Source organism: Nicotiana tabacum, chromosome 18, assembly GCF_000715075.1.
Source record: "Nicotiana tabacum cultivar K326 chromosome 18, ASM71507v2, whole genome shotgun sequence".
NCBI classification, from domain to species: Eukaryota; Viridiplantae; Streptophyta; class Magnoliopsida; order Solanales; family Solanaceae; genus Nicotiana; species Nicotiana tabacum.
This window is the reverse complement of record NC_134097.1, coordinates 58,592,959-58,881,316: the sequence shown is the minus strand read 5'-3', so window position 1 is coordinate 58,881,316 and position 288,358 is coordinate 58,592,959. Positions and strand designations below refer to the sequence as shown.

Sequence of the window (288,358 nt, the reverse complement as noted above, 5' to 3'; positions counted from 1 at the left end):
CCACATCATTAGAACCAGCGTAAAAAGAACTGTATAGAAAACAAAACAAAAGGAAAACCATCAGGAATGATGAAGAAAGGAAAATTGTATTTTATTGAATGAAAAAAGATGACAAGGTTTGCACACTCAAACAGACTGAAAAATGAAATCCGGATTACATCCCTGGAATAATCCGTACAAACTTAAAGGAAAATCAAAGCAAACTACCCAGACTCCTTCCGAGTAGGGAGAGGAGTAGCCTTCCAATTATTAAGCTTTATCGTTGGCCCGACAAATTGCACTTCTGCGTTGCTAGAACCTTCTCCAATTTCCACCATGTTCACACTGTCGAAAAACTTCTCAAATCTTTCCATTAATTCCTTGTCTGGATCAATCACAGAACTAGGAATTGTTGTCACTGGGCGACTCCTCGTACCGGTCTTGACAAATGATCTGGAAAGATGTGGGACCGGCTTTGGAAGGACACATGTCCTCTGTTTCAATTTCCTGGCTCTTTTTATGTCTACGGCTGTGGGCTTGAATCCCAGACCAAATGTTCCCAAGTTTTCAGGAAGAGACACGGGCTGTATGATGCCTTGCAGATCTGACCCCAAACCCTTTCCTGGTACAAAACCATTCTTCAACATTTCATACGCTACCATGACTGATGTGGCGGTTATCTTCGGATTTGGGATACACTTCCCCTCTGGAACTTTCTTGACTGACATTGTGTCAGAAACTTGGTAGACCTATGGTCCCTTGTCATCTTCCACCTCAATGAATGGCACAATGGTGTTGTTGTGAGCGCACAAATTATCTTCGCCGTGCACAACTATTTCATGTCTGTCCCGTTCGAACTTGACCATCTGATGGAGTGTTGATGGTACTGCTTTAGCGGCATGGATCCATGGTCGTCCTAATAGAAAATTACAGGAAACAGCTATATCCAGCACTTGGAATTCCATTGTGAATTCTACTGGACCTATAGTCAGCTCCAACATTATGTCCCCGACTGAGTCTTTGCCTCCGCCGTCAAATCATCACACACAGATACTGTTCTTATGGATCCTCTCATCTTCTACTTTCAGCTTGCTTAGAGTGGAGAGTGGACAGATGTTCGCACTTGAACCATTGTCAACCAATACCCGGGTAACCATGAAATCCTCGCATTTTACTGTCAGGTAAAGGGCTTTGTTGTGCTCAGTACCCTCTATGGGCAGTTCATCATCGGAAAAAGTGACTCTGTTTACTTCAAAAATCTTGTTGGCTATCTTTTCCAGATGGTTCACCGAGATCTTGTCGGGAACATGGGCCTCATTCAGGATTTTCATCAATGATCGGCGGTGCTCATCTGAATGGATTAGCAATGAGAGCAATGAGATTTGAACGGGCGTTTTCCTCAACTGCTCTACAACAGAATAGTCATGCACTTTCATTTTCCTCAAAAATTCCTCTGCCTCTTCTTTAGTTACAGCTTTTTTCACTGGCGTTGGATCATCCTTAGTTCTTCTTAACTCCTCGGGAGTAAAACACCTTCCTAAGCGAGTCAAACCTTGTGCTTCACAAACTTCTTCCTTGATTTCTTTTCCTTTGTAAATCACCGTCACTCGTTCATAATTCTAAGGAACAGCTTTGCAATTGATCACTGGAAGCTGAGTTACTGATTTTATAATAACAGGCTCTATGCGAACCCCCTTCACGACCACAACAGGTTCATTTGCAACCCCTGGTACTACCACTTTAGCTTTCTCGAGTTTCACTGCAACAATGCTTGACGACCCTTTCTTGGCTACCACAGCTGGCTTATTGTCTACCCCTTTCAACTGGACCATTGATTTCCCATTAGTTTCCTTTTCCTTTGAGCTGGTTTCACTGGAACGGACCATCATTACCGTCTGTGAGGGCTTCTTGGGATCCCCTCCTTTGTGTATCAACTCAATCATATGGGTCTTATGGTGAGATGGCAATGGATTCTGATTGATATTTGGTGCTTCTAGGGCTTGAACCTTGATCCGATGAGTATCAATAAGCTCCTGCACAGCTATTTTCAGTTTCCAACACTTCTCTGTATCATGCCCCGGGGCTCCTGAACAGTACTCACAACTCACCGAGTGGTCAAGATTTATAGGAGGAGGATTTGGCATTTTAGGCTCAATTGGATTCAGCATGCCCAACTGCCTTAACCCATGGTAAAGACTAGTATATGATTCCCCCAGTGGAGTGAAAGTCTTTTGCTTCTATAATCTCTCATTCTTGAAGGCTTGGTTTGGTCGGAAACCCATTCTGAAGGGATTTCTGTAGGCTCTTGGGGTGGATATGTGCTTTGTGGAGCTGGGTATGGATTTTGTAGAGCCGGCGCACGCCATTGTGTGTGTGCCAGAGTTTGGGTATAGGTTTGTGCATGAACGGAAAAATGGGGATCTGGCAGTGGGTAGTAATGTTGTGGAGGGCTATATGGAGTGTGGGTGTAATTTTGGTGGTAGGGTCATGGTTGGCTATAGTAGGGTGACGGGCCTCTAAATCCGAAACAGGCACCGGATTCAATGGCCGTGACATCTTCTTTATTCTTCTTCCCAAGTACACCCCAGTGCCGCTTTGAATGGCCTGAGTGGTTGCCTTGATCGCTGAATAACTCACGATTTTGTTGGACTTAAGCCCCTCCTCGACCATGCCTCCCATTTTTACAACCTCGTTAAAAGACTTGCCAATTGCGGACACCAAATGACCAAAGTAAGTTGGCTCCAAAGCCTGCAAAAAGTAATCAACCATCTCGCTCTCTTTTATCGGGGGATCTACCCTTGCTGCTTGCTCCCTCCACCGGAAACCATATTCTCTAATTGTTTCACTGTGCTTCTTCTCTAGCTTAGACAAAGATAGTCGGTCTGGAATGATCTCAAGATTATACTGAAAGTGACAAGCGAATGCTTGTGCCAAATCATCTCATGTGTACCATCTTCCGTGATCTTGGTGGGTGTACCACTCTAATGCTGCTCCGCTCAAACTCTGACTGAAGTAAGCCATTAGCAATTCATCCTTTCCTTCGGCTCCCCTCATCTTACTGCAAAAACCTCTCAAATGAGCCATCGGATCACCGTGTCCGTTGTACAAGTCGAATTTGGGAATTTTGAACCCTGCCGATAGTTGTACATTTGGGAATAAACACAAGTCTTTGTAAGCCACGCTTACCTGACCTCCTAGCCCTCTCATATCCCTGAAGGATTGTTCTATGCTTTTCATTTTTCTGAACATCTCCTCATGTTCGGGATTTTTGGCTGGTCTCTCAGCTTCTCTCGGGAGATCAGAACGTGGATAGTAGGGGTAGGTTTCGGGAGATTTGAAGGTGGGTTTCGGGGGATAATACTGGTTGTCCTGAGCTTGGAACATTGGTTCACTCAGGGATCTATGAAGTGCAGCTGGTGGAGATGCCAGAAAGACAGGGGTGACTGGCGGAGGAGGGCATGGAATCGATTTTGGTGTTGGAGCTTGCGGCATATGAGAAGTAGTGCCATGGTAATGTTGATAAATGGGAAAACCTGGATTGGTGGCAGGATGATCCTGAGACTGAGCTAATTGTGGGGTAAAAGTCGGGTTGGCTGGGTAAGACGGTGGTGATTGCCCTTGGGACCAGGCCTGGTACATTTCGGCCATCTGTTGCTTAAGCTTGAACATCTCCTCTTTCATTTTATTGACGTCCAACTCCTCTACCTCAACACTAGTGTCGACCTCTGGGATAGACATGATTTCTGGTATTGGTCCCTTTGATCTGGTTTGGTAATGATCATGTACCAGTATCCTCTAAATAAACAAACTGCTTGAACTTTCTGAAAAACAACAAACTTGTTAGTTCTTAGAGTTTAACACATATGTAATTACACGTTGGGATGCAATGCACCTAAGCAATTAACCATTTTCTATCATGCATTTGCTTCGGTTGAGTGCGTCATCCCGGCCTCTCATAATTGTGTCCCTTCTTTTAAGCTTCTTTTATTCTATCCTTCTTTATTTCCCATTTTTCTTTTTAGTGGTGGTCGAATCCTATAGAGATTGCCTACGTATCATGTCCCCGCATGAATCAGACCGTGCGTAGTTATATCAAAATAAGTGCGAAAAGCAAAGAGACAATTTTTTGGAAATTTTTGATTTTTCATTAATAAAAATTCTATTACAAACCAGACGCTTTCGGAAAGGAAAATAACAGACTCAAAACCAAACCAAGTACGAACTCAAGAACTTCTGACAGACTCTGATGCGAAAGGAAAAATAGACTCTAACAAACAACAGACTCTAAGGAAAAAGAAAATGCAGACTCGAACTACGAAGACATTAAAGTTTTAAATTTGGGTGCCCGCGGGGCATCATTCGGCCTTGTCGCGGGCTTAGGTGTAAGGCCCCTTTCTAGCTGTTCCAATTCATACATGATTTGCTTCACAAATATCGTCACTGCCGAGAAGAAAGTAGTACGGGTCATGTTTTCACACACCCGACATTTCCTGGTAATAGCATGAGCAATAGTCAAAATCTTGTCCCTGGTTCGGTCTTTCTCTAGGAGTATGTGTTCTATCTGATCCCCTCTAGCCTTCAAAACCCGAGAATCATGCAGATGTTGTTTCTGTAACTGTTGTATTTCATCTTCCATCAAGGCCATTAGATTATAGTAGTGTTTACTTTCGATTTCAAAAGCCTTGGCTTGTTTAGCCGCCTTGCTCTCTAGGGTGGTCACCTTCCTTTTTAGACTGGCAATGGTCTTTTCATAATCCTTCCTCGCCTGCTGTAAGTACTGTGTGCGTTCTTTTGTTCTTTTTGCCTATTGTGCCTGGAGTTGTGCTATGATACCCTCAGATTTCTTCAAATCATTCCGGCACTCACTGATTTCCTTTTTCAACCCTTTTATTAACCGCTCATCCGATCGACTCCTTTGTTGGTTGTCAGCATCTATAATCATTTGTCGGATTTGAGCTTTCAGTGCCTCATTTTCATGGGCCAATTTGTTCTTTTCTCCCTGATCGGCATCAACTTGCAGACTATTTTCAAATTCCATGTCTCTAATCTGTTGCTTCAGCTTGCCTATTGCTGCCCTGTAACTCTCTTCTTTTGCTAACCAACCCCATTGCTCTTGTGAATCATTAGTAAACTGTTGGACATGGGCTCTTTTGGCGGGCCTTTGGAGAATCTGGAACCTTTTCCCAAACCACGCATTATACTTCGGGTCCACCTCACCTTTAGCCAGATCTCGGACCATAGTCTTATGCTCGAGGAACCGGCATTCGTTCCAAAATTTGCGAATTTTATCTTCCGGGAATGTGGCTTTCGGACTTAACTCAATGACGTGCTTGCTCAAGTCTTCATCTTTGGGGATGACTTGAAACCTTCCCAGTTGGCGTAGTACCCGATGGGGAGCATACGGTTGGATACTCCGAACACCTATTAAAAGAATATTACACTCTCCTGCTGACATATATAGCACCTCGGTAACGGGCAACAAACCAAATGCCCATTCAATTTGATCGGCAGTCAATGACCTCAGTCATATGAGCCAAGCTTCGGTACCCTCAGGAAATGCAATACCCCTTACCCGTTTTTCAAATTCTTCGATACAGCTTAACCCAGTCAGCCCATAGTTCATGTATCCCGCCCGGTGGCACATATGTTCTTGCATCCACAACTGAAGTAATAAATTGCAACCTTGGAAAAAATGTCCTCCCTCCCTACAAACAGTCAATGCTCGGTAAATTTCTGACAAAATCAGGGGAACTATAGTGCTATCTGCCCTTTTAATTGCAACATCAACCATCCCCACGAGACCTGTCTCTATTTTCTTATCTTCTCGTGGACAAATCACGATTCCCAGCATGGGTTAGTCCCAGATTTGGTTCTTCGAAACCCCGAGGATTACCATAACGCTGATACAGGAACTGAAGAGTGCAACATCCTACGGACAAATCATCATTTTGAACACTCCGGCTGATGTTTAGCAAATTCAAAAATTTGTGCGGAGATACCGGTCTGGGTGATAGCAAATATTGACCCCTCGGATTTCCATTCAAACCCGTATAACCCGCGACTTCCTCCAACGTGGATGTAAGCTCAAAACCCCCAAAGCGAAACACATTGCGGGTCGGGTCCCAAAATGGTATTAAGGCCTCGATGACATCCGACTTTGGCTTGACATTTAGTAGACCGACAAGACCTCCCAGGATTCTAGCCACTATTTCTTTGTTGCCTTCTCCCAGATCATTCCACCACATGTGGAGCTGGAGGGGGACCTCATTAACTATGGTGAACGATTCGTTTGTATTCGTGCTCATCCTGCACATTTATTAAGGTGATTAAGAAAAAGTTAAATTTATTTAATTCAAAACAAAACTACTATTTTTTTTTCAAACTAAAATGAATGACCCGGTTTTTCAAACACGGCCTTTCAGTACTTCGGAGATAAAGATTTTAAGGCTGTGTGGATTAACTGATTAAAATCTTAAAAATGACCAAAGGTGGTTATTTATGCAAAATCGGCCTTCCGGCGTCCCTTTTGGGGACATTCGGCTATTTTTGACAAAAACGGCATCACCCGAAAATTAAAATTTGACATTTTTGGCTATTTTTGCAAAAGGGGAGGTTGGACCCGATGAGGGTTGCCTACGTATCTCACATCCGGTGAGAATCAAACCTGCGTAGTTCGGGCAGAGAAACTAGCTATTTTTGAAAACAAGATTCTTTTTCCTTTGTTCCTTTTATAACAAACAAACAAACTATTTTTCTTCTCCGTTTTTTAAAACAAAACAAACTAAAATAAAAGACTCTTTTTCATGCATTTTTGCTTTTTGAGTAAAACAAACAATTTTAAAAACATAAAATATTTTCTTTTTATTTTCTCAAAATTCCGGCAGAGTTTCGACAGTATTTGGGCATTGGTTTTATTCTAAAAATAGGTAATTAACTCTCTACACTGCTATTTCCTCTCTCTCCCTTTTTTTCAAATTTCTGATACTCCCGAGATTCAGAAGCCGGTCAGCATGCAAGTTCGAACAGATAAATGCACAGAAAATAAGTTGGATGCATTTGACTTCAGGTTGCTTGTCCTAGACGAACCCAACCCCTGTGTTGAGTCCCCTAAGTCAAATGCACGTGATGCAAATAAGCGTTCCTACTAGAGATCCGACATGAAGTTGAGTTATTCTAGGTTCAGAACCTGGGTGTTTGTTCTAGACCTGGCTTACCTGAGCGGACAGCTCGAGCCGAGGGGGGGCAGTGTACCGGGAATACAGAAGCTTCGCTGTCTTTGCAACTTGTCTGAACCTCGTTCTAAATTTGGGATATGACTTTAACAGAAAAGAAGTCACACGAAGTGCACACTTATTCATGATTTAGAAGACTTAGAGAGAAGAGGGATTTCGCAACAGTTTATATATACAGTTCAGATAATATCATAGCGGTAAAAAGCAACATTTAGCACATTAGGCCCAAACATGTAATAAAATCAGATAATAAACAAAGCCAGATATAACAATTATTATAAGCTCGAATTCTGAACCCTGAACCAGAGATTCTGGGTTCGTTCCCTAGCAGAGTCGCCAGAGCTGTCACGCCTCCTTTTTACCTACACCTCGGAAGGGTGTATAAGGGAGTTTTTTTAATTAAAGGACAATCGAAACGGGATTTATTTTAAGAAATTTAGAGTCGCCACTTGGGAGATTTATGGTGTCCCAAGTCACCAATTGAATCCCGAATCGAGGAAAAGATTGACTCTGTATTACAGTCCGTGAACTAGAAATCTGAGTAAGGAATTCTGTTAACCCGGAGAAGGTGTTAGGCATTCCCAAGTTCCGTGGTTCTAGCACGGTCGCTCAACTGTTATACTTGGCCTAAATTATCTGATTTTAACAATTATGAACCTATGTGCAAATTTTAGCCTTCAACCGCTTTTATTCAATTATTTTTAGAGAAAGTTGAATGTCGTTTAAAACGTATCTTTGGATCGCGTCACATGAAATGCACCCGCAATCCTGAACACATTTTTATTCAACGTTTTTGGGATTTGATTTGGGTCACATGAAATGCGCACCCGAGTTTAAGAAGGTAAATTATTAAAAGCGCGCCTAAAGTGACTAATGCGTTATTATCTTTGGGGAGGGCTGTGAAATTCGCTAAACAACCCATCTCGAATTCTAAGTATTTTATTATAGACATTTAAGAGGACCCCGCAATTTATGCATTTTGTTTAGCAGGGATCGCCTTATTTATTATTTAAAGGCCAACCTAAAGCAAACTACAATTTTCTACTTAGTCTGTCTCTAATAATAAAAGAAAAAGGCCTAATTAATTAGTATTGTTCAAGAACTAATATACTTACGTCCTTGACTTTTATTCAAAATTTTAGTAATTTCCTTGGGCTTCAAGCTTTAGCCCAGTAAGAATAAGACATAGTCAAAACTCATGTTGGGCTTCGGACAGACTTCATTCAGGCCCAACCTTGACATTCAGGCTTATTAACTTGCAAATAATGGAGCTATTTCACATTTATTCAAATCGACACTTGACATACTCATATGCTCATCTCAATAAAATTCAAAACAGCTAGACGTCTAAACCGACTGGATTGAATTTATATTCTAAAATTCAGATTTTTTCTTATTTATTTACCTACTAGTGAACTTCTGGATATTACTAAAGGCAAAACAAAACTGGGAAATGTGAATTGAATTTTAACAAAAATAGCCATGAATATAAACCTCAGATGAGCAGGCTAAGCAACTTAATTACGAGATTTTACTTACACTAACACGAACAGGTTAATAGCCTAACTTCACACTTTATTCACATCTAATCATCATACAGCTAAACTAAACTACTTAATGAAACGCAGATGTTGATATGAGTAACTAATCTGCTGATCTTAGCTACTGCAATACAAAGTTGTTTGAGACGTCTCTTCAGCTTGAAATTAAAATTAATGTGGATATCATACGCTGATCTCAAGATCAATTGCAACACCCAATTTTTTATTTTTAAAACAAAACCGTTAAACTAAAGCAAGTTCTAAGCTATACTAAGGCTACAACTGGATAACCACAAATTAACAGTCCAATTAGGTACAAATTACACAGTCCGAGTTTCATGTGAATATAAATCCAATTAGACTATACTACATAGTTACACATCATTAATATCTACTTAACTACAGATGTATAGTCGTCCAAACATGCATTATCTAGTAAACAAATGTCTGAGTACTTTCATTTCATGTTCATCTCAAAGCTACATCAATTTGAGTTCAAGTGTGCACCTGAAAATGAAAGAAGGAAGCAGAAAAATGAGGTATCAGCAGTAACCAACAGCAGCAGTAGTATTCAACACCAGAAAATGAACCAGCAGACTAATTTTGAAACCAAGGGATGTGATATGATTGTCAGACCCTATTTTCAATCTTAGTGAATCAGCAGACCCCAAACCCGACTCGACTTAAACCCTTTTTATTATTAGCTAACCAGAAATTGCTTCCATACTAAAGGAAAACTTCAGAAAATACCAAATGACTCAATGAAACAGTGTATTTTTCTGAAATTCTGCAATCGTTTTTGATTTTTTTTCTTTCTGTATCTATTTCTGTGTATCTCTCTTCCTATATCTCTCTAAAATTGATTCAAAAAAAAGAGACTCTCTCAAAGACTCAAAAAAAAGGACCCCTTAACTCTGTCCAAAATCCCTCTATTTATATGCAAATTATAGCCCCTTTTACAGCTCTTAGGAGCACTCAGACCCATTAATTAAGCATATTTTGCCCATGATATTCTCTAGAACCCCACCCCTATATGTTTTGCTCTATTTTTGATTCACTTGTTCCCCACTAACCCTTGTCTTTTCTTTATTTAATTCAATGGTTATGGCTAGTACATACTTTAATTACATTTCCATTAGGCCTCCCCATGCTATTATGTTTTGTTCCCCACTACTACCAAACAAATGCATTAGTTTAATGTTACATTAGTACTTACTGGACAGAACACTTAAACTAACCATTTTTAAACTTTTAAGTCCCAAATTATCCCCTGAAACCCCTGTGATTACTACCCATCATCTATAACCAATCCACCTAACAATTAACTAATTAACCACATGAAACTAACTCCTAATCAACACTATCACACCAAAACTGAATTTAAACCAATGATAGATTCATATCAGACCCTGAACATGACAACCTTAGGATTCAATTCATCAAACTCAGACCACAGTTTAAGCTCGAAACTCAAATTAAATGAATTGCATTAAAACAAAGATGTAGGAGCAGAAAGCATACTAACAATGAGCCCTAAAGCTAAGTGTTTAAGGATCAGTACATACAACACTCGACATCAAACCATTTGACGAAAACTACTGGTCTACAAACAAGAATGAATTAATCGACGAAACTATTTATAACATATGTTATTAATTGACAGAAGAAAACTGGACTAAGTAAATGGTCTGATGGAGAAGGGAGAAAATAACGGATAAAGACGAATTACAACGAACCTAATTTAGGCAAACGAATAATCGATTGAACGACTCAAACGAATATTGGAGTATTTAATCTAACCAGAATCAGAAAAAGAGGCGGAATATTTACAGGATTTAGAATTAACTTAAACTGAAAACCTAAAGAAGCGACTAATTACAACTTAACACAGACAAATAAACATATAAAAAAGGAAAAGAAGAAGCTAAGAAGAACTTACTGTTCTTTTCTCGGATCCCACCAACATGCCCTTTCGAACATGAGTTCCAGTTAGCATTACACGTCTATTTCGTCAGAAATAGGCTTATATTACTAACTAGAACCCATTCAACCCTGACAGCTTTGAAACAGTCTCAAACCGTTGAACCCTAGATCCGCCATTCGACAAGTTTTACACGGATTCAAGCCAATTTGGTTAGGGATTAGCGATGAGGAGGTCAAGGGGATTATTGGGTGTGATTTTGGGGTTAAGCGAACAGGCTAGGGTTTGGGACGGGGATCTTCGATCAAAGATTCAAGAGGTTATAGGATGATTCGAGGTTAATGGAGTGTGGAATTGGAATGAGGAGGTGGAAGGGAGGCTAGGGTGTAACTTTGAGACGATTTGGGCAACCGGAACCGCCGTGAGGCGATTTCCGGTGGGCGGAGGGCGGCGGTGCAAGGTGGTGAGAGACACGACTGTCTCTGAGTTGCTAGAGACAAGAGTGGGGTGGGGGTGGGGTTCGTTTGGATCATTTATATACTGGGCAAGAGGTTGAATCCTAGCCGTTGGATCAATTAAGATCAACGGCTCGGATCAACTCACTTAACGAAATGGTGTCGTTTAGACCCTTTTGAGACCAGATCAATTTCTGGTAAACGGGTCGGGTTTGGCTTTTGGATATGGGTACTGAGTTGTGTCCGTTGGATGAGGGCTAGATGGATGGCTGGGATCGATTGACGTTCAAACGACGTAGTTCCATCACCATACTACGTCGTTTTGCATGTCTGTGAGATTTTGACGACTTGGGCCGGGTATGGAGTTGTTTTGGGCTGGATTTGGTCATTTTGGCATGGGCCTGGTCCGAATTTCACTTCCCATCTTTCTTATTTGTTTCTTTTTCTTTTTTTTTCTTATTTCCTAACTAAAATTTTAGATTAAATTACAAACCCAAATTAAAAATACTAATTATCTTCTAATAACATTTATCACATATAATTAAATACCAATTAACAATAAAATCACACAATTCGACATCAAATGCTAAAAAATGCAAAGTACATTATTTTTGTGATTTTTTCATTTTCGTAAAACGAGTTACTTAATTAATCCTATCTGTAAAAATTAGATCCTAAATGCACATGAAACATGTAATTTTTGTATTTTTCATTAATTAAAACAAAATAAACACGCACAGACAAATACAAATAATTAACCAAAAATGCCACGAAAATTCTCAAAATTGCACACAAAGGAAAATTGTTTTATTTTGAATGTCGGGGCGTAGTTCTCATAGGGCAAAAATCACGTGCTCACACCACCAGTTGGGGTCGCGAGGGGCCGAGGTCGAGGTAGAGGCCGTGGTAGGGGCAGGGTGTAGCCCGCACTGCAGCTAGGGTAGCACCTGCAGCTCCACTAGTTGCCCCAGCACAGGATCAGGTCCCAGTTGTGGATGCACAAGCGGGACCAGCTCCGGCACCAGCTATGCCCTTCGTGATTCCAGGTCTTCAGGAGACTTTAGCTCAAATTCTGATCGTGTGCACTGGTCTTGCTTAAGCGGTCTCTATTGCTACTGCAGCAGCCACTCCTAGGCCGGAGGAGGTGATAACTAGGGATTTTGACGCATTTTATACTCCTTCTTGCTTACACTTTGATTATATATTCATACAAAATAGTCCCAAAAGGCTCATAAGTTGTGCTTGATTGCAGGTTTGATCAATAAAGTGACAAGATGTCAAAGATCAGCTCAAAAGGAGTGAAACTTGGACAAGTACCAAAGATAAGACAATCTCAGGAAAAACAAGCCTAGTGCTGCCGCACTACACTTTATGCGGACTGCACTAGGGAGATTCAGAGAGTTGGTACTTCAGGCATTAAGGCAGTGCGTCCGTAGAAGGTTTTGTGTTGTCCGCACTGAAGGAAATGTGGCCGCACTACCATTCTGTGCGGTCCGCAGAGCCAAGGTTCAGAGAGGGTGAAGTTGGAGCTTTCAAGCCTGTGCGGTCCGCAGTCCAGTTTGTGCGGACTGCACTAGAAGCCTCCGCGGTCCATTCTGTGCGGTCCACGGAGCCTGAGTTCATAGAGCCATGTTTTCAAGTTCAAGAGCCTAGTGCGGTCGCACACCATTTTGTACGATCCACACTAACCCCGCAGGGGCATTTTTGTCTAGTTTTTCTAGCTTAGTATAAATAGATCTTTTTTTCATTTTTAGGGTATCAGACATTTTAGAATAGCTGTTGCGCTCGTGGGAACGTATCTTGTAGCAATTTTGGGCATTTTTACTTACTTTTTATCATTGAATCTTTGTATTTAGCTTAGCAATTAATTAATATGTGTTCATCTTCATCTATTTCCCTGTTTTTCTCTTCAATTATGAGTAGATAGACCCATTAGCTAGGGTTGTGGCTCAACCTTAGTGTGGGTAATTGATGGGTGTTGCAATTTAGGGCTAGATTGACTATGGTGGTTTGCTATTTGGGTCAATTTCATGGTTTAATTACTGAATTAGTGGTTGAAAACACTAGTTTGTGCTAAGTTGACTTGGGCTCTTCTTGAGAAAGAGAGCCTAAGTCCCCGAAATTAATCCAAAAAGGAATTGGGATGGACTCAAGAGAATTGATAGTCCCAATTAAAGGGTTAAACCTCGAGAGAGTAACACCCGACTTGAACCCTAGTTGCTTGAGCAAATATGCATAGCCAATTGGTCTTGAGAAAGTCAATTGGGTAAAATCATTCTTTCTACCGAGAGGTGTGAGAGTGGGTAATATTGAGCAACGGTTATAACATATTCCCCAATCATGTCAATCGTGTCTTAGACACAATTACCCGTCAATTGGCCACCTAGGTGAAAGTCACTACCCTAGTGCCTTTTAGAATATTTGAACAACTTGTAGCATTTTACTCTTAGCTTAATCTAGTTGCAATTATAATTTGTAGTTTGATAATAGTAGAATTATAAAAGAAAACCCAAAAATGAATAGAAGTGCAATTTGGAACCAATACGTAATCCCAACCTAAATAGATACTTAACTCCCTTTCTAGCTCTCTGTGGAAATCGATCCCGACCAAAAATTGGGTAAAAGCTATTGCGACCCTCTCTACTACTTTTTAGTGGTGCGGAGTAGGCTGCGATTACTTTTTGGCGTCGTTGCCGAGGAGCTAACGGTTTTGGCTATCTATTTAGTTATTTTTGTGTATTGTTCTTCTTTCCTTCTTTGTTACTTACTTGTTTGTGTTACTACTCAGGTACCAATATGGCATTGAATAATGCTAATGACCCTCTTGGAAACGTGATTGCGGGGGAGGAGGTAGATGATGTTGAAAAAGATTAGGTGCCTCTTGTACCTCAAGGACAACGTAGAGGCCACAATGCCAATGCTAATCCAAATGACAATATTCCAGACCCTCTTGTGCCACTTCCAAGAGTGGCTCCCAGAGTACTTCCAAATCAGGGTTATGCAAGTGCTATTGTCCCACCCAGAATCCGGATGGGCAATTTTCAGATAACCAATGTGATGTTGACCTTACTTGAGCAGCGTGGGTACTTCACGGGCGCTGCGGATCAAAATGCCTACAAACATTTCAAAGGGTTCGTATATACATGATGGGGGAGCAAATAGACGAATGTGTCCGAGGATGCTCTTAGGTTGAGACTTTTCTCATTCTCACTTCGGGGGAAGGCACTAGATTGGCTCGAGAGACTCCCCAACCATTCCATCACAACTTGAGATGAGTTGGAGGATAAATTCTTTTCACTCGGGCATATGGAGGCACTACGAGATGAGATATTGGCTTTCAAGCAAGAGCCCACGGAACCTTTGCATGAGATTTGGGATTGGTATAGAACGATGGTGAAGGAATGCCCCAATAATGATATGACTGATGCTATGATCCAACAAACCTTTTACCGGGGCATCAATACAACAAATCAATGCATAACCAACTTGCTGGGGGCAACTTTATGAAGCTGTCCTATGATGAGGCATGTGATGTACTTGATGAGATAGCTGAGACTTCTTCTGCATGGTAAAGTAGAGCCAATGTACCTCAAGGCGACCCTACGGTTATTCATTTGCACAAGGAATTACATGACCATGGGCAAGCTATAGCAGAGTTGACAACTACTATGAATCAATTGGCTAAGGCACAGTTACAACAAGACCAAAATCCTCGCCAAGTGAATGCCATGGAGGGTATTAATATGTTTGTCAACAAGAGAAGGCAAAGAAGGCAACAAAACCAAGGGAATTCTGAGCAATTTGATGATGCATGTGATGGTTTTCAAAATGATGGTTATGATGACCAAAGTGAAGAGGTTCAATATGTAAACAACTATCAAGGCCAATGGGGCAACTCTTCCAACCAACAACAGCGGCGACCTCAAGGAAATTGGGGCAACCAACAACAAAACAGTGGTAATTGGGGGAACAACAACCAAAATAACAATTGGGGCAATCAGAACAACAATCAAGGCAACCAAGGGAATTAGAATGGTAATAACAATAATTGGGGTGGCAATAATAATCAAGGAGGATGGAACAATGGAAACCAAGGTCCAATCCACCACCATTTCCATCTCAAGGTCCTAGTTCTTCGGGTAATGATATGGGTAGAATTGAAATGATGTTCGAGCAGATGATGAAGAGGAATGCAGATTCTAATGCACAGTTAGCTTCTCACAACACCTCTATCCGAAACTTGGAGGTGCAATTAGGCCAAATCTCTCAGTCATTGAATACACGCCCAAAGGGTGCTCTACCAAGTGATACGGTAGTGAACCCAAAGGGTGGGAACAATCATGTGATGGCAGTTACAACAAGAAGTGGGAGAGGCGGTGATGTGAATGCCTCTAAGCAAAAGCAAGTCGTGGATGATGATGTTGAGTTGCAAGATGACGAAGTCCCTTTGGTAGGTGAAGATGTGGTTGATGAAAATGTGAACAATGAAGTGAGGATTGATATTCAAGAAGTCGAGGTGGAAACTCAAAATGATGTGAACCCATCTAGGGAACACATAATTGACATGCCGGAGCCAGTTGTACCAAAAGCCAAGGCTCATTTGCCAAGGCCACCTCCACCTTATCCTCAAAGGCTCGTGAAGCAGAAGAATGATAATCAGTTTAAAAAGTTCATTGATATAATGAAGAGCTTATATATTAATGTGCCTTTGGTGGAGGCACTTGAACAAATGTCGGGTTATGCAAAATTCATGAAAGACTTGGTTACAAAGAAGCATTCTATGGATTGTGAAACTATAAAGATGACTCACCAAGTTAGTGCTATAGTAAATTCAATGGCCCTGAAGCTTGAAGTTCCCGGTGCTTTCACCATTCCTTGCATCATTGGGAGTGAGGATTTTGCCAAGGCTCTATGTGACTTGGGAGCTAGTATCAATTTGATGCCCTACTCGATTTTCAAAACTTTGGGTATCGGGCAACCTAGGCCAACTTCAATGAGACTTCAAATGGAGGATCGATCGATGAAGCGACCTTAGGGCATTATTAATGACGTGCTTGTCCGAGTGGACAAATTCATATTGTCGGCCGACTTTGTGATTTTGGATTATGAGGTGGACTATGAGGTTCTTATTATCTTGGGAAGGCCTTTCCTTGCAACAGGGAAGGCATTGGTTAATGTTGAAGCGGGTGAGCTCACTTTCTGAGTGGGAGATGAAAAGGTCATCTTTCATGTGTGCAAATCTATGAAGCAGCCCAGCAGTACCGAGGTGTGCTCTTTTGTTGACCTTATCACAGCAGTAATAATTGATGACACCAGTGCAATGATCAATGTGGAGGACCCATTGGAAGCCGTATTGTTAAATCTTGATGTCAATGAGGATGCAAGCCGAGTGGAGTACGTGAATGCTTTACATGGAATGGTCTCTTATTCCTATGAGCCTAGAAAATTGTTTTTAGATCTTGAAAACCGGAAAACGCTACCAACAAAACCATCAATTGAGGAGCCACCGGTGTTGGAGTTGAAACCACTGCCTCCACACATCAGGTATGAGTTCTTGAGCTCAAATTCTACTTTACTAGTTATTCTTTCTTCTCGCCTTACAAACATGCAGGTTGAGGCCATTTTGGCGGTGCTTCAAAAGCGGAAAAGGGAAATTGGATGGACTTTGGCTTACATTCAGGGAATAAGCCCCGCATTCTGTATGCACAAAATTATTTTGGAGGATGATGCAAAGCTTTCCTTGGAGAATCAAAGAAGATTGAACGAGCCAATGCAAGAAGTGGTGAAGAAAGAAGTGATCAAGTGGTTGGAAGCCGGTGTTGTGTACCCCATTTCCGATAGCTTATGGACTTCTCCGGTGCAATGTGTACCGAAAAAAGGTGGTATGATTGTGGTAACAAATGACAACAATTAACTTATTCCCACTCGGATAGTTACCGGATGGAGGGTATGTATGGACTACCGGAAGTTAAACAAGGTGACCCAAAAGGATCATTTTCGATTGCCATTCCTTGACCAAATGCTTGATCGTCTTGCAGGGCGTGCTTTTTATTGCTTTTTGGATGGATAATCAGGGTATAATCAAATCTTGATTGCACTGGAAGATCAGGAAAAGACCACATTCACTTGTCCATATGGAACCTTCGCTTCTTCTCGAATGTCATTCGGGTTGTGTAATGCTCCGGCGACCTTCCAACGATGCATGATGGCTATTTTCACCAACATGGTGGAAGATATCTTGGAGGTCTTCATGAATGATTTCAGTGTGGTTGGTGATTCCTTTGAAGAGTGTTTGAGAAATTTGGATAGAGTATTAGCCTGATGTGAAGACACAAATCTCGTGCTTAATTGGGAAAAATGCCACTTCATTGTGGAGGAAGGCATAGTGTTGGGCCACAAGATTTCAAAGCGTGGAATTGAAGTTGACAAAGACAAGATAGAGGTGATTTCAAGGCTTCCTCCCCCCATTTTCGTCAAGGGGGTGAGAAGTTTTCTTGGGCACGCGAGGTTCTACCGGAGGTTTATAAAAGATTTTTCAAAGGTGGTAAACCCCTTGTGCAAGTGATAACTTAGGATTTTAACATGTTTTATACCCCTACTTTCCTATGCTTTGATCATATATTGTTACAAAATAGTCCTAAAAGGCTCACAAGTTGTGCTTGATCGCAGGTTTGATCGACAAAGCGACGAAATGTCAAAGATTGGCTCAAAAAGGAGTGAAACCTGCTCAAGTATCAAAGACCAAGAAATATTGAGAAAAGAAGTCCTAGTGCGGACTGCACAAAGTGGAATTCGGCCGCACTAGGTGGTTCAGAGAGTTGGTGAATCAGGACTAGAAGAAGCGCAGTCGCGGTACACATCTCGCGGTTTGCGATGAAGGCTCCACAGCCGCACTACTCTTTTGTGCGGTCCGCGGTCATGAGGTTCAGAGAGATTGAGTTTGCAAAGCCAGTGTCATGCGGTCCGTGGTTGTGGTTGCGCGGACCGCGCCAGCTCCCTCCGCGGTCACGGTCGTGGTTGCACGGGCCGAATCAGCTCCCTCCGCGGCCGCGGTCCGTTCTATGCGGTCCGCAGTGTCCAAGTTCAGAGAAGCAGAAGGAAACCCAGTATGGCCACGGTCCATTTAATGCGGCCCGCACTGACCCAGCAGGGGTATTTTTGTCCGTTTTTTCCAGCCTAGTATAAATAGAACATTTTACATTTTTTAGGTATTGAGACATATCAAACAACAGCTGCGCTCGTGAGAACGAATTTTGTAGCCATTTTTGGCACTTTTTCTTTACATTTACGATAGATTCTTGTATTTTAATTTTAGCAATTAATTAATATGCTTAGTTCTTTATCTAGCATGAGTAGCTAAACCCATTAGCTAGGGTTGTGGCTCAATCCTAGTGTTGGTAATTGATGGGTGTTGCCATCTAGTATTAGATTGACTATGGGTGTTTGCTATTTGGGTTGATTTTATGTTTTAATCTAGAATTGGCGGTTGCAAACACTGATTCAAGCTTTGTGGGTTTAACTCTTCTTGAGAAAGAGAGCCTATGACCCCAAAAATTGACCCAACAAGGAATTGGGAAGGACTCATGAGAAATGATAGTCCCAATTAACGGGTTAGACCTCGAAAGAGTAATTATCCTACTTGAACCCTAGTTGCTTGGTCTAATTTGCCTACCCATTTGTTTACGAGAGAGTCAATTGGGCAAAATCACTCTCTCTACCGAGAGGTGTGAGAGTGGGTAAAACTATGCAACGGTTATAGCATAAGCCCCAATTATGTCAATCGAACCTTAATAACATCTACCTGCCAATTAGCCACCTAGGTAGTATCACGACCCTAGTGCCCGTCTTCCCATTAGATACAACTTAGCAATATTCTCGTAGCATAATTTAGTGTTAATAAATAGTTTTACAAAAATAGTTATAATTTGAAAACCCAAAAATGTTTGAAGTGACATTAGGAGTACAAACACATCTCTAGGATAGACACACAATCCATCTCCACTACTAGCTCCATGAGGAAATCGATCCCGACCCTCATATCGGGTAAATGTTATTGCGACCTGCTCTTCCTACCTTAGTGTAGTGTCGAGTTGGCAGCGATCACTTTTTGGCGCCGTTTCCGGGGACTTTACGGTGTTGACTATTTGTTTATTTAGTTTTGTGTTTTGCTTCTCTTTCCTTTGTGTTTACTAATTTTGTTTGTGTCGATCAATTAGGTACAAATGGCTCTTAATGCAAATGACCCTCTCGGCAATGTGATAGAGGGGGAGGAGGTAAAGGATCTAGAACAAGATGAGGTCTTACCTCAAGTTCCACGGAGAGGCCGAAATGCCAATGTAAATGCAAATGAGAACAACAATATTCCAGACCCTCCTCCAGCACCGCCGAAAGTGGCTCCCATAGTTTTACCAAATCAAGGATACGCCAGTGCTATTGTTCCTCCCCGAATCCGGGTGGGGAACTTTCAAATCACAAATGTTATGTTGACCTTGCTCGAGCAAAGAGGGTATTTCACGGGCGCCTCCGATCAAAATGCCTACAAGCACTTGAAGGGGTTCGTGGATACATGCTGGGGTAGTAAGCAGACAAATGTGTCCGAGGATGCGTTGAGATTGAGGCTTTTCACGTTCTCTCTTCGGGGTAAAGAATTGAATTGGTTAGAAAGGCTCCCCAATCATTCTATCACAACATGGGATCAATTGGAGGATAAATTTATTGCCAAGTTCTTTTCTCCAAGTCATATGGCGGCTCTTCGGGATGAAATTCTAGCCTTCAAGCAGGAGCCAATGGAACCTTTGCACGAGATATAGGAAAGATATAGAACAATGGTGAAAGATTGCCCTAATAACGGCATGACCGAGGCTATGATTCAACAAACCTTTTATCTGGGAATCAACACCACGAATCAATGCATTGTGAACCAATTGGCCGGAGGGAACTTTATGAAACTTTCTTACCAAGAGGCATGTGATGTACTTGATGAAATGGCCGACACCTCTTTGGCATGGCAAAGCCGAGCAAATGTGCCCCAAGGTGACCCTATGGTCATCCATTTGCACAAGGAATTGCACGATCATGGCCAAGCTATTGCCGAGCTTACAACAACTATGAATCAATTGGCAAAAGCACAATTGCAACAAGTCCAAAACCCGCTCCAAGTCAATGCAATGGAACGTGTTTCTATGTTGAAAAGGAGGCAAAGAGGGCAACATCCTCAAGGTAATTGTGAACAATATGACAACAACAATGATGGTGGTAGTTATTCAAATAAGTGCTATGATGATCAAAGCGAAGAGGTCCAATATGTTAATAACTACCAAGGGAATAGAGGCAACTCTTCAAATCAACAACGGCATCCTCAAGGAAATTGGGGTAATCAACAACAAGGTGGAGGTAATTGGAATAACAACAATCAACAACAAGGTGGTGGCAATTGGAATAATAACAACCAAAACAACAATTGGGGTAATCAAAGCAACCAAGGGAATTGGAATGGTAATAACAATAATTAGAGCAACAAAAACAACCAAGGAGGGTGGAACAATAGCGGGAACCAAGGCAACCGGGGGCAAGGCTTTCAAAGGCCCCCCATGTACCAACAACCGAACAATCCACACCCCTTTCCTTATCAAGGTCCGAGTTCTTCCGGGAGTGATATGGGGAGAATTGAAAGCATGTTCGAGCAAATGATGAAAAAGAACCAAGATTCCGATGCCCAATTAGCTTCTCATAATACATCTATCCAGAACTTGGAGGTGCAATTAGGACAAATCTCTCAAGTGTTGAATACTCGTCCCAAGGGTGCGCTACCAAGTGATACGGTATTGAATCCGAAGTGTGGGAATAATAATCATGTGATGGCAGTTACAACAAGAAGTGGGAGAGGCGGTGATGTGAATGCCTCAAAGCAAAAGCAAGTTATGGATGAAGATATTGACTTGCAGGATAATGACGTACCTTTGATTGTTGATGATATGGTTAACCAAAATGTGAACAATGATGCGCGGATTGATATTGATGATGAAGCCGAGGTAGAGACTCAAGATGCCGTGAACCCATCTAGGGAGCACGTGATTGACATGCCCGAGCCGGTTGTACCAAAGGCCAAGGCACCTTTTCCTAGGCCACCTCCACTTTATCCTCAATGGTTAGCAAAGCAAAAGAGTGACAATCAATTCAAAAAGTTCATTGACATGATGAAGAGCCTCACAATCAATATGCCTTTGGTAGAGGTGCTTGAGCAAATGTCAGGGTACGCTAAGTTCATGAAAGATTTGGTAACAAAAAAGAGGTCGATGGAGTGTGAAACAATTAAAATGACTCATCAAGTGAGTGCCATAGTGCATTCAATGGCACCCAAGCTTGAGGACCCCAGAGCTTTTACTATCCCTTGTACTATCGGAAGTGCGGATTTTGCCAAGGCCCTTTGTGACCTGAGGCTAGCATAAATTTGATGTCGTACTCGGTCTTCAAGACTTTGGGAATTGGACAGCCTCGACCTACCTCAATGAGACTTCAAATGGCAGATCGTTCGATGAAACGACCTTTGGGCATAATCGATGATCTACTTGTCCGAGTGGATAAGCTTATATTGCCAGCCAACTTTGTCATATTGGATTGTGAGGTGGACTTTGAAGTGCCGATTATTCTTGGTAGACCCTTCCTAGATACGGGGAAGGCATTAGTTGATGTTGAAGCGGGTGAGTTGACTTTCCAAGTGGGGGATGAGAAGGTGGTATTCCATGCTTGCAAATCAATGAGACAACCTAATAGCACGAAAGTGTGTTCTTTTGTAGACATTGTCACAGCTGTGATAGTGGATGACACAAGTTCCATGATCCATGTTGAAGATCCCCTTGAGGCTGTGCTTCTTAATATGGATGTCAATGATGATGCTAGTAGAGTGGAGTGCGTGAATGCATTGCATGGTATGGGTTCATATTCATATGAGCCTAGGAGGCTATCATTGGATCTTGAAAACCGCAAAACTCCACCAACAAGGCCATCGATTGAGGAGCCACCGGTGTTGGAATTGAAGCCACTTCATCCATACCTCAGGTATGAATTCTTGGGTTCAAATTCTACTCTACATGTTATTCTTTCTTCTTGCCTTACTAACATGCAGGTTGAGGCCACCTTGGCGGTTCTCTAAAAGCGAAAAAGGGCAATCGGATGGACTCTAGCTGATATTCGGGGAATAAGCCCCGCATTTTGCATGCACAAAATCATCTTGGAGGAGGATGAAAAGCCTTCCTTGGAGCATCAAAGAAGACTAAATGAGGCGATGCAAGAGGTGGTAAAGAAAGAGGTTATCAAGTGGCTAGATGCAGGGGTGGTTTATCCTATTTCTGAAAGTTCGTGGACCTCTCCGGTACAATGTGTGCCGAAGAAGGTTGGTATAACCGTGGTGACCAATGACAACAATGAGCTCATTCCCACTAGAACGGTCACCGGGTGGAGAGTTTGTATGGATTATCGAAAGCTGAACAAGGTGACTAGAAAAGATCATTTCTCATTGCTATTCCTTGACCAAATGCTTGATCGTCTTGCGGGCCGGGCTTTCTATTATTTTCTAGATGGTTACTCGGGGTAAAATCAAATTCTAATTGCCCTGGAGGACCAAGAGAAGACCACCTTTACATGTCCTTATGGCACATTCGCCTTCTCTAGAATGCCATTTGGATTGTGTAATGCTCCGGCGACCTTCCAACGTTGCATGATGGCTATTTTCACTGACATGGTGGAGGATATCTTGGAGGTCTTGTTCTCAATTGGGAAAAGTGTCATTTTATGGTAGAAGAAGGTATAGTGTTGGGTCACCCCGATGTGAAGACACCAACCTTGTTCTTAATTGGGAAAAGTGTCATTTTATGGTAGAAGAAGGTATAGTGTTGGGTCACAAGATCTCGAAGCTAGGAATTGAGGTTGATAAGGCCAAGATTGAGGTTATTTCGAGGCTCCCTCCCCCTACTTATGTCAAAGAGGTGAGGAGTTTCCTTGGGCATGCGGGTTTCTACCGGAGGTTCATAAAGGATTTTTCTAAAGTGGTACATCCGTTGTGCAAGTTGCTAGAGAAAGATGCAAAGTTCTTGTTCGATGAGAGTTGTATGCACGCATTCGAGCTTCTTAAGCTCAAGTTGACTTCTACCCCCATCATTACCACACCAAATTGGAGCTTGCCTTTTGAGCTCATGTGTGATGCTAGTGACGTTGCGGTTGGGGCTGTGTTGGGCCAAAGAATCAACAAGATGTTTCATCCGGTGTACTATGCAAGCAAGACCATAAATGAGGCTCAAAGAAACTATATAGTCACCAAGAAATAATTGTTGGCTATTGTGTTTGCTATGAAAAAGTTTCGACCTTACCTTATGGGGGCCAAAGTTATAGTGCACACCGATCACGCCGCCGTTAGGTATTTGATGACCAAGAAAGTCTCCAAGGCGAGATTGATGAGATGGGTATTACTTGTTCAAGAGTTTGATCTAGAAATTATTGACCGGAAGGGTATTGAGAATCAAGTGGCGGATCACTTGTCCCGTTTGGAGGAGGAAGGGAGGCCTTGTGACAGCCTTGAGATCAATGATTCATTTCCCGACGAACAACTCCTTGCGGTGTCAATGAAAGACATACCATGGTTTGCCGATGTTGCCAATTACCTTGTGACCGGAATAATCTCGTATGAGCTCTCTTCTAACCAAAGGAAGAAGCTCAAGCGGGATAGTTTGGATTTCTATTGGGATGAGCCCTACTTGTTCAAGATTTACATGGATGGTGTGATTCGACGATGTGTCCCGAAGGAGGAACAATTGGGTATTTTGGAGGCTTGCCATTCCTCTCCCTATGGTGGCCATCATGGCGGGGAGAGAACGGCTTCTAAAGTGCTTAGTTGTGGATTTTACTGGCCTACCTTGTTTAAAGATGCGGGCGATTTGGTGAAGAGATGTGATGAGTGCCAAAGAGCCGGCAGAATTTCTAAAAGGGATGAGATACCCCTCAATACAATTCTCGAAGTGGATATTTTTTATGTTTGGGGCATCGATTTCATGGGTCCTTTTGTGAGCTCTTGTGGGAACACTTACATTCTCCTGGCGGTGGACTATGTCTCAAAATGGGTTGAAGTCGTGGCTTTTCCCAACAATGAAGCCCGGAGTGTTGTGGCATTTTTGTAAAAGAGTATCTTCACAAGGTTTCGCACTCCTCGTGCTATCATTAGTGATGGGGGTCTCAATTTTGCAACAAGGCTTTCGAGACGTTTCTTTCTAAGTACGGTGTCAATCATAAGGTTTTGACCCCCTATCATCCTCAAGCTAGTGGCCAAGTGGAAGTCTCCAACAGAGAAATTTAAGAGTATCTTGTCTAAAACTGTCAATGCTAATAGGACCGATTGGTCGGAAAAGTTGGATAATGCTCTTTGGGCTTATCGAACGGCTTACAAAACTCTAATTGGTATGTCACTGTATCGGTTGGTGTTTGGGAAAGCTTGTTATCTTCCGGTGGAATTAGAGCACAAGGCCATGTGGGCTTTGAGGAAGATGAACCTAGAATGGGATGTTGCAGCAAATCTGCGGGTTGAACAACTTAATGAGTTTGATGAGTTTAGATTCCATGCCTACTCCAACTCGTCCTTGTACAAGGATAAAATGAAGTACCTTCACGACAAATATGCTCGGGGCAAGGAGTTCAAGATTGGAGATATGGTTCTCTTGTTCAATTCCTGATTACGTCTGTTTTCGGGTAAGCTCAAGTCAAAGTGGAGTGGGCCGTTTGAAGTTGTGTTCATAACCCCATTTGGTGCTCTTGATCTAAGGAACAAGAATGGTGAAATATTCAGAGTCAATGGACATCGGGTCAAGCATTATCTTGGGAAATTTAATGATAGCCACGTGGTGGCACTTCTCCATCTAAAATGATGTGCTGGTAACATGTGCCGTGCCACGACGTTAAACCAGGCGCTGCTTGGGAGGCAACCCATGTCTTTTTCTTTTTGTTACTTTCTGTGTTTTCTTGGTAGTTTAGGTTTGATTTTTGAGCTAACAGATTGTGAGATGTTGCAGGGATTGAGTTGATGCAGTGCAAAATAGTTTGAAAAAAGAGTATCTCTGAAGATTGCCAGTGCGACTGCGGTTGCTTTTGTGTTATCCGCACTGGCGATGGTGAAAAGTGGTACTCTCTGAAGTTTGCCACCACGGCCGTATTCCATTTAGTGCGGACCGCGGTGGACCTCCGCGGTCGTGGTCTATTTTGTGCGGACCGCGTAGGTTGCCTGCTCAAGCTTCATTCTGAACAAACCCAGCCTGGTCCGCGGTCGGTTTGGTGCGGCCGAGCTGGTAGGTAATGCTGGGTCCCACTATTTTTCTATAAATAGAGCCCAAGGGTCACAGCTTACACTTTTCAAAATTTTAACACTCAGACCCCTAAAAGCTACTGTTCACTCTCTCTTTAAATAGTAATTCATGTTTAGCCTAATTAATTGCATCTCATCATCACAATCTCGTAACATTTCATCATCTTTCTTTGTTTTATATTATAATTTCATTTTGTTTTTCATGCCCAGTAGCTAGAGTCTATTCTTCTTCTCGTTTTTATTTCATTTGTTAGCCTCGGAAAGTGTAATGGTGGGATATTATGTGTTTAGAGACCTTTGTGAACTGGGTAAAATGAGTAGGGACAAGTTAGGTAGAAAACTTGAACAAAAATAACAAAAACTTAAACCCTAACTTAGTGCCTGTTCAAAGTACTCTCTGCGACCCGCGGTCGCCTTTGTGCGATCTCCGGTGCCCTGACGCGATCTGCATTACCATTTTGTGTGGACCGCGGTGCCCATGTGATCAAAATTGAACCTACGCCCAGTCCGGCCGCATTGCACTTTATGCGGTCTGCGCTGGCCCATCGCGGCCACAGTGCTACTTTGTGCGGGCCGCGGTGGTTGGATTCAGAGAGGTGGTGTTTCAGTCCTTGTCCCAATGCGGACCGCGATCGCCTTTGCGCGGTTCGCGGTGCCCCCAGTGCGGTTGCACTCCTGTTTGTGCGGGTCGCGGTGCCATGTTCTGCAACTATTTCTGCAGCATTTAACCTGTTGTATGCAATTCAATTTCAAGACTTGTTTCACTGCATGTGCTGATACTAACTATGTTAGATGTGTATGCTTGCAGATAATGGTCAAACAACAATGTAAAGGTGCCAAACAACCTGGCCGAGGTAATTCCTCCAGGGGTGGGAAGCAACGGATGGTAAAACTCACTCCTCATGCTGGATAAAACATAAAGGACATGAGAAAAGCAATCAAAGCGGCTGATAGAGCCCTTGACACCTCGGGGAGTGAGTACGAGCCCTCCTGGGAGATCTCTTCAGATTCAGTCCCTCTTTACATCCCATATCCGGAAAACACCATACATAGAGACACTCCTCCATCTTCCCCCGATGCTCGAGCTTCAATCAACATTTCTTCTGGGTCGTCTGAGGGCTCAGTGGCAGGTAGTGGGGATGAATACTCTACCTCCCCCACAGCATCAATATCTGGAGAGGGTGCTAGAGGTGATGAGGGAGATGGGGAGTTACCGGGGGGTGGTGTGCCGTAGTTTGGGGGTGTTGACCGAACTAGGAATCCCGCTGTTTGGGAGGATAGATTCGTCAGCCAGGTGGCATTCCACAAGTTTAGGGAATGGTGGTCAGTACGGAAATTGATTCTTGAGAGGAGTTTCATTGACAGAGACCTCCTACCCCTACACCCCAATGTACATAGACAGTTTCAGGCTCGGGTAGGTTGGGAGTTCTTTAAAGATAATTGTGTGAAGGCGAATGAGTATATGGTCAAGGAGTTCTATAGCAATGTGGCCCATATCTTGAAGGGCACTAAGGTGACCAAAGTGAGAAACAAAAATGTGGTATTTACCGGGAAGGCAATAAATGAATACTTGGGGTTCAATGATGAAGATGAGTCCCTTTACAATGAAAATTTAGTAATGGGCGAGGAGGTTCGTCCGTGGTTAGCTTCATACCTGGAAATCCCAGGTACGGTTCTAGAGTGGTTACAAACAGGGACCAAAATACTTCGGAGAACCTTTAACTTTGAGGCAAGAGGGTGGTTGACTTTTGTGTGCAGTCGGCTCGACCCCACTACCCATGATCAGACTATTCCACTAGCCCGGGCTGTTCTTGTTGCTTCTATTATGGCGGGATATCCTATCAACGTGGGCAATGTGATGTCCCACGTCATTTCTGCAGTGAGGGTTGAGCATGACCGAAACTATCCTTTTCTCAGCACCCTCACTATGTATTTCTGGGACCTGGAGGTGGAGAACAGAAATTTTGACGTAAAGGTCAAACCTGTGGCTCCGTTCTTATGGTATAGTTTGAAGGGGTCAGACAACCCCAAGGACAAAAATTACAAGCCGCATGCTTCTTCCCCAACCGGCCAGTCTGAAGAGCCGGTTGCGATAGAGCCCTACACTGAGCCTACTTCCACAGTTGCTGACATGCCTCCCGGACCTTCCACTACTGCTGGTCCCTCTACTTTAGCTGGCCCGGGGATTCCATCTTCCCTGGCCCATCCTATCACTGCCCACCAGCTGACCCAGACACTTCATAGCTTGAACAACTGGATGGCGACTGCTTCATCCAAGTTGTCCACCTTGACTTCTACCATTGCGGCTCAGTCGGCACCACAGCCAATGCAGGTGCCCCAGTCTATCGAGGATTCACTCAAGAAGATTCTTGCCAACCAGCAAAAGATCCTTGATTCTTAGGCTGCCTTGGCTAAGGCGGTGGATTCACATGGCAAGGCCCTGAAGGAGCTTGCTAGGGAGCACAAGAAGTTACGCAAAACACGGGCTTCCAAGGAGTCTGTGAAGGCGTTGAGGGAAGATGTTGACAAACTGAAAGCAGACCAGCTGCCTTTAGACTTGCTATTCAAGGATCCAGCCCCAGCAGCAGCACCAGTAGCAGAGACACATCAGCTTCCAAAGAAGAAGAAGAAGCTCCCCAGTGCAGATGACGCGATCATCCAGTTGGCGGATCCACCGGAGGCTTCCTCTAGTCAGCCACAGGATGTTCCTGATATTCAGCCCGTACAGGTCCAGGCCCCAGTCCTAGCAGCTGAGCAGTAGGAGATCGGGAACCAGTCTGAAGTTCCCGTACATACAGAGGACCAGGGGACCATTCATGTTCCCATGCAGACAGACAAGGCTTAGGGAGCTCCTATATCCTTTCCTCTTGATTTTTTTATGCTTATTTGTTTAGTTGGCATTGGGGACAATGCTAGCTTTTATTTGTGGAGGTGCGCCCTACTTTTTATCCGGATGATTGTATATATTAGTTGACTTAGTTTATGTTTCTGTTTGAATTTTTTATTTTGTCTATATATAACTTTACGTTTAGTTACTTTTATCGCACTTTTTATCTTCTCTTTGGTATGTATATAAAGTTACATTTTTGTATATATATTCATCTCCCGTTGTATATTCTAATCCCCTATTGTAAATATTCATTCTATTTTCTATTTTCGTACAAATTTTTCATTCTTAGCTTAGTAGATAGGCTCGCAGCCTTTTTGTTTCGGTTTTGGAGCTTTCAATAGACCCTTGGTTTTCTTAATACCACAGTTCTTTCCAAGGGTGGAGTATTGTGTGAACCAAGTGGCTCTTCCCAATGATGGATGGCGTGACAACCTTCTTAAGGGTTTGAGTCCGTTTTTGATTTTTCCCTCATTTGTAGTAGTTTATAGTTAAGGGTACCTCAAGCAAAGATTCACTTAGGCCTAACACATTTGCCTTTGATCCCATGGTCAAAGACAAGTGGTTGTATTTAGGATGGTGAAAGTAGTGACCTTGAGACTCTTGTTTTGACCAAACAAACATCATGTGGTCTTTCGGGAATATTGTGTGCTCAATCATGTCTAAGGTTGTTGTGGGCCCCCGACTCTATGTCTTTAGCAATCCTTGAGTGTGTGTGGTGAGAAATCGAATTTTGAGTCCAAGTCCCGAGCCAATGGTCTAAAACTTGCCCTGAATGTTTGTTGAGGCAAAATTTTGAGTGAAATTCGATTTGAGAAGTGATTATAGGCTCTCCTTGATCCAAACAATAGTCGAACAATTCCATAGCCTACCAATGATATAATCCTTAGCTAACCCTTTTGAGCCTTAAACCTTTTTCTTTTAAGAACCAATGCTACAAGCCTATACCCGTTCTAAATTATACCCTCTCTTGGCACCCAAATCGTCCCTTAAGTAATGGCAAAAGTCTAAGTTTGGGGGGAGAGACAAGAAAGGAAACAAAGGGGTAAAAGGAACAAAAGCAAAAGGAAAGAAAGGCGCTGAAAAAGAAAGAAAAGAAAAAGACTAAAAGAAAGCCCAATGTGCAAAAAAATAAAACAGGATTCAAGAAAAACAAAAGTGAAAAAGGTGTGGAAAAAAGTAGAAAAAGGAGAAATGCTTTGAATTGCATAAGAAAAAGTGACAATGTGTCTCTCTAACCCTTTGAAAAGAAGTGGAATACTCAAAGAGTCAAATAGAATTGTGTCAGAATGAATCAAAAGAAGTGCTTAAGGGAAGATGGAACCCATATAGACCAACAACCTTTCCTACCCTGAACCAAAAGCCTTCACATTGACTCCATAAAAGCCATATATGATCTTGAGTTGGATGACGCTCACATTAGTGGATACTTACATGAGGGTCAAGCATATGGTACTTAGAGCCGGACTTGTGACCTTTCCTTGAGAGAGACGAGTGACTTCCCATTAACCTTGGTTTGCGTGCTTATACTCTAAAAAGGAGAGGTTTGCTTAGGGAGAGTTGAGGATGTATGAGTTTGGGGTCCACAGCAACCAAAGTAATTGAGAGAGTTCTTTGATGTAATGAGTCAATTCTTGATGCTCTTGTGTCATATTTGATCCATAGTTTTTCAAAGTTTGAATTCTGTTAATGATCCATTCGTATTGAGGGCAATTGTTAGTCCCAATTGTTGCTTGTTGAGGTTACGTTAGAACAACTAGAATTACTTGAATTTTCTTTTAAGGGGTAGGTCTTATTTTGTTTGCTTGAGGACAAGCAAAGGTTTAAGTTTGGGGGAGTTGATAAGTTAGGATTTTAACATGTTTTATGCCCCTACTTGCCTATGCTTTGATCATATATTGTTACAAAATAGTCCTAAAAGGCTCACAAGTTGTGCTTGATCGCAGGTTTGATCGATAAAGTGACGAAATGTCAAAAATCGGCTCAAAAAGGAGTGAAACCTGCTCAAGTATCAAAGACCAAGAAATATTGAGAAAAGAAGGCCTAGTGCGGACCGTGCAAAGTGGAATGCGGCAGCACTAGGTGGTTCAGAGAGTTGGTGAATCAGGACTAGAAGAAGCGCGGCCGCGGTACACATCTCGCGGTCCGCGGTGAAGGCTCCGCGGCCGCACTACTCTTTTGTGTGGTCCGCAGTCATGAGGTTCAGAGAGATTGAGTTTGCAAAGCCAATGCCATGCGGTCCACGGTCGTGGTTGCGCGGACCGCGCCAGCTCCCTCTACGGTCGTGGTCGTGGTTGCGCGGACCGCACCAGCTTCCTCCGTGGCCGCGGTCTGTTCTATGCGGTCCGCGGTGTCCAAGTTCAGAGAAGTAGAAGGAATCCTAGTGCGGCCGCGGTCTATTTAATGTTGCCCGCACTGACCCCGCAGGGGTATTTATCTCCAGTTTTTCCAGCCTAGTATAAATAGAACATTTTACATTTTTTAGGTATTGAGACATATCAGACAACAGTTGCGCTCATGAGAACGAATTTTGTAGCCATTTTTGGCACTTTTGCTTTACGTTTACGATAGATTCTTGTTTTTTAATTTTAGCAATTAATTAATATGCTTAGTTCTTCATCTATTTCTTCAATTTCTTTATCTAGCATGAGTAGCTAAACGCATTAGATAGGGTTGTGGCTCAATCCTAGTGTTGGTAATTGATGGGTGTTGCCATCTAGTATTAGATTGACTATGGGTGTTTGCTATTTGGGTTAATTTTATGTTTTAATCTAGAATTGGCGGTTGCAAACACTGATTCAAGCTTTGTGGGTTTAACTCTTCTTGAGAAAGAGAGCCTATGACCCCAAAAATTGACCCAACAAGGATTTGGGAAGGACTCATGAGAAATGATAATCCCAATTAACGGGTTAGACCTCGAGAGAGTAATTATCCTACTTGAACCCTAGTTGCTTGGTCTAATTTGCCTACCCATTTGTTTACGAGAGAGTCAATTGGGCAAAATCACTCTCTCTACCGAGAGGTGTGAGAGTGGGTAAAACTATGCAACGGTTATAGCATAAGCCCCAATTATGTCAATCGAACCTTAATAACATCTACCTGCCAATTAGCCACCTAGGTAGTATCACGACCCTAGTGCCCGTCTTCCCATTAGATACAACTTAGCAATATTCTCGTAGCATAATTTAGTGTTAATCAATAGTTTTACAAAAATAGTTATAATTTGAAAACCCAAAAATGTTTGAAGTGACATTAGGAGTACAAACACATCTCTAGGATAGACAGACAATCTAACTCCACTACTAGCTCCCTGAGGAAATCGATCACGACCCTCATATCGGGTAAAAGCTATTGCGACCCGCTCTTCCTACCTTAGTGTAGTGTCGATTTGGTAGTGATCAGCAAGCTACTAGAAAAGGATGCAAAGTTTGTGTTCGATGAGGGATGTATGCAAGCATTTGAGCTTCTCAAGCTTAAGTTGACCACTACCCCAATCATTACCACACCAAATTGGAGCTTGCCTTTAGAGCTCATGTGTAACGCAAGTAACGTTGCGGTTGGGGCTGTCTTGGATCAAAAGGTTAACAAGATATTTCATCTGGTGTACTATGCAATCAAGACCATGAATGAGGCTCAAAGGAACTACACGGTTACCGAAAAAGAGTTGTTGGCCATAGTGTTTGCAATGGAAAAGTTTTGACTGTATCTTATGGGGTCCAAGGTCATAGTGCAAACCGATCATGACGCCCTTAGGTACTTGATGACAAAGAAAGACTCCAAGGCAAGATTGATGCGATGGGTGTTACTACTTCAAGAGTTTGATCTAGAAATTGTGGACCAGAAAGATAGTGAGAACCAAGTGGCGGACCACTTGTCCCATTTGGAGGAGGAGGGGAGGCCTTGTGATAGCCTTGAGATCAATGATTCATTTCTCGACGAACAACTCCTTGCGGTGTCAATGAATGATATGCCATGGTTTGCTGATGTTGCCAATTACCTTGTGACCGGAGTAATCCCGTGTGAGCTCTCTTCTAACCAAAGGAAGAAGCTCAAGCGGGATAGTTTGGATTTCTATTGGGATGAGCCATACTTGTTCAAGATTTGCACAGATAGTGTGATTCGTAGATGTGTCTCAGAGGAATAACAATTGAGTATCTTAGAGGCTTGCCATTCTTCACACTATGGTGGCCATCACGGTAGGGTGAGGACCGCCTCGAAAGTTCTTAGTTGTGGATTCTATTGGCCAACCTTGTTCAAAGATGCAGTTGATTTTGTGAAGAGGTGTGACGAATGCCAAAGAGCGATGGAAAAGACAAGATGAAGAACTACTCCAGTTCGTCCTTGTATAAGGACAAGATGAAGTACCTTCATGACAAATATGCTCGTGGAAAAGAGTTCAAATTAGGTGATTTGGTTCTCTTGTTCAACTCCCGGTTACGTCTGTTTCTGGGAAATCTCAAATTCAAATGGAATGGACCGTTTGAAGTTGTGTTTGTGACCCCTTTTGGTGCTCTTGATTTGAAAAATAAAAATGGTGAAGTCTTCAGAGTTAACGGGCACCGGGTCAAGCATTATCTTGGCAAAATTGATGATAGACACGTGGTGGCGCTCCTTCATTTCAAATGATGTGATGGTAACATGCGTCGTGCTGCGACGTTAAATCAAGTGCTTCTTGGGAGGCAACCCATGTGTTTTTCTTCTTGTTTTCTTTGATTTTCTTTGTAGTATAGGATTGATTTTTGGGCTAACTGGTTGTGATATGTTGCAGGGTTGTGTTGATACTACATGACATAGTGGAATAAATGCACAAGTCTCTGAAGTTTCTAGTGCGGTCACAGTACATTTAGTGCGGACCGCACTGGTGTAGGTAAAATGAAGCCTCTCTGAAGTTTGCCACTGTGGCCGCACTACATTTTATGCGGTCCGCGGTGGACCTCTGCGGCCGCAGTCCAATTTGTGTGGACCGCAAAGCGCTGCCTTCTCAAACTTGAACAAAGTAGGGCAGTGCGGACTGCGGTCCATTTTGTGTGGTCCGCAATGGTTGGTGAGAATGGGCCCTAGGTTTTTCTATAAATATACCCTAAGGGACCCCTTTTACTCTTTTCACAAAATTTCAACCTCAGAGCTTATAAATACTATTCATTCGTATCTCTGCATTTTTTTCTCCTTGTTAATTTTGTAATTTCATTTAATTTTTGTTTTTCTTAGCTTCTTTTCTTCTTCCTCCCGTATTTATTTCAATTGCCTAGGTTAGAGTAGTTAAATTTTGAATTCATGAGGACTTTATTAACTTAATGGACTGGAAAATGATTTAGGGACACTAATTAGGAGGAAAATGGGACTTTAAGGCAAAATTTCATGAACCCTAATTTAGTGTCATTTTTAGGCACTCAGTGCGGACCGCGATCATTTTTGTGCGGTCTGCGGTGCCCTTGTGCGGTATGCAGTACCATTTTGTGCGGACCGCACTGAAGAACTTCTAGGAAGCTGACCATTGGGCAGTGCGGCCGCACTACATTTTGTGTGGTCCGCACTGGCCCCTGTGTGGCCGCACTACTATTTTGTGCGGACCGCACTGTCACAATACAGAGGGTGGGTATTCTGAACCCCACCCCTGTGCGGACCGCAGTTAATTTTTTGCGGTCCGCACTGACCCCTGTGCGGCCGCACTCCATTTTGTGCGGTCCGCACTAGGCTGTTTTCTATAACTGTCTGAAATTCTTCATGCCTGATCTGCAACTCATTCTGTAACACTATTTTAACATCTGCAATGATATTAATGAGTTCATTTGATTGTGCTTGCAGGCTATGGTTAAACAACGAGGAAAAGGCTCAAAACAACCCGGCAGAGGTGAATCCTCCCGGGGTGGAAAACAGAAAATGGTCAAACTCTCTCTCCAAGCTAGGCAAAACATCAAAAACATAAGGAAGGCCATAAAAGCGGTTGACAAAGCCATTGACATGTTGGGGAGTGAGTACGAGCCTTCTCGGGAGATCTCTTCGGACTCAATCCCAGATACATCTCGTATCCGGAGAGGGCCAGACACAGAGACACTCCTCCCTCTTCTCCGCTGCCCAAGCATCAGTGAACATTTCTTCTGGGTTGTCCGAGGGCTCAGGTGAAGGTAGTGGGGAATACTCCACCTCCCCCACAGCTTCATTATCCGGGGAGGGTGTAGAAGGAGGTGAGGAGGATATTCAGGAAGATAAGGAAGTAGAAGATGGGGGTGTGCCTCAGGTGGGAGGCGTTGCTAGAATTAGGAAACCTGAAGCTTGGGAGGATAGATTTGTAAGTGAGGTAGCATACCATAAGTTTCGGGAGTCGTGAACGGTGAGAAAATTTATTCTGGAGAGGAGCTTTATAGATAGAGACCTACTACCCCACAACCCCAATGTGCAGAGACAGTTTAGGACTAGAGTGGGCTGGGAGAACTTCCTAGATTCTTGTATGGATGCCAATGAACACTTGGTCAAGGAGTTTTATTGCAATTTAGCCCACATCAGAAAGGGCTCCAAAGTGACCAAGGTTCGGAACCTCAAGGTGTTATTTGATGGGAAGTCGATTAATGAATATCTGGGCTTCAATGAGGAGGATGAGACTTTGTATATGGCGAAGATGGAGATGTGTGAGGAGGTCCGTCCATGGCTAGCACAGTACCTGGCAATCCCATGTACCGTCCCCGATTGGTTGACTGTTAGGGTCAAAATATTGAGAAGGACCTTGAACTTTGAAGCAAGGGGATGGGAGACTTTTGTTTGTAGCCGGTTGGACCCTACCTCTCATGACAACACCCTTCCTCTCCACCGGGCTATATTGGTTGCTTCGATTATGGTGTGATACCCCATAAATTGGGAATGTGATGTCCCGGATTATCACTATTGTGGGCGCGGAGCATGACCGGAACTATCCTTTCCCCAGTTTCCTCACAATGTACTTCCGGGACCTAAATGTGGACAAAAGGCTCTATGACATCAAGGTCAAGGCGATAGCCCCATTTTCCTGGTATAGCATGAAAGGGGATGACAACCCTAAGAGCAAGAACTACAAAGTACCAGCTACTGCTCCAACTGGCCAGTCTGAGGAGCCGGTTGAGGTAGTGGCTTCTACTGAGCATACCTCCACATCTCTAGATATCCCTTCCAGTCCATCCATATTCTCAGCCATTCCTCCTTGCCCATCCACATCAGCAGGCCCAAAGATCCCATCTACATGGGCCCATCCTATTACTGCCCACCGTCTGAGCCAGGAACTTTTGAGTATCTACAACTGGATGTAGACTACCTCATCCAAGTTGTCCATTTTAACTACCACTGTAGAGGCTCATTCGGTTTCCCCAGCTCTACAGGTGCCACAGTCGATAGAGGATACGCTCAAGGAGATACTTGACAACCAGAAGAAGATCCCCGATACTCAGGCTGTTCTCTCAAAGGCAGTCGATTCACATAGCAAGGCTCTCAAAGAGCTTTCTAAGGAGCATAAGAAGCTGCGAAAGACACGGCCTCCAAGGAGTTCGTGAAGGTGCTGCGGGAAGATGTTGATAGACTGAAGGCAGACCAGCTGCCTTTAGACTTGTTGCTTGATGACTCAGTGCCAGCAGCTCACCTAGAGCCGGAGCAGACACAGAGGCCTCCGAAGAGGAGGAGGAGGATTCCTAGAGCTGATGATGCTATCATTCAGTTGGCAGAACCACCGGAGACTTCCTCCAGTCAACCACAGGATGTACTAGTTCCAGAGCCTGTCGAGGTCCAGGCCTAGGTCCCAATAGTAGAGGAGCAGACCACCGGGAACCAGTCTGAGGTTCCCGAGCACACAGAGGACTCAGGGACCACCCATGGTCCTATGCAGACAGACAGGGCTTAGAGAGTCTTTTATATTCTTTTTCTCTATCTTTTTGGTGCTTATTTAGACTAGTTGGCATTGGGGACAATGCCAGCTTTCATTTGAGGGGGTAGGCCCTACTATTCATTTGATGGATGACTGTATATATATTGATACATTTTTATGCTTTCTTGATTTTTCATGTTTGGTCTGTATATAATTTGATATTTAGTTACATTTATTGCACAATTATTTTACTTTGGGTCTGTATATAAAGTTATATCACATTGTATATATTCATCTCTTCCGTTGTATATTCAAATCCCCTCTTGTATATATTCATTCTATTTTCTGGAAAAAAATTCGTTTTTAGCTTTTTATTTATGTTCGTAGCTTTTTGTTTTGTTTTGGACGTTTTCAATAAGCCTTTGATTTTCTTAATGTCACGGTTCTTTCCAAAGGTGGAGTGTTGTGTGAACCGGGTGGCTCTTCCAAATGATGAATGGCGTGACAACCTTCTTAAGGGTTTGAGTCCGTTTTCTTTTTTGTTTTTAGTAGTTTGTAGTTAAGGATACCTCAAGCAAAGCATCACTTGGGCCTAGCACATTTGCCTTTGATCTCATGATCAAAAACAAATTGTTGTGTTTAGGATGGTGAAAGTCGTGACTTTGAGACTCTTGTGTTGACCAATAATCATCAAGTGGTTTTTCGGAACCATTGTGTGTTCAAATCGTATCTAAAGTCGTTTTGGGCCCCCGACTCTATGTCTTTAGCAATCCCTTAGCTTGTGTGGTGAGTAATTGAATTGCGAGTCCAAGTCCCGAGCCGTTGGTCTAGAACTTGTCGTGAATGTTTGTTGAGGTAAAATCCTAAGTGAATTTTGACTTGAGACGTGATTATAGGCTTTCCTTGATCCAAATGATAGTTTGAACAATTCCATAGCCTACTAATGATATGATCCCTAGTTAACTCTTTTGAGCCTTACACCTTTTTCTTTCAAGAACCATGATACAAGCCTATACCCATTCTAAAAGATACCCTCTCTCGGCACCCGATCTTTCCTTTAGCACATGCCAAAAGTATAAGTTTGGGGGGTTGACGAGGATGGCAACAAAGTGGTAAAAAGTTACGAAAATGAAAACAAAAGGGGGGAAAGGCAATGAAAAAGAAATAAAAGCAAAAAGACAAAAAGAATGTTCAAAGTGAAAAAGAATAAAAAGGGATTCAAGAAAAAGCAAAGAATGAAAGGTGTGGAAAGTTGAGAAAGGAGAAAAAGGTTTGAAATGCATAAGATAGAGTGACAGTATGTCTCTCTAACCCCTTAGAAAGAAGTGAAATGACTCAAAGAGTCAAGAGAATGTGTGTCAAATGAATCAAAAGAAGTGCTTAAGGGAAGATGAAACCTACTTAGACCAAAACATGTCCTACCATGAACCAAAAGCCTTCACAATATCTCCACTAAAGCCCTATATGATCTTGAGTTGAATGAAGCTTACATTAGTGGATACTCACATAAGGGGCGAGCATATGGTACTTAGAGCCGAACTTGTGACTTTTTCTTGAGAGAGATGAGTGAATTTCCATTAGCCTCGTTTTGCATGCCAATATTCTAAAGGTGAGGTTTGCTTGGGAGAGTTGAGGATGTATGAGTTTGCGTTCCACAATGACCAAAGTAATTGAGAGAGTTCTTTGATGTGTTGAGTCAACTCTTGAAGCTCTTGTGTCGCACTTGATCCATGGTTTTTCAAAGGTTAATGTTGTTAATGACTCATTTATATTGAGGGTAATTGTTAGTCCCAATTGATGCTAGTGAGGTTGCTTTAGGACAGCTGAAAATTTCTTGGATTTTCCCTTAAGGGTGTGGGTCTTATTTTGTTTGCTTGAGGACAAGCAAAAGCTTAAGTTTGGGGGAGTTGATAACTAGGGATTTTGAAGCATTTTATACTCCTTCTTTCTTATGATTTGATTATAAATTCATACAAAATCGTCCCAAAAGGCTCATAAGTTGTGCTTGATTGCAGGTTTGATCAATAAAGTGACAAGATGTCAAAGATCAGCTCAAAAGGAGTGAAACTTGCACAAGTACAAAAGACAAGACAAACTCAGGAAAAACAGGCCTAGTACGGCCGTACTACACTTTGTGCGGACCGCACTAGGGAGATTCAGAGAGCTGGTACTTCAGGCATTAAGGCAGTGCGGCCACAGAAGGTTTTGTGCGGTCCGCACTGAAGGCAATGCGGCCGCACTACCACTCTGTGCGGTCCGTAGAGCCAAGGTTCAAAGAGGGTGAAGTTGGAGCTTTCAAGCCTGTGCGGTCCGCGGTCCAGTTTGTGCGGACCACACAAGAAGACTCCGCGGCCGCGGTCCATTCTGTGCGGTCCACGGAGCCTGAGTTCAGAGAGCCAAGTTTTCAAGTTCAAGAGCTTAGTACGGCCGCACACCATTTTGTGTGGTCCACACTAACCCCGCAGGGCATTTTTGTCCAGTTTTTCCAGCTTAGTATAAATAGATCCTTTTTTCCATTTTTAGGGTATCAGACATTTTAGAATAGCTGTTGCGCTCATAGGAACGTATCTTGTAGCCATTTTGGGCATTTTTACTTACTTTTTATCATTGAATCTTTGTATATAGCTTAGCAATTAATTAATATGTGTTCATCTTCATCTATTTCTCTGTTTTTCTTTTCAAGTATGAGTAACTAGACCCATTAGCTAGGGTTGTGGCCCAACCCTAGTGTGGGTAATTGATGGGTATTGCAATTTAGGGCTAGATTGACTATGGGTGTTTGTTATTTGGGTCAATTTCATGGTTTAATTACTGAATTAGTGGTTGCAAACACTAGTTTGTGCTAAGTTGACTTGGGATCTTCTTGAGAAAGAGAGCCTAAGTCTCCAAAATTGATCCAATAAGGAATTGGGATGGACTCAAGAGAATTGATAGTCCCAATTAAAGGGTTAAACCTTGAGAGAATAATAACCGACTTGAACCCTAGTTGTTTGAGCAAATATGCATACCCAATTGGTCTTGAGAAAGTCAATTGGGCAAAATCATTCTTTCTACCGAGAGGTGTGAGAGTGGGTAATATCGAGCAACGGTTATAACATATTCCCCAATCATGTCAATCATGTCTTTGACGCAATTACCCGTCAATTGGCCACCTAGGTGAAAGTCACTACCCTAGTGCCTTTTAGAATATTTGAACAACTTGTAGCATTTTACTCTGAGCTTAATCTAGTTGCAATTATAATTTGTAGTTTGATAATAGTAGAATTATAAAAGAAAACCCAAAAATGAATAGAAGTGCAATTTGGAACCAATACGCAATCCTAACCTAAATAGATACTCAACTCCCTTTCTAGCTCTCTGTGGAAATCGATCCCAACCCAAAATCGGGTAAAAGCTAATGCGATCCTCTCTCGCTACTTTTTAGTAGTGCGGAGTAGGCTGCGATCAGGAGGCACTTAGACTCCCGTTGCCTGCACACCTGAGCAGGTTGTTCAGGGACTTCAGACACGGGGCACCACCAGCCCAACCAGTTGCACCTGCTCAGGACTATGTGGTTCCAATTATGCCTGATGATGAGCAACATAGATTGGAAAGGTTTGGTAGACTTCAGCCTCTAACTTTTAGTGGTGTAGAGGCTGAGGATGCCCAGGTTTTCTTGGATAAGTGTTAGAGGATTCTCCGTACAGTAGGTATTCTGGAGACCACTAGGGTCACGTTCACTACCTTTCAATTCTCTAGAGTTGTCTTCACTTGGTGGGAGGCTTATGAGAGGCGTAGGCCAATTGGTGCAGTGCCACTTGACAGCAGTTCTCCATTCTCTTCCTGGAGAAATATGTGCCTCAATCACATAGAGAGGAGCTACGCTGGCAGTTTGAGCATTTGTCATCAGGATGATATGACAATGATGTAGTATGAGATGAGATTTTCTGAGTTCACTTGTCATGCTATCTGGTTGGTTCCCACAGACAGGGAGAGGATCAGGATGTTTGTTGATGGCCTCACATATTAGTTGCTGATTCTTATGACTATGGGAGGGTGTCTAGTGCTACATCTGAGGAGGTTGTTGACATTGACCAGGAGATAGAGTCTGTTCACCGCTAGGAGCAGGCTAAGAGTGTGGCCAAGAGGCTTCGGGGATTGGCCAATTTTGGTGGTGTTCCTTCTAAAGGTTAGTTCCACCACGGTAGGGGTTATCCTTTCAGGTATGCTTAGACGGCTTGCCTACTGCACCGTGGTGCATCATCTGGCCATGGTTCTCACAGTTCACATCAGGGCCACTTATCTCTCAATGATCTCCCAGCTCAGAGTTTGACTCATGGACCATCAACTCGGGGTTCATCCATGCCAGGTTCTTCTACTAGTTATCCCGGTGCTCGGGGATCCCTTCAGTACCTACCACCAGCATCGGGGAGTTCTACAAGTGTGGAGAGTTTGGTCATATCAGGAGGTAGTGCCCCCACCTAGTGGAAGGTCCAGCTCAATAACAGAGGGGTCAGCCTTTGACTTTAGCACCAGTTACTTCACCACCCGCTCAGCCAAGTTGGGGTAGAGGTCATTCAGCTAGGGGTTGCCCTAGAGGGAGAGGCCGATCAGGTGGAGGCTAGGCCCTTTCTATGCATTCCTGTCAAACCCGATACTATTGCTTCTGATGCTATGATAACAGGTATTATCTCAATTTGCCACAGGGATGCCTCTATATTATTTGATCCTGGTTTCACTTTTCATGTGTCGTCGTATTTTTCTCATTATTTGGATACGCCCCGCAAGTCTTCTGTATCTTCTATTCATGTATCTACGCCGATGGGCGATACCATTATTGTGGACCGTGTATATCGGTCGAATGTAGTGACTATTGGGGGACTAGAGACTATAGTGGATCTGTTGCTGCTTAGTATAGTTAACTTTGATGTGATATTTGGCATGGATTGGTTGTCTTCGTGTTATGCTATTTTGGACTGTCACGCTAAGAAGATAATGTTGGCTATGCCAGGGTTGCCACAGATTGAGTGGCGAGGTTTGTCAGATTATGTTCCTAATAGAGTGATTTCGTTCTTGAAAGCCCAGCAGATGGTTAGGAAGGGTTGTCTCTCTTATTTGGCCTTTATTAGGGATGTTAGTGCAGAGACTCCTACTATTGATTCAGTTCTGGTGGTGCGAGATTTTCCGAATATGTTTCCTGCATACCTGTCGGGTATGCCGGTGGACAGGGATATTGACTTCTGTATTGATTTGGTGTTGGGCACTTAGCCCATTTCTATTCTAACGTATCGTATGGCACCAGCGGAGTTAAAGGAATTGAAGGAGCATCTTTACGAACTCCTCGATAAGGGGTTTAGTCCGCCTAGTATGTCACCTTGGGGTACACCAGTTCTATTTGTGAAGAAAAAGGCTGACACCATGAGAATGTGCATTGACTACAAGCATTTGAACAAAGTCATCATCAAGAACAAGTATCCTTTGCCTCGTATTGATGATCTATTTGACCAATTTCAGGGAGCGAGGGTATTCTTCAAGATTGATTTGAGGTTAGGTTATCACCAGTTGAAGATCGGGGACCCGGACATTCTTAAGACAGCTTTCAAGACCCGGTATGGTCATTATGAGTTCCTTGTGATGTCTTTTTGGTTGACCAATGCCCCAGCAGCATTCATGCATTTGATGAACAACGTGTTTTGGCCTTATCTCGACTCGTTCATTATTGTGTTCATTGATGATATCATGGTGTACTCTTGTAGCCAGGAGGAGCACGCTTAGCATTTGAGAGTTGTATTGCAATGGTTGAGGGATGAGAAGCTTTATGCTAAGTTCTCCAAGTGTGAGTTTTGGCTTAGCTTAGTGGCGTTCTTGGGGCACGTGGTGTCCAGTGAGGGTATTCATATTGATCTGAAGAAGATAGAGGCGGTCAAGAGTTGGCCCAGACCATCCTCAACCACAAAGATTCGTAGCTTTCTTGGTTTGGCTGGCTACTACCATCGATTCGTTTAGGGTTTCTTGTCTATTACATAGCCCTTGAACAAATTGACCAAAAGGGTGCTCCTTTTAGGTGGTCGGTGAGTGTGAGGCAAGTTTTCAGAAGCTCAAGACTGTCTTGACCACAGCTCCAGTGTTAGTTATGCCATCATCTTCAGGCTCTTATACAGTATATTTTGATTCTTCTCAATTTGGTATTTGGTGTGTTTTGATGCAGGATGGTAGAGTTATTGCTTATGCTTCTCATCAGTTGAAGCCCCATGAGAAGAACTACCATGTTCATGATTTGGAGTTAGTTGTCATTGTTCACGTGCTGAATATTTGGAGGCAGTATCTCTGTGTGAGGTGTTTACTGATCATCATAGCCTCCAGCACTTGTTCAAACAGAAGGATCTCAATTTTAGGGAGCGGAGGTGGTTGGAGATGCTAAAGGACTATGATATTACTATTCTGCACCATCCGGGAAAGGCCAATGTAGTGGTCGATGCCTTGAGTAGAAAGGCAGTGAGTATGGGTAGTCTTGCATTCCTTCCTATTGGTGAGAGACTCCTTTCAGTCGATGTTCAGGCCTTGGCCAATCAGTTTGTGAGATTGGATATTTTGGAGCCCAGTTGGGTCTTAGCTTGTGTGGTTTCTCAGTTTTTCTTGTCTGATCGTATTAGAGAGCGCCAGTATGATGATCCTCATTTGTTTGTCCTCAAGGACAAGGTTCTGCATGATGATCCTAGAGATGTGACTATTGGTAAGGACGGGGTGTTGAGGATGCAGGGCCATATATGTGCACCTAATATATATGGGCTTCGGGAGTTGATTCTAGAGGAGGCCCACAGCTCGCAATGTTCCATCCATCTTGGTGCCGCGAAGATGTACCAGGATTTGAGACAGCACTATTGTTGGATGAGAATGAAGAAAGATATAGTTGGGTTTGTAGCTCGGTGTCACAAGTGTCAGCAGGTGAAATATGAGCATCAGAGACCGGGTTGGCTTGCTTCAGTATATAGAGATTCTAGAGTGGAAGTGGGAGCAGATCACCATAGAATTCGTAGTTGGACTACCACGGACTTCGAGAAAGTTCGATGCTATTTGGATGATTGTGGATCGGCTGACCAAGTTCGCGCACTTCATTCATGTGTGTACTACCTATTCTTTAGAGCGGTTAGCTGAGATTTACATCAGAGATATTGTTCGCCTTCATGGAGTGCTAGTTTTCATCATTTCAGACAGAGGCACGCAGTTTATATCGCAGGTTTAGAGGGCCGTGCAGCGAGAGTTGGGCACTCACGTTGAGTTGAGCACAACATTTCACCCTCAGACGGACGAACAGCTTGAGCGCACTATTCAAATATTGGAAGACATGCTACGTTCTTGTGTCATTGATTTTGGGGTTCATGGGACTAGTTTCTGCCACTCGCGGAGTTTGCTTACAATAACAGTTATCAGTCGAGTATTCAGATGGCTCCATATGAGGCTTTATATAGGAGGCGATGTAGATCTCTAGTGGTTAGTTTGAGTCGGGTGAGGCTAGGCTTTTGGGTACAGACTTGGTGCAGGATGCATTAGACAAGGTGAAAGTGATTCAGGAGTGGTTTCGCGCAGCACAGTCAAGACAAAAGAGTTGTGCTGATAAAAAATTCTGTGATGTATCTTACATGGTTGGGGAGAAGGTTTTGCTAAAGGTTTCACCCATTAAGGGTGTTATGAGGTTTGGAAAGAAGGGCAAGTTGAGTCCTCGATTTTTTGGGCCGTTTAAGGTGTTTCAGAGGATTGGGGAGGTGGCCTATGAGCTTGCTTTGCCACCTAGCTTGCCAGGCGTCCATCTAGTATTTCATGTTTCTATGCTTCTAAAGTATATCGGTGATCCGTCTCATATATTGGATTTCAGCATGGTTCATTTATATGGTGATTTGACTTATGATGTGGAGTCAGTAGCTATTTTGGAGCGGCAGGTCCGAAAGTTGAGATCAAAGGATATAGCTTCAGTGAAAGTGCAGTGGAGAGGTTAGCCTGTGGAGGAGGCTAGTTGGGAGACTAAGTGGGAGATGTGGAGCCGATATCCACACCTATTTGGGGCTCCAGGTATGTTTCTAGACCCGTTCGAGGATGAACGTTTTTTTAAAAGGGGGAGAATGTAACGATCCGGCCAGTCATTTCGAGAGTTATAGCCATGTTCCCTATTTTTCTACTTCATTTGTGTTCTTTAGTTGTATTATGTCTTACCGAGTCAGTTGGTTCGAGTCTGGAATGGTTTTGGAGTAAATTGAGACACTTAGTCTCTTAGGAGAAAGTTTAAGATGGAAAAGTTGACTGGATGTTGAATTATGTGTAAATGATCTTAGATTTGAATTTTGATGGTTCTGTTAGCTCCGTTAGGTGCATTTGGACTTGGGAGCGAATTCGTAATGTGATTTGGAGGCCCATGGTAGAATTAGGCTTGAATTGGCGAAAGTTGGAATTTTGGCAATTTTGGTTGGTAGTGAAAATTTTTATATCGGGGTCGGAATGGAATTCCGGAAGTTGGAATAGGTTTGTGGTGTTATTTTTGACTTGTGTGCAAAATTTGAGGTAATTCGAAAGTGGTTTAGCGGGTTTCGGCACCGGTTGTGGAATTCAGAAGTTTAGAAGTTCTTAGACTTGAATTCGACTGTAATTTGGTGTGTTGATGTTGTTTTACTACCATTCTGCAGTTGGTGGAAGTTATATGATCCTTCTCTAGAAATCCTACCAGAACAATTTAAAGAATTATATGCAGAATTGGTAGACATATCTCTAACACCGTCTTAATGAAAGATAGCAATTAGGAGAATTCTGTGAGCAATTCGCTAATTAATTTATCATCAAAACTGTTGAAAAAACAATTTCTAAATAGATCCCATCTTGGTTTATTAAACTCTTCAGAAATCATTTTTCTTGCCGGAGATCCTAGACTGAAATCTATTTGGTTTTGATTCATTTCAAACCTGTTGGAAAATCTTTCGGATTCAGTTTGCTTAAGGTCGGGAATAGCATTAGCAATATTATCTCTGTTAATCCTAATAGTTTCGATCTTGTTATTATCTCTATTTAAATCTTCATCAGTAGATGAATCTTCTCTATCACTATTTTCTGGACTAGAATTATCCGGGGAAGAATTTAATATAATCTTTTATAAAGAATCCTTAATATTATCATCTATGTCAAAATTCTTAATTTTATCCTTGACTCTTCAATCTTTGGCATAATGACCTATTCTACCACACTTGTAGCAAGCATTAGGCCTATTTGATTTTATAAAATCCTTAGCCTTATGTAATGAAATTAAGCTGAATCATCAAATTAAGAAACACAATCCTAATAAAAGACAACAATTAGGAGAATTCTGTAAGTAATTCGCCATAGACATCCCTAAGAATAAAATAAAGTATCATAGACATAAAATGCAAAAACGAATCTTATAAAAAAAGATTTGAGCGTAGGAAAGGGTCATATACCATGACAGAAATCAAAAGAATTTTGAAAGGAAAGGCCCAGGCCATTGATAGGCCAACAACAATTCAAGATTTGAATGATAAGATTAATAATCTCAAAAAAGAGATTTCTAGACTCAAGGCTTTAAATATAGCCTTGGATAAAAGAGTCTCTAAATTGGAAGATCCTAATGTCCTCCAAAAATTTAGTACTGATATTGCTGAGGCCAGTACTTCGATTGATACTGCAAAAGATAATTTTCTGAAAACAATTGGCTTTGCAGATGATGAATTCTTACAAAAACTTGAGTTAATTAGTACTCAAAAGTCTTTTTTATAAAGGTTACTCTTTTAATTGATTACAATTTCAAAAAAGAGTTTACTGCTTTAGTAGATAGTGGTGCAGATTTAAACTACATAAGAGAAGGAATAATATCAGTGGGCAAATAAATGGGTATTTCTTATTAATTACCAAAAACATATATTTGCCAAAACAAAGTTTGTATGCATGAAATTTTTGTTTTGGTAAAATATATTTCTAATGACATTATTTTAGGTATTCCATTTTTTCATCATATAATTCCATTCACCAGGTGGGATGCTAAAGGTTTTGCAAGAACTTTTAATAATAAAAAAATTAGCCTTGAGTTTATAACTCAATCATTCCAATAGTTTTTAAATGAAATTTTGGCAAAGGACTCAGAGATAAATCGGCAAAGGATTTGCGACTTAGAGCATCAGCAACAACATTGGCTTTACCTGGATGATAGTCAATTGTGCAGTCATAATCTTTGATAAGCTCAAGCTATCTACGGTGTCTCAAATTCAACTCTTTCTGTGTACTCAAGTACTTCAAACTCGTATGATCCGTGAATATATGACACTTTTATCCATAATACGTCTCCAAATTTTCAAAGCAAACACTATGGCAGCAAGCTCAATGTCATGAATGGGATAATTCAATTCATGTGATTTCAATTTTCGAGAGGCATACGCAACCACTTGCCCTTCTTGCATCAGAACACAACCCAAACCATGATAAGAAGCATCACTATATATCACACACTCTTTCTCTTCAGTTGGGAGAGTAAGTATACGAGCTTTAGTCAATAAAGATTTGAGCTTTTCAAAGCCCTCTTGGCATTTATCCTCCCACGCGAACATGATGTCCTTCCTAAAAAATTTAGTCAAAGGAGAGGATATAATGGAGAAGCCTTTGATAAACCTTCTATAGTATCCCGCTAAGCCCAAGAAACTTCTTATTATAGTGGGACTTTTAGGTGGCTTCCATTCAAAAATATCTTGAATCTTACCAGGATCAACTTTCACACCTTCATCTGACACAATATGCCCTAGAAAAGCCAGTTCACTAGTCCAAAATTCACATTTGAAAAGCTTGGAATAACTTTTTCTCCTCCAAAATTCGTAAAACAATCCTGAGATGTTTATCATGATCTTCACTATTCTTGAAATATATTAAATATCATCAATAAATAGCAGCACAAATTGATAGAGATAAGGCTTGAATACATGATTCATTAGATCCATGAACACTGCAAGAGCATTTGTTAACCCAAATAGCATCATCAAAAATTCATAATGACCATACTGAGTCCTAAAAGTAGTTTTAGGAACATCTTGCTCACTTACTCGCACTTGGTAATACCCATACCTCAAGTCAATATTTGAGAACAACCTAGCACCCTTTAGCTGGTCAAATGAATCATTTATCCTAGGGAATAGATATCTATTCTTAATTGTTAACTTATTCAATTTTCGGTAATTAATACAAAGCCGAAGAGAGCCATCTTCCTTTTCACAAATAAAACAGGAGCTCCCCAAGAGGAAACACTTGGTCGAATAAAACCCTTCTCAAGAAGTTCTTGCAATTGAATTTTTAACTCTTTCAGTTCTATTAGAGCCATTTGGTAAGGAGTTATAAAAATAGGAGTAGTATAGGAATAACCTCTATAGAAAATTCAACTTCCCTTTCCGGAGGCAACCCAGGAAGATTTTCAGGGAAAACATCAGGAAATTCACATACAACTAGTATATCTTTAAGGCTTGGACTTTCTAAGTGTGTATCAACTACATAAGCAAGATAAGCTTCACAACCCTGACTAATCATCTTTCTTGCCACAACCGCAGAGATATATTAGATGTCAATGATTTTTCACCTTGAATAAAAATGTATGAAAATGTAAGAGCTTTAAAGGTCATACGTTTTGACCTACAATCAACTACTGCATGGTATCTATGAAGCCAATCCATACTAATGAAGACATCATAGTCTTGGAAAGGCATTTCAATCAGATCAGCAGGGAATACTAGATCTTGAATCTCGAAGGGACAACCTCGATAGATCTGATTACAAACAACCTGATGGCCAAAAGGACTTCTAACAAGCACACCACAATCAAGTCTCACAGATTTCACATTTTCAGGAAAAACAAGTGATGAGCAAACATAGAAATGTGTAGAACCAGGATCAAATAGTGTAACAACAAACAAACCAAATAAGGTAAATTTACCAACAACCACGTCTGCCCCATCTTGGTCATCCCTCTATCTCATAGCATAAGCTCGTGTTATAGCTCTTGGCCCACTAGCTTGATTAGCTCCACCTACACTTGCGGTTTGGGTGTTTCTAGATCTTGCAACTCTATTCCCTTGAGAATGAGTGGTAGTAGCCTTTTAAACTGAGCCTTCAGCACCCGGAGAAGAGATAGGGTTAGGATTAGGACAATCTTTCACTTTGTGATCGAAGCTCCGACAATGGAAACAAGCACTGGAAGCTCTCGTGCAAGTACCATAGTGATTCTTCCTACATTGTGCACACGTGGGTATATGAGTCTTGCCTTGGCCATAATCTAGAGTGCTACCAGTAGAAATATTGGATCTATTTTGATTACGTTAAGCTGACCTGGGAACACTACCAACCTTCGCGTTGTCAAACTTCCCCCTTTTGGATGGACCACTATAATCTAAATTAGCTTTTTTGAACCTGTTTTTATTTTTACTAGCTTGTTCCTTGTCAATTATTTCCCAAGTAAGAGCAGCTATAACTAGTTTGAAAAAAAGTTCGTGTTGTAGGACCACCACAGACTTGCGTGTAGAATCATTCAAACCATCTGCGAATCGCCTGCACTTATCCCTTTCATCATTGATAATACCTTCAGCATAACGAGAAAGCCTAAGAAACTTTTGTTAACATTCAGCAATTGACAAACTCATTTGCTTTAAGTCCAGAAACTCCTTTTTCTTTGCATCACGATAAGCAGGTGGGACATACTTCATGCTGAATTCTTTGACAAAATCATCCCAAGTAAGCACCAGAGGTTTTTCTTTGGTATTTGGTACGCTTATCCACAAGTCATAAGCATCCCTTTATAATAGTGACATGGCATACTTAAATGTGGAAACTTCTAAACACTCTAATTGCTTAAATACTCTCTCTATGGCTCAAGCCATTGTTCAGCATCAGTAGGATCAACAGTGACTTTCAAACTCAACTCCACCTATTTTTTTCATTTTCTCAAAGTTCATTTCATTATGGTCGGACATTGTTCTAGCCAAGTAACGAAAGAAATCAACCATTTGCTAAAAAGGAGGATCAACAATAGGAGCATTATGACTCATATGAGAATGTGGCCCAACTCTTGCACCCTGATTATTTCCCACATCAGATCCACTAGTAAGAGGACAATTAAGATTAGAAAAATATTTTCCAACCCCTCCCTGTAAGCGAGATTGGGCATAAGAGTTATCTGAACCCTCATGAGCAGCTTTCATAGGTCTATTAGAAGAAGAGGCCATAACTTAACTCCTATATAAGGGAGATCACATTGCATTAGGGGCATGTACATGATGCATATGCACAATACACGCAACAAAGCATGTTAAAAAGAAATGAGTACACTAACAAGCCACAACAATACTCCTAGAATCACAAACCTAAAGTTCTGATATCAAAACTTGTAGCAACCCTTTTAGGGAGGGCGCTACTTACAAAATAATGCTAATTTATTACTTATAATGTTCGGAAGATATTAATCTAAAAAGACATTCATAATAATTTAGTAGCGGAAATTGGCCATGCAATAAAGGTTTTAAGTGCAATACGTTTTTTGTAAAATTTATAAAATTCTTAAATGAAATACAATACCAAAGTATGAAGATATTGTAATACAACCCTTCTTTAATAATCAACACATTAAAGCAACTTCCTAAGGAAATTATACTTTCATTTGACATCATTGTATGTTTGTATTGTATATGAATTTCAAACTAGCGAGCATAAAAGGAAAATTAGCTTCTCCTATGTATATATTTACACGACAAAGTGTAAATTTAGCATATTACAAGATATGGGTTATTAACACACCCTAAAACAGCAAAATAAGTAACCAAAATTACATACATAAGTGTGACATATAGATAATGTACAAGTCCCAAAACTATATAAAACCTAGGTGCATATGCAAACGTGATCTTCATGAAAGCTCCCGAAAAGTCTACTCCAAAAAGGCCTTGTTCAAATCTCTTCTCGCATATTACCTATGATAGAAAACAACTATCGCTAAGCATAAATCTTAATGGCGTATAAACTTTGGGCTTGGAGCCATTAGATTCTCCAACTTCCCTTTTTAGTCATAGGTAGGTCAATTGAAAGATAAATTTAAAACAAGCAAACAAATATATCAAAAGTATCGAATATCAAACCTTGAAGTATTACCAAATATCAATAACAATGTTCAAGATTCTAGTGTCAAGAAAGCATATACTATCAATCCAAGAGAGTTTTCCATATATCCATTTTGACCCAATATGTACGTCATGCCATCACACTAAGCATAATCAGATATGAAGATGGATCGAAGCCCCAAATCAAGTAGGGTCAAAATCCAATAGTCAAGAGAATCAAGAACCACATTAAAAATGGCTTTCTAGTTCGTACTTAACACTGACAAGTTCTATAATTTAAGATGAACCACAAACCCAAAATCAAGATTGCAAAAGATCCGAATCAAGAGGCATGCCGAGATGAGTGACAAAGTCATTGCCACAAGAAGGACAGAGTCCGAACAAGAATGCAAAATGATCAAGCAAGTCGTACGAGTGGGTGATTTAGCGAATATCTTACAATACTTGATATAACACGAATACAATGATATAAATTGAAGACAAGAGGGAAAAAATCTCAAGTTATTTCAAAATATTTCGGCAAGTAAAAAGTGTGCAAAGTTTATACACAAACCTTAGTGTTTTACCACAAAATAGTTCAACTACAACTTGAGGATGTTCGAATCGTCTATGCCATAGACCAACCAAATTTGTCCACTTCCTCAAATACTTCCCTTAGATTTTACAAAGGTATATATACCTTAAATACATAATCAAATATCTATATAAGTTCAGTGACTTCAACATGTCGAACTAAACATGATATTGGTGAAAATCACCATAAATATTTGAAACAAAATTCTGGACAGCACCACTGTCTTGTGTTTTAGCTAAGTTTTGAAGATGTAACTGAAAGAAATGCTTTATGGTCTTTATGAAAGTTGTAGATATGTATTTTAGGGTTCCGGAGAGTCTTGAATCACCCGAGTATCAGTTTTGTATAAAGAGTTGTACAAAAAATACTAATAATAGTACAGGTAGGGTTTGTAAATATAAAATTTGGGCAGCACCTTCCCTGTATTTTATTATTCCTTTTCGGGCGAATAAAAGCAAAAAAGTAGATTTTGGCGCCTGAATAATAATTATAGAGATATGAAATATCTTTCTAGTAAATCTTAAATCACTTAAAACGAATCTCTATACAAGAAGATATAAAGAAAATACTAATAGTTGTCTGGTGTAAACACGGGTTTAGTAACTTACCACAAAAGAGAGGAGCAACTTGAGCTTCACCAAGAACTAGTTTGGCTGGTTGGTTTAGTGGAAGTTTCTGATGGTTTTCATGTAGTATTTCATGTGATAAGAAGGAGAGAGGGAATGAGTTTTCTTCGACATAAAGGAATGAATTATGAGAGGAGGTTATGGAAAAGCAAGTCACAAAAGTAATATATATGAACTTTGGAGAAGTATGAAAAAAGTGGTTGTCCAAACTACTATATATATATACACACACACACACCCCATGGAACTTCTTTGTACATATAAACCCAATATAGAGCAAGAAACGTTCCTATATCATCAAATTCACTTTTAGGAAGTGCGAATTGAAATCCATCCTTATTATAAAGATGCTCAATTGAGAATGCAAATATTAGTGAAAACTTTGGGGTGTTACAGCACTGTTTCGAGGAACTTGAGATGAACTTTCTTAGAGTTGCCACCCTACTAGTAAACCTATGTACTTCTTTCACACTCGTTAGATGGTCTGGGATATCCTCGATGGCTTTAATTTTATTGGGGTTTACTTCGATTCCTCTTTGCAAGACCAGAAACCCCAAGAATTTACCGGAGCCAACCGCAAAGGCACACTTCTCTGGATTAAGCTTCTTGTTGTACTTTCTCATGATGTCAAACATCTCTTGGAGATGTTCTAGGGTGATCTCCTATATTAAGAGACTGTAACGACCCGATCGGTCGTTCCGAGAGTTTTAACTCTGTTTCCCCCATTTCTGCTTCATTTTGTGTGGTTCAACTCTTTTATGTTGTGTTGAGTTGGTTGGCTCGGGTTCAGAATGACTGTAGAGAGAAATGAAACACTTACTCTCTTAAGTTGATTATAAAGTTGGGGAAAAAAGTCAACCGAAATTTGACTTGTGAGTAAATGATCTCGGAATTTGGTTTTTATGGTTCGGATAGCTTCGTCAGGTGATGTGGGACTTAGGATCATATTCGGAATGTGATTTGGATGTCCGGCTTGAATTGACAAAATTGGAGTTTTGGCGCTTTCCGGTTGGTAGTGGAAATATTGATATCGGGGTCGGAATGGAATTCCGGAAATTGGAGTAGGTCTGTATTGTCATTTGTGATGTATGTGCAAAATTTCAGGTTATTTGGAGTTGATAGGTTTTGGCATCGTCTGTGGAATTTAAAAGTTTCTAAGTTCTTAGGCTTAAACCTGAGGTTAATTTGGTGTTTTCGTGTTGTTTTGAGTGATTTGAAGGCTCGACTAAGTTCAAATGATGTAATGGGATGTGTTGGCATGTTTGGTTGAGGCCCTGGGGTCTCGAGTAAGTTTCAGGTGGTTACCAGATCAAATTCTTGTTTTGGGAAGTTGCAGAATAGTTAGTTCTTCGCGTTCGCGAAGATAGTCCCGCATTCGCGAAGAAGAGCTGGTCCTGGAGGAGAAAAAGTTCTTCATTTTCGCGAGCCTAGGACCGCGTTCGCGTAGGTTTGGATTCCAGTGAATCGCGAATGCGTGAGAGGAGTCACATTCGCTTATGGTAATTGGAGCAGTTGGGACCTCAGGAGTTTTGTGATTCGCATTCGCGTAGGTAAGATCGCATTCGCGTTGAAGCTTCGCGTTCGCATGGAGGATGTCTCATTCGTGAAGGAGTAATAATTGGTCAATGGAATTTTGTGCTCCGCTAATGCGAGGGAGCTACCGCGTTCGCATAGGAGGAATTTATCCCTGGGCAGAATGTTTAAATAGTTGTCTTTGTTGAGTGGTTTTGAAGCTTTTTGAGAGGGATTGAAGAGGGAATCGAAGGGAAATACTTGGAGGTAAGATTTTGGAACGCAATACTCGATTCTATGATGACTAACTAATTGGACATGAAATTAGTGGGATTTAAAGCCTAAAATTGGGGAATTAGGCCTGAAATTGGAGAGTGTAAATTAGGGATTTGAGGGACCATTTGAGGTCCGATTTTGATGTTCTTAGTATGTACGGACTCGTGGGAGGATAAGAATTCTATTGATGTGATTTTTATCAAATTCTGAGACATGGTCCCGGGGGTCGAGTTTGACCAATTTCGGGATTTTTGATGTAATTTGATTATTTTCGCTTGGGCTTCGTTTCTTTAGCATATATTGATATTATGATTCTAATTTTGGATAGATTCTATGCAAGTTGAGGCCGAGTCGAGGGGCAAAGGCTTCACGGGCTAGAGTTTGGACCGGATTGAGGTAAGTAATGATTGTAAATGTTGTCCTAAGGGTATGAAACCCTGAATTTCACATCGTTGTGCTGCTTTGAGGTGACGCACACGTTAGATGACAAGGGTGGGGTCGTGCATCATTGGGGATTGTGACTTGGTTTGTCCCATATGACTGTTAAGTCGCGTATTTGATTAAAAATGTTTGACATCATCGTGTTTTTGGAAATTATTACTATGTTTTGGGTTGCATGCCATATTTTAGGCCTCATGCCAAATGTTTTGGACCCTTAGGGGGCTTTTACTACTATTTCGTGCTATGTTTTACTTAATATATGTACTCAGTCATACTGTATTTTACTAATTTCATAACTTGGCCGTATTTACTCCGTTTTGATAATCAAAATGATATTTTAGGCTGACCATTCTGTTTTACTGTTGCCCGAGTGGCTTTAGAGGGTTCTGACTAAATGAGGCCGAGGGCCTACATTGTGAGGATATTATGGGATCGGACTGCGTGCCGCAACATATTGTACTGATTTATGATATTGTGAGGCCGAGGGCCTGATTGATTTATGCCACGAGGTGGCTTGTTGTTATGTGAGGCCAACGGCCTGATTGATTATGCCATGAGATGGCTTGTTATAGCGCTTGGGTTGTAGGAGCCCCTCCGGAGTCTGAACACCCCCAGTGAGCGCGGGTACCCAATGTGAATGATGTGATGTAGCCCGAGGGGCTATTGTTGATTCATGTTGTTTCCCGAGGGGCTGTTCTTGATCCATGTTTTACCTGAGGGGCGGTTCTTGATTCATATTATGCTCGAGGGGCTGATTACGAGTGATTGTGAGGTAGCCCGATAGGCTGGTTCTGTTGATTTTATGCCCGGGGGGCGGTTTATAGTACATGTTTTGCCCGAGGGGCTTTTTACATTTCTATCCCTTTTCTCACTGTTTTTATCACTCGTTTGAAACTATTGAAAGATGTTTTAAAAAGGAAAGGTTTTACTGAAACTAAGTTATTTTAAGAGAAAAATGGTTTATGTATTGTTTTGAGCAATGTATTGTATTTGTTGTAGTGTTATGACGTGAAATTATGTGTTTTCTTACTGCTCAGCTTTCATTTACTTTTATTACTTACTAAGTTGGCATACTTATATTACTCCTTGCCCCTTGTGTGCAGATCCAGGAGTTGCGGGTCGCGATAGTGAGCATTGATTGTCCATTCAGCAGGATTTCAGAGTCAATAATGCAGCTACATGGCGTTCGCAGCCCTATTCTTCTCCCTCATATCTTCCCTAGCTTTATTTAGTACGGTCTTCCAATCTTGTTTAGACTTTATTGTATTGAGATAGCGTCGTAGTTGCTCGTGACTTGTGACACCCCGATGTCGGGCTTATGTATCTATTCCACACTGGTTATCAAGACTTATATTATGAGATTTTTTGTTAATTAATGGCTTAAAAAATGACTTTTATTAGATAATGGTTGATTCAGGAATTGTGTCGGCTGGCCTAGTTTCACGATAGATGCCATCATGACCGGGTTGGTTTTAGGGTCGTGAGAAGTTGGTATCAGAGCCTAGGTTACATAGGTCTCACGAGTCATGAGCAGTTTTAGTAGAGTCTCGCGGATCGGTATAGAGACATCTGTACTTATCCTCGAAAGGCTGTAGAACCTTTAGGAAATCCCACATTCTTGAATTCTTATCATGCATCATTGATTCATCTTGAAATGTAACTCTTGAAATTCCTTCCACGCATTTGTATGTGTGCATGAGCACTCAGTATCAGATGTGCATCGACGGCTTGTGATTCCCTGATCGAGAGGCGAGATGTGATCTCTATGTGTTGATGCTGGGCCAGTCTGGAGGACTTGGGGCCGGGCTTTGCCTATAGCTTGAGCACTAAGGTGTTGATTGTGTGAGCGCGTGCTTTTGGATTTATATGTCGGTAGTGTCCCTATTAGTGGAAGTGATGGCTAGATGGCTATGTGATGAGTGTGATGTGACTGCGAGATGTGTTCATATGATTTGGATGTGACGAGGAGGGTCTACTTGAGGGTAGAAAGAACTATTTGGCGCTTGATTTCCATCTTGATATGATGTATAGCCCCGAGTTATGGGGGGTGTTGAAGGATCTTTTCATGTTGTTTAGTTAGGAATGAAGTAGATTTCATGTCGTGATATAAGTTCAGACTCAGGAAGATTAAGTGATTGCATGATGTTTATGATAGTGGAAGGGTATAAAGAGATGTTAGTTTGAGACGAAGCAGGTGGGTTATCTCATGCGAGGTGTCTTGAGGGCGTGTGATCTCTATGTTGTTTTGTAGCGAGTCCTCCTTTACTAGTGAATTATATGTGTTATAGATTGAGTTTGGATCGCATATAAAGAGTTGTCTTGACTGTTACGAGGGTGAATGCGAGATTTGCAGATGATTTGAAGTATTAGATGGTTTGCGTTATACGAGCTTATAAAGGATTTAGTTCAATGTCACTATGGTATTATGGCAGTAATAGAGTATGGGCATTGTGAGTTTTTGTGTGTTATGACCTATGGGTTTGAGCTAAGTGGGAAGTCTTTTATTGATAAGTTGATTGTGTGGATAAGTGTCGTATCAATTTCAGTTTGAGGTATACTGGCGAATCAGTTGTGACTTACAGGGGTTGAGATCGAGGATGACTCGAGTAAATGAAATTTTGGATAGGGGTTTTGTTATGCTTTATAGGTGTATAATAATCATGGAATGACTTGAGTTGTTATTGGTGAAGGATGTAATGTACATGGAGCAGGAATTTATTTGGTTGCATTAAGGTGGGGTTACTTCCTGGGGTGTTGGAGTGCTAATAGACCACAAGTCATTCGGTCTGTTTGATTAGTCTAATTGAGGTTTGAGCAGAGTGGATGACTCCCGAGAATAGTTCTAATGGATTCAAGATGTATATGTAACAATTAGGGGATCTTCAGGATGTGTATTTGGCTAGAAACTGAGGTTTACATTAGAGGGTGTCAAGACTTATGGCATTTCTAGATCATTATGGATATATATCAGTATCAGAAAGGTGAAGGTAATGGCTTTAGATTCGCAGGAAGTCTCTTCAGGGTAAGTATTTTGAATGTGGTGCTTTTGGGGATATTTGAGAGAGTAGTCAACGACTTATGAAACTTAGGACGGTGTGGTTTTATGCTTGGGTCTCGTGTGGTGAGTCTAGGTCGAGGATGGTGGTGTGATAGCGAGAAGAAGTATCAAGTTGAAGGTAAATCAGAAGAAACTTGGATAGATGGGATAGCTTGGTAGTAGGTTGGATCGGCTAAAGGATATGATTAGTTCTTTGGGTGCTTTTGAGGTAATGAGTTTCTACAGGTGTTTCACGGCAATGCTCTTGGGTTTTAGTGACCTGCGTAGCTTGGTTGAGTTAGAAGGATTCAGTCTTGACGGTTTGCTTTTGTGCAGATGGAATTCGGAGAGTTCTTGATCGTTCTACCACGATTAGAGATGTATATTTTCTACGGGCGTGAGGAGTATGTGATGTATAGTGATTTTATTCTAGATGGGATCAAATGGAAAGTTCTTGGCTAGTTGAGTACGTAGCTGCTTGTGGCTCGGAATAGATTATGAAGTTCTCATATTTATCATAGGATGGCATGGTACATGCGGTATGTTGTGTAGGGTTGAAATTTGCATATGTAAGGTCACAGTTCAGTTCTGAAAGGAAAGGTCATAAATTCTTAGACAACATGGGTAGTTTCAGAAGATTAGGGAAATGATAATACTAATTGGTATGGCTTGATGAGGGTATACATTTTAGAAAGAGCGATGTGTTTGAGTTATGGATACTTTATTAGTATTGCGACACTCTCTTATTGGATCGACTGCTGATATTTAAGTTTGCTTGGTAGCACAGAAGAATTATAGGAGTACCCCACGTGGGATGATTGGGTATTAGAGGTATGTTTATATTCGGACAATGGAGTTGGGATCGGATATGGTGATTTGTGTGCTATATGGATTTGGAGACTGGGAGTTCTCATAAACAGGTTATGTTGTGGTTGTGGGTCGCGTGTATCGGCCTTGTGTGGTGACTATCGGGGTTTGGAGACTCGAGTGGATACTTTGTTTCTTAGTATTTTAGATTATGGTGTGATGTTGGGTGTGAACTGGTTATCTCTATGTCGTGTTATTCTGGACTATTGCGCTAAGACGACAACGTTGGCTATGTCGGGGATGCCATGGATTGAGTGGCGAGGTTCGACGGATTATGTTCCCAGTAGGGTGATTTCATTTTTGAAGACCCAACAGATGGTTGGGAAGGATTGTCTTCTTTAGCCTTCGTGAGCGATTTTCCAGATGTTCCTGCTGTTGGGCATGCCGCCGAATAGGGTTGTTGATTTCTGTATTAATTTGGTGTCGGGCACCGTATTGTATAGCACCAGCGGAGTCAAAGAAGTTGGAGGGGCAGCTTCAGGAACTTCTTGACAAGGGGTTCATTGGTAGGCCAATATGGATGTGTGTTCTGCATCGAGTCGGCTTTGTTGACTCCGAGTTGTTATTGTTGAAGGATGTGTTGGTTCAATTGTTATTAAGCGTATAAGTTTCTGGGGTGATCTATGAGTTACCTTTCCGTATTGCGAGGCGTTATGATTTGTTAGTTATAGGCACATATGGTGCGGTTCTATTGGGGTCTCATAGTGGAATTCAAGCGGGAAGAGTATTGGATATTGCTCGATGGATGGTGTATCGGTTGTGTCCTTTTAGGTTTATGTGGTGTTATGTCATTTGCTTCGCCGTGGTTATGATGATTTGTTTTTGGTACTCGACATCAAATTGCGCGTGGTTGTTGATTTTGAGCATAGTGGCTTGAGGTGTTTCATGTGGACCAGTGTTTGGATAGGGTCGCGCATTGCAACAAAGTTATGTGGAAGTATGATCCTTCGAGTTGGTTTTGTGTGTTCTGGTTCTACTATGTGTGATGGGTTCTCAACATTGTGTTGTGGTGGTACTAGTGAGCTTGCGGTACAACTCTCTCATTTGAGTCACTTTTCCATGATTTGAGTATATTTGGACTGTTGCTTATTGGTGCACGGGTCGCACGGGTTGTGGATTTAGATTGTATCGATGTGTCATATCACTAGAGCAGTCGTGTTGGATGAGATGAGGAAATTGAGATCTAGAATGAATACTATCAGATTCGATTTCAGCATGTTGGAAGGATAATATCGGAATTCGGCTTAGAAATTTACTATGGTTCTTGCCAAAGGAGAGGGAGCTTCACGAATGGTTGATTTGAGGAATGATTATGATTCTGCGTGTTTCTTTCATCATTGCTAGTATATGAAAGTGTTGGAATGAGACTTTAATTGATAAGAGGTTTATTATCGGTATTCGGTTGTTGTGTGCAGCTGTCGTGATTGGAAGTTATCGCTACGAGTGTCTGAGTTATGAGGTATATCATGTAATTGCATCTAGGATTGTAGATATGGTTTGTTGCAGCTTGTTCGGACTTATTCAGAGTATAGATGTGAGGTTCTAATCTTATAGATAATTTCGGGAGTGGAAATTGGGTTCTAAGGTTAATGGGCTAGGTTGGATTATGAAAATTCAGTTATGTTGTGTTATCGGAATTATATAGGATATGGTGACGTGGGATTACCCCCGAGTATGTGCATGGTAAGGTTATACATCGATTTGTTGGCTTTTGAAACAACTCTGGGCACGTTCGAGGACGAACGTATATTTAAGTGGGGGAGAATGTAACGACCCGATCGGTCGTTCCAAGAGTTTTAGCCCCGTTTCCCCATTTTTGCTTCAATTTGTGTGGTTCAGCTCTTCTATGTTGTGTTGAGTTGGTTGTCTCGGGTTCAAAATGATTGTAGAGAGAAATGAGACACTTAGTCTCTTAAGTTGATTATAAAGTTAGAAAAAAAAGTCAACCAAAAATTGACTTGTGAGTAAATGATCTCGGAACTTGGTTTTTATGGTTGGGATAGCTTCGTTAGGTGATGTGGGACTTAGGAGCGTGTTCGGAATGTAATTTGGAGGTCCATGGTAGATTTATGCTTGAATTGGCAAAATTGGAGTTTTGGTGCTTTTCGGTTAGTAGTGGAAATCTTGATATCGGGGTTGGAATAGAATTTCGGAAATTGGAGTAGGTCCATAGTGTCATTTGTGACGTGTGTGCAAAATTTCAGGTTATTCGGAGTTGATTTTATAGGTTTCGGCATCGTTTGTGGAATTTGAAAGTTTCTAAGTTCTTAGGCTTGAATCTGAGATTGATTTGGTGTTTTGATTTTGTTTTGAGTGATTCGAAGGCTTGACTAAGTTCGAAAGATGTTATGGGAAGTGTTGGCATGTTTGGTTGAGGTTTTGGGGGCCTCAGGTGAGTTTCGGGTGGTTAACGGATCAAATTCTTGTTTTGGGAAGTTGCAGATTTTCTGGTTTTTGTTGCAGAAGAATTTGTTCTTAGCGTTTGCGAAGATAGTCCCACGTTCACGAAGAAGAGCTGGGCCTGGAGAAGAAAATGTTCTTCATGTTCGCGAGCCTGGGGCTGCATTCGCGTAGGTTTGGATTCCAGTTAATCGCGAACGCGTGAGAGGAGTTGCATTCGCGTAGGTTAATTGGAGCAGTTGGGACCCCCAGGAGTTTTGTGCTTCGCGTTCGTGAAGGCTTGGACACTTGAAGCTTCGCGTTCGCGTGGAGGATGTTGCGTTCGTGAAGGAGGAATAATTGGTTAGTAGAATTTTGTGCTCTGCGAACGCGTGGGAGTTATCGCGTTCGCGAAGAAGGAATTTATCCCTGGGCAGAATGTTTAAATAGTTGCCTTCACGATTTTTAGTCTATTTCCCACCATTGTTGAGCGGGTTTGAAGCTTTTTGAGAGAGATTGAAGAGGGAATCGAAGGGAAACACTTGGAGGTAAGATTTTTGAACTCAATACTCGATTCTATGATGATTTCTAACTAATTGGACATGAAATTAGTGGGATTTAAAGCATAAAATTGGGGAATTAAGGCTTGAAATTGGAGAGTGTAAATTAGGGATTTGAGGGACCATTTGAGGTCCGATTTTGGTGTTCTTGGTATGTACGGACTCGTAGGAGGATAAGAATTCTATTGATGTAATTTTTATCAGATTCCGAGACGTGGTCCCGGTGGTCGAGTTTGACCAATTTCGGGATTTTTGATGTAATTTGATTATTTTCGCATGGGCTTCGTTCCCTTAGCATATATTGATGTTATGATTCTGATTTTGGATAGATTCAACGCGAGTTGAGGCCGAGTCGAGGGGAAAAGGCTTCACGGGCTAGAGTTTGGACCGGACTGAGGTAAGTAATGATTGTAAATGTTGCCCTGAGGGTATGAAACCCCGAATTTCACATCGTTGTACTGTTTTGAGGTGACACACATGTTAGATGATGAGCGTAGGGTCATGCATCGTTGGGAATTGTGACTTGATCTGTCCCGTACGACTGTTAAGTCGCTTATTTGATTAAAACATGTTTAACATCATTGTGTTTTTGGAAATTATTACTATGTTTTGGGTCGAATGCCATATTTTAGGCCTCATGCCAAATGTTTTGGACCCTTAGGGGCTTTTTACTACTATTCCTCGCTATTTTAACTTAATATATGTACTCAGTCATGCTATATTTTAATGATTTCATAACTCAGCCGTATTTACTCCGTTTTGATACTTTAAATGATATTTTGGGCTGAGCATTCTGTTTTACTGTTGCCCGAGTGGCTTGAGAGGTTCTGACTGAATAAGGCCGAGGGCCTGTGTTGTGAGGATATTATGGGATCGCACTGCGCACCGCAGCATGTTGTACTCATTCATGATATTGTGAGGCCGAGGGCCTGATTGATTTATGCCACGAGGTGGCTTGTTGTTATGTGAGGCCGAATGCCTGATTGATTATGCCAAGAGATGGCTTGTTATAGCGTTTGGGCTGTAGGAGCCCCTCCAGAGCCTGAACACCCCCAGTGAGCGCGGGTACCCAATGTAAATGATGTGATGTAGCCTAAGGGGCTATTGTTGATTTATGTTGTTGCCCGAGGGGCTGTTCTTGATCCATGTTTTGCCCGAGAGGCGGTTCTTGATTCATGTTATGGCCGAAGGGCTAATTACGAATGATTATGAGGTAGCCCGAGGGACTGGTTCTGTTGATTTTATGCCCGATGGGTGGTTTATAGTACATGTTTTGCCCGAGGGGCTGTTTACGTTTCTATCCTTTTTCTCACTATTTTCATTACTCGTTTGAAACTATTGAAAGATGTTTTAAAAAGGAAAGGTTTTACTGAAACTGAGTTGTTTTACGAGAAAGATGGTTTATGTACTGTTTTGAGCAATGTACTGTATTTGTTGTAGTGCTATGACGTGAAATTATGTGTTTTCTTACTGCTCAGCTTTCATTTACTTTTATTACTTACTGAGTTGGCGTACTCACATTACTCCCTGCCCCTTGTGTGCAGATCCAGGAGTTGCAGGTCACGATAGTGAGCATTGATTGTCCATTCAGTAGGATTTCAGAGTCGACAAGGCAGTTGCATGGCATTCGTAGCCCTGTTCTTCTCCCTTATATCTTCCCTAGCTTTATTTAGTATGGTCTTCTAGTCTTTTTTAGACTTTATTGTATTGAGATAGAGTCGTAGTTACTCGTGACTTGTGACACCCCGATATCCGGCTTGTATATCTATTCCGCACTGGTTATCTAGACTTATATTATGAGATTTCTTGTTAATTAATGGCTTAAAAATGACTTTTATTGAATAATGGTTGATTCAGGAATTGTGTCGGCTGGCCTAGTTTCACGATAGGTGCCATCATGACCTGGTCGGTTTTAGGGTCGTGACAGAGACTTAGCTAACATGTCATCAATATAAACTTCCATTGTCTTACTTATATGCTTTTAAAACATCTTATTAAAGAGCCTCTGATAAGTGTCTCCGGTATTTTTAAGCCCAAAAGGTATCATATTATAGCAATATGTGCTAAAGTTTGTGATGAAAGAAGTCTTCTCTTGATCTTTCGGGTTCATCCTAATTTGATTATACCAGGATAAGCATCAAGAAAACCCATTAACCCATGCCCGACCATAGCAATCATTTGATCGATGTTTGGCAATGTGAAAGAGTCTTTGGAGCACACCTTATTTAAATCCTTATAGTTTACACACATCCTAAATTTGTTATTCTTTTTAGGCACTACTACTATGTTAGCTAGGCACTCCTGGTACTTTACCTTTTGAATTGAACCGATATTGAGTAATAGGGTTACCGCTTCCTTAATAAACTTGTTTCTGACATCTGCTATCGGTCGTTTCTTCTACCTTACCGGAAGGAAGTTTGGATCCAGACTCAGTTTGTGGACCACCACCTCCAATGGAATACCTATCATATCTAAATGCGACCATGCGAAGCAGTTAGCACTAGAGATTTAAGAAAGTCTATGAGTTTTAACCAGAGTTCAGGACTCAAACCCGTTCCTAAATGGAACTTCCTTTCTAAAAATTCTTCGAACAAAGCCACTTGTTCATGTTCTTCTGCATTTGACTTGGTTGTATCCATCTCATCCAGTACTGGAAAAAAACCTCGGTACCTGATATAATTCCGATGACTCCTCATTTTATCATCTTCAATTGGGATGGGAGACTGTACCGATACCTGTAATTGATATTTGCTGGTTTCTTTGCCCTTGCTACGTTCATCTCCCTTGCTGTCGAATGGTCTCCTCTTATCTATTTGATCCCATCTAGTGTCAGAAACTTCAACAGTTGATGAGAGATCAAGGGCTCAGCCTTCATCTCGTGTATCCCCATCCTTCCGAGGATCACATTATAGCCAATATCACCATCTACCACTTCGAATAGGGTGGTCCTTGTTACTCCTTCAGCATGTATGGGTAGCAAAAAATTTCCTTAGGTAGTCACACTTATTAAGTTGAAGCCAGTCAAAAGTTTTGTTGTTGGAATGATGTTCCCGGTTAACTTCATTTGCTCCAAATCTCTCCATTGTATGATGTTGGCCGAACTCCCTGGATCAACCAAAATTTGCTTAATTTTGAAATCTAAAACATTAAGTGAAATTACCAACCCGTCATTGTGTGGTAGAAGAAATACATCGGCATATTCATCTGTGAAGGTGATGTCATCTATTGAGACTTTCCGGATCCTCTTACCATAAGTCACTTATATCTTCGTCTTCTTTGCTACTGAAAATGTCACCCCCATTGACTTCGTCCTCTTTGAAGGTCATATTAATTGTCATCCGAGGTGACCCTACTGTCGTCTTCGATGGCTCCACATTATCCCGGTTTCTACCATAGTTGTTCTTGGCGCGGTCGCTTAGAAACTCTCTGAGGTGACCATTCTTCAACATCATCGCCACCTCTTCTTGGAGATGTTGGCAGTCCCTAGTCCTATGGCCGTGAGTCCCATGGAATTCACACTATAGATTGGGATCCCGTTGGCTAGGATCCGACCAGATTGGTTTTGGAAACCTAGCTTCTTTAATATTCCTCATTGCCGACACCGGTTCTACCAGGCTAATATTGAAGTTGTAATCGGATATCCTGGGGGACGATGGATCTCGGGACCTTGACACCTCTTTCTCCTGTAATGATCTGCTATTCCAACCACAGTCTATCCTTCTATAAAAATGAACCCGTCCGATGACTGGAATCTCTTATTACCATGCCCATAGGCTCTCTCGTAAGGTTGAAAACAACTTCTAGAGGGTCTACGATCCATATCAAAATCGTTTTTGAGTTTATCCTAATTTTGATAGAAATTCCGTCCTTTGAAGGACGTTGAAGAACCCAGTTGATCATCTTCTATCCTTATCTTCGACTCGTAGCGATTGTGAACATCTGCCCTTGTGGTTGCCTAAAACTCGGGCAAGCTCTCCTTCAATTTCCGGGAGGCATCAGAACTCAGGGGATGGAGACCCTTCATAAATGCCTCAACTGCCTACTCATCCGAAACCGTTGATAACAACATCCTTTCTTTCTTGCACCGAATTACGAACTCCCGCAACCGCTCGGATTCTCCTTGAGAAATTATGAACATGTCATCCTTTCTTGCCTGGGCATTTTTGCCCCAGTATGAGCCTTGATAAATAAATCTACGAGCATTTCAAAAGAATCAATAAAGTGCTCGAGTAAGAGAGAATACCATGTTGAGACACCCTTAGTAAGGATTTCACCAAACTTTTTCAACAAGACCGATTCGATCTCATGTTGTGCTAAGTCATTCTCCTTTACTGTCGTTGTATAGGTGGTGATGTGCTCCTGTGGATCCGAAGTCCCATCACATTTTGGTATATTTGGCATCTTAAACCTCTTTGGTATCAACTCCGGTGCCGAACTTAGTTTGAACGACAATTGCATATACTTTTTTGAATCTATACCCTTTAACACCGGCGACACACCTGGGATCTCATCCATTCGAGCATGAAAATCCTTTAAATTTTGATCTCATCCATTCAAGTTGTTGTTGCTAGTTCCACTGCCGGTTCCTCTGGCTTCGTCAAAACCGACCTTATCCATTGGAGTGTTGTTTTCTGTTCTTTAAGCCCTTTGGTTTGTAGGAGCGCTGGGAAGAACCGGAACCCTTCCAATAGCATTATTGGAAGCACTTGATAACACCTGCTTCAAATTTATCATCGCACGATCTTGCTTTGAGAGATGATTCATAATCGCTTTTTGTTGTTCTCTCAAGATTCTAACTGTTTCAACGACATGCTCATCCTCCACATCATCAGGAGTTGGGCCCCTCACATGATCAAGGATACTAACCTTCGCATATTGGGGTTGCCTCATCTCCTTCGTTGCAGGTTTTGCTAGTTGAATCATCACGCTGGAACTCATCTTCACGTTCATTGTGTGTTTCAATATTATAGACATTGTTGACATCATTAGCTGCCAAATTTGATTTTTCTTTCACTAGATAAATAATCAAAACTTGTTAGTAACATGAATGGATCAAAGCAATTACACAATTTTCTATGCCCCACGGTGGACGCCAAACTATTTATCCGTAAAACAGTAACATGGTTTATGGACAAGCGAATCTATTTAATCCAATAATAAATAAATGAATGAGAATAAAAGTAAGGTTGCCAAATGAAAATAGAGAAGATAACAAGCATGACTAAGAACTTAGCCTTTAAGATGACAAGAGTGAAAGCAAAGTTTAATAACAAAAATTGAGCGTAGTACAAAAATATATTATAGCTTTTTGTGTGAAGAGTCTTTCGTGCCTACAATGGATGCTAATCCTTCTATTTATAGCTTGATTTAGGGAGACACGATCCTCAAATCAAGCTCCTCTTAAATAAGAATGAAATCTTCATTGATGGTTGCATAAAGGTTGACTATAAATGCAGATATTCTCTGTAATGGCTGCCCATTGAATGCTATACGATGACAATGCTTTGAATCTTTGTTATCGGCTGTTTTGTCTTCAGGATTCGTTCAGCACTGATTGCATGCTTGCATTCGGTGCCAACTGTTTGCTGACTCACATCCCGCCTGTCTTTAGTTTCACGTGTCACTCCATCATTCGCCCAGCTGTCATTAATCAATTTTACCTCATACACTTATATTATTATTGTTGAGTGTTGCCTTGCCTAACAAGTATGTTAAGCATTATCACGACCACTGGTGGGGTTTGGGTTTTAACAATTAGCCAAAAAGGTGGTTTTAAGCCCAGAATTAAGGTTGGCGGCATTTAGGGATCAAAAGATGTACAGAGAGTAAATTTAAACCATTACCAAACGATATGGTTAAGTTTGACTCTTTTTCGAAAAAAGAAAATTCTCCCGCGTTTTCACTTGTTTAAAATTTAAATTGTCAAATTGCGCGCTCTCTCTCTGCTCCAATACTATCTGATCTGAACCCTAATGAAACACGAAGAAAACCAATAATCCAATTGGATCATACCAAAAGGGAAATGGCAGAAGAGGCGCGACTGAACCTCCGAATGCAAAAGGAGCTTAAGCTCCTTCTCACTGACCCACCTCCCAGCGCCTCCTTTCCTTCTCTCACTTCTTCTTCCTCTCTTTCCTCCATTCATGCCCGTAAGTAATTTTAATTTGCCCTCTCTACTGTTTTATGATTTATCTGCAGAAATCTTAATTTCTTTTTTTTCAATACTTCCAGAAATTGAAGGCCCTGAAGGAACTGTGTATGCTAAAGGACTCTTTAACCTCAAAATTCAGATACCCAAAAGGTTTTTCCTCAATCTCTTTTCTTCGGGTTCATCTTGTTTATTTTGTTGTTGAATTTTTCAGCTTTATTTGGTTTTTACACAGGTACCCGTTTCAGCCACCGATTGTGACTTTCGTAACGCCAATTTATCATCCAAATATTGACAATGGTGGCCGTATTTGCTTGGATATTCTCAATCTTCCTCCAAAGGTTAGCCAATTCATGATGATTGGGTTTTTACTGCTCATTAGTCAATACTAGTTCTTTGGTATATGTATAGCAATAACTAGCTTTTATTTCTGTAGGATCCAGTAAAAATATTACGATAATTTTAACTAAGCAATAAGGAATTATTTGGTCTGAATTCCTCATGAGCATCTAAATTTGGTAATGAAAAACTTTAATTCACTTGTATGATCGAAGGATGGATTAAAAATTGTTCTTAGAGCCGTGGGGATTTGCCTTTGTCTTTGTTTATACTGTACTTTGCCTTCTTCAAATCCATGATCCAGTGTGAAGTGAAGGGAATTTGAAAGTTGCCTTATTTTGGCGGAAGTATACATATCATTTGTTGTTGGTTTCAAAGTGTTGGCAGAAACATAATAGTTAGACCTGCATAAGTTATGAGCTTGTAGAAGTCATCAATGTCCATAACATCTGATCTGTTAATTGCTTTTAAGTCCAAATCGATATTAATCCCTGGTTAAGATTGTCTGACATGGAATGGAATAGTATGGACGTTGACTGCAACTAGCATTTGATATCTTTTATGTGCACCTTTCACGTCCACGAGCAATCTGACTGCTTAGTGGATTTCACTCATCTCTATAGCTTATACAATTTGTTTCTTGAAATCATTTTTCTTAGTGTTTGAGTAAATTTTAAGCTCCTGCTATGTATCTCCAAAATCGTACTTGGTGCGATAGAAGTGTACTAGTTAAATTATTTTCCTGAATAACATATAAAGACTGGGCTTGCACAATATTTTTGAAGAAATAATGTGTGCAAGCACTCTTGCTCTTTTTAATTTTTATGACTTCCCAATGAATCTACCTTATGTGCTGTATTCAAATCAATTCCTTGTTATCAAATGATAATGTACATAATTTCTGCTTTTGCTGCTTGTCGGTTGTGCATTGAAGGCTCAAATTTTTTCTAGAAAGGCTTTCAAGCAATCATCGCATATATAACTGATCAAGTACTGGTATACATTCTGCTTGAGTTATCTTGTTGCACTTCATGCATATGGAGCTAATGTTTTAAGAGTCTTAACATGCCAAAATTCTACTTATGGATTACAGAATAATAACTCAACTTAAACGCCAAAATTTCCATTTTTACTACTGTTTTCTAAAATCTGTGATATTCTACTATTTGGGTACATGTAATTTTATATATCTACCATTCTATAATAACTCTCATAAATTTTTCAAATCTTGATGTCTTGACTAAGGCGGTTTACGACCATTCTAGGATTAAGTGGGGACTAAGGCAAATGCTCAGGAGTTAGGGGAGAAGCTGTTGGCCACGGGGGCCTGGAGGGGTAGTGGGGACGCGAGTAGTATGTGGATCACGACAGCAAACTGTATTAAGGAAGCTGCTAGAGAGGTGTTACGGGTAATGAAGGGTTATTTGAGAGGCCAACAAAGGAGATTGGTGGTGGAATGAGGAGGTCCAAGGAAAAGTGGAAGCGAAGAAAGCGGCATATCGGAAGCTAGTGGGGAGCACGAATGAGGAGGAGAAGAGGACGTGTAGGGAGTGTTATAAGAAGGCAAGGAAAGACGCAAAATTGGCAGTCACGTCGGCTAAGACTGCAGCTTTTAAGCGAATCTTGGCGGCAAAGGAGGAGACAAGAAGTTGTATAGGTTAGCCAAGACTAGGGAGAGGAAGGCTCGGGACCTGGACCAAGTACGGTGCATCAAAGACGAAGATGGTAAGGTTCTGATGAAAGAAGCGTGTATCAGGCGTAGATGGCGGGCAGTGTTATTAAAAGCGCCCGCTTCTCGCTTTAAGCACTGAAGCGAGAGGCGCTGTTCTATCGCTTTTCTGCTACAAAAGCGACTCACATAAAAAAAGCGCACGCTTTAACCGCTTAAGCGAGAAGCGCAGTGATGTAAAGGCATCTGCTAGGGTTTTTTTTGAAAAATTTTTGGCAAATAAACCGTCAGTTGCCAAATAAACATACGCTCTTTTGCTGCTCCAGCTGCAGCGACGACTGCTGCTCCAATGACTGCTTCTTCTCCAGTTCTCTGTAAGTTTCTTCTTCTCTCTTCTTCTCTTCTTCTTCTCTTGTTCTTCTTCTTCTGTTCGACTCCTTTTTTCTCTTTTTCTTTCCATTTTTTTCACTTTCTATTGCTCTGTTCTAGACATCTAATTTATGCTCTGTTCTTTTGCCCTATTTTTCTCTTTTTCTTTCTATTTTTTTCACTTTTTATTGCTATGTTTTTGTGCCCTAAAACTATGCTCTGTTTTCTGGTTTATTGCTCTGTTTTTGTGCCCTAAAACTATGTTTTGTTTTTCTAGTTTTATTGCTCCGTTTTCTATTTTTTTGTTTTCTGCTCTCTTTTTCTGCTAGTGCTCACTGTTCTTAGCCATTTATCTATGCCTATTTTTTTTATTTATGTGTTAAATTGCGCTTCACATGAAAAAGCGCGCGCTTCGCTTCACGCTTCTCGCTTTGGTGAAGCGAGGCCTTGTCGCTTTTTTGTGCTTAACGCTTTCCAAAACACTGATGGCAGGAGTGCTTCCATGGATTCTTGAACAAGGGAGGGGACAAGAACATCATGCTAGGTGAGATGGAAAACTCAGGGAGTCAAAGGGATTTTGGGTTTTTTAGGCGTATTAGGAGCGAAGAGGTTGAGGGGGCAATGTGGGAGATGAACAGGGGTAAAGCGGCTGGGCCTAACGAGATTCCATTGGAATTTTGGAATGAATTGGGTCGAGCAGGCTTGGAGTGGCTTACTGGGTTGTTTAATGTCATTTTCAGAACGAAGAAGATGCCCGAAGATTGGCGGTGGAGTTTGATGCTCCCGTTGTATAAAAACAAATGTGATATTTTGGACTGCAACAACTATAGGGTATCAAGCTGTTGAGTTATACTATGAAAATTTGGGAGAGAGTGGGGAGAGGAGGGTGCGATGAGATGTAGTATTACTATTTTCGAGAACCGATTTGGATTTATGCTGCGGTGGTCTATTACAAAAGCCATTCACCTTGTGATGAGATTGGTGGAGCGGTATAGGGAGAGGAAGAAAGACTTGCATATAGTATTCATAGACCTAGAGAAGGCCTATGATAAAGTCCGAGAGAGGTCCTATAGAGATGTATGGTGGCTAGCGGTGTTCCAGTGGCATACGTTAGAGTGATTAAGGACATGTACAAGGGAGTGAAGACTCAGGTTCAGGTGAGGAATGCGGGAGGAGACTCGAATCATTTCCCAGTGGAGATGGGGTTGCATCCGGGATCTGCTCTTAGCCCATTTTTGTTTGCCTTAGCGTTAGAGGTGCTGACACGACACATACAAGGGGAAGTGCCATGGTGTATGCTATTTGCTGATGACATAGTTCTGATTGATGAGATGTGAGACAGAGTTAACATTAGGTTGGATGTTTGGAAACAAATACTGGAGTCTAAAGGTTTCAAGTTGAGTAGGTCAAAAACTAAGAACTTGGAGTGGAAGTTCAGTGATGGGATGCATGAAGAAGGAGTGGAAGTGAAGATTGGTACTCAAGTCGTCCCCATAAGAGATAGTTTCAAGTATCTGGGGTCTATTATTCAAGGCAACGGGGAGATTGACGAAGATCTTACTCATTGAATTGGAGCGGGGTGGATTAGATGGAGGCTCACCTCAGGAGTTTTGTGTGATAAGAATGTACCACCTGGACTCAAGGCAAGTTCTGCAGAGTGGTGGTTAGACCGACTATGTTGTATGGGGCTGAGTGCTGGCCCATCAAGAAGTCCCATGTCCAGAAAATAAAAGTAGCCAAAATGAAGATGTTAAGATGGATGTGTGGACATACGTACAAGGTAGGAGTGGCATCTATGGAGGACAAATTGCGGGAATCGAGGCTGAGATGATTCGGATATGTGAAAAGCAGAGACATAGATGCTCTGGTCAGGAGGTATGAGAGGTTGTCTATGGCAGGTATGAGGAAGGGAAGGAGTAGGCCTAATAAGTATTGGGGAGAGGTAGTTAGGCAAAACATGTCATTGCTCCAGCTTACCGAGCATATGACCCACGATAGAAAGGTGTGGAGGAGGATTAAGGTTGTAGGTTGACATATAGTAGTGTGTTCCTCCTAGGCTTACCAGTAGAATTAGGACTATTTTGTATTATTTTATTCACGGTTCTTTACTATTATTTGCTGTGTCATCCGCGCTGTTACCATAATACGTTATTGTTACTATTGCTTGCTACTTGTTGCTTTATCTCCACTGTTTCTTGAGCCGAGGGTCTATCGGAAACAACCTCTCTATCTTTATAAAGTGTAGGGGTAAGGTCTGCGTATACACTACTCTCCCCAGACCCCATTTATGGGAATACACTGGGTTTGGTTTGTTGTTGCTGTTGTTGTTATTGTTGATGTCTTTATATACATTGCTCATAGTTGTCGCCATTTCAAAAAAGCAGGGAGCATGGCAGCCATCTTTGAATATTTCAACTGTCTTAACAAGTATCGGTTTGTTACTGAGCGAACCAAATCCTGATGATGGGTTAATGCATGATGCGGTGAGTCAATATTCTTGCAGTGTGGGAATTGGTTCTAGAATCTACCCTGTTTGATTGTTTAAATGCCTATTTATGTGCAGAGCATGGAGTACAAATATAATAGACAAGCTTTTGACCAGAAGGCAAGATCAATGACTCAAAAGTATGCTAGGGCTGGAGCAAGTGATCTTGGTGGTCGTGACCAAGAAATCCAAACTCTTACAAACGCAAGAGGACATGTAAGCAGATGTTTAGATGAACGTGGTTATGTTTATGACTTTTTTGACCAAAATTTCACACATGATCCCTACAGGTTGAAGCCAAAGAATCATATTTACCAAAATTTGAGGTCCCTGATCATTTTGTAAACCATAAGAGTTTATGTGGACTCAGCAGAAAGTTATCACTAGACTCTGCTGGACGAGCACAAAGGCATAATGCTGAGACTGTGAGTGAAGTGCCTCTTGATCATATCTTAAATAAGCAGATGGAAGTTAGTAAACAAGCTATGGAAGAACCGCCTATTGAGAGTAACTCGAATCAGGATAAAGTACAAAAGAGCACCACGAAACTATCTTCAGAAATTGTTAGTCCATCTAAATTTAGGAATGATGAGAAGAAGGATTATATGGCAAAACATCAATGTTCTACCAGCTTGGAACCCCAAAGTATTTTTCTGAATTATGCAGATATACAGACCTTGCCACAGGCTATAAGAAATTCTGGCAAAACTGCTAATCCAAATAATAATGACTTGAGAAATGTCAGCATGAACGAGAGTACAAATAAGCTGTTGGTAAAATCAACTGATTTCAGCCAAAAAAATGAGGATCTTGGGAAATTGCAGTTCAAGCCTCAGTTCTCAGCCCAACTTCAGTCCACTGCATCATGTCATACTCTTTCATTGTCAAAGACCCCTGGTAATTACAATAAGCAACCTGATAAAAATGCTGCTGATCAAAACAGAAATGGTTTCTCCACAAGGCACAAGAAGCTGGGTTTAACTGGTAGGAGACATCCTTCCGGCACATCCAGTTCATCTGAACGTCAGCAGAAGGGTGACAAAGAGAACTTAGCTCCATCTCAGGACCTACCCCTTTCAGGCTCTGACGCATGTATTGATTCAGCCTCCAGTTTATCTTTTACTTCACAAATTGGTGATTCTTGGAAGTCATCTAATCCATGTGGGACATCCAAGAAGCTGCCACTAGAAACTGTAGAGCACTTTGGAGAGGGTAAGGACAATAGCTTTCAGATGACATCTCAATCTGGAAAACATTCCACAGCTCAAGTTAATCATCCCCTTTCGTGTGAGCAGCCCAACCAAGTCGAAGATGAATACTATAACAGGAACATCAAGCAACAGGAAAAAGAATCACCAAAATGTGAAGCAGTGATTGTGTTGGACAGTGAGGAAAGTGAAGATGAAAGGTCTCTTCATAAAAGGTCCAAGTTGTCGCTAGTTCGAAAACATGTGTCAGGTAAGCGAAAGGCTGAACTGTGGATTTGACTCCTCCTTTTGTGAAGTATTAATGCTGTGGACGAAGTAAAATTTGAATACTATGATATGTCCTGTTGGTCCTTTAGGCCTTCTGCTGTCAAATTTTTGTCCTTTTCTAATATCTTGGCCTAGTACTTTTAGGCATATTTCAAATTTCTGCCAAAGGAATGTGACTAAATTACTTGGCATGGTTAAAAATTTGTGGCATACATGCTTCATTACAATTTTTTAATCCAATAACTCGAAATGTTAGAATTTTCATTTAAGGACCTTTACTTTTTTTTAATGTGTAGGAAAAATAATAGTATGCGACTCTTTTCATAGTAGGAAACTTCTAACATGTTTGACATCATTTTATATTTACATATATTATACAATTTTCAATAATTCAGATTCTAAATTTTGATGGGATGTTTCTCTATCAATTAACTTTTGAATTGCTGCTTTAGTATTCTTTTTCATTATCACCAGTATATACGTAAGTCAAATTAATCCAGTAAAATAGTGTCTAGTGAAATAAAACACCAAAACATTTTACAAATGCCAAATAGGGGCGTATTAGTGACGTTTTATTCTGGTCCACACATTAGACTTATGATGGCAAGACGTAGTTAGAGCTGTTATTAGTTCTAGGAGTAAAATAACTAAAGAAGGGAAGGAGGAAGAGCTTTTCTTAACATCAAGAATTGTTACATAAATGGTTTGCTGCTTTTGAAAGAGCTCGGAGAAGAAGGGATGGTCCAACTCAACTCAAGAAACTAGGATAGAGAGCATAATAGCCTGTTTGGCCGAGATAGCCTGTTTGGCCAAGCTGCAAAAATCAGCTTATTTTGAGAAGTGCTTTTTTTCAAAAGTACTTTTGATGAGAAGCAGTTTGTGTTTGGCTAATTAATTTGAAAAATACTTCTGGACAGCAATTAGTGTTTGACAAAGCTTTATAAAACTGCTTCTAAGTGTATTTTTCTCAAAAGTGCTTCTCAAAAAAGTACTTTTGGAGAGAAGCTACTTTTTTCTGCTTTTCTAAAACTGCTTCTGCTTCTCCTCAAAAACACTTTTTTTTCCTTCTAGAAGCTTGACCAAACACCTCAATTTTTGGCCAAAAGTGCTTTTGGCAAAAAAAAAAAAAAAGTACTTTTGGCCAAAAATAAGTTTGGCCAAACACGCTATAAGACGAGGAGCAGTAGATAAACACATGTTTGTGTAAATGACAGCATTAGTTTGTATTGATTTCTGAGTTCCCTAATCCCTGGTACTTTCCACTCACAAGATGATAAATAACAAAGCAAACCTGAATTACTCGATTAACATTGAGACTGCATTACAGCATAAATATCAGTGGATGCACATGTAATTAACAGTTGATATTATTATTTGTGATGACGTCAAGAGGCTATTTCTTGATTTGAAAGACAAAACATAGAAGATACACTTACAAATAAACAACACAGGACGCACTTGCCACATAACATTAAGCAATGTTCTCAAGATAATTGAGCTTGCTAAAGGTCTATACCTTAGAGTTTTTATGATTAAGACCGTATATGTTGAGCTCATTATTCACGTCTACAGTGAATTTAGAGGTATTCGTCCAAAATGCAGCCAATCCCATCACTAGTAGAATATAGATGATGCGTAGCCGATCCCTTGTAACTTGTTTGACCATCTGTAAAATAACCCCTCGTCTTTACAAAAATATCAGAACTCTTCCTACATGCTACTGGCGTTTCCTTCAAGCACACTTGTCACAGACCCAAAATCTCCCCCAAGGTCGTGACGGTACCTAATCCAAACTTGCTAGCTAAACCACACATGCAGAAAACCAAGGCAAGACATAACAAAACATAATCAGCTGTCATAACATAAATAGAACGTAATAAGTCTAATATCATCAACCAAAAATCTCAAAGTTTCTTAAGTTCAAAATTCCAACTTTCGAGTAAAAGTTCCAAATCAACCCCGGGTCACCCGAAACCCGAATCGAACATATGTACAAGTCCAAAATCATCATACGAACCTATTGGAACCTTCAAATCATCAATTAGAGCCTGTTAACCCAAAATGTTAACCTTGATAAAATCTTCTAAACTTAAGCTTCTAGTTAGGAACTAAGCATCCCAAATTACTCCTGAATCTCTCGTAACCCGAACCACCCATACCCTCAAGTCATAATACCAAATCAACCTACGAAAAGCATCAAATAAGGGAATGAGATTCTAGAACTCAAAATAATCTGTCGGGTTATTACATCTCCACCTATTACATAAATGTTCGTCCTCGAACGGGTTTAAAAATATATCTTAATTGCTAAAAAGGTGTGGATATCTGCTCCTCATGTTTGACTAGGTCTCCCAAGAAGCCTTCTCACTCGGTTGCCCTTTCTAAAGCACCTTCATCGAAGCGATCTCCTTTGACCTCAACTTTCGAACCTAGCTGTCCAAAATAGCTATCAACTCTTCTTCATAAGCTAAATTCTCATCTAGATGTGTTGTGTTGAACTCCAAAACATGTGACTTATCTTCATTCTACCTTTGAAGCATAGAACATGAAATACCGAATGTACCCCCGATAGGCTAGGAGGAAAAGCAATCCTATACGTCACTTCACCAACTCTCTCTAATACCTCAATGGGACAATACCTTAGATTCAACTTGCCCTTCATCCCAAACCTCATCATTCATGGGTGAAACTTTTAAGAGTACCTTCTCACCCTCCATAAAAGCTACATCACAATCCTTCTTGCCCGCATAACTCTTCTGCCTACTCTGTGCTATCCAAAGTCGTTCTTAAATCAACTTCACATTCTCCACCGCATCGCGTACCAAATATGTACCCAACAATCTAGCCTCGCCATGCTCAAACCAACCAATAGGAGCGTGACAGTCTCTACCATACAATCCTCAAAAGAGGCCATCTAAATGCTGGACGAGTAATTGTTATTGTAATCAAACTCCACCAATGACAAGAACTGATCCCAATGGCCTCCAAAGCCCATCACACAGGCTCTTAACATGTTCTTAAGAATCTGAATAGTCTGCTCAGACTAACCATTAGTTTGAGAGTGAAAAGTTGTGCTAGGCTCCACTATGTACCTAACTCCTACCGTACTGCTCTCTAAAAGTAACATATGAACAAAATGCCACGATATGAAATGATAGAAATAGGCACACCATGTAAACTACCTCCTGGATGTAAATCTGAGCTATCCAAAATGATCCAAATAGCATCAAACTTCCTCAAGGTACGTGTTAAGCCTACCAAAAATTTTATGGTGATATACTCCCAGTTCGACTCCGGTATAACCATCTTCTGAGTCAAACCACTTGGTTTTTGATGTTAAATTAATTTTGATTAATTAAAGTAAATAAAACATTATAATTATAAATTAAAGATTAATTCATAAAATTAATTGTAAAACTTATTTATTAAAATATAAAGGTTATTTTACTAGTTCAAAATAGTAAAATTAATATAATTTATAAATATTTAATGCCAAATTGCTATTAATTTTAACATGGTTGATTATTATTACCTATTATATTTTAAGAAAATATGTATTGTTGATTTAAAAAAACTTCACCACATCTATTGCCAGTTAATAAGCATAAGTAATTTAATTTGAAAAGGGATGGTCAAAATTGATCGTCAACATATGTTAAAAGAATCTAGTCCTCAATTTTGGTTTTGACCATGTGGGCCCCAATTGACTTTTATAGACCTTTTTAGAAATGATTAAAGATTAAAGTTTTATTGTTTGGAATTGATTTTTATGACCTTATTAAGTACTATTTAGCTAGATTTAAGCCAGTTGGAGGTGAATTCTAAGGAAAAGGAAGCATTACAGTGTTGAGCCTTTTTCGAAAAGAGGTAAGTATCTTTGTTAACCTTGACTTGAGGGAATTAGGTTAAAGATAATTTACTTGCTATTTGGTAATGTGTTGGAGGTGACGTATATGTTAGGTGACGAGTGCAGATGCATGCTATATATGGTTATGGCATGCTTGGGTAGAAATTAGACTATTCGTGCCTTGTCTTGCTTTATGTATTTTTCTCGTACGCTTTAATTGATCATGAGATTACATGATTATTCACCTTCTTGTTAAACATCATGATAAGGCCTTAAAATTTGTTTGATGTGTTGATATTCAAAACATACTTATCACCCATGTACTATATCATACTTATTCATCTCTCATGCTCATAAATATATGTTCCACCATGCTTGTTGTTGATATTCATATGCTTGGTGAGGACGAGTAATAATTTGCATGATGGGTGTTTTTGTGTGGCGAGGATGAGAGATATTGTACAATGGGTATTTTCGTGCGGTGAGGATGAGCAATATATGCACGATATAGCACGATGGATATTTCTGTGTGATTTGTCATGTTACTCATTTTATGTGGTTTGGAGACTTGGATCATACTACTCATGCATATCATTCCTTCTATGTGTGTAACAACCCGACCGATCGTTTCATGAGTTCCAGCTTCGTTTCCCCCATTTATGCTTCTTTATGTGTCTTTCAACTGTATTTCATCATAACGTGTTGGTTGTTCTGTGTTCGGAATGGTCATGGAGTGAAATGAGATACTTAGTCTCTTATTTGGAAGCTTAATTTGAAACACGTCCACCGGATGTTGACTTATGTGTAGAAGTTCTCGAATGTGAATTCTGATGGTTTGGATAGCTTTGGTAGGTGATTTTGGACTTAGGAGCGTGTTTAGAATGTAACTTGGAAGTCCGTGGTAGATTTAGGCTTGAATTGGAAAAATTGGAAATTTGGCATTTTCCTGTCGGCAGTGAAAATCTTGAAATCGGGGTCGGAATGGGATTCCGGAAATTGGAGTAGGTCTATTGTGTTATTTGTGACGTGTGTGCAAAATTTCAGATTATTCGGATGAGGTTTGATAGGTTTTTTGCATCGTTTGCGGAATTTAGAAGTTTGGAGATCCTTAGGCTTAAATCCGAGGGTGATTTGGTGTTTTGATGTTGTTTTGAGTGTTCCGAAAGTTGGAATAAGTTTGAATAGTGTTAGGTGACTTGTTCGTATTTTTGGTTGGGGTCCTGGAGGCCTCGGGATGATTTCGGATAGCTTTTGGAAAGTTTGAACTTGAAAATGCAGCTAGTGTTGCTGCTTCTGTCATATCCGCACCTGTGGATTGGGGACCGCAGGTGCGAGCTCCACATGAGCGGAAGAGAGGCGCAGGTGCGTGGAGGACCGCATGTGCGACTTGCTAAACCGCATCTGCGATGCCGCAAGAGCGGTAAGGCGACTGCTAATGCGAGGGCTGCGATGTTAAGTGAAATCTACAGAAGCGGATATTTTCCGCAGAAGCGGAAGCGCAGGTGCTCTTATGGGATCACATGTGCGAAATCCTGGGGCAAAAAGTATATAAGTTCCCCTTCGCAAAATTTGGCCCATTCCGCCATTTTTTAAGTCGGGATTGAAGTTTTGGAGGGTTTTGAAGAGGGAATCAAGGGGATACTTGTTGAGGTAAGATTTTTGAACTTAATAGACGTATCTATGGTGAATTTCAGATGAATAAGCATGAAATTTGTAGGATTTAGGAGTGAAAATTGGGGGAAATAGGACTTGAAATTGGAGAGTTTAAATTGGGGATTTGAGGGGCCATTTGAGGTCCGATTTTAATAATTTTGGTATGTATAGACTCGGGAGTGAAAGGAGTTTCTAGTTTTGTGATTTTTATCATATTTCGAGACGTGGGCTCGGGGGTCGAGTTTGACCAATTTTGAGATTTTTGAGTTAATTTGATAATTTGCGCATGTGCTTTGTTCCTTTAGCATGTATTGATGATAATATACTAATTTTGGTTAGATTCGAAGCATTTGGAGGCCGAATCGAGAGGCAAGGGCATCACAGAGTATATTTTTGCCCTGTTTGAGGTAAGTAACGATTGTAAATCTAGACTGTGGGTATGAAACCTCGGAATTTCGTACTATTTTGATAAATGAAGTGATGCACATACTAGGTGACGGGCGTGTTGACATGCACCCGCAAGGATTTTGACTTGGTCCGACCCGTGGCAACTATAGAGTTGCATATTTTGATAAACTGTATATAATATGTATGTGTTTTATAAATGAATCTGTTAACTTGGTTTGAATGCCATGTTTGGGGTCTTGTGCTGTACTATTTGGACCCTTAGGGGTATTTTACTACTATCCTCACACTGTTTTGATTCGAAAGCATATCCTCAGTCATGATTTTTACATGTTTATTGTTTGATTCAGTTTCATTACTCTACTTTCAAATATATAAAAGTTGTTTGGGCTGAGTTCCCTGATTTTTCACTGAAATGCCCGAGTGGCTGTGAGGTTGATGACTGAGAGAGGCCGAGGTCCTGATGGTGAGGATTATATATTTATGGATCGGGCTGCACGCCACAACAATATATATATATATATATATATATATATATATATATATATGGATCGGGCTGCACGCCGCAGCGATTGGATCGGCTGCACGTCGCATCGATATATTGCTTGGGCTGTAGGAGCCCCTCCAGAGTCTGCACAACCCCAGTGAGCGCAGTTGACTATATATTTATAGATCGGGCTGCACGCCGCAACGATTATTATGAGATATCTATTGAGCGAGAGGGTTGAGCAGGAGTGCTGATTGATGAGCGTTGAGTCACGAGTGACTGAGAGGCTTGCTCGAGGGGCTATATATATGAGTGATACTTTGCCCGAGGGGCTATATATATGAGTGATACTTTGCCCGAGGGGCTTGTGTTATGAAATTACTGTTTTCACTCTTTTTTTTATACTGAGCCTCTATTGAAAAATGTTGAACAAATATTTTAAATAACTTTCATTTAAAACTGGAGTTTTAAGAGATGTTCGGAAATTGAATTACTGATTTGACTTTGTTATTTCCATTGAGATTCTATGTTAGAAGATGTATATGATTTTAAATGCTCGTCACTGCACTCATCCTTTATTTATAATTGTTACTTACTGAGTTGGCGTACTCACGTTACTCCCTGCACCTTGTGTGCAAATCCAGGTGCTAGGGCATCTGGGTGAGAGCTGTTTCTACCTTCAGAGCACTTCCGGAGTTAGCAAGGTAGCTGTACAGCGTCCACAACCTTGTCTTTCTCTTTCCTACCTATTAGTATATGTTATTATCAGACTCATCCTGTATTGAGCAAACAATATCAGATTGTATTTTAGTGGTTCATGACTAGTGACACCGAGATCGTGCAGTGGTTGATGTTTTACATATCTGTTTCTGCTTGTTTTGAAATGTTTAAACGAAATATTTGTGGTAATATCTGATTAGTAAATGAATTAAGAAAAAGTCTTGTTTATGTTATAAATGTCGATTCGGCTTGCCTAGTACTATGATAGGCGCCATCATTACCGTGGTGGTTTAGGGTCGTGACAAGTTGGTATCAAATCCAGGTTACATAGGTCTCACCAGTCATGAGCCGGTTTAGTAGATTCTTGCATATCGGTACGGAGACGCTTGTACTTATCTTCGAGAAGCGGCAAAACCTTTAGGAAAAACTTCACATTCTTGAATTCTTGTCGTGCGAATCTGTTGATTCTTGTAACTAAACTTCTATTATTCTATTCTCGCATAGATGGTGATGACTCATGCTACCGGTCAGGACAGACGGCCACCCATACCACCAGTTAGGGCCACTAGAGGCCGAGGCCAAGGTCAAGGCCGTGGTAGGGACAGGGTGTAGCCCGCACAACAGCTAGGGCAGTACCTGTAGATCCACCAGCCTCCCTAGTTCACGATCAGGTCCCAGTTGCGGATGCTCATGAAGGACTAGCTCAGGCACCGGTTATGCCGATTGTTATTCCAGGCCTTCAGGAGGCCCTAGCCCAGATTCTATCCGTGTGCACTGGCCTGGCTTAGGCGGTCTCAGTTACTACAATCACAGCTACTTCTTAGGCCGGGGGAGGCACCTAGACTCCCAACGCTCGCACACCTGAGTAGGTTGTGCAGGGACTTTAGACACCAGGGGCACCTCTAGCCCAACCAGTTGCATCTACTCAGGATTATGTGGTACCAGTTATGCCTAACGACAAGCAGCATCGATTGGAGAAGTTTGGTAGACTTCAGCCTTCGACTTTCAATGGTGCAGAGAGCGAGGATGCCCAGGGTTTCTTGGACAAGTATAAGAGGATGCTTCAGATCGTAGGTATTTTGGAGACCAGTGGGGTCTCGTTCACTACTTTCCAATTCTGAGGAGCTGCCTTTACTCGGTGGGAAGCTTATGAGAGGCGTAGGCCTGTTGATGCAGCGCCCCTTACCTGGCAATAGTTCTCTGCTCTCTTTTTGGAGAAGTATATGCCACAGTATCGCAGGGAGGAGCTACACAGGCAGTTCGAGCAGTTGTGTCAGGATGATATGACTGTGATGCAGTATGAGATGAGATTTTTAGAGCTAGCTTGCCATGCTGTTTGGTTGGTTCCTATGGACAGAGAGAGGATCAGGAGGTTCGTGGATAGCCTCACATATCAGCTTCGGATTCTCATGACCAGAGAGAGGGTTTCAGGTGCTATTTTTGAGCAGGTTGTTGATATTTCCCGAGAGATTGAGTCAGTTCGTCACCAAGTGCGAGATGAGAGGGAGGCCAAGAGGTCTCGGCGATCTGGTAGTTTTGGTGGTACTCCTTCGAGAGGCCAGTTTCATCACGACAGAGGCCGTCCATTCAGACATGCTCAATCAGCTCGCCCAAGTCATCGTGGGACATCATCGGGCCATGGTTCTCACAGTTCTCATCAGGGCCATTCATCACTTAGTGCCCTTCCAGCCTAGAGTTCGTCTCGTGCTCCATCAGTTCAGGGCTTTTCCATACCAGGTTCTTCTACTGGTCATCCCGGTGCTAGGGATTCCCTTCAGCCCCCGTCCCCTGCACCAGGGAGTTATTATGAGTATGGAGAGTTTGGGCATATGAGGAAACAATGTCCTCATCTTCTTGGGGGTCCATCTCAGTAGAGGAGTCAACCCTAAACTTCAGCTTCAGTTACTTTACCACCCGCTCAGTCAGCTAGGGGTGGGGGTCAGTCAGTTAGGGGTCGTCCCAGAAGGGGAGGTCGATTAGGTGGTGGTCAGTCCCGCTTCTATGCACTCCCATCCAGACCAGATGTTATTGCTTTAGATGTCTTGATTACAGGTATTGTCTTAATTTGCCAAAGAGATGCCTCTGTGTCATTTGATCCTGGTTCCACATTTTCATATGTGTCATCATATTTTTGTCGTTATTTGGATACGCCCCGTGAGTCTCTTGTTTCATCTGTTTGTGTATATACTCCGGTGAACAATACCATTGTTGTGGACCACGTATATTGGTCGTGTGTGGTGACTATTGGGGTTTGGAGACCCGAGTGGACCTTTTGTTGCTTTGTATGGTGGATTTTGATGTGATATTGGGCATGGATTGGTTATCTCCGTATCGTGCTATTTTGGACTGTCATGCTAAGACAATGACGTTGGCTATGCCGGGTGTGCCACGGATTGAGTAGTGAGGTTTGGTGGATTATGTTCCCAGTAGAGTGATTTCGTTTTTGAAGGCCCAGCAGATGGTTGGGAAGGGTTGTCTTTCTTATTTGGCCTTCATGATGGATGTTAGTGCAGAGACTCCTACCATTGATTCAGTCCCGGTAGGGAGGGACTTTCTAGATGTGTTTCCTGCAGACCTGCCGGGCATGCCACCGGACAGGAATATTGACTTCGGTATTGATTTGGTGTTGGGCATTCAGCCTATTTCTATTCCACCGTAGGGCTGCTTATCGGCGGATTGGGCAGTTATTTACTCTTAACAGTTTGGCTTATCGGTTATTGGCTTTTAGATGTATTAATCTGCTAACCACCTGATAAGATATCAGGCGGATTGGTATCAATTTAGCTCTTATCGAACAGTTATCGGGCAGTTTATCGGCCGAATTCAATCTATATTGCACATGATGCAATTTACTAAATTTAGAAAGGATCCAAAATTTGTTTCGCCGTGCTTCAAATGTATGCTGATGTATGATTAATCACCAACTCTCTCTAGGACTAGTAACTGAGGACATATTCAATAAATCGAACGTCGTTAATTTATTTCTGTAAGGAGATCAAGAAAAGTTAGATGTGCAAAATGAGAGCAAGGTTTTAGTTGTTTGCTTCTACTTAATCCTTTAGTTATTTGTATATGGATTTTAGATTATGATTCAACGAGTGCAAGCATGGATAAACATCGGTTGTTGATATTATTTTTTTTCTATTTCATTTGTAAATGGGTTAAAGATTTTAATTCAGTAGGTAAGTACCATTGTATATATATATACTTTTCCTTTTATTTTATCACCCCTCTAGTATATTTACTTTTAAGGAGTGTTTAACTTGCAATCAGTATATGCCTCGCTTAAAGATGAAAGTTATAAGCATGGGAGAGTTAAAGGGGACGGAAGGGGCTCACCCAAATCCCCTTCCCCAGAAAATTAATATGTACATACTACGCCAACTTTTATATATTAGATGTTGAACTTTTTTGATGAAAAATCCTGACCGCTTGCTTGATGCAACTATAGTTATCTTGTACAAGTAAAGGATGGAAAAGAGAAGTATACAATGTGTTCTTATTTCTTGAAGACAAACATCAAGAGGTTGCTCTCAGCATAAATATACGCCAAAAGAATATAGTGGCCCACATATATATGCTATCAACTTTAGGACAATATAACTAGGTCATCCATAAAACCCTAAAAGATATGTTTCTCCAAGAGAAATTAGGGTTATAAATGAAATCTTAAGTAGGATGGTGTCCCAGTTTCGAGAGATTATTCGCCTGCATGGTGTCCCAGTGTCCATAATTTCGGATAGAGGTACTCAGTTTACGTCGCAGTTTTGGAGGGCCGTGCAGCGAGAGTTGGGTACTCAGGTTGAGATGAGCACAGCTTGTTACCCTCAAATGGATGGGCAGTCCGAGCGCACTATTTAGATATTGGAGGACATGTTGCGCGCTTATGTCATTGATTTTGAGGGTTCATGGGATCAGTTTCTACCACTCGCGGAGTTTGCATATAACAATAGTTATCAGCGAGTATTCGGATGGCTCCATATGAGGTTTTATATAGGAGACGGTGTAGATCTCCAGTACGATGGTTTGAGCCGGGTGAGGCTAGGCTTTTGGGTACAGACTTGGTACAAGATGCTTTGGATAGGGTGAAAGAGATTCAGGAGTAGCTTCGTATGGCGCAGTCAAGACAAAAGAGCTATATTGATAGGAAGGTTCATGATGTGTCTTACATGGTTGGGGAGAAGGTTCTACTGAAGGTTTTACCCATGAAGGGTGTTACGAGATTTGGGAATAAGGGTAAATTGAGTCCTCGGTTCATTGGGCCTTTTGAGGTACTTCGGAGGATTGGAGAGGTGGCTTATGAGCTGGCCTTGCCACCTAGTCTGTTGAGTGTGCATCCAGTATTTTATGTTTCTATACTCCAGAATTATATTGGCGATCCGTCTCATGTTTTGGATTTCAGTACGGTTTAGTTATACGGTGATTTGACTTATGATGTGGCCAATGGCTATTTTGGAGCGGCAGGTCCGAAAGTTGAGATCAAAGGATATAACTTCAGTGAAAGTGCAGTGGAGAGGTCGGCCCGTGGAGGAGGCTACCTGGGAGACCGAGCGGGAGATGCAGAGCAGATATTCACACCTATTTGAGGCTTCAGGTATATTTCTTGACTCGTTTGAGGACGAATGTTTGTTTAAGAGGGAATAATGTAATGACCTGGCCGGTCGTTTCATGAGTTCCAACTCCATTTCCCCCATTTTTGCTTCTTTATGTGTCGTTAAGCTATATTTTATCATCTCGTGTTGGTTGTTCTGTGTTCGGAATGGTCATGGAGTGAAATGAGACACTTAGTCTCTTATTTGGAAGCTTAATTTGGAAAACGTCAATCGGATGTTGACTTATGTGTAGAAGTTCTCGGATGTGAATTCTAATGGTCTGTATAGCTTCGTTAGGTAATTTTGGACTTTGGAGCGTGTTCGGAATGTAAGTTGGAGGTCCGTGGTAGATTTAGGCTTGAATTGGCAAAATTGGAAATTTGGCATTTTCCGGTCGGCTGTGGAAATCTTGAAACCGGGGTCGGAATGGGATTCCAGAAATTGGAGTAGGTTAGTTGTGTCATTTTTGATGTGTGTGAAATTTTTTAGATTATTCGGATGAGGTTTGATAGGTTTTTTGCATCGTTTGCGGAATTCGGAAGTTTGGAGATCCTTAGGCTTGAATCCGAGGGTGATTGGTATTTTAGTATTATTTTGAGTATTCCGAAGGTTGGAACAAGTTTGAATGGTGTTATGTGACTTGTTCGTATTTTTGGTTGGAGTCCCGGGGGCCTCAGGATGATTTCGGATTGTTTTTGGAAAGTTTGAACTTGAGAAAATGCAGCTGGTGTTGCTGCTTCTATCATATCCGCACATGCGGATTGGGGACCGTAGGAGCGAAAAAGAGGCACAGGTGTGTGGAGGACCCCAGGTGCGGCTTGGTAAACCGCATCTGCGATGCTGCAGGAGCAGTAAGGCGACCGCATATGCGAGGGCTACGATGTTAAGTGAAATCCACAGAAGCGGAAGCGCAATTGCACTAATGGGATCGCAGGTGCGGAATCCCTGGGGCAGAAAGTATATAAGTTCCCCTTCGCGAAATTTGGCCCATTCCACCATTTTTGAAGTCGGGATTGAAGCTTTTGGAGGGTTTTGAAGAGGGAATCAAGGGGATATTTGTTTAGGTAAGATTTTTGAACTTAATACTCGTATCTATGGTGAATTTCAGATGAATAAGCATGAAATTTGTGGTATTTAGGAGTGAAAATTGGGGGAAATAGGGCTTGAAATTAGAGAGTTTAAATCGGGGATTTGAGAGGCCATTTGAGGTCCGATTTTGATGATTTTAGTATGTATAGACTCGGGAGTGAAAGAAGTTTCTAGTTTTGTAATTTTTATCGGATTTCGAGACGTGGGTCCGGGGGTCGGGTTTGACCAATTTCGGGATTTTTGAGTTTATTTGATAATTTTCGCATGGACTTTGTTCCTTTAGCATGTATTGATAATAATATACTAATTTTGGTTAGATTCGGAGCATTTGGAGGCCGAATCGAGAGGCAAGGGCATCGCGGAGTAGATTTTCGCCCGGTTTGATGTAAGTAACGATTGTAAATCTAGACCGAGGGTATGAAACTCCGGAATTTTGTATTATTTTGATAAATGAGGTAGCACACATGCTAGGTTACGGGTGTGTGGGTGTGCACCTGCATGGATTGTGACTTGGTCTGTCCCGTGGCAACTGTAGAGTTGCATATTTTGATAAACTCTATATAATATCTATGTGTTTTAGAAATGAATCGGTTAACTTGGGTTGAATGCCATGATTGGGGCCTTGTACCGTACTGTTTGGACCGTCAGGGGTATTTTACTACTATCCTCACACTGTTTTGATTCAAAAGTATATCCTCAGTCATGATTTTTACCTGTATATTTTTCGATTCAGTTTCACTACTCTACTTTCAAATATATGAAAACTGTTTGGGGTGAGTTCCTTGATTTTTCGCTGGAATGCCCGAGTGGCTGTGAGGTTGATGACTGAGAGAGGCTAAGGACCTGATGGTGAGGATTATATATTATGGATCGGGCTGCACGCCGTAGCGATATATAATGTATGTATATGTATATGGATCGGGCTGCACGGCGAGACGATATATTGGATCGGGCTGCACGCCGCGGCGATATAGCGCTTAGGCTGTAGGAGCCTTTCGGAGTCTGCACTACCCCAATAAGCACAGTCGACTATATATTTATGGATCGGGCTACATGCCGCAACGGTTATTATGAGATATCTATTGAGCAGGAGTGCTGAGCATGAGTGCTGATTGATGAGCATTGAGTCACGAGTGACTGAGAGGCTTGCCCGTTGGGCTATATATATATGAGTGATACTTTGACCGAGGGGTTTGTGTTATGAAATTACTGTTTTCCCTCTTCTTTTATACTGAGCCTCTATTGAAAAATGTTGAGCAAATGTTTTAAATAACTTTCATTTAAAATTGGAGTTTTACGAGATGTTCAGAAATTGTATTACTGATTTGATTTTGTTATTTCCATTGAGATTCTATGTTAGAAGATGTATATGATTTTAAATGCTCGTCACTGCACTCAGCCTTTATTTATAATTGTTACTTACTAAGTTGGCGTACTCTCGTTACTCCAGGTGCCAGGGCATCCGAGTGAGAGCTGTTTCTACCTTCAGAGCACTTCCGGAGTTAGTAAGGTAGTTGCACAACGTCCGCAACCTTGTCTTTCTCCTTCCTACCTATTAGTATATGTTATTATCAGACTCATCTTGTATTGAGCAGACAATATCAGATTGTATTTTAGTGGCTCATGACTAGTGACACTAGGATGGGGCAGTGGTTGATGTTTTACATATCTGTTTCTGCTTGTTTTGAAATGTTTAAACGAAAGATTTGTGGTAATATCTGCTTAGCAGATGAATTAAGAAAAAGACTTGTTTATGTTATAAATATCAATTCGGCTTGCCTAGTACTACAATAGGCACCATCATGATCGGGGTGGCTTAGGGTCGTGGCAGCGTGGATTCGGTTCTTGGACTTACCGCATGAATTGTGGTAATTGGGAAACATGCTTATTTGCTCTCTTAACTGTTCATTTATGTATATTCATTGTTGTTCTCTTGTATTTCTTCATGTTTATTATTTGCACAGCTTTATAAGTGAGTCTCTTGTCCTAGCCTCGTGACTATCTCGTCGAGATTAGGCTTGATACTTACTGAGTACACTGGATCGGTTGTACGCATACTACACTTTTTCACTTCTTGTGTATATTCAGAGATTGGTACTAGTGGAGTCCCGAAAGGTTCTTAACTATTGACATTGCAGACTTGAGGTAGTATTGTATACCCGTTCGCAAGCCCTTAAAGTCACCTTCCCACTTCCTTCATTACTGTTTATTAGACTCAAACAATATTGTGTTATTTCAGACTTTGTATTTGGCACCCTGTAGAGATCATGTACTTAGTAATATCAACATTGGGAAGTTGTTTAGATAGTTGCGATGGTTTTAGACTTATTATGTTAATTTTGGAGCTTTTACTCTCTAATTATGATGTAATGTTGTTAGATTTTTAATTTTACTTTTATTAATATTATTAAGTATTTGCTTGCCTAGCAAGTGGGGTTAGGTGCCATCAGGACCCGTTGGTCGAGATTTTTGGGTCAGGACAAAAATCACATACGATATATCATTTTGTTATCAACTCTTTCGAACTCAAAATTCAAAAAGTTACTTCAAAATTTCCACCAACTTGATTCCAAATTAGGTATAACCTCCTATTAATATTTTGGCACGCTCCGGTTAGAAGCGGATAAAATAGTATATACGTTTCAAACTTCAAAGTCCTTCAATGGTGATCTGATTTTTCTTACAACAAATCTTCGAAAATCAGCATTAACATCACAAAATATACATCAAAGAACAACACCCAACGAAATCCAATAGCAAAATACTTTAATTACAAATGAAAATTCAGATCTAGAATTTTAAACTCATACACCTATATATCACCTTCTAACGCTTCTTCCGAGTAAATATTACTGATTTTATACTATTCAAGAATGAAGCTTTTGTTCCTAATTTGGTACCACTTTAATCATTCCATCTATAAGTACAATATGTTTGTTGTTGGGTTGCACTCTTTTTGTTTGCAAAAAAAGTTTAGCTCATTCCAGAACCAGCAATTTTGGAAAAAGTAATGGGAATTAAAAGAAAATTACTTTGTTTTTGGTTGATTAACCAAAGATAGCTTGGAACTATGAACATGGGTTTGGCTGTTTGGCTTTAGGAGTCCTCCATGACTTAAGGGGCGGGGGTTTAGGTAAAGGGATAATAATTTATGGGGGAGTTATTTTGTGTAACTATTTTTAAAATGAATAAAGAAGGGTAATAAATATGGATCGATTGCATAGGCAAAAATTCGTTCAAGGTCCCAAGTTGACGTAGTCGTCACCACAAAAATATATTCATAAAAAAATTCAAAAGATCCATAATTAGGGGGAAAGCATGAAAACCATATTCGGGTACTTCGCTAGTTCGTTGCTAACTTCCTCAATGTCTTTTCAAGTATATAAAATAGTATTCCGATCCCATATGGCAAAATTTTGGAAGTGAAGACAGAAAATGGACGCATTCGAAGAGCTGAAAAGAGCAGTGGAGAGAGTAGAAATAGTGGACGCTCATGCCCACAACATTGTGGCGCTGGATTCCACTGTCCCTTTCCTCAGCTGTTTCTCTGGCGACATTTTGCCCGACTCACCTCACACCCTCGACTTCAAGGTACTCTACTTTATCCTATTCATTTCCTAACTACCTTCTACTCTTTTATTCCTTTAGGAGTCCTAAAGCTGCTCAAAGAGGAATATGAATAGATTCTAGTTTCATATGTTAATTTGATTTATATACTCCTCCATTATTTAAAATGTCTACTCAATTTAGAGACAATTCAATTAGGAAGTCTTGTTAGTCTTCGGAAGAAGCTAATAGATAATTAATATCCGAGGTTAATTAACATAAACTCGTTCATATTTGTAAAATCGTAAAATACATTGGATCGTTACTTGAGTGTAATTCACCGTGTTCCATGCTCGTAGCCATTGATCAATTTAGTTGCTTTCTAAGTTAGTTTTTTTTTTACATTTTTTGCATTTAGATATAACATTTTTTCAAAAACACCTCTTAGTGTTTGGCTTAGCATAATAAGCAACAATTCTCTTACTTGCCTAATCACCTACATATTGTTCTTTGTGGGATTCGACCCTGACTCATAGTTGAGTGTGTATATATATATATATATATATATATATATATATATATATATATATATATATATATATTACGATTGAGAAGTTATTTTTATGGGAGAAAGAATTACATTAAAGTAACAAGATGAATGCTTCATGAATTTGAATTAGTGAAAATTAAGAATTTTTTGTATAAAAGTAGCATAGTTTCTAAACTTTGGGGACGTCCAAAATATAAAGAGTGTCGTTATAAATTGGGATGGATATATGTGAAAGTGCTTATTTGGGCACGCACGTATATTTAAGGAATTAAATAAAACTTCCATCCTTGCATCCTTTTAGGAGTGTGGTGCTCTGAATTGTTACTTCCCAATGTCAGGTTTTGTCATTTGCTATTCACTTATCTATGTAAGCTTTGCTATATCTTGTCATCGTGGATCTAGTTCTTAGACATTATTTTTGTTGGCTTCCTACATCGGTTGGGCATGAGATTATTGGACTCTTTATTGTATTACGTAATCCTCATCTCATGAGCTAGCTTTTAGGGTTGACGTATGTTCAAGGCCACACGCCGAGGCCCGATAACTAGAGCATGAACAACATAATATATGTGCCCAACATTGGGTAAACGAAGAAGAATTGGAATGGGCTTGGATCTGATACCGTGATAAAAAATTAATTCTTGGGTCTAACTCAACCCTAAAACTATCTCATGGGGTGAGGATTGCCCAAGATCATATAAAGAGTCCATTCTCAAACCAACAATTATCTTTTTTCATGCTTCTGACAGTATTTTCTGTTTCTTTCAGAGAAGCCTGGATGAAATCTGTGAACTATATGGCTCAAGCTTATCCTTGGATTCTGTTCAAGAATCTCGGGAACGCCTTGGGTTGGCGTCAAGTGCTGCTATTTGCTTCAAAGCTGCAAGAATTGCTGCCTTACTTCTTGACGATGGAATTAAGTTGGACAAAACGCTTGACATCAAATGGCACGAAAGTCTTGTACCAACAGTTGGTAGAATACTACAAGTTGAGCATGTAGCTGAAAAGATTCTTGACCGGGTATTTAAAGTACCGCAAATCAGCCCATGATATATATATAATGTGTCCATTCTTGACACTGACTAAGCTACCTATTACATATTGTAAACATACACTTAAATTGATTATCATCCCCCTCAAGTGATGCTCCATCTGAAAAAACACGGAGCTTCTCACATAAAAGCAATAATCTTAGAGAAGGCTGAGACTTTGTTGATATATTTGCTAGTTTTCTTGGCAAGGGCTATAGTGAACTTGAAAAGCTAGCTCCTAAAGCTAACATTTTCATATTTTAATAATGTGCTCAGTTTGAGCATGCTAAAACGATTTTGAGCAAGTAACATGATGCGAGCCTGACTCATTCTCCGCTGGTTGAAAAAGATTCATCCTCGACTCTAACAACTTTCATAAATGGCGCAAGATTGCTATAATAAAGAATGAGGACCCAATGCTCACCAGGTTTCAAGTTATATTTTGCTAGCTTATGATAGAGCTTCTTCACGTTGTAAGAAAACTTAGCATATGGTTGAACTAAATCCCGCTTTCGCTAAGTTTCAACTTTGTACCGAGCCTTCTTTGTATAATCTTTCTATGTTGACTCCTAAACTTCAACTTAAAATATGAAGTTATTGGCGTTAGAACTTTATAGAACTTAACCAATTCCATGTCTAGCTTTGAATTAAGTAAGGAGTTCAACACTCTTCTTGGGAATGTAATTGTAACGCTTGTACATTGACAATCACTCTGGTGATAGCCATATATATTTATAACATGAAGACGTCTTATTTTTCTAATATATCTCAAACTCTCCATTATCTACTCCTTTTTAGGTAATTCGTCCTCTTATTCATGCACAATTTTATGGACTTTAGAATTAACACAATATGCTGCCTTGTTTTGAATGATAGAGTCAACAATCAAGTCAATATTGTGTTGACCATCCCTGAAAGGCAAAAAGTCACTGACACATATGGTTGGATACTCCAATGGATTACCATAAACTTTGGTGGTAAACCCTCAACTTGCGGATCCAATGCAAGTTCTTTGTCTCTCTAATAATGTCTTCGTCAGTTTTGTCTTTTTCACTCCCTTGATTATTTAAATGCTAACATATTAGGCACAGTGTCTCGATATTCTAATGTCTTGGTCAACTTCAACCTCTTCAGCCTACTTAATATATCTTGCTTTATGCAGTTAAATTGGTAGATATTAAAATAGTAATGTAATGGTAGAACTGATATATTATGTAATGGTAGAGGAGGTGGTGTTGGAGGTTGTAGGCATTGTGATGAATTTGGTGGCTAATTTTGATGCACCACGTGATCAACTAATTCTGTTAGATTTCCTGTTGACTCCTTCAGGCTATCTAGCTCCACTTTAAATTTTTTATTACCTCGTTCAAGGATTATACTTCTTAATTTTTGAATTTTAAATATGAGATCGATTGAAGAGGATTCCAAATTTACTACTTGCTTCTCCAGCAACATGATGAACATCACGAAATCAATACTCGAAACCTGGAACATGTGTTCTTGTCACGACCCAAATCCCACCATAGGGATCGTGATGACACCTAATCTGTAAGACTATGTAAGCTAATCACTTAACACATTAAATTAACAAAACATTATATACTAAGACACAATTTAATATAAAAGCGGAAATAGAGTTAGCACATGCCAAAATGGAAATACCCAAAACATCTTCCAAGAACTAGGTAGTACAGAGTCATGAGCTCTAACCGAATACATATGAAATATATAAAATACAACACTATTCGAATATAAAATTAACAGTATCAACATAAAGGATGAGACTCCTATCACGCCCCAAACCTGGGCGTGGACGTAATACGGCACCCGGTCCTTAACTACATGTGACCGAGCGAATCAACTAGCTGGCTGATTCAACATGTGATGTCATAACATAATAAATGTGGAAGATAAACAAACACATGTGGATATACTGAAAGTATGAATGATATAAATCAAGTGTGGAAACACTAATATAAGTCTGAAACATATATGTAGTCAAGATTGCTTAACATGAAAAGACTGCGACTCTGTCTAACAGTTACTCTAGTCTATTAAGTCTCTAATAAAGTTCTGAAAATACTGACTCTCTGTAAATACTGGAAGACTGTAAAGTAATAATAATGTCCTGAAATAATTGGGGATCACCAAATAGCTGGTACGAGAATTCTAGCACTCTGAATCATCAACCTGTAAATCATTACTTGCATCATGAGATGCAGGCCCGGTCAAAAGGTACGTCAGTACATTTGAATTGTACTGGTATGTAAAGCAACTAAAAAAAAGAACTGTAAATACTGAAACTAAAACTAAACTGATAACCGATAATTGAGAAATGATAACTGATAATTGGTAACTGAACAGATAACAGATAATTTAACTGAATAAAGGAAGTAAGGATATGAATACTCTCTTTTTAGAATGATGAACCACCTGTTTATTTGAATAAATAAATTGCAGCCTCAGTCCAAATATATATGTGCACAAGTTGCGGCGTCAGGCCCAAAGATGCATAAAGCATAAATTGCTGCCTAAGGTCCAAATATGCATAAAGCATAAACTGTAGCCTTTGGCCCAATGATGCATAAAGCATAAACTGCGGTCTATGGCCCAATGATGCAAAAACATAAACTGTGGCCTCTGGCCAATGATGCATAAAGCATAAACTGCGGCCTCGGGCCGAAATACAGGTTTTCAACAATCAGAAATTCAAAATCAGGAACTGAGAATCATATTGCAATACATGATGCTGAAATGATGAATCATACAAAGTTACATGATACAGGAATTCTGAATAGGACTAGACTATGACATGTATTCATAAACTAATTATAAGAACTGAAGTTCAACTGTTATGACATGCTAAGTAATATAGACTAAGACCCATGTTCATCAATAATGATGACGCACTGAGCTCACAACGTTCAGAATGAAAGTCATTAATGAATTACAAATCTAGATAATAGAAGTTCTGCAACTATCTAAGGAACTAAGCTTAATTATATTTCTAAGGTAATTAGTAACGTTCTAGAAGAAACATAGTGTAGGGAGAATCATTAACATTCTGAAACATAGAGAGTTAGCCTTACACACATTGGATTTTCCCCTTTTAAGCGTATTACAATGTCTGTCACCTCTTTCAATGGTAATCTATGGAACATATATCAAGAGGAATCATTATTAGCACTAATGCTCATGTTTTAGTCACTCAGGCATTTTATCAAACACTTGGTGAGCATAAAGCTTCATAATCCTTATTAATGGTGTTTCTCCACCCAACAACTCATTCCCTTGGATCCTAGATAATTCTAAAATCTTAATTGTTATAATCAATATCATTCTTCATTACCCATAAGGTAAACCACAAACAACAACCCAAACTTATAATTGTTCAAGGTAAACCACAATCAACAACCCCAACCTATAATCGTTCATTCTTTTCTATCAAACCCATCAACTCATATCTCATGAACTTAGAGTCTATAATCATAAATCTAATGCTATAATCAATTAGAGGATGAAGATATTACCTCTTTGACATTCAATCCTCTTGAATTTGAGTTCTAGGGCTTATTTTCTTAACAATGATGTCTCAATCGAATATCTAATGATTTGAAGGGTTTACCTATGTTAATAAGGTGTTGAAGAATTGAAATTAATTTAAAATCATCATTATAACTTACCTTGGATGATGGAGGGACCTTGGAGGAAGTTGGGTTTTTGATTGTGGTTTACCTTGAACAATTATAAGTTTGGGTTGTTGTTTGTGGTTTACCTTATGGGTAATGAAGAATGATATGCTCCCCCACACATTTGAAGGCCCAACCACGTACTTGAACACACATCAAAGGCAGTGGCACTACCACAAGTGGGCTGCCGCGCACGGGACAACTGGGCGTGCACTTGAGCATGCAAACTGCACATTGTCTAGTAAAACACGCACAACTATTTTCACAGAGATCCGATCAGCTCCACAATATATCATTAGAAATATATTTTAAAAAAAATACAACTTTCATGTCTTCAATTTTCTCAAAATACTCAACAGAAATTTACTAAATCAGGATGGAAGATAGACCTTCCATAAACTTAGTCGACTTTATCGAATCTTATGCACCTCACTCTCTGTCTTGATTCTAAAACAACTATTTCCACTCATACTCATATCGATATGACTTCACATGTCTATAATATCACATTAATACTCATTTAACACGTCCATACCTAATCCAAATTTATGGAGTGTTACATTATCTCCCCCTTGGGATCATTCGTCCTCAAATGATTATCCTGGCTGTAACTACGGCTAACTCCGGACCTTAAACGGGTCTAATGAAAATATATGAACACTGAACTATCATGAACACATGCATGCTAAAATGAATGAATACATGATTACTGAACTGCTGAGATACCAAACTGAATGACTACCGCATTGACTGAATATTGAGCTGACTAAATACTAAAAGACATGGAGATTATAATATAAAGTCTAAATGAAAAGGCTAGTTACCTTCAACATTTCTTTGATACACCCGCCAACTATCATAACATAACACAAACCTCACAAGGCATCATAATGTGCACAACATGAAACATATAGGTGAATACTAGTCTGCCATGGATACGTAAATACTAAACTAATATGGATATATGAATACTAAACTGGCACGAATATTTGAGTACTAAAATGACATCAAAATCTAAGTACTAAGCTGGCATGAATATCTGAGTATTGTATCGACATGAGTATCTGAGTACGAACTGACATGAATATCTGAATATTGAAAACTTTAATTTATAACCCGACATATGAAATACTGGGTGTACAACTGCCAAAACTGGTGGCAACTCTAACTCACAAGCTACTTGCCCGATCCTTTGTAGGATCCTATACGGCCCAATGTATCTGGGACTGAGCTTTCCTTTCTTCTCAAATCTTATAACACATTTCAAAGGCAAAACTTTCAAATTCTCTTGAATCAACTTGACTTTGTCTGTAGCCTGATAGACCAAATTTGGTCCCAACAACTCTGCTTCACCTACTTCGAACAAACCAATTGGTGATCTACATCTTCTCCCATACAGAGCTTTGTAACTGTCTTGATACTATAATGGTAGTTGTTATTATAAGCAAACTCAATGAGAGGTATGTGTTCATCCTAATTACCTTTAAAATCAAAGACATATCCTCAAGTGTCTGTATAGTGCGGTCTATTTGGCCATCTGTCTGAGGATGAAAAATTATGCTGAGGTTTACTCTTGTGCCTAATCCTTTCTGAAAGGTCTTCTAAAAGTTTGTTGTAAACTGAGCACCACGATCTGAAATGATTGAAAATGGAGTCTCGTGCAATCGGACGATCTCTTGAATGTACAACTTGGCATAATCTTATATTGAATCTATGGTCTTTACTGGAAAGAAGTGCAGTGACTTGGTAAATCGATATACAATAACCAAATCAAATCATGCATTCTAAATGAGCGAGATAATCCTGTTACAAAGTCCATATTTACCATATCCAGTCAAGAATATATGTATTATGTGGTAAAATAATGGGCTTTCTGCTACTCGACTTTAACTTGCTGACAATTCGGACACTTGGCCACAAAGTTTGCGACGTTCTTCTTCATGTCGTTCTACCAATAAATCTCCTTGAGCTTGATACATCTTTGGGGAACCTAGATGGATAGAATACCTGGAATTATGGGCTTCTAATATGATCCTCCTCTCTAAGTCGATCTATGTCTGGAACACACAATCCATCTTGGTACCTCAAACTACCATCATCTCCCCCTTGTTCAAAGGCCATAGTCTTATGCTTGTGAATCCGCTCTTTCAGCTACAACAAGTAGGGATAATCAAATTGTTTCTCCTTCACTTCGGCTACTAAGGAGGAATAAATCCTGTTCCGGACAACAACTCCATTATCTTCGGAGTATGAAAGTCGAACTCCTAGCTTGGCTAAGTGGTGAACTTCTTTCACCCTAGTTCTATTGTCTACCTCAATCATGAGCTATACTTCCCATACTTGATTATCTTTTTACGGTACTTCTTGAAAACACTTATAGTATTGTTGTAAGCTAAGTCTTTGACCAGTACTCCGAAGATTAGAGTCTCATGTAATGGCACTACCCTCATGATACATATCTGGCATAATTTAATAGTTTATACATCCCATGCTGACTATGCATGTTTTAAATCTCCAACTGAACTAACACATAATTTTCACATCTCCCCTTAGACCAAAGCTTAAGGTTTTGTACTTCTGGATCCTTTACTTTTTTGGGATCCGAATAACTTTCCTTATCTTCTGCAATTCTTTGCGCTTTACGCTAATGCCGACTCATCTTTCGACTTACTTCTGAGCAATCTTTCATACAAGGAAAAGCTAAATTACTCACATAAATAGAAAGATAATGTATTTACAACTATCATACACAATCTTAATGATTTAACTCTACCCATATTGTCAATCTTGGGGAAACCCCTTTTCGATAACTCTTAAAGGCTATTCTTCTATAGATTGCTCTCTTACTGTCTAGCTGATTTCGTTTTCTTCCACTGTCACTGTACTTCGGTTTAACTTAAACTCTTTAGGCTCTAACACATTTTTGGTATTTCAAATTGTTACCCACTAACTAGTATTAGCTTTGCTAAGTAAATTAAATTGTACCTCTACTAGCTCTGCTGAAATTGCTAATTCACTGTATCTATGCAAAACTTACTTACTATTACTAACCATCTGCTAGCATCATGTGTTTCTTGTTCTGCTTTGAATAACTAAACTGAATCATAAGGTTATTCATAAATTCCCTCACCATCCGACCCTATTCTACGGTCGCATACTATCTTTCTTTTTGAACTATGTACATGGATCACACTTAGGGAACATTTCATCTGTCTTAAACAAAATTGGAATATCTAACCCCAAACCTTCTATACACTTCAAAATCATATCAGACTATAAACCTCCAGGGTAAAAACTTAGTCACATAATTTGAATAATAGCTGCTTCTTATAGTAACTTACTAACGGGTTACTTTCTAGTTCTAATTTGAATAAATCTGAACAACTTAAAATCATTCCCTGAAATTCAATATCGGCTGCTCTCGATTCTCATTTCATACATCATATCTTCTTCGTTATATGCATGAGTCATACGAAAACACATCTTTGGTAATAACAAACGTTTTGACTCCTAGGTATTTTGATCTTTTGTCTTTTTTCTGTCCAAAATAATAGTGATCAATTTTACACCCGTTACAATTAAATTCTTAACCTATTACACCGTGGGGTTTGACATATAAACTATCATCATCCCATCTGTGGCTCCATTTTCAATAATTAAAATGAAATTGGTTTGTGAGATAAAACACATACAGATACACTACCATACACAACTTTGTCCTTCAATGTATACCATCATCTGATAAATCACTTTCTAAACCATCCGACGAGTCTTGGGTCTTAATCTGGACCTAAAACATGCGAATACTTTGCTATAATCATTGTTACTTATTTTATTTTTTGCACCAATATACATCATTTTATACTCATAAGTCACCAGAATTTGGATACACTGAAAATTGGAGATCTGGTAACTAAATAACTTAATATTGGCGTACTGAATAACTATAAACCTGCTAACTAAAAGATTGTATAATTGGTAACTGAGGTAAATGTATAACCAGAAAACATGATAACTGCTTTTGTACTTTTAGATAAGGGTTATGCTCTAATCTGTACTACTATCCATTACATCCTTTCAAGTCTCATTTGTTATCAACCTGTACTCCATAATTATACCCCAATGGGCAATCATCCTCTCTAGAACTTTAGGTTTTTCCTGCTAGTCCCTTGGGCATTTGATACGTCTGGAATTCGATGGGAAGAGAAGGTTACCTATTGCTCTAAGCTTCATGGCACGATTTAAAGTAAAAAGAAACTAGACAATCCTGAATGTCTTGGTAGTTAACCGTTTATATGCGTGGCCAACACAAATATATAAAGGAAACTCCACTGGACATGACTTCATAAACTCCCTAGGACACTTGAACATGGCTCTGATAACAAGCTTTGTCACACACCAAACCTGGGCCTTGACGTAACACGTCACCCGATGCTTGACTATATGTGATCGAGCGAACCAACTTGCTGGCTAATTCAACATGTGATATCATAATATACTGAATGCGAAATATAAACTAACACATGTGGATATAGTGAAAGTCTAAATGATATAAATCAAGTGCAAAAATACTAATATAAGTCTGGAACATATCTGTAGCCAACATTGCTTAACATGAAAAGTTTGCGACTTTGTCTAACAGTTACTTTAGTCTATGAAGCCTCTAATGAAGTTCTGAAAATACTGAAAGATTGTAAAATAATAATAATTACCCGAAAGATTGAGGATCACCAAATAGATGTTAAGAGAATTCTAGCGCTGTGCAGCGTCAACATGTAAATCATTACCTGCATCTCACGATGCAAGGCCCGGGCGAAAGGGACGTCTGTACATTTGATTACACACTAAGCTCACAACGTTCAGATTGAAAGTCATGAATGAATTACGAAGCTAGAGAATAGAAGTTCTGCAACTATCTAAGGAACTAGGCTTAATTATATTTATGAGACAATTAGTAACGTTGTAGAAGAAACGTAGTGTAGAAGAATCATTAACATTCCCAAATTGTCACGACCCCGGTTTGCCCTCCGTGAACCATCGTGACGGCACCTAGTCTCTATGACTAGGTAAGCCTAACAATGCGGAAAATAAACCAATTTGTGGAAGAAACAATTAATAACCGAAATAGTGAAATAAGACAGCGTTCAAAAATGCCGCTCGGCAACTCTCAAAAACTAATACATTTCCTAAAAACCGGAATCTCATGAACACAAACCTTTGAATGTATACAAGTATCTAACTCTAGAATATCTTACAATGAAAGAAAATACAGAAGGACTAATACTTAAAAGGGAAAGTAGAAAGGGACTCTTCGGTCTGCGGACGCGGCAGATATATCTCGGAGTCTCTACGAATGCCTCATCTCAAGCGTGATAAGTCTGGGTGGAGGTAGTTGGATTTGCACATGAAAAACATGCACAGAAAGGGCATGAGTATACCACATTGGTACTCAGTAAGTGCCAAGCCTAACCTCGGTCGGGTAGTGACGAGAAAGGTCAGGGCCCTACTGAGATTAAATAAAATATACGTTGTGACAGTATAAGATAAAGCGGTATAGTTGAAAGATAACGATAAGAATCAATATAGGATAATAAAGATAACTACAACTAATATAGAGGCAAAACAATCACAAGGAATACTACTCTTCGCAAAGATAATAACCGAAGATCTCTCAGTATCCTAAGGATCTCTTAGTGCCCTCAATATGTGCCAGGGATCTCTTGATATCCCGAGGATCTCTTGGTATCCTCAATATATGCTAGGGATCTCTTGGTATCCCGAAAATCTCTTGGTATCCTCAATATGCATGCTAGGGATCTCTCGGTATCCCGCACCTCAGCTCAAATAATAAATACGTACAGGGGATCTCCCCGGATGCCGTCCTGTAGTCCCAAAGTAAAAACACCCAGCAACAGCACAAAGAATACTCAATTAAGCTCAATTTCGCACCAAATAAAATAGGTAATTCTAACCTAACATGCTTCACATAATACAATTAAGGTAGTTTAAGCAATAAAATAATTAAGTCAATTAAACATGCTTCTCTAAGCTAATAGCAGACTAAAATTTCAAGTAGAGTAAGCAGAAAAGAAAAACACAATTAAAGCTACTTTAGTGAAAACAAGTTTTTCAACAATTAGCACAAGTACGCACTCGTCACCTCACGTACAAGGCATTTCAATTACCATAATACCAAATCCTAAGGGGAATGTCCCCCACACAAGGTTAGGCAAGCCACTTACCTCGAACCAACTCAAATCAATCTGAAAAAACCCTCTTGCCACGAGTACTCAACTCTAAATGACCCAAATCTATTCAATTAAATTTCATAATGTAAATAACACTTCAAGTAACTGATTCTACAAAGAAGTTCTAAGGTAATACGCGAAATTAGGTAACATGACCAAAACGCCCCTCGGGCCCATGTCTCGTAATCGGGTAAAATTTACATTTTCAGAATTCTCACACTCCCACGAGTTTAGTCATACCAAAAGTACCAAAATCCAAGGTCAGATTCTCAATCAAAAGTAGATTCTAGGTCTAAGAACTTTCTTCCAATATTTCCCCCTAATTTTCATCTCCAATCCGAAATTAAAAGAAAACTAACAATAGATTGATGGAATATAACTAGAAAGGGTTAAAGGATTGTTACCCAATGATTTCCTCTTCAACTTCCTCCCAAAATCGCCCTCTCCTGAGCTCCAATTTAATTTTTCCAAGTTTTGAAACTAAACCCTCGAAATCCCTATTTTCTGACCAGTGAAACCGCATCTGCGGTCCTGGGACCGCACATGCGGTCATGCTTCTGCGGAGCCTAGGTCGCATCTGCGACTTTTCATTAATAGAGGACTTTCTGCACCTGCGACTACCTTACCGCAAATGCGGAGCCGCTTCTGCGGTGCCCCGACCGCATCTGCGGTCAATTCTCTTTTTACCTTAAACTGCTTTTACGATTGCTCGACCGTTTCTGCGACCTCGCACCTGCGGTCCCCAAGCCGCATGTGCAGTTATGACAACAGACTTAAAACTTCAGCTGCAACTTTCAACTCCAAACATTTCCGTCAAACATCCAAAATCATCCCGAGGCCCCCGAGACCTCAATCAAGCGATGAATCCTTAGAACACCTAAAACAACATCGAAACGATGAATCAACCACTGATTCATGCCTAAAAACACCAAGACTCTAAATTTATGCTTTTGATCAAAAAGTCTATTAAACCTCGTCCGAATGACCTAAAATATTGCACACATGTCACATTCAACACTACGGAGCTACTCCAACTTCCAGAATTCCATTCCGACCCTCGGATCAAAATCTCACTAACGAACCGGAAACATCAAAATTCGACTTTCGGCATTTCAAGACTAAATTAGCTACGGACCTCCAATACACAATCCGAACACGCCCCTAATCCCAAAATCACCCAATTGAGCTAACGAAACCATTGGAATTCCATTCCGAGGCCGTCTTCACACTATTCCGACTATGACCAAATTTTCCAAAAACTTAAGCTCTCATTTAGGGACTAAGTGTCCCAAAACTCTCCGAAACTCAAAACCTAACATCCCGGCAAATCAAAATAGCATAAATAAATACAAGGAAAGCAGTTAATAAGGGATCAGGGCGTTAATTCATAAGACGACCATCCAGGTCATCATATCCTCCTACACTTAAACATTCATTCGTCCTCGAATGAGTATAGAGACATACCTGGAGTAGTGAAAAGATGAGGGTAATGTTTGCGCATATCCTGCTCGGTCTCCCAGGTCGCTTCCTCGACCGGCTGACCCCGCCATTGAACCTCTACTGACACAATGTTCTTTGATCTCAGCTTTCTAACCTACCTGTCCAATATTGCCACTGGTTCCTAAACATAGGATAGATCCTTGTCTAACTGAACTGAACTAAAATCCAATACGTGCAACGGATCATCGTGATACCTCCGGAGCATCGAAATGTGAAATACTGGATAAACTCCTGCCAAGCTGGGAAGTAGGGCAAGCTTAGAAGCAACCTCCCCAACACACCTCAATATCTCAAAAGGGCCAATAAACCTCAGACTCAACTTTGCTTTCTTCTCGAATCTCATAACGCCTTTCATAGGCGATACCCAAAGCAGAACCCGCTCTCCAACCATATAGGAAACATCACGAACCTTCCGATCCTCGTAACTTTTCTGTCTAGACTAGGCTGTACAGAGTCTATCTTGAATCACCTTAACCTTCTCCAAAGCATCCTGAACTAAGTCTGTGCCCAATAATCTGACCTCACCCTGCTCAAACCAACCTACCGGGGATCTATACCGCCTACCATATAAAGCCTCATACGGTGCCATCTGAATGCGGGACTGATAGCTGTTGTTGTAGGCAAACTCCACCAATGGCAAGAATTGATCCCAAGACCATCCAAACTCAATCACACACGCACGAAACATATCCTTATGAATCTAAATAGTGTGCTCGGACTGCCCATCCATCTGAAGGTGAAATGATGTACTCAACTCCACCCGAGTACCCAACTCATGTTGAATGGCCCTCTAGAACCGTGATGTGAACTGAGTACCTCTATCTGAAATGATGGAAACTGGAATACCATGCAGGCGAACAATCTCCCGGATATAAATCTCACTAGACGCTCCAAAGAATAGGTAGTACACATAAGAATGAAGTGCGCGGACTTGGTCAGACGAACAACAATCACCCAAATAGCATCGAACTTTCTCAAAGTCCATGGGATCCAACTGCAAAGTGTATGGTGATCTGCTCCCACTTCCACTGCGGAATCTCTATCTGCTAAAGCAACCCACCCAGTCTCTGGTGCTCATACTTCACATGCTGACAGTTGAGGCATCGAGCTACAAATCCAACTATATCTTTCTTTATCCGCCTCCACCAATAGTGCTGCCTCAAATCGTGATACATCTTCGTGGCACCCGGATGAATGGAATACCGCGAACTATGGGCTCCTCCAGAATTAACTCCCAAAGCCCATCAACATTGGGTACACAAATCTAGCCCTGCATCCTCAATATCCCGTCATCACCAATGGTCACATCTCTGGCATCACCATGCTGAACCTTGTCCTTGAGGACAAGAAAATGAGGGTCATCATACTGTCGCTCCCTGATACGATCAAATAAGGAAGACCGAGAAATCACGCAAGCTAGAACCTGACTAGGCTCCGAAAGATCCAATCTCACAAACTGGCTGGCTAAGGCCTAAACATCCATCGCCATAGGCCTCTCCGATGTTGGTAAATAAGCCAAACTTCCCAAACTCTCTGCTCAGCGACCCAAGGCATCGGCCACCATATTGGCCTTGCCCGGATGATACAAAATAGTGATATCATAGTCCTTCAGCAACTCCAACCATCTTCTATGGTGCAAATTTAGATCCTTTTGCTTGAACATGTGCTGCAAGCTCCGATGATCAGTACAAATCTCATAGGGGACACCATACAAGTAATGACGCCAGATCTTCAGGGCGTGGACAATGGCAGCTAACTCAAGGTCGTGGACAGGATAATTCTTCTCGTGAACCTTCAACTGTCTGGACGCGTAGGCAATCAGCCTACCGTCCTGTATCAAAACCGCTCCAAGGCCAATCCTCGAGGCATCACAATAGATAGTGTGAAACCCTTAACTTGTACGTAGTATCAAAATTGGAGCTGTAGTCAAAGCTGTCTTGAGCTTCTGAAAGCTCGCCTCACACCCTTTCGTCCACTGAAACGGAGCACCCTTCTAGGTCAGTTTGGTCATATGGGCTACAATCGATGAAAACCCCTTAACAAAACAACGGTAATAACCTACCAAGCCAAGAAATCTGCGGATGTCTGTAGCTGAGGATGGTCTAGGCCTACTCTACACTACTTCTACTTTCTTCGGATCCACCTTTATCCCATCACTAGAAACCACGTGACCCAAGAATGCCACAGAATCCAACCAAAACTCACATTTCGAGAACTTAGCATATAATTTCTTCTCTCTCAAAGTCAGAAGCACAGTCCTCAGGTTTTGCTCATGATCTTCCCAACTCCGAGAATATGCCAGAATATCATCAATAAAGACAATAACGAACGAGTTAAGATACGGCAGGAACACACTGTGCATCAAATGCATAAAGGCTACTGGGGCATTGGTCAGCCCAAATGACATAACAAGGAACTCGTAATCTTGAAAGCAGTCTTCAAGATATCTGGCTCCCGAATCTTCAATTGATGGTAACCTGAGCGCAAGTCAATCTTAGAAAACACCGATGCGCCCTGAAGCTAGTCAAACAGATCATCAATACGAGGCAAAGGATAACAGTTCTTCACTATAACTTTGTTCAACTAGAGATAATAAATACATACGCATAGAACTATCCTTTTTCTTCACATACAAGACAGGAGCACCCCAAGGTGATACAATGGGCCGAATAAAACCCTTATCAAGCAATTCCTGTAACTGATCCTTCAACTCCTTCAACTTAAGAGGAGCCATACGATACGGAGGAATAGAAATGGGCTGAGTGCCTAGCAACAGATCAATGCCAAAATTAATATCTATATCAGGCGACATGCCCGAAAGATTAGCTGGAAACACATCGGGAAAATCCCGTACTACTGGGACTGAATCAACTAAAGGGGTATCAATACTGACATCTCTCACATAAGCTAAATACGTATCACACCCCTTCTCAACAATTCACTGAGCCTTAAGGAAAGAAATAACTCTACTGGGAGTGTGATCTAAAGTACCCCTCCACTCAACATGCGATACACCTAGCATAGCCAGCGTCACAACTTTGGCATGACAATCAAGAATAGCATAATGTGGTGACAACCAGTCCATGCCTAAGATAATATCAAAATCTACTATGCTGAGCAACAATAAATCGTTTCTGGTCTCAAAACCACTAAGAGCAACCAAACACGATCGATAAATGCGGTCTACAACAAGAAAATCTCCCACAGGAGTAGAAGTATAAACAGGGGAACTCAAAAAATCCCGAGGTACACCCAAATACGGAGCAAAATAAGAAGACACATAAGAGTAAGTGGATCCTGGATTGAATAAAACCGATGCATCTCCGTGACAAACTAGTATAATACCTATGATGACAGAATCGGAGGCAACAGCCTCGGTACGGGCAGGAAGGGCATAGTATTGGGCCTGGCCTCCCCCTCTAGGGTGACCTCTACCTCCCCGACCTCCACCTCTAGCTGGCTGAGCAGGTGGGGTAGCAACTAGAGCTGTAACCATATACTGAGAACTCTACGGGGTGCGCTGTGGCTGAGAAGTCTGTGGAGGCACACTTCTCCCAAGTCTAGGTTAATCCCTCACCACATGGCATGTGTCCCCACACTCAAAACAAGCTCTGGGAGGACGTGGCGGCTGTGACTGGCTCGGGCCAGGTTTGCTGGACTGACCTCTGAAAGCACCCCGCGCAGGAGGCGCGCTAGATACCAGAGGTGCATAATAAGGCTCATGGGGCCTAGGAGAAGCTAGAATACCACTGGCTGCTGGAAGAGCTAAATGAATAAAGCGACTCATATAACCCCTACCATGACGACCTGCAGCTGGGGCACATGCATCAGAATAATGGCCTGACTCACGAGACCTCTTGGCCTCCCTATCCTCTCTCTCCCTAGCATGCACACCCTCAATCCTCGTAGCAATGCTCACCACTCACTGATAAGAAATATCTTCCTCCAACTCACAAGCCATGCTAGACCTGATGCTGGGAATAAGCCCCTTAATAAACCGGCGAACCCTCTCGCTAACAGTAGAAACCAAGGCTGGTGCATGTCTAGCCAAACTAGTGTAACGGACAACATACTCTGAGACAATCATAGAACCCTAGAAAATGCTTAAACTCTGCACGCCATGCGTCCCTGAGGCTATGAGGAACATACTCTTTCAGGAACATATCTGAAAACTGAGTCCAAGTCAGTGAGCATCCTCATTCGGAGTGTCTAACTCATAGGCAGCTCCTCGAAGCTGGAAGGTAGTTAAGTGAAGGAAATCTCGCTCGACCCTGATATACCCATGGTACGGAGAATAAGGTAACACTCATCTATAAATCCCAGAGCATCATCCGATGCTAGACCACTGAATATAGGAGGTTTGTACTTCTTGAACCTCTCAAGCCTCAGCTGCTCATACTCGAAAACCGCTGCCCTGTCTTCGGGCTGATCTCAAACTGTAGGCAGTACAGGAATAATCTCGGGAACCTGCTCAACATGCACTCACTACTCAGGAGTGCGGGCGGCGGGAGTTTATGCTCCTCCCCCGACCTGAAATGTAGCTGTAGAAAGGGGAAGCAACCCTGCCTGAGCCAAAGTGGTGTACTTGCTCATGAACTGTGCCAGAGTCTCCTGAAGTGCTGGAGTAGTAGTAGTAGTAGGCGTATTAGATGCCTGGACTCCGGCTGGAACTGCTAGTGGTACCTCAGTGGCAGCTCGTGCAGGTGCTCTGGCTGTACCACATGCGAGTCCTCGGCCTCTACCCCGTCCCCAGTCTTTGAAGACTGTAGTAGGAGGCGCGGGTGCCTGATCATCTCGGGTAGTGCGTGTCCTCACCATCTGTGAGAGAATAGAAGACAGAAGTTTGGAATTGTGACATCAAATCTCGCACGACAAGAAAATCAAATGAAGTGGAGTTTTCCTAATAGTTACATAGCCTCTCGTAGATAAGTACAGACGTCTCCCTACCGATCCACGAGACTCTAATAAATCGGCTAGTGATTCATGACTCCTATGAACCTAGAGCTCTGATACCAACTTGTCATGACCCCGGTTTGCGGAATAAAAAATTAAAAACCAAAATAGTGAAATAAGACAGCGTTCAAAAATTCCGCTCGGCATACCCAATATCAACTCTTAACAACTAATACATTTCCCAAAACTCGGAATCTCATGAACACAATCCTTTGAACGTATACAAGTATCTACTCTAGAATATTAAGAAAATACAGAAGGAATAATACTTAAAAGGGAGAGTAGAAAGGGACTCTTCGGTCTGCGGACGCGGCAGATATACCTCAGAGTTTCTACGAACGCCTAGTCTCAAGCGTGATAAGTCTGGGTGGAGGTATCTAGATCTGCACATGAAAAACATGCACAGAAAGGGCATGAGTACACCACATCGGTACTTAGTAAGTGCCAAGCCTAAACTCGGTCGAGTAGTGATGAGGAAGGTCAGGGCCCTACTGAGATTAAATAAAATATACGGTGTGGCAGTATAAGATAAAACGGTACAGTTGAAAGATAACGATATGAATCAATACATGATAATAAAGATAACTACAACTACAACAGAGGCAACAACAATCACAAGGAATACTACTTTTCGCAAAGATAATAACCGGGGATCTCTCAGTATCCTGAGGATCTCTTAGTACCCTCAATATGTGTTAGGGAACTCTTGGTATCCCGAAGATCTCTCGGTATCCTCAATATATGCTAGGGATCTCTTGGTATCCCGAGAATCTCTTGGTATCCTCAATATGCATGCTAGGGATCTCTCAGTATCTCGCACCTTAGCTTAAATTATAAATACGTACAGGGGATCTCCCGGGATGCCGTTTCGTAGTCCCAAGGTAAAAACACCCAGCAACAACACAAGGAATACTCAATTAAGCTCAATTTCGCACCAAATAAAATAGGTAATTCTAACCTAACATGCTTCACATAATACAATTAAGGTAGTTTAAGCAATAAAATAATTAAGTCAATTAAACATGCTTCTCTAAGCTAATAGCAGACTAAAATTTCAAGTAGAGTAAGCAGAAAAGAAAAACACAATTAAAGCTACTTTAGTGAAAATTGGATTTTCAACAATTAGCTCAAGTAAGCGCTCATCACCTCACGTACAAGGTGTTTCAATTATCAAATATATCATATGCTAAGGGGAAGGTCCCCCACACAAGGTTAGACAAGCCACTTACCTCGAACCAGCTCAAATCAATCTGAAACCACGCTCTTGCCACGAGTACTCGACTCCAAATGGCCCAAATCTATTCAATTCAATTTCATAATATAAATAACACTTCAAGTAACTGATTCTACAAAGAAATTCTAAGCTAATACATGAAATTAGGTTAAATGACCAAAACACCCCTCGGACCCATGTCTCGGAATTAGGTAAAATTTATATTTTCAGAATCCTCACACTCCCACAAGTTCAGTCATACCAAAAGTACCAAAATCCAAGGTTAGATTCCCAATCAAAAGTCGAATTTTAGGTCTAAGAACTTTGTTCCAATTTTTTCCCCAATTTTCATCTCAAATCCGAAATTAAATGATAAAACTAATAATAGATTGATGGAATATAACTAGAAAGGGTTAAAGGGTTGTTACCCAATGATTTCCTCTTCAACTTCCTCCCAAAATTGCCCTCTCCCGAGCTCCAATTTGATTTTTCCAAGTTTTGAAACTAAACCCTTTAAATCCTAATTTTCTTACTAGTGATACCGCATCTGCAGTCCTGGGACCGCACCTGTAGTCCCGCTTCTGCTGAGCCAAGGTCGCATTTGTGACTTTTCATTAATGGAGGACTTTCCGCACCTGCGACTACCTTACCGTAAATGCGGATCCGCTTCTATGGTGCCCTGACCGCATCTGCGATCAACTCCCTTTTTGCCTTAAACCGCTTCTGCGGTTGCTCGACCGCTTCTATGGCCTCGCACCTGCGGTCCCCAAGCCGCAGGTGCGGTTATGGCAGCAGACTTAAAACTTCAGCTGCAACTTTCAACTCCAAACATTTCCATCAAACATATGAAATCATCCCGAGGCCCCCGGGACCTCAACCAAATGCACGAACAAGTCATATACCACTATCCAAACCTATACCAATCCTTAGAACACCTAAAACAACATCGAAATGACGAATCAACTACAGATTCAAGCCTAGGAACTCCAAAACTCTAAATTTACGCTTTCGATAAAAAATTCTATCAAACCTCATCCGAATGACCTAAAATTTTGCACACACGCCACATTCAACACTATAGAGCTACTTCAACTTCCGGAATTCCATTCCGACCCTTGGATCAAAATCTCACTAACGAACCGGAAACTTCAAAATTTGACTTTCGGCATTTCAAGCCTAAATTAGCTACGGACCTCCAATACACAATCCGAACACGCCCCCAAGCCCGAAATCATCCAACGAAGCTAACAGAACCATCAGAATTCTATTTCAAGGCCGTCTTGACACTGTTCCGACTACGGTCAAATTTTCCAAAAATTAAGCTCTCGTATAGGGACTAAGTGCCTCAAAACTCTCCAAAACACATAACCGAACATCCCGGCAAATAAAAATAGTAGAAATAAACACGGGAAAAATAGTTAATAGGGGATCGAGACGTTAATTCTTAAGATGACCAGCCGGGTCATCACACAAATATAGAGAGTCAGCCTCACATACTTTGGCTTTTCCCCTTTTAAGCATATCACAATATTCGTCCCCTCTTTCAACGGTAATCTATTGCAAAATATATTAAGAGGAACCAATATTAGCACTAATGCTCATGTTTTAGTTAATTAGGATTTTATCAAATACTTGGTGAGCATAAAGCTTCATATTCCTTATTAATAGTGTTTCTACACCCAACCACCTATTCTCTTGCTCCTAGATAATTCTAAAATCTCGAATTGTTATAATCAATATCATTCTTCATCACTCATAAGGTAAACAACACTCTTAATCAATAATCAACAATTAACAACCTAAACCTATAATCAATCATTATTTTCTATCAAACCTATCAACTCATATCTCATGAACTTGGAGTCTATAATCATTAATCCAATGATATAATCAATTAGAGGGTGAAGATAGTACCCTTTTTTGACGTTTAATTTTCTTTAATTCGAGTTCCATTGTGTCTTTTCTCTATAATAATGATGCAACAAAATATCTAACAATTTGAAGGGTTTATTAATAAGGTGTTGAAGAATTAAAATTAACTTAGAATCATCATTAGAACTTACCTTGGATGATGGAGGGATCTTAGAGGAAGTTGGATTATTGAGAGCTTCCCTTTCTAGAGGAAATTTTCATATTTTGGGGTGTAAAGGACGAGGTAGGGCTTTTAAAATGACTTCCTGGGTGTGCCCCACACATATAAAGGCCCAACCGTACACCTGAACACGTATCATAGGTATTGGTACTATCACAAGTGCGATGTCGCGCACGGGAGAGCTGGGGGCATACTTGAGCGTGCAAATTGCGCATTGTCCAGTAAATTACACATAATATTTAACACATAGATCCATTCGAGCTCCACATTATATCATTGGGAAGGTTTTCAATGGGATACAACTTTCATGTTTTAAGTTTTCTCAAATTCCCAAAAAAAAATTCACGAAATCAGGCTGGAAGACATGCCTTCAATAAACTTAGTCGATTTTATCGAATCTTATGCACCTCACTCCCGTCTTGATTTTAAAACAACTATTTACATCCATACTCATCCCAATAGGACTTCACATGTCTAAAATATCATAAATATTCATTTAACATATCTATACTTAATCCAGATTTACAGAGTGTTACAACTCCAAAGGTCTGTGTTAGCATGCAACTCTACCTTCAATCATCACAACCGATGATCTCTTACTTTCAAGATTCATTGCCTCCAACACCTAGACATGCACAAAAATATACAGAAGTGTAGTATGAGTACATCATAATTTGTACCCAATAAGTATCAAAAACTAACCTTGGTGGAATAATGACGAGGTTCGATTCATATGATACTCACTAGTCATGGAAAAACTAAACAATATATCAATTACTAACAATAGAAGATGTAACGAAAAGCAATATCATCAATATTGTTAGAACATGTGATAATAACTCAATGTAGAAGAATCTAACTATGACAACAAATCATCAAATAGAGGTAGAGGCTAATTGCATGTCAAATTCAACTAGCAACTCATAACAATACAAGACGATATTAAAGGAAACATGTATAAGATAAAAATATCAACCCCATTTTATCACATGCACATCATAAAAAAAACACTCCCAAATCATCACATAACATCATCAACAATGCCACTCTTATTTCATCACATATGCAATAACAACAAATGTCACCCTTATTTTGTCACATGTGCATATCAACACCTTATTTTCCACATGGGAAACCCGAGCAAATGCCACCCTTATCCGCCCCATGTGCATCACAATAATCAAAATCGCACAGCAAAGAGATCGTGCCAACACCCAAACAATCCACTCAATATGTCCACATGTACCACAATTATCACAAAGCGATATGCCAAATTTTCATCAAAGATCTCATAACTCATCAACATAGTGCACAAGAATATGACAATAACATAAAAATACGGATGGGTGTTCAACATAATAAGCATTACAATGGTTAACTCAATTGTAGGAATCATATTCATGTAGTCACAAACTGATTAAGCACGTTTTATAAAAAATACATCCTCAAACTAAGGCATATTAATAGCTTAAGGTCTAATCCGGTTATAAGCCACACATAGTACCATGTGTATACGCTCGTCACCTCATGTACATGTTGCTTTATTATATAACATGAATAACAATTAAGGCCAAATCCTAAGGGGTGTTTACCCTACACAATGTTAGGCAAGATACTTACCTCAAACAAGCTAATTCAACTCTCCAAAAATTCCTTTCCTTTAAAAATATGACCTACTCCTAGATCATATCTAGCCAAAAACGACTCGATAACATCAAACAAATTTAAAGGAATCAATTCCAAACAATAAAATCTCAATCTTTATACAATTCCCGAAAAGTCAACAAAATTCAACCCCGGGTCCAGACGGTCAAACCCCGAGTCGAAGGGAATATACTACCTACCCATAATCCCACGAGTTCAAATATGTGATTAATTTTTAAAATACAGTCCAAATGGACTCTCAAATCCTAAATTTTTATTTTTCAAAATATAATAAAAAGTTCCTTTCAAATTTCATTTGGTGTAAAAGTCCATAAGAAATCAAGATAAAATATCAAAATTGAGTGAAAATCGTTTATCCAATAGCGTTTTGTGAAAATCCTTTTAAAAAATCGCCCTCACCTAATCTAGAGTTAAAAAATACGATAAAATGGTCTTAGTCCCAAAATATCAGTTATTAACCAACTGCCGATGTCGCATTTGCGGTCAAAGGTTCGCAAGTGCGACCGCCGCAAATGCGACACTGGGATCGCAAATGCAAACCAAATGTGTCAAGTAGATGTTGCAAATGCGACCCTATACTTCACAATTGCAAAATCCCCATGCTGCCTACCAATGTTGCAAATGCGACCATCCACCTCGCAAATGCAAGGTTACCCTTGGTAGTTGATGTAATTGGGAGTTTGCAATTGTGACCCATCGTAAATACGAGCAGACCTTCACAAATGTGAGGTTGCAGCACCAGCAATTTGAAGCTTCACCAAACCACTCCGAAATCAATTTAAAACTCACTCGAGCACCTCGGGACCATTATTAAACATTCACACAAGTACATAAATCTCACACGAACTCACTCGCAAGCTCAGAATATCAAAATAATATACAGAATTACCATGAATCGAACACCATAATGCATCATGCAAGCTTTGAAACTCAAGAACTTCAATATTCATAACCAAGAGTCCAATTCCTACTGAACCAACTCATGTGACCAAAATTTGCACACAAGTTCTAAATGACAAAACTGACCTATTTTAAGTCCCAAAACAACAGTCTGACCCCGATAGCCACAAATTCAACCCATGGTCAAACTTATAAAATTTTAAAACCTTCAAATTGCCAACTTTTGACTAAAAGAGCCAAATCATCCTAAGAACCTCCAAATTCAAATCCCGACATATGCCTAAGTCCAAAATCACCATACAAACCTGTTGAAGCTTCAAAATACCATTTTGGGGTCGTTTATACAAAAGTCAAAACTTAAATTTCCAACTTTGAAAATGAGTGTTTCAATTCACTCTAGAACTCCTGAACCCAAACCAAACATCCCCGCAAGTCACTAAACAACAAATACACATACAAGGAACATCAAATGAGGAAACAGGGGGCTAAAATACACAAAATGATCGGTAGGGTCGTTACAATTCTGATACCAAATTGTTGAGGCACTTTCAAGGTTTTCCATCTCTCAAACACAAAGAAGAGACCAAAACAAAAGCACCCCACTAGCGAAACTATTGAAAGCACTCTTCAAACTCACGTGAGAATAATGTAAGATGAAAATAACATTCAACATATTGATCCCTTTAAATATACCTTACAATGAATAAAATTTATGAGGTTAAGGAAAACTAATCCTAATTACTAGAATAAAAACAAGGTTAAGAAAAACCTATCCTAACTAAAATAGGAAAAAAAAAATCTAATAGGAATATGATACCAACTAATAATCCTAGTTGACTAGAATTACAAATATAAATATATAGTCATACTAAAACAAGAATTAAATTATTAGTAAATAAGAAATAAGAAATATTATTCTTTCGGCACACGTTAACGTGGCCAAGCTAACGTGCGCTTGGAATCCATGGGAGGGAGAGGCAGACCTAAGAAAAACCAGACGAAAGTCCCAATCAATGAGCACCGATCAATGGAAACGAGGAATGCTGTATTAGAATTGTTTGTTTCACCAAAAGGGATACGAATTGAAGAACCAACTGGAAATTGCACTCCGAGGAGCATGCAGAGCAAGCTGAGCATGGAGGAAGCAGATCTACCTTTGAATAAAGGTAAATTGAAGGAAGTTGTTGTTACACCTGTAACTGCACAAGCTATAGGTAGTGAATCAGAAAATGGTAAAGCTCAAACACAAGTGATGAAGCCCATCAATAATGGAACAGTACCATGCAGCTCAGGTACTATTGAGAACAGTAAAACGACAGATCTAGGAAAAGAGAGCAAGATGCAATCATGGGTGTCACGCTACAAAACCGAGGAGCGCGACCGGTGCTCAACCGAGCAAACCCGACTGAGCAAGCCTATTAGATTTCATTCTATCCAAAGTAATCCTTGAATAAAGAGGAGATATACTCCATTATTCAAACTCTGAAAATATTTCATTAACAATTTTCACTTTGGTTCCATTAGCAATTTCAACCACAATATCCAAAATATTACAAATCTATAGTTTTTTTAACAACACATGATTTCCAAATACCAACATTTCTACTTAAATCCTTAACATCAAACACCACCCACAATCTATCTATGGAGCCTCTAAGTAAAACTGAAGATTAATATGAAAATGCCGGCAACAAGGCTACGACTATACCTCAAAATAAAATGTACATGATAAACAGATGAAATAGGACCCCAAAACGGAGTAGGGATCACCAAGTCAGTTGAAAGGATGATACGACACTAGCTGCGACCAACACTGCCTGCTATAGAAACACCTACATCCATTTAAAGACATAGCGCCCCCGGCAAAAGGGACGTTAGTGCCATCGAATAGCACTAGTATGTATAACTAAACACCATCTCATTAAAAAGAACTTTCATACAAGAATAAAGAGGAAATCATAAAGACAAAAAAGTTTCAAATAAGCACCATGTCAACAATATAAGAAGGTTCACATGATTTTCGCATAGTTTCTGAAATTTTAGATTGGAGCATCCCACACTGTTGCATCATTATTCACTTTGCCACAGCTTCTTTGAGCGGAGTCCGATCACGGTCCGATTGGCTAAGCCGTCTCCCGAAGACGTTACCTCTATTTTATTCACACTTTCCAGTTTCAATCATCAATACATTATCACCATGTGTATATATCATGGCGTCCGATCACGTCCCGATCGGCTAAGCCGTCTCCCTGAGGCGTTACCATTTTTCATTATTCATCTCATTTCACATATATCAGTTCAGAGACACTTGGGGCCACAATTATCACATCATACTTGGCACTAGGCCACAATTCATAGTTCAAACTCTTTTCCTCCACATCTCACATCAATATCAATTTTAACATCAAGCCATTCAACCCAACATGTAAAGCACACATGAGAGGAATCATGAATCATGGGCATATACAATATTTCGGAAATCATACACCTCAAGTTTATTAGCAATGGAACTTTAAACACAATGGATTCTTCCAAAAGGGAGGGGACACACCAAACCACAATAGAAACACACATCAAAGGCCTAAACAAGCAATCACACCAATTATTCTTGAATTATTCCTTTCCAATGATGACAGTATATAATTTCAACATCGAAGTATGTAACCACTTGGATCATATTGACTGTACTTATAAGGTAAAACATTATCTCGAACAGCCGCTTATGTGCATAAATTGTGTACAAAGCCTTTAGGGCACTTTATCATTGAAGTCATTTATGGAAATCAGAGTCAAGGCTCATTTCATAATCGGTTTCATGTTTTCTCATGGCATAGGCTTCATCAGGCACAATTATAATTCAAGTTCTCGGCACCTTTGCCACGCTCTATTTCCCAAATTCATTTGATTACTTCAAACATCTCTATACACAGAGGATTTCACATAGTTGGCATATTCTATGCAGCTCAAATCTCAATTTAAGGTCTTAGCATATCAATACATGATTCATATTCCTCGCACCCTTTTTAAGTTATCAAGAATAGCACATTGATCATATTGGAATGCATCTTTCACAAATATAAGGTTACAACACCAATTCATGTAAAATAATAATCGATGCAACAATTCAACTTTAATCTTACCATATTCACACAAACATCGATGAAGCTCGATTTCTAAAAGACGGGGTTTTAGCCATACATACCTCAAAGAGCTTTTCCTTAAGTTACTACAATGTTCCGGAAATTCTAGCAATGCCCATCTCTTTGATGAAGAACTTGAAGGATTTCTTGTTTGATTTCAGGGCTTGAACAAGATTTTTTTATCAACAAGGCACTTGAGCTTCTTCCTCTCTCTATATATGCTCTCCCCTCTCTCTAAAAGCTGCAAAAATCCCCAAAATAATGAACCCCAAATGAGTTAAATGAAATGGGGTTCGGGTCTTAAAAAAACCCATTTTTATACAGTCGCGGTGCATGGGGAGCCACGGGGTGCAGGGCGTCTGTTCAAAATATGTCTGGAATCGAAATTTCGGACCATTCTGGAATTCCTACAGGCGCGCCGCATGGAGCGCCGCGGTAGGGTAAATTTCTGCTCTGCTTTGGTAATTAGGTCATAACTTTTGGTAGGAGTGTCCGAATGATGAACGGTTTAAAGCGTTGGAAACTAGACTCAATGAACTTTCAGTTGATAGGTTATGCATCGAACAACACCTTATATAAATGGAGATATACTTGTCCAAAGTGAGGTCTTGTGCGTACTCATTTACAACTTTAGTCTATTTGGTAATTTTCCAACTTGTCTTAGACTTAGGCTTCTCCTTAGACCCCAAATCAATTATAATAAGACTTATACACTTATTAACATATCCAAATGATATCCATAATATCATTAATCCTCATCTGCATGCAAGATAAAATAATTAGCCTACCTTGGCACCACGAAATCTTAAATTACTAAGCAAAATTTTCTGGGGCTTTACATTCTCCCCCGCTTAAGATCATTCCTCCTCGAATGAGGATCAAGGTTCAGGCATTAGCCACCCTTATGTAACTTCTGCTTTTTCACATCATGAAATATATCAACAGCCCCGAATTTGGCTAACTCCTTAAATTTCTGAAAATTTCGCCAGAGTTTTCTTTGTAACTAGGACTATCTACCCGTCAGAGGGCCCCATATACATATCCTAATAGCATATACATGTTCCATAGACATAACATAACTTGTATAACACCAACCATGGCCGCATAGGCAACATATATAACCAAAATGGAATAATTTAACATAGATCAAATCAAAAGATAAGAGAATAGGAACAAAATGCATGAAAGCTATTACATAACTATTCAAACAAATGTGGGTACTTCTTTCTCATTTCTTCCTCAGCTTCCAAGTGGCTTCCTCAACCTGCTGGTTCCGCCATAACACTTTTACAGAGGCAATTTCCTTATTTCTTAATTTCTGGACTTGCCTATCAAGAATGGCAACTGGAATTTCTTCATAAGATAGTTCTTCATTAACCTCAATAGCTTCAATTGGTACAATAGCGGACGGATCTCCTACTACCTTCTTCAACATAGACATACGGAAGATTGGATGTACCAACGATATCTCGGGTGGCAGCTCGAGCTTGTATGCCACCTAACCAATCCTCTGAATGATTCTGTATGGTCCGAAATACCTCGGACTTAATTTCCCTTTCTTACCGAATCGCATGATGCCTTTCATGGGGGGAAACCTTCAAAAATACCCAATCATCTTCTTTGAACTCTAATCTCTGCGACGAACATCTGAATAAGACTTTTGGCGACTCTAAGTAGTTTTCAACCGCTCCTTAATAACCTTAACCTTTTTTATAGCCTAATGCACAAAGTCTGGCCCTATCAATTCAGCTTCTCCAATCTCGAACTACCTAATGGGAGATCTACATCTCCTACCATATAATGCTCAAAATAGTGCCATCTGAATACTAGCATGAAAGTTGTTGTTATAAGCAAACTCTATGAGGGGTAAATGATCATCCCAACTACCTTTGAAATCAAGAGTACAAGCACGTAACATGTCCTCAAGCGTCTGAATGGTCCGCTCTGCCTGCCCATCAGTTTGTGGACAAAAGTTTGTCGTGAATTGAGCCCCTCGATCTAAAATGATTGATACTAGAGTGCCATGCAACTTGACTATTTTTTTGATATACAGTTGAGCATACTGCTCCGCCACAATCGACGATTCAGCCCTATTTTCCACAATTTCCCTACCTTCACTAGACTTTGCAAGACAAACTTTCAAACTAGCCACTGGTGAACCTCCATGGACAACGACCTTTGACATATCTCCAAGTGAGCTAAACTACCATTCATACATATTGAATTCAGAAAGCGCCACTGGCCCGAACAATATGCCGGTACCATCATTTCTTTCTAAATGGAATATTCATTACCATTCTATTTTGCTCATAGTGCATAATTGATAGCTTTATTTTGCCACACACTTGTCTACCTCCCATGAACTTGTAATATCATTATGCCTGGTTTAATGAGTTTATCATACCACAACTTCACCACCAGTCGTCTCACTTTCCATTATATGTAGACATGAACTATCTCTAGCTCCTTTAGTTACCATTCAGTGTCACCCAAGTCGGTAGCATTACGGTTAGTCCTTTATACCTTCTATTAACACTTGTGCTGCAGGTGAGTCCACCATTCTGATATGAACTATTTTGCGATAACCATGGACATATCAATTTATAGGTTTTCTTCCCCTTTCTTCTCGCCTCATTATTCCTAGCTAGTGAATAGCCACGTACTCTTCCACATGTTACGTGGTCTTTTTCCTTAATTTTTTTTCATCCCGCTCACCTCTTAACTCTTGTTAGGATATCCGTGGGAAAGTGTGTTCATCGTCATATCACTTAACACTTTTTTGCTTGTAAAATTCTTTAGAGGCTCTCCATCAAGCCCAAATACCCTCTTGGGTTATTATAGCATCACATTTATTTCTCCCACTCATTCCACCTTTCTTAACGCCTTGGTACTTTGGTTAAATCACAGATCTATGATTAACCCATTCTAAAAACTCGCAACCTTCCACATTTGACCTATAGTTCTTCCTTAGGTTCCATTGTTCCTAACCCTCTAACAAGTATAAAATTCCTTTACAAATATACTCTTAGTTTCTAGGATCGTTGACCCTATCATTCACATTGCCCTGTATGAAGAATTTACCTTCCTTAACCTTCCACCTTCTTGGGGGTACTAGCGGTCTATCATTAGCATATCCTTTCAGATAATCATGTCATCCATTATCACTTTTCTAGACCACGCATGTCTTTAACACAATATTCACACATCATATCTACATAGTCTTACTCTTGTTTCATTGTATTTAAGTGGCATTACTATGGCCCTTCCTCCCCCACTTAGGGCGAATGTCCTAGATTTTGACACAAGTCTTGAATTTAGCAACTTTAGGGACATATGACTCATATCTCTATCCCTCATATATATGTTCGACTATTAGGGAGATTTAAGTCAACATGGTATTAACCTCATAAGTTCTCTGCTCTTATTCAGCCACACGGGCTTGGGATTCCAATTCCTCATATCAATATCCTTTAGGAGTGTAATATCACTTTGTACACTTCTAGATTTTTATAAAGTTCGTTGTACATGGGTCTTCTTATCGAGGGTTCAATTGACTCTCCTTTCATAAATTCTTGTCTCCCGTGAGAGACCTACATGTTTGTCATTACTCTCCTGGTCATGCCTTACATATACCACATGCTTATATAACAAATTTTCGTTTACACCTTAGGATCATATACATACTTCCCACACTATCCACATGTTCCATATAAGCTCGCGTCTCATTTATCAAGTCAATGTCTCTTTGGAGGTGGTAATCATTTTTAATACTTTTCTCGAATAAATTATGCTCATGGTACAATGTAGTTATCCTATATGCCCATACCATTCGTTCAACAAGATACATGTGCCATCTCCTTAATATTCATGCTTTTTTAATTGGTCATGACATATGACAACATTACTTGAAATAGACGAAAGAGCATTTAAACATACCTTAAATCTCAACGCACAAGTTAGAAGACAATCTTATAGTCAAGCTTTATCGCACAATCTGGAGTGTTGAAGAAGGGTAACATTCCTAAATGTCCATGTAGCCTTCAACTTATAGATGTGGTCGACAACACACCGATAAGAAGGACTCTACTAGACATGGCTCCGAGACATCCTATGACACTTTAAAACCTTAGGCACTGATACCAAGTTTGTCATGCCCCAAAACAGAGGAGCGCAACCGGTGCTCAACCGAGTAAATCCGATTGAGCAAGCTTGTTAGATTTCATTCTACCCAAAGTCATCCTTGAATAAAGAGGAGATATACTCCATTATTCAAACTCTGAAAATATTTCATTAACAACTTTCACTTTGGTTCCATTAGCAGTTTCAACCATAATATCCAAAATATTACAAATCTATAGTTTCTTTAACAACACATGATTTCCAAATACCAACATTTCTACTTAAATCCCCAACATCAAACACCACCCATAATATATCTACGGAGCCTCTAAGTAAAACTGAAGATTAATATGGAAATGCCGGCAAAAAGGCTTCGGCTATACCTTAAAATACAATGTACATGATAAACAGATGAAACAGGACCCTAAAATGGAGTGGGGCTCACCAAGTCAGCTGAAAGGATGATGCAGCACTAGCTGCGACCAACACTGCCTGCTATAGAAACACCTACATCCAATTAAAGATATAGCGCCCCTGGCAAAAGGGACGTTAGTGCCATCAAATAGCACTAGTATGTATAACTAAACACCATCTCATTATAAAGAACTTTCATACAATAATAAAGAGGAAATCATAAAGACAACGAAGTTTCAAATAAGCACCATGTCAACAATGTAAGGAGGTTCACATGATTTTCACATAGTTTCTGAAATTTTAGATTGGAGCATCCCACACTGTTGCATCATTATTCACTTTGCCACCGCTTCTTTGAGCGGAGTCCGATCCCGATCCGATAGGCTAAGCCGTCTCCCGGAGACGTTACCATTATTTAATTCACACTTTCCAGTTTCAATCATCAATACATTACCACCATGTGTATATATCATGGCGTCCGATCACGCCCCGATCGGCTAAGCCGTCTCCCCGAGACGTTACCATTTTTTGTTATTCATCTCATTTCACATATATCAGTTCATAAGCACTTGGGGCCATAATTATCACATCATACTTGGCACTAGGACATAGTTCATAGTTCAAACTCTTTTCCTCCACATCTCACATCAATATCAATTCCAACATCAAGCCATTTAACCCAACATGTAAAGCACACATGAGAGGAATCATGAATCATGGGCATATACAATATTTCGGAAATCATACACCTCAAGTTTATTAGCAATGGAACTTTAAACACAATGGATTCTTCCAAAAGGGAGGGGACACACCAAACCACAATAGAAACACACATCAAAGGCCTAAACAAGCAATCACACCAATTATTCTTGAATTATTCCTTTCCAATGATGACAGTATATAATTTCAACATCGAAGTATGCAACCACTTGGATCATATTGACTGTACTTATAAGGTAAAACATTATCTCGAACAGCCGCTTATGTGCATAAATTGTGTACAAAGCCTTTAGGGCACTTTATCATTGAAGTCATTTATGGAAATCAGAGTCAAGGCTCATTTCATAATCGGTTTCATGTTTTCTCATGGCATAGGCTTCATCAGGCACAATTATAATTCAAGTTCTCGGCACCTTTGCCACGCTCTATTTCCCAAATTCATTTGATTACTTCAAACATCTCTATACACAGAGGATTTCACATAGTTGGCATATTCTATGCAGCTCAAATCTCAATTTAAGGTCTTAGCATATCAATACATGATTCATATTCCTCGCACCCTTTTTAAGTTATCAAGAATAGCACATTGATCATATTGGAGACACATCTTTCACGCATATAAGGTTACAACACCAATTCATGTAAAATAACAATCGATGCAACAATTCAACTTTAATCTTACCATATTCACACAAACATCGATGAAGCTCGATTTCTAAAAGACGGGGTTTTAGCCATACATACCTTGTTTAAGCTTTCCTTAAGTTACTACAACGTTCCGAAAATTCTACCAATCCCAATCTACTTGAGACATAACAAAATTGAACACAAATTAGGATTTCAGGGCTTGAACAAGATTTTTTATCAACAAGGCACTTGAGCTTCTTCCTCTCTCTAGATATGCTCTCCCCTCTCTTTAAAAGCTCCAGAAATCCCCAAAATAATGAACCCCAAATGAGTTAAATGAAATGGGGTTCGGGTCTTAAAAAAACCCGTTTTTATATAGCCGCGGCGCGTGGGGCGCCACGGGGTGTCTGTTTAAAAATATGTCTGAAATTGAAATTTTGGACCATTCTGGAATTCCTACAGGCCCGCCGCATGGGGCGCCTCGGTAGTGTAAATTGCTGCTCTGCTTTGGTAATTTGGTCATAACTTCTGGTAGGAGTGTCCGAATGACAAACGGGTTGAAGCATTGGAAACTAGACTCAATGACCTTTCATTTTATAGGTTGTGAATCACACAACACCTTATATAAATGGATATATACTTGTCCGAAGTGAGATCTTGTACGTACTAATTTACAACTTTAGTCTATTTGGTAATTTTCCAACTTGTCTTAGACTTAGGCTTCTCCTTAAACCCCAAATTAATTATAATAAGACTTATACACTTATTATCATATCCAAATTATATCCATAATATCATTAATCCTCATTTGCATGCAAGATAAAATAATAAGCCTACCTTGGCACCACGAAATCTTAGATTACTAAGCAAAATTTTATGGGGCTTTACAATGGGCAAATGTGGTAGGGGCAACAAATTAGCAATGAAAGGTATGAAACTACAATTCATTGCTCCGATAATCCAAAATGGAGAGAAGATTGTGCAATTAGACCTTGAGGATGTAGAGCAGGAAAATGAAAAATGGTGATCTACGATTGTGCTTTATATGATAGGAGATTCACCTACTATTGGAGCAATGGAAAGATTCCTGAGCTCAGTAGGTAAATTTTCATTGAAGCCACAGATCTTCTATCATAATGATGATTACATTGTGATAAGATTTAGTAACTTGGAAGAAAGAGATCAAGTACTATATTCCGGCCCCCGTACAGTAAATAATCATCTAATAATCATGAAAGCTTGGTCAGCAGATTTCAATTTGCATGATGAAATCCTGAAAACCATTCCCCCGTGGGTTAGATTCCCAAATCTGCCGCTCAATTGCTAGAGTATGAAGGCCCTAAGTAAGCTAGGTAGTACTTTGGGAAAACCTGTTTATGCTGATGAATGCACTACTGGATCAATTAGGATATCTTATGCAAGGATGCTAATTGAAATGGATGTCACTAAACCATTACCTAGAACTATGAAGCTACAAAATCCAAAGGGCAAAATAATACAACAGGAAATTACATATAATTGGAAAACATCATTTTGTGCTAAATGTCTGAAAATAGGACATGACTGTAATGAAGATAAAGCCCCACAGCCACAAAAAATGCCGTATTAGAGGAGGGTGAATAGAGTCAAACACGTTTGGCTTAGAACTGATAGAAATGGATCAAATGAAAATAAACAAGAGGCTGAACAATATGAGAAGAAGGAAGTAATTCAAACTACAGAACAAGGGGTAAAGGCAAAGGATAATGAAAAACAAGGAAAGGAAGATGGGTGGATAACAGTCTTGGTAAATCAGCAGCAAGGACAGCCAAAACTAAACAAAATAAGGAGCAGAGTCTGGTTGGGAACAATGGTTTCCAATCTCTGAGAAATGATCAAGCAAACAATGACCCAGACACAAGTTGTGTGCAGATGAGGAGTGGAGGGGTGCATGAGATGTATCAAAGTACACAGTTCATACCAGTATGAGTGTGATCACATGGAATGTTACGGGATTGAATAAAACCTATAAGCAAAAGGAGATAAAAGAGTTTATAAAAGAAAATAAAAAAGCAGTCATAGCTCTAATAGAGCACAGAATAAAGGAACAAAAAACTAGTGAGGTAATGAAGAAGATTGCACCTAGATGGAAATGGATAACTAGCTTTAGTACAATGAAGAAAAGTAGAATTTGGGTGATTTGGGACCCTAGAATATATGTATTTGTCCCAATTGAAATTGATGAGCAGCTAATACATGGTCAGCTCAGAGCAGTCTCAAAGTTATTTACAATTGGCTTTACAATAATTTATGGACTGCATACCATCAAAGATAGGCAGAGTTTGTGGAACAAATTGAGACTTATTCATAGTACACAACAGGGACCTTGGCTAGCAATAGGAGATTACAATGATGTGTTAAATGAACATGATAGACAACATGGCTCAGTGATACAAGATATGGAGATAAAAGACTTCAAAGAATTCATGAAGGATACTGGGATGAATGAGCTGCAAACTATGGGAAGGGATTATACCTGGACTAATAATCATACTTATAGTAGAATAGACAGGGGACTGGTTAATGCTAGTTGGATGCTGACAATGCCAAGCTTAAGAATACAGGTGCTAGAACCATCCGTATCTGATCACTCTCCACTTAAGCTAATGATTACACAGATACAGAGGAAGAATAATAGGCCATTTTGATTCTTTAATTGTATAGCAGACCATCCTCAATTTATTCAGCATGTAGAACATGTATGGAATGTAGATGGAACACAGGAAAGGATGCAGGAGGTATGGAATAAGTTTAAAAGGGTCAAGAAGAGTATAAAAGGGATAAATACACAACACTATCAAGGAGTAGAGAATAGAATTATAGAAGCAAGAAAAAAGTTGCTAGCTATCCAAGAGGAGATGAGTGGTAGAGTGCAACAGTCAGACTTAATTGAGAAGGAGAAAACACTAAAATGTGAACTAGAAAAATGGTCTTTGATTGAAGAGAGTATCTACAAGCAAAGATCCAGAGTCCAATGACTGAAACTGGGAGATTCCAACTCTGCCTACTTCTTTGCACAAATGAAAAACAAGAATAATTTGAATGACATCCAGGCTCTAACAAATGAAGTGGGGATCCAACTAATGCTAGAAGAAGATATAGAGGCTGAAATAATGGAATATTATAAGAAATTGTTGAGGTCAAGAGCAGAAAAGTGTACCTACTATTAATCCAAATGTCATGAAGATGGGAACAACACTAAGTAGGGAGCAACAGTTGTAACTTATTCAACCAATGACAAAGGAGGAAATGTGGCTAGTATTGAAGGATATTAGTGACTTAAAAGCACCTGGCTATGATGGGTTTAATGTAGTATTCTTCAAAAAAGCATAGGAAGTAATAGGTGAAGATGTGACTAAGGCTGTTCTTGACTTTTTTATTTTATCACAAATGTACAAACCTATTAACTGCATAACAATTACTTTGATCCCTAAAATTAGGAATCCTATCAGCATTAAAAAATACATACCAATCTCTTGCTGCACTACTTTGTATAAAGTGATCTCTAAGATTTTAACTAAGAGATTACAAAGGGTGATGGATGTACTAATTGATAAAATACAATCTGCCTTTGTTCCTAGAAGAGTGATAACAGATAACATTATCCTTAGCCATGAACTTATAAAAGGATATGGAAGAAAAGGGGTGTCACCATGGTGTATGATGAAACTGGATATGCAAAAGGCATATGATTCTATTGAATGGGGGTTCATGGAGCATGTGCTGAATGCAATGGCTTTTCCAAACCACTTGTGAGATGGATCATGAGCTGTGTGCAAAATGTTAATATCAGTAGCTCAATGCCAGTCCTTAATTGACAAAATAGTAGGCAGAATAACCTTATGGACAGCTAAATTCCTATCTTATGGTGGAAGGATTCAATTGATCAAAAGTGTTCTATTCTCTATTCAAACTTACTGGGCACAAATTTTTGTGCTCCCTAAGAAGATTACTTAGCTAATTGAGGCAATATGCAGAAGCTTCTTGTGGACAAAGGAGGGAAACATCTCTAAGAAATCATTGCTTGCATGGGAAAACGTATGTATGCCCAAATCAGCTGGGGGATTCAATATCATAAGCATCACACTGTGGAACAAAGCTGCAATATGTAAACAATATTGGAATCTATGTAAAGAGAAGAACAAACTTTGGATTCAATGGATGCACAACTACTACATTAGAGGAAGGAACATATGGGAAGTCCAACTGAAGTAAACATCATGGATGATGAGCAAGATTTTGAAAGCAAAGATGACATTTGAGGAAGCAGGACTTAACCTTGAGGATATCAGGAAGATGAACAACTGTTCAATTAAGCAAATATATCATAAGCTTAGAGGAAGCTTCAACAAAGTGAACTGGAGAAGAGTTGTATGCAGCAATGCTGGTTGCCCTAGGTGGATAGTTATGTTAACATTAACAGCACATGGCAAGTTGTATACTAAAGATAGACTGAGTAATTGGGGAATGCAAATTGATTAGGAGTGTGTACTGTGCAGAAAAGAAAATGAAACTATTCAGCATCTGTTCTTTGAGTGCTCATATGCAGATGAATTGTGGGGCTATCTGCTAAATCGGCAAAGGATAAGAAGACCAATATATGGATGGCTTGAGGAACTAGCTTGGGCTGAAAAATGGCTGAAGAGGCAAAATGCAAGAACTGAATTATATAAGATGACATTGGCAGCATGTGTATATTATGTGTGGCAAGAAAGGAATACCAGAATTTTCCAAGATAAAGTGAGACGATGGGAGGTACTTGGCAAGATGATCATACAGGAACTACACAGTCGAAGCAATAAGCATGTGGAGAAAGCTTTAAGTAGATTGGATTGGTACTCTATGTAATAGTCAAAATAATATAGCAATAGCAAGGTGGTTAAAGGGGGGGGGGGTGAGAAGTACCGATAGCTCAGGATATATGTAAGGTTTTTTTTTTAATTTACTTGTAAATATTTTCCCTGATAAATGAAAGTTTAATTACCAAAAAAAAGAAATCTTAATGTTTAAGGAAAAGAAATCTCAATCTTGATCAATCCTAAGATTTCTTAAATTTGTTGGATTCCTGGCCTTCTTGATGCATCAAACAGCCACTCAAAAAGATGAAAAGTGGATGCACACTATTCTTTGGAGATAAAAACAACTTCTTCTTCTCCTCCGCACTTCTCTTTCTCCGTACCCATCCGCATGTGCTTCGCGAATTTGTAGGCTGCATCCATAAAGAGTTAGGATTGATATCATATCCACATAAAACAATTGCTACTACCACAGTTCATCGTCCTATTGTTTTACAAAGACAAATAATGAAGGCTCTTTTACGTCTAATGCTTTTGAAGAGGGGGACTTGGAGTACTTGAATCATTCAGCAGTGGTTTTTCTAACTATTGATTTCATGCATTAGGGGGTGAAATTAAGCTCATTCTTTTGGCATGAAATATCTTCAAAATATTCTTCCTTTGTTATCTCCTTCTCCTTTGTTAGATTTGTTAATATCTTTCTCTTCTCCTTTTCTATTGCAGGGTTCAAAGGAAACATCATGGACACTGGGTTCATTCATGGAGATTTTTACTACGGAGTTGAAGTCATATCCTTTAGAATATGAGTTAATAATATAAAACAAAGAATATATTTCTTTTGATGCATAAAGAATTAAGTTTCCAAAAGTTTTTCCTGATTGTTGCATACAGAAGCTGAAAAGGCTGTTGCCTTTAAAAGTATTGTCGCATATCGTAGTGGCCTTGCTATTAATACAGAAGTCACTGTTAAGGAGGCAGAGGAGGGCCTGAATGACGTTTTATGTGGTGAGCCTTGCAATATTTGAGGCTGTAATCCACCATGATTGAGATGTAATTCTAATAGTTTCTGCATTTCCAGCTGGGAAGCCTATTCGAGTCACAAATAAGAGCTTCGTTGATTATATCTTCATGCATGCTTTGGAGGTGGCTCAAAATTACGACTTGCCATTGCAGATTGACACGGGGTAAATAAAAAAGTGTTTTGGATTAGATGGTTTGACCTAATTTTCTTTCTAGCTTCCTCTATTTGAGAAAATGAATACTCTTTGAGGTTCTTGTTACTACATGTTATTTTTCTTATTCAAGATTAAAAGCCAAATGAATGATAAAATGGGATTTGTTTCCAATTACAGTTTTGGAGACAAGGACTTGGATCTGAGGCCAGCCAATCCCCTGAATCTTCGCAATCTTCTTGAGGATAAGAGATTAACTAAGAATCGATTAGTGCTTTTGCATGCGTCATTCCCTTTCTTAAAGGAAGCTTCATATCTGTCTTCAGTGTACTCTCAAGTAAGATCTTATCTATCTAAACTTATTACGTAACGTGTATGTAGTTAGAGGCGGAGTCAAGATTTGGAATTTATGGGTTCAATATTCTAATTCTTTTAAGTTACTGGTTTCTAAATTAATAATTTGTGTATAATTCAATAGTAATTTTTCAAGACAAATATAGGGTTTGGACAAAAGTTACTGGGTTCAACCGAACCCGTATCTGAAGGGCTAGCTCCGCCCCTGCACGTAGTTCTTATGATGAAGATTATATACTATTTTTTAGTCTCCCTAACATGGTAAATATCTGGTTTTACAGGTCTATCTTGATTTTGGGTTGACTATTCCTAAACTTAGCTTCCATGGGATGGTATCCTCGGTTAAAGAAATTCTAGAGCTTGCTCCTATGAATAAGGTCATTTGTCTACTTAATGATACATGAAAATATGGCTGAATTAATATGTTGACATACGCTTAACTTTGTCAGAAAAAATTCATTTAGAAACCTTTTCTAAGCGTCTGACCTATATTGAACACACGGCTAATATTGAACAAGACCTCTCTGTTGTGTTGTAAAAATGATCAAGAGGATCAAATGAGTGTTTTACTTGACTCGCTTTGAAGAACAAAACCAAGAAAATCATGAAGAAATATAAGAAGAAACAGAAGCAAATGGGTTTCTGGATGTTAAAGGATAAGAACAGATTGATAGGAAAGTGCAGTAAATATACTCAGAGTTTGATCAGAAGTCTCAATTGTAGAATTTCTGTGGTACACAGATAGGCTTCTTTGCTGATAGGTTCCTTTTTCCAAGTCAATACCCATTTTGGCCTAGCTCCCAACACCATCAACAACACCAATATATAGTTTGATCCGAAAAGAGAAAAATAAAAAAGTTAAATTGGTGAATGGAGAATGAAGAAAATGAAGCCAACGTGTCATTTTTTCTTCTTTTACTTCGTTGATGTATCAAGTTTTATTTTGCTCATTGCCACATAACTCAGCATTTGAACCTCATGCATTTGGAATTTTGCATTGTTGGTGAAGATCACTTAGATAAGTTGTCTAAATGAAAATTTTTAACAATTTAAGTGACTATCTATATATTTGGCCAAAATATCACATGGTCTTGCTCAAATTATCTAACAATGTCCTTAATAACCCATCCTTTCACTTCAACCTGTGCATTTCCATATTCTTAGATTGACTACTCTTTCATAGCCTTGTTACACCATTTAAATAATGAACATCTCCCGTGTAATGTTTAAATATCAACAGGTAATGATCAGTACTGGTGGCATCGCATTTGCTGAAAGCTTTTATTTAGGTATGGCCTGAAATGTTCTTCTCTTGCATAACAACAGATTGAAATGCTATTCTTTGTACATATTGCTTTTCCAAAGATAATAACTAAAGAATTCTGCTTCAGGTAATCTTAAATAGTACCTTTTTATATGGCTAGCTAAGAAGTACAAACACTTATCATGTCCTTGTCACACAATATGTCCAACAAAGTCTAGTTGGACACTACTAGAAATCAGGTCGGAATTCGGTCGAAAATAGCGGACAGAATGACACTGTTTTTTAGTAGTGACGTACCGTATTCGTTTCTTTAACTGGTGTTGATTACCCAATATTTCTTTCCTTTGCTTATTCTGTCTACATTTGCTTTTCTATCCTACCTAATTTGATTGTTTTATGCCTTTGAACTCTGAATTTGTATTATTATTTCGGAGAAGGGCTAAAACAGCCTCTGATCTATTGGATTAGACACAAAAAGTCCTATGTTAAATATTGGACCAAAAATGCACCCACATTTTCTTTTAGACCAAAAATTTCCAATAAGACAAAAAACGACCAAAACTGATTCTAATTTGTTGGATTTGGTTTTAAAATGGTTTCCATTAAGCCAGTATCAAATTAAATGATTCTCTCATCTCTAAAGATCTAACACACCTATAAAATTCAACCCGAATTTAATAACGAAACTTCACTAGTTTCATCTTCTTCTTGTATCTTCTTATTATGAAAATTAGGGTTATAATGTCCAATGAACTTCAAAATCACTGAAATTGACTAGACTGACTCACTTGGGATAATCGCAATAGCTAATGTATTGGTAAAAATTTGACCGCTGCGGTTAAGCTGATCAACATCCCGTTCAAGCGGCAAGGCAGCAAAGACGACATGGTCTATTCCACATCCCGCACTCTCGATACCCGTCGAGTCAGAAGAAACAACGTTTAAAAGACCACCAAGGCAGACATAATGTGAGAGAGCGTTGGACCAAGCAAATAGCAAAGGTCTCATGACTATATATAGTAGGGGAAAACCTCCAGTTCGGGGAGGGGGGGGGGGGGGCTTCCTCTCTCCTGAGTTCTCTCTTCAGTAATCTTCATAATAAAAAGAAGAACGAAGCATTCTTCACGAAACTATGTAAAATAATCTCCTCCATTGATTAATGGGAGACCCAATGGAAAGTTTCAATAAGATTGGTTACTTCTATCTCATCTTGTATATTATTTTTCCAATTAGCCTGTTGATCTGGAGTTTATTATGGTTAACTAAGATTTTACCCCTTCATCTTCTTTAATTGATTTATTCAAAAAGGTTCCAATATCGTTTGAGTCAAATAATTTAGCGCCGTCTGTGGGGATTTCTTAGTGAATTTCCTAGTCTCTGCCAGATCAAAGATAAGAAACACGATTACCCACCAAAAAGAGCGCTAAGGCAAAGCCCAACCCACGCAGGGCAAAAGCGCAACATAGAAGGGAAAAGAGAGCTAAGTACAGTCACCGAATTTAGAAATCATCGCCCTATCAACAAACGAAATGCCAAACAAAATGCGCAACGTTACGAACCTACTCTCATTCACCGATCTATCGGATGAGGGTAATGAAAGTATCATTTTGACTCACCTGCTGCTCTTTGCTCAAGCAGGAACACAAGTGTCGCACGGGCGAGCGAGCAACGAAACATCTCAATCACAAAATGTTAAACTACTACAAGACGACCGAATATCTCCCACGGATGACATCGCCAGACCGAAAAGCAGGAATCAGACAAGGAAACTCCAATGTGTGCACAAAACGAACATAAACGAAACAACAAAGATTCATACTCTCCGACATTACACTCTCCGATGCAAGCAATATCAAGCGAACTGGGACTCCCCTAGAGGATATCTGATTCTCCAAAAACTGGGACTAAAGATGGGTTAATATTTCAACAAGTTCAAAATAACACCTTTTAGGCCAAGGGACTTCTCCAAGAATAAGAGTTCGACCTCGATCGAACAACGACGGGTTAATACTTCGACAAGTTTGAAATAACACCATTTAAGGCCAAGGGCCTTCGCCAAAAAGAAGAGTTCGACCTCGATCGAACGACGACAGGTTAATATTTCGACAAGTTCGAAATAACACCCTATAAGGGCAAGGGCCTTCGCCAAGAAAAAGCGTTCGACCTCGATCGAACGATGACGGGTTAATATTTTGACAAGTTCAAAATAACACCCTACAAGGCCAAGGGCCTTCGCCAAGAAGAAGAGTTCGACCTCGATCGGATGACGACGGGTTAATATTTCGACAAGTTCGAAAGAACACCTTTTAAGGCCAAGGGCCTTCAAGAAAAATAAGAGTTCGATCTAGAACGAACGACGATTGGTTAATATTTGGACAAGTTCGAAATAACACCTTTTAAGGCCAAGGGCCTTCGCCAAGAAGAAGAGTACGACCTCGATCGAACGACGACGGGTTAATATTTCAACAAGTTCGAAATAACACCCTTTAAGGCCAAGGGTCTTCACCAAGAAGAAGAGTTCGACCTCGATCGAACGACGACAGATTAATATTTCGATAGGTTTGAAATAACAACCTTTAAGGCCAAGGGCCTTCACCAAGAAGAAGAGTTTGACCTCGATAGAACGACGACGGGTTAATATTTTGACAAGTTCGAAATAACACCCTTTAAGGCCAAGGGCCTTCGCCGAGAAGAAGAGTTCGACCTCGATCGAACGACGATGAGTTAATATTTTGACAAGTTCGAAATAACACCTTTTAAGGCTAAGGGCCTTCGCCAAGAAGAAGAGTTCGACCTTGATCGAATGACGACGGGTTAATATTTTGACAAGTTTGAAATAACACCCTTTAAGGCCAATGGCCTTCGCCAAGAAGAAGAGTTCGACCTCGATCGAACGACGACGGGTTAATATTTTGACAAGTTCAAAAATAACACCCTTTAAGGCCAAGGGCCTTCCCCAAGAAGAAGAGTTCGACCTCGATCGAACGACGATGGGTTAATATTTCGACAAGTTCGAAATAACACCTTTTAACGCCAAGGGCTTTCTTGAAGAAGAAGAGTTCGACCTCGATCGAATGACGACGAGTTAATATATCGATATGTTTAAAATAACACCCTTTAAGTCCTAGGGCCTTGCCAAAAAGAGGAGTTCGACATCGATTGAACGTCGACGGGTTAATATTTCAACAAGTTCGAAATAACACCCTTTAAGGCCAAGGGCCTTCTCCAAGAAGAAGAGTTCGACCTCGATCGAACGACGATGGGTTAATATTTCGACAAGTTCAAAATAACACCCTTTAAGGCCAAGGGCCTTCGCCAAAGAGAAGGGTTCGACCTTAATTGAATGACGACGGGTTAATATTTCAATAAGTTCGAACTAACACCCTAAGGCCAAGGGCCTTCGCTAAAAAGAGAAGAGTTCGACCTCGATCGAACGACGACGAGTTGTTATTTCGATAAGTTTGAAATAACACCCTAAGGCCAAGGGCCTTCGCCAAAAGAAGAGTTCGACCTCGATCGAACGACAATGGGTTACTATTTCGATACGTTCAAAATAACACCTTTTAAGTCCATGGGCCTTCACCAAGAAGAAGAGTTCGACCTCGATCGAATGACGACGGGTTAATATTTCGACAAGTTCGAAATAACACCCTTTAAGGCCAAGGGCCTTTGCAGAGAAGTAGAGTTCGACATTGATCGAATGACGATGGGCTACTATTTCGACAAGTTTGAAATAACACCTTTTAAGGCCAAGGGCCTTCACCAAGAAGAAGAGTTCGACCTCGATCGAATGACGACGGGTTAATATTTCGACAAGTTCGAAATAACGCCCTTTTGAGGCCAAGGGCCTTCGCCAAGAAGAAGAGTTCGACCTCGATCAAACGACGATGGGTTAATATTTCGACAAGTTCGAAATAACGCTCTTTAAGGCCAAGGGCCTTCGCCAAGAAGAAGAGTTCGACCTCGATCGAACGATGACGTGTTAATATTTTGACAAGTTTGAAATAACACCTTTTAAGGCCAAGGGCCTTCGCCAAAAAGAAGAGTTTGACCTTGATCGAATGACGACGGGTTAATATTTTGACAAGTTCGAAATAACACCCTTTAAGGCCAAGGGCCTTCGCCGAAAAGAAGAGTTCCACCTTGATCGAACGATGACGGGTTAATATTTCGACAAGTTCGAAATAACGCCCTTTAAGGCCAAGGGCCTTCGCCGAGACGAAGAGTTCGACCTCGATCAAACGACGACGGGTTAATATTTCGACAAGTTCGAAATAACACCTTTTAAGGCCAAGGGCCTTCGCCAAGAACAAGAGTTCGACCTCGATCGAATGACAAGGGGTTAATATTTTGACAAGTTCGAAATAACACCCTTTAAGGCCAAGGGGCTTTGCCAAGAAAAAGAGTTCAACCTCTATCAAACAATGACAGGTTAATATTTCGACAAGTTTGACATAACACCCTTTAAGGCCAAGGGCCTTTGCCAAGAAGAAGAGTTCAACCTCGATCGAATGATAACAGGTTAATATTTCGACAAGTTCGAAATAACACCCTTTATGGCCAAGGGCCTTCGCCAAGAAAAAGAGTTTGACCTTGATCGAACGACGACGGGTTAATATTTCGACAAGTTCGAAATAACACCCTTTAAGGCCAAGGGCCTTCGCCAAGAAGAAGTGTTCGATCTCGATCGAACGACGACGGGTTAATATTTTGACAAGTTTGAAATAACACCTTTTAAGGCCAAGGGCCTATAACAAAAAGAAGAGTTCGACCTCGATCGAACGACGACAGGTTAATATTTCGACATGTTCGAAATAACACCCTTTAAGGACAAGGGCCTTTGCCGAGAAAAAGTGTTCGACATCGATCGAATGATGATGGGTTAATATTTCGACAAGTTCAAAATAACACCTTTTAAGGCCAAGGGACTTCGCCAAAAAGAAGAGTTTGACCTTGATCGATTGACGACGGGTTAATATTTCGACAAGGGACTTCACCAAAAAGTACAGATCAACCTTGATCGATCTACGATGGGTTAATATTTCTACATGTTCAAAATAACACCTTTTAAGGACAAGGTCCTTCGCCAAAAAGAAGGGTTCGACCTTGATCGAACGATGACGAGTTAATATTTCGACAAGTTCGAAATAACACCCTTTAAGGCCAAGGTTCTTCTCCAAAAGGAATAGTTCGACCTTGATCGAACGACGACGGGTTAATATTTTGACAAGTTCGAATTAACACCCTTTAAGGCCAAGGGCCTTCGCCAAAAAGACGAGTTTGACCTCGAACGAACGATGACGGGTTACTATTTCGATAAGTTCGAAATAACATCCTTTAAGGCCAAGGGCCTTTGCCAAGAAGAAGAGTTCAACCTCGATTGAACGACAATGGGTTAATATTTCAACAAGTTCGAAATGACACCCTTTATGGCCAAGGGCCTTCGCCAAGAAGAAGAGTTCGACCTCGATCGAACGACGACGGGTTAATATTTCGACAAGTTTGAAATAATACCCTTTTAGGCCAAGGGCCTTCGCCAAGAAGAAGAGTTCGACCATGATCGAACGACGACAGGTTAATATTTGACAAGTTCAAAATAACACTCTTTAAGGCCATGGGCCTTCACCAAAAAGAAGAGTTCGACCTTGATTGAATGACGACGGGTTAATATTTTGACAAGTTCGAAATAACACCCTTTAAGGCCTAGGGCCTTCGCCAAAAAGAAGAGTTCGACCTTGATTGAACAACAACGGGTTAATATTTCGACAAGTTTGAAATAATACACTTTAAGACCAAAGGCTTTCACCAAAAAGAAGAGTTTGACCTCTATCGAACGACGAAGGGTCAGTGTTAATAAATGATTGAAGCATGAAAAACATGGTAGTGACCAGAAAAGATTGTTCAGTATAACTTATTAAAATATGATAAACTCTATGATAAACAAAGAGGTTAGAGGGAATATGTTTAGTAAACACATGATAAGGATAAATAATAAATCTAAATGAACAACCACACGTATTTATTAGAAGAAAATATTGACTACAAAATACTTATGTTATATATCTTTAAGAGACTTAATAACGATGTTAAAAAAAAATTTACGATATTTTAGTTACTTTTGAAATAATATATGTAATGGAACAAGCATTTACAGAACTAATTGTATCACATGAAATAGATATATTAGATCTATATGAACTAGATTTATATTCAGACTAATGATCACATATCAAGTTAATAAAATCTTTTTATAAATGAAACATAACACTTTTCATTATATAAGATTCTATAATACCCAGAAATGGAAACTTCTTAAAAACCTCAGTAACATAAATAGAAAAATAGATTGTGTTAAATACAATATTAAAACCTGCAAAGATATTATTAGATATAATAAATTACGTAATAAAGCTTTATTAACTATAGAAAATGAAATTGAATTTTATGAAGATAAACTTGAAAGTTATCAACACAGAAAAGAAATAACACTGAGAAATATAGAAACCATGGATATATGTATCAACAGGTATACATCTCAGTATTAATATGAACAAATCAAAAATTGATAGTTACAAATATTTTAAGTACTGGTTAGAAATTCTAAAACATATAAATATGTCAAAAATAATATTAGAAAAAAATATAGAAGAATATCAAAAAACTAAAGATATTAAATACTTAGAATACACACTTGAAAATATAAAAGAAATTTCAAGGTTAATTTCGCTAGCTACAGATAATCATGAAAAAGCATTTAATTCCACAACTACATAAAAAAGATCCTATGAAAAATAAGATGAACTCAAACAACCCCCCCCCCCCCAAAAAAAAATTGGTATCAGAGCTATGAAAAATAAACATTTATATTAAGAAACAAATCATGAAAAATAACACTGACATTAATAGTACAAATCCGCAAAACAGTGAAACAATCAAAATAACTAAGAAATCGCAGAAAATTAGGAAGAAACTAAAGAAACTATATATAGAATATGAATACTTGAGTATCACAAAAATAAACAAAGCCAGGCTGTCCAAATTAATCGATATAATATCTAAAACAGAATATAAATATGTTTGTTATCTAAAGGATAAAAGATGAATAAAGAAGAATTCGCATTAGAAGAGAAAACATATGAGAATCCAGAAGGATTAAAAATAACAATAATATTTTCTAACTTAGGAAGAAGATATAAAAAAATAGGAAATAACCTAAACTTAATGTTAGAAAAAGAAACTGTAAAACTAGAGGATAGTTTAACCGCCATGGTTAGAATAACAAAAGAAAACGAAGAAATAGATAGAAAACGAGAGATTAAAGAAATACAACAGCAAGCTAAAGAAAAAATACAACAGATAGAGGAAGTAAAAAACACTAAAATAACAGAATTAGAAAAAGAATTAGAGATGCTAAAACAGATGTATGCAAATAAACTAAAAGAAAAGGAAAAACGTAAAGAAGAAGAAGAAGAACTAAAACTAACAAATGAGATAGAAAGATTCAAATTACAGTTAGAAGAAGTACAGGAGAGTCCATAAAAAATAAGTATAAACGAAATAAATGACCAAAGTGATAAAGACACAGAACTAGGAGAAAACTATTCAGAAACAAGTGAAACATACACAGAACTTATAGAAAAAACAGAAAAGATAAAAATAAACCCAGAAATAAATACAGGAGATATGAACGAAGATAAACCAAGCATATCAGGAATAAAAAATCCAAAACAATTAAACCCAACCTATTACAGAGTAAGTTATGATGCATATGACAGAAACAAAACATTATGGGATAAAAGGTTAAATAAGAAATGGGCACCAAGACAGATAACTGAACAATATAATTTTTTAGATCTAGATTGTGTAGCAGATATAAATAAAACAATACAATTATGGATAGGATATATCTCAAAACAACTAATAGATAATAAAATAACAATAACGGAAACACCAGGATATATAGAAAGAACATTAATAGGAACTGTAAAATTATGGTTACAAAATTTATCAAGTGAAAGCTTAGACACATTAAGGAGTAATAAAAAACTTGACGGTACAACTACGACAACAGTTACAGATATATTAAATAAATATGAAATAGCAATAAGAAATGAATTTAGTAGTATGACAACAGAAGTAGAAGAACAAAATAAAGAAAAAATTACAAATAGAAATTTAATGACAAAATTAGCAATATGTAATATGTGTTATATAGATGAATATACTTGTGCATTTAGAGACTATTATTATAAAGGAACATATAGTCCAGATGAAAGTAAAGAGATAAGAAAATTATATTTTACAAAATTACCAGAACCCTTTAGCTCAGAAATAATAAAAAGTTGGAACGAAGCAGGACTAGCAGATACATTAGGAGTAAGGATAAAATTTCTACAAAACTGGTTTATAGAATTATGTGAAAAATATAAAGAAAACATGAAAATGGAAAAAATATTAGTAAAAAATTTGGCATGTTGCAAAAGTAGAATAGCACCCCAATTTGGTTGCACAGATAAATATTACAAAAAAGAAGGAAAGAAAAAGAAATTTAAATCAAAATATTCAAAGTATAAATATAGGAAACCAAGAAGAAGATATTATGTAAAAAATTATAAACATAAAAAACCATATAGGAAAAAGAAAAAACTAACAGAATGTACTTGCTATAATTGTGGAAAGCTAGGACACTTAGCCAAAGATTATAAATTACCAAAAAACCCAAAGAAGAAACAAATTACCGAAATATTGATAGATAATGATAAATATACACAAATAGAATATGTAGATTATGAATTAAGCAGTGAAGACAACATATATGAGATATCAGAAAATGAGTTCTCTGAAAATGAAATAAACAAGGATATAGAAGAGTCAGATGAAGAAAATTATGACTGAAAAAGATATACAAATTATACAACAAGAAGAACACCAAGATGAACAATCTTCAGAACAAAAAATGATATTTGACGCTAATATATTTGAACAAATAAAAGGAAAAGAATTGGATCTAAGTATAGACAAAATATTAGAAGTACCAACAATAAAGAATTGGTTTAAAAGACAAAAAGAAGAATACTATGTAGTAAGCCAAAGAGAACATATAATAGATTGTAAATACATCAAAGGTAAAGCACAAATACCAATTTTAAATAAAAGACTACTAAATAAAGAAATACAAGATATAAAAGCAAAAAATCCAATAAAATATGTACACTTAGGAGGAACGGAGATCCTAATAAAAGCATGTTTTAGGGAAGGAATAGATACCCCTATAGAAATATACTTGGCAGATGATAGGATTGTACAACCTATAGAAAAGAGTATAATAAGTGCTGTAAGAGGTAACTTAATATACCAAAAATTTAAATTTATAGTAAGTGCTAACTATTCAGTAGCAGTAGATGATAAAAATATAGATAAATCATTAGTATTATACTGGAAAATGTCTGGAATAGAATTAGCACCAGGAAGTAAAATATTCACAGCAAGATGTAAAAATCTATATGTCTTAACAACGAAACATAAGATAACAGCTAAAAATAAAATAAATAAAATAAAAATAGAAAATCCATTCGAAAGAATAGTATCAGTTATAGACAACAATGATTACATTTATACAGAAATAGACATGGATGAAGATTTAGAAATAGTAAAAGAAAGATTAAGCACATCAAAACGAATAAATAATGAAATGCCAGAAACATCATCAAGAAGTACATCAAGAAGTACATCAAAAAGAATAAATTATACCACTCCACAAAAATTAATAGAACAAAAAATAGAAGAAATAAACCCACATCATTATTATATAACAGGAATAATGGACCAAAGAAAATATTTAATACTAATAAATACAGGGCAGGAAGAGAATTATGTTATAAGAGAACTAATACCAGAACAAGAGATAGTAACAATAGAACAACAAAATTCAGAACTACCAAAAGCGTTAAGAAAAAACGAAGAAACAACTGAAAAAGAATTAATTATTGGAGGAATACCAATATTAATAAATTTTAAAATATATCAAGGAGATAAAAATATTACACTAGGGATAAAATGGTTAGAAAAAGTCAAACCATATAAATTAGAAGATAGGCAATTAACAATAAGTTATGAAAATAAGAAAATAATAATAAAAAAACTTTGATATAATGCCAAAAATATACATACTTTCCAAAATAATAGTAGAAGGATATTATAATAGATATTATACACCTATGGTGGATACATGAGCAGAAGCTAATATGTGTAGACATAATTGTTTACCAGAAAGTAAATGGGAAAAGCTAAAAACCCCCATAGTAGTAACAGGATTTAATAATGAAGGAAGTATGATAACATATAAAGCAAGAAATATAAAAATACAAATATGGGATAAAATATTAACCATAGAAGAAATATATAGTTACGAATTCACAAATAAAGATATATTATTAGGAATGCCATTTTTAGATAAATTATACCCACATATTATAACAAAAACACATTGGTGGTTTACTACCCCGTGTAAACAAAAATTAGGAGCAAAAAGAGTAAATAATAAAGTAAGAAAAACAACACCCTGGATTAAAGGAAGTGAAAAGATTACCCAAAAATTAGAAAATGTAATACAAAGTAACCATAATATAGAGATAATCATTTTCTCAATAAATAAGATAAAACCACTACAAGATAAACTAGAATTACTATATAATGATAATCCACTCCAAGGATGGGAAAAACATCAAACAAAAATAAAGATTGAATTAATAGATGAAAATAGCATAATAACACAAAAACCTTTAAAATACAATTTTAATGATTTAACAGAATTTAAAATGCATATAAAAGAATTATTAGATAATAACTACATACAAGAAAGTAATAGTAAACATACTAGCCCAGCATTTATAGTAAATAAGCATAGTGAACAAAAAAGAGGAAAAAGCCGTATGGTTATAGATTATAGAAACTTAAATGCAAAAACAAAAACATATAATTATCCGATACCAAATAAAATACTAAAAATTAGACAAATACAAGGATATAACTATTTTAGTAAATTTGACTGTAAATCAGGATTTTACCATTTAAAACTAGAAGATGAATCTAAAAAGTTAACAGCATTCACAGTACCACAAGGATTTTACGAATGGAACGTATTACCTTTTGGATATAAAAATGCACCAGGTAGGTATCAACATTTTATGGATAATTACTTCAACCAATTAGAAAATTGTATAATATATATAGATGATATATTGCTATATTCTAGAACAGAGAACGAACATATAAAACTACTAGAAAAATTCATACACATTGTAGAAATATCAGGAATAAGTTTAAGTAAAAAGAAAGCAGAAGTAATGAAAAATCAAATAGAATTTTTAGGTATACAAATAGATAAAAACGGAATAAAAATGCAAACCCATGTAGTACAAAAAATAATTAACTTGAATGAAACACTTGATACAAAAAAGAAGTTACAATCATTTTTAGGATTGGTTAACCAAGTAAGAGAATATATTCCTAAATTAGCAGAAAACTTAAAACCATTACAGAAAAAATTAAAAAAGGACATAGAATATCATTTTGACGAAAAAGATAAAATACATATACAGAAGATAAAGAATATGTGTAAAAAATTACCAAAACTATATTTTCCAGATGAAAAGAAACAATTTACATATATTGTAGAAACTGATTCTAGTGATCACAGCTACGGAGGAGTTCTAAAATATAAATATGATAATGAAAAAATTGAACACCATTGTAGATATTATTCCGGATCATACACGGAACCACAATTAAAATGGGAAATAAATAGGAAAGAACTATTTGGATTATATAAATGTTTGTTAGCATTTGAGCCATATATTGTTTATAACAAATTTATAGTAAGAACAGATAATACACAAGTAAAATGGTGGATAACTCGGAAAGTACAGGATTCAGTAACTACAAAGGAAATAAGGAGACTTGTATTAAATATACAAAATTTTACATTTACAATTGAAGTAATACGGACTGACAAGAATGTTATTGCAGACTACCTATCAAGACAAAGGTACCCAAACAGATGAAAGCCAAGAATCAAAAGACATATTTACAATCCTTACTACTCTATCCTTACAGATGGAGAGTATGGGAAAAAGATTACAACAGCTAGAAAGTCAGCAGCATGACTATAAAAATGCGGAGCTAAGTCAATCGGAAGACTCTAAACTTCCAGAGGTAGAAGGAGATGTTGGGAAACTCCAAAAAACCCATAACACAGTTGCTTTATATACAGCTGCAGGTACAAGCAAACAAGTTAGCAAAAAGCCACATATCAATGTAAACCTAAATACCGTATTTGATAAGCCATTTACATCAAAAAAGCCAAGAGAAGCAATAGTTATAGCCCCACAAACTTCAACCTATGCTAATAGCCTACACCACAACAAAAAGGTATATAACCATATTACTCAAACATATAATATTGAGAATATATATAAAATCCAGACATTTCTAAACCTAAACCCTAGATCAACGACTACTACAGATCCAACACAAGATTATGTAACCCAAAAACTACAGGGATATAATAGGCTTATAGCCCAGCCAAAAACAAAAGCAAACCTAGTAAAAACATGTTACAACTACGGACTACTTAGCACAGTATATACCCATGACGGAGAAGAAATAATTGGAATACCAGAGCTATACAAAGCATTTGTCACCTTCAAGAGAATTACAAAAGGCAACCTATTCTTCATCAAATTCTATACAGCACCAGCGGAAATACTATATGATGAAATAAAACCCATAATACAGGTGATAAAGATAGGACTAACACGAGATATGATAATACCAGAAGAGATAGAGAAACAACCGGAGATACAGAAAATGGAGATACCAAGTTTCTATGCCAATAAAAGAATAATTGGTATAGCAACTATTATTCAAGAACTAGCTAACAATTATCTACAAGGAAATGCTATCTGGAGCTACTATTCCAGAGACCAGTTGATGATATATGCCAACTCGAAGGAACTACGACAAGGAGATATGGATGAAGTCCAGAAATGGATTTTATCATTATTAAAACCAGAAATGCAACCAACTACCAGAGCATTGAAAAAAGAATTTATTTCAAACGAGTTATTAACAAGATACTGCAAACTAGTAGGACACAAATATCCAGACCACATATGTTCAAAGTGCAACGGAGATGATAACTATGTACCAGAAGTCCAACTAGAATGAAGGTATCAACAAGAAGACAAAAGAAGAAGACAGCTACTGGAAACATATAATGTAAAGTAAATAGTACTAGTCGCATTCATGAACAGTAAAGGTCGTTCATGAATAGTAAGAGTCATAACGTAAATAGTATATGTCATAATCATGAACAGTAAAGGTCGTTCATGAATAGTAAGAGTCATGTAAAAAAGTCGTAAAGTAAATAGTATATGTCATAATCATGAACAGTAAAGGTCGTTCATGAATAGTAGGAGTCATTTGTAAACAGTAGGAGTCATTTTAATTTTCTTTATATAGAATGTAAATCTGAGGAAGGAGGAGATCCTCAGACATCCTCACTCTCTCTCTTATCTTCTCTCAATAAAATATCTAATTATATACAAACTTCAGAAAGCTATGGAGAATTCAAACGAGTTACAAAACCAGGTAAGTTTATTCATAATCATGTTTAACTAAACTCATATATTCCTTATAATCTCTTGAATATCATAATTGTTTATCATGTTATAGTACTATTATAAAGAACATCTTGAGAAAGTTTGCCTGTCTAATAATGCTGAGAGTAGTTAAGCCCAGACTATGCCATCCTAAAGTGGAAACCAGTAGGCAAGGAAGCCGTTTAGGGGAGTACACAGAGTTGAGGCGCTGTTAGGGTAAATGATTGAAGCATGAAAAACATGGTAGTGACCAGAAAAGATTGTTCAGTATAACTTATTAAAATATGATAAACTCTATGATAAACAAAGAGGTTAGAGGGAATATGTTTAGTAAACACATGATAAGGATAAATAATAAATCTAAATGAACAACCACACGTATTTATTAGAAGAAAATATTGACTACAAAATACTTATGTTATATATCTTTAAGAGACTTAATAACGATGTTAAAAAAAAAATTTACGATATTTTAGTTACTTTTGAAATAATATATGTAATGGAACAAGCATTTACAGAACTAATTGTATCACATGAAATAGATATATTAGATCTATATGAACTAGATTTATATTCAGACTAATGATCACATATCAAGTTAATAAAATCTTTTTATAAATGAAACATAACACTTTTCATTATATAAGATTCTATAATACCCAGAAATGGAAACTTCTTAAAAACCTCAGTAACATAAATAGAAAAATAGATTGTGTTAAATACAATATTAAAACCTGCAAAGATATTATTAGATATAATAAATTACGTAATAAAGCTTTATTAACTATAGAAAATGAAATTGAATTTTATGAAGATAAACTTGAAAGTTATCAACACAGAAAAGAAATAACACTGAGAAATATAGAAACCATGGATATATATATCAACAGGTATACATCTCAGTATTAATATGAACAAATCAAAAATTGATAGTTACAAATATTTTAAGTACTGGTTAGAAATTCTAAAACATATAAATATGTCAAAAATAATATTAGAAAAAAATATAGAAGAATATCAAAAAACTAAAGATATTAAATACTTAGAATACACACTTGAAAATATAAAAGAAATTTCAAGGTTAATTTCGCTAGCTACAGATAATCATGAAAAAGCATTTAATTCCACAACTACATAAAAAAGATCCTATGAAAAATAATCAAAATATTAACCCATCGTAGATCGATCAAGGTTGATCTATACTTTTTGGTGAAGTCCCTTGTCGAAATATTAACCCGTCGTCAATCGATCAAGGTCAAACTCTTCTTTTTGGCGAAGGCCCTTGGTCTTATAGGGTGTTAATTCGAACTTGTCGAAAAACTGACCCGTCATCGTTCGATCAAGGTCGAACTCTTTTTTTGGCGAAGGCCCTTGGCCTTAAGGGGTTTTATTTTGAACTTATCGAAACACTAACCCGTCATCGTTCGTTCGAGGTCAAACTCGTCTTTTTGGCGAAGGCCCTTGGCCTTAAAGGGTGTTAATTCGAACTTGTCAAAATATTAACCCGTCGTCGTTCGATCAAGGTCGAACTATTCCTTTTGGAGAAGAACCTTGGCCTTAAAGGGTGTTATTTCGAACTTGTCGAAATATTAACTCGTCATCGTTCGATCAAGGTCGAACCCTTCTTTTTGGAGAAGGACCTTGTCCTTAAAAGGTGTTATTTTGAACATGTAGAAATATTAACCCATCGTAGATCGATCAAGGTTGATCTGTACTTTTTGGTGAAGTCCCTTGTCGAAATATTAACCCGTCGTCAATCGATCAAGGTCAAACTCTTCTTTTTGGCGAAGTCCCTTGGTCTTATAGGGTGTTAATTCGAACTTGTCGAAAAACTGACCCGTCATCGTTCGATCAAGGTCGAACTATTCTTTTTGGCAAAGGCCCTTGGCCTTAAAGATTGTTATTTCGAGCTTGTCGAAATATTAACCCGTCGTGTTTGATCGAGGTCGAACTCTTCTTTTTGGCGAAGGCCCTTGGACTTAAAGGGTGTTATTTCGAACTTGTCGAAATATTAACCCGTCATCGTTCGATCAAGGTAGAACTCTTCTTTTTGGCAAAGGCCCTTGGCCTTAAAGGGTGTTATTTCGAACTTGTCGAAATATTAACACGTCGTCGTTCGATCAAGGTCGAACTCTTCTTTTTGGCGAAGGCCGTTGGACTTAAAGAGTGTTATTTCAAGCTTGTCAAAATATTAAACTGTCTTCACTCGATCAAGGTCGAACTCTTCTTTTTGGCGAAGGCCCTTGGCCTTAAAGGGTGTTATTTCGAGCTTGTCGAAACACTGACCCGTCATCGTTCGATCGAGGTCGAACTCTTCTTTTTGTGAAGGATCTTGGCAATAAAGGGTGTTATTTTGAACTTATCGAAGTATTAACCCATCGTCATTCGATCAAGGTCGAACTTTTCTTTTTGGCGAAGGACTTTGGCCTTAAAGGGTGTTATTTCAAACTTGTCGAAATACTGACCCTTCGTCGTTCGATCAAGGTCGAACTCTTCTTTTTGGCGAAGGCCTTTGGCCTTAAAGGGTATTATTTGTCGAAATATTAACCCGTCTACGTTCGATCAAGGTCGAACTCTTCTTTTTGGCGAAGGCCCTTGGCCTTAAAGGGTGTTATTTCGAACTTAGCGAAACACTGACCCGTCATCATTCGATCAAGGTTGAACTCTTCTTTTTGGCGAAGGCCCTTGGCCTTAAAGGGTGTTATTTCGAACTTAGCGAAACACTGACCCGTCATCGTTCGATCAAGGTCGAACTCTTCTTTTTGGCGAATTCCCTTGGCCTTAATGGGTGTTATTTCGAGCTTGTCGAAATATTAACCCATTTGCGTTCGATCAAGGTCAAACTCTTCTTTTTGGCGAAGGCCCTTGTCCTAAAAGGGTGTTATTACGAACTTGTCGAACTATTAACTCGTTGTCGTTCGATCAAGGTCGAACTTTTCTTTTTGGAGAAGGCCCTTGTCCTTAAAGGGTGTTATTTTGAACATGTAGAAATATTAACCCGTCGTAGATCAATCAAGGTTGATATGTACATTTTGCCGAAGGCCCTTGGCCTTAAATGGTGTTAATTCGAACTTGTCGAAATATTAACCCGTCATCGTTTGATCAAGGTCGAACACCTTTTTTTTGCGAAGGCCCTTGGCCTTAAAGGTTGTTATTTTGAACTTGTCGAAATACTGACACGTCACCGTTCGATTAAGGTCGAACCCTTCTTTTTGCCGAAGGCCCTTGGCCTTAAAGGGTGTTATTTCGAACTTGTCGAAATATTAACCCGTCGTCGTTGGATTAAGGTCGAACTCTTCATCTTGGCAAAGGCCCTTGGCCTTAAAGGATGTTATTTTGAACTTGTCGAAACACTGACCCGTCACCGTTCGATCAAGGTCGAACTCTTCTTTTTGGCGAAGGCCCTTCGCCTTAAAGGGTATTATTTCGAACTTTTCGGAATATTAACCCGTTGTCGTTCGATCAAGGTCAAAATCTTCTTTTTGGCGAAGGCCCTTGGCCTTATAGGGTGTTAATTCGAACTTGTCGAAAAACTGACCCGTCGTCGTTCGATCGAGGTCGAACTCTACTTTTTGGCAAAGGCCCTTGGCTTTAAAGGGTGTTATTTCGAACTTGTCAAAATATTAACCCATCATCGTTCGATCAAGGTCGAACTCTTCTTTTTGGCGAAGGCCGTTGGACTTAAAGAGTGTTATTTCGAGCTTGTCAAAATATTAAACTGTCATCACTCGATCAAGGTCGAACTCTTCTTTTTGGCGAAGGCCTTTGGCCTTAAAGGGTGTTATTTCGAGCTTGTCGAAACACTGACCCGTCATCGTTCGATCGAGGTCGAACTCTTCTTTTTGTGAAGGATCTTGGCCATAAAGGGTGTTATTTTGAACTTATCGAAGTATTAACCCATCGTCATTCGATCAAGGTCGAACTCTTCTTTTTGGCGAAGGACTTTGGCCTTAAAGGGTGTTATTTCAAACTTGTCGAAATACTGACCCTTCGTCGTTTGATCAAGGTCGAACTCTTCTTTTTGGCGAAGGCCTTTGGCCTTAAAGGGTATTATTTGTCGAAATATTAACCCGTCTACGTTCGATCAAGGTCGAACTCTTCTTTTTGGCGAAGGCCCTTGGCCTTAAAGGGTGTTATTTCGAACTTAGCGAAACACTGACCCGTCATCATTCGATCAAGGTTGAACTCTTCTTTTTGGCGAAGGCCCTTGGCCTTAAAGGGTGTTATTTCGAACTTAGCGAAACACTGACCCATCATCGTTCGATCAAGGTCGAACTCTTCTTTTTGGCGAATTCCCTTGGCCTTAAAGGGTGTTATTTCGAGCTTGTCGAAATATTAACCCGTTTGCGTTCGATCAAGGTCAAACTCTTCTTTTTGGTGAAGGCCCTTGTCCTAAAAGGGTGTTATTACGAACTTGTCGAAATATTAACCCGTCGTCGTTCGATCAAGGTCAAACTCTTCTTTTTGGCGAAAGACCTTGGCCTTAAAGGGTGTTATTTCGAACTTATCGAAGTATTAACCCATCGTCGTTCGATCAAGGTCGAACTCTTCTGTTTGGCGAACGCCCTTGGCCTTAAAGGGTGTTATTTCAAACTTGTCGAAATAATGACCCTTCGTCGTTCGATCAAGGTCGAACTCTTCATTTTGGCGAATGCCCTTGGCCTTAAAAGGTGTTATTTCGAACTTGTCGAAATATTAACCCGTCGTCGTTCGATCAAGGTCGAACTCTTCTTTTTGGCGAAGGCCCTTGGACTTAAAGGGTGTTATTTCGAGCTTGTCAAAATATTAACCCGTTTGCGTTCGATCAAGGTCAAACTCTTCTTTTTGGTGAAGGCCCTTGGCCTTAAAGGGAGTTATTTCGATCTTGTCAAAATATTAACCCGTCGTCGTTCGATCAAGGTCGTACTCTTCTTTTTGGCGAAGGACCTTGGCCTTAAAGGGTGTTATTTCAAACTTGTCGAAATATTAACTCGTCATCGTTCGATCAAGGTCGAACTCTTCTTTTTGGCGAAAGACCTTGTCCTTAAAAGGTGTTATTTTGAACATGTAGAAATATTAACCCATCGTAGATCGATCAAGGTTGATCTATACTTTTTGGTGAAGTCCCTTGTCGAAATATTAACCCGTCGTCAATCGATCAAGGTCAAACTCTTCTTTTTGGCGAAGGCCCTTGGTCTTATAGGGTGTTAATTCGAACTTGTCGAAAAACTGACCCGTCATCGTTCGATCGAGGTCGAACTCTTTTTTTGGCGAAGGCCCTTGGCCTTAAGGGGTTTGATTTTGAACTTATCGAAACACTAACCCGTCATCGTTCGTTCGAGGTCAAACTCGTCTTTTTGGCGAAGGCCCTTGGCCTTAAAGGGTGTTAATTCGAACTTGTCAAAATATTAACCCGTCGTCGTTCGATCAAGGTCGAACTATTCCTTTTGGAGAAGAACCTTGGCCTTAAAGGGTGTTATTTCGAACTTGTCGAAATATTAACTCGTCATCGTTCGATCAAGGTCGAACCCTTCTTTTTGGCGAAGGACCTTGTCCTTAAAAGGTGTTATTTTGAACATGTAGAAATATTAACCCATCGTAGATCGATCAAGGTTGATCTGTACTTTTTGGTGAAGTCCCTTGTCGAAATATTAACCCGTCGTCAATCGATCAAGGTCAAACTCTTCTTTTTGGCGAAGGCCCTTGGTCTTATAGGGTGTTAATTCGAACTTGTCGAAAAACTGACCCGTCATCGTTCGATCAAGGTCGAACTATTCTTTTTGGCAAAGGCCCTTGGCCTTAAAGATTGTTATTTCGAGCTTGTCGAAATATTAACCCGTCGTGTTTGATCGAGGTCGAACTCTTCTTTTTGGCGAAGGCCCTTGGACTTAAAGGGTGTTATTTCGAACTTGTCGAAATATTAACCCGTCATCATTCGATCAAGGTTGAACTCTTCTTTTTGGCAAAGGCCCTTGGCCTTAAAGGGTGTTATTTCGAACTTGTCAAAATATTAACACGTCGTCGTTCGATCAAGGTCGAACTCTTCTTTTTGGCGAAGGCCGTTGGACTTAAAGAGTGTTATTTCAAGCTTGTCAAAATATTAAACTGTCTTCACTCGATCAAGGTCGAACTCTTCTTTTTGGCGAAGGCCCTTGGCCTTAAAGGGTGTTATTTCGAGCTTGTCGAAACACTGACCCGTCATCGTTCGATCGAGGTCGAACTCTTCTTTTTGTGAAGGATCTTGGCCATAAAGGGTGTTATTTTGAACTTATCGAAGTATTAACCCATCGTCATTCGATCAAGGTCGAACTTTTCTTTTTGGCGAAGGACTTTGGCCTTAAAGGGTGTTATTTCAAACTTGTCGAAATACTGACCCTTCGTCGTTCGATCAAGGTCGAACTCTTCTTTTTGGCGAAGGCCTTTGGCCTTAAAGGGTATTATTTGTCGAAATATTAACCCGTCTACGTTCGATCAAGGTCGAACTCTTCTTTTTGGCGAAGGCCCTTGGCCTTAAAGGGTGTTATTTCGAACTTAGCGAAACACTGACCCGTCATCATTCGATCAAGGTTGAACTCTTCTTTTTGGCGAAGGCCCTTGGCCTTAAAGGGTGTTATTTCGAACTTAGCGAAACACTGACCCGTCATCGTTCGATCAAGGTCGAACTCTTCTTTTTGGCGAATTCCCTTGGCCTTAATGGGTGTTATTTCGAGCTTGTCGAAATATTAACCCATTTGCGTTCGATCAAGGTCAAACTCTTCTTTTTGGCGAAGGCCCTTGTCCTAAAAGGGTGTTATTACGAACTTGTCGAAATATTAACCTGTCGTCGTTCGATCAAGGTCAAACTCTTCTTTTTGGCGAAAGACCTTGGCCTTAAAGGGTGTTATTTCGAATTTATCGAAGTATTAACCCATCGTCGTTCGATCAAGGTCGAACTCTTCTTTTTGGCGAACGCCCTTGGCCTTAAAGGGTGTTATTTAAAACTTGTCGAAATACTGACCCTTTGTCGTTCGATCAAGGTCTAACTCTTCATTTTAGCGAATGCCTTTGGCCTTAAAAGGTGTTATTTCGAACTTGTCGAAATATTAACCCGTCGTCGTTCGATCAAGGTCGAACTCTTCTTTTTGGCGAAGGCCCTTGGAATTAAAGGGTGTTATTCAAACTTGTCGAAATATTAACTCGTCATCGTTCGATCAAGGTCGAACTCTTCTTTTTGGCGAAGGACCTTGTCCTTAAAAGGTGTTATTTTTAACATGTAGAAATATTAACCCATCGTAGATCGATCAAGGTTGATCTATACTTTTTGGTGAAGTCCCTTGTCGAAATATTAACCCGTCGTCAATCGATCAAGGTCAAACTCTTCTTTTTGGCGAAGGCCCTTGGTCTTATAGGGTGTTAATTCGAACTTGTCGAAAAACTGACCCGTCATCGTTCGATCAAGGTCGAACTCTTTTTTTGGCAAAGTCCCTTGGCCTTAAAGATTGTTATTTCGAGCTTGTCGAAATATTAACCCGTCGTCGTTCGATCGAAGTCGAACTCTTCTTTTTGGCGAAGGCCCTTGGCCTTAAAGGGTGTTATTTCGAACTTGTCGAAATATTAACCCGTCGTCGTTCGATCAAGGTCGAACTCTTCTTTTTGGCAAAGGCCCTTGGCCTTAAAGGGTGTTATTTCAAACTTGTCGAAATATTAACCCGTTGTTGTTCGATCAAGGTCGAACTCTTCTTTTTGGCGAAGGAACTTGGCCTTAAAGGGTGTTATTTCGAACTTGTTAAAATATTAACCCGTCATCGTTCGATCAAGGTCGAACTCTTCTTTTTGTGAAGGATCTTGGCCTTAAAGGATGTTATTTCGAACTTGTCGAAATATTAACTCGTCCTCGTTCGATCATGGTCGAACTCTTCTTTTTGGCGAAGGATCTAGGCCATAAAGGGTGTTATTTCGAACTTGTCAAAATATTAACTCGTCGTCGTTCGATCAAGGTCGAATTCTTCTGATTGGTGAAGGCCCCTGGCCTTATAGAGTGTTATTTCGAGCTTGTCAAAATATTAACCCGTCATTGCTCGATCAAGGTCGAACTCTTCTTTTTGGCAAAATCCCTTGGTCTTATAGGGTGTTAATTCGAACTTGTCGAAAAACTGACCCGTCATCGTTCGATCAAGGTCGAACTCTTCTTTTTGGCAAAGGCCCTTGGCCTTAAAGATTGTTATTTCGAGCTTGTCGAAATATTAACCCGTCGTCGTTCGATCGAGGTCGAACTCTTCTTTTTGGCGAAGGCCCTTGGTCTTATAGGGTGTTAATTCGAACTTGTCGAAAAACTGACCCGTCGTCGTTCGACCGAGGTCGAACTCTTCTTTTTGTGAAGGATCTTGGCCTTAAAGGGTGTTATTTCGAACTTGTCAAAATATTAACTCGTCGTCGTTCGATCAAGGTCGAACTCTTCTTTTTGGCGAAGGACCTTGTCCTTAAAGGGTGTTATTTTGAACATGTAGAAATATTAACCCGTCGTAGATCGATCAAGGTTGATCTGTACTTTTTGGCGAAGTCCCTTGGCCCTAAAGGGTGTTATTTCGAACTAGTCGAAATATCAACCCATCGTAGTTTCGTTCAAGGTCGAACTCTTCATCTTGGCGAAGGCCCTTGGCCTTAAAGGGTGTTATTTTGAACTTGTCGAAACACTGACCCGTCACCATTCGATCGAGGTCGAACTCTTCTTTTTGGCGAAGGACCTTGGCCTTAAAGGGTGTTATTTCAAACTTGTCGAAATATTAACCCATCGTCGTTCGATGAAGGTCGAACTCTTCTTTTTTGTGAAGGCCCTTGGCCTTAGAGGGTGTTATTTTGAACTTGTCGAAATACTGACCCATCATCATTCCATCGAGGACGAACTCTTCTTTTTGGATAAGTCCCTTGGCCTTAAAGGGTGTTATTTTGAATTTATTGAAATATTAACCCGTCGTCATTCGATCAAGATCGAACTCTTCTTTTTGGCGAAGGCCCTTGTCCTTAAAGGGTGTTATTTCGAACTTGTAGAAATATTAACCCATCGTAGATCGATCAAGGTTGATCTATACTTTTTGGTGAAGTCCCTTGTCGAAATATTAACCCGTCGTCAATCGATCAAGGTCAAACTCTTCTTTTTGGCGAAGGCCCTTGGTCTTATAGGGTGTTAATTCGAACTTGTCGAAAAACTGACCCGTCATCGTTCGATCAAGGTCGAACTCTTCTTTTTGGCAAAGTCCCTTGGCCTTAAAGATTGTTATTTCGAGCTTGTCGAAATATTAACCCGTCGTCGTTCGATCGAGGTCGAACTATTCTTTTTGGCGAAGGCCCTTGGCCTTAAAGGGTGTTATTTCGAACTTGTCGAAATATTAACCCGTCGTCGTTCGATCAAGGTCGAACTCTTCTTTTTGGCAAAGGCCCTTGGCCTTAAAGGGTGTTATTTCGAACTTGTCGAAATATTAACACGTCGTCGTTCGATCAAGGTCGAACTCTTCTTTTTGGCGAAGGAACTTGGCCTTAAAGGGTGTTATTTCGAACTTGTCAAAATATTAACCTGTCATCGTTCGATCAAGGTCGAACTGTTCTTTTTGTGAAGTATCTTGGCCTTAAAGGGTGTTATTTCGAACTTGTTGAAATATTAACTCGTCCTCGTTCGATCAAGGTCGAACTGTTCTTTTTGGCGAAGGATCTAGGCCATAAAGGGTGTTATTTCGAACTTGTCAAAATATTAACTCGTCGTCGTTCGATCAAGGTCGAACTCTTCTTTTTGGCAAAGGCCCTTGGCCTTAAAGGGTGTTATTTCGAGCTTGTCAAAATATTAACCCGTCATTGCTCGATCAAGGTCGAACTCTTCTTTTTGGCAAAAGCCCTTGGCCTTAAAGGGTGTTATTTCGAACTTGTCAAAACACTGACCTGTCGTCGTTCGATCGAGGTCGAACTCTTCTTTTTGGCCAAGGCTCTTGGCAATAAAGGGTGTTATTTCGAACTTATCGAATATTAACCCTTCGTCATTCGATCAAGGTCGAACTCTTTTTTTTGGCGAAGGCCCTTGGCCTTAAAGGGTTTTATTTTGAACTTATCGAAACACTGACCCGTCATCGTTCGTTCGAGGTCAAACTTGTCTTTTTGGCGAAGGCCCTTGGCCTTAAAGGGTGTTAATTCGAACTTGTCAAAATATTAACCCGTCATCGTTCGATCAAGGTCGAACTATTCCTTTTGGAGAAGAACCTTGGCCTTAAAGGGTGTTATTTCGAACTTGTCGAAATATTAACTCGTCATCGTTCGATCAAGGTGGAACTCTTCTTTTTGGCGAAGGACCTTGTCCTTAAAAGGTGTTATTTTGAACATGGAGAAATATTAACCCATCGTAGATCGATCAAGGTTGATCTGTACTTTTTGGTGAAGTCCTTTGTCGAAATATTAACCCGTCGTCAATCGATCAAGGTCAAACTCTTCTTTTTGGCGAAGGCCCTTGGTCTTATAGGGTGTTAATTCGAACTTGTCGAAAAACTGACCCGTCATCGTTCGATCAAGGTCGAACTCTTCTTTTTGGCAAAGTCCCTTGGCCTTAAAGATTGTTATTTCGAGCTTGTCGAAATATTAACCCGTCGTCGTTCGATCGAGGTCGAACTATTCTTTTTGGCGAAGGCCCTTGGCCTTAAAGGGTGTTATTTCGAACTTGTCGAAATATTAACCCGTCGTCGTTCGATCAAGGTCGAACTCTTCTTTTTGGCAAAGGCCCTTGGCCTTAAAGGGTGTTATTTCGAACTTGTCGAAATATTAACACGTCGTCGTTCGATCAAGGTCGAACTCTTCTTTTTGGCGAAGGAACTTGGCCTTAAAGGGTGTTATTTCGAACTTGTCAAAATATTAACCTGTCATCGTTCGATCAAGGTCGAACTGTTCTTTTTGTGAAGTATCTTGGCCTTAAAGGGTGTTATTTCGAACTTGTTGAAATATTAACTCGTCCTCGTTCGATCAAGGTCGAACTCTTCTTTTTGGCAAAGGATCTAGGCCATAAAGGGTGTTATTTCGAACTTGTCAAAATATTAACTCGTCGTCGTTCGATCAAGGTCGAATTCTTCTGATTGGTGAAGGCCCCTGGCCTTAAAGAGTGTTATTTCGAGCTTGTCAAAATATTAACCCGTCATTGCTCGATCAAGGTCAAACTCTTCTTTTTGGCAAAAGCCCTTGGCCTTAAAGGGTGTTATTTCGAACTTGTCAAAACACTGACCTGTCGTCGTTCGATCGAGGTCGAACTCTTCTTTTTGGCCAAGGCTCTTGGCAATAAAGGGTGTTATTTCGAACTTATCGAATATTAACCCTTCGTCATTCGATCAAGGTCGAACTCTTTTTTTTGGCAAAGGCCCTTGGCCTTAAAGGGTTTTATTTGAACTTATCGAAACACTGACCCGTCATCGTTCGTTCGAGGTCAAACTCGTCTTTTTGGCGAAGGCCCTTGGCCTTAAAGGGTGTTAATTCGAACTTGTCAAAATATTAACCCGTCGTCGTTCGATCAAGGTCGAACTATTCCTTTTGGAGAATAACCTTGGCCTTAAAGGGTGTTATTTCGAACTTGTCGAAATATTAACTCGTCATCGTTCGATCAAGGTGGAACTCTTCTTTTTGGCGAAGGACATTGTCCTTAAAAGGTGTTATTTTGAACATGTAGAAATATTAACCCATCGTAGATCGATCAAGGTTGATCTGTACTTTTTGGTGAAGTCCCTTGTCGAAATATCAACCCGTCGTCAATCGATCAAGGTCAAACTCTTCTTTTTGGCGAAGGCCCTTGGTCTTATAGGGTGTTAATTCGAACTTGTCGAAAAACTGACCCGTCATCGTTCGATCAAGGTCGAACTCTTCTTTTTGGCAAAGGCCCTTGGCCTTAAAGATTGTTATTTCGAGCTTGTCGAAATATTAACCCGTCGTCGTTCGATCGAGGTCGAACTCTTCTTTTTGGCGAAGGCCCTTAGCCTTAAAGGGTGTTATTTCGAACTTGTCGAAATATTAACCCGTCGTCGTTCGATCAAGGTCGAACTCTTCTTTTTGGCAAAGGCCCTTGGCCTTAAAGGGTGTTATTTCGAACTTGTCGAAATATTAACACGTCGTCGTTCGATCAAGGTCGAACTCTTCTTTTTGGCGAAGGAACTTGGCCTTAAAGGGTGTTATTTCGAACTTGTCAAAATATTAACCCGTCATCGTTCGATCAAGGTCGAACTCTTCTTTTTGTGAAGGATCTTGGCCTTAAAGGGTGTTATTTCGAACTTGTCGAAATATTAACTCGTCCTCGTTCGATCAAGGTCGAACTCTTCTTTTTGGCGAAGGATCTAGGCCATAAATGGTGTTAGTTCGAACTTGTCAAAATATTAACTCGTCGTCGTTCGATCAAGGTCGAATTCTTCTGATTGGTGAAGGCCCCTAGCCTTAAAGAGTGTTATTTCGAGCTTGTCAAAATATTAACCCGTCATTGCTCGATCAAGGTCGAACTCTTCTTTTTGGCAAAAGCCCTTGGCCTTAAAGGGTGTTATTTCGAACTTGTCAAAACACTGACCCGTCGTCGTTCGATCGAGGTCGAACTCTTCTTTTTGGCCAAGGATCTTGGCAATAAAGGGTGTTATTTCGAACTTATCGAATATTAACCCTTCGTCATTCGATCAAGGTCGAACTCTTTTTTTTGGCGAAGGCCCTTGGCCTTAAAGGGTTTTATTTTGAACTTATCGAAACACTGACCCGTCATCGTTCGTTCGAGGTCAAACTCGTCTTTTTGGCGAAGGCCCTTGGCCTTAAAGGGTGTTAATTCGAACTTGTCAAAATATTAACCCGTCGTCGTTCGATCAAGGTCGAACTATTCCTTTTGGAGAAGAACCTTGGCCTTAAAGGGTGTTATTTCGAACTTGTCGAAATATTAACTCTTCATCGTTCGATCAAGGTCGAACTCTTCTTTTTGGCGAAGGACCTTGTCCTTAAAAGGTGTTATTTTGAACATGTAGAAATATTAACCCATCGTAGATCGATCAAGGTTGATCTGTACTTTTTGGTGAAGTCCCTTGTCGAAATATTAACCCGTCGTCAATCGATCAAGGTCAAACTCTTCTTTTTGTCGAAGGCCCTTGGTCTTATAGGGTGTTAATTCGAACTTGTCGAAAAACTGACCCGTCATCGTTCGATCAAGGTCGAACTCTTCTTTTTGGCAAAGTCCCTTGGCCTTAAAGATTGTTATTTCGAGCTTGTCGAAATATTAACCCGTCGTCGTTCGATCGAGGTCGAACTATTCTTTTTGGCGAAGGCCCTTGGCCTTAAAGGGTGTTATTTCGAACTTGTCGAAATATTAACCCGTCGTCGTTCGATCAAGGTCGAACTCTTCTTTTTGGCAAAGGCCCTTGGCCTTAAAGGGTGTTATTTCGAACTTGTCGAAATATTAACACGTCGTCGTTCGATCAAGGTCGAACTCTTCTTTTTGGCGAAGGAACTTGGCCTTAAAGGGTGTTATTTCGAACTTGTCAAAACACTGACCTGTCGTCGTTCGATCGAGGTCGAACTCTTCTTTTTGGCCAAGGCTCTTGGCAATAAAGGGTGTTATTTCGAACTTATCGAATATTAACCCTTCGTCATTCGATCAAGGTCGAACTCTTTTTTTTGGCGAAGGCCCTTGGCCTTAAAGGGTTTTATTTTGAACTTATCGAAACACTGACCCGTCATCGTTCGTTCGAGGTCAAACTTGTCTTTTTGGCGAAGGCCCTTGGCCTTAAAGGGTGTTAATTCGAACTTGTCAAAATATTAACCCGTCATCGTTCGATCAAGGTCGAACTATTCCTTTTGGAGAAGAACCTTGGCCTTAAAGGGTGTTATTTCGAACTTGTCGAAATATTAACTCGTCATCGTTCGATCAAGGTGGAACTCTTCTTTTTGGCGAAGGACCTTGTCCTTAAAAGGTGTTATTTTGAACATGGAGAAATATTAACCCATCGTAGATCGATCAAGGTTGATCTGTACTTTTTGGTGAAGTCCTTTGTCGAAATATTAACCCGTCGTCAATCGATCAAGGTCAAACTCTTCTTTTTGGCGAAGGCCCTTGGTCTTATAGGGTGTTAATTCGAACTTGTCGAAAAACTGACCCGTCATCGTTCGATCAAGGTCGAACTCTTCTTTTTGGCAAAGTCCCTTGGCCTTAAAGATTGTTATTTCGAGCTTGTCGAAATATTAACCCGTCGTCGTTCGATCGAGGTCGAACTATTCTTTTTGGCGAAGGCCCTTGGCCTTAAAGGGTGTTATTTCGAACTTGTCGAAATATTAACCCGTCGTCGTTCGATCAAGGTCGAACTCTTCTTTTTGGCAAAGGCCCTTGGCCTTAAAGGGTGTTATTTCGAACTTGTCGAAATATTAACACGTCGTCGTTCGATCAAGGTCGAACTCTTCTTTTTGGCGAAGGAACTTGGCCTTAAAGGGTGTTATTTCGAACTTGTCAAAATATTAACCTGTCATCGTTCGATCAAGGTCGAACTGTTCTTTTTGTGAAGTATCTTGGCCTTAAAGGGTGTTATTTCGAACTTGTTGAAATATTAACTCGTCCTCGTTCGATCAAGGTCGAACTCTTCTTTTTGGCAAAGGATCTAGGCCATAAAGGGTGTTATTTCGAACTTGTCAAAATATTAACTCGTCGTCGTTCGATCAAGGTCGAATTCTTCTGATTGGTGAAGGCCCCTGGCCTTAAAGAGTGTTATTTCGAGCTTGTCAAAATATTAACCCGTCATTGCTCGATCAAGGTCGAACTCTTCTTTTTGGCAAAAGCCCTTGGCCTTAAAGGGTGTTATTTCGAACTTGTCAAAACACTGACCCGTCACCATTTGATCGAGGTCGAACTCTTCTTTTTGGCGAAGGCCCTTGGCCTTAAAGGGTGTTATTTCAAACTTGTCGAAATATTAACCCATCGTCGTTCGATCAAGGTCAAACTCTTCTTTTTTGTGAAGGCCCTTGGCCTTAAAGGGTGTTATTTTGAACTTGTCGAAATACTGACCCATCATCATTCCATCGAGGACGAACTCTTCTTTTTGGCGAAGGACCTTGGCCTTAAAGGGTGTTATTTCAAACTTGTCAAAATACTGACCCATCGTCGTTATATGGAGGTCGAACTCTTCTTTTTGGCGAATGCCCTTGGCCATAAAGGGTGTTATTTCGAACTTGTCGAAATATTAACCCGTCGTCGTTCGATCTAGGTCAAACTCTTCTTTTTGGCCAAGGCCCTTGGCCTTAAAGGGTGTTATTTCGAGCATGTCGAAAAACATGTCTGCATTCGATCAAGGTCGAACTCTTTTTTTTGGCGAAGGCCCTTGGCCTTAAAGGGTTTTATTTTGAACTTATCGAAACACTGACCCGTCATCGTTCGTTCGAGGTCAAACTCATCTTTTTGGCGAAGGCCCTTGGCCTTAAAGGGTGTTAATTCGAACTTGTCAAAATATTATCCCGTCGTCGTTCGATCAAGGTTGAACTATTCCTTTTGGAGAAGGACCTTGGCCTTAAAGGGTGTTATTTCGAAGTTGTCGAAATATTAACCCATCGTCTTTCTATCAAGGTCGAACTCTTATTTTTGGCGAAGGCCCTTGGCCTTAAAGGGTATTATTTCGAACTTGTCGAAATATTAACCTATCGTCGTTGGATTAAGGTCGAACTCTTCATCTTGGCGAAGGCCCTTGGCCTTAAAGGGTGTTATTTTGATCTTGTCGAAATACTGACTCGTCTCCGTTCGATTAAGGTCGAACTATTCTTTTTGTCGAAGGCCCTTGGCCTTAAAGGGTGTTATTTCGAACTTGTCAAAATATTAACCCGTCATCGTTTGATCAAGGTCGAACTCTTCTTTTTTGAGAAGGCCCTTGGCCTTAAAGGGTGTTATTTTGAACTTATCGAAATACTGACCCATCATCGTTCGATCGAGGTCGAACTCTTCTTTTTGGCGAATTCCATTGGCCTTAATGGGTGTTATTTTGAACTTGTTGAAATATTAACCCGTCGTCATTCGATCAAGATCGAACTCTTTTTTTTGTCAAAGGCCCTTGTCCTTAAAGGGTGTTATTTCTAACTTGTCAAAATACTGACTTGTTATCGTTCAATCGAGGTCGAACTCTTCTTTTTGGCGAATACCCTAGGCCTTAAAGGGTGTTATTTCGAACTTGTATAATTATTAACCCGTCATCGCTAGATCAAAGTCGAATTCTACTTTTTGGCAAAAGCCCTTGGCCTTAAAGGGTGTTATTTCGAACTTGTCAAAACACTGATCCGTCGTCGTTCGATCGAGGTCGAACACTTTTTTTTGGCCAAGGCTCTTGGCAATAAGGAGTGTTATTTCGAGCTTGTCAAAATATTAACCCGTCATCGCTCGATCAAGGTCGAACTTTTATTTTTGGCAAAGGCCTTTGGCCTTAAAGGGTGTTATTTCGAACTTGTCGAAATATTACTTCGTCGTCGTTCGATCAAGGTCGAACTCTTCTTTTTGGCGAAGGACCTTGGCCTTAAAGGGTGTTATTTCGAACTTGTCGAAATATTAACCCGTCATCGTTCGTTCAAGGTCGAACTCTTCTTTTTGGCGAAGGACCTTGTCCTTAAAGGGCGTTATTTTGAACATGTAGAAATATTAACCCATCGTAGATCGATCAAGGTTGATCTGTACTTTTTGGCGAAGTCCCTTGGCCCTAAAGGGTGTTATTTCGAACTTGTCGAAATATCAACCCATGGTAGTTGGATTAAGGTCGAACTCTTCTTTTTGGCGAAGGCCCTTGGCCTTAAAGGGTGTTATTTCGAACTTAGCGAAACACTGACCTGTCATCCTTCGATCGAGGTCAAACTCATCTTTTGGCGAAGGCCCTTGGCCTAAAAGTGTGTTATATCTAACTTGTCGAAATATTAACCCGTCGTCGTTCGATCAAGGTCAAACTCTCCTTTTTGGCGAAGGACCTTGGCCTTAAAGGGTGTTATTTTGACCTTATCGAAGTATTAACCCATCGTCGTTCGATCAAGGTCAAACTATTCTTTTTGGCGAAGGCCCTTGGCCTTAAAGGGTGTTATTTCAAACTTGTCGAAATACTGACCCTTCGTCGTTCGATCAAGGTCGAACTCTTCTTTTTGGCGAATGCCCTTGGCCTTAAAAGGTGTTATTTCGAACTTGTTGAAATATTAACCCGTCGTCGTTCGATCAAGGTCGAACTCTTCTTTTTGCCGAAGGCCCTTGGCCTTAAAGGGTGTTATTTCGAACTTGTCGAAATATTAATCTATCGTCATTCGATCAAGGTCGAAACTCTTCTTTTTGGCGAAGGCCCTTGGCCTTAAAGGGTGTTATTTCGAACTTGTCGAAATATTAACCCGTCGTCGTTCGATCAAGGTCGAACTCTTCTTTTTGGCGAAGGACTTTGGCCTTAAAGGGTGTTATTTTGAACTTGTCGAAATATTAACCCGTCATCGTTAGTTCAAGGTTGAACTCTTCTTTTTGGCGAAGGACCTTGTCCTTAAAGGTTGTTATATTACACATGTAGAAATATTAACCCGTCGTAGACCGATCAAGGTTGATCTGTACTTTTTGGCGAAGTCCCTTGGCCCTAAAGGGTGTTATTTCGAACTTGTCGAAATATCAACCCATCATCGTTCGTTCAAGGTCGAACTCTTCATCTTGGGGAAGGCCCTTGGCCTTAAAGGGTGTTATTTTGAACTTGTCGAAACACTGACCCGTCACCATTCGATCGAGGTCGAACTTTTCTTCTTGGCAAAGGCCCTTGGTCTTATAGAGTGTTAATTCGAACTTGTCGAAATACTAACCCGTCGTCGTTCGATCGAGGTTGAACTCTACTTTTTGGCAAAGGCCCTTGGTTTTAAAAGGTGTTATTTCGAACTTGTCGAAATATTAACCCGTCATCGTTCGATCAAGGTCAAACTCTTCTTTTAAGCGAAGGCCTTTGGCCTTAAAGGGTGTTATTTCGAACTTATCAAAATATTAACCCGTCGTCCAATCAAGGTCGAACTCTTCTGATTGGCGATGGCCCTTGCACTTAAAGAGTGTTATTTCGAGCTTGTCAAAATATTAACCCGTCATCGCTCGATCAAGGTCGAACTCTTATTTTTGGCAAAGGCCTTTGGCCTTAAAGGGTGTTATTTCGAACTTGTCGAAATATTACTTCGTCGTCGTTCGATCAAGGTCGAACTCTTCTTTTTGGCGAAGGACCTTGGCCTTAAAGGGTGTTATTTCGAACTTGTCGAAATATTAACCCGTCATCGTTCGTTCAAGGTCGAACTCTTCTTTTTGGCGTAGGACCTTGTCCTTAAAGGGCGTTATTTTGAACATGTAGAAATATTAACCTATCGTAGATCGATCAAGGTTGATCTGTACTTTTTGGCGAAGTCCCTTGGCCTTAAAGGGTGTTATTTCGAACTTGTCGAAATATCAACCCATGGTAGTTGGATTAAGGTCGAACTCTTCTTTTTGGCGAAGGCCCTTGGCCTTAAAGGGTGTTATTTCGAACTTAGCGAAACACTGACCTGTCATCCTTCGATCGAGGTCAAACTCATCTTTTGGCGAAGGCCCTTGGCCTAAAAGTGTGTTATATCTAACTTGTCGAAATATTAACCCGTCGTCGTTCGATCAAGGTCAAACTCTCCTTTTTGGCGAAGGACCTTGGCCTTAAAGGGTGTTATTTTGAACTTATCGAAGTATTAACCCATCGTCGTTCGATCAAGGTCGAACTATTCTTTTTGGCGAAGGCCCTTGGCCTTAAAGGGTGTTATTTCAAACTTGTCGAAATACTGACCCTTCGTCGTTCGATCAAGGTCGAACTCTTCTTTTTGGCGAATGCCCTTGGCCTTAAAAGGTGTTATTTCGAACTTGTTGAAATATTAACCCGTCGTCGTTCGATCAAGGTCGAACTCTTCTTTTTGGCGAAGGACCTTGTCCTTAAAGGTTGTTATTTTGAACATGTAGAAATATTAACCCGTCGTAGACCGATCAAGGTTGATCTGTACTTTTTGGCGAAGTCCCTTGGCCCTAAAGGGTGTTATTTCGAACTTGTCGAAATATCAACCCATCATCGTTCGTTCAAGGTCGAACTCTTCATCTTGGCGAAGGCCCTTGGCCTTAAAGGGTGTTATTTTGAACTTGTCGAAACACTGACCCGTCACCAGTCGATCGAGGTCGAACTTTTCTTCTTGGCAAAGGCCCTTGGTCTTATAGAGTGTTAATTCGAACTTGTCGAAATACTAACCCGTCGTCGTTCGATCGAGGTTGAACTCTACTTTTTGGAAAAGGCCCTTGGTTTTAAAAGGTGTTATTTCGAACTTGTCGAAATATTAACCCGTCATCGATCGATCAAGGTCAAACTCTTCTTTTAAGCGAAGGCCTTTGGCCTTAAAGGGTGTTATTTCAAACTTATCGAAATATTAACCTGTCGTCCGATCAAGGTCGAACTCTTCTGATTGGCGATGGCCCTTGCACTTAAAGAGTGTTATTTCGAGCTTGTCAAAATATTAACCCGTCATCGCTCGATCAAGGTCGAACTCTTATTTTTGGCAAAGGCCTTTGGCCTTAAAGGGTGTTATTTCGAGCTTGTCGAAATATTAACCCGTCGTCGTTCGATCAAGGTCGAACTCTTCTTTTTGGCAAAGGACCTTGTCCTTAAAGGGTGTTATTTTGAACTTGTCGAAATATTAACCCGTCATCGTTCGTTCAAGGTCGAACTCTTCTTTTTGGCGAAGGACCTTGTCCTTAAAGGGCGTTATTTTGAACATGTAGAAATATTAACCCATCGTAGATCGATCAAGGTTGATCTGTACTTTTTGGCGAAGTCCCTTGGCCCTAAAGGGTGTTATTTCGAACTTGTCGAAATATCAACCCATGTTATTTGGATTAAGGTCGAACTCTTCTTTTTGGCGAAGGCCCTTGGCCTTAAAGGGTGTTATTTCGAACTTAGCGAAACACTGACCTGTCATCCTTCGATCGAGGTCAAACTCATCTTTTGGCGAAGGCCCTTGGCCTAAAAGTGTGTTATATCTAACTTGTCGAAATATTAACCCGTCGTCGTTCGATCAAGGTCAAACTCTCCTTTTTGGCGAAGGACCTTGGCCTTAAAGGGTGTTATTTTGAACTTATCGAAGTATTAACCCATCGTCGTTCGATCAAGGTCGAACTATTCTTTTTGGCGAAGGCCCTTGGCCTTAAAGGGTGTTATTTCAAACTTGTCGAAATACTGACCCTTCGTCGTTCGATCAAGGTCGAACTCTTCTTTTTGGCGAATGCCCTTGGCCTTAAAAGGTGTTATTTCGAACTTGTTGAAATATTAACCCGTCGTCGTTCGATCAAGGTCGAACTCTTCTTTTGGCGAAGGCCCTTGGCCTTAAAGGGTGTTATTTCGAGCTTGTCGAAATATTAACCCTTTTGCGTTCGATCAAGGTCAAACTCTTCATTTTGGCGAAGGCCCTTGGCCTTAAAGGGTGTTATTTCAAACTTGTCGAAATATTAACCCGTCGTCGTTCGATCAAGGTCGAACGCTTCTTTTTGGCGAAGGACCTTGGCCTTAAAGGGTGTTATTTTGAACTTGTCGAAATATTAACCCGTCATCGTTAGTTCAAGGTCGAACTCTTTTTTTTGGCGAAGGACCTTGTCCTTAAAGGTTGTTATTTTGAACATGTAGAAATATTAACCCGTCGTAGACCGATCAAGGTTGATCTGTACTTTTTGGCGAAGTCCATTGGCCCTAAAGGGTGTTATTTAGAACTTGTCGAAATATCAACCCATCATCGTTCGTTCAAGGTCGAACTCTTCATCTTGGCGAAGGCCCTTGGCCTTAAAGGGTGTTATTTTGAACTTGTCGAAACACTGACCCGTCACCATTCGATCGAGGTCGAACTTTTCTTCTTGGCAAAGGCCCTTGGTCTTATAGAGTGTTAATTCGAACTTGTCGTAATACTAACCCGTCGTCGTTTGATCGAGGTTGAACTCTACTTTTTGGCAAAGGCCCTTGGTTTTAAAAGGTGTTATTTCGAACTTGTCGAAATATTAACCCGTCATCGTTCGATCAAGGTCAAACTATTCTTTTAAGCGAAGGCCTTTGGCCTTAAAGGGTGTTATTTCGATCTTATCAAAATATTAACCCGTCGTCCAATCAAGGTCGAACTCTTCTGATTGGCGATGGCCCTTGCACATAAAGAGTGTTATTTCGAGCTTGTCAAAATATTAACCTGTCATCGCTCGATCAAGGTCGAACTCTTATTTTTGGCGAAGGCCCTTGGCCTTAAAGGGTGTTATTTCGAACTTGTCGAAATATTAACCCGTCGTCGTTCGATCAAGGTTGAACTCTTCTTTTTGGCGAAGGACCTTGGCCTTAAATGGTGTTATTTCGAACTTGTCGAAATATTAACCCGTCATCGTTCGTTCAAGGTCGAACTCTTCTTTTTGGCGAAGGACCTTGTCCTTAAAGGGCGTTATTTTGAACATGTAGAAATATTAACATGTCGTAGATCGATCAAGGTTGATCTGTACTTTTTGGCGAAGTCCCTTGGCCTTAAAGGGTGTTATTTCGAACTTGTCGAAATATCAACCCATCGTAGTTGGATTAAGGTCGAACTCTTCTTTTTGGCGAAGGCCCTTGGCCTTAAAGGGTGTTATTTCGAGCTTGTCAAAATATTAACCCATCGTCGTTCGATCGAGGTCGAACTCTACTTTTTGGTGAAGGCCCTTGGCCTTAAAGGGTGTTATTTCGAGCATGTCAAAATATTAACCCGTCATCGTTCGATCAAGGTCGAACTCTTCTTTTTGGCGAAGGTCCTTGGCCTTAAAGATTGTTATTTCGAGCTTGTCAAAATATTAAACTGTCATCGCTCGATCAAGGTCGAACTCTTCTTTTTGGCGAAGGCCCTTGGCCTTAAAGGGTGTTATTTTGAACTTGTCGACACACTGACCCGTCGTCGTTCGATCGAGGTCGAACTCTTCTTTTTGACGAAGGCTCTTGGCCATAAAGGGTGTTATTTCAAACTTATCGAAGTATTAACCCATCGTCATTAGATCAAGGTCGAAATCTTCTTTTTTGGCGAATGCCCTTGGCCATAAAGGGTGTTATTTCGAACTGGTCGAAATATTAACCAGTCGTCGTTCAATCTAGGTCGAACTCTACTTTTTGGTGAAGGCCCTTGGCCTTAAAGGGTGTTATTTTGAGCATGTCAAAATATTAACCCGTCATCGTTCGATCAAGGTCGAACTCTTCTTTTTGGCGAAGGGCCTTGGCCTTAAAGATTGTTATTTCAAGCTTGTCAAAATATTAAACTGTCATCGCTCGATCAAGGTCGAACTCTTCTTTTTGGCGAAGGCCCTTGGCCTTAAAGGGTGTTATTTCGAACTTGTCGAAACACTGACCCGTCGTCGTTCGATCGAGGTCGAACTCTTCTTTTTGACGAAGGCTCTTGGCCATAAAGGGTGTTATTTCAAACTTATCGAAGTATTAACCCATCGTCATTAGATCAAGGTCGAAATCTTCTTTTTTGGCGAATGCCCTTGGCCATAAAGGGTGTTATTTCGAACTGGTCGAAATATTAACCAGTCGTCGTTCAATCTAGGTCGAACTCTACTTTTTGGTGAAGGCCCTTGGCCTTAAAGGGTGTTATTTTGAGCATGTCAAAATATTAACCCGTCATCGTTCGATCAAGGTCGAACTCTTCTTTTTGGCGAAGGGCCTTGGCCTTAAAGATTGTTATTTCAAGCTTGTCAAAATATTAAACTGTCATCGCTCGATCAAGGTCGAACTCTTCTTTTTGGCGAAGGCCCTTGGCCTTAAAGGGTGTTATTTCGAACTTGTCGAAACACTGACCCGTCGTCGTTCGATCGAGGTCGAACTCTTCTTTTTGACGAAGGCTCTTGGCCATAAAGGGTGTTATTTCAAACTTATCGAAGTATTAACCCATCGTCATTCGATCAAGGTCGAAATTTTCTTTTTGGCGAATGCCCTTGGCCATAAAGGGTGTTATTTCGAACTTGTCGAAATATTAACCCGTCTTCGTTCGATCGAGTTCGAACTCTTCTTTTTGGCGAATGCCCTTGGCCTTAAAAGGTGTTATTTCGAACTTGTTGAAATATTAATCCGTCGTCGTTCTATCAAGGTCGAACTCTTCTTTTTGGCGAAGGCCCTTGGCCTTAAAGGGTGTTATTTCGAGCTTGTCGAAATATTAACCCGTTTGCGTTCGATCAAGGTCAAACTCTTCTTTTTGGCGAAGGCCCTTGGCCTTAAAGTGTGTTATTTCGAACTTGTCAAAATATTAACCCGTCATCGTTCGATCAAGGTCAAACTCTTCTTTTTGGCGAAGGACCTTGGCCTTAAAGGGTGTTATTTCGAACTTGTCGAAATATTAACCCATCATCGTTCGATCAAGGTCGAACTCTACTTTTTGTGAAGGATCTTGGCCTTAAAGGGTGTTATTTCGAACTTGTCGAAATATTAACTCGTCGTCGTTCGATCAAGGTCGAACTTTTCTTTTTGGCGAAGGACCTTGTCTTTAAAGGGTGTTATTTTGAACATGTAGAAATATTAACACGTCGTAGACCGATCAAGGTTGATATGTACTTTTTGGTGAAGTCCCTTGGCCCTAAAGGGTGTTATTTCGAACTTGTCGAAATATCAACCCATCGTAGTTGGATTAAGGTCGAACTCTTCATCTTGGCGAAGGCCCTTGGCCTAAAAGGGTGTTATTTTGAACTTGTCGAAACACTGACCCGTCACCATTCGATCGAGGTCGAAGTCTTCTTTTTGGCGAAGGCCCTTGGCCTTAAAGGGTGTTATTTCGAACTTGTTGAAATATTAACCCGTCGTCGTTCTATCAAGGTCGAACTCTTCTTTTTTGTGAAGGCCTTGGCCTTAAAAGGTGTTATTTTGAACTTGTCAAAATATTAACCCTTCGTCGTTCGATCGAGGTCGAACTCTTCTTTTTGGCGAAAGCCCTTGGCCTTAAAGGGTGTTATTTTGAACTTGTTGAAATATTAATCCGTCGTCGTTCGATCAAGGTCGAACTCTTCTTTTTGGCGAAGGCCCTTGGCCTTAAAGGGTGTTATTTCGAGCTTGTCGAAATATTAACCCGTTTGCGTTCGATCAAGGTCAAACTCTTCTTTTTGGCGAAGGCCCTTGGCCTTAAAGTGTGTTATTTCGAACTTGTCGAAATATTAACCCGTCGTCCTTCGATCAATGTCGAACACTTCTGATTAGCGAAGGCCCTTGGCCTTAAAGGGTATTATTTCGAGCATGTCAAAATATTAACCCGCCATCACTCGATCAAGGTCGTCTTCTTCATCTTGGCGAAGGCCCTTGCCCTTAAAGGGTGTTATCCAAAAAGCCCTTGGCCTTAAAGGGTGTTATTTCGAATTTGTCAAAATATTAACCCGTCGTCGTTCGATCAAGGTCGAACTCTATTTTATTGCGAAGAAAAAAATATAGAAGAATATCAAAAAACTAAAGATATTAAATACTTAGAATACACACTTGAAAATATAAAAGAAATTTCAAGGTTAATTTCGCTAGCTACAGATAATCATGAAAAAGCATTTAATTCCACAACTACATAAAAAAGATCCTATGAAAAATAAGATGAACTCAAACAACCCCCCCCCAAATTGGTATCAGAGCTATGAAAAATAAACATTTATATTAAGAAGCAAATCATGAAAAATAACACTGACATTAATAGTACAAACCCGCAAAACAGTGAAACAATCAAAATAACTAAGAAATCGCAGAAAATTAGGAAGAAACTAAAGAAACTATATATAGAATATGAATACTTGAGTATCACAAAAATAAACAAAGCCAGGCTGTCCAAATTAATCGATATAATATCTAAAACAGAATATAAATATGTTTGTTATCTAAAGGATAAAAGATGAATAAAGAAGAATTCGCATTAGAAGAGAAAACATATGAGAATCCAGAAGGATTAAAAATAACAATAATATTTTCTAACTTAGGAAGAAGATATAAAAAAATAGGAAATAACCTAAACTTAATGTTAGAAAAAGAAACTGTAAAACTAGAGGATAGTTTAACCGCCATGGTTAGAATAACAAAAGAAAACGAAGAAATAGATAGAAAACGAGAGATTAAAGAAATACAACAGCAAGCTAAAGAAAAAATACAACAGATAGAGGAAGTAAAAAACACTAAAATAACAGAATTAGAAAAAGAATTAGAGATGCTAAAACAGATGTATGCAAATAAACTAAAAGAAAAGGAAAAACGTAAAGAAGAAGAAGAAGAACTAAAACTAACAAATGAGATAGAAAGATTCAAATTACAGTTAGAAGAAGTACAGGAGAGTCCATCAAAAATAAGTATAAACGAAATAAATGACCAAAGTGATAAAGACACAGAACTAGGAGAAAACTATTCAGAAACAAGTGAAACATACACAGAACTTATAGAAAAAACAGAAAAGATAAAAATAAACCCAGAAATAAATACAGGAGATATGAACGAAGATAAACCAAGCATATCAGGAATAAAAAATCCAAAACAATTAAATCCAACCTATTACAGAGTAAGTTATGATGCATATGACAGAAACAAAACATTATGGGATAAAAGGTTAAATAAGAAATGGGCACCAAGACAGATAACTGAACAATATAATTTTTTAGATCTAGATTGTGTAGCAGATATAAATAAAACAATACAATTATGGATAGGATATATCTCAAAACAACTAATAGATAATAAAATAACAATAACGGAAACACCAGGATATATAGAAAGAACATTAATAGGAACTGTAAAATTATGGTTACAAAATTTATCAAGTGAAAGCTTAGACACATTAAGGAGTAATAAAAAACTTGACGGTACAACTACGACAACAGTTACAGATATATTAAATAAATATGAAATAGCAATAAGAAATGAATTTAGTAGTATGACAACAGAAGTAGAAGAACAAAATAAAGAAAAAATTACAAATAGAAATTTAATGACAAAATTAGCAATATGTAATATGTGTTATATAGATGAATATACTTGTGCATTTAGAGACTATTATTATAAAGGAACATATAGTCCAGATGAAAGTAAAGAGATAAGAAAATTATATTTTACAAAATTACCAGAACCCTTTAGCTCAAAAATAATAAAAAGTTGGAACGAAGCAGGACTAGCAGATACATTAGGAGTAAGGATAAAATTTCTACAAAACTGGTTTATAGAATTATGTGAAAAATATAAAGAAAACATGAAAATGGAAAAAATATTAGTAAAAAATTTGGCATGTTGCAAAAGTAGAATAGCACCCCAATTTGGTTGCACAGATAAATATTACAAAAAAGAAGGAAAGAAAAAGAAATTTAAATCAAAATATTCAAAGTATAAATATAGGAAACCAAGAAGAAGATATTATGTAAAAAATTATAAACATAAAAAACCATATAGGAAAAAGAAAAAACTAACAGAATGTACTTGCTATAATTGTGGAAAGCTAGGACACTTAGCCAAAGATTGTAAATTACCAAAAAACCCAAAGAAGAAACAAATTACCAAAATATTGATAGATAATGATAAATATACACAAATAGAATATGTAGATTATGAATTAAGCAGTGAAGACAGCATATATGAGATATCAGAAAATGAGTTCTCTGAAAATGAAATAAACAAGGATATAGAAGAGTCAGATGAAGAAAATTATGACTGAAAAAGATATACAAATTATACAACAAGAAGAACACCAAGATGAACAATCTTCAGAACAAAAAATAATATTTGACGCTAATATATTTGAACAAATAAAAGGAAAAGAATTGGATCTAAGTATAGACAAAATATTAGAAGTACCAACAATAAAGAATTGGTTTAAAAGACAAAAAGAAGAATACTATGTAGTAAGCCAAAGAGAACATATAATAGATTGTAAATACATCAAAGGTAAAGCACAAATACCAATTTTAAATAAAAGACTACTAAATAAAGAAATACAAGATATAAAAGCAAAAAATCCAATAAAATATGTACACTTAGGAGGAACGGAGATCCTAATAAAAGCATGTTTTAGGGAAGGAATAGATACCCCTATAGAAATATACTTGGCAGATGATAGGATTGTACAACCTATAGAAAAGAGTATAATAAGTGCTGTAAGAGGTAACTTAATATACCAAAAATTTAAATTTATAGTAAGTGCTAACTATTCAGTAGCAGTAGATGATAAAAATATAGATAAATCATTAGTATTATACTGGAAAATGTCTGGAATAGAATTAGCACCAGGAAGTAAAATATTCACAGCAAGATGTAAAAATCTATATGTCTTAACAACGAAACATAAGATAACAGCTAAAAATAAAATAAATAAAATAAAAATAGAAAATCCATTCGAAAGAATAGTATCAGTTATAGACAACAATGATTACAGTTATACAGAAATAGACATGGATGAAGATTTAGAAATAGTAAAAGAAAGATTAAGCACATCAAAACGAATAAATAATGAAATGCCAGAAACATCATCAAGAAGTACATCAAGAAGTACATCAAAAAGAATAAATTATACCACTCCACAAAAATTAATAGAACAAAAAATAGAAGAAATAAACCCACATCATTATTATATAACAGGAATAATGGACCAAAGAAAATATTTAATACTAATAAATACAGGGCAGGAAGAGAATTATGTTATAAGAGAACTAATACCAGAACAAGAGATAGTAACAATAGAACAACAAAATTCAGAACTACCAAAAGCGTTAAGAAAAAACGAAGAAACAACTGAAAAAGAATTAATTATTGGAGGAATACCAATATTAATAAATTTTAAAATATATCAAGGAGATAAAAATATTACACTAGGGATAAAATGGTTAGAAAAAGTCAAACCATATAAATTAGAAGATAGGCAATTAACAATAAGTTATGAAAATAAGAAAATAATAATAAAAAGAACTTTGATATAATGCCAAAAATATACATACTTTCCAAAATAATAGTAGAAGGATATTATAATAGATATTATACACCTATGGTGGATACAGGAGCAGAAGCTAATATGTGTAGACATAATTGTTTACCAGAAAGTAAATGGGAAAAGCTAAAAACCCCCATAGTAGTAACAGGATTTAATAATGAAGGAAGTATGATAACATATAAAGCAAGAAATATAAAAATACAAATATGGGATAAAATATTAACCATAGAAGAAATATATAGTTACGAATTCACAAATAAAGATATATTATTAGGAATGCCATTTTCAGATAAATTATACCCACATATTATAACAAAAACACATTGGTGGTTTACTACCCCGTGTAAGCAAAAATTAGGAGCAAAAAGAGTAAATAATAAAGTAAGAAAAACAACACCCTGGATTAAAGGAAGTGAAAAGATTACCCAAAAATTAGAAAATGTAATACAAAGTAACCATAATATAGAGATAATCATTTTCTCAATAAATAAGATAAAACCACTACAAGATAAACTAGAATTACTATATAATGATAATCCACTCCAAGGATGGGAAAAACATCAAACAAAAATAAAGATTGAATTAATAGATGAAAATAGCATAATAACACAAAAACCTTTAAAATACAATTTTAATGATTTAACAGAATTTAAAATGCATATAAAAGAATTATTAGATAATAACTACATACAAGAAAGTAATAGTAAACATACTAGCCCAGCATTTATAGTAAATAAGCATAGTGAACAAAAAAGAGGAAAAAGCCGTATGGTTATAGATTATAGAAACTTAAATGCAAAAACAAAAACATATAATTATCCGATACCAAATAAAATACTAAAAATTAGACAAATACAAGGATATAACTATTTTAGTAAATTTGACTGTAAATCAGGATTTTACCATTTAAAACTAGAAGATGAATCTAAAAAGTTAACAGCATTCACAGTACCACAAGGATTTTACGAATGGAACGTATTACCTTTTGGATATAAAAATGCACCAGGTAGGTATCAACATTTTATGGATAATTACTTCAACCAATTAGAAAATTGTATAATATATATAGATGATATATTGCTATATTCTAGAACAGAGAACGAACATATAAAACTACTAGAAAAATTCATACACATTGTAGAAATATCAGGAATAAGTTTAAGTAAAAAGAAAGCAGAAGTAATGAAAAATCAAATAGAATTTTTAGGTATACAAATAGATAAAAACGGAATAAAAATGCAAACCCATGTAGTACAAAAAAAAATTAACTTGAATGAAACACTTGATACAAAAAAGAAGTTACAATCATTTTTAGGATTGGTTAACCAAGTAAGAGAATATATTCCTAAATTAGCAGAAAACTTAAAACCATTACAGAAAAAATTAAAAAAGGACATAGAATATCATTTTGACGAAAAAGATAAAATACATATACAGAAGATAAAGAATATGTGTAAAAAATTACCAAAACTATATTTTCCAGATGAAAAGAAACAATTTACATATATTGTAGAAACTGATTCTAGTGATCACAGCTACGGAGGAGTTCTAAAATATAAATAATATAATGAAAAAATTGAACACCATTGTAGATATTATTCCGGATCATACACGGAACCACAATTAAAATGGGAAATAAATAGGAAAGAACTATTTGGATTATATAAATGTTTGTTAGCATTTGAGCCATATATTGTTTATAACAAATTTATAGTAAGAACAGATAATACACAAGTAAAATCGTGGATAACTCGGAAAGTACAGGATTCAGTAACTACAAAGGAAATAAGGAGACTTGTATTAAATATACAAAATTTTACATTTACAATTGAAGTAATACGGACTGACAAGAATGTTATTGCAGACTACCTATCAAGACAAAGGTACCCAAACAGATGAAAGCCAAGAATCAAAAGACATATTTACAATCCTTACTACTCTATCCTTACAGTTGGAGAGTATGGGAAAAAGATTACAACAGCTAGAAAGTCAGCAGCATGACTATAAAAATGCGGAGCTAAGTCAATCGGAAGACTCTAAACTTCCAGAGGTAGAAGGAGACGTTGGGAAACTCCAAAAAACCCATAACACAGTTGCTTTATATACAGCTGCAGGTACAAGCAAACAAGTTAGCAAAAAGCCACATATCAATGTAAACCTAAATACCGTATTTGATAAGCCATTTACATCAAAAAAGCCAAGAGAAGCAATAGTTATAGCCCCACAAACTTCAACCTATGCTAATAGCCTACACCACAACAAAAAGGTATATAACCATATTACTCAAACATATATTGAGAATATATATAAAATCCAGACATTTCTAAACCTAAACCCTAGATCAACGACTACTACAGATCCAACACAAGATTATGTAACCCAAAAACTACAGGGATATAATAGGCTTATAGCCCAGCCAAAAACAAAAGCAAACCTAGTAAAAACATGTTACAACTACGGACTACTTAGCACAGTATATACCCATGACGGAGAAGAAATAATTGGAATACCAGAGCTATACAAAGCATTTGTCACCTTCAAGAGAATTACAAAAGGCAACCTATTCTTCATCAAATTCTATACAGCACCAGCGGAAATACTATATGATGAAATAAAACCCATAATACAGGTGATAAAGATAGGACTAACACGAGATATGATAATACTAGAAGAGATAGAGAAACAACCGGAGATACAGAAAATGGAGATACCAAGTTTCTATGCCAATAAAAGAATAATTGGTATAGCAACTATTATTCAAGAACTAGCTAACAATTATCTACAAGGAAATGCTATCTGGAGCTACTATTCCAGAGACCAGTTGATGATATATGCCAACTCGAAGGAACTACGACAAGGAGATATGGATGAAGTCCAGAAATGGATTTTATCATTATTAAAACCAGAAATGCAACCAACTACCAGAGCATTGAAAAAAGAATTTATTTCAAACGAGTTATTAACAAGATACTGCAAACTAGTAGGACACAAATATCCAGACCACATATGTTCAAAGTGCAACGGAGATGATAACTATGTACCAGAAGTCCAACTAGAATGAAGGTATCAACAAGAAGACAAAAGAAGAAGACAGCTACTGGAAACATATAATGTAAAGTAAATAGTACTAGTCGCATTCATGAACAATAAAGTTCGTTCATGAATAGTAAGAGTCATAACGTAAATAGTATATGTCATAATCATGAACAGTAAAGGTCGTTCATGAATAGTAAGAGTCATGTAAAAAAGTCGTAAAGTAAATAGTATATGTCATAATCATGAACAGTAAAGGTCGTTCATGAATAGTAGGAGTCATTTGTAAACAGTAGGAGTCATTTTAATTTTCTTTATATAGAATGTAAATCTGAGGAAGGAGGACATCCTCAGACATCCTCACTCTCTCTCTTATCTTCTCTCAATAAAATATCTAATTATATACAAACTTCAGAAAGCTATGGAGCATTCAAACGAGTTACAAAACCAGGTAATTTATAATCATGTTTAACTAAACTCATATATTCCTTATAATCTCTTGAATATCATAATTGTTTATCATGTTATAGTACTGTTATAAAGAACATCTTGAGAAAGTTTGCCTGTCTAATAATGCTGAGAGTAGTTAAGCCCAGACTATGCCATCCTAAAGTGGAAACCAGTAGGCAAGGAAGCCGTTTAGGGGAGTACACAGAGTTGAGGCGCTGTTAGGGTAAATGATTGAAGCATGAAAAATATGGTAGTGACCAGAAAAGATTGTTCAGTATAACTTATTAAAATATGATAAACTCTATGATAAACAAAGAGGTTAGAGGGAATATGTTTAGTAAACACATGATAAGGATAAATAATAAATCTAAATGAACAACCACACGTATTTATTAGAAGAAAATATTGACTACAAAATACTTATGTTATATATCTTTAAGAGACTTAATAACGATGTTAAAAAAAAATTTACGATATTTTAGTTACTTTTGAAATAATATATGTAATGGAACAAGCATTTACAGAACTAATTGTATCACATGAAATAGATATATTAGATCTATATGAACTAGATTTATATTCAGACTAATGATCACATATCAAGTTAATAAAATCTTTTTATAAATGAAACATAACACTTTTCATTATATAAGATTCTATAATACCCAGAAATGGAAACTTCTTAAAAACCTCAGTAACATAAATAGAAAAATAGATTGTGTTAAATACAATATTAAAACCTGCAAAGATATTATTAGATATAATAAATTACGTAATAAAGCTTTATTAACTATAGAAAATGAAATTGAATTTTATGAAGATAAACTTGAAAGTTATCAACACAGAAAAGAAATAACACTGAGAAATATAGAAACCATGGATATATGTATCAACAGGTATACATCTCAGTATTAATATGAACAAATCAAAAATTGATAGTTACAAATATTTTAAGTACTGGTTAGAAATTCTAAAACATATAAATATGTCAAAAATAATATTAGAAAAAAATATAGAAGAATATCAAAAAACTAAAGATATTAAATACTTAGAATACACACTTGAAAATATAAAAGAAATTTCAAGGTTAATTTCGCTAGCTACAGATAATCATGAAAAAGCATTTAATTCCACAACTACATAAAAAAGATCCTATGAAAAATAAGATGAACTCAAACAACCCCCCCAAATTGGGGTGTTATTTCGAACTTGTCGATATACTAACCCGTCGTCATTCGATCTAGGACGAACTCTTCTTTTTGGTGATGTCCCTTGGCCTTAAAGGGTGTTATTTCGAGCATGTTGAAAAACCCGTCTGCATTCGATCAAGGTCGAACTCTTTTTTTAGGCGAAGGCCCTTGGCCTTAAAGGGTTTTATTTCGAACTTATCGAAACACTGACCCGTCATCGTTCTATAGAGGTCGAACTCTTTTTTTTTTTGGCAAAGGCTCTTGGCCATAAAGGGTGTCATTTCGAACTTATCGAAGTATTAACCCATCGTCATTCGATCAAGGTCGAACTCTTCTTTTTGGAGAAGGCCCTTGACCTTAAAGGGTGTTATTTTGAACATGTAGAAATATTATCCTGTCGTAGATCGATCAAGGTTGATGTATACATTTTGGCGAAGGCCCTTGGCCTTAAAGGGTGTTATTTCGAACTTGTCGAAACACTGACCCGCCACCGTTCGATTAAGGTCGAACTCTTCTTTTTGCCGAAGGCCCTTGGCCTTAAACGGTGTTATTTCGATCTTGTCGAAATATTAACCCGTCGTTGTTCGATCAAGGTCGAACTCTATTTTTTTGCGAAGGCCATGGGCCTTAAAGTGTGTTATTTTGAACTTGTCGAAATACTGACCCATCATCGTTCGATCGAGGTCAAACTCTTCTTTTTGGCGAAGGTCCTTGTCCTTAAAGGGTGTTATTTTGAACTTGTCGAAATACTGACCTGTCATCATTCAATCCAGGTCGAACTCTTCTTTTTGGCGAAGACCCTAGGCCTTAAAGGGTGTTATTTCGAACTTGTCGAAATATTAACCCGTCATCGCTCGATCAAAGTCGAACTCTTCTTTTTGGCAAAAGCCCTTGGCCTTAAAGGGTGTCATTTCGTACTTGTCAAAACACTGACCCGTCATCGTTCGATCGAGGTCGAACTCTTCTTTTTGGCCAAGGCTCTTGGCAATAAAGGGTGTTATTTCGAGCTTATCGAAATATTAACCCTTCTTCATTCGATTAACGTCGAACTCTTGTTTTTGGCGAAGGCCCTTGGCCTTAAAGGGTGTTATTTCAAACTTGTCGAAATACTGACCCATCGCCGTTCGATGGAGGTCGAACTCTTCTTTTTTGCGAATGCCCTTGGCCTTAAACGGTGTTATTTCGAACTTGTCAAAATATTAACTCGTCGTCATTCGATCTAGGTCGAACTCTTCTTTTTGGCGAAGGCCCTTGGCCTTAAAGGGTGTTATTTCGAGCTTGTCAAAATATTAACCCGCCTGCATTCGATCAAGGTCGAACTCTTTTTTTTGGCGAAGGCCCTTGGCCTTAAAGGGTTTTATTTCGAACTTATCAAAACACTGACCCGTCGTCGTTCGATCGAGGTCGAACTCTTCTTTTTGGCAAAGGCTCTTGGCAATAAAGGGTGTTATTTCGAGCTTATCGAAATATTAACCCTTCGTCATTCGATTAAGGTCGAACTCTTCTTTTTGGCGAAGGCCCTTGGCCTTAAAGGGTGTTATTTCAAACTTGTCGAAATATTTACCCATTGTCGTTCGATCGAGGTCGAACTCTTCTGATTGGCCGAAGGCCCTTGGCCTTAAAGGGTGTTTTTTCGAACTTGTCGAAATACTAACCTGTCATCGTTCAATCGAGGTCGAACTCTTCTTTTTGGCGAATACCCTAGGCCTCAAAGGGTGTTATTTCGAACTTGTCGAAATATGAACCCGTCATCGCTCGATCAAAGTCGAACTCTTCTTTTTGGCAAAAGCTCTTGGCCTTAAAGGGTGTTATTTCGAACTTGTCAAAACACTGACCCGTCATCGTTCTATCGAGATTGAACTCTTCTTTTTGGACAAGGCTCATGGGAATAAAGGGTGTTATTTCGAGCTTATCGAAATATTAACCCTTTGTCATTCGATTAAGGTCGAACTCTTCTTTTTGGCGAAGGCCCTTGGCCTTAAAAGGTGTTATTTCAAACTTGTCGAAATACTGACCCATCGCCATTTGATGGAGGTCGAAATCTTCTTTTTGGCGAATGCCCTTGGCCTTAAAGGGTGTTATTTCGAATTTGTCGAAATATTAACCTGTCGTCATTCGATCTAGGTCGAACTTTTCTTTTTGGAGAAGTTCCTTGGCCTTAAAGGGTGTTATTTCGAGCATGTCGAAAAACCTATCTGCATTCGATCAAGGTCGAACTCTTTTTTTGGCGAAGGCCCTTGGCCTTAAATGGTTTTATTTCGAACTTATCGAAACACTGACCCGTCATCGTTCAATCGAGGTCAAACTCTTCTTTTTGGCGAAGGCCCTTGGCCTTAAAGGGTGTTAATTCAAACTTGTCAAAATATTAACCCGTCGTCGTTCGATCAAGGTCGAACTCTTGTTTTTGGCGAAGGACCTTGTCCTTAAAGGGTGTTATTTTGAACATGTCAAAATATTAACCCGTCGTAGATCGATCAAGGTTGATCTGTACTTTTTCGCAAAGTCCCTTGGCCCTAAAGGGTGTTATTTTGAACTTGTCGAAGTATCAACCCATCGTCGTTGGATTAAGGTCGAACTCTTTATCTTGGCGAAGGCCCTTGGCCTTAAAGGGTGTTATTTCGAGCATGTCGAAAAACATGTCTGCATTCGATCAAGGTCGAACTCTTCTTTTTGGCGAAGGCCCTTGGCCTTAAAGGGTCTTATTTCGAACTTGTCGAAATATTAACCCGTCGTTGTTCGATCAAGGTCGAACTCTTTTTTTTTGTGAAGGCCCTTGGCCTTAAAGGGTGTTACTTTGAACTTGTCGAAATACTGACCCATCATCGTTCGATCGAGGTCGAACTCTTCTTTTTGGCCAAGTCCCTTGGCCTTAAAGGGTGTTATTTTGAACTTGTTGAAATATTAACCCGTCGTCATTCGATCAAGGTCGAACTCTTCTTTTTGGCGAAGGCCCTTGTCCTTAAAGAGTGTTATTTCGAACTTGTCGAAATACTGACCTGTCATCGTTCAATCTAGGTCGAACTCTACTTTTTGGTGAAGGCCCTTGGCCTTAAAGGGTGTTATTTTGAGCATGTCAAAATATTAACCCGTCATCGTTCGATCAAGGTCGAACTCTTCTTTTTGGCGAAGGGCCTTGGCCTTAAAGATTGTTATTTCAAGCTTGTCAAAATATTAAACTGTCATCGCTCGATCAAGGTCGAACTCTTCTTTTTGGCGAAGGCCCTTGGCCTTAAAGGGTGTTATTTCGAACTTGTCGAAACACTGACCCGTCGTCGTTCGATCGAGGTCGAACTCTTCTTTTTGACGAAGGCTCTTGGCCATAAAGGGTGTTATTTCAAACTTATCGAAGTATTAACCCATCGTCATTCGATCAAGGTCGAAATCTTCTTTTTGGCGAATGCCCTTGGCCATAAAGGGTGTTATTTCGAACTTGTCGAAATATTAACCCGTCGTCGTTCGATCTAGGTCGAACTCTTCTTTTTGGCGAAGGCCCTTGGCCTTAAAGGGTGTTATTTCGAGCATGTTGAAAAACATGTCTGCATTCGATCAAGGTCGAACTCTTTTTTTTGGCGAAGGCCCTTGGCCTAAAAGGGTTTTATTTCAAACTTATCGAAACATTGACCCGTCATCGTTCAATCGAGGTCAAACTCGTCTTTTTGGCGAACGCCCTTGGCCTTAAAGGGTGTTAATTCGAACTTGTCAAAATATTAACCCGTCGTCGTTCGATCAAGGTTGAACTATTCCTTTTGGAGAAGGACCTTGGCCTTAAAGTGTGTTATTTCGAACTTGTCGAAATATTAACCCGTCGTCTTTCTATCAAGGTCGAACTCTTCTTTTTGGCGAAGGCCCTTGGTCTTATAGGGTGTTAATTCGAACTTGTCGAAAAACTGACCCGTCGTCGTTCGATCGAGGTCGAACTCTACTTTTTGGCAACGGCCCTTGGCCTTAAAGGGTGTTATTTCGAACTTGTCAAAATATTAACCCGTCATCGTTTGATCAAGGTCGAACTCTTCTTTTTGGCGAAGGCCCTTAGCCTTAAAGATTGTTATTTTGAGCTTGTCAAAATATTAAACCGTCATCACTCGATCAAGGTCGAACTCTTCTTTTTGGTTAAGGACCTTTGCCTTAAAGGGTGTTATTTCAAACTTGTCGAAACACTGACCCTTCGTCGTTCGATCGAGGTCGAACTCTTCTTTTTGGCAAATGCCCTTGGCCTTAAAGGGTGTTATTTCAAACTTGTCGAAATACTGACCCTTCGTCGTTCGATCAAGGTTGAACTCTTCTTTTTGGCGAATGCCCTTGGCCTTAAAAGGTGTTATTTCAAACTTGTCAAAATACTGACCCTTCGTCGTTCGATCGAGGTCGAACTCTTCTTTTTGGCGAAAGACCTTGGCCTTAAAGGGTGTTACTTCGAACTTGTCGAAATATTAACCCGTCATCGTTCGATCAAGGTCGAACTCTTCTTTTTGTGAAGGATCTTGGCCTTAAAGGGTGTTATTTCGAACTTGTCAAAATATTAACTCATCGTCGTTCAATCATGGTCGAACTCTTCTTTTTGGCGAAGGACCTTGTCCTTAAAGGGTGTTATTTTGAACATGTAGAAATATTAACCCCTCGTATATCGATCAAGGTTGATCTTTACTTTTTGGTGAAGTCCCTTGGCCATAAAGGGTGTTATTTCGAACTTGTCGAAATATCAACCCATCGTCGTTGGATTAAGGACAAACTCTTCATCTAGGCGAAGGGCCTTGGCCTTAAAGGGTGTTATTTTGAACTTGTCGAAACATAGACCAGTCACCATTCGATCCAGATCAAACTCTTCTTTTTGGCGAAGGCCCTTGGCCTTAAAGGGTGTTATTTCGGAATTGTCGAAATATTAACCCGTCGTCGTTCGATCAAGGTCGAACTCTTCTTTTTTGCGAAGGCCCTTGGCCTTAACGGGTGTTATTTTGAACTTGTCGAAATACTGACCCATCATCGTTTGATCGAGGTCGAACTCTTCTTTTTGGCCAAGGCCCTTGGTCTTAAAGGGTTTTATTTCAAACTTATCGAAACACTGACCTGTCATCGTTCGATCGAGGTCAAACTCTTCTTTTTGGCGAAGGCCCTTGGCCTTAAAGGGTGTTAATTCGAACTTGTCAAAATATTAACCCATCATCGTTCGATCAAGGTCGAACTCTTCTTTTTGGCGAAGGCCTTTGGACTTAAAGAGTGTTATTTCGAGCTTGTCAAAATATTAAACTGTCATCACTCGATCAAGGTCGAACTCTTCTTTTTGGCGAAGGCCCTTGGCCTTAAAGGGTGTTATTTCAAACTTGTCGAAACACTGACCTGTCATCGTTCAATTGTGGTCGAACTCTTTTTTTTGGCGAAGGCCCTTGTCCTTAAAGGGTGTTATTTCAAACTTGTCGAAATATTAACTCGTCGTCGTTCGATCAAGGTCGAACTCTTCTGATTGGTGAAGGCCATTGGCCTTAAAGAGTGTTATTTCGAGCTTGTCAAAATATTAACCCGTCATCGCTCGTTCAAGGTCGAACTCTTCTTTTTGGCAAAATCCCTTGGCCTTAAAGCGTGTTATTTCGAACTTGTCAAAACACTGACCCGTCGTCGTTCGATCGAGGTCGAACTCTTCTTTTTGGCCAAGGCTCTTGGCAATAAAGGGTGTTATTTTTAACTTATCAAAATATTAACCCTTCATCATTCGATTAAGGTCGGACTCTTCTTTTTGGCGAAGGCCCTTGGCCTTAAAGGGTGTTATTTCAAATTTGTCAAAATACTGACCCATCGTCGTTCGATGGAGGTTGAACTCTTCTTTTTGGCGAATGCCCTTGGCCATAAAGGGTGTTATTTCGAACTTGGAGAAATATTAACCCGTCGTCATTTGATCTAGGTCAAACTCTTCTTTTTGGCGAAGGCCCTTGGCCTTAAAGGGTGTTATTTCGAGCATGTCGAAAAACACGTCTGGCGAAGGCCCTTGTCCTTAAAGGGTGTTATTTCGAACTTGTCGAAATACTGACCTGTCATCGTTCAATCGAGGTCGAACTCTTCTTTTTTGGCGAAGAGCCTAGGCCTTAAAGGGTGTTATTTCGAACATGTCGAAATATTAACCCGTCATCTCTCGATCAAAGTCGAACTCTTCTTTTTGGCAAAAGCCCTTGGCCTTAAAGGGTGTTATTTCGAACTTGTCAAAACACTGACCCGTCGTTGTTCGATCGAGGTCGAACTCTTCTTTTTGGCCAAGGCTCTTGCCAATAAAGGGTGTTATTTCGAGCTTATCAAAATATTAACCCTTCGTCATTGGATTAAGGTCGAACTCTTCTTTTTGGCGAAGGCCCTTGGCCATAAAGGGTGTTATTTCAAACTTGTCGAAATACTGACCCATCATCGTTCGATGGAGGTCGAACACTTGTTTTTCGCGAATGCCCTTGGCCTTAAAGGTTGTTATTTCGAACTTGTCGAAATATTAACCCGTCGTCATTCGTTCAAAATAACACCCTTTAGGGCCAAGGGACTTCGCCAAAAAGAATAATTTGACCTTGATCGATCTACGACGGGTTAATATTTTGACAAGTTTGAAATAACACCCTTTAAGGCCAAGGTCCTTCGCCAAAAAGAAGAGTTCGACCTTGATCGAACGACGACGGGTTAATATTTTGACAAGATCGAAATAACACCCTTTAAGGCCAAGGGCCTTCACCAAAAAGAAGAGTTTGACCTTGATCGAACGCAAACGGGTTAATATTTTGACAAGCTCGAAATAACACCCTTTAAGTCCAAGGGCCTTCGCCAAAAAGAAGAGTTCGACCTTGATCGAACGACGACTGGTTAATATTTCGACAAGTTCGAAATAACACCTTTTAAGGCCAAGGGCATTCGCCAAAATGAAGAGTTCGACCTTGATCGAACGACGAAGGGTCAGTATTTCGACAAGTTTGAAATAACACCCTTTAAGGCCAAGGGCGTTCGCCAAATAGAAGAGTTCGACCTTGATCGAACGACGATGGGTTAATACTTCGATAAGTTCGAAATAACACCCTTTAAGGCCAAGGTCTTTCGCCAAAAAGAAGAGTTTGACCTTGATCGAACGACGACGGGTTAATATTTCGACAAGTTCGTAATAACACCCTTTTAGGACAAGGGCCTTCACCAAAAAGAAGAGTTTGACCTTGATCGAATGCAAACGGGTTAATATTTCGACAAGCTCGAAATAACACCCTTTAAGGCCAAGGGAATTCGCCAAAAAGAATAGTTCGACCTTGATCGAACGATGATGGGTCAGTGTTTCGCTAAGTTCGAAATAACACCCTTTAAGGCCAAGGGCCTTCGCCAAAAAGAAGAGTTCGACCTTGATCGAATGATGACGGGTCAGTGTTTCGCTAAGTTCGAAATAACACCCTTTAAGGCCAAGGGCCTTCGCCAAAAAGAAGAGTTCGACCTTGATCAAACGACGAAGGGTCAGTATTTCGACAAGTTTGAAATAACACCCTTTAAGGCCAAAGTCCTTCGCCAAAAAGAAGAGTTCGACCTTGATCGAATGACGATGGGTTAATACTTCGATAAGTTCAAAATAACACCCTTTATGGCCAAGATCCTTCACAAAAATAAGAGTTCGACCTCGATCGAACGATGACGGGTCAGTGTTTCGACAAGCTCGAAATAACACCCTTTAAGGCCAAAGGCCTTCGCCAAAAAGAAGAGTTCGACCTTGATCGAGTGATGACAGTTTAATATTTTGACAAGCTCGAAATAACACTCTTTAAGTCCAACGGCCTTCGCCAAAAAGAAGAGTTCGACCTTGATCGAACGATGATGGGTTAATATTTTGACAAGTTCGAAATAACACCCTTTAAAGCCAAGGGCCTTTGCCAAAAAGTAGAGTTCGACCTCGATCGAACGACGACGGGTCAGTTTTTCGACAAGTTCGAATTAACACCCTATAAGGCCAAGGGCCTTCGCCAAAAAGAAGATTTCGACCTTGATCGAACGACAACGGGTTAATATTCCGAAAAGTTCGAAATAATACCCTTTAAGGCCAAGGGCCTTCGCCAAAAAGAAGTGTTCGACCTTGATCGAATGACGATGGGTTAATACTTCGATAAGTTCGAAATAACACCCTTTATGGCCAAGGGCCTTTGCCAAAAAGAAGAGTTCGACCTCGATCGAACGACGACGGGTCAGTGTTTCGACAAGTTCGAAATAATACCCTTTAAGGCCAAGGGCCTTCGCCAAAAAGAAGAGTTCGACCTTGATCGAGTGATGACGGTTTAATAATTTGACAAGCTCGAAATAACACTCTTTAAGGCCAAGGGCCTTCGCCAAAAAGAAGAGTTCGACCTTGATTGAACGATGACGGGTTAATATTTCGACAAGTTTGAAATAACACCCTATAAGATCAAGGGCTTTCGCCAAAAAGTAGAATTCGACCTTGATCGAACGACGACGGGTTAATATTTCGACAAGTTCGAATTAATACCCTTTAAGACCAAGGGCCTTCGCCAAAAAGAAGAGTTCGACCTCGATCGAACGACAACGGGTCAATTTTTCGACAAGTTTGAATTAATACCCTATAAGACCAAGGGCTTTCGCCAAAAAGAAGAGTTTAACCTTGATCGAACGACGACGGGTTAATATTTCGACAAGTTCAAAATAATACTCTTTAAGGGCAAGGGACTTCGCCAAAAAGAAGAGTTCGACCTTGATCGAACGACGACGGGTTAATATTTCAACAAGTTCGAAATAACACCCTTTAGGGCCAAAGGACTTCGCCAAAAAGAATAGTTCGACCTTGAACGATCTACGACGGGTTAATATTTTGACAAGTTCGAAATAACACCCTTTAAGGCCAAGATCATTTGCCAAAAAGAAGAGTTCGACCTTGATCGAACGATGACGGGTTAATATTTCAACAAGTTCGAAATAACACCCTTTAAGGCCAAGGTCCTTCGCCAAAAAGAATAGTTCGACCTTGATCGAACGACAACGGGTTAATATTTCGACAAGTACGAAATAACACCCATTAAGGCCAAGGACCTTCGCCAAAAAGAAGAGTTTGACCTCGATCGAACGCAAACGGGTTAATATTTCGACAAGCTCGAAATAACACCCTTTAAGGCCAAGGGCCTTCGGCAAAAAGAAGAGTTCGACCTTAATCGAATGGTGACGTGTCAGTATTTCGACAAGTTCAAAATAACAACCTTTAAGGCCAAGGGCCTTCGCAAAAAAAAGGTGTTCGACCTTGATCGAACGACGACGGGTTAATATTTCGACAAGTTCGAAATAACACCCTTTAAGGCCAAGGGCCTTCGGCAAAATGTACATATCAACCTTGATTGATCTACGACGGGTTAATATTTCTACATGTTCAAAATAACACCGTTTAAGGACAAGGGCCTTCTCCAAAAAGAAGAGTTCGACCTTGATCGAACGACAACGAGTTAATATTTCGACAAGTTCGAAATAACACCCTTTAAGGCCAAGGGCCTTCGCCAAAAAGAAGATTTTGACCTTGATCGAACGCAAACGGGTTAATATTTCGACAAGTTCGAAATAACACCCTTTAAGGCCAAGGTCCTTCGCCAAAAAGAATAGTTCGACCTTGATCGAACGACGACAGGTTAATATTTTGACAAGTACGAAATAACACCCTTTAAGGGCAAGGGCCTTCGCCAAAAAGAAGAGTTTGACCTCGATCGAACGCAAAGGGGTTAATATTTCGACAAGCTCGAAATAACACCCTTTAAAGCCAAGGGCCTTCGCCAAAAAGAAGAGTTCGACCTTGATCGAACGACGACGAGTTAATATTTCGACAAGTTCGAAATAACACCTTTCAAGGCCAAGGGCATTCGCCAAAAAGAAGAGTTCGACCTTGATCAAATGACGACGGGTCAGTATTTCCACAAAAGTTCGAAATAATACCCTTTAAGGCCAAGGGCCTTCGCCAAAAAGAAGTGTTCGACCTTGATCGAATGACGATGGGTTAATACTTCGATAAGTTCGAAATAACACCCTTTATGGCCAAGGGCCTTTGCCAAAAAGAAGAGTTCGACCTCGATCGAACGACGACGGGTCAGTGTTTCGACAAGTTCGAAATAACACCCTTTAAGGCCAAGGGCCTTCGCCAAAAAGAAGAGTTCGACCTTGATCGAGTGATGACGGTTTAATAATTTGACAAGCTCGAAATAACACTCTTTAAGGCCAAGGGCCTTCGCCAAAAAGAAGAGTTCGACCTTGATCGAACGATGACGGGTTAATATTTCGACAAGTTTGAAATAACACCCTATAAGATCAAGGGCTTTCGCCAAAAAGTAGAGTTCGACCTTGATCGAACGACGACGGGTTAATATTTCGACAAGTTCGAATTAATACCCTTTAAGACCAAGGGCCTTCGCCAAAAAGAAGAGTTCGACCACGATCGAACGACAACGAGTCAATTTTTCGACAAGTTTGAATTAATACCCTATAAGACCAAGGGCTTTCGCCAAAAAGAAGAGTTTGACCTTGATCGAACGACGACGGGTTAATATTTCGACAAGTTCAAAATAATACTCTTTAAGGGCAAGGGACTTCGCCAAAAAGAAGAGTTCGACCTTGATCGAACGACGACGGGTTAATATTTCAACAAGTTCGAAATAACACACTTTAGGGCCAAAGGACTTCGCCAAAAAGAATAGTTCGACCTTGAACGATCTACGACGGGTTAATATTTTGACAAGTTCGAAATAACACCCTTTAAGGCCAAGATCATTCGCCAAAAAGAAGAGTTCGACCTTGATCGAACGATGACGGGTTAATATTTCAACAAGTTCGAAATAACACCCTTTAAGGCCCAGGTCCTTCGCCAAAAAGAATAGTTCCACCTAGATCGAACGACAACGGGTTTATATTTCGACAAGTACGAAATAACACCCATTAAGGCCAAGGACCTTCGCCAAAAAGAAGAGTTTGACCTCGATCGAACGCAAACGGGTTAATATTTCGACAAGCTCGAAATAACACCCTTTAAGTCCAAGGGCCTTCGCCAAAAAGAAGAGTTCGACCTTGATCAAATGACGACGAGTTAATATTTCGACAAGTTCGAAATAACACCTTTCAAGGCCAAGTGCATTCGCCAAAAAGAAGAGTTCGACCTTGATCAAATGACGACGGGTCAGTATTTCCACAAGTTTGAAATAACACCTTTTAAGGCCAAGGGCCTTCGCCAAAAAGAAGTGTTCGACCTTGATCGAATGACGATGGGTTAATACTTCGATAAGTTCGAAATAACACCCTTTATGGCCAAGGGCCTTTGCCAAAAAGAAGAGTTCGACCTCGATCGAACGACGACGGGTCATTGTTTCGACAAGTTCGAAATAACACCCTTTAAGGCCAAGGGCCTTCGCCAAAAAGAAGAGTTCGACCTTGATCGAGTGATGACGGTTTAATAATTTGACAAGCTCAAAATAACACTCTTTAAGGCCAAGGGCCTTCGCCAAAAAGAAGAGTTCGACCTTGATCGAAGGATGACGGGTTAATATTTCGACAAGTTTGAAATAACACCCTATAAGATCAAGGGCTTTCGCCAAAAAGTAGAGTTCGACCTTGATCGAATGACGACGGGTTAATATTTCGACAAGTTCGAATTAATACCCTTTAAGACCAAGGGCCTTCGCCAAAAAGAAGAGTTCGACCTCGATCGAACGACAACGGGTCAATTTTTCGACAAGTTCGAATTAATACCCTATAAGACCAAGGGCGTTCGCCAAAAAGAAGAGTTTGACCTTGATCGAACGACGACGGGTTAATATTTCGACAAGTTCAAAATAATACCCTTTAAGGGTAAGGGACTTCGCCAAAAGAAAAGTTCGACCTTGATCGAACGACGACGGGTTAATATTTCGACAAGTTCGAAATAACACCCTCTAGGGCCAAAGGACTTCGCCAAAAAGAATAGTTCGACCTTGAACGATCTACGACGGGTTAATATTTTGACAAGTTCGAAATAACACCCTTTAAGGCCAAGATCCTTCGCCAAAAAGAAGAGTTTGACCTTGATCGAACGATGACGGGTTAATATTTCAACAAGTTCGAAATAACATCCTTTAAGGCCAAGGTCCTTCGCCAAAAAGAATAGTTCGACCTTGATCGAACGACAACGGGTTAATATTTCGACAAGTACGAAATAACACCCATTAAGGCCAAGGGCCTTCGCCAAAAAGAAGAGTTTGACCTCGATCGAATGCAAACAGGTTAATATTTCGACAAGCTCGAAATAACACCCTTTAAGGCCAAGGGCCTTCGCCAAAAAGAAGAGTTCGACCTTGATCGAACGACGACGAGTTAATATTTCGACAAGTTCGAAATAACACCTTTCAAGGCCAAGGGCATTCGCCAAAAAGAAGAGTTCGACCTTGATCAAATGACGACGGGTCAGTATTTCCACAAGTTTGAAATAACACCCTTTAAGGCCAAGGGCCTTCGCCAAAAAGAAGTGTTCGACCTTGATCGAATGACGATGGTTTAATACTTCGATAAGTTCGAATAACACCCTTTATGGCCAAGGGCCTTTGCCAAAAAGAAGAGTTCGACCTCGATCGAAAGACGACGGGTCAGTGTTTCGACAAGTTCGAAATAACACCCTTTAAGGCCAAGGGCCTTCGCCAAAAAGAAGAGTTCGACCTTGATCGAGTGATGATGGTTTAATAATTTGACAAGCTCGAAATAACACTCTTTAAGGCCAAGGGATTTCGCCAAAAAGAAGAGTTCGACCTTGATCGAACGATGACGGGTTAATATTTTGACAAGTTTGAAATAATACCCTATAAGATCAAGGGCTTTCGCCAAAAAGTAGAGTTTGACCTTGATCGAACGACGACGGGTTAATATTTCGACAAGTTCGAATTAATACCCTTTAAGACCAAGAGCCTTCGCCAAAAAGAAGAGTTCGACCTCGATCGAATGACAACGGGTCAATATTTCAACAAGTTCGAAATAACACCCTTTAGGGCCAAGGGACTTCGCCAAAAAGAATAGTTCGACCTTGATCGATCTACGACGTGTTAATATTTTGACAAGTTCGAAATAACACCCTCTAAGGCCAAGATCCTTCGCCAAAAAGAAGAGTTCGACCTTGATCGAACGATGACGGGTTAATATTTCAACAAGTTCGAAATAACACCCTTTAAGGCCAAGGTCCTTCACCAAAAAGAATAGTTCGACCTTGATCGAACGACGACGGGTTAATATTTCGACAAGTACGAAATAACACCCTTTAAGGCCAAGGGCCTTCGCCAAAAAGAAGAGTTTGACCTTGATCGAACGCAAAGGGGTTAATATTTCGACAAGCACAAAATAACACCCTTTAAGGCCAAGGGCCTTCGCCAAAAAGAAGAGTTCGACCTTGATCGAACGACGACGAGTTATTATTTCGACAAATTCAAAATAACACCTTTTAAGGCCAAGGGCATTCGCCAAAAAGAAGAGTTCGACCTTGATTGAACGACGACGGGTCAGTATTTTGACAAGTTTGAAATAACACCCTTTAAGGCCAAGGGCCTTCGTCAAAAAGAAGAGTTCGACCTTGATCGAATGACGATGGGTTAATACTTCGATAAGTTCGAAATAACACCTTTTATGGCCAAGGGCCTTTGCCAAAAAGAAGAGTTCGACCTCGATCGAACGACGACGGGTCAGTGTTTCGACAAGTTCTAAATAACACCTTTTAAGGCCAAGGGCCTTTGCCAAAAAGAAGAGTTCGACCTTGATCGAGTGATGACGGTTTAATAAATTTGACAAGCTCGAAATAACACTCTTTAAGGCCAAGGGCCTTTGCCAAAAAGAAGAGTTCGACCTTGATCGAACGATGACGGGTTAATATTTCGACAAGTTTGAAATAACACCCTATAAGATCAAGGGCTTTCTCCCAAAAGTAGAGTTCGGCCTTGATCGATCTACGACGTGTTAATATTTTGACAAGTTCGAAATAACACCCTTTAAGGCTAAGATCCTTCGCCAAAAAGAAGAGTTCGACCTTGATCGAACGATGACGGGTTAATATTTCAACAAGTTCGAAATAACACCCTTTAAGGCCAAGGTCCTTCACCAAAAAGAATAGTTCGACCTTGATCGAACGACGACGGGTTAATATTTCGACAAGTACGAAATAACACCCTTTAAGGCCAAGGGCCTTCGCCAAAAAGAAGAGTTTGACCTTGATCGAACGCAAAGGGGTTAATATTTCGACAAGCTCGAAATAACACCCTTTAAGGCCAAGGGCCTTCGCCAAAAAGAAGAGTTCGACCTTGATCGAACGATGACGAGTTAATATTTCGACAAGTTCAAAATTACACCTTTTAAGGCCAAGGGCATTCGCCAAAAAGAAGAGTTCGACCTTGATTGAACGACGACGGGTCAGTATTATGACAAGTTTGAAATAACACCCTTTAAGGCCAAGGGCCTTCGTCAAAAAGAAGAGTTTGACCTTGATCGAATGACGATGGGTTAATACTTCGATAACTTCGAAATAACACCTTTTATGGCCAAGGGCCTTTGCCAAAAAGAAGAGTTCGACCTCGATCGAACGACGACGGGTCAGTGTTTCGACAAGTTCTAAATAACACCTTTTAAGGCCAAGGGCCTTCGCCAAAAAGAAGAGTTCGACCTTGATCGAGTGATGACGGTTTAATAATTTGACAAGCTCGAAATAACACTCTTTAAGGCCAAGGGCCTTTGCCAAAAAGAAGAGTTCGACCTTGATCGAACGATGACGGGTTAATATTTCGACAAGTTTGAAATAACACCCTATAAGATCAAGGGCTTTCGCCCAAAAGTAGAGTTCGGCCTTGATCGAACGACGACGGGATAATATTTCGACAAGTTCGAATTAATACCCTTTAAGACCAAGGGCCTTCGCCGAAAAGAAGAGTTCGACCTCGATCGAACGACAACGGGTCAATTTTTCGACAAGTTCGAATTAATACCCTATAAGACCAAGGGCCTTCGCCAAAAAGAAGAGTTTGACCTTGATCGAACGACGACGGGTTAATATTTCGACAAGTTCAAAATAATACCCTTTAAGGGCAAGGGACTTCGCCAAAAAGAAGAGTTCGACCTTGATCGAACAACGACGGGTTAATATTTCAACAAGTTCAAAATAACACCCTTTAGGGCCAAGGGACTTCGCCAAAAAGAATAATTTGACCTTGATCGATCTACGACGGGTTAATATTTTGACAAGTTCGAAATAACACCCTTCAAGGACAAGGTCCTTCGCCAAAAAGAAGAGTTCGACCTTGATCGAACGACGACGAGTCAGTGATTCGATAAGTTCGAAATAACACCATTTAAGGCCAAGGGCCTTCGCCAAAAAGAAGAGTTCGACCTGGATCGAATGCAGACGGGTTTTTCGACAAGTTCGAAATAACACCCTTTAAGGCCAAGGTCCTTCCCCAAAAAGAATAGTTCGACCTTGATCGAACGACGACGGGTTAATATTTGGACAATTTCGAATTAACACCCTTTAAGGCCAAGGGCCTTCGCCAAAAAGAAGAGTTTGACCTCGATCAAACGACGATAGGTCAGTATTTCGATAAGTTTGAAATAAATCCCTTTAAAGCCAAGGGCCTTCGCCAAAAAAAAGAGTTCGACATTATTCGAATGACGAAGGGTTAATATTTCGATAAGTTAGAAATAACACTCTTTATTGCCAAGATCCATGGCCAAAAAGAAGAGTTCGACCTCGATCAAATGACGATGGGTCAGTGTTTCGACGAGTTCGACCTTGATCGAACGACGACGAGTTAATATTTCAACAAGTTCAAAATAACACCCTTTAAGGCCTAGGGCCTTCGCCAAGAAGAAGAGTTTGACTTTGATCGAACGACGACGGGTTAATCTTTCTATAAGTTCGAGATAACACTCTTTAAGGCCAATGGCCTTCGCCAAAAAGAAGAGTTCGACCTTGATTGAATGACGACGAGTTAATATTTCAACAATTTTGAAATAACACACTTTAAGGCCTAGGGCCTTTGACAAAAAGAAGAGTTCGACCTTGATCGAACGACGACGGGTTAATATTTCGACAAGCTCAAAATAATACTTTTTAAGGCCAAGGGCCTTTGCCAAAAAGTAGAGTTCAACCTCGATCGAACGACAATGGGTCAATTTTTCGACAAGTTCGAATTAACACCCTATAAGACCAAGGGCCTTCGCCAAGAAGAAGAGTTTGACATTGATCGAACGATGACGGGTTAATATTTCGACAAGTTTGAAATAATACCCTTTAAGGGCAAGGGCCTTCGCCAAAAAGAAGAGTTCCACCTTGATCGAACGACGACGGGTTAATATTTCAACAAGTTCGAAATAACACACTTTAAGGCCAAGGGCCTTCTCTAAAAAGAATAGTTCGACCTTGATCGAACGATGACGGGTCAATATTTTGACAAGTTCAAAATAACACCCTTTAAGGCCAAGGGCCTTCGCTAAAAAGAAGAGTTTGACCTCGTTCGAACGATAATGGGTCAGTGTTTCGATAAGTTCGAAATAAAACCCTTTAAGGCCAAGGGCCTTCGCCAGAAAAATGAGTTCGACCTTGATCGAATGCAGACGGATTTTTCGAGAAGCTCGAAATAACACCCATTAAGGACAAGGGCCTTTGCCAAAAAGATGAGTTCGATCTTGATCGAACTACGACGGGTTAATATTTCAACAAGTTCGAAATAATACCCTTTAAGGCCAAGGGCATTCCCAAAAAAAAGAGTTCGACCTCGATCGAACGACGAAGGGTCAGTATTTCGACAAGTTTGAAATAACACCCTTTAAGGCGAAGGTCCATCGCCAAAAAGAAGAGTTCGACCTTGATCGAATGACGATGGGTTAATACTTCGATAAGTTCGAAATAACACCCTTTAAGGCCAAGGTCCTTCTCCAAAAAGAATAGTTCGACCTTGATCGAACGATGACGGGTTAATATTTTGACAATTTCGAATTAACACCCTTTAAGGCCAAGGGCCTTCGCCAAAAAGAAGAGTTTGACATCGATCAAATGACGATAGGTCAGTATTTCGATAAGTTTGAAATAAATCCCTTTAAAGCCAAGGGCCTTCGCCAAAAAAAAAGAGTTCGACCTTATTCGAATGACGAAGGGTTAATATTTCGATAAGTTAGAAATAACACCCTTTATTGCCAAGATCCTTGGCCAAAAAGAAGAGTTCGACCTCGATCAAATGACGATGGGTCAGTGTTTCGAAGAGTTCGACCTTGATCGAACGACGACGAGTTAATATTTCGACAAGTTCAAAATAACACCCTTTAAGGCCTAGGGCCTTCGCCAAGAAGAAGAGTTTGACTTTGATCGAACGACGACGGGTTAATCTTTCTATAAGTTCGAGATAACACCCTTTAAGGCCAATGGCCTTCGCCAAAAAGAAGAGTTCGACCTTGATTGAATGACGACGAGTTAATATTTCAACAATTTTGAAATAACACACTTTAAGGCCTAGGGCCTTTGACAAAAAGAAGAGTTCGACCTTGATCGAACGACGACGGGTTAATATTTCGACAAGCTCAAAATAATACTTTTTAAGGCCAAGGGCCTTTGCCAAAAAGTAGAGTTCAACCTCGATCGAACGACAATGGGTCAATTTTTCGACAAGTTCGAATTAACACCCTATAAGACCAAGGGCCTTCGCCAAGAAGAAGAGTTTGACATTGATCGAACGATGACGGGTTAATATTTCGACAAGTTTGAAATAATACCCTTTAAGGGCAAGGGCCTTCGCCAAAAAGAAGAGTTCCACCTTGATCGAACGACGACGGGTTAATATTTCAACAAGTTCGAAATAACACACTTTAAGGCCAAGGGCCTTCTCTAAAAAGAATAGTTCGACCTTGATCGAACGATGACGGGTCAATATTTTGACAAGTTCAAAATAACACCCTTTAAGGCCAAGGGCCTTCGCTAAAAAGAAGAGTTTGACCTCGATCGAACGATAATGGGTCAGTGTTTCGATAAGTTCGAAATAAAACCCTTTAAGGCCAAGGGCCTTCGCCAAAAAAATGAGTTCGACCTTGATCGAATGCAGACGGATTTTTCGAGAAGCTCGAAATAACACCCATTAAGGACAAGGGCCTTCGCCAAAAAGAAGAGTTCGATCTTGATCGAACTACGACGTGTTAATATTTCAACAAGTTCGAAATAATACCCTTTAAGGCCAAGGGCATTCCCAAAAAAAAGAGTTCGACCTCGATCGAACGACGAAGGGTCAGTATTTCGACAAGTTTGAAATAACACCCTTTAAGGCGAAGGTCCATCGCCAAAAAGAAGAGTTCGACCTTGATCGAATGACGATGGGTTAATACTTCGATAAGTTCGAAATAACACCCTTTAAGGCCAAGGTCCTTCTCCAAAAAGAATAGTTCGACCTTGATCGAACGATGACGGGTTAATATTTTGACAATTTCGAATTAACACCCTTTAAGGCCAAAGGCCTTCGCCAAAAAGAAGAGTTTGACATCGATCAAACGACGATAGGTCAGTATTTCGATAAGTTTGAAATAAATCCCTTTAAAGCCAAGGGCCTTCGCCAAAAAAAAGAGTTCGACCTTATTCGAATGACGAAGGGTTAATATTTCGATAAGTTAGAAATAAAACCCTTTATTTCCAAGATCCTTGGCCAAAAAGAAGAGTTCGACCTCGATCAAATGACGATGGGTCAGTGTTTCGACGAGTTAGACCTTGATCGAACGACGACGAGTTAATATTTCGACAAGTTCGAAATAACACCCTTTAAGGCCTAGGGCCTTCGCCAAGAAGAAGAGTTTGACCTTGATCGAACGATGACGGGTTAATCTTTCGATAAGTTCGAGATAACACCCTTTAAGGCCAATGGCCTTCGCCAAAAAGAAGAGTTCGACCTTTATTGAATGACGATGAGTTAATATTTCAACAAGTTTGAAATAACACACTTTAAGGCCTAGGGCCTTCGACAAAAAGAAGAGTTCGACCTTGATCGAATGACGACGAGTTAATATTTCAACAAGTTTGAAATAACTCTTTTCGAATTAACACCCTATAAGACCAAGGGCCTTTGCCAAAAAGTAGAGTTCGACCTCGATCGAACGACGATGGGTCAATTTTTCGACAAGTTTGAATTAACACCCTATAAGACCAAGGGCCTTCGCCAAGAAGAAGAGTTTGACCTTGATCGAACGATGACGGGTTAATATTTCGACAAGTTCGAAATAATACCCTTTAAGGGAAAGGGCCTTCTCTAAAAAGAATAGTTTGACCTTGATCGAACGACGACGGGTTAATATTTTGACAAGTTCAAAATAACACCCCTTAAGGCCAAGGGCCTTCGCCAAAAAGAAGAGTTTGACCTCGATCGAACGATGATGGGTCAGTGTTTCGATAATTTCGAAATAAAACCCTTTAAGGCCAAGGGCCTTCGCCAAAAAAATGAGTTCGACCTTGATCGAATGCAGACGGGTTTTTCGAGAAGCTCGAAATAACACCCTTTAAGGACAAGGGCCTTCGCCAGAAAGAAGAGTTCGATCTTGATCGAACGACGACGGGTTAATATTTCAACAAGTTCGAAATAACACCCTTTAAGGCCAAGGGCCTTCGCCAAAAAGAAGAATTCGACCTCGATGGAACGACGATAGGTAAGTATTTCGACAAGTTCGAAATAACACCCTTTAATGCCAAGGGCCTTCGCCAAAAAGAAGAGTTCGACCCTGATTGAACGACGACGGGTTAATATTTCAACAAGTTCGAAATAACACCCTTTAAGGCCAAGGGCCTTCGCCAAAAAGAAGCGTTCGACCTCGATCGAACGACGACGAGTCAGTGTTTCGACAAGTTCGAAATAACACCTTTTAAGGCCAAGGGCCTTCGACAAAAAGAAGAGTTCGACCTTGATCGAGTGATGACGGTTTAATAATTTGACAAGCTCGAAATAACACTCTTTAAGGCCAAGGGCCTTCGCCAAAAAGAAGAGTTCGACCTTGATCTAACGATGATGGGTTAATATTTCGACAAGTATGAAATAACACCCTATAAGATCAAGGGCTTTCACCAAAAAGTAGAGTTCGACCTTGATCGAACGACGACGGGTTAATATTTCGAAAAGTTTGAATTAATACCCTTTAAGACCAAGGGCCTTTGCCAAAAAGAAGAGTTCGACCTTGATCGAATGACAACGGGTCAATTTTTTGACAAGTTCGAATTAATACCCTATAAGACCAAGGGCCTTCGCCAAAAAGAAGAGTTTGACCTTGATCGAACGATGACGGGTTAATATTTCGACAAGTTCAAAATAATACACTTTAAGGGCAAGGGACTTCGCCAAAAAGAAGAGTTCGACCTTGATCGAACGACGACAGGTTAATATTTCAACAAGTTCGAAATAACACCCTTTAGGGCCAAGGGCTTTTGCCAGAAAGTATAGTTCGACCTTGATCGAACGACGACGGGTTAATATTTCGACAAGTTTGAATTAATAACCTATAAGACCAAGGGCCTTCGCCAAAAAGAAGAGTTCGACCTTGATCGAACGACAACGGGTTAATATTTCGACAAGTTCAAAATAATACCCAATAAGGGCAAGGGACTTCGTCAAAAAGAAGAGTTCGACCTTGATCGAACGACGACGGGTTAATATTTCAACAAGTTCGAAATAACACCCTTTAGGGCCAAGGGACTTCGCCAAAAAGAATAGTTCGACCTTGATCGACGATCTACGACGGGTTAATATTTTGACAAGTTCAAAATAACACCCTTTAAGGACAAGGTCCTTCGCCAAAAAGAAGTTTGACCTTGATCGAACGAAGACGAGTCAGTGTTTCGATAAGTTTGAAATAACACCCTTTAAGGCCAAGGTCCTTCGCCAAAAAGAAGAGTTCGACCTGGATCGAATGCAGACGGGTTTTTCGACAAGTTAGAAATAACACCCTTTAAGGCCAAGGTCCTTCTCCAAAAAGAATAGTTCGACCTTGATCGAACGACGACGGGTTAATATTTTGACAAGTTCGAATTAACACCCTTTAAGGCCAAGGGCCTTCGCCGAAAAGAAGAGTTTGACCTCGATCAAACGACGATAGGTCAGTATTTCGATAAGTTTGAAATAAATCCCTTTAAAACCAAGGGCGTTCGCCAAAAAAAGAGTTCGACCTTATTCAAATAAGAAGGGTTAATATTTCGATAAGTTCAAAATAACACCCTTTATTTCCAAGATCCTTGGCCAAAAAGAAGAGTTCGACCTCGATCAAATGACGATGGGTCAGTGTTTCGACGAGTTAGACCTTGATCGAACGACGACGAGTTAATATTTCGACAAGTTCGAAATAACACCCTTTAAGGCCTAGGGCCTTCGCCAAGAAGAAGAGTTTGACCTTGATCGAACGATGACGGGTTAATATTTCGACAAGTTTGAGATAACACCCTTTAAGGCCAATGGCCTTCGCCAAAAATAAGAGTTCGACCTTGATTGAATGACGACGGGTTAATATTTCAACAAGTTTGAAATAACACACTTTAAGGCCTAGGGCCTTCAACAAAAAGAAGAGTTCGACCTTGATCGAACGACGACGGGTTAATATTTCGACAAGCTCGAAATAATACCCTTTAAGGACAAGGGCCTTTGCCAAAAAGTAGAGTTCGACCTCGATCGAACGACGATGGGTCAATTTTTCGACAAGTTCGAATTAACACCCTATAAGACCAAGGGCCTTCGCCAAAAAGAATAGTTTGACCTTGATCGAACGATGACGGGTTAATATTTCGACAAGTTCGAAATAATACCCTTTAAGGGCAAGGGCCTTCACCAAAAAGAAGAGTTCGACCTTGATCGAACGACGACGGGTTAATATTTCAACAAGTTCGAAATAACACACTTTAAGGCCAAGGTCCTTCTCTAAAAAGAATAGTTCGACCTTGATCGAACGACGACGTGTTAATATTTTGACAAGTTCGAAATAACAACCTTTAAGGCTAAGGGCCTTCGCCAAAAAGAAGAGTTCGATCTTGATCGAACGACGACGGGTTAATATTTCAACAAGTTCAAAATAACACCCTTTAAGGCCAAGGGCCTTCGCCAAAAATAAGAGTTCGACCTCGATGGAATGACGATAGGTCAGTATTTCGACAAGTTTGAAATAACACCCTTTAAGGCCAAGGGCCTTCACCAAAAAGAAGAGTTCAACCTTGATCGAACAACGACAGGTTAATATTTCGACAAGTTCGAAATAACACCCTTTAAGGCCAAGGGCCTTAGGCAAAAAGAAGAGTTCGACCTTAATTGAACGGTGATGGGTCATTGTTTCGACAAGTTCGAAATAACACCCTTTAAGGCCAAGGGCCTTCGCCAAGGTGAAGAGTTCGACCTTAATCCAACGACGATGGGTTGATATTTCGACAAGTTCGAAATAACACCCTTTAAGGCCAAGGGACATCGCCAAAATGTACTGATCAACCTTGATCGATCTACGATGGTTTAATATTTCTACATGTTCAAAATAACACCCTTTAAGGGCAAGGGCCTTCTCCAAAAAGAAGAGTTCGACCTTGATTGAACGACGACGAGTTAATATTTCCACAAGTTCGAAATAACACTCTTTAAGGCCAAGATCCTTCGCAAAAAAGAAGAGTTCGACCTTGATCGAACGATGACGGGTTAATATTTCGATAAGTTCGAAATAACACCTTTTAAGGCCAAGGTCCCTCGCCAAAAAGAAGAATTCGACCTTGGTCGAACGACGACGGGTTAAAGCCCTTGGACTTAAAGGGTGTTATGTTGATATTGTCGAAATAGCCCGTCGTCATTCGATCAAGGTCGAACTCTTCTTTTTAAAAAGGCCCTTGGCCTTAAAGGGTATTATTTTGAACTTGTCGAAATACTGACCCGTCGTCGTTCGATCAAGGTCGAACTCTTCATTTTGGCGAAGGCCCTTAGCCTTAAAGGGTGTTATTTTGAACTTGTCGAAATATAAACCCGTCGTCGTTTGATCAAGGTAGAACTGTTCTTTTTGGCGAAGGCCCTTGGCATTTAAGGGTGTTATTTGAAACTTTTCGAAATATTAACTTTTCGTCGTTCGATCCAGGTTGAACTCTTCTTTTTTGCGAAGGCCCTTGATATTAAAGGGTGTTATTTCGAACTTGTCGAAATACCGACCCGTCCTCATTCGATCAAGGATGAACTCTTCTTTTTGGCGAACGCCATTGGCCTTAAAGAGTGCTATTTTGAAATTTTTGAAATATTAACCTGTCGTCGTTTGATCAAGGTCGAACTCTTCTTTTTGGTGAAGTCCCTTAGCCTTAAAGGGTGTTATTTCGAGCTTGTCAAAATACTGACTCGTCATCGTTCGATCAAGTTTGAACTCTTCGTTTTGGTGAAGGCCCTTGGCGTTAAATGGTGTTATTTTGTACTTGTCGAAATATTAACCCGTCGTTGTTCAATCAAGGTCGAACTCTTCTTTTTGGAAAATGCCCTTGGCCTTAAAGGGTATTATTTTGAAATTGTCGAAATACAGAACCGTCAACGTTCAATCAAGTCGAACTCTTCTTTTTGGCGAAGGCCCTAAGACTTAAAGGGTGTTATTTCGAGCATGTCGAAATATTAACCAATCGTCGTGAGATCGAGGTGGAACTCTTCTTTTTGGCGAAGGCCCTTGGCCTTAAAGGGTGTTATTTAAAACTTTTCGAAATATTAAACCGTCGTTGTTCGATTAAGGTCGTACTCTTCTTTTTGGCGAAGGCCTTTGGCCTTAAAGGGTGTAATTTTGAACTTTTCGACCTTGATCGAATGAAGATGGGTTAATACTTCGATAAGTTCTAAATAACACCCTTTATGGCCAAGAGCCTTCGTCAAAAAGAAGAGTTCGACCTTGATCGAACGACGACGGGTCAGTGTTTCGACAAGTTCAAAATAACACCCTTTAAGGCGAAGGGCCTTCGCCAAAAAGAAGAGTTCGAACTTGATCGAGTGATGACAATTTAATATTTTGACAAGATCGAATAACACTCTTTAAGGCCAAGGGCCTTTGCCAAAAAGTAGAGTTCGACCTCGATCGAACGGCGACGGGTCAGTTTTTCGACAAGTTCGAATTAACACCCTATATCACCAAGGGTCTTCGCCAAAAAGAAGAGTTCGACCTTGATCGAACGACGACGGGTTAATATTTCGACAATTTCGAAATAAAACCCTTTAAGGCCAAGGGCCTTCGCCAAAAATAAGAGTTCAACCTTGATCGAAAGACGACGGGTTAATATTTCGACAAGTTCGAAATACCACCCTTTAAGTCCAAGGTCCTTCGCCAAGATGATTAGTTCGACCTAATCGAACGACGACGGGTTAATATTTTGACAAGTTCGAATTAACACCCTTTAAGGCCAAGGGCCTTCGCCAAAAAGATGAGTTTGACCTCGATCGAACGATGACGGGTCAGTGTTTCGATAAGTTCAAAATAAAACCCTTTAAGGCCAAGGGCCTTTGCTAAAAAAAACAGTTCGACCTTGATCAAATGCAGACGTGTTTTTCGACATGCTCAAAATAACACCCTTTAAGGCCAAGGGCCTTCGCCAAAAAGAAGAGTTCGACCTAGATCGAATGACGACGGGTTAATATTTCGACAAGTTCGAAATAACACCCTTTATGGCCAAGGGCATTCGCCAAAAAGAAGAGTTCGACCTCCATCGAACGACGATGGGTCAGTATTTTGACGAGTTTGAAATAACACCCTTTAAGGCCAAGGGCCTTCGCCAAAAAGAAGAGTTCGACCTTGATCGAACGACGACGGGTTAATACTTCGACAAGTTCGAAATAACACCCTTTATGGCCAAGAGCCTTCGCCAAAAAAGAAGAGTTCGACCTCGATCGAATGATGATGGGTCAGTGTTTCGATAAGTTTGAAATAACACCCATTAAGGCCAAGGGCCTTCACCAAAAAGAAGGGTTCGATCTTGATCGAGTGATGACGGTTTAATATTTCGACAAGTTCGAAATAATACCCTTTAAGTCCAAGGGCCTTCGCCAAAAAGAAGAGTTCGACCTTGATCGAACGATGACGGGTTAATATTTTGACAAGTTCGAAATAATACCCTTTAAGGCCAAGGGCATTCCCAAAAAGAAGAGTTCGACCTCGATCGAACGACGAAGGGTCAGTATTTCGACAAGTTTGAAATAACACCCTTTAAGGCGAAGGTCCATCGCCAAAAAGAAGAGTTCGACCTTGATCGAATGACGATGGGTTAATAATTCGATAAGTTCGAAATAACACCCTTTATGGCCAAGAGCCTTCGCCAAAAAGAAGAGTTCGACCTTGATCGAACGACGACGGGTCAGTGTTTTGACAAGTTCAAAATAACACCCTTTAAGGCCGAGGGCCTTGGCCAAAAAGAAGATTTCGAACTTGATCGAGTGATGACAGTTTAATATTTTGACAAGCTCGAAATAACACTCTTTAAGGCCAAGGGCCTTTGCCAAAAAGAATAGTTCAACCTTGATCGAACGACGACGGGTTAATATTTCGACAAGTTCGAAATAACACCCTTTAAGGCCAAGGGCCTTTGCCAAAAAGTAGAGTTCGACCTCGATCGAACGGCGACGGGTCAGTTTTTCGACAAGTTCGAATTAACACCCTATATCACCAAGGGCCTTCGCCAAAAAGAAGAGTTCGACCTTGATCGAACGACGACGGGTTAATATTTCGACATGTTCGAAATAAAACCCTTTAAGGCCAAGGGCCTTCGCCAAAAAGAAGAGTTCAACCTTGATCGAAAGACGACGGGTTAATATTTCGACAAGTTCGAAATAACACCCTTTAAGTCCAAGGTCCTTCGCCAAGATGAATAGTTCGACCTTAATCGAACGACGACGGGTTAATATTTTGACAAGTTCGAATTAACACCCTTTAAGGCCAAGGGACTTCGCCAAAAAGATGAGTTTGACCTCGATCGAACGATGACGGGTCAGTGTTTCGATAAGTTCAAAATAAAACCCTTTAAGGCCAAGGGCCTTTGCTAAAAAAAATAGTTCGACCTTGATCAAATGCAGACGTGTTTTTCGACATGCTCAAAATAACACCCATTAAGGCCAAGGGACTTTGCCCAAAAGAAGAGTTCGACCTAGATCGAATGACGACGGGTTAGTATTTCGACAAGTTCGAAATAACACCCTTTATGGCCAAGAGCATTCGCCAAAAAGAAGAGTTCGAACTCCATCGAACGACGATGGGTCAGTATTTTGACAAGTTTGAAATAACACCCTTTAAGGCCAAGGGCCTTCGCCAAAAAGAAGAGTTCGACCTTGATCGAACGACGACGGGTTAATACTTCGACAAGTTTGAAATAACACCCTTTATGGCCAAGGGCATTCGCCAAAAAGAAGAGTTCGACCTCCATCGAACGACGATGGGTCAGTATTTTGACGAGTTTGAAATAACACCCTTTAAGGCCAAGGGCCTTCGCCAAAAAGAAGAGTTCGACCTTGATCGAACGACGACGGGTTAATACTTCGACAAGTTCGAAATAACACCCTTTATGGCCAAGAGCCTTCGCCAAAAAGAAGAGTTCGACCTCGATCGAATGATGATGGGTCAGTGTTTCGATAAGTTTGAAATAACACCCTTTAAGGCCAAGGGCCTTCACCAAAAAAAAGGGTTCGATCTTGATCGAGTGATGACGGTTTAATATTTCGACAAGTTCGAAATAATACCCTTTAAGTCCAAGGGCCTTCGCCAAAAAGAAGAGTTCGACCTTGATCGAACGATGACGGGTTAATATTTCTACAAGTTCGAAATAATACCCTTTAAGGCCAAGGGCATTCCCAAAAAGAAGAGTTCGACCTCGATCGAATGACGAAGGGTCAGTATTTCGACAAGTTTGAAATAACACCCTTTAAGGCGAAGGTCCATCGCCAAAAAGAAGAGTTCGACCTTGATCGAATGACGATGGGTTAATACTTCGATAAGTTCGAAATAACACCCTTTATGGCCAAGATCCTTCGCCAAAAAGAAGAGTTCGACCTTGATCGAACGACGACGGGTCAGTGTTTTGACAAGTTCAAAATAACACCCTTTAAGGCCGAGGGCCTTGGCCAAAAAGAAGATTTCGAACTTGATCGAGTGATGACAGTTTAATATTTTGACAAGCTCGAAATAACACTCTTTAAGGCCAAGGGCCTTTGCCAAAAAGAATAGTTCAACCTTGATCGAACGACGACGGGTTAATATTTCGACAAGTTCGAAATAACACCCTTTAAGGCCAAGGGCCTTTGCCAAAAAGTAGAGTTCGACCTCGATCGAACGGCGACGGGTCAGTTTTTCGACAAGTTCGAATTAACACCCTATATCACCAAGGGCCTTCGCCAAAAAGAAGAGTTCGACCTTGATCGAACGACGACGGGTTAATATTTCGACATGTTCGAAATAAAACCCTTTAAGGCCAAGGGCCTTCGCCAAAAAGAAGAGTTCAACCTTGATCGAAAGACGACGGGTTAATATTTCGACAAGTTCGAAATAACACCCTTTAAGTCCAAGGTCCTTCGTCAAGATGAATAGTTCGACCTTAATCGAACGACGACGGGTTAATATTTTGACAAGTTCGAATTAACACCCTTTAAGGCCAAGGGACTTCGCCAAAAAGATGAGTTTGACCTCGATCGAACGATGACGGGTCAGTGTTTCGATAAGTTCAAAATAAAACCCTTTAAGGCCAAGGGCCTTTGCTAAAAAAAATAGTTCGACCTTGATCAAATGCAGACGTGTTTTTCGACATGCTCAAAATAACACCCATTAAGGCCAAGGGCCTTTGCCAAAAAGAAGAGTTCGACCTAGATCGAATGACGACGGGTTAGTATTTCGACAAGTTCGAAATAACACCCTTTATGGCCAAGAGCATTCGCCAAAAAGAAGAGTTCGAACTCCATCGAACGACGATGGGTCAGTATTTTGACAAGTTTGAAATAACACCCTTTAAGGCCAAGGGCCTTCGCCAAAAAGAAGAGTTCGACCTTGATCGAACGACGACAGGTTAATACTTCGACAAGTTTGAAATAACACCCTTTATGGCCAAGAACCTTCGCCAAAAAGAAGAGTTCGACCTTGATCAAACGACGACGGGTCAGTGTTTTGACAAGTTCAAAATAACACCCTTTAAGGCCGAGGGCCTTGGCCAAAAAGAAGATTTCGAACTTGATCGAGTGATGACAGTTTAATATTTTGACAAGCTCGAAATAACACTCTTTAAGGCCAAGGGCCTTTGCCAAAAAGAATAGTTCAACCTTGATCGAACGACGACGGGTTAATATTTCGACAAGTTCGAAACAAAACCCTTTAAGGCCAAGGGCCTTTGCCAAAAAGAAGAGTTCAACCTTGATCGAAAGACGACGGGTTAATATTTCGACAAGTTCGAAATAACACCCTTTAAGTCCAAGGTCCTTCGCCAAGATGAACAGTTCGACCTTAATCGAACGACGACGGGTTAATATTTTGACAAGTTTGAATTAACACCCTTTAAGGCCAAGGGACTTCGCCAAAAAGATGAGTTTGACCTCGATCGAACGATGACGGGTCAGTGTTTCGATAAGTTCAAAATAAAACCCTTTAAGGCCAAGGCCCTTTGCTAAAAAAAATAGTTCGACCTTGATCAAATGCAGACGTGTTTTTCGACATTCTCAAAATAACACCCATTAAGGCCAAGGGCCTTTGCCAAAAAGAAGAGTTCGACCTAGATCGAATGACGACGGGTTAGTATTTCGACAAGTTCGAAATAACACCCTTTATGGCCAAGAGCATTCGCCAAAAAGAAGAGTTCGAACTCCATCGAACGACGATGGGTCAGTATTTTGACAAGTTTGAAATAACACCCTTTAAGGCCAAGGGCCTTCGCCAAAAAGAAGAGTTCGACCTTGATCGAACGACGACAGGTTAATACTTCGACAAGTTCGAAATAACACCCTTTATGGCCAAGAGCCTTCGCCAAAAAGAAGAGTTCGACCTCGATCGAATGATGATGGGTCAGTGTTACGATAAGTTCGAAATAACACCCTTTAAGGCTAAGGGCCTTCGCCAAAAAGAAGGGTTCGAAATTGATCGAGTGATGACGGTTTAATATTTCGACAAGTTCGAAATAATACCCTTTAAGTCTAAGGGCCTTCGCCAAAAAGAAGAGTTCGACCTTGATTGAACGATGACGGGTTAATATTTCGACAAGTTCGAAATAATACCCTTTAAGGCCAAGGGCATTCCCAAAAAGAAGAGTTCGACCTCGATCGAACGACGAAGGGTCAGTATTTCGACAAGTTTGAAATAACACCCTTTAAGGCGAAGGTCCATCGCCAAAAAGAAGAGTTCGACCTTGATCGAATGACGATGGGTTAATACTTCGATAAGTTCGAAATAACACCCTTTATGGCCAAGAGCCTTCGTCAAAAAGAAGAGTTCGACCTTGATCGAACGACGATGGGTCAGTGTTTCGACAAGTTCAAATTAACACCCTTTAAGGCCAAGGGCCTTCGCCAAAAAGAAGAGTCCGACCTGGATCGAACGACGACGAGTTAATATTTCAACAAGTTCGAAATAACACCCTTTAAGGCCAAGGTCCTTTGCCAAAAAGAAGAGTTTGACCTTGATCGAACGACGACGGGTTAATATTTTAACAAGTACGAAATAACACCCTTTTAGGCCAAGGGCCTTCGCCAAAAGAAGAGTTTGACCTCGATCAAACGATGACGGGTCAGTGTTTCGATAAGTTCGAAATAACACCCTTTAAGGCCAAGGGCCTTCGCCAAAATGAAGAGTTCGACCTCGATTGAACGTTGACAGGTTAGTATTTCGGCAAGTTCGAAATAACACCCTTTCAGGCCAAGGGCCTTCGCCAAAAGAAGAGTTCGACCTTGATCGAATGACGACGGGTTGATATTTCAACAAGTTCGAAAAAACACCCTTTAAGGTCAAGGTCCTTCGCCAAAAAGAAGAGTTCGACCTTAATCGAACGATGATGGGTCAGTATTTTGACAAGTTCTTAATAACACCCTTTAAGGCCAAGGGCCTTCGCTAAAAAGAAGAGTTCGACCTTGATCTAATGACAAAGGGTTAATATTTCGATGAGTTCGAAATAACACCCTTTTTGGCCAAGATCCTTGGCCAAAAAGAAGAGTCCGACCTGGATCGAACGACGACGAGTTAATATTTCAACAAGTTCGAAATAACACCCTTTAAGGCCAAGGTCCTTCGCCAAAAAGAAGAGTTTGACCTTGATCGAATGACGACGGGTTGATATTTCACCAAGTTCGAAATAACACCCTTTAAGGTCAAGGTCCTTCGCCAAAAAGAAGAGTTCGACCTTAATCGAACGATGATGGGTCAGTATTTTGACAAGTTCATAATAACACCGTTTAAGGCCAAGGGCCTTCGCAAAAAAGATGAGTTAGACCTTGATCGAACGACGACGGGTTAATATTTTGACAAGTTCGAACTAACACCCTTTAAGGCTAAGGGCTTTCGCCAAAAAGAAGAGTTCGAACTCGATCGAACGGTGACGAGTCAGTGTTTCGACAAGTTCGAAATAACACCCTTTAAGGCCAAGGGCCTTCGCCAAGATGAAGAGTTCGACCTTAATCCAACAACGATGGGTTGATATTTCGACAAGTTCGAAATAACACCCTTTAAGGCCAAGGGACTTCGCCAAAATGTATAGATCAACCTTGATCGATCTACGACGGGTTAATATTTCTACATGTTCAAAATAACACCCTTTAATGACAAGGGCCTTCTCCAAAAAGAAGAGTTCGACCTTGATTGAACGACGAAGGGTCAGTATTTCGACAAGTTTTAAATAACACCCTTTAAGGCCAAGGTCCTTCCCCAAAAAGAAGAGTTCGACCTTGATCGAACGACGACGGGTTAATACTTCGACAAGTTCGAAATAACACCCTTTATGGCCAAGATCCTTCGCCAAAAAGAAGAGTTCGACCTAGATCGAATGATGATGGGTCAATGTTTCGATAAGTTCGAAATAACACCCTTAAAGGCCAAGGGCCTTCGATTAAAAAGAAGGGTTTGATCTTGATCGAGTGATGACGGTTTAATATTTCGACAAGTTCGAAATAATACCCTTTAAGTCCAAGGGCCATCGCCAAAAAGAAGAGTTCGACCTTGATCGAACGATGACGGGTTAATATTTCGACAATTTCAAAATAATACCCTTTAAGGCCAAGGGCATTCCCAAAAAGAAGAGTTCAACCTCGATCGAACGACGAAGGGTCAGTATTTCGACAAGTTTAAAATAACACCCTTTAAGGCGAAGGTCCATCGCCAAAAAGAAGAGTTCGACCTTGAACGAATGACGATGGGTTAATACTTCGATAAATTCGAAATAACACCCTTTATAGCCAAAAGCCTTCGTCAAAAAGAAGAGTTCGACCTTGATCGAGTGATGACGGTTTAATATATTGACAAGCTCGAAATAACACTCTTTAAGGCCAAGGGCCTTCGCCAAAAAGAATAGTTCGACCTAGATCGAACGATGACGGGTTAATATTTTGACAAGTTTGAAATAACACCCTTTAAGGCCAAGGGCCTTCGCCAAAAAGAAGAGTTCGACCTTGATCGAACGACGAAGGGTTAATATTTCGGCAAGTTCGAAATAACACCCTTTAAGGCCAAGGTCCTTCGCCAAGATGAATAGTTCGACCCTAATCGAACGACGACGGGTAAATATTTTGACAAGTTCGAATTAACACTCTTTAAGGCCAAGGGCCTTCGCCAAAAAGACGAGTTTGACCTCGATCGAACGATGACGGGTCAGTGTTTCGATAAGTTCAAAATAAAACGCTTTAAGGCCAAGGGCCTTCGCCAAAAAAAAGAGTTCGACCTTGATCAAATGCAGACGTGTTTTTCGACATGCTCAAAATAACACACTTTAAGGCCAAGGGCCTTCGTCAAAAAGAAGAGTTCGACCTAGATCGAATGACGACGGGTTAATATTTCAAATAGTTCGAAATAACACCCTTTATGGCCAAGGGCATTCGCCAAAAAGAAGAGTTCGACCTCCATCGAACGATGATGGGTCAGTATTTTGACAAGTTTGAAATAACACCCTTTAAGGCCAAGGGCCTTCGCCAAAAAGAAGAGTACGACCTTGATCGAATGACAAAGGGTTAATATTTCGATGAGTTCGAAATAGCACCCTTTATTGCCAAGAGCCTTGGCCAAAAAGAAGAGTCCGACCTGGATCGAACGACGACGAGTTAATATTTCAACAAGTTCGAAATAACACCCTTTAAGGCAAGGTCCTTCGCCAAAAAAAGAGTTTGACCTTGATCGAACGACGACGGGTTAATATTTCGACAAGTACGAAATAACACCCTTTTAGGCCAAGGGCCTTCGCCAAAAGAAGAGTTTGACCTCGATCGAACGATGACAGGTCAGTGTTTCGATAAGTTCGAAATAACACCCTTTAAGGCCAAGGGCCTTCGCCAAAATGAAGAGTTCGACCTCGATTGAACGATGACAGGTCAGTATTTCGACAAGTTCGAAATAACACCCTTTAAGGACCAAGGTCCTTCGCCAAACAGAAGAGTTCGACCTTAATCGAACGATGATGGGTCAGTATTTTGACAAGTTCATAATAACACACTTTAAGGCCAAGGGCCTTCGCAAAAAAGATGAGTTCGACCTTGATCGAACGACGACGGGTTAATATTTTGACAAGTTCGAACTAACACCCTTTAAGGCGAAGGGCTTTCGCCAAAAAGAAGAGTTCAAACTCGATCGAACGGTGACGGGTCAGTGTTTCGACAAGTTCAAAATAACACCCTTTAAGGCCAAGGGCCTTCGCCAAGATGAAGAGTTCGACCTTGATCCAACGACGATGGGTTGATATTTCGACAAGTTCGAAATAACACCCTTTAAGGCCAAGGGACTTCGCCAAAAACAACAGATCGACCTTGATCGAACGACGACGGGTTAATATTTCTATATGTTCAAAATAACACCCTTTAAGGACAAGGGTCTTCGCCAAAAAGAAGAGTCCGACCTTGATCGAACGACGACGAGTTAATATTTCGACAAGTTCGAAATAACACCCTTTAAGACCAAGGTCCTTCGCCAAAAAGAAGAGTTTGACCTTGATCGAACGACGACGGGTTAATATTTTGACAAGTTCGAAATAAAACCCTTTCAGGCCAAGGGCCTTCGCCAAAAGAAGAGTTTGACCTTGATCGAACGATGACTGGTCAGTGTTTCGATAAGTTTGAAATAACACCCTTTAAGGCCAAGGGCCTTCGCCAAAAAGAAGAGTTCGACCTTGATCGAACGCAGACGGGTTAATATTTCGACAAGCTTGAAATAATATCCTTTAAGGCCAAGGGCCTTCGCCAAAAAGAAGAGTTCGACCTTGATCAAACGACGACGGGTTAATATATCGACAAGTTTGAAATAACACCCTTCAAGAACAAGGGCATTCACCAAAAAGAAGAGTTCGACCTCGATCGAACGACGATGGGTCAGTATTTCGACAAGTTTGAAATAACACCCTTTAAGGCCACGGTCCTTCTCCAAAAAGAAGAGTTCGACCTTGATCGAATGACGACGGGTTAATCTTTCGATAAGCTCGAAATAACACCCTTTAAGGCCAAGGGCCTTCGCCAAAAAGAAGAGTTCGACCTAGATCGAACGATGCAGGGTTAATATTTCGACAAGTTCGAATTAACACCCTTTAAGGCCAAGGGCCTTCGCCAAAAGAAGAGTTTGACCTCGATCAAACGATGTCGGGTCAGTGTTTCGATAAGTTCAAAATAACACCCTTTAAGGCCAAGGGCCTTCTCCAAAAAGAAGAGTTTGACCTTGATCGAACGCAGACGGGTTAATATTTCGACAAGTTCGAAATAACACCCTTTAAGGCCAAGGGCCTTTGCCAAAAAGAAGAGTTCAACCTCGATCGAACGACGATGGGTTAATATTTCGACAAGTTCGAAATAATACCCTTTAAGGCCAAGGAACTTCGCCAAGATGAAGAGTTCGACCTCGATCGAACGACGATGGGTCAATATTTCGACAAGTTTGGAATAACACCCTTTTAGGCCAAGGGGCTTCGCCAAAAAGAAGAGTTCGACCTAGATCGAATGATGCAGGGTTAATATTTCGACAAGTTCGAAATAACACCCTTTAAGGGCAAGGTCCTTCGCCAAAAGAAGAGTTTGACCTCGATCGAACGATGTCGGGTCAGTGTTTCGATAAGTTCGAAATAACACCCTTTAAGGCCAATGGCCTTTGCCAAAAAGAAGAGTTTGACCTTGATCGAATGCAGATGGGTTAATATTTCGACAAGCTCGAAATAACACCCTTTAAGGCCAAGGGCCTTTGCCAAAAAGAAGAGTTTGACCTTGATCGAACTACGACGGGTTAATATTTCGACAATTTCGAAATAACACCCTTTAAGGCTAAGGGCATTCGCCAAAAAGAAGAGTTCGACCTCGATCGAATGACGAAGGGTCAATATTTCGACATGTTTGGAATAACACCCTTTAAGGCCAAGGGGCTTTGCCAAAAAGAAGAGTTCGACCTTGATCGAATGACGAAGGGTTAATATTTGATAAGTTCTAAATAACACCCTTTATGTCCAAGAGCCTTCGCCAGAAAGAAGAGTTCGACCTCGATCGAACGACGATGGGTCAGTGTTTCGAAAAGTTCGAAATAAACACCCTTAAAGGCCAAGGACCTTCGCCAAGATGAAGAGTTCGACCTCGATCGAACGACGATGGGTCAGTGTTTCGACAAGTTCGAAATAAAAGCCTTAAAGGCCAAGGACCTTCGCCAAGATGATGAGTTCGACCTCGATCGAACGACGATGGGTTACTATTTCGAAAAGTTCGAAATAACACCCTTTAAGGCATAGGGCCTTCGCCAAGTAGAAGAGTTCGACCTTGATCGAATGACGACGGGTTAATCTTTTGATAAGTTCGAAATAACACCCTTTAAGGCTAAGGGCTTTTGCCAAAAAGAAGAGTTCGACCTTGATCGAACGATGACGGGTTAATATTTTGACAAGTTCGAAATAACACCCTTTAAGGCCAAGGGCCTTTGCCCAAAAGTAGAGTTCGACCTTGATCGAACGACGACGGGTCAGTTTTTCGACAAGTTCGAATTAACACCCTATAAGACAAAGGGCCTTCGCCAAAAAGAATAGTTCGACATCGATCGAACGACGACGGGTCAGTTTTTCGACAAGTTCGAATCAACACCCTATAAGACAAAGGGCCTTCGCCAAAAAGAATAGTTCGACATCGATCGATCGCTAATTGGTCAGTGTTTCGACATGTTCGAAATAACACCCTTTAAGGCCAAGGGCCTTCGCCAAAAAGAAGAGTTCGACCTAGATCGAACGATGCAGGGTTAATATTTCGACAAGTTCGAATTAACACCCTTTAAGGCCAAGGGCCTTCGCCAAAAGAAGAGTTTGACCTCGATCAAACGATGTCGGGTCAGTGTCTCGATAAGTTCGAAATAACACCCTTTAAGGCCAAGGGCCTTCTCCAAAAAGAAGAGTTTGACCTTGATCGAACGACGACAGGTAAGTGTTTCGACAAGTTTGAAATAACACCATTTAAGGCTAAGGGCCTTCGCCAAAAAGAAGACTTTGTCCTTGATCGAACGATGACAGGTTAATATTTTGACAAGTTCGAAATAACACCCTTTAAGGCCAAGGGCCTTTGCCCAAAAGTAGAGTTCGACCTTGATCGAACGACGACGGGTCAGTTTTTCGACAAGTTCGAAATAACACCCTATAAGACAAAGGGCCTTCGCCAAAAAGAATAGTTCGACATCGATCGAACGACGACGGGTCAGTTTTTCGACAAGTTCGAATTAACACCCTATAAGACAAAGGGCCTTCGCCAAAAAGAATAGTTCGACATCGATCGATCGCTAATTGGTCAGTGTTTTGACATGTTTGAAATAACACCCTTTAAGGCCAAGGGCCTTCGCCAAAAAGAAAAGATCGACCTTGATCGAACGACAACGGTTTAATATTTCGACAAGTTCGAAATAGCACCCTTTAAGGCCAAGGACCTTCGCCATGATGAAGAGTTCGACCTCGATCGAACGACGATGGGTTACTATTTCGAAAAGTTCGAAATAACACCCTTTAAGGCATAGGGCCTTCGCCAAGAAGAAGAGTTCGACCTCGATCGAACGACGATGGATTAATATTTTGATAAGTTCGAAATAATGCCCTTTAAGGACAAGGGCCTTCGCCAAAAAAAAGAGTTCGACCTCGATTGAATGACGACGGGTCAGTGTTTTGACAAGTTCGAATTAACACCCTATAAGACAAAGGGCCTTCGCCAAAAAGAATAGTTCGACATCGATCGAACGACGATGGGTTAATATTTTGAAAAGTTCGAAATAACACCCTTTAAGGCCTAGGGCCTTCGCCAAGAAGAAGAGTTCGGCCTTGATCGAACGACGATGGGTTAATCTTTCGACAAGTTCGAAATAACACCCTTTAAGGCCAAGGCCCTTCTCCAAAAAGAAGAGCTCGACTTTGATCGAATGATGCAGGGTTAATATTTCGACAAGTTCGAAATAACACCCTTTAAGGCTAAGGGCCTTCGACAAAAGAAGAGTTTGACCTCGATCGAACGATGTCGGGTTAGTGTTTCGATAAGTTCGAAATAACACCCTTTAAGGCCAAAGGCCTACGCCAAAAAGAAGAGTTTGACCTTGATCGAACGCAAACGGGTTAATATTTCGACAAGTTCGAAATAACACCCTTAAGGCCAAGGGCCTTCGCCAAAAGAAGAGTTTGACCCCGATCGAACGATGTCGGGTTAGTGTTTCGATAAGTTTGAAATAACACCCTTTAAGGCCAAGGACCTTCGCCAAGATGAAGAGTTCGACCTCGATCGAACGACGATGGGTTACTATTTTGAAAAGTTCGAAATAACACCCTTTAAGGCCAATGGCCTTCGCCAAAAAGAAGAGTTCGACCTTAATCGAATGACAAAGGGTTAATATTTCGATAAGTTCAAACTAAAACCCTTTATTGCCAAGAGCCTTGGACAAAAAAAAGAGTTCGACCTCGATTGAATGACGACGGGTCAGTGTTTTGACAAGTTCGAAATATCACCCTTTAAGGCCAAGGGCCTGCGCCAAGATGAAGAGTTCGACCTCGATCGAACGACGATGGGTTAATATTTTGAAAAGTTCAAAATAACACCCTTTAAGGCCTAGGGCCTTCACCAAGAAGAAGAGTTCGGCCTTGATCGAACGACGATGGGTTAATCTTTCGACAAGTTCGAAATAACACCCTTTAAGGCCAAGGGCCTTCTCCAAAAAGAAGAGCTCGACGTTGATCGAACGATGCAGGGTTAATATTTCGACAAGTTCGTAATAACACCCTTTAAGGCTAAAGGCCTTCGCCAAAAGAAGAGTTTGACCTCGATCGACCGATGTCGGGTTAGTGTTTCGATAAGTTCGAAATAACACCCTTTAAGGCCAAGGGCCTACGCCAAAAAGAAGAGTTTGATCTTGATCGAACGCAAACGGGTTAATATTTCGACAAGCTCGAAATAACACCCTTTAAGGCCAAGGGCCTTCGCCAAAAAGAAGCGTTCGACCTTGATCGAACGACGACGGGTTAATATTTCGACAAGTTCGAAATAACACCCTTTAAGGCCAAGGACCTTCGCCAAGATGAAGAGTTCGACCTCGATTGAACGACGATGGGTTAATATTTCGAAAAGTTCAAAATAACACCCTTTAAGGCCTAGGGCTTTCGCCAAGAAGAAGAGTTCGACCTTGATCGAACGACGATGGGTTAATCTTTCGATAAGTTCGAAATAACACCCTTTAAGGCCAAGGGACTTCGCCAAAAAGAAGAGTTCGACCTTGATCGAACCATGCAGGGTTAATATTTTGACAAGTTCGAAATAACTCCCTTTAAGGCCAAGGGCCTTCGCCAAAAGAAGAGTTTGACCCCGATCGAACGATGTCGGGTTAGTGTTTCGATAAGTTTGAAATAACACCCTTTAAGGCCAAGGGCCTTTGCCAAAAAGAAGAGTTTGACCTTGATCGAACGTAGACGGGTTAATATTTCGACAAGCTCGAAATAATACCCTTTAAGGCCAAGGGCCTTCTCCAAAAAGAAGCGTTCGACCTTGATCGAACGACGACGGGTTAATATTTTGACAAGTTCGAAATAACACCCTTTAAGGCCAAGGGCCTTTGCCCAAAAGTAGAGTTCAACCTTGATCGAACGACGACGGGTCAGGTTTTCGACAAGTTCGAATTAACACCCTATAAGACAAAGGGCCTTCGCCAAAAAGAATAGTTCGACATCGATCGATCGCTAATTGGTCAGTGTTTCGACATGTTCGAAATAACACCCTTTAAGGCCAAGGGCCTTCGTTAAAAAGAAGAGTTCGACCTTAATCGAATGACAAAGGGTTAATATATCGATAAGTTCAAACTAAAACCCTTTATTGCCAAGAGCCTTGGACAAAAAAAAGAGTTCGACCTCGATTGAATGACGACGGGTCAGTGTTTTGACAAGTTCGAAATATCACCCTTTAAGGCCAAGGGCCTGCGCCAAGATGAAGAGTTCGACCTCGATCGAACGACGATGGGTTAATATTTTGAAAAGTTCAAAATAACACCCTTTAAGGCCTAGGGCCTTCACCAAGAAGAAGAGTTCGGCCTTGATCGAACGACGATGGGTTAATCTTTCGACAAGTTCGAAATAACACCCTTTAAGGCCAAGGGCCTTCTCTAAAAAGAAGAGCTCGACGTTGATCGAACGATGCAGGGTTAATATTTCGACAAGTTCGAAATAACACCCTTTAAGGCTAAAGGCCTTCGCCAAAAGAAGAGTTTGACCTCGATCGACCGATGTCGGGTTAGTGTATCGATAAGTTCGAAATAACACCCTTTAAGGCCAAGGGCCTACGCCAAAAAGAAGAGTTTGACCTTGATCGAACGCAAACGGGTTAATATTTCGACAAGCTCGAAATAACACCCTTTAAGGCCAAGGGCCTTCGCCAAAAAGAAGCGTTCGACCTTGATCGAACGACGACGGGTTAATATTTCGACAAGTTCGAAATAACACCCTTTAAGGCCAAGGACCTTCGCCAAGATGAAGAGTTCGACCTCGATCGAACGACGATGGGTTAATATTTCGAAAAGTTCAAAATAACACCCTTTAAGGCCTAGGGCTTTCGCCAAGAAGAAGAGTTGGACCTTGATCGAACGACGATGGGTTAATCTTTCGATAAGTTCGAAATAACACCCTTTAAGGCCAAGGGACTTCGCCAAAAAGAAGAGTTCGACCTTGATCGAACCATGCAGGGTTAATATTTCGACAAGTTCGAAATAACACCCTTAAGGCCAAGGGCCTTCGCCAAAAGAAGAGTTTGACCCCGATCGAACGATGTCGGGTTAGTGTTTCGATAAGTTTGAAATAACACCCTTTAAGGCCAAGGACCTTCGCCAAGATGAAGAGTTCGACCTCGATCGAACGACGATGGGTTACTATTTTGAAAAGTTCGAAATAACACCCTTTAAGGCCAAGGGCCTTCGCCAAAAAGAAGAGTTCGACCTTAATCGAATGACAAAGGGTTAATATTTCGATAAGTTCAAACTAAAACCCTTTATTGCCAAGAGCCTTGGACAAAAAAAAGAGTTCGACCTCGATTGAATGACGACGGGTCAGTGTTTTGACAAGTTCGAAATATCACCCTTTAAGGCCAAGGGCCTGCGCCAAGATGAAGAGTTCGACCTCGATCGAACGACGATGGGTTAATATTTTGAAAAGTTCAAAATAACACCCTTTAAGGCCTAGGGCCTTCACCAAGAAGAAGAGTTCGGCCTTGATCGAACGACGATGGGTTAATCTTTCGACAAGTTCGAAATAACACCCTTTAAGGCCAAGAGCCTTCTCCAAAAAGAAGAGCTCGACGTTGATCGAACGATGCAGGGTTAATATTTCGACAAGTTCGAAATAACACCCTTTAAGGCTAAAGGCCTTCGCCAAAAGAAGAGTTTGACCTCGATCGACCGATGTCGGGTTAGTGTTTCGATAAGTTCGAAATAACACCCTTTAAGGCCAAGGGCCTACGCCAAAAAGAAGAGTTTGACCTTGATCGAACGCAAACGGGTTAATATTTCGACAAGCTCGAAATAACACCCTTTAAGGCCAAGGGCCTTCGCCAAAAAGAAGCGTTCGACCTTGATCGAACGACGACGGGTTAATATTTCGACAAGTTCGAAATAACACCCTTTAAGGCCAAGGACCTTCTCCAAAAAGAAGAGCTCGACGTTGATCGAACGATGCAGGGTTAATATTTCGACAAGTTCGAAATAACACCCTTTAAGGCTAAAGGCCTTCGCCAAAAGAAGAGTTTGACCTCGATCGACCGATGTCGGGTTAGTGTTTCGATAAGTTCGAAATAACACCCTTTAAGGCCAAGGGCCTACGCCAAAAAGAAGAGTTTGATCTTGATCGAACGCAAACGGGTTAATATTTCGACAAGCTCGAAATAACACCCTTTAAGGCCAAGGGCCTTCGCCAAAAAGAAGCGTTCGACCTTGATCGAACGACGACGGGTTAATATTTCGACAAGTTCGAAATAACACCCTTTAAGGCCAAGGACCTTCGCCAAGATGAAGAGTTCGACCTCGATTGAACGACGATGGGTTAATATTTCGAAAAGTTCAAAATAACACCCTTTAAGGCCTAGGGCTTTCGCCAAGAAGAAGAGTTCGACCTTGATCGAACGACGATGGGTTAATCTTTCGATAAGTTCGAAATAACACCCTTTAAGGCCAAGGGATTTCGCCAAAAAGAAGAGTTCGACCTTGATCGAACCATGCAGGGTTAATATTTTGACAAGTTCGAAATAACTCCCTTTAAGGCCAAGGGCCTTCGCCAAAAGAAGAGTTTGACCCCGATCGAACGATGTCGGGTTAGTGTTTCGATAAGTTTGAAATAACACCCTTTAAGGCCAAGGGCCTTTGCCAAAAAGAAGAGTTTGACCTTGATCGAATGTAGACGGGTTAATATTTCGACAAGCTCGAAATAATACCCTTTAAGGCCAAGGGCCTTCTCCAAAAAGAAGCGTTCGACCTTGATCGAACGACGACGGGTTAATATTTTGACAAGTTCGAAATAACACCCTTTAAGGCCAAGGGCCTTTGCCCAAAAGTAGAGTTCAACCTTGATCGAACGACGACGGGTCAGGTTTTCGACAAGTTCGAATTAACACCCTATAAGACAAAGGGCCTTCGCCAAAAAGAATAGTTCGACATCGATCGATCGCTAATTGGTCAGTGTTTCGACATGTTCGAAATAACACCCTTTAAGGCCAAGGGCCTTCGTTAAAAAGAAGAGTTCGACCTTAATCGAATGACAAAGGGTTAATATATCGATAAGTTCAAACTAAAACCCTTTATTGCCAAGAGCCTTGGACAAAAAAAAGAGTTCGACCTCGATTGAATGACGACGGGTCAGTGTTTTGACAAGTTCGAAATATCACCCTTTAAGGCCAAGGGCCTGCGCCAAGATGAAGAGTTCGACCTCGATCGAACGACGATGGGTTAATATTTTGAAAAGTTCAAAATAACACCCTTTAAGGCCTAGGGCCTTCACCAAGAAGAAGAGTTCGGCCTTGATCGAACGACGATGGGTTAATCTTTCGACAAGTTCGAAATAACACCCTTTAAGGCCAAGGGCCTTCTCTAAAAAGAAGAGCTCGACGTTGATCGAACGATGCAGGGTTAATATTTCGACAAGTTCGAAATAACACCCTTTAAGGCTAAAGGCCTTCGCCAAAAGAAGAGTTTGACCTCGATCGACCGATGTCGGGTTAGTGTATCGATAAGTTCGAAATAACACCCTTTAAGGCCAAGGGCCTACGCCAAAAAGAAGAGTTTGACCTTGATCGAACGCAAACGGGTTAATATTTCGACAAGCTCGAAATAACATCCTTTAAGGCCGAGGGCCTTCGCCAAAAAGAAGCGTTCGACCTTGATCGAACGACGACGAGTTAATATTTCGACAAGTTCGAAATAACACCCTTTAAGGCCAAGGACCTTCGCCAAGATGAGGAGTTCGACCTCGATCGAACGACGATGGGTTAATATTTCGAAAAGTTCAAAATAACACCCTTTAAGGCCTAGGGCTTTCGCCAAGAAGAAGAGTTGGACCTTGATCGAACGACGATGGGTTAATCTTTCGATAAGTTCGAAATAACACCCTTTAAGGCCAAGGGACTTCGCCAAAAAGAAGAGTTCGACCTTGATCGAACCATGCAGGGTTAATATTTCGACAAGTTCGAAATAACACCCTTAAGGCCAAGGGCCTTCGCCAAAAGAAGAGTTTGACCCCGATCGAACGATGTCGGGTTAGTGTTTCGATAAGTTTGAAATAACACCCTTTAAGGCCAAGGACCTTCGCCAAGATGAAGAGTTCGACCTCGATCGAACGACGATGGGTTACTATTTTGAAAAGTTCGAAATAACACCCTTTAAGGCCAAGGGCCTTCGCCAAAAAGAAGAGTTCGACCTTAATCGAATGACAAAGGGTTAATATTTCGATAAGTTCAAACTAAAACCCTTTATTGCCAAGAGCCTTGGACAAAAAAAAGAGTTCGACCTCGATTGAATGAGGACGGGTCAGTGTTTTGACAAGTTCGAAATATCACCCTTTAAGGCCAAGGGCCTGCGCCAAGATGAAGAGTTCGACCTCGATCGAACGACGATGGGTTAATATTTTGAAAAGTTCAAAATAACACCCTTTAAGGCCTAGGGCCTTCACCAAGAAGAAGAGTTCGGCCTTGATCGAACGACGATGGGTTAATCTTTCGACAAGTTCGAAATAACACCCTTTAAGGCCAAGGGCCTTCTCCAAAAAGAAGAGCTCGACGTTGATCGAACGATGCAGGGTTAATATTTCGACAAGTTCGAAATAACACCCTTTAAGGCTAAAGGCCTTCGCCAAAAGAAGAGTTTGACCTCGATCGACCGATGTCGGGTTAGTGTTTCGATAAGTTCGAAATAACACCCTTTAAGGCCAAGGGCCTTCGCCAAAAAGAAGCGTTCGACCTTGATCGAACGACGACGGGTTAATATTTCGACAAGTTCGAAATAACACCCTTTAAGGCCAAGGACCTTCGCCAAGATGAAGAGTTCGACCTCGATTGAACGACGATGGGTTAATATTTCGAAAAGTTCAAAATAACACCCTTTAAGGCCTAGGGCTTTCGCCAAGAAGAAGAGTTCGACCTTGATCGAATGACGATGGGTTAATCTTTCGATAAGTTCGAAATAACACCCTTTAAGGCCAAGGGACTTCGCCAAAAAGAAGAGTTCGACCTTGATCGAACCATGCAGGGTTAATATTTTGACAAGTTCGAAATAACTCCCTTTAAGGCCAAGGGCCTTCGCCAAAAGAAGAGTTTGACCCCGATCGATCGATGTCGGGTTAGTGTTTCGATAAGTTTGAAATAACACCCTTTAAGGCCAAGGGCCTTTGCCAAAAAGAAGAGTTTGACCTTGATCGAACCATGCAGGGTTAATATTTTGACAAGTTCGAAATAACTCCCTTTAAGGCCAAGGGCCTTCGCCAAAAGAAGAGTTTGACCCCGATCGAACGATGTCGGGTTAGTGTTTCGATAAGTTTGAAATAACACCCTTTAAGGCCAAGGGCCTTTGCCAAAAAGAAGAGTTTGACCTTGATCGAACGTAGACGGGTTAATATTTCGACAAGCTCGAAATAATACCCTTTAAGGCCAAGGGCCTTCTCCAAAAAGAAGCGTTCGACCTTGATCGAACGACGACGGGTTAATATTTTGACAAGTTCGAAATAACACCCTTTAAGGCCAAGGGCCTTTGCCCAAAAGTAGAGTTCAACCTTGATCGAACGACGACGGGTCAGGTTTTCGACAAGTTCGAATTAACACCCTATAAGACAAAGGGCCTTCGCCAAAAAGAATAGTTCGACATCGATCGATCGCTAATTGGTCAGTGTTTCGACATGTTCGAAATAACACCCTTTAAGGCCAAGGGCCTTCGTTAAAAAGAAGAGTTCGACCTTAATCGAATGACAAAGGGTTAATATATCGATAAGTTCAAACTAAAACCCTTTATTGCCAAGAGCCTTGGACAAAAAAAAGAGTTCGACCTCGATTGAATGACGACGGGTCAGTGTTTTGACAAGTTCGAAATATCACCCTTTAAGGCCAAGGGCCTGCGCCAAGATGAAGAGTTCGACCTCGATCGAACGACGATGGGTTAATATTTTGAAAAGTTCAAAATAACACCCTTTAAGGCCTAGGGCCTTCACCAAGAAGAAGAGTTCGGCCTTGATCGAACGACGATGGGTTAATCTTTCGACAAGTTCGAAATAACACCCTTTAAGGCCAAGGGCCTTCTCCAAAAAGAAGAGCTCGACGTTGATCGAACGATGCAGGGTTAATATTTCGACAAGTTCGAAATAACACCCTTTAAGGCTAAAGGCCTTCGCCAAAAGAAGAGTTTGACCTCGATCGACCGATGTCGGGTTAGTGTTTCGATAAGTTCGAAATAACACCCTTTAAGGCCAAGGGCCTTCGCCAAAAAGAAGCGTTCGACCTTGATCGAACGACGACGGGTTAATATTTCGACAAGTTCGAAATAACACCCTTTAAGGCCAAGGACCTTCGCCAAGATGAAGAGTTCGACCTCGATTGAACGACGATGGGTTAATATTTCGAAAAGTTCAAAATAACACCCTTTAAGGCCTAGGGCTTTCGCCAAGAAGAAGAGTTCGACCTTGATCGAACGACGATGGGTTAATCTTTCGATAAGTTCGAAATAACACCCTTTAAGGCCAAGGGACTTCGCCAAAAAGAAGAGTTCGACCTTGATCGAACCATGCAGGGTTAATATTTTGACAAGTTCGAAATAACTCCCTTTAAGGCCAAGGGCCTTCGCCAAAAGAAGAGTTTGACCCCGATCGAACGATGTCGGGTTAGTGTTTCGATAAGTTTGAAATAACACCCTTTAAGGCCAAGGGCCTTTGCCAAAAAGAAGAGTTTGACCTTGATCGAACGATGTCGGGTTAGTATTTCGACAAGCTCGAAATAACACCCTTTAAGGCCAAGGGCCTTCTCCAAAAAGAAGCGTTCGACCTTGATCGAACGACGACGGGTTACTATTTTGAAAAGTTCGAAATAACACCCTTTAAGGCCAAGGGCCTTTGCCAAAAAGAAGAGTTCGACCTTGATCGAACGACGACGGGTCAGGTTTTCGACAAGTTCGAATTAACACCCTATAAGACAAAGGGCCTTCGCCAAAAAGAATAGTTCGACATCGATCGATCGCTAATTGGTCAGTGTTTCGACATGTTCGAAATAACACCCTTTAAGGCCAAGGGCCTTCGTTAAAAAGAAGAGTTCGACCTTAATCGAATGACAAAGGGTTAATATATCGATAAGTTCAAACTAAAACCCTTTATTGCCAAGAGCCTTGGACAAAAAAAAGAGTTCGACCTCGATTGAATGACGACGGGTCAGTGTTTTGACAAGTTCGAAATATCACCCTTTAAGGCCAAGGGCCTGCGCCAAGATGAAGAGTTCGACCTCGATCGAACGACGATGGGTTAATATTTTGAAAAGTTCAAAATAACACCCTTTAAGGCCTAGGGCCTTCACCAAGAAGAAGAGTTCGGCCTTGATCGAACGACGATGGGTTAATCTTTCGACAAGTTCGAAATAACACCCTTTAAGGCCAAGGGCCTTCTCTAAAAAGAAGAGCTCGACGTTGATCGAACGATGCAGGGTTAATATTTCGACAAGTTCGAAATAACACCCTTTAAGGCTAAAGGCCTTCGCCAAAAGAAGAGTTTGACCTCGATCGACCGATGTCGGGTTAGTGTATCGATAAGTTCGAAATAACACCCTTTAAGGCCAAGGGCCTACGCCAAAAAGAAGAGTTTGACCTTGATCGAACGCAAACGGGTTAATATTTCGACAAGCTCGAAATAACACCCTTTAAGGCCAAGGGCCTTCGCCAAAAAGAAGCGTTCGACCTTGATCGAACGACGACGGGTTAATATTTCGACAAGTTCGAAATAACACCCTTTAAGGCCAAGGACCTTCGCCAAGATGAAGAGTTCGACCTCGATCGAACGACGATGGGTTAATATTTCGAAAAGTTCAAAATAACACCCTTTAAGGCCTAGGGCTTTCGCCAAGAAGAAGAGTTGGACCTTGATCGAACGACGATGGGTTAATCTTTCGATAAGTTCGAAATAACACCCTTTAAGGCCAAGGGACTTCGCCAAAAAGAAGAGTTCGACCTTGATCGAACCATGCAGGGTTAATATTTCGACAAGTTCGAAATAACACCCTTAAGGCCAAGGGCCTTCGCCAAAAGAAGAGTTTGACCCCGATCGAACGATGTCGGGTTAGTGTTTCGATAAGTTTGAAATAACACCCTTTAAGGCCAAGGACCTTCGCCAAGATGAAGAGTTCGACCTCGATCGAACGACGATGGGTTACTATTTTGAAAAGTTCGAAATAACACCCTTTAAGGCCAAGGGCCTTCGCCAAAAAGAAGAGTTCGACCTTAATCGAATGACAAAGGGTTAATATTTCGATAAGTTCAAACTAAAACCCTTTATTGCCAAGAGCCTTGGACAAAAAAAAGAGTTCGACCTCGATTGAATGACGACGGGTCAGTGTTTTGACAAGTTCGAAATATCACCCTTTAAGGCCAAGGGCCTGCGCCAAGATGAAGAGTTCGACCTCGATCGAACGACGATGGGTTAATATTTTGAAAAGTTCAAAATAACACCCTTTAAGGCCTAGGGCCTTCACCAGGAAGAAGAGTTCGGCCTTGATCGAACGACGATGGGTTAATCTTTCGACAAGTTCGAAATAACACCCTTTAAGGCCAAGGGCCTTCTCCAAAAAGAAGAGCTCGACGTTGATCGAACGATGCAGGGTTAATATTTCGACAAGTTCGAAATAACTCCCTTTAAGGCTAAAGGCCTTCGCCAAAAGAAGAGTTTGACCTCGATCGACCGATGTCGGGTTAGTGTTTCGATAAGTTCGAAATAACACCCTTTAAGGCCAAGGGCCTACGCCAAAAAGAAGAGTTTGACCTTGATCAAACGCAAACGGTTAATATTTCGACAAGCTCGAAATAACACCCTTTAAGGCCAAGGGCCTTCGCCAAAAAGAAGCGTTCGACCTTGATCGAACGACGACGGGTTAATATTTCGACAAGTTCGAAATAACACCCTTTAAGGCCAAGGACCTTCGCCAAGATGAAGAGTTCGACCTCGATTGAACGACGATGGGTTAATATTTCGAAAAGTTCAAAATAACACCCTTTAAGGCCTAGGGCTTTCGCCAAGAAGAAGAGTTCGACCTTGATCGAACGACGATGGGTTAATCTTTCGATAAGTTCGAAATAACACCCTTTAAGGCCAAGGGACTTCGCCAAAAAGAAGAGTTCGACCTTGATCGAACCATGCAGGGTTAATATTTTGACAAGTTCGAAATAACTCCCTTTAAGGCCAAGGGCCTTCGCCAAAAGAAGAGTTTGACCCCGATCGAACGATGTCGGGTTAGTGTTTCGATAAGTTTGAAATAACACCCTTTAAGGCCAAGGGCCTTTGCCAAAAAGAAGAGTTTGACCTTGATCGAACGTAGACGGGTTAATATTTCGACAAGCTCGAAATAATACCCTTTAAGGCCAAGGGCCTTCTCCAAAAAGAAGCGTTCGACCTTGATCGAACGACGACGGGTTAATATTTTGACAAGTTCGAAATAACACCCTTTAAGGCCAAGGGCCTTTGCCCAAATGTAGAGTTCGACCTTGATCGAACGACGACGGGTCAGTTTTTCGACAAGTTCGAATTAACACCCTATAAGACAAAGGGCCTTCGCCAAAAAGAATAGTTCGATATCGATCGATCGCTAATTGGTCAGTGTTTCGACATGTTCGAAATAACACCCTTTAAGGCCAAGGGCCTTCGCCAAAAAGAAAAGATCGACCTTGATCGAACGACAACGGTTTAATATTTCGACAAGTTCGAAATAGCACCCTTTAAGGCCAAGGACCTTCGCCATGATGAAGAGTTCGACCTCGATCGAACGACGATGAGTTACTATTTCGAAAAGTTCGAAATAACACCCTTTAAGGCATAGGGCCTTCGCCAAGAAGAAGAGTTCGACCTCGATCGAACGACGATGGATTAATATTTCGATAAGTTCGAAATAATGCCCTTTAAGGACAAGGGCCTTCGCCAAAAATAAGAGTTCGACCTTGATCGAACGATGCAGGGTTAATATTTCGACAAGTTCGAAATAACAGCCTTTAAGGCCAAGGTCCTTCGCAAAAAAGAAGAGTTTGACCTTGATCGAACGACGACGGGTTAATATTTCGACAAGTTCGAAATTACACCCTTTAAGGCCAAGGGCCTTCACCAAAAAGAAGAGTTCGACCTCGATCGAACGGTGGCGGGTCAGTGTTTTGACAAGTTCAAAATAACACCCTTTAACGCCAGAGGCCTTAGCCAAGATGAAGAGTTCGACCTTGATCCAACGACGACGGGTTGATATTTCGACAAGTTCGAAATAACACCCTTTAATGCAAAAGGACTTCGCCAAAAAGAACATATCGACCTTGATAGAACGACGACGGGTTAATATTTCTACATGTTCAAAATAACACCGTTTAAGGACAAGGGCCTTCGCCAAAAGAAGAGTTCGACCTTGATCGAACGATGACGAGTTAATATTTCGACAAGTTCAAAATAACTCCCTTTAAGGCCAAGGGCATTTGCCAAAAAGAAGAGTTCGACCTCGATCGAATGACGATGGGTCAGTATTTCGACAAGTTTGAAATAACACCCTTTATGGCCAAGAGCCTTCGCCAAAAAGAAGAGTTCAACCTCGATCGAACAATGACAAGTCAGTGTTTCGACAAGTTTGAAATAAAACCCTTTAAGGCCAAGGGCCTTCACCAAAAATAAGACTTCGTCCTTGATCGAGTGATGACGGTTTAATATTTTGACAGGCACGAAATAACACTCTTTAAGGCCAAGGGCCTTCGCAAAAAGAAGAGTTCGACCTTGATCGGACGATGACGGGTTAATATTTCGACAAGTTCGAAATAACACCCTTTAAGGCCAAGGGCCTTTGCCAAAAAGTAGAGTTCGACCTTGATCGAACGACGACAGGTCAGTGTTTCGACAAGTTCGAATTAACTCCCTATAAGACCAAGGGCTTTCGCCAAAAAGAATAGTTCGACATCGATCGATCGCTAATTGGTCAGTGTTTTGACATGTTCGAAATAACACCCTTTAAGGCCAAGGGCCTTCGCCAAAAAGAAGAGTTCGACCTTGATCGAACGACAACGGTTTAATATTTTGACAAGTTCGAAATAACACCCTTTAAGGCCAAGGGTTTTTGCCAAAAAGAAGAGTTCAACCTCGATCGAACGACGACGGGTCAGTGTTTCAACAAGTTTGAAATAACACCCTTTAAGGACAAGGACCTTCGCCAAGATGAAGAGTTCGACCTCGATCGATAACGATGGGTTACTATTTCGAAAAGTTCGAAATAACACCCTTCAAGGCATAGGGCCTTTGCCAAGAAGAAGAGTTCGACCTTGATCGAACGACGAAGGGTTAATCTTTCGATAAGTTCGAAATAACACCCTTTAAGGCTAAGGGCCTTCGCCAAAAAGAAGAGTTCGACCTTGATCGAACGATGCAGGGTTATTCGACAAGTTCGAAATAACACCCATTAAGGCCAAGGGCCTTTGCCAAAAAGTAGAGTTCGACCTCGATCGAACAACGACGGGTCAGTTTTACGACAAGTTTGAATTAACACCCTATAAGACCAAGGGCCTTTGCCAAAAAGAAGAGTTCGACCTTGATCAAACGTCGGCGGGTTAATATTTCGACAAGTTCAAAATAACAGCCTTTAAGGCCAAGGGCCTTCACCAAAAAGAAGAGTTCGACCTTGATCGAACGAAGACAGGTTAATATTTCGACAAGTTCGAAATAACTCCCTTTAAGGCCAAGGGCCTTCTCCAAAAAAAATAGTTCGACCTTTATCGAACGACGACGGGTTAATATTTTGACAAGTTCGTAATAACACCCTTTAAAGCCAAGGTCCTTCGCCAAAAAGAAGAGTTTGACCTCGAACGAACGATGACGTGTCAGTGTTTCGATAAGTTCGAAATAAAACCCTTTAAGGCGAAAGACCTTCGCCAAAAAAAAGAGTTCGACCTTGACCGAATGCAGACGGGTTAATATTTCGACAAGCTCGTAATAACACCTTTTACGGCTAAGGGCCTTCGCCAAAAAGAAGAGTTTGACCTTGATCGAACGACGACGGGTTAATATTTCGACAATTTTGAAATAACACCCTTTAAGGAGAAGGGCATTTGCGAAAAAGAAGAATTTGACCTTGATCGAATGATGATGGGTCAGTATTTCGACAAGTTTGAAATAACACCCTTTAAGGCCAAATGCCTTCGCCAAAAAGAAGAGTTCGACCTTAATCGAATGACGAAGGGTTAATATTTCGATAAGTTCAAACTAATACCCTTTATTGCCAAGAGCCTTGGACAAAAAGTAGAGTTCGACCTCGATTGAATGACGACGGGTCAGTGTTTCGACAAGTTCGAAATAACACCCTTTAAGGCCAAGGGCCTTCGCCAAAATGAAGAGTTCAAACTCGATCGAACGATGATGGGTCAATATTTTGACAAGTTCAAAATAACACCCTTTAAGGCCAAGGTCCTTCGCAAAAAAGAAGAGTTTGACCTTGATCGAACGACGACGGGTTAATATTTCGACAAGTTCGAAATTACACCCTTTAAGGCCAAGGGCCTTCACCAAAAAGAAGAGTTCGACCTCGATCGAACGGTGGCGGGTCAGTGTTTTGACAAGTTCGAAATAACACCCTTTAACGCCAGAGGCCTTAGCCAAGATGAAGAGTTCGACCTTGATCCAACGACGACGGGTTGATATTTCGACAAGTTCGAAATAACACCCTTTAATGCAAAAGGACTTCGCCAAAAAGAACATATCGACCTTGATAGAAAGACGACGGGTTAATATTTCTACATGTTCAAAATAACACCGTTTAAGGACAAGGGACTTCGCCAAAAAGAAGAGTTCGACCTTGATCGAACGATGACGAGTTAATATTTCGACAAGTTCGAAATAACACCCTTTAAGGACAAGGTCCTTCGCCAAAAAGAAGAGTTCGACCTTGATCGAACGATGACGGGTTAATATTTCGTAAAGTTCGAAATAACACCCTTTTAGGCCAAGGGCCTTTTCCCAAAAGTAGAGTTCGACCTCGATCGAACGACGACGGGTCAGTTTTTCGAAAAGTTCAAATTAACACCCTATAAGACCTAAGGCTTTCGCCAAAAAGAAGAGTTCAACATCGATCGAACGACAATAGGTCAGTGTTTCGACAAGTTTGAAATAACACCCTTTAAGGCCAAGGGCCTTCACCAAAACGAAGAGTTCGACCTTGATCGAACGACAACGGGTTAATATTTCGAAAAGTTCGAAATAACACCCTTTAAGGCCAAAGGCCTTCGCCAAAAAGAAGAGTTCGACCTCGATCAAACGACGATGGGTCAGTGTTTCAACAAGTTCGAAATAACACCCTTTAACGCCAATGGCCTTCGCCAGGATGATGAGTTCGACCTCGATTGAACGACGATGGGTTAATATTCCGACAAGTTAGAAACAACACCCTTTAAAGACTAGGGCCTTCGCCAAGAAGAAGAGTTCGACCTCGATCGAACGACGACGGGTCAGTGTTTCGACAAGATAGAAATAACACCCTTTAAGGCCAAGGGCATTCACCAAAAATAAGAGTTCGACCTCGATCGAACGACGAAGGGTCATTATTTCGACAAGTTTGAAATAACACCCTTTAAGGCCAAGGGCCTTCGCCAAAAAGAAGAGTTCGACCTTAATCGAATAATGAAGGGTTAATATTTTGACAAGCTAGAAATAACACCCTTTAAGGCCAAGGGCCTTCGCCAAAAAAAAGAGTTCGACCTTGATTGAACGACGATGGGTTAATATTTCGACAAGTTTGAAATAACACCTTTAAAGGACAAGGGCATTCGCCAAAAATAAGAGTTCGACCTCGATCGAATGACAATGGGTCAGTTTTTCGACCAGTTCGAAATAACTCGCTTTAAGACCAATGGCCTTCGCCAAAAAGAAGAGTTCAACCTCGATCAAATGACAACGGGTCAGTGCTTCGACAAGTTCAAAATAACACCCTTTAAGGACAAGGTCCTTCGCCAAAAAGAAGAGTTCGACCTTGATCGAACGATAACGGGTTAGTATTTCGACAAGTTCGAAATAACACCCTTTAATGTTAAGGGCCTTCGCCAAAAAGAAGAGTTCGACCTCGATCGAACGACGACGGGTTAATATTTCGACAAGTTCGAAATACCACCCTTTAAGGCCAAGGGTATTCACCAAAAAGAAGAGTTCGACCTCGATCAAATGACGAAGGGTCAGTATTTCGACAAGTTTGAAATAACACCCTTTAAGGCCAAGGGCCTTCGCCAAAAAGAAGAGTTCGACCTTAATCGAATGAAGAAGGGTTAATATTTCGATAAGTTCGAAATAACACCCTTTATGGCCAAGAGCCTTGGCCAAAAAGAAGAGTTCAACCTCGATCGAACGACGACGGGTCAGTGTTTCGACAAGTTAGAAATAACACCCTTTAAGGCCAAGGGCATTCACGAAAAATAAGAGTTCGACCTCGATCGAACGACGAAGGGTCATTATTTCGACAAGTTTGAAATAACACCCTTTAAGGCCAAGGGCCTTCGCCAAAAAGAAGAGTTCGACCTTAATCGAATGATGAAGGGTTAATATTTCGACAAGCTAGAAATAACACCCTTTAAGGCCAAGGGCCTTCGCCAAAAAAAAGAGTTCGACCTTGATTGAACGACGATGGGTTAATATTTCGACAAGTTCGAATTAACACCCTTAAAGGCCAAGGGCATTCGCCAAAAATAAGAGCTCGACCTCGATCGAACGACGACGGGTCAGTAATTCGACAAGTTTTAAATAACACCCTTTAAGGCCAAGGGCCTTCACCAAAAAGAAGAGTTCGACCTTGATCAAACGACAACGGGTTAATATTTCGAAAAGTTAGAAATAACACCCTTTAAGGCCAAAGGCCTTCGCCAAAAAGAAGAGTTCGACCTCGATCAAACGACGATGGGTCAGTGTTTCAACAAGTTCGAAATAACACCCTTTAAGGCCAATGGCCTTCGCCAGGATGATGAGTTCGACCTCGATTGAACGACAATGGGTTAATATTTCGACAAGTTAGAAACAACACCCTTTAAAGACTAGGGCCTTCGCCAAGAAGAAGAGTTCGACCTCGATCGAACGACGACGGGTCAGTGTTTCGACAAGTTAGAAATAACACCCTTTAAGGCCAAGGGCATTCACCAAAAATAAGAGTTCGACCTCGATCGAACGACGAAGGGTCATTATTTCAACAAGTTTGAAATAACACCCTTTAAGTCCAAGGGCCTTCGCCAAAAAGAAGAGTTCGACCTTAATCGAATGATGAAGGGTTAATATTTTGACAAGCTAGAAATAACACCCTTTAAGGCCAAAGGCCTTCGCCAAAAAAAAGAGTTCGACCTTGATTGAACGACGATGGGTTAATATTTCGACAAGTTCGAAATAACACCCTTAAAGGCCAAGGGCATTCGCCAAAAATAAGAGTTCGACCTCGATCGAATGACAACGGGTCAGTTTTTCGACCAGTTCGAAATAACTCGCTTTAAGACCAATGGCCTTCGCCAAAAAGAAGAGTTCAACCTCGATCGAATGATAACGGGTCAGTGCTTCGACAAGTTCAAAATAACACCCTTTAAGGACAAGGGCCTTCGCCAAAAAGAAGAGTTCGACCTTGATCGAACGATAACGGGTTAGTATTTCGACAAGTTCGAAATAACACCCTTTAATGTTAAGGGCCTTCGCCAAAAAGAAGAGTTCGACCTCGATCGAACGACGACGGGTTAATATTTCGACAAGTTCGAAATACCACCCTTTAAGGCCAAGGGTATTCACCAAAAAGAAGAGTTCGACCTCGATCAAATGACGAAGGGTTAGTATTTCGACAAGTTTGAAATAACACCCTTTAAGGCCAAGGGCCTTCGCCAAAAAGAAGAGTTCGACCTTAATCGAATGATGAAGGGTTAATATTTCGATAAGTTCGAAATAACACCCTTTATGGCCAAGAGCCTTGGCCAAAAAGAAGAGTTCAACCTCGATCGAACGACGACGGGTCAGTGTTTCGACAAGTTAGAAATAACACCCTTTAAGGCCAAGGGCATTCACGAAAAATAAGAGTTCGACCTCGATCGAACGACGAAGGGTCATTATTTCGACAAGTTTGAAATAACACCCTTTAAGGCCAAGGGCCTTCGCCAAAAAGAAGAGTTCGACCTTAATCGAATGATGAAGGGTTAATATTTCGACAAGCTAGAAATAACACCCTTAAAGGCCAAGGGCATTCGCCAAAAATAAGAGCTCGACCTCGATAGAACGACGACGGGTCAGTAATTCGACAAGTTTTAAATAACACCCTTTAAGGCCAAGAGCCTTAGCCAAAAAGAAGAGTTCGACCTCGATCGAACGACGACTTGTCAGTGTTTCGACAAGATCGAAATAACACCCTATAAGACAAAGGGCCTTCGCCAAAAAGAAAAGTTCGACCTTGATCGAATGACGATGGTGTCACATCCCAAACCGATGGTCCGCGACGGGCATCCGGTACCTTATTCAACCGAGTACCAACGTAACGTATCTTTTTTATTACATCATTATATACACATGACATACGGGCCTAATAGGCCAACATGATCCTTTATAAACTCAAAACATAAGCCAACTAGACCGTACAATCTTTTATATACATGACATATGTCTACAAGCCTCTAAGAGTACATAAATGTCATAAAGGTCGGGACGGAGTCCCGCCATACCAAACAATACACGTCTAAATCATACTAACCAAACGAGCAACTCCGAAGCAAATGGAGCACACCAACATCTTCTGCTGAGCTGATAGTCTACTTGGAGGGCTCTCGACCTGTCTATCGGGACTTGCGGGCATGAAACGCAATGTCCCTAGGCAAAAGGGACGTCAGTACGAATAATGTACCGAGTATGTAAGGCAAATAAATAATTACATAAGAGACATGGAAGAAATATAGAGTACATGACTCAACCTATAAGTTTGAATAACTTTGTAAATCATAAATTAATTTAGCGTCATGCATATGTGTATGAATTTCATGTCGTGCATAGGTACATGTTTCATAACATCATCCGCATCTAAGGGCATCCCATCATATCATATCGGCCACTGTGGGCAAAATCATCATCGTATACCAGTTGAGCAGGTGGTGGTGCATATATAACGCCATAACCTTTCCCATATCCCATATACATATATATACATACATATATACGTGTATATAACGCCATTTGAATACATACATATATATGCGTATATAACGCCATTTGAATACATACCCATATACGCATATATAATGTCGTTTGAATCATATTTCAGCCACTGTGGGCAACATCATCATAACCTTTCCCATATCCCATATACATATATTTATATATATATGCGTATATAACGACATTTGGTCATGGGTCAATGCATATGTATAAATGAGTAAAATGCATGAAAATACATAATAATATCGATATTCCTTCCGGATAAACTTTTCCAACTGCGTAGTATTCGGAGACCCATGAACAGAAGAAAATAATAATTCTCATGGGGAAGCAAGAATATAAATACCCCTACTATTTCTATAATTAGGGTAATTTATAGAAACTGTGTATTTGCTCGTTTCTTCAGTATAATTTTGACCATGCCAAAATAAAGAAGGGAGAGCCTTAACATACCTAGATTAGGAAAAAATCCATATGATATTTTTGAGAAGGATTGCACCGTACTCCCTTAGAATTGCAAAATCCCGTTGTTATTACGTAGTACAATTTCGTATGAATTTCAAAACTCCATCACCTTCGTTCCTTGTTTTGTCTATATACAATATATAGTACTGCTTGAAACAAATATATAATAAACACTAATTTTGGATTCAAAAAAACTAATGACTTGAAGCCTTCTAATGGGTAATATTCGGTGGTTTGAGTTCAATTCTTTTAACCCGATTTTCCCTTTCTTTCCTCCAATCCACTAATACAGTGGAAATCTTTTGAAAAATAGAACCTACTTTCTTTCATATCTTAACTAACGAACTAGACCAAATTTAATCTCTGAATAGACCAAATTTAATCTCTGAATACGTGAATTCGCTCCTTATATATATTGCTAGAGGCTAGGGTACTTCCACAACTTTGCCACATTTCATATGACTTTAAGAGTCATCAATATGTTAAGGGAGGGGCTGCCACGTTGAGTTTTCTATAAGGCTTATCCAAAATATTATCCACTTATTAGTTAACTGGGTAATGTTCTGTTACCCAGTGATCAACCAATTACCCACATAATTGAGAATTATTTCCACTTTCTTAAAATACTACTCACTTTTCACATACTTTATACACCTTACTATCATGGTCATGTTGTACCTTGTATTGTACTAGTCTATAAATACTAGGTATTTTAGCCCGGGCCATATTTATCCCAAAATACCAAATTTCAACGAAATTCATTTTCTTCGACTTGCTTCCCCTCTCACCTTCATGAATTTATTCATCACTTACAATCTTTATAATCTCCAAATAATCTTTTCCTTGGACTGATGTCAATTACCTTACGACAAATTCAACGTACATTACTGTAGGGTGCAACATTGTCGTAACTTATTACTGCGAAGCGTAACATCACCGTAATATATTACTGTAGAGCATAACATTATTGTAATATAATACTGTTGAACGTAATATTGACGTAATATTGTGGGGCATAACATCATTCCCCCCTTTGGAACATTCGTCCTCGAATGTTGGCTGATGCTCTTATCATTTTCGTAACTTATAACTCTTGTGAATACCTTAATACTCTTCTTGCCATTTAAGCAGTTGCTCTGTGAATAAATCCAAAGTCTAGGGTATTCCCCCTTTAGTCTTTTTGGCTCATATCATGACCTGTGGTCGAAATCTTCCTAATCTTGCAACTTCTATTACCTCCTGTCATGCAACGTGCATGACCCTAGCGTTATAGGTGTACTTATGCGATTCATCTTTCCTTTTTCCTTTTATCTTTTAGTCAATCTCTATGCCTTACTTTGTATATACAAGGCTTAATAGGATACCTCTCTGGGCCTCTATAGGTATACTGAAGTCCTTTGCTCGATACTTTGTAGAACTTGTGAATATGGCCATATCTTATTTCATAGGTCTGGTTACCCATTCACATGACTTTACTGCATTTACATGGGTTATACTATACAATAATTTTTGCTTCAATCTACCTTTACGGAGGTGTGCTTACCAAGTTCCCAGTTACTTTTGTTGCCTACCCTTTAGGTATAAATCTCAGTCCTTCAATGCCCCTTCATTATCGTTCATCTTAAGAATCATGGCCTAGCCTCATGTCATACTTTGTAACTTATGTCTGACCATTGTTGATTCGCCTCAATGTTGACCGATAATCCTTTGCTTGAAGACTTGAAACTTCTTACGTAATACATTATTGATAGGGCTTACGTTGTATTGAGGAATATTTGAAGTGATTTCCATAATCATATTTCATAGTGTCTCAATGTGATTCACCTTATGGGGGTATCTTAATTTTGTGCTGCCAGTGAAATCTTTTTCTCCTTCTCTTCTTCTATTTTTTTCTTCTTTTATTTTCAAATCATTATTCAAACGAAGGCCCAAACGTCATCCTTTATCTGTCACAATTATCCCTTCATTTTATTACTAGGCCAGCATTTCATTCTTTCTAAATGCTATTATTCTTAGATTCCTTTGAGTTCATTTAGGCTATACTGAACTTTCAATAACTTAGAGAAACCATTATCTCTATTTTTTTCATGGACTTAATCCTGAGGTCTTATCCATTCTCGTCACCTTTTCACTTGACTTTCCTCATTCTTACTCATGTTTTCTTAAAACTTTGTTGCTCTACCATACTTTAGCTTGCGACCTATAAATATCCATTTATAATACTCGCAACTTTCCTTCAACTTGCTTGCACCATAAATTTCCTTATGTTATTCTGGAATGTCAAGTGATACATCACATCGTCCCAACTCTTCTCTATTCTCTTAACTAGATCTCTCACTACTTAGAAACCATAGGTTGGAAGACATGCCGCCTACGATGCCGCTATCATTCCCGGTTGTTGGACTTCCGTGCTTATAGCCTTCTATCCAAAATATGGACTATTCACCACTTCTTGCATTTGAGTATCTTGTACGTTGTTCACTTTTACCTTACTTACGTAAAATCTTGTATCATATCTTTTATCTCCTTCATAACCTCCCTTCGACCTAGGTGTAATTCACGTCCATAACTTGAAGTTCTATTATAATACTCGCACCTCTAGTACATACACAATCCAGTGAGAGCTTCGTACTGACTTCTTATGGGGCTGGTACTTCTTCTAACTGGCTTCCTTGTAGAGTCATTATAGATTATGGTTGTTGTGTTATTTCTCTTGAACATTTGATATTAAGAGTGAGTTTGTCATGTTCTCCAACACAACTTCTATAATTTTTCTAGTCCAATAATCAAACTCCTGATTTACTTAGATGATGTAATTCTTTAGTTTCTTCTTCTTTCTAATAAGCCTTTACGTAGGCTTAAGCTATCTTCCAATCTGTGGCTCATGGTATCAGTTATTACCTTAGCCTTTCATGGGCGTTACAAAATATCCATGATACAATCTTCTAACAATTCAATCCTTTGTCTATGCCCTGGGCTCACTTCTTTCTTTTAACTTATACCAGAGTCTTTTATGGATGTATGATTGTTAACAAATATGCTGCCTGGACAATGCTCCAAAATCTTTAGTGTATCCATAATGTACTAACTCTGGATCATTGATCAAATAATTCTTTCGTTCCATTTTAGCTTTCTTCCAACGTAAGCTATTGCTTTCCTGGTCTTTCTGCCCCCTTGTTACATCCATACTTAGCTTATCTTAGTGTCCACGCCTGCTAGAGTTTTTATACAACTCGTATGATCTCGAAAATTACTTTTAACTCTTACTTCCTGTTCATTAGCTACGGTATGTGCCACTTTCCTTTGGAATGCTTACAATGTTGTTACGAGATTATTGTTACGCGACCATTTCCTCTTTAGGTCGTTGTGCTTAGGTTGATGCCTTTTTTCTTATCTCCTCGGCTAGTCTTTCGTTGTAGTACATAGGGAGAACCATTGACTATCGTAAAGTTGTGAGCTTATTACAGACCTTTTCTGATGTCCTTACTTGCCTATAATCATCTGTAGTTGCTTACTTCCATGTCCTTGTGCTTGTATAGTTGCTTCTGAACTGATATTTTGACTGTCTTCCCAGTGGCAGTTTCTTTTATCCCTGTAACACTCATATGGTACATTTAACACCCTGACTATTGTTTGAATATATCTCAAGTATAATAATGATATTCTCCGAGGCTAAATTCTCCATGTTGGGTTATACTATGTTTATCTTACACGATATGATAACTCATCTGTAACCTCCTGTTTAGCCATAACTGAGATCTTCCTAACCAATTACTAACTACTCATTGTACCATTCTCATATCAATATTCTTCGTAATCTTTCTTGGGTTATTTACTTTGTTTTAACTTACGTCTCATACTGGCTCCTTATTTATTAATAATAGCCCGGGTAGGAACCTTTAATTCCTCTCCTTGACGTCGTGCTTGCATAATATTCTTGAATCGTAGTGTATTTGTAAGATTTGGATAAGTACCATCTCATTCCTCTTTCATTTATCACATTCTTCCTTTACCATTCCATAGTCACTAGAACCATTAATTCTAACTTAATGCCACATTACTCCATATTCCCCCCTTTAGGGGTGTACTAAAAGCTGAAGCCACGAGGATCTACCTATAGATGTTTTACCTCTTTATCTTTGGCGTCGTTTCTCAATACCAATGATCCTTACTCGCCTTGCGGCAATTCTTCTGTACCAAGGTTGACAAATTCCCTTACTTGCGAGGGTGACACTTACCGTAACTGGCACATACAGTCTCTTAAGCTTAACTTTGCTCACATTGCTTGCTCTAGGGAAGCGTCTCCCTGAATGACTATTCTCTGAATTCATCGTGAATCTTCTTCTGTGGTCCATTCTATTACCGCCGGAATGAAATCTGAAATTCCCATGATACCGAGTTCTTTCCAATCATTCAGTCCCTAATTCATATTTAGTTCATCTTGTTTACCAGTCCATACTAATTTTTGTTACCTCAAGGATTAACTCTCCCCTCTGGTAGTCGCATTCGAGTCACAGACTTATTTCTCGAAATGAGGATATAACCTTATGGCCTATACTCTTTTGTTGTCATAAGGCCCATCACCTTTCGTCTCTTCCCTCATTTAACTATAGGTTTTGTAACACTCTACTGTTTTCATCCATGTATCACACCTTATTCATAATGCTTTCTTATCCCTCTTCTCATTATTCTGCTAATATTTCTATGACATTCTTTCGCTTTTAGCTTTCCTTTGCTCCATCCAGTGGCTCTTCAAGTTGCTTAACGTTCTCGCTTTACTAGGGACACGAGCAACACTACGGTAATATTTATCCCTGCAAGGCTTGTAGTGCATGTCTTTGTAGCACTCATATCTGGCTGCACTATTTTAGAGTGCACCATCTAGGCATCTCATAAAGAGATCTATTAACACATTTGCAATACCCTTCGAAAATGTCAACTGACGCAATCAATTCATCCATCATATCTTCTTATACTGCTTTTGTTAACCCCCATAGGGCATATCTGGAAGGGGTGAGGCCAATTGTATATACTTCTATTACTATTGAATATAACTCAAAAAGCTTATGTTCCTCTGCCTAAATTATAAACACCGTTAACCTTCATTAACTGGGTGCCTCATACTTTTCTTCATCTTACTTCCTTTACTTGTTGACACTTGTATTTACCTTCTAAATCTCTCATTGTCATTCACCATTAAGATGGATACATATTCTTTCCTCAAGATCCTTACCAAGAGGCTTACACCTTTTACTACGCATGTGATCTACTGAAGACCTCATATTTACTTATCATAAACATGATGCAAAGTCGAGTTCCTCTGACTCAAATCTCCCATAGCTATATATCTTACCACCTGTCTCTCTGGATGTAGGCATCGTCGTATTATGAATAAGGTAGAGTTTAGGAAATTGAGTTCTTACAACTGAGCTGTACCACACGATCTAAAGTAGGAAGAAAGAGTGACAGTCCTAAATGCCCTGTAGCCTCCTGCTTATAAAAGTGGTGCACGACACACCCATAAACAAGACTCTACTAGACACGGCTTGTAGACTCCCTAGGACAGAACTGCTCTGATACCACTTTTGTCACGACCCAAACCGATGGGCCACGACGGGCACCCGGTACCTTACTCAACCGAGTACCAACTTAACGTATCTTTCTTATTACATCATTATATACACATGACATACGGGCCTAATAGGCCAACATTATCCTTTATAAACTCAAAACATAGGCCAACTAGACCGTACAATCTTTTATATACACGACATATGTCTACAAGCCTCTAAGAGTACATAAATGTCATAAAGGTCGGGACAGAGTCCCGCCATACTAAACAATAAACGTCTAAATCATACTAACCAAATGAGCAACTCCGAAGCAAATGGAGCGCACCAACATCTTTCGCTGATCTCGACCTGTCTATCGGGACCTGCGTGCATAAAACGCAGCGTCCCCAGTCAAAAAGGATGTCAGTACAAATAATGTACCGAGTATGTAAGGCACATAAATAAGTACATAAGAAACAATGAAGAAATATAGAGTACATGACTCAACCTGTAAGTCTGAATAACTTTGTAAATCATAAATTAATTTAGCATCATGCATATGCGTATGAATGTCATGTCGTGCATAGGTACATGTTTCATAACATCATCAGCCTCTGAGGGCATCCCATCATATCATATCGGCCACTGTGGGCAAAATCATCATCGTATACCAGCTGATCAGGTGGTGGTGCGTATATAACGCCATAACCTTTCCCATATCCCATATACATATATATATACATACATATATACGCGTATATAACGCCGTTTGAATACCGTTTGAATACATACATATATACGTGTATATAACGCCGTTTGAATTATATTTTAGCCACTATGGGCAATATCATCATCATATACCAGCTGATCAGGTGGTGGTGCGTATATAACGCCGTAACCTTTCCCATATCCCATATACATATATTTACATATATACGCGTATATAACGCCATCTGGTCATGGGTCAATACACATGTATTAATGAGTAAAATGCATGAAAATACATAATAATCTCGATATTCCTTCCGGATAAACTTTTCCAACTGTGTATTATTCTAAGACCCATGAACAGAAGATAATAATAATTCTCATGGGGAATCAAGAATACAGATTCCCCTACTATTTCTATGAATAGGGTAATTTATAGAAACTGTGTATTTGCTCGTTTCTTCAATATAATTATGACCATGCCAAAAGAAATAAGGGAGTAGGAAAAAATCCGTATGATATTTTTGAGAAGGATTGCACCGTACTCCCTTAGAATTGCAAAATCCCGTTGTTATTACGTAGTACAATTTCGTATGAATTTCAAAACTCCATCACCTTCGTTCCTTGTTTTGTCTATATACAATATATAGTACTGCTTGAAACGAATATATAATAAACACTAATTTGGGATTCAAAAAAAATAATGACTTGAAGCCTTCTAATGGGTAATATTCGGTGGTTTGAGTTCAATTCTTTTAACCCGATTTTCCCTTTCTTTCCTCCAATCCACTAATACAATGGAAATCTTTTGAAAATAGAACCTACTTTCTTTCATATCTTATCTAACGAACCTACTTTCTTTCATAATGTATCTAACGAACTAGACCAAATTTAATCTCTGAATATGCGAATTCGCTCCTTATATATATATTGCTAGAGGCTAGGGTACTTCCACGACTTTGCCACATTTCATATGACTTTAAGAGTCATCAATATGTTAAGGGAGGGGCTGCCACGTTGAGTTTTCTATAAGGCTTATCCAAAATATTATCCACTTATTAGTTAACTGGGTAATGTTCTGTTACCCAGTAATCAACCAATTACCCGTATAATTGAGAATTATTTCCACTTTCTTAAAATACTACTCACTTTTCACATACCTTATACACCTTACTATCATGGTCATGTGGTACCTTGTATGGTACTAGTTCATAAATAGTGGGTATTTTAACTCGGGCCGTATTTTATCCCAAAATTCCAAATTTCAACAAAATTCATTTTCTTCGACTTGCTTCCCCTCTCACCTTCACGAATTTATTCATCACTTACAATCTTTATAATCTCCAAATAATCTTTTCCTTGGATTGATGTCAATTACCTTACGACAAATTCAACGTACATTACTACAGGGTGCAACATTGTCGTAACTTATTACTGCGAAGCTTAACATCACCGTAATATATTACTGTAGAGCATAACATTATTGTAATATAATACTGCTGAACGTAATATCGACGTTATATTGCGGGGCATGGCAGACGGGTTAATATTTCAACAAGTTCGAAATAACACCCTTTAAGGCCAAGGGCCTTCGCCAAAAAGAAGAGTTCGACCTCGATCGAACGATGATAGGTCAGTATTTCGACAAGTTCAAAATAACACCCTTTAAGGCCAAGTGCCTTCGCCAAAAAGAAGAGTTCGACCTTGATCGAACGACGACAGGTTAATATTTCGACAAGTTCGAAATAACACCCTTTAAGGGTAAGGGCCTTCGCAAAAAAGAAGAGTTCGACCTCGATCGAACGGCGACGGGTCAGCGTTTCGACAAGTCCGATATAACACCCTTTAAGGCCAAGGGCCTTTGCCAAGATGAAGAGTTCGACCTTGATCCAACGACGACGGGTAAGTGTTTTGACAAGTTCGAAATACTACCCTTTAAGGCCAAGGGCCTTCGCCAAAAAGAAGAGTTCGACCTTGATCGAACGGCGAAGGTTTAATATTTCAACAAATTCGAAATAACACCCTTTAAGGCCAAGGGCCTTCGCCAAAAATAAGAGTTCGACCTTGATCGAACGACGATGGGTTAATATTTCGACAAGTTGGAAATAACACCCTTTAAGGACAAGGGCCTTCGCCAAAAAGAAGAGTTCGACCTTGATCGAACGACGAAGGGTCAGTATTTCGACAAGTTTGAAATAACACCCTTTAAGGCCAAGGACCTTCGCCAAAAAAAAGAGTTCAACCTCGATCGAACGATGACGGGTTAATATTTCAATAAGTTCGAAATAACACCCTTTAAGTCAAAGGGCCTTCACCAAAAAGAAGAGTTCGACCTTGATCGAACGACGACGGGTTAATATTTCGACAAGTTTGAAATAACACCCTTTAAGGCCAAGGGCCTTTGCCAAAAAGAAAAGTTCGACCTTGATCGAACGACAAAGGGTTAGTATTTCGACAAGTTTGAAATGACACCCTTTAAGGCCAAGGGCCTTCGCCAAAAATAAGAGTTCAACCTCGATCGAACGGTGACGGGTTAATACTTCGATAAGTTCGAAATAACAACTTTTAAGGCCTAGGGCCTTCGCCAATAAGAAGAGTTTGCCCTTGATCGAATGCAGACAAGTTAATATTTCTACAAGCTCAAATTAACACCCTTTAAGGCCAAGGGCCTTCGCCAAAAAGAAGAGTTCGACCTTGATCGAACGACGACGGGTTAATATTTCGACAAGTTCGAAATAACACCCTTTAAAGCCAAGGGCCTTTGCTAAAAAGAAGAGTTCGACCTCGATCGAATGACGATGAGTCAGTATTTCAACTAGTTTGAAATAACACCCTTTAAGGCCAAGGGCCTTCGCTAAAAAGAGGAGTTCGACCTTGATCAAATGACGATGGGTTAATATTTTGACAAGTTCAAAATAACACCCTTTATGGCCAAAAGCCTTCGCCAAAAAGAAGAGTTCGACCTCGATCGAACGACGATGGGTCAGTGTTTCGACAAGGTCAAAATAACACCATTTATGGCCAAGGGCCTTCGCCCAAAAGAAGAGTTCGACCTTGATCGAACTATGATGGTTCAGTACTTCGACAAGTTCAAAATAACACTCTTTAAGGCCAAGGCCCTTCGCCAAAAAGAAGAGTTCGACCTTGATCGAACGATGACGGGTTAATATTTCGACAAGTTTGAAATAACACACTTTAAGGCCAAGGGCCTTTGCCAAAAAGAAGAGTTCAACCTCGATCGAACGATGATAGGTCAGTATTTCGACAAGTTTAAAATAACACCCTTTAAGGCCAAGTGCCTTCGCCAAAATGAAGAGTTCGACCTTGATCGATAGACGGGTTAATATTTCGACAAGTTCGAAATAACCCTATTTAAGGCTATGGGACTTCGCAAAAAAGAAGAGTTCGACCTCGATCGAACGGCGACGGGTCAGCGTTTCGACTAGTTCGAAATAACACCCTTTAAGGCCAAGGGCCTTTGCTAAGATGAAGAGTTCGACCTTGATCCAACGACGACGGGTAAGTGTTTCGACAAGTTCGAAATACTACCCTTTAAGGCCAAGGGCCTTTGCCAAAAAGAAGAGTTCGACCTTGATCGAACGACAAAGGGTTAGTATTTCAACAAGTTTGAAATAACACCCTTTAAGGCCAAGGGCCTTCGCCAAAAAGAAGAGTTCGACCTCGATCGAACGACGACGACTCAGTATTTCAACAGGTTTGAAATAACACCCTTTAAGGCCAAGGGCCTTCGCCAAAAAGAAGAGTTCGACCTTGATCAAATGACGACGGGTTAATATTTTGACAAATTCGAAATAACACCCTTTATGGCCAAAAGCCTTCGCCAAAAAGAAGAATTCGACCTCGATCAAACGACGATGGGTCAGTGTTTCGACAAGGTCGAAATAACACCCTTTATGGCCAAGGGCCTTCGCCCAAAAGAAGAGTTCGACCTTGATCGAACGATGAAGGTTCAGTACTTCGACAAGTTCAAAATAACACTCTTTAAGGCCAAGGGCCTTCGCCAAAAATAAGAGTTCGACCATGATCGAACGACGACGGGTTAATATTTGACAAGTTCGAAATAACACCCTTTAAGGCTAAGGGCCTTCGCAAAAAAGAAGAGTTCTACCTCGATCGAACGGCGACGGGTCAGCATTTCGACAAGTTCGAAATAACACCCTTTAAGGCCAAGGGCCTTTGCCAAGATGAAGAATTCGACCTTGATCCAACTACGACGGGTAAGTGTTTCGACAAGTTCGAAATACTACCCTTTAAGGCCAAGGGCCTTCGCCAAAAAGAAGAGTTCGACCTTGATCGAACGGCGACGGTTTAATATTTCAACAAATTCGAAATAACACCCTTTAAGGCCAAGGGCCTTCGCAAAAAATAAGAGTTCGACCTTGATCGAACGACGATGGGTTAATATTTCGACAAGTTCAAGATAACACCCTTTAAGGCCAAGGGCCTTCGCCAAAAAGAAGAGTTCGACCTTGATCGAACGACGAAGGGTTAATATTGCGACAAGTTTGAAATAACACCCTTTAAGGCCAAGGGCCTTTGCCAAAAAGAAGAGTTCGACCTTGATCGAACGACAAAGGGTTAGTATTTCGACAAGTTTGAAATGACACCCTTTAAGGCCAAGGGCCTTCGCCAAAAAGAAGAGTTCAACCTCGATGGAACGATGAAGGGTTAATATTTCGATAAGTTCGAAATAACACCTTTTAAGGCCAAAGGCCTTCGCCAATAATAAGAGTTTGACCTTGATCGAACGCAGACAAGTTAATATTTCTACAAGCTCTAATTTACACCCTTTAAGGCCAAGGGCCTTCGCCAAAAAGAAGAATTCGACCTCGATCAAACGACGATGGGTCAGTGTTTCGACAAGGTCGAAATAACACCCTTTATGGCCAAGGGCCTTCGCCCAAAAGAAGAGTTCGACCTTGATCGAACTATGAAGGTTCAGTACTTCGACAAGTTCAAAATAACACTCTTTAAGGCCAAGGGCCTTCGCCAAAAAGAAGAGTTCGATCTTGATCGAACGATTACGGGTTAATATTTCGACAAGTTCGAAATAACACCCATTAAGGCCAAGGGCCTTCGCCAAAAATAAGAATTCGACCATGATCGAACGACGACGGGTTAATATTTGACAAGTTCGAAATAACACCCTTTAAGGCCAAGGGCCTTCGCCAAAAAGAAGAGTTCGACCTTGATCGAACGACGAAGGTTGAGTATTTCGACAAGTTTGAAATAACACCCTTTAAGGCCAAGGACCTTCGCCAAAAAGAAGAGTTCAACCTCGATCGAACGATGATGGGTTAATATTTCGATAAGTTCGAAATAACACCCTTTAAGGCAAAGGGCCTTCGCCAAAAAGAAGAGTTCGACCTTGACCTAACGACGACGGGTTAATATTTCGACAAGTTTGAAGTAACACCCTTTAAGGCCAAGGGCCTTTGCCAAAAAGAAGAGTTTGACCTTGATCGAACGACAAAGGGTTAGTATTTCAACAAGTTTTAAATAACACCCTTTAAGGCCAAGGGCCTTTGCCAAAAAGAAAAGTTCAACCTCGATGGAACGATGACGGGTTAATATTTCGATAAGTTCTAAATAACACCTTTTAAGGCCAAGGGCCTTCTCCAATAAGAAGAGTTTGACCTTGATCGAACGCAGACAAGTTAATATTTCTACAAGCTCAACACCCTTTAAGGCCAAGGGCCTTCGCCAAAAAGAAGAGTTCGACCTTCATCGAACGACGACGGGTTAATATTTCGACAAGTTCGAAATAACACCCTTTAAGGCCAAGGGCCTTTGCCAAAAGGAAGAGTTCGACCTCGATCGAATGACGACGAGTCAGTATTTCAACTGGTTTGAAATAACACCCTTTAAGGCCAAGGGCCTTCGCCAAAAAGAAGAGTTCGACCTTGATCAAATGACGACGGGTTAATATTTTGACAAGTTCGAAATAACACCCTTTATGGCCAAAAGCCTTCACCAAAAGAAGAGTTCGACCTCGATCGAACGATGATGGGTCAGTGTTTCGACAAGGTCGAAATAACACCCTTTATGGCCAAGGGCCTTCGCCCAAAAGTTGATCGAACTATGATGGTTCGGTACTTCGACAAGTTCAAAATAACACTCTTTAAGGCCAAGGGCCTTCGCCAAAAAGAAGAGTTCGACCTTGATCGAACGATGACGGGTTAATATTTTGACAAGTTTGAAATAACACCCTTTAAGGCCAAGGGTCTTCGCCAAAAATAAGAGTTTGACCTCGATCGAATGACGACGGGTCAGTTTTTTGACAAGTTCGAAATAACACCTTTTAAGGCTAAGGGCCTTTACCAAAAAGAAGAGTTCGACCTCGATCGAATGACGACGGGTCAGCATTTCGACAAGTTCGAAATAACACCCATTAAGGCCAAGGGCCTTCGCCAAAAATAAGAGTTCGACCATGATCGATCGACGAAGGGTTAATATTTGACAAGTTCGAAATAACACCCTTTAAGGCCATGGGTCTTCGCCAAAAAGAAGAGTTCGACCTTGATTGAATGACTACGGGTTAATATTTTGACAAGTTCGAAATAACATCCTTTAAGGCCAAGGGCCTTCGCCAAAAAGAAGAGTTCAACCTTAATCGAACTACGATGGGTCAGTACTTCGACAAGTTCAAAATAACACCCTTTAAGGCTAAGGGCCTTCGCCAAAAAGAAGAGTTCGACCTTGATCGAACGACGACGGGTTAATATTTCGACAAGTTTCAAATAACACCCTTTAAGGCCAAGGGCCTTCGCCAAGATGAAGAGTTTGACCTCGATAATATTTATAAAAGTTCGAAATAACACCCTTTAAGGCCAAGGGCCTTCAATAAAAAGAAGAGTTCGACCTCGATCGAACTACGACAGGTCAGTATTTCGACAAGTTTTAAATAACACCCTTTAAGGCCAAGGGCCTTCACCAAAAAGAAGAGTTCGACCTTGATCCAATGACGACGGGTTACTATTTTGACAAGTTCAAAACAACACCCTTTATGGCAAAGAGCCTTTGCCAAAAAGAAGAGTTCGAGGTTGATCGAACGATGACGGGTTAATATTCTGACAAGCTCGAAATAATACTCTTTAAGGCCTAGGGACTTCGCCAAAAAGAAGAGTTCGACCTTGATCGAACGATGACAGGTTAATATTTCGACAAGTTCAAAATAACACCCTTTAATGCCAAGGGACATCGCCAAAAAGAAGAGTTCGACCTCAATCGAACGACGATGGGTCAGTGTTACTACAAGTTTGAAATAACATCCTTTAAGGCCAAAGGGCTTCGTCAAAAAGAAGAGTACGACCTTGATCGAACGATGACGGGTTAATATTCTGACAAGCTCGAAATAACACTCTTTAAGGCCTAGGGCCTTCGCCAAAAGAAGAGTTCGACCTTGATCGAACGATGACATGTTAATATTTCGACAAGTTCGAAATAACACCCTTTAAGGCCAAGGGACTTCGCCAAAAGAAGAGTTCGACCTCAATCGAACGACGATGGGTCAGTGTTACTACAAGTTCGAAATAACATCCTTTAATGACAAAGGCCTTCGTCAAAAAGAAGAGTACGACCTTGATCTAACGATGACGGGTTAATATTCTGACAAGCTTGAAATAACACTATTTAAGGCCAAGGGCCTTTGCCAAAAAGAAGAGTTTGACCTTGATCAAACAACGACGGGTTAATATTTCAACAAGTTCGAAATAACACCCTTTAAGGCTAAGGGCCTTCGCCAAAAAGAAGAGTTCGACCTTGATCGAACGACGACGGGTTAATATTTCGACAAGTTTGAAATAACACCCTTTAAGGCCAAGGGCCTTCGCCAAGATGAAGAGTTTGACCTCGATAATATTTATAAAAGTTCGAAATAACACCCTTTAAGGCCAAGGGCCTTCGCTAAAAAGAAGAGTTCGACCTCGATCGAATGACGACAGGTCAGTATTTCGACAAGTTTTAAATAACACCCTTTAAGGTCAAGGGCCTTCACCAAAAAGAAGAGTTCGACCTTGATCCAATGACGACGGGTTACTATTTTGACAAGTTCAAAACAACACCCTTTATGGCCAAGAGCCTTTGCCAAAAAGAAGAGTTCGAGGTTGATCGAACGATGACAGGTTAATATTCTGACAAGCTCGAAATAATACTCTTTAAGGCCTAGGGCCTTCGCCAAAAAGAAGAGTTCGACCTTGATCGAACGATGACAGGTTAATATTTCGACAAGTTCGAAATAACACCCTTTAATGCCAAGGGACATCGCCAAAAAGAAGAGTTCGACCTCAATCGAACGACGATGGGTCAGTGTTACTACAAGTTTGAAATAACATCCTTTAAGGCCAAAGGGCTTCGTCAAAAAGAAGAGTACGACCTTGATCGAACGATGACGGGTTAATATTCTGACAAGCTCAAAATAACACTCTTTAAGGCCTAGGGCGTTCGCCAAAAAGAAGAGTTCGACCTTGATCGAACGATGACATGTTAATATTTCGACAAGTTCGAAATAACACCCTTTAAGGCCAAGGGACTTCGCCAAAAAGAAGAGTTTGACCTCAATCGAACGACGATGGGTCAGTGTTACTACAAGTTCGAAATAACATCTTTTAATGCCAAAGGCCTTCGTCAAAAAGAAGAGTACGACCTTGATCTAACGATGACGGGTTAATATTCTGACAAGCTTGAAATAACACTATTTAAGGCCAAGGGCCTTTGCCAAAAAGAAGAGTTTGACCTTGATCAAACAACGACGGGTTAATATTTCAACAAGTTCGAAATAACACCCATTAAGGCTAAGGGCCCTCGCCAAAAAGAAGAGTTCGACCTTGATCGAACGACGACAGGTTAATATTTCGACAAGTTCGAAATAACACACATTAAGGCCAAGGGCCTTCGCCAAGATGAAGAGTTTGACCCTGATCGAACGATGACGGGTTAATATTTCGACAAGTTCGAAATAACACCCTTTAAGGCCAAGGGCCTTCGCGAAAAAGAAGAGTTTGGCCTCTATAATATTTCGACAAGTTCGAAATGACACCCTTTAAGGCCAAAGGCCTTCGCCAAAAAGAAGAGTTCGTCCTCGATCGAATGACGACGGGTTAATATTCTGACAAGCTCGAAATAACACTCTTTAAGGCCAAGGGCCTTCGCCAAAAAAAAGAGTTCGACCTTGATCGAACGACGACGGGTTAATATTTTGACAAGTTCGAAATAACACCCTTTAAGGCCAAGGGCCTTCGCCAAAAAGATGAGTTCGACCTTGATCAAATGACGACGAGTTAATATTTTGACAAGTTCGAAATATCACCCTTTATGGCCAAAAGCCTTCGCCAAAAAGAAGAGTTCGACCTCGATCGAACGACAATGGGTCAGTGTTTCGACAAGGTCGAAATAACACCCTTTAAGGCCAAGGGCCTTGTGATGACCCGGCCAGTCGTCTCATGAGTTACCGCTCTATTTCCCCCATTTCAGCTTCATTACACTTCGTTATCCGTGTTTTATAGGATCGAGATGATTAGTTCGAATTTGGAGAGGATTTGGTAAGAAATGAGACACTTAGTCTCTTTTAAGAAGGCTTAAGTTGGAAAAGTCAACCGGATGTTGACTTATGTGTTAGAGGGTTCGGATGTGAGTTCTGATGGTTCGGTTAGCTTCGGGAGGTGATTTGTGACTTAGGGGAGTGATCGGAAGTGGTTTTGGAGGTACGGTGTAGAATTAGGCTTGAATTGGCGAAGTTAGTATTTTGGCGAATTCCGGTTGATAGGTGAGATTTAGATCCGAGGGTCGGAGTGGAATTCCGATAGTTTATGTAGCTTCGTTATGTCATTTTGGGCTTGTCTGCAAAGTTTGAGGTCATTCAGACGTGGCTTGGTTGGGTTTTGGATCAAAAATGGAATTTGGAAGTTCTTGAGATTCATAGGCTTGAATTCGAGGTGATTTGATGATTTTGGTGTTAGTCAAGGTGTTTTGATGAGTGGAACGAGGTTGAATAATGTTTAGGATGCGTTGGTGCTTTTGGTTGAGGTCTCGGGGGCCTCGGGTGTGTTTCGGGTGAGTTTTGAGCGAGTACGGACACCTCGGAACTTAGAAAAATGGAGGGAGCAGCAGTTTTTGCGCAGAACGTGCTCCTTTTCGCGCTGGCCTAGTGCTGGCCGCGTCAAACTGGCCACGACCGCGGTCATGAAGATAGCAGGTTGCTGGTCCTACTTCAGAAACTCATATCTTTTGATCCACAAGGAATTTTGAGGTGATTCAAAAATGAAAGTTGTAGCCCTTTGTGTATAGTTTCCAGAAAGGTAAAGATATTGTAATTTGGACATCTGTAGAGAAAGGTATGGCCAAAATACTAAAGCTTGTCCCTGCAAAGCAAGACTTGCGCGGCCGCGGTCGTTTTTGCGCGGACCCCGCTGGTTTTGCGCGGATCGCGGTCATTTTTGTTCGATCAGCGGTGTCAGAATCCGAGGGGTACTCTATAAATACGAGGTTTTGGGTTTTATTTGATATTTTGACCTAGAGAGCTCGGATTTTGGCGATTTTTCGAACGTTTTTCAAGAAATTGGTCGGGGTAAGTGATTCTAACTCAGATTTTGCTAGAGTACATGAATCTATCACTGAATTCATCATTTAATTCGTGATTTGAGATGGAATTTGGGAAGAAAATTGTGAAACCTTTCAAAAATATAAAATGATGATTTGAAGGACCAAATGGTATCAGAATTGGATAATTTTGGTATGGTTAGACTCGTGAGGGTATGAGGATTCTGAAAATGTAAATTTTACCCGATTCCGAGACGTGGGCCCGGGGCTCGGGTTTTGCTAATTTCGAAATTTTTGATATTTTTCGAATATTTTCGCTTGGGCTTTGTTCCCTTAGCATATTATGACGTATTCGTTCTGATTTTGGATAGATTCGACGTGCGTGGAGTCCAATTCAAGGGGCACAGGCGTCGTGAGCTAGAGAATTAGCCAGTTCAAGGTGAGTAATGGTTGTAAATGATGTTCTGAGGGTTTGAAACCCCGAATTTCACGTTGTAGTGCTATATTGAGGCAAGATACGCGCTGGGTGATGAGCGCGGGGTTTTCACTACTTGGGATTTTGACTTGGTCCATCCTGATTGATGATTTTACCGAATATTTGACTAAAATTCATTTGTTACCATCATGATTTGGGCTGATTGCCATAATTGAGCTTCGTGCCAACTATTTGGACCCTTCGGGGATTTTTATCACTATTTCTTTACTGCTTGACTTATTATTTGAAATCAGTCTTGTTGATATCTACTATTTTACAAACTCAGTCACTTTTACACAGATTTGAAACTTAAATGATATTTCTACATCATGTTTTGGGCTGATAACTAATGTTTTACTAATGCCCAAGGGGCTTATGATGATTTCTGGACTGAGTGAGGCCGAGGGCCATATGTGAGGATATGCTGAGTGATATGAGGCCGAGGGCCTGAGATACTATTTATGCCATGCGGTGGCTTGAGTGATGTAAGGATATGTTGAGTGATGAAGCCACGAGGTGGCTTGATATAGCGTTTGGGCCGTAAGGGGCCCCTCCGGAGTCTGCACACCCACAGTGAGCGCGGGTACCCATGTGATTTGAAACAGTGGTAACAATGACACTGTTTGATGAAAGGTTGGTCAGGTAACAATGGGTGACCATTATGCTGAGTGATTGTGAGGTAGCCCGCGGGGCTGATACTGTATTGAGAGTGAGCCCGAGGGGCTGATACTATGCTGAGCGATTGATATTGTGCCCGAGGGGCGGATTTCTACTTGTTAATTACCTGTTAAATTACCTGTTTTACTTGTTTTAAAAAGGAATATCATTTGATTTTTTCACTGATTTACTGTTTTAAGTGATTTTACTGCTTGATATGGAATTGCTTTGTGCCTTTACGTGTTTTCATACTTTCAGCCATTATTTGTAATTATTACTCACTGAGTCAGAGTACTCACATTACTCCCTGCACCATGTGTGCAGATTCAGGTATAGCAGAGTCCGCACCTGAGCGTTGATTCCTTCAGGCTAGGGAGTGATTTGGAGTTACGAGGTAGCTGTTGACGTCCGCAGCCCCTTGACTCTCTTATCCTCTATCATTTATGTTTTCTTCAAACTGTTGTATCAGATTCCGTACTTTGTAGACCTATAGTAGATTCTGTAGTAGCTCATGACTTGTGAAACCCCGGTTTAGGCTGTGTCGGGATGATTCCGGCTGTTATCATCATTAAATTCCGCAATTTATGAGCATTATATTATATGTTATTATTGTTTATGATGATTAACTGTTTTAAAGAGGTGTTCCGTTTTGGTCTAGCTGGCTTTGTCTTCACGAGAGGCGCCATCATGACCGGGTTCGGGGATCGGGTCGTGACAAGTTGGTATCAGAGCCTAGGTTACTTAGGTCTCACGAGTCATGAGCAGGTTTAGTAGAGTCTCGCAGATCGGTACAGAGACATCTGTATTTATCCTCGAGAGGCTGCAGAACCATTAGGAAAAATTTCATATTCTTAAAACTCTTGTCGTGCGAACTTGTTGGTCCGAGTACTAAATTTCTGATATTCCATTCTCTCACAGATTGTGAGGACGTGAGCTACCAGACAAGGTGGACGACCACCAGTGCCACCTACTGAGGCCACTAGAGGCCGTGGACGCGGTCGTGGACGTGGCAGGGGCAGAGCAGCGAGGGCAGCACCTGTTGATGCATCGGCTGCCCCGGCTCTGGATCAGGCTCCCTCTAAGGATGCTCCAGCAGCACCAGTTCAGGCACCAGCTATGCCTATTGTGGTTCCGGGTCTTCAGGAGGCCTTGCCATAGATCTTATCAGTTTGCACTGGCCTGGCTCAAGCAGTTTCAGCCACTACAGCAGTAGCTACTTCACAAGTCGGGGGAGGCAATCAGACCCCCGCTGCTCGCACACCTGAGCAGGTAGTGCAGGGACTACAGACACCGGGGGCACCTCCAGCTCAGCCGGTTGCACCAGCTCAGGAGTTTATTATGACAGTTATGCCGGATGATAAGCAGCATCATCTTGAGAGGTTTGGTAGACTCTAGCCTCCGTCATTCAGTGGTGCCGAGGGCGAGGATGCCCAGGGTTTTCTGGATAAGTGTCAGCGGATGCTCCGTATAGCACGGATTCTTGAGACTAGTGGTGTGGAATTTACCACCTTTCAGTTTACTAGGGCTGACTTCACATGGTGGGAGGCATATGAGAGGCGTAGGCCTGTTGGAGCAGCGCCCCTTACTTGGCAGAAGTTCTCTACTCTCTTCTTAGAGAAGTATGTGCCGCAGTCCCGCAGAGAGGAGCTGCGTAGACAGTTTGAGTGGTTGCGACAGGGGGATATGACTGTGTCACAGTATGAGTCGAGGTTTTCTGAGTTGGCTTGTCATGCCATTTGGATGGTTCCGACAGATCGTGAGAGGATCAGGAGATTTGTTGATGGCCTTAACTATCACCTCCGTATTCTTATGACCCGAGAGAGGGTGTTGGGTGCTACGTTCGAGGAGGTGGTTGATATCGCTCGCGAGATTGAGACGGTTCGCCGTCAGGATCAAGAGGAGAGGGAGGCCAAGAAGCCTCGAGGATTTGGCAGTTATAGTGGTGCTTCTTCGAGGGGCCAGTTTCAGCATGGTAGAGGTCGTTCTTTCAGGCATTCTCAGCCAGTCCGCCCAGAGTATCGCGGGGCATCTTCGGGTCATGGTCATCATGGATCTCAACGGGGCCAGTCATCACTCAGTGCCCTTCCAGCCCAGAGTTCATCTCGTGCCCCGTAAGCTCAGGGTTCTTCTATGCTGAGTGCATCAGCTGGTCACTCCGGTGTGAGGGGTTCCCTTCAGTCCCCTTCTCCAGCACCTGGGAGTTGTTATGAGTGAGGAGAGTTTAGACATGTGTGGAGGCAGTGTCCCCGTTCCATAGCTAGTTCATATCAACAGAGGGGTCAGCCCTCGACTATTACTCCACTTACCTCACCACCCGCCTAGCCAGCTAGGGGTGGAGGTCATGCAGCTAGGGGTCATCCTAGAGGGGGAGGTCGATCAGGGGGCGGTCAGGCCCGTTTCTATGCACTTCCTGGTGGGCTAGATGCTATTGCTTCAGATGCTGTCATTACAGGTATTGTTTCAGTCTGCCACAGAGGTACCTCTGTATTATTTGATCCCAGTTCCACCTTTTCTTATGTGTCATCATACTTTGCTCGTTATTTGGGTATGCCCCGTTATTTTCTTGCTTTACCTATTTATGTATCTACCCAGTGGGCGATACTATTGTGGTAAACCATGTGTACCGGTCATGTGTGGTGACTATTGGGGGTCTGGAGACCCGAGTGGATCTATTGCTATTGAGCATGGTGGATTTTGATGTCATTTTGGGCATGGATTGGCTATTTCGGTGTCATGCTATTCTAGACTGTCATGCTAAGACAGTCACTTTGACTATGCCGGGTGTACCGCGGATCGAGTGGCGTGGTGTGACTGATTATATCCCTAGTAGAGTGATCTCATTCTTGAAGGTCCAGCGTATGGTTGGGAAGGGTTTCCTTTCATATCTAGCATTTGTGAGAGATGTTGGAGCTGAGACTCCTAGTATTGATTCTGTCCCAATTGTGAGGGATTTTCCCGATGTTTTTCCTGCAGACCTACTAGGGATGCCACCGGACAGGGATATTGATTTTGGTATTGACCTAGTGCCGGGCACTCAGAACATTTATATTTCTCCATATCGTATGGCACCAATAGAGTTGAAGGAATTGATACAACAGCTTCAGGAACTCCTAGATAAGGGGTTCATTCGGCCTAGTGTGTCCCCTTAGGGTGCACCAATTTTGTTTGTGAAGAAGAAGGATGGCACGATGAGAATGTGCATTGATTATAGGCAATTGAACAAAGTAACAATTAAGAACAAGTATCCTTTACCTCGCATTGATGATTTATTTGATCAGCTTCAGGGAGTGAGGGTGTTCTCCAAGATTGATCTCCGTTCAGGTTATCACCAGTTGAAGATCAAGGATTCAGATATTCTTAAGACTGCTTTCAGGACTAGATATGGTCATTATGAGTTTCTTGTTATGTCCTTCGGTCTAACTAATGCCCCAGTAGCATTCATGCATTTGATGAACAGTGTATTTCGGCCTTATCTGGATTCGTTCGTTATTGTATTCATTGATGATATCCTGGTGTACTCACGTAGTCAGGAAGAGCACGCGGAGTATTTGAGAGTTGTGTTACAGAGACTGAGGGAGGAGAAGCTTTATGCAAAATTCTCCAAGTGTGAGTTTTGGCTCAGTTCTGTGGCTGTCTTGGGGCACGTGGTGTCCAGCAAGGGTATACAGGTTGATCCGAAGAAGATAGAGGCGGTCCAGAGTTGGCCCAGACCATTCTCAACCACAGAGATTTGTAGCTTTCTTGGGTTAGCAGGCTATTATCGTTGGTTTGTTCAGGGATTTTCCTCCATTGCATCGCCCTTGACCAAGTTGACTCAGAAGGGTGCTCCATTCGTATGGTCGGACGAGTGTGAGGAGAGCTTTCAGAAGCTCAAGACAGCCTTGACCACAGCTCCAGTGTTGGTTTTACCATCAGCTTCAAGTTTATATACTGTGTATTGTGATGCTTCAAGAGTTGGGATTGGTTGTGTGTTGATGTAGGAGGGTAGAGTTATTGCTTATGCTTCTCGGCAGTTGAAGCCCCATGAGAAGAACTACCCCATTCATGATTTGGAGTTGGCTGCCATAGTTCACGCATTGAAGATTTTGAGGCATTACTTGTATGGCGTATCTTGTGAGGTGTTCACTGATCATCACAGTCTTCAGCATTTGTTCAAGCAAAAGGATCTTAATTTGAGGCAGCGGAGATGGTTGGAGTTGCTTAAGGATTATGATATCACTATATTGTACCATCCGGGAAAGGCCAATGTGGTGGCCAATGCTTTGAGCCGAAAGGCAGTGAGTATGGGGAGTTTGGCATATATTCCAGTTGGGGAGAGACCTCTTCCGGTTGATGTTCAGGCCCTAGCCAATCGGTTCGTGAGGTTGGATATTTTGGAGCCTAGTCGGGTGTTGGCTTGTGTGATTTCTCGGTCTTATTCATATGATCGCATCAGAGAGTGCCAGTATGATGATCCGCATTTGCTTGTCCTTAGGGACAGAGTTCAGCATGATGATGCCAGAGATGTGACCGTCGGTGATGATGGTGTGTTGAGGATGCAGGGCCGGATCTGTGTGACCAATGTGGATAGGCTTAGAGAGCTGATTCTGGAGGAGGCCCATAGCTCGCGGTATTCCATTCATCCGGGTGCCGCGAAGATGTATCAGGATTTAAGGCAACACTATTGGTGGAGAAGAATGAAGAAAGATATTATGGGATGTGTAGCTTGGTGTCTCAACTGTCAGCAGATGAAGTATGAGCATCAGAGACCGGGTGGCTTATTTCAGCAGATGGTTATTCCCGAGTGGAAGTGGGAGAGAATCACAATGGACTTTGTGGTTGGACTTCCTCGGACTTTGAAGAAGTTCAATGCTATTTGGGTGATTGTGGATCGGCTGACCAAGTCTGCGCACTTCATTCATGTGTGTACTACCTATTCTTCAGAGCGGTTGGCAGGGATTTATATCCGAGAGATTATTCGGTTGCATGGCGTTCCTGTTTCCATCATCTCAGATAGAGGTACTCAGTTTACTTCGCAGTTCTGGAGATCCGTGTAGAGAGAGTTGGGTACTCAGATAGAGTTGAGCACAGCGTTTCATCCTCAAACGGACGGACAGTCCGAGCGTACTATTCAAATATTGGAGGACATGTTCCGTGCTTATGTTATTGACTTTGGAGGTTCATGGGATAAGTTTCTACCACTTGCAGAATTTGCTTACAACAACAGCTACCAGTCGAGTATTCAGATGGCTCCATATGAGGCTTTGTACGGGAGACAGTGTAGATCTCCAGTTGGTTAGTTCGAGCCCGTCGAGGCTAGACTATTGGGGACAGATTTGGTTCAGAATGCCTTAGAGAAGGTTAAGGTGATTCAGGAGAGGCTTCGTACAGCGCAATCACGTCAGAAGAGTTATGCGGACCGGAAGGTTCGAGATGTGTCCTACATGGTCGGTGAGAAGGTCCTGCTGAAGGTTTCGCCCTTGAAGGGTGTTATGAGATTTGGGAAGAAAGGCAAGTTGAGTCCTCGGTTCATTGGTCCTTTTGAGGTGCTTCGGAGGATTGGGGAGGTGGCTTATGAGCTTGCTTTACCACCCAGCCTATCGAGTGTGCATCCGGTATTTCATGTTTCTATGCTCCGGAAGTATATTGGGGATCCGTCTCATGTTTTGGACTTCAGCACGGTTTAGTTGGATGACGACTTGACCTTTGATGTGGAGCCAGTAGCTATTTTAGGTCGCTAGGTTCGGAAGTTGAGGTCAAAGGATATAGCTTCAGTGAAGATGCAGTGGAGAGGTCGACCCATGGAGGAGGCCACCTGGGAGACCGAGCGGGAGATACAGAGCAGATATCCTCATCTGTTTGAGGCTTCAGGTATGTTTCTTGACTCGTTCGAGGACGAAGGTTTGTTTAAGTTGGGGAGGATATGACGACCCGGCCAGTTGTCTCATGAGTTTTCGCTCCATTTCCCTTATTTCAGCTTCTTTATCCGTGTTTTATGGGATCGAGATGATTAGTTCGAGTTTGGAGAGGATTTGGTAAGAAATGAGACACTTAGTCTCTTTTAAGAAGGCTTAAGTTGGAAAAGTCAACCGGATGTTGACTTATGTGTTAGTGGGGTCGGATGTGAGTTCCGATGGTTCGGTTAGCTTCAGGAGGTAATTTTTGACTTAGGAGAGTGATCGGAAGTGGTTTTGGAGGTACGGTGTAGAATTAGGCTTGAATTGGCGAAGTTAGTATTTTGGCGAATTCCGGTTGATAGGTGAGATTTTGATCCAAGGGTCGGAATGGAATTCCGAGAGTTTCTGTAGCTTCGTTATGTCATTTTGGACTTGTCTGCAAAATTTGAGGTCATTCGGACGTGGTTTGGTTGGGTTTTTGATCAAAAATGGAATTTGGAAGTTCTTGAGATTCATAGGCTTGAATTCGAGAGGTGATTTGATGATTTTGGTGTTAGTCGAGGTGTTGTGATGATTGGAACGAGGTTGAATAATGTTTAGGATGCGTTGGTGCTTTTGGTTGAGGTCCCGGGGGCTAGGGTGTGTTTCGGGAGAGTTTTGAGTGAGTACGGACACCCCGAAACTTAGAAAAATGGAGGGAGCAGCAGTTTTGGCACAGACCACGCTCCTTTTCGCGGTGGGCGCGCTGGCCTAGCGCTGGCCGCGTCAAAGTGGCCGCGGCCGCGGTCGTGAAGACTGCAGGTTGCTGGTCCTGCTTCAGAAGCTCATATCTTTTGATCCACAAGGAATTTTGAGGTGATTCAAAAACGAAAGTTGTATCTCTTCGTGTCTAGTATCTAGAAAAATAAAGATATTGCAATTTGAACATCTGTAGCGAATGTTATGACAAATATACTAAATCCTATCCCTGCAGAGCAAGACCTGCGCAGGCGCGGTCGTTTTTGCGCGAACTGCGCTGGTTTTGCACGGACCGCGGTCATTTTTGTGCGGTCAGCGGTGTCGGAATCTGAGGGGTACTCTATAAATACAAGGTATTGGGTTTTATTTGATATTTTGACCTAAAGAGCTCGAATTTTGGCGATTTTTCGAAGGTTTTTCAAGAAATTGGTCGGGGTAAGTGATTCTAACTCAGATTTTGTTAGAGTACATGAATCCATCACTGAATTCATCATTTAATTCGTGATTTGAGATGAAATTTGGGAAGAAAATTGTGGAACCTTTCAAAAATGTAAAATGATGATTTGAAGGACCAAATGGTATCGGAATTGGATAATTTTGGTATGGTTAGACTCGTGAGGGTATGCGGATTCTAAAAATGTAAATTTTACCCAATTCCGAGATGTGGGCCCGGGGCTCGGGTTTTGCTAATTTCGAAATTTTTGATATTTTTCGAATGTTTTCGCTTGGGCTTTGTTCCCTTAGCATATTGTGACGTATTTGTTCTGATTTTGGATAGATTCGACGCGGGTGGAGGCCAATTCAAGGGGAAAAGGCGTCATGAGCTAGAGAATTATCCAGTTCGAGGTGAGTAATGGTTGTAAATGATGTTCTGAGGGTTTGAAACACCGGATTGCACGTCGTAATGCTATATTGAGGCAAGATACGCGCTGGGTGATGAGCGTGGGGTTTTCACTACTGGGATTTTGACTTGGTCTATCCCGATTGATGATTTTACCGAATATTTGACTGAAATTCATTTGTTTCCATCATGATTTGGGCTGATTGCCGTAATTGGGCTTCGTGCCAACTATTTGGACCCTTCGGGGATTTTTATCACTATTTCCTTACTGCTTGACTTATTATTTGAACTCAGTCTTGTTGATATCTACTATTTTACAAACTCAGTCACTTTTACTCAGATTTGAAACTTAAATGATATTTCTACATCATGTTTTGGGCTGAGAACTAATGTTTTACTAATGCCCAAGGGGCTTATGATGATTTCTGGACTGAGTGAGGCCGAGGGCCATATGTGAGGATATGCTGAGTGATATGAGGCCGAGGGCCTGAGATACTATTTATGCCATGCGGTGGCTTGAGTGATGTAAGGATATGTTGAGTGATGAAGCCACGAGGTGGCTTGATATAGCGCTTAGGCCATAAGGGGCCCCTCCGGAGTCTGCACACCCACAGTGAGCGCGGGTACCCATGTGATTTGAAACAGTGGTAACAATGACATTGTTTGATGAAAGGTTGGTCAGGTAACAATGGCTGACCATTATGCTGAGTGATTGTGAGGTAGCCCGCGGGGCTGATACTGTACTGAGAGTGAGCCCGAGGGGCTGATACTATGCTGAGCGATTGATACTGTGCCCGAGGGGCGGATTTCTACTTGTTAATTACCTGTTAAATTACCTATTTTACTTGTTTTAAAAAGGAATATCATTTGATTTCTTCACTGATTTACTGCTTTAAGTGATTTTACTGCTTGATATGGAATTGCTTTGTGCCTTTACGTGTTTTCATACTTTCAGCCATTATTTGTAATTATTACTCACTGAGTCGGAGTACTCACATTGCTCCCTACACCATGTGTGCAGATTCAGGTATAGCAGAGTCCGCACCTGAGCGTTGATTCCTTCCAGGCTAGGTAGTGATTTGGAGTTACGAGGTAGCTGTTGACGTCCACAACCCCTTGACTCTCTTATCCTCTATCATTTATGTTTTCTTCAAACTGTTGTATCGGATTCTGTACTTTGTAGACCTATAGTATATTTTGTAGTAGCTCATGACTTGTGACACCCCAGTTAGGGCTGTGTCGGGATGGTTTTTGCTGTTATCATCGGTAAATTCCTCAATTTATGAGGATTATATTATATGTTATTACTATTTATGATGATTAACTGTTTAGAAGAGTTGTTCCGTTTTGGTCTGGCTGACCTTGTCTTCACGAGAGGCGCCATCACGACCGGGTTCGGAGATCGGGTCGTGACAGGCCTTCGCCCAAAATAAGAGTTCGACCTTGATCGAACTACGATGGTTCAGTACTTCGACAAGTTCAAAATAACACTCTTTAAGGCTAAGGGCCTTCGCCAAAAAGAAGAGTTCGACCTTGATCGAACGATGACGGGTTATTAACTATAGAAAGAGAAATTGAATTTTATAAAGATAATCTTGAGAGTTATCAACACAGAAAGAGAATAATTCAAAAACTGAAAATAATATTCATATAGCAGAGAAAGAATCTAAAGAAGATGCTACTGCAACTTTAATCTACTGTATAGCCAAACATTTTATTGGTGAACCAAAATTATTTCAGGATAGAAGTCTTGAACTTCTAAATAATCTTAGATGCCCAAAATTAACAGACTTTAGGTGGTATAAAGATATGTTCATAGAAAAGGTAATGGTCAGAGAAGACTGCAATAAACCTTTCTGGAAGGAAAGATTTATTAGTGGATTACCCAGATTATTTGCCGAAAAGGTGAGAACTAAAATTAGAGATAGGTTTAATGGTCAAATTCCATATGACAATCTTACGTATGGAGACTTAATATAATCCGCTGCTAAAACTCTCAATTGTCTTTAAGGTTCGTTGAAATCTTGTTATCAGTTTCATACTGTAGATCTTAATTGCTCTATACTGTTCATTCCAGTATATGTTTATTGTTCATCTTCTTTATATCTTCATGATCCTATTCTCTAGTGTGAGGTTATTGTTCTCAGTGTGAGGGTCTCTGAGAGAGAGTTAGTTGAACCTTATTAAGCTGCCGACAGTTACCGTCGTCGTTATAGGCCAGGAGAGTCGCTGTTAGACAAGAGACAACAGGACATAGTGAACACGTTCAACTCCCAACCCCCAAGATAACTTATAACTGAAAACACTTCTAAGATAACTTAAGAACCAGATCATATTGATAAGAAAGAAGATAAATAGTAGACGATATACTTTTAAGAACAGTAGAAGAACTATTACGATAAATAGTTTTGAATTTGATAACAAAGAGAGTAAACATTGAAACCTTAAAGGCAATATACCTCTCCCTGAAACTTTTAAAATCTTTAAAATCTATTTATAAATGAAACATAAAACTTTTCATTACATAGGATTCTATAACATTCAGAAATGGAGATCCCTTAAACATCTCTGAAACACAAATAGGAAAATAGATTGTGCTGAACACAATATTAGAATCTGCAAAAATATAATCAGATATAATAATATGCGTAATAAAGCTTTATTAACTATAGAAAGAGAAATTGAATTTTATAAAGATAATCTTGAGAGTTATCAACATAGAAAAAGAATAAATCAAAAAAATATAAAAACAATGAATATCTGTATCAACAGGTATTAAAATGAATAATTCTGAGAATAATAAAATTCTTAATAGTGCTAATATTTCGGCAGTAACTAATATTGCCAAAATAGAAAACGATTTACAAAATTGGAGTATTCCTAGAGAATCTTTTAATATGGTATATCATACTGGCAAGTTTGATTTTATTAAAAGCTATAACATCAAGACTTATGAATCAACAATTGCTATTAATAACTATATTGAAACAATTAAGTTATTAGCAGCACATGATATACAACAGTATAAGAAAAATACAATTTTTATCCTATAGGACTTGTTCAAATAGCTGTCAAGCCTTTATACAGACTAGGTTTAGACACTCCCCTCTGTCTATTACTAAGAGATGATAGACTATTAAATTTTGACGATTCATTATTAGGAGTCTTACAAAGTAACTTAGCCCAAGGTCCAGTTTACTTTAATTGTTATCCAAATTATTCGGTTGACATAAATGACCAGAATATTTTAGATACTTTAACTCTTAATATTAAAACAAAAAATATGAATAGTAAAATTAATACAAGAGAGATAGCTGTAATATACAGAGTATATTACAGACTCATGAAAACTACTTTAGCCCCAAAAGCTAAAATTGAAAGTAGTAAAGGAGTTACTATGCTCATGGAAGCAAACCAAGAACATAGCAACACCTTCGTCCCTAGAATGATTCGATGGGATGAAATATTATCAAAAGATGAATGGCGTTTTGAAGCCATTACTCAACCAAAATATGAACGAGAAGGTTCATATATCGAACAAGTTATTCAACATCCTACAGGAGCAGTAGACTTAAAATTTTTAAGATCTAACTCTTTTAGCGAAGCCTCTTCCAGTAGAAGAATGTCCTTCAGCAGACCTTCTTCTTTCAAACCCCCTGAGGAAAATAGTAAAAGTTGTAAAAGCGATAAAAGCGACGAAGATTTAATCGAAGAACTTGATAGAAAAATAAAAGGAGTAGATTTTAACAAAACCGTTCCTAAAGTAATCTATCAAAAGGGTCCCTTCATTCATAAAAGTCCATCCGCTGAAACAATTGATAGACTTGGAACCCTTAAAGAAGAAAATAATTTCAAAATAGACTAGAAAAGTCTAAATGCTCAGTGGGAACACCCTGATAATAACATTAAAAGAGAATGGTACGTATATACCTATTCTTTTGACCAAAGAAGAACTTCTAGAAATAAATGGATTAAGGACTTAAAAAGACTTAGATGTGATATTGAATTCTTTAGATGGTTCGAATTAACAGGACAAATTCCAAATCAAAAGGAATCTTTACAAATGATTATCAATAAATGGTATAACAAATATAAAGGTATAATAGAGGCCATCATTCCACCATTAGATGAAATCATAATACCCGTTCAAAATGAGGTAGTCACAGCTTCCCCTTTTAAAAGAGAAAGTACCTACCTTGACAAAGAACTAATAAACAAAGATCTAAACAAAATAATTGTCCAAAATAACTACACAAATAACCTTTTACATGTTGTATCTAATCAGCTAAAAGATACCAACAAGATAGCAACCCCTACTAGAACGATGGTAGCATCCACAATTGAAACACATCCTACTATCAGAATCCCTGAATTTTCTAAAGAAAAATTCCCTCAATTAAGAGAAAAATTCGATTTTACAAATGAACTTCTAGAAAAAAATAGAAGAACAACTTAAAACAAAACTAAGTATCTTAAAGCCTAATACAGGACAAGCTAGTACTAGCAAAGATAAAACCGTTGAACTCCATAAACTGCAAACACAGTTAAGTTCATTAAATAACAAATATGAAATTTTGTTAAAGGAAGAAACCATCCCTGACATGGAAACTAAACTAAAGATGATAGAAAGAGCTTCTAAAGAGCTTGTAGATTCTATAAATAAATTAAAACCTTCACTCACTCTAAAAATTATCTCTACCACTACTCCTGAAGTAAGTAGATTAACGAATGATCCCCAACACCCTAATAAAAAGAATTATTACAAAAGAGCATCATTTCCAAACGTTCAGTTTGAAGAAGATATCTATCTATCCACTCCAGTCACAATGGAGCTGGAATTTCTGAATGGAATATTGATGGTTTAGCTGAAAGCCAAATCTACAAAAAGCTTCACGAAATAGGAATTTCCGTAAAAGCATACAAAATGAAAAATGCATCAGATAAACACGCAGCAACCTTAATAGTATCAGGCTTTACTTGTTCATTAAAAAATTGGTGGGATAATTACCTTTCCAAAGAAAATAGGAATCAAATCCTGAATGCCAAAGCAGTAATAACTGTTGTAAAAACTGAAAATAATACTCAAATAGCAGAGCAAGAATCTAAAGAAGATGCTACTGCAACTTTAATCTACTGTATAGCCAAACATTTTATTGGTGAATCAAAATTATTTCAGGATAGAAGTTTTGAACTTCTAAATAATCTTAGCTACCCAAAATTAACAGACTTTAGGTGGTATAAAGATATGTTCATAGAGAAAGTAATGGTCAGAGAAGACTGCAATAAACCTTTTTGGAAGGAAAGATTTTTTAGTGGATTACCCAGATTATTTGTCAAAAAGGTAAGAACTAAAATTAGAGATAGGTTTAATGGTCAAATTCCATATGACAATCTTACGTATCGAGACTTAATAAGTTTTATCAATGTTACCGGTTTAGACTTATGTACAGACCTAAAACTTAAAAGTCTTATTAAAAAGGATAGACTACAGTCCAAAGCTGAGCTTGGTAGTTTTTGCCAAGACTTCGGCTACAAATCAATAGCCGCTCCATCAAAAAGAGTGTCAAAGAAACACAGATCTTCAGATAAACCTAAAGGACGCCACAGGCGTAAATAAAAGAAAGAAGGAGAAACTTCTAAAAATAAAAGGTTTAAAAGAAAATCTAAAAGGGATTATGGTGAAAAATGCTGGTCTTGTGGAAAAACGGGACATAGAGCCAATGAGTGCAAAGTTACCAAAAAGAAATAGAGTAAAGTAAATGCTCTTGAAATTGACGACAACACTAAAGAAAAACTTTACGCAATTCTAGAAGATAATTATAACAGTTCATCATCTTCATCCACTGATAGCTATTCTGATAGCGATAATGAATTGAATAATGTCGCATTTGACTCAGATAGCAACAGCTCAGTAGAAGACAATTGTAATTGTACTGGCGAAATTTGCGTATGTAGTCAAAATTCTCTTAGAGTAATCACAGAAGACTCCAAAGAAGTCTTATTCGACATCATCGAACACATAGATAATGATGAATTAAGAAGAAAATATTTAACTGAGTTAAAAAACATTATCATTAAACAAAAGGGAAATCGACCACAGATAGAACCTTTTGATATGAAAAAGGTAATGAATAGATTCTTTGTAAAAACAGAAGAGCCTACTACTATCCAACATCTTCGAACTGAACTTAAATCAGTAAAAGAAGAACTAAAAGATATTAAGCTTCGACTTAATAAATTTGAGATGAAAAGTATTACTGATAAAATACCATCTCAAGTAGATAAAGGGAAAGCTATTGACAAAGAATTCTTCTCAAAAGAAGAAGACGATGAAGAAGAAGATAATAGCCCTTCACGATTAAAGGACACTGATTCTATTATCGAAGAATCTGAAGGAGGTTCAGCTGCCTTAGTTAAACTTACTAAAGTAAAGGCTAAAAGTTATCATCTTCCTATAACATTGAAGGTTCATGATATGACCCTTACTAAGTTAGCATTATTAGATTCAGGTGCAGATAAAAACTGCATAATGGAAGGGATAATACCAATAAAAGGAAGACTTTTTTAAGATAATTATTGCAAAATCATAAACTAACTAAGAACGCTGCAAATGGCACACGCTATGCTAACGTACGCCGACTGAGAAGCAGCCATGGTGAGAAAGCAAGGTCGACCTAAGTGAGTACCACTAGTGATGGTCGGCGAAGCCATAAATGCAACAGTAATTGCAGATACTTTAGCTAAAGGTTCTACCCAGAAGATAACAACACCAATTGGGCACCAATTTCAACCTAATCCACAACAATTAGGTTCATCTAGCAATAATAAGGGACCGGTGAAGAGGATAGATCTCAACGCAGTTCAGATGAATGTAGCCACATCTTCATGTGAAGGCACACCAACAAGCTCAAGCATGGAGATTAAGAAGAACAAAGTGGATGCAGCGCCAATTGAGCTGAAGGTCAATGGAACAGTAACAGCTGAGCAAAAGGAGGAGCTAAAATCACATGCAGCAGTACCGGAGAAGGAGAAAACATGGGCAAATTTATTTGCGGGGAACAGATCTTCATAAAATGGTATGATATTATCATATATTCCTCCGGAAATTGTTGATGGTAACATTGTGGTTAAAGCAGATAAAGAAGAAATTGAAGAACAGAACAAAAAATGGGAATGTGCCTTAATTATCTATGTGATTGGGGATATGTCTAGATATAAATTCATGGAGAAATATATAGCTCAAGCTTGGAGTAAAGTTAATATACCAGATCTGTTTCTTCATGATGAAGGTTATTACATAGCAAAATTTGATACCATAGGAGACTTGAAAGATATTCTATATGGTGGACCTTATACTATTAATGGTAGACTTATGGTCCTGAAGCAATGGACACCTGAATTTGACATTAAGGCTGAAGTTTTGATGGAGATCCCTTTGTGGGTCACTATCCCTAATTTGCCTATGAGCTACTGGGGAAACAAGACTTTAAGTAAGCTGGCAAGTGCTATTGGGAAGCCTCTCTTTGCAGATGAATGTATAACAAAACAGATTAGAATTTCCTATGCCAGGATTCTAGTGGAAGCTAATGTGACAAAAAAGCTTCCAACAGAGGTGACTTTGCAAGAAACATCAGGGAAACAGATCCAGTTGCAGGTGGAGTATGAATGGAAACAAAAGTATTGTATAAATTGCATGAAGATAGGGTATGACTGTACCGTGGAGAAGAAAGTCAGAAAAGAAGAACAATACAGAGGAAATCAGAAACAGGGGAAAGTTATCACAAAATGGCAAGTCAAAGGCCAAGGACAACAACAACAAACTGATCTAAAGGGAGAACCAAGTAAGGCAATAAGGCAGGAAAATGATAATGAAGATGTTGGGAATAATGGCAAGCTTCAGATAGTAAGGGATAAAGGGAAAGCCAAAGAGTTGCAAGATGTATACCAAAGAGAGGAGTGGCCAACTTTGCCTAGTAACAGTAGAATGACATTGGGAAGGACAACAATAACTACAGCAAATGCCTTTCAAATTCTACAGCAGGAGAGGAAATGGAGGAGACTAGGCCACCTGACCTGGGAGGTGGAATCATTATTCATCAATGACTTGGTTAATCTGGAATATTAGGGGATTGAATAAGAGATACAAACATAAATAAATAAAGCAGTACATTAAAGACAAACACATCAAGCTGGCTGGGATAGTAGAAACAAAGGGGAAAGAAGACAAAGCAAGAAAGGTGATTAATATAATAGTCCAAGGATGGCAGAAACTAACAAATTATGACTATGTTGGAATGGAAGGGTATGGATCCTATAGGATGAACAAGCTTACACAGTTCAACCAATAGATAAATAAGACCAATTTATTCATTGCTTAGTATCTGGGAATCAGAATGGGATGCAGTGTTGCCTCACAAGTGGTGTATGGCCACAATGATACAGATCATATAAGGCAGCTATGGGGTTATCTAAAAAGATTAGAACAGAACATAACAAGAACTTGGATAATAGGGGGAGATTTCAATGCAATCCTTAATATTCAAGATAGAATTTCTAAAGTGCCTGTGAAAAGTAATGATGTAAAGGAATTTGCTGAGTTGTGTAATGACATTGGTATTACTGAATTACCATGGAGAGGAGATTATTATACATGGACCAACAAACAACAAGGTGATGATAGGGTGTGGAGTCGTATAGATAGGGTGTTTGGGAATGATATGTGGGTGATGAACTTTATCCACCTAAGCACTGAGTATGGGGAGCCTCATATTTAAGATCATAGTCCCATGGTTATCAACATAAGGCAGCCTAGGAAAACAACTAAATGCCCTTTCAGGTTCTTTAATGTATGGGCAAGCCATCCTGATTTTGAAAGGATAGTAAAGGAAGAGTGGAATAGTAGCAATGCATCAGGTAAAATGGGAAGCATTTGGACAAAGCTCAAAAAGATGAAAAGGCAGTTTAGAAAGCTTAATAAGGCAGAATTTAAAGGAGTGGCAGAGAAGATAAATCAAGCAAGGCAGACCATTCAACACATACAGAGCCAGTTACAAAGCAACTACAATGACCTGCTGCAAGAACAAGAAAAAGAATGGTTGCACAACCTGGAAACTTGGTCAATGGTGGAAGAAAAGATACTGCAGCAGAAGGCAAGGGAAAACTGGATCAAAGTGGGTGATTCTAACAATAAATTCTTTTTTGCAGTGATAAAGGAGAGGCAACAAAGGAAACTAATAGTAGAACTACAGACACTATCAGGAAGTATCATAACAAATTATGCAGCCATAAAAGAGAAGATACTGTCATTCTATAAAAGCTTAATGGGAACAAGTGCTCATGTACTTCCAGCTGTGGACAAGAGGGTAATGAAGGGAGGGCCAACATTAATAAAGTAACAACAGCAAGATCTGATTGCAGAAGTTACTAGCCAAGACATTGATGAAGCTTTAAAGGGGATAGGAAGTGACAAAGCACCAGGCATAGATGGATATAATGAAGAATTTTTCAAAAAATCATGGCTAGTGATCAAAGAAGAAGTGTATGCTGCAGTGAAAGATTTTTTCAATACAGGGGTGATGTTTCCAGCAATCAATTGTACAACAATCACATTATTGCCAAAAGTGTCCAATCCAGTGACAATAAAGAATTTCAGACCTATTGTTTGTTGCACTATGCTGTACAAGATTATCTCTAAAGGGCTAGCTGGAAGAATGCAGAAAATCATGCCACACATCATATATGAAGCCCAAGCAGGATTTATCCCAGGGAGAAAAATAGCAGACAATATCATCCTTGCTCATGAGCTAGTCAAGGCTTATAGCAGGAAGCATATATCCCCTAGATGTATGATGAAAGTTGACATGATGAAAGCACATGATTCAGTGGAATGGGTATATCTGGAACAAGTGCTAGAGTATTTGTGTTTTCCCACAAAGTTCTATAACTGGGTGAAAGCTTGTATATCAACAGTCAGTTACTCAATTATGATAAATGGGGAGCTGACAAAACCTTTTGATGCTGCTAAGAGACTCAGACAAGGTGACCCTATATCATCTTTTTTGTTTGTTATAGTGATGGAATATCTAAGCAGGCTGCTCAAAGGACTGAAAAATGCTCAGGAGTTCAGATTTCATCCAAGATGTGGGAAATTAGACACAACTCATCTCAACTTTGTAGATGACTTGCTGCTGTTTGCCATGGGAGATAGCAAGTCTGTCTCCACAATGCATGATTGTTTCATGAAATTTTCCGCTACATCTGGACTGATAGCTAATCTCAACAAGAGTGCAATCTACTTTGGAGGAGTTGATCAAGCAACAAGTCAGGGAATACTACAGAATACTGTATATACTCTTGGCGAATTGCCTTTCAAATACTTGGGCATACCATTGGACACAAAGAAGCTGTCAGTTATGCAATGGAAACCATTGATTGATAGAATAGTAGCAAGGATTTCTTCATGGACAGCCATGAAACTATCTTATGCTGGAAGGGTTCAGTTAGTCCAAACAGTGATATTTGGTATCCAATCCTATTGGGCCCAAATTTTCATACTACCAGCTAAAGTGATGAAATTGATAGAGGCTTACTGCAGAAGCTATATATGGTCAGGATCCAATACAATCACAAAGAGAGCATTGATAGCCTGGGACAGAATGTGCTTGCCTAAGTCTGTTGGAGGGTACAATCTATTGAATATCAGAATTTGGAATAAAGCAGCTATAACAAGTGTATACTGGGACTTAGCACAGAAGAAAGACAAGATGTGGATAAAGTGGATTCATACTTATTACATAAAGGGGAAAAGTATAGTGGAGATGAATATACCCCAACAAGCAAGTTGGATGGTGAGAAAGATTATGGAAGCAAGAGGAGAAATCCAGCAACTGCCCACAGTGCAATAAAGAAGGACCATAACCAAGCAAATTTATTTGGGAATTCTGGGAAGATACAACAAGGTGGTATGGAGAACCTTGATGTTGCACAATGAAGCTAGGCCCAAGGCAATATTCACTATGTGGATGCAATGCCATGGGAGGCTAATGACAATAGATAGGCTTGCTAACTGGGGAGTCCAAGCAAACACAAGTTGTTGTTTGTGTAATGAAATAGTTGAGTCACATGCACATTTGTTTGGTGAATGCGAATTCGCTAACATAGTATGGGGAAGGCTTATGCAATGGATTCAAATCAATGCGAGTCCATCACTGTCATACACACAGAAGATGGCATGGATAATAAAGCAAGCCAAAGGGAGACCATGCAAAGCAAAAATTGTGAAAATGGTATACTCCGATCATATACATGGGATATGGATGGAGAGAAACAACAGAATTTTTGGTGAGACAATGAAGACTGCAGAACAAGTGGCAAGGGAAATAGCATGTGTTTGCAACATAAGAGCTAAATGAGGAATGAGGGAGAAGATGCAACAGCTTATGTATTGAAAACAATGTACTAACTAGCCAGACATTTGATTAATGTCTTATGTACTGCTTATAAGGTAGGATAGAATAGAAACTTGTATAGACTAAGTGAGCCGAGAATGGTTCTACTGCTTTGTAATGTTCTCTTTGGTGATAAATGGAAAACATAATTACCAAAAAAAATACCAATAAAATATTTAGAAAAAAGTACACAAAAATTATACTCTGCTACAGGAGAATTACTAAAAATAAATTACAAATTATCGAAAGCACATATCTGCAACGATGGAATATGCTTTATTAACGACTTTGTAGTAACAAGAGATATTAATGAAGAAATAATTCTAGGAATTCCTTTCCTGACTCAAATAAAACCACATTACGACGACTTAAGTGCACTCTGCACCACAATGTTAGGCAAAGAAATAAGATTTCCTTATCTAAATCCCATCTCTAAAAAAGAAAGTGATTATATTAAATCACAAAAATTTTTAAAATAAATTTGTTAACTCAGCAAGTTAATTATTTAAGGAATGACATCAAAGTTCACAAAATAGAACAAACTTTAAAAACCCCTGAGGTAGAAGATAAAATTAAACAGTTTCAACAAAAACTCGAACTAGAAGTTTGTTCCGATTTGCCTACTGCCTTTTCGGAACGAAAAAAGGCATATAGTCAACCTACCTTATATTAAAGAATTTAACAAACATGCTATACCTACTAAGGCAAGAACTATTCAAATGAATTATGATTTAGTGGAAGTCTGTAAAAAGGAAATAAATGATCTTCTCCAAAAGAAGATTATTAGACCTTCCAAGTCACCTTGGAGCTGTGCAGCCTTCTACGTTAACAATAATGCAGAAAAGGAAAGAGGAGCTCCCAGATTAGTTATTAATTATAAACCGTTAAATAAAGTATTACAATGGATTAGGTATCTGGTACCTAATAAAAGAAATTTATTAAAAAGAACTTACAAAGCTAATATTTACAGTAAAATTGATATGAAATCAGGTTTCTGGCAAATTCAAATTACTGAAGAAGATAAATATAAAACCGCTTTCAATGTTCCATTTGGACAATATGAATGGAATGTAATGCCTTTCGGATTAAAGAATGCCCCATCTGAATTTCAGAATATTATGAATAATATATTCAACCCTTTTAGTAATATGTCAATAGTTTATATTGACGATGTATTAATATTTTCAGAAGATATTGATTCTCACTTTAAACATCTCAATACTTTCTTTAAGATAGTAAAACACAATGTCCTAGTAGTCAGTGCTAAAAATATTAAGTTGTTCCAAAATACTATTAGATTTTTAGGACATGACCTTTATCAAGGTACTTACAAACCAATCTGTAGAGCCATTGAGTTCTCGTCCAAATTTCCCGATAAAATCACAGACAAAACACAACTACAAAGGATTTTAGGTAGTCTCAACTATGTAGCAGATTTTATTCCTAACATCAGAAAGATCTGTGAACCCCTTTATAAATGCCTTAGGAAGAATCCAGTCCCTTGGAGTCTAGAACAAACTGACACAGTCAAAAGGGTCAAGTCCATTGTTCAAAAACTCTCATGTCTAGGCATTCCAAATCCTGAAGCATTTATGATAATAGAAACCGACGCTTCAGAAGAAGGGTACGGTGGAATCCTTAAACAACGAATTTCTCCAGAGTCTCTCAAACAGTTAGTTCGTTTCACTTTTGGTATTTGGAATCCGGCTCAAAAAAAGTATAGTACAGTCAAAAAAGAAATTTTGTCTATAGTACTATGTATTACAAAATTTCAAGACGATTTAATAAACAAAGAATTTTTATTAAGAGTTGATTGTAAATCAGCTAAAGAGATTTTGCAAAAGGATGTTAAAAATCTTATTTCAAAACAGATTTTTACCAGATGGCAGGCATTATTATCTAGCTTCGATTTTAGAATCGAATTTATAAAAGGTGAAAATAACTCTCTACCCGATTTTCTAACTAGAGAATTTCTACAGGGAAAAAATGAGTCCAAACCAGAAAGGTCCGTTCAGGGCCTCCCCCAAAAGAGAGAATAGGTATTCTGCCCTTGCAGAATTCTCCTTGTTACCACCCGTGAGACCACTTTTTTTTTGTTACCCCTCCGAGAGTACCCACTTTAAACAAACCCTCTACCATGACAATACTCGGATCCATTCCGAAAAAAGACGACCCATTTCAACAGGTTTCCTCAAAAGCCTCAACAAGCCAAACAGGAAAGGTACTAACTAGTTCTGACTATGCAATGAAGGTCCTAGAGTCCTTCGCTCAAGCAGTTCACCCACACACACCGGTTAAAATAGAAGAAAAGAGACTTGTTTTCTCAGAAAAGGAAACATTTGAATTAATTGCAAAAGAACCAGTCAATGTTCTAGCCTTAGACAAAGGCTATGAAAATTATGACCTTGCAGATCTTATCAGACCTTGCTACACAGACAGAAATTATGTTGAAACCAGTGAACCTCTAAAAACAAAGAGGTACTACGAATTAATGAAAATAATTGAAAATGCGGAAATGAAAGTAAATTAATGACAAGTTTTAAGAAACATACTTTTATTTGAACATCAAGAACATGCAGAACAAGGGGATTTTGACAAAGGTAGGGAAAACATAAGAAAGAAAATGGGCGATTTTTGGTCTGCCCTGAATATTACAATTTGAGAGTCTTATATAGACCTCGAAGAAAAGATCGAATTCTCTCCATAGTTCATGCTGAATGGCCCGATATTACTTTTAGAAAAGTCATTTGTCCTTTGCATTTTTGAAAGGCGGTCCCTTGCTTTTCTGAAAGGTCAAACGTTGCTTTCTTCTTTTTGAAGGGGCAGAGGTCATTTTCTTCTTTTCTGAAGGGTCAGTGCCTTTGTCCTTTCTTTAAAGAGGTAATCGATCACCTGCTAGACTGGGCATAGGTTTGGGGTTTTCCGTCTAGATCTTCCATATCTCCATTTTTTCCGCTTTCTGCAGAGGATGAACTCGAAACTGTTTCTAACATGGCTTGTACTTGAGTCGGATCTGCTGACTCAATATTGGCTAGCATACCGAGTAGTTTTTTCTTTAACTCTTTTTGAGAGTTGTTTGATTCTGTTCTTGATTCTGTCCTAATTGGTCTGGATTTCTTGGTCTCTTTGATTTCAGGAATCCAACCTTTGATTTTAGGCGTTTTAACTAAATATTTGATTTTATCGATTTGTTCTATATCAAATGACCAATTAATAATAAAAGATATTCTTTTTGCAAAGTAATATTTGCATAATTTTATGTGGTCTGGAAGAGAGGAGATTTCGTTTTCAATTTGGAATCTCTCATAATGTATTTGAAAGCTTCGGGGCATCGTTTGCTCTATTCCTCCAAATACTTTCCACCAGTCGTAAAACCATTTGGGTAGAATTGATTTCTGGGCTTGTTCGTTATACTTGACAAACCAGGTGTGTGTTTTTGGATGTAGGTATAGAAAGTTAAACCAAACGTCCATATAATCTTTGAAATTATAGGTTTGAGGTCTATATTGAACTGATAACACAATTGGAGTGTGTATATGATCCATTCCCCATTCAAACGGGCTTAATACCTTATTGATGGTGAATTTCGAGATTCTGATACTAGTTGGGTCTCTCTCATCGTAAAGAGTATGCTCGAATGTAACAGACTTTGTATCTGTTAGGATTAATTCGTAGTACCTCCTTGTATTCAGAGATTCACTGGTTTCAACATAATTTTTGTCTGTGTAGTAAGGTCTGATAAGATCTGCAAGGTCATAATTTTCGTAGCCTTTGTCTAGGGCTAGAACCTTGACTGGTTCTTTTGCAATTAATTCAAATGTTTCCTTTTCTGAGGAAACAGGTCTCTTTTCTTCTGTTTTAACCGGTGTGTGTGGGTTAACTACTTGAGCGAAGGACTTTGGAACCTTCATTGCATAGTCAGAACTAGTTAGTACCTTTCCTGTTTGGCTTGTTGAGGCTTTTGAGGAAACCTGTTGAAATGGGCCGTCTTTTTTCGGAATGTATCCGAGTATTGTCATGGTAGAGGGTTTGTTTAAAGTGGGTACTCTCGAAGGGGTAATCATAAAAGGTGGTCTCATGGGTGGTAACAAGGGGAATTCTGCAAGGGCAGAATACATATTCTCTCTTTTGAGGGAGGCCCTAAACGGACCTTTCTGGTTTGGTCTCATTTTTTCCCTGTAGAAATTCTCTAGTTAGAAAATCGGGTAGAGAGTTATTTTCACCTTTTATAAATTCGATTCTAAAATCGAAGCTAGATAATAATGCCTGCCATCTCACAAAAATCTGTTTTGAAATAAGATTTTTAACATCCTTTTGCAAAATCTCTTTAGCTGATTTACAATCAACTCTTAATAAAAATTCTTTGTTTATTAGATCGTCATGAAATTTTGTAATACATAGTACTATAGAAAAAATCTCTTTTTTGACTGTACTATAATTTTTCTGAGCCGGATTCCAGATACCAGAAGTGAAACGAACTAACTGTTCGAGAGACTCTAGAGAAATTCGTTGTTTAAGGATTCCACCGTACCCTTCTTCTGAAGCGTCGGTTTCTACTATCATAAATGCTTCAGGATTTGGAATGCCTAGACATGGGAGTTTTTGAACAATGGACTTGACTCTTTTGACTGTGTCAGTTTGTTCTAGACCCCAAGGGACTGGATTCTTCCTAAGGCGTTTATACAGGGGTTCACAGATCTTTCTGATGTTAGGAATAAAATCTGCTACATAGTTGAGACTACCTAAAAACCTTTGTAGTTGTGTTTTGTCTGTGATTTTATCAGGAAATTTGGACGAAAACTCAATGGCTCTATAGATTGGTTTGTAAGTACCTTGATAAAGGTCATGTCCTAAAAATCTAATAGTAGTTTGGAACAACTTAATCTTTTTAGCACTGACTACTAGGCCATTGTGTTTTACTATCTTAAAGAAAGTATTGAGATGTTTAAAGTGAGAATCTATATCTTCTGAAAATATTAATACATCGTCAATATAAACTATTGACATATTACCGTAAGGGTTGAATATATTATTCATAATATTCTGAAATTCAAATGGGGCATTCTTTAATCCGAAAGGCATTACATTCCATTCATATTGTCCAAATGGAATATTGAAAGCGGTTTTATATTTATCTTCTTCAGTAATTTGAATTTGCCAAAAACCTGATTTCATATCAAATTTACTATAAATATTAGCTTTGTAAGTTCTTTTTAATAAATCTCTTTTATTAGGTATCGGATACCTAATCCATTGTAATACTTTATTTAACGGTTTATAATTAATAACTAATCTGGGAGCTCCTCTTTCCTTTTCTGCGTTATTGTTAACGCAGAAGGCTACACAACTCCAAAGTGACTTGGAAGGTCTAATAATCTTCTTTTGGAGAAGATAATTTATTTCCTTTTTACAGACTTCCATTAAATCATAATTCATTTGAATAGGTCTTGCCTTAGTAGGTATAGCCTATTTGTTAAATTCTTTAATATAAGGTAGGTTGACTATATACCTTTTCCGTTCCCAAAAGGCAGTAGGCAAATCGGAACAAACTTCTAGTTCGAGTTTTTGTTGAAACAGTTTAATCTTATCTTCTACCTCGGGGGTTTTTAAAGTTTGTTATATTTTGTTAACTTTGATGTCATTCCTTAAATAATTAACTTGCTGAGTTAACAAAAATATTTTAAAAATTATTTGTGATTTAATATAATCATTTTCTTCTTTAGAGATGGGATTTAGATAAGGAAATCTTATTTCTTTGCCTAACACTGTGGTGCAAAGTGCACTTAAGTCGTCGTAATGTGGTTTTATTTGAATCAGGAAAGGAATTCCTAGAATTATTTCTTCATTAATATCTCTTGTTACTACAAAGTCGTTAATAAAGCATATTCCATCATTGCAGATATGTGCTTTCGATAATTTGTAATTTATTTTTAATAATTCTTCTATAGCAGAGTATAATTTTTGTCTACTTTTTTCTAAATATTTTATTGGTATTATTCCTTCCATTATGCAGTTTTTATCTGCACCTGAATCTAATAATGCTAACTTAGTAAGGGTCATATCATGAACCTTCAATGTTATAGGAAGATGATAGCTTTTAGCCTTTACTTTAGTAAGTTTAACTAAGGCAGCTCATCCTCCTTATTCTTCGATAATAGAATCAGTGTCCTTTAATCGTGAACGGCTATTATCTTCTTCTTCATCGTGTTCTTCTTTTGAGAAGAATTCTTTGTCAATAGCTTTCCCTTTATCTACTTGAGATAGTATTTTATCAGTAATACTTTCCATCTCAATTTTATTAAGTCGAAGCTTAATATCTTTTAGTTATTCTTTTACTGATTTAAGTTCAGTTTGAAGATGTTGGATAGTAGTCTCTTCTGTTTTTACAAAGAATCTATTCATTACCTTTTTCATATCAAAAGGTTCTATCTGTGGTCAATTTCCCTTTTGTTTAATGATAATGTTTTTTAACTCAGTTAAATATTTTCTTCTTAATTCATCATTATCTATGTGTTCGATAATGTCGAATAAGACTTCTTTGGAGTCTTCTGTGATTACTCTAAGAGAATTTTGACTACATACGCAAATTGTGCCAGTACAGTTACAACTGTCTTCTACTGAGCTGTTGTTATCTGAGTCATATGCGACATTAATCAATTCATTATATCTATCAGAATAGCTATCAGTGGATGAAGATGATGAACTGTTATCATTATCTTCTAGAATTGTGTAAAGTTTTTCTTTATTGTTGTCGTCAATTTCAAGAGTATTTACTTTACTCTTTTTCTTTTTTGTAACTTTGCACTCATTGGCTCTATGTCCCGTTTTTCCACAAGACCAGCATTTGTCACCATAAATCCTTTTAGATTTTCTTTTAAACCTTTTCCTTTTAGAAGTTTCTCCTTCTTTCTTTTCTTTACGCCTGTGGCGTCCTTTAGGTTTATCTAAAGATTTGTATTTCTTTGACACTCTTTTTGATGGAGCGGCTATTGATTTGTACCCGAAGTCTTGGCAAAAACTACCAAGCTCAGCTTTGGACTGTAGTCTATCCTTTTTAATAAGACTTTTATGTTTTAGGTCTGTACATAAGTCTAAACCGGTAACATTGATAAATCTTATTAAGTCTCCATACGTAATATTGTCATATGGAATATAACCATTAAACCTATCTCTAATTTTAGTTCTTACCTTCTCGGCAAATAATCTGGGTAATCCACTAATAAATCTATCCTTCCAGAAAGGTTTATTGCAGTCTTCTCTGACCATTACCTTTTCTATGAACATATCTTTATACCACCTAAAGTCTGTTAAGTTTGGGCAGCTAAGATTATTTAGAAGTTCAAGACTTCTATCCTGAAATAATTGGGTTCACCAATAAAATGTTTGGCTATACAGTAGATTAAAGTTGCAGTAGCGTCTTCTTTAGATTCTTGCTCTGCTATTTGAGTATTATTTTTAGTTTTTACAACAATTATTACTGCTTTGGCATTCAGGATTTGATTCCTATTTTCTTCGGAAAGGTAATTGTCTCACCAATTTTTTAATGTACCAGTAAAGCCATATACTATTAAGGTTGCTGCGTGTTTATCTGACGCATTTTTCATTTTGTATGCTGTTACAGAAATTCCTATTTCGTGAAGTTTTTTGTAGATTTGGCTTTCAGCTAAACCATCAATATTCCATTCGGAAATTCTAGTTCCATCGTGACTGGAGTGGGATAGGTAGATATCTTCTTCGAACTGAACGTTTGGAAATGATTCTCTTTTGCAATAATTCTTTTTATTAGGGTGTCGAGGATCATTCGTTAATCTACGTACTTCAGGAGTAGTGGTAGAGATAGTTTTTAGAGTGAGTGAAGGTTTTAATTTATTTATAGAATTTACAAGCTCTTTAGAAGCTCTTTCTATCATCTTTAGTTTAGATTCCCTGTCAGGGATGGTTTCTTCCTTTAACAAAATTTCATATTTATTATTTAATGAAGTTAACTGTGTTTGCAGTTTATGGAGTTCAACGGTTTTATCTTTGCTAGTACTAGCTTGTTCTGTATTAGGCTTTGAGATACTTAGTTTTGTTTTAAGTTGTTCTTCTATTTTTTCTAGAAGTTCATTTGTAAAATCGAATTTTTCTTTAGAAAATTCAGGGATTCTGATAGTAGGATGTGTTTTAATTGTGGATGCTACCATCGTTCTAGTAGGGGTTACTATCTTGTTGGCATCTTTTAGCTGATTAGATACAACATGTAAAAGGTTATTTGTGTAGTTATTTTGGACAATTATTTTGTTTAGACCTTTGTTTGTTGGTTCTTTGTCAAGGTAGGTACTTTCTCTTTTAAAAGGGGAAGCTGTGACTATCTCATTTTGAACGGGTATTATGATTTCATCTAATGTTGGATTGGTGGCCTCTATTATACCTTTATTTTTGGTATACCATTTATTGATAATCATTTGTAAAGATTCCTTTTGATTTGGAATTTGTCCTGTTAATTCGAACCATCTAAAGAATTCAATATCACATCTAAGTCTTTTTAAGTCCTTAATCCATTTATTTCTAAAAGTTCTTCTTTGGTCAAAAGAATAGGTATATACGTACCATTCTCTTTTAATGTTATTATCAGGGTGTTCCCACTGAGCATTTAGGCTTTTTCAGTCTATTTTGAAATTATTTTCTTCTTTAAGGGTTCCGAGTCTATCAATTATTTCAGCGGATGGACTTTTATGAATGAAGGGACCCTTTTGATAGATTACTTTAGGAACGGTTTTGTTAAAATCTACTCCTTTTATTTTTCTATCAAGTTCTTCGATTATTTCTTCGTCGCTTTTATCTCTTTTACAACTTTTACTATTTCCCTCGGGGGATTTGAAAGAAGAAGGTCTTCTGAAGGATATTCTTCTACTGGAAGAGGCTTCGCTTAAAGAGTTAGATCTTAAAAAATTTAAGTCTACTGCTCCTGTAGGATGTTGAATAACTTGTTCGATATATGAACTTTCTGGTTCATATTTTGGTTGAGTTATGGCTTCAAAACGCCATTCATCTTTTGATAATATCTAATCCCATCGAATCATTCTAGGGACGAATGTGTTGCTATGTTCTTGGTTTGCTTCCATGAGTATAGTAACTCCTTTACTACTTTCAATTTTAGCTTTTGGGGCTAAAGTAGTCTTCATGAGTCTGTAATATACTCTGTATATTATAGCTATCTCTCTTATATTAATTTTACTATTCATATTTTTTGTGTTTAATATTAAGAGTTAAAGTATCTAAAATATTCTGGTCATTTATGTCAACCGAATAATTTGGATAACAATTAAAGTAAACTGGACCTTGGGCTAAGTTACTTTGTAAGACTTCTAATAATGAATCGTCAAAATTTAATAGTCTATCATCTCTCAGTAATAGATAGAGGGGAGTGTCTAAACCTATGAATCATCAAAATTTAATAGTCTTTCATCTCTTAGTAATAGACAGAGGGGAGTGTTTAAACCTAGTCTGTATAAAGGCTTGACAGCTATTTGAACAAGACCTATATGGAGAAAATTGTATTTTTTTATTTGATTCACAAGTCTTGATGTTATAGTTTTTAATAAAATCAAACTTTCCAGTATGATATATCATATTAAAATATTCTCTAGGAATACTCCAATTTTGTAAATCGTTTTCTATTTTGGGAATATTAGTTACTGCCGAAATATTAGCACTATTAAGAATTTTATTATTCTCAGAATTATTCATTTTAATACTGATATGTATACCTGTTGATACAGATATTCATTGTTTTTATATTTTTTTGAATTATTCTTTTTCTGTGTTGATAACTCTCAAGATTATCTTTATAGAATTCAATTTCTCTTTCTATAGTTAATAAAGCTTTATTATGCAGATTATTATATCTGATTATATTTTTGCAGATTCTAATATTGTGTTCAACACAATCTATTTTCCTATTTGTGTTTCGGAGATGTTTAAGGGATCTCCATTTCTGAATGTTATAGAATCCTATGTAATGAAAAGTTTTATGTTTCATTTATAAATAGATTTTAAAGATTTTAAAAGTTACAGGGAGAGGTATATTGCCTTTAAGGTTTCAATGTTTACTCTCTTTGTTATTAAATTCAAAACAATTTATCGTAATAGTTCTTCCACTGTTCTTAAAAGTATATCGTCTACTATTTATCTTCTTTCTTATCAATATGATCTGGTTCTTAAGTTATCTTAGAAGTGTTTGAAGTTCTAAGTTATCTTGGGGGTTGGGAGTTGAACGTGCTCTCTGAGTCCTGTTGTGTCCTATCTAACAGCGGCTCTCCTGGCCTATAACGATGACGGCAACTGACGGCAGCTTAATAAGGTTCAACTAACTCTCTCTCAGAGACCCTCACACTGAGAACAATAACCTCATACTAGAGAATAGGATCATGAAGATATAAAGAAGATGAACAATAAACATATACTGGAATGAACAGTATAGAGAAATTAAGATCTATAGTATGAAACTGATAACAAGATTTCAACGAACCTTAAAGACAATTGAGAGTTTTAGCCTCTCATATTCTGGCTCTGATACCAATTAAATAGGATAGACTAAAGTCCAAAGCTGAGCTTGGTAGTTTTTGCCAAGACTTCGGCTACAAATCAATAGTCGCTCCATCAAAAAGAGTGTCAAAGAAACACAGATCTTCAGATAAACCTAAAGGACGCCACAGGCGTAAAGAAAAGAAAGAAGGAGAAACTTCTAAAAAGAAAAGGTTTAAAAGAAAATCTAAAAGGGATTATGGTGACAAATAATGGTCTTGTGGAAAAGCGGGACATAGTGCCAATGAGTGCAAAGTTACAAAAAAGAAAAAGAGTAAATTAAATACTCTTAAAATTGATGACAACACTAAAGAAAAACTTTACGCAATTCTAGAAAATAATGATAACAGTTCATCATCTTCATCCACTGATAGCTATTCTGATAGCGATAAAGAATTGATTAATGTCGCATATGACTCAGATAGCAACAACTCAGTAGAAGACAGTTGTAACTGTACTGACGCAATTTGCGTATGTAGTCAAAATTCTCTTAGAGTAATCATAGAAGACTCCAAAGAAGTCTTATTCAACATCATCGAACACATAGATAATGATGAATTAAGAAGAAAATATTTAACTGAGTTAAAAAACATTATCATTAAACAAAAGGAAAATTGACCACAGATAGAACCTTTTGATATGAAAAAGGTAATGAATAGATTCTTTGTAAAAACAGAAGAGCCTACTACTATCCAACATCTTCAAACTGAACTATCTGTAAAAGAAGAACTAAAAGATATTAAGCTTCGACTTAATAAGATTGAGATGGAAAGTATTACTGATAAAATACTATCTCAAGTAGATAAAGGGAAAGCTATTGACAAAGAATTCTTCTCAAAAGAAGAAGACGATGAAGAAGAAGATAATAGCCCTTCAGGATTAAAGGACACTGATTCTATTATCGAAGAATCTGAAGGAGGTTCAGCTGCCTTAGTTAAACTTACTAAAGTAAATGCCAAAAACTATCATTTTCCTATAACATTGAAGGTTTATGATATGACCCTTACTAAGTTAGCATTATTAGATTCAGGTGCAGATAAAACTGCATAATGGAAGGAATAATACCAATAAAATATTTAGAAAAAAGTACACCAAAATTATACTCTGCTACTGGAGAATTATTAAAAATAAATTACAAATTATCGAAAGCACATATCTGCAATGATGGAATATGCTTTATTAACGACTTTGTAGTAACAAGAGATATTAATGAAGAAATAATTCTTGGAATTCCTTTCCTGATTCAAATAAAACCACATTACGACGACTTAAGTGCACTTTGCACCACAGTGTTAGGCAAAGAAATAAGATTTCCTTATCTAAATCCCATCTCTAGAGAAGAAAGTGATTAAATTAAATCACAAACAATTTTTAAAATAAATTTGTTAACTCAGCAAGTTAATTATTTAAGGAATGACATCAAAGTTCACAAAATAGAACAAACTTTAAAAAACCCCGAGGTAGAAGATAAGATTAAACAGTTTCAACAAAAACTCCAACTAGAAGTTTGTTCCGATTTGCCTACTGCCTTTTGGGAACGGAAAAGGCATATAGTCAACCTACCTTATATTAAAGAATTTAACGAACAAGCTATACCTACTAAGGAAAGACCTATTCAAATGAATTATGATTTAATGGAAGTCTGTAAAAAGGAAATAAATGATCATCTCCAAAAGAAGATTATTAGACCTTCCAAGTCACCTTGGAGCTGTGCAGCCTTCTATGTTAATAATAACGCAGAAAAGGAAAGAGGAGCTCCCAGATTAGTTATTAATTATAAACCATTAAATAAAGAATTACAATGGATTAGGTATCCGATACCTAATAAAAGAGATTTATTAAAAAGAACTTACAAAGCTAATATTTACAGTAAATTTGATATGAAATCAGGTTTCTGGCAAATTCAAATTACTGAAGAAGATAAATATAAAACCGCTTTCAATGTTCCATTTGGATAATATGAATGGAATGTAATGCCTTTCAGATTAAAGAATGCCCCATCTGAATTTCAAAATATTATGAATAATATATTCAACCCTTATAGTAATATGTCAATACTTTATATTGACGATGTATTAATATTTTCAGAAGATATAGATTCTCACTTTAAACATCTCAATACTTTCTTTAATATAGTAAAACACAATGGCCTAGTAGTCAGTGCTAAAAAGATTAAGTTGTTCCAAACTACTATTAGATTTTTAGGACAAGACCTTTATCAAGGTACTTACAAACCAATCTGTAGAGCCATTGAGTTCTCGTCCAAATTTCCCGATAAAATCACAGACAAAATACAACTACAAAGATTTTTAGGTAGTCTCAACTATGCAGCAGATTTTATTCCTAACATCAGAAAGATCTGTGAACCCCTTTATAAACGCCTTAGGAAGAATCCAGTCCCTTGGGGTCTAAAACAAACTGACACAGTCAAAAGGGTCAAGTCCATTGTTGAAAAACTCCAATGTCTAGGCATTGCAAATCCTGAAGCACTTATGATAGTAGAAAACAACGCTTCAGAAGAAGGGTACGGTGGACTCCTTAAACAACGAATTTCTCCAGAGTCTCTCGAACAGTTAGTTCGTTTCACTTCTGGTATCTGGAATCCGGCTCAGAAAAATTATAGTACAGTCAAAAAAGATATTTTGTCTATAGTACTATGTATTACAAAATTTGAAGACGATTTAATAAAAAAAGAATTTTTATTAAGAGTTGATTGTAAATCAGCTAAATAGATTTTGCAAAAGGATGTTAAAAATCTTATTTCTAAACAGATTTTTGCCAGATGGCAGGCATTATTATCTAGCTTCGATTTTAGAATCGAATTTATATAAGGTTAAAATAACTCTCTACCCGATTTTCCAACTAGAGAATTTCTACAGGGAAAAAATGAGACCAAACCAGAAAGGTCCGTTCAGGGCCTCCCCCAAAAGAGAGAATAGGTATTCTGCCCTTGCAGAATTTCCCTTGTTACCACCCGTGAGACCACCTTTTATGATTACCCCTCCGATAGTACCCACTATTAACAAACCCTCTACCATGACAATACTCGGATCCATTCCGAAAAAAGACGGCCCATTTCAACAGGTTTCCTCAAAAGCCATAACAAGCCAAACAAGAAAGGTAGTAACTAGTTCTGACTATGCAATGGAGGTCCCAGAGTCCTTCGCTCAAGCAGTTAACCCACACACACCGGTTAAAACAGAAGAAAAGAGACATGTTTCCTCAGAAAAGGAAACATTTGAATTAATTGCAAAAGAACCAGTCAAGGTTCTAGCCTTAGACAAAGGCTACGAAAATTATGACCTTGAAGATCTTATCAGACCTTGCTACACAGATAGAAATTATGTTGAAACCAGTGAACCTCTGAAAACAAGGAGGTACTACGAAGTAATCCTAACAGAAACAAAGTCGGTTACATTCGAGCATATTCTTTATGATGAGAGAGACCCAACTAGTATCAGAATCTCGAAATTCACCATCAATAAGGTATTAAGCCCGTTTGAATGGGGAATGGATCATCTACACACTCCAACTGTGTTATCAGTTCAATATAGACCTCAAACCTATAATTTTAAAGATTATATGGACACTTGGTTTAACTTTCTATACCTATGTCCAAAAACACACACCTGGTTTGTCAGGTATAGCGAACAAGCCCAGAAATCAATTCTACCCAGATGGTTTTATGACTGGTCGACAATATTCTGAGGAATAGAACAAACGATGCCCCGAAGCTTTCAAATACATTATGAGAGATTCCAAATTGAAAACAAAATCTCCACTCTTCCAGACCACATAAAATTATGCAAATATTACTTTGCAAAAAGAATATCTTTTATTATTAATAGGTCATTTGATATAGAGCAAATCGATAAAATCAAAGGTTGGATTCCTGAAATCAAAGAGACCAAGAGATCCAAACCAATTAGGACAGAAGCAAGAACAGAATCAAACAACTCTCAGAAAGAGTTAAAAGAAAAAACTGCTCGGTATGCTAGCCAATATTGAGTCAGCAGATCCAACTCAAGTACAGGCCATGTTAGAAGTAGTTTCAAGTTCATCCTCTGTAGAAAGCGAAAAAAATGGAGATATGGAAGATCTAGACGGAAAGCCCAAGCCAATGTTGTCAGGACCGAATTCCCAAACCTGGTCGAGATGGCACCTCTCATGAAGACAAGGCCAGCCATTCAACCCAATTCATCCTTTTAAGACAATTAATTAACACAATTATAGTATAAACATGGTTTAATAATATCCAATAGCGGAAAGTATATATAAAATACGGGAATCCAACCCAACTCAGCCCAAACCGGGGTGTCACAAGTCATGAGCTACTAAAGATTTTACTAAAATTCTACAAAGTATGGAATTAGGAACAAAGTCAGAAGATATCATAAATAACAGAAGATAAGGGAGAAAACGGTTCTGCAAACGCCATGCAGCTACCTCGATAACTCCGATGAAAATTGAACAGCAAAAAACTCGCTCTATGCCTCAGGAATACCTGTACCTGCACACATGGTGCAGGGAGTAATGTGAGTGCTCCGACCCCGTGAGTAATAAATATAAATAATGACTGAAGGTAAGAAAACGCGTTAAGGCACACAACATTCTATACAGAAGAAGTTAAATCATTTAAAATAACAATTCAGTGAAACATCATGTGAAATTTCTTTTATACCAATAAAACAGGTAATTTGGCAGTAAAATGACGAGTAGAAATCTGCCCTTCGGGCTCAATATCAAAACAACAGGTAGAAATCTGCCCCTCGGGCTCAGTATCAAAATAACAAGTAGAAATCTTCCCCTCGAGCTTAGTATCAAAATAATAATTAGAAATCTGCCCCTCGGGCTCAGTATCAAAATAATAAGTAGAAATCTACCCCTCGGGCTCAGTATCAAAATAATAATTAGAAATCTGCCCCTCGGGCTCAATACCAAAATAATAAGTAGAAATCTACCCCTGGGGCTTAGTATCTCAGAACAGTATCAGCCCTCAGGCTCAGAACAGTATGAAGCAACCAGTCAATGAAATAAGAGCACATAATTATTATGGCAGATAATGCAGATAAGGAATAAATGCATAAGTGCAATGCAATGCATATGACGGTACCCTCTGGTACCCACTGCGGCGTGCAGCCCGAGCCATCCATATTTATTTATCATCGACGACGCTCACTAGGGGTGTGTACAGACTCTGGAGGGGCTCCTACAGCCAAAGCGCAATATCAAGCCATCTCGTGGCATCAAATCTAGGCCCTCAACCTCATATCAATATCAGTATAATCACCCAGGCTCTCGGCCTGAATATCAATTTAATCAACCAGGCTCTCGGCCTCAATATCAATTTAATCAACCAGGCTCTCAGCCTTAATATCAATGTAACACTGTTGCGGCGCGCAGCCCGATCCATGCTCAGTCCAGAAATCATCATAAGCCCCTTGGGCATTCGTAAAACAATAGTTCTCAGCCCGAAATATCATTTAGAAATATCATTTAAGTTTTCAAATCTTAGAAAGATGGCTGAGTTTGCAAAACAGTATTTAAAACCTTGGACTGAGATCAAATGATATGCAAAATATGCGAAAACAGTGATATCAATCCCTAAAGGATTCAAATAATTGGCAAGAATCCCAAATGTAACAATCAAATCTAATTAAGGATGATTCTCAATTTAGTTCAAGTAGAAAACACGGTAAAAACATCTCTCGGGACGGACCAAGTCACAATCCCCAATGGTGCTCTACCCCACGCCCGTTATCCGGCGTTCAAGTCACCTCAATATAGCGTTACGATGTGAAATTCCGGGGTTTCAAACCCTCAGGACATCATTTACATCAATTACTCACCTCAAGACGGCCAAAAGTCTAGCTCGCTATACCCTTGCCTCTCGAATTGGCTTCTTCATGCGTCGAATCTATCCGAAATCAGAACGAATATGTCACATTATGCTGTAGGAACAATACCCAATCGAAAATAACTGATAAACATCAAAATCCCAAAATTTGGCAAAACCCGAGCCCCGGGCCCACTTCTCGAAATTCAGAAAAATTAACATCAACGGATTCCTTATCTCGCCACGACTCTATACATATAAAATTTACCAAAATCGGACATCAACTCGACCCTCAGATCTTCTAATCTTATTTTCAAATCCCTAGGCCTAAATCCCCAATTTACTCTTATATAATCTAGTCGGATTATTCGATGAGAATTCAATATTATGGAGTAGAAATGACCACAAGTGACTTACCCCAAGATTTCCCATGATTTCTTGCTCAAAAATCGCCCCAAGCCGTGTTCTTTCACAAGAAAAACGTGAAAATGAGCTAAAAAACAGAACAGCACTAATAAAGCCCATTTGGTCGCTAAAAGACCTTTCCGGTCGCTAAAGGTGCCAAATCTGGTCGCTAAAGGTGCACACCAGAACCTTCTGCACCAGCAATATTTATTTTCACTAAAAAGGCTCTAACTCCACCATACGAACTCTGAATTCGATGATTCTTATTCCTATGAGTCACAAATAATGATACGAACATAGTCCTTCAATCGAAACTAAATTCGGAGCTCGTTTGCTCAGTGCGATATCCATTTCGCTCGTTAAACAATTAACAGATGTTTCGCGTCAAAAACCCAATCACAACTTGATGAAATTAGACCAAACTTTCTAGATCAGTCCTATAATTCATTATCAAAATTTCGGAAGTCTCGAAATCAAATTTCAATCTCTAGAACTAAAAATGGACCTTTGGATCATTTCGTGCTTATGCTCAAAATGACAAAAATCTTCCAAAACTTATCCGGGCCTCATGTGACCCCGACCAAACATGCCAACACACCCCATAACATCATTCAAACTTTTTCCAATCAACAAAACACCTCAAACAACATCAAAACCATCAATTCACATCGAATTCAAGCCTAAGTTTTCCAAAAACTTCCGAAACACGCATTTGATCAAAAACCCGACCAAATCACCTCCGAATGACATGAAATTTTGCACACACATCCCAAATCACATAATGAAGCTATAGAAACTCTCGGAATTCCATTCCGACCCTTGGATCAAAATCTCACCTATCAACCGAAAATCGCGAAAATACTACTTTCGTCAATTCAAGCCAAATTCCACACCGGACCTCCAAAACCAATTACGATCGCGCTCCTAAGTCATAAATCACCTAATGGAGCTAGACAAATCATAAAAATTCTGATCCGAGATCATTTACACATAAGTCAACTCTTGGTCAAACCTTTCAAATTCAAAGCTTTTAACTAAGACTATTCTTTCAAATTCATTTCGATTTTTTTTCCTGAAAACCAAAACTAACAATCTACATCAGTCATAATACATAACACGGGGCAAGTCATACCCGAGAACTGGCGATCAAAGCGCGAAAGCTCAAAACGACCAATCGGGTCGTTACATCCTCCCCCACTTAAACACACGTTCGTCCTCGAACGTTCCAGAGTTGTTCTAGAAGCTAACCAATAGCTGAATAACCTTACCAAACACATACCCGGGGGTGATCCCACGTCACCCTATCTCATATAGTTCCGATAGCACAATATAACTGAAATTTGACAACACAATCTAGCCCATAACCTTAGAACCACATTTCCATTTCTGAAATCATACACAAGGTCAGAACCTCACATCAATATTCAGAATAAGCCAGAACTAGCTGTAATAACCGATACCTGCAATCTCAGGTGCAATTACATGATAGACCACATAACTCAAACGCTTGTAGTGATAACTTCTAATCACAGCAGTTGCACACAACACCCGAATACCGATAGAAAAACTGTTATCAACTAAAGTGTCATCTCAACACTTTTACATACTGCCAATGCTAACTAAATCACGCGGTAAGCCATAACCATTTTCCATATCAACCATTCATGAAGCCACTTCTCCTTTGGCAAATGCTACATCAAATTTCTGAGCCGAAGCTCGATATTATCCTTCCAACATACTGAAATCAAATCCGTTCGTATTTATTAATGATCCCACTGATCTCTTCTAATCCAACACATTATTCTGGTGACATGACACATCAATACAGGCCTAAACCACCACTCGCACAATACGCGCACCTATAAGCAACAGTTCGAGCATACTCAATTCATGAAAATGACTCAAATGAAAGAGCTGTACCTCAAGCTCACCAGTACCACCACAACACAAGGCTGAGAAACCGTCACACATCATAGAAATATAACACACGAATCTAACCCTAAAGGTCATATCTCCACATAGCTTCGCTGCCATGCGCGACCCTATCCAGACACTAGTTCACATGAGACGCCCCAAGTCACCATGCTCAAAATCATCAACCAAGCACAATTTGATATCTAGTACCACCAGTGAATCACCATACCCACGGAGAAGTACATAACATAATGCCATACCGGATAACCTCACTATTGCGCCATCCGGTTACCCCAAAAAGGGAGAATACCTTAAAGAAAAGAGCCGCTTTGCAAGTTCCACAAGTACCACCCCAACGATATGCTATGGGCTCGTCAATCACAGTGGAACCAAGATATATGAATAGAATAATAATAACCGGCTCTTCTATAGCTCACATTGACATCAACCTCACGAGCAACTTAGCTGCCAATAACATAATCCACCTGGCACGGTCACAGACCTCCAGTCCAAGCATATCATATAGAAGCAATCCAACAAGTACACATGTATATGCTAACTGAAACAAGATTCTCATTCTCCTTGACTGGAATAAATAACACTCTATATCGTAGGCATGAGCAAACTGCGCTGTCATAGCTCAAATTAGCAAGTTAACACAGAATTA

General features: G+C 39.8%; 3 protein-coding genes across 5 annotated transcripts; 2 read left to right on the top strand and 1 right to left on the bottom strand.

The window, feature by feature from the left end:
- Window positions 1-46,246: 46,246 nt before the first annotated feature.
- LOC142172516 (putative mitochondrial protein AtMg00860) lies at window positions 46,247-47,049 on the bottom strand. Its single transcript, XM_075236150.1, has 2 exons — window positions 46,497-47,049; window positions 46,247-46,356 (listed from the first exon to the last, which is right to left on the bottom strand). Exons 1-2 carry the CDS (start codon window positions 47,047-47,049, stop codon window positions 46,247-46,249), a joined length of 663 nt encoding a protein of 220 aa, XP_075092251.1.
- Window positions 47,050-66,527: 19,478 nt separating this feature from the next.
- LOC107777942 (uncharacterized) lies at window positions 66,528-73,320 on the top strand. 3 transcript variants are annotated; one of them, XM_016598112.2, is made up of 6 exons: window positions 66,528-66,722; window positions 66,805-66,874; window positions 66,957-67,062; window positions 71,483-71,581; window positions 71,662-71,799; window positions 71,874-73,320. In XM_016598112.2, exons 1-6 carry the CDS (start codon window positions 66,596-66,598, stop codon window positions 73,068-73,070), a joined length of 1,737 nt encoding a protein of 578 aa, XP_016453598.2. In that variant the 5' UTR covers window positions 66,528-66,595; the 3' UTR covers window positions 73,071-73,320. The 3 variants fall into 3 exon arrangements, with proteins under 3 accessions (XP_016453598.2, XP_016453599.2, XP_075092988.1); XM_016598113.2 differs by lacking the exon at window positions 71,483-71,581 and having other exon boundaries at window positions 66,532-66,722; XM_075236887.1 differs by lacking the exons at window positions 66,528-66,722; window positions 66,805-66,874; window positions 66,957-67,062 and adding an exon at window positions 68,952-69,103 and having other exon boundaries at window positions 69,591-71,581.
- A 15,891-nt stretch (window positions 73,321-89,211) lies between these two features.
- On the top strand, window positions 89,212-259,650 carry LOC107777943 (protein fluG-like). Its single transcript, XM_075236149.1, has 9 exons — window positions 89,212-89,442; window positions 90,716-90,967; window positions 127,817-127,881; window positions 127,983-128,098; window positions 128,172-128,277; window positions 128,446-128,602; window positions 128,901-128,996; window positions 259,138-259,428; window positions 259,558-259,650. Exons 1-9 carry the CDS (start codon window positions 89,287-89,289, stop codon window positions 259,648-259,650), a joined length of 1,332 nt encoding a protein of 443 aa, XP_075092250.1. The 5' UTR covers window positions 89,212-89,286.
- Window positions 259,651-288,358: the final 28,708 nt, after the last annotated feature.

Coding starts and splice junctions, on each gene's coding strand:
- LOC107777942 (XM_016598112.2), top strand. CDS start 66,596: ATGGCAGAAGAGGCGCGACTGAACCTCCGAATGCAAAAGGAGCTTAAG. Junction 66,875..66,956: donor AAAATTCAGATACCCAAAAG/GTTTTTCCTCAA, acceptor GTTTTTACACAG/GTACCCGTTTCAGCCACCGA. Junction 71,800..71,873: donor TTACAAACGCAAGAGGACAT/GTAAGCAGATGT, acceptor TGATCCCTACAG/GTTGAAGCCAAAGAATCATA.
- LOC107777943 (XM_075236149.1), top strand. CDS start 89,287: ATGGACGCATTCGAAGAGCTGAAAAGAGCAGTGGAGAGAGTAGAAATA. Junction 127,882..127,982: donor TTTACTACGGAGTTGAAGTC/ATATCCTTTAGA, acceptor ATTGTTGCATAC/AGAAGCTGAAAAGGCTGTTG. Junction 128,997..259,137: donor AGCTTGCTCCTATGAATAAG/GTCATTTGTCTA, acceptor TTATCAACACAG/AAAGAGAATAATTCAAAAAC.
- LOC142172516 (XM_075236150.1), bottom strand. CDS start 47,049: ATGATAAACATCTCAGGATTGTTTTACGAATTTTGGAGGAGAAAAAGT. Junction 46,357..46,496: donor TGCTTTGAAAATTTGGAGAC/GTATTATGGATA, acceptor ACTATCATCCAG/GTAAAGCCAATGTTGTTGCT.